We start from the raw sequence: 243,793 nt of genomic DNA, 5'->3' as shown, positions 1-243,793 counted from the left end.
GCCAAGGCTCTCAGTCCACATGGAGGCGAAGCGGGGACCCGGGTTACCTACCTGCTTCTCTCACCAAATGAGAGCTCGCAGCCTCCGGGCCGCCAGCCATGTCGCGTTCACGGGTTTCATCTTGTTAATTCTGGGTCCCTGTGGGAAGGCCATTGAGTCGCCAGTAACACCCCTCACCCTCGGTCACTCTGCTTTACAACGTTCAGGCACGTGGTCCTGAGAAAGCGGACTCAGCATTCACACAAACTGGTCTGAGGGTGTATTTCGTTTACAGCCCATATTCCTGTTCCTATAACTTTGGTCACTGCTTTGCTGCTGCTCCGCTTCCTGGGGCTACACAGTGAGGAAAGAATGAAGATAGGGGATATAGAAACGGGTCACTTTAACCAAGCTGCTAAAAATTATTAACTTTAGGAAGGTTGAAGCATGAGGAAAGACTCCCTTCTTGTTCTAACTAGCCTGGGAACTCAAACTTTTTGAACTTTTCAGTCTTGGGTCAGTGCCTTAATGTACATCTGGACGTACACCAGACCTCCAGACAGCCCTCTGATTACCTCCCTGAAGGACTCACATATCCAGACTATGGGACCCAACCAGACCTGGTGTCCATTGTCCAGGACACCTGACTGACCGACTGATAACGCCCTGGACCAATCCTGGGCTAAGAATGCAGGACTGGTAATTCTCAAGAGTGCACTTTTTTCTGTAAGAAAACTTTTCTTTCTTTTTTGGAATACTTCTGGGGTTTTGCCCACCTGTGTTCCACATTTTCAAACTCCTAAGATCCTTGAAAAAAATCCTTATCATTTATTTCTAGCCAAAGCCTCCAGATTTTTTTTTAGTTCTCTTGACAAGAGAAAGTTAAATTTATTTCAGGGTTTTTAAGTTTCCTCTGTTGAAATCTTTCTCTAGTTCTTCTTCCTGGTTATAAGTAAGTCACACTTTTGAGGTTTGTTTTTTCAGAGGAAGGGAGAATCATTGAAGGACCCTCCTGCCGGCCCCCCACTATGGACTGAGGCCAAAACCAGGCATGTGCCCTGACCGGGAATAGAGCCATGACTTCCTGGTTCATAGGTCAATACTCACCACTGAGCCACACTGGCTGGGTGAGGGTGTGTTTTTTTATGTCACTGCAAGAGAATTGCATTATTAGCTCCATTGAAAAACAGGGTTTTTCATTTGGCATTTCCACAACTTAAAGTTGACAAAGTGTTTAATTTTTAAAGGATGAACCCTGGCCGGTTTGGCTCAGTGGATAGAGCGTCACCCTGCAGACTGAAGGGTCCCAGGTTCGATTTCGGTCAAGGGCTCGTACCTCGGTTGCAGGCTTCTGGCCCTGGTCGGGGTGCATGGGGGAGGCAACCGATCGACATTTCTCTCTCTGTCTCACCCTCTCCCTTCTACTCTCTCTAAAAATCAATGGAAAAATATCCTCAAGTGAGGATTTAAAAATAAGTAAATTTTTATTGCTTGAGAAACAAAGTAACTTTCATTTCACTACCGAAGGACAAAGTGAACCAAAATGCAGTTAGTGGCCTTTTATATTTTAAGAATTGTGTGAAATGAAGTGGTTAAGGTAATGACACAGTAGCCTGGCCAAGAGGTCCCTGATTCAATTCCTGGTCAGGGCACATTGCCTGGGTTTCAGGCTCGATCCTTAGTAGGGAGTATGCAGGAGGCAGCCAATTGACATTTCTCTCTCATTGATGTTTCTATCTACCTCTCCCTCTCTCTAAAATCAATAAAAACCTTTTTTAAAAGATAATGACACAATATTTGACTAAATGTTTCTAGCTGTGACAAAGAATAATTATGGCAGAAGTGTAGACAAATGAATATTGTGACATTGAAGATTTGAGGCTTATAATGCTTCAGATTGGGCTGTCTGTTCCAAAGCATTTGTTTGTGCAATTACATAAGAAATTTGCATCTAGCCACAAGGAAGAAGGAAAAGTATTTTACCAAATATGAGAGTGAGTGTCCTTACAAATTAACAGTATTTTGAATTTAGAAGCTTTATAAAGGGTGTTACAAACATCTCACATAACTGGGAACCATGAATGTTAGGGTAAACATTGACGTTGTGGAATATTAATGTTGGAAACACTAAAATTTATCTACTGCCCTAACCAGTTTGGCTCAGTGGATAGAGCATCGGCCTGCAGACTGAGGGGTCCCAGGTTCGATTCTGGTCAAGGGCATGTACCTTGGTTGCGGGCACATCCCCAGTAGGAGGTGTGCAGGAGGCAGCTGATTGATGTTTCTCTTTCATCCATGTTCCTAGCTCTCTATCCCACTCCCTCTCCCTTCCTCTCTGTAAAAAATCAATAAAATATATTTTTTAAAAATTTATCTACTAACCTCCCCTCCAAATGCCTGGCTCTTACTTCTTGATTTACTGTTTACCAAAAACACTCTCTTGTGGCGGGGCGGAGGACAAGTAGTATTGCAGTCCAATGTGCTTCATATCCTAAAATAGAAGAAAAAAGAAAGTTGTGCAAATTACAATAATTTCTCACGAGGCAGGAAAGAAATGTTTCTGGTCTAGGAAAGGGTAGTTGCCTGGTTGAAATGTTCCTGAAATCAAGAACGTTTCACAAATACATCCCCTAGTACTTTTAAGGTAGTCCTTTAACAACTATGATGTTGATGAGAAGAATTGAGATGTGCTAAATTAAATTACAGCCCAAGGCTGGAGAGTAGAGAGAGACAAGAGTAATTAACCAGTTAATAGCTGTGCACCAATTAGCAGTAAGACTGCTCACATTCCTGAATGTATGTTGAAACTTTGAATCAACTTATTCAGTGACTACCATATCCCACACATGCCGTAACCAATCAAAAGTAGTAAATATTGCCCATGCAGTTTTTGCTCAGTGATTAGAGCATTGGCCCTCGCAACTGAAGCATCTCAAGTTCAATTCCCAGTCAAGGGCACGAACCTTTCCCACCCACCCTTATCTGTAGTCAGTGGAAATTCTTTCAAAACAACTGACATCTTCCCGAACTTAATGTATAAAAATGCCCAGGAGGGCGAAACATGTTTCTCTTCCCCATCTCACCTTTCTGCTGGTGGTTTAGATTATATACCCCAGAACTTGGTCCTTTTCTGGCTAGCATAAATCCTTTCTTTGAGAAAAGTTTTCCGTGTGAAGGCTTTTTGTTTAACAATGCCATGTGCTCCAAAATTATTGCTACTTTATTCTTCACCAAAAGTGAGTATCCAAAATGACCGAAGGCTCAACTGATCGGAAGTCAGTCCTGCAGTCAGTGCTGGGTTGCCGAGGGGGCTGCAAATCAGTCCCAGAGAGACGCCTGGAGAGAGAAGCAGGATCTGATCTGTACCCTCTGTGGCAGCTGTTGATCAGCCCTTGACTCTCTCTTTCTCTCCAGACCTCTGTGGGGGCTGCTGATCAGCCCCGCCACTCTGATCAGGCCCGGAGATGCTGACTGGCATAGAAACTAACCAATCAGAACCAAATCTGGGTGAACTGTGAGGAGCCAATGGCTGCCTAGGAGGCGGAGCTTTTGACGCTGACTGGCAAAGAAACTGACCAATCAGAACCAAATCTGGGTGAAGTGTGAGGACCCAATGGCTGCCTAGGGGGCAGAGCTTTTGATGCTGACTGGCATAGAAACTGACCAATTAGAACCTAATCTGGGTTAACTGCGAAGGCAGAACCTAAGGTGGGGGCTGAGGAAGGGTTTTTTGTTTTTGTTTTTTTTTTTGTTTTTTTTTTTTAAAGTTCTACTTCGTTTTTATTTCTTTTTTTTTTCATTTTCCAAAAGTTCTCTTTAATGACTATGATAAGATGAATCCCATGACCTTGATACTCACATTTGCCTTTCCTTCTTCTTTTCTCTTACCCTCACTTCCTCCCTTCCTTTTTTTTTTTAATTGAATCTTTATTGTTCAGATTATTACATTTGTTCCTCTTTTTTCCCCCCATAACTCCCCTCCTTCCAGCTCCCACCCCACCCTCCACCCTCACTCCCCACCCATTGTGTTCATCCATAGGTGCATGATTTTTGTCCAGTCACTTCCCGCATCTCCCACACCCCTTTTCCCCCCAAGAATAGTCAGTCTATTCCCTTTCTATGTCCCTGATTCTATTATAATCACCAGTTCATTCTGTACATCAGGTTATTTATTCACTTGATTCTTAGATTCATTTGTTGATAGATGCATGTTTGTTGTTCATAATTTGTATCTTTACCTTTTTCTTCTTCTTCCTCTTCTTAAAGGATACCTTTCAGCATTTCATATAATACTGGTTTGGCGGTGATGAACTCCTTTAGCTTTTCCTTATCTGTGAAGCTCTTTATCTGACCTTCAATTCTGAATGATAGCTTTGCTGGATAAAGTAATCTTGGTTGTAGGTTCTTGGTATTCAGCACTTTGAATATTTCTTGCCATTCCCTTCTGGCCTGCAAAGTTTCTGTTGAGAAATCAGCTGACAGTCGTATGGGTATTCCTTTGTAGGTAATTGAGCCTCTTTCTCTTGCTGCTTTTAAGATTTTCTCTTTGTCTTTTGCTCTTGGCATTTTAATGATGATGTGTCTTGGTGTGGTCCTCTTTGGATTCCTTTTGTTTGGGGTTCTCTGCGCTTCTTGGACCTGTAAGTCCATTTCTTTCTCCAGATGGGGGAAGTTTTCTGCCATTATTTCTTGAAATAGGTTTTCAATATCTTGCTGTCTCTCATCTTCTGGCACTCCAATAATTCTGATATTAGACCGCTTAAAGCTGTCCCAGAGGCTCCTTTCACTATCTTCACACTTTCGGATTCTTTTTTCATTTTGCTTTTCCAATTGGGTGTTTTTTGTCGAATCTTTGGTTTGATTATTGTACTCCTCTGGTCTGCTATTGGGTATAATATTCTTTATTTCAGTCCGTGTATGCTTACTTTCTAATTTCTTTATCGTAGCATCGAGGGTCTCATTAGTTTTCGTGAGGCTCTGCACAAATTTATGGCAAGCCCTCAAAATTGCGATTCTTAGCTCCATATCCTCCATTTCTGTCATGTTTTTTTGTCTCCGCATCTTTTATGCTTTCTTGGTGCACCCCCTTGTGGTCTCTGTGCGCAGTCTTGTTCTAGCCAAGCCTTAATTGTTGTAGTTAACACTAGAGGGATTTGACCCCCAGGCCGACTGGCTATAGGAATCAGCTGTATGGAGAACGTCTGCCTTCTGGGGAGGCGCTAATCCAGCCTTTGCCTGAGGCGATCGGCAAATGGCTGTGCGCAGGGTTTGGGCGGGGCGGGGTCAACAGGGCGGGCGTAGGGAGCAGTTATGGCCACGCTCAGTCCCGTTCCCAGAGGCTCTGCTTCTCAGAACCCCGGCAGCCGCTGCAAACCTCGGAGAGAAAGCTGCCCTCAGGTTCCAACTGATGCCGGATAATCCCGCTTCTCCCGTTTGAGTCTGGGTCCCTAGAGACTCGCCCGGATCTGGAGCCCAGAGTCTGAGACTCACTCCCGACAGAAAACGACAACCGCGCCCTCAGCCACCAGCCCGCTTTGCGCGCGCACCTCGGTACCTTTGTATTTTCCACACTGCGCCGCCTCTGAGCCTCGATTTGCTGTTCTCTTTCCTTCTAGTTGTAGAGTCTCTCTTCAGCCAGCCTTCCTGTGGTTCTGGGTGATGTCCGTTCAGTCTTTTAGTTGTATTTTTGAAATGGTTGTTTGCGGCAGCGGTCTCCGGTGTTTACCTACGCCGCCATCTTGGTCTCCCTCCTCGTTTTTTCTGAGGAAGGGTTTTAAGGGCAACAATGGTTTGGTGTAAGGTGTAAGAAAGCAGTTCAATTTTTTAATGACCAGTTTGGCAATATAGTGCATATGGCTGGCTATCAGTCCAGATATAGGGATTATGTATTTTTGTCTGCCAGGAGCATCTCCTCCTGCTGAAAAAGGCTCCCCCCTCCCCCCCCCCCCCCCCCCCCCCAGTTTAAGCAATCCTATATAATCTATCTATACTAGAGTCTTACTGCTAATTGGTGCACAGCTATTAACTGGTAATATGCTAATTAGACCAGGTCTACTGGCCATCTTCCAGACATCCGACTTCCTTCCGGACAAACCCATGGTGGTGGGGGCCGAGGCAGAGGCAATTAGGGGCGATCAGGCCGGCAGTGGAGGACAGTTGGGGGCAAGATCAAGCCAGCAGGGGAGGGAAGTTGGGGGCGAGATCAGGCTGGCAGGGGAGGGCAGTTAGGGGTGATCAGGCAGGCAGAGGCAGTTAAGGGCAATCAGGCCAGCAGGGGAGAGCAGTTGGGGGTGAGATCAGGCCGGCAGGGGAGGGCAATTAGGGTTGATCAGGCAGGCAGGTAGAGGCAGTTAGGGGTGATCAGGCAGGCAGGCAGAGAGGTTAGGGGCAATCAGGCAGGCAGACAGAGGGGTTAGGGCAGCCGTACCCTTTTATGTAATGATGTTTACTTTGAATTTATATTAGTTCACACAAACACTCCATCCATGCTTTTGTTCCGGCCCTCCGGTCCAGTTTAAGAACCCATTGTGGCCCTTGAGTCAAAAAGTTTGCCCACCCCTGGGTTAGGGGCAATCAGCAGGCAGGCAGGTGAGTGGTTAGGAGCCAGCAGTTCCAGATTGTGAGAGGGCAGTCGGACATCTCCTGAGGGGTCCCCGATTGGAGTGGGTGTGAAGCATCCATCTTATATAAAAACTGCTTTTTGAAATTTTAACCCTGATAGTATGGCTTCTTTAAATGCTTGCTTGCTTAAGTAATAAGGAAAATAGACTTGCCCATTCCAGAGAGGCCATAAACTGTGCCCCAGACAGAGTTGTCAGTGCTGACACCAGGCAAGGCCTTGAGATATGGTCTCATGGCCCCTTCCCAGCACACAGGCCTGCTTTCTCAGAAGGCCCGGAAGTCTCATTCCAAATTTGGGAGACAAAGGACTGGAAAAAGTATAAATAGAGGAGTTTCCTCCATGTTGGGGGGCCCAGAATTTGAAAGACACATTTTTCTCTGGGCCTGCACAGAATTTAATAATAAAATGTAACTCCCTTTCTCTAAGCGTGGCTTGGTTTTTCTCCGGTCTCCTGCAACATTAATGGTTCCCCGACTGGGAAGAAGGCCAAACATGCTAGCTTTTTGGCCTCTGGTGAGTGGACCGGGTTTGGGGCCTTGGGGAGCCAGACAGGCCTCCAGGAGGCACCACTCTGCTGATTTAGCAGAATTGAACCGGGAGACTCTGGGCACTCCCAGACCTCAGCCCAGGACCCTGCCGGCATCTGGAGAGAGTGGACGGACACTTCTGGACCTGTTGACAGAATTGGTAAGGTAGGGGCCTTATCAGTCAGGCCCACTCCAAGTGAGTGGAAGGGGGAGCTTGATCACCTCCCTGGAAGTCAATGACTTCCTCAGGCAAATTAATCAGGAATCAGGTGGACTGTTTAAACTCTGGGTAAATATCTGGTAGAAGTCAAAAACTCAGACTGTCTGGTGTATGAATGTAAGTGTGAGAGTCTGTGTGAAGCGAAAGCTACTTTGTGCCATCTGGCTGTAGACATGAGAGTATTTGTTATCTCTTTTTGTTGTTTTTTTAAAGATAGGGCAAACCCTGCTTTAGGAGGAAGACAGTAGAGAACTTTTAATTTCTTTTCCCTGATGTATAATTTTGCTGTGTTAGGTTAAAATTTTGGAATTCTAGGGTTAATTTAAAGGTATAAAATTTGTGAAGGGTGAAACCCAGAGAAGTTTAAACAAAGGCTTGTTGGGTTAAGATTAGTACATTTTCTCATGGCCTGTGTAGGGTGAGGGAGAGGGACTGCTGGATTGTTATCATGTGGTCCCGAGACCAGCAACCTGCCTGCCCTTCCTGGTAGATTTACAGTAGGTCTCTGTTGGGGACAGCATCTGCTCTGACTGGGGGAGGAAGAGAGCTGAAAACTGCTCTGGAGCGGGTGTGAGATGGGGTAGTGGCAGTAGGATTCGCTAGATAGGGTAGTAGGCTCTCAGCCTGCTGAGATGGAGGAGCCCTAGGCTGGGGGACAAGAGGATAGTCAGAGAGATAAACAGTGGTAAAGGAGGAGAAGGATTTGAGCCTCTGGGGCTTAGAGTAAAGAAAGAAAAATCTAGGAGGGAGAGCAGCTAAGGTCAGAGTAAATGGTTAATGCAGAAAATGGGGGGGCGTCAGTGGGGAGAGCAGGGAGAGATAGTTTTTGTTGATTTTTACTTATCTGAACTATGCTGGACTCAAGGCCTCAAGCTGCTACTAAGCACAACAAGTTTTTCTCTGCCCCATTTTGTTCTCTGTAACCCTTCCAATACTAAATTAGACTGATACAATATACTTGAAATTACATAAGGAAGCCGTTCTTACCTGTTCTTAGTAATCTAAGAAATACTGGCTGTTACTTTATAGTAATCATTAAAGGATTGAGGTTTGTAAGAATAAGGAATTACTGAGTGGAAGGTCTGAGGCATGGTTATGCATTTTTAAAGGACATAGAAAGAAGGTTTGAAGGCTAATTTAGAAGTGTAAAATTTATAAAGGTTGTGTATGTAATAAGGAGAAGAGAAATGTTAAAAGGAAATTAATTAAATAATACAGGCCAGTAAGCCAGGAAGAGTAAATAATTTACATTCTGCCTCCCTAAAAAGAGGGTAAACAGTTATGCCAAAGTACTTAGGGGGGCTGATAAAAGAAATCCAACAGTTACTGTTTTGTTATAACTCTGGAGAGTCAAAAAAAAAAAAAAAACTGGCAAGGAAAATCAGAAGATCTTAAAGCAGGTCAGTATATTTTTCTTCTTATATAATTCCTCCGAAATTTGGCAATGCTAAATAAATCATGGAAATATATTTCTTTGCATAAATTCAATAAGACTGGTTTCCAATATTGGTTTTATTGACTGAAAACTTTGACTGGAGTATCATTTTTTAAAGAGCCCTGTCTGAGCTGTAAAGACTTGGAGCCAATAAGAGTGCCATGGAGAAAGCCTGGTATCCTGCTTGGTAGCCCTGAAAATAGCTGGTGCTGGAGCATCAGGCCCAAACCGTACCATCGCTGGTGGTTGGTCACAGTAGAAGGGGAGCAATAAGGGTGCCTCTGCGTCCCTGCGGGACCCACACACACTCTGGGCCATCATGAGTAGGAGGGCTGCTGAGAAGGGCCTTAAAACAAGGACAATGGGCCCGGGTTAGAGCCACTGCAGGTGAGGAACTCACCTAACTTAGGAGATGCTGCAGGCAGGCCTGATGGCAGCTGGATGGCTTGGCTTCCTGGCCCTACGAGACACATTAAGATTCAATCATGAAATTCCAGCAAAGGTAGTCAGTTACCATTCTTGTGTTTATGCAAACAATCAGGCCAAATTAAATACAATAGATAAATTGGTCTTGATTTGGCTCTTAATAAACAGAGGGGCAATTTTAAGGAGAAAAATCTATTTCAATAGAGGTTATTAAAACTGAAATGTTTTCTTTCCCTTCCACCGGACCATTTGTTACAGTTTGTCTCCTCCAGGTCACAAGCCCACCTCCTTCTGTGCCCAGGCCTCATAGTCCCTCTGACAGACAGCAAGGATCTCTTGGCTCTGAGAGAAACTTCTGACCCACCTCAGCAGGAAGTAATTACAGAAGAAATCCAACATCCATTTTCCCTGAAAGAATTCAGAGCCAGGATCCTTAAGGTAATTTAGTAGCCAGTTAGACAGACATGAGCAGAGCAAGGACGATAGGCCAACTGGCACTACCAGATGTAACTAAGTCTTTCCATCTCTGGTGAGACAAGGGAACTCCCCAGAAGCAAGAGGGAACTAGGCTGCAGACGAAACAGCCCAGGAGGCTGCCCTAAAACCAGTGGGGCCTCTACAGATTCTCATGGCTCTTCCAGACCCTGACCTACCCACCTCACCAGCTTATACAGAAATAAACCCAATCTAGAAAAGCTGAAATCCATAACCAATCTTTACCCAAGTTCTTTCAGGCTTTACAGTCTACCCAGAAAGCAGATCAGAAAGCACGTCTGAGATTCTCTGCCTGTATCCGGTTCATCCCTTCCAACCTGGTGACTCTGGGTAAAGAAATTTGCCATCCAAGGACTGATTCCTACCTGGAAAGGATCACCCCCAAGGCAGTCAAGGTCAATGGGATCCTGATGTGGCTTCATCACACCCGGCTTAAGACAGCCCCGGAAAAATAGAGAGTCCAGGACTCTTTGGACCCTCTAAAGATTACACCTGGCCCTCATTCTAGGCCCTTATCTTATAAACAGTCCCACTGACTTTATTTGGCAAAGAATTAATTCTATCAAGCTTATAATCCTCAGGGGTTAATATAACTCCCTCCCCAACAATGACCCAAAAGAGTCAATGATTTGACTCATGTACATAAAACCAGTGGGGAATGAAGCATCCATCTTATATAAAAACTGCTTTTTGAAATTTTAACCCTGATAGTATGGCTTCTGTAAATGCTTGCTTGCTTAAATAATAAGGAAAATAAGACTTGCCCATTCCAGAGAGGCTGTAAACTATGCCCCAGACAGAGTTGTCAGTGCTGACACCAGGCAAGGCCTTGAGATATGGTCTCATGGCCCCTTCCCAGCACACAGGCCTGCTTTCTCAGAAGGCCCGGAAGTCTCATTCCAAATTTGGGAGACAAAGGACTGGAAAAAGTATAAATAGAGGAGTTTCCTCCATATTGGGGGGCCCAGAATTTGAAAGACACATTTTTCTCTGGGCCTGCACAGAATTTAATAATAAAATGTAACTCCCTTTCTCTAAGTGTGGCTTGGTTTTTCTCCGGTCTTCTGAAACAGGTGCAGGCTGGGTTGAGGGAACCCCCGCCCCCCTCTATGCACAAGTTTTGTGCACTGGGCCTCTAGTAAATTATAAATGTTAGGTAGAGCAAAAATCAATGAAATTGAAAATAGGAAATTGGTAGAGAAAACCAATAAAAGCAAAAGCTGGTTCTTTAAAAAGCTCAATATAATCAATATACTTCTAGCCAAACTTTTAGGAAAAAAAAAAAAGAGGGAGCCCTGGCTAGTATTGCTTACTGGTTGGAGCATTGGTCTAGAGACTGAAGGGTCATGGGTTTGACTCCCAGTCAAAGGCATGTGCCTCAATTGTAGGTTTGATCCCCAGCCCTGGTTTGGGTGCGTGTGCGAGGTAACCAATCGATGTGCCTTTCTCATGTCAATATTTCTCTCTCTCCCTCTCCCCTGCTACTCCTTACCCTCTTCTCTCTATAAAAATCAGTCAATGGGAAAAAATATTCTCCAGTGAGGATTAAAAAAAAGAACACAAAAAGATAGTATCAGAAATGAAAGACATAACATTACTACTACATTGACATTAAAAGGATAATCAAGGAATACTATGAACAACTCTGAGACACAATCTACCAAAACACACACAAGAAAAAGACAACAAGAATAGGCCTATATTGTTAAATAAGTTGGGATAAGTCTACAAAATGCAATGTTATTTGACAATAAAAAGTAATGACATACTGACACATGCTGTAACACAGATAAACCTTTAAAACAATACGCTAACTGAAGAAGCCAGTCACCAAAGGCCATTTATATTAAATGTCTACAATAGGCAATAGAACCTAGAGAGACAGAAAGTAGGTTGATTGCCTAAGGTGGGTAGTTGGAGGTGAGGATAAGAAATGGGAGTGATTGCCAAAGGGAACAGGATTTATTTTAGGATGATAAAAATGTTCCAAAATGGACTGTAGTGATGTTGTGCAACTCTGTAAATATACTAAAAACTGTTGAATTGAATTAAATGGGTGAGTTTTGTGAATTTATGTGACTTATATCTCAATAAAGCTATTTTTTTAAAAAAGGTGGTCAAAGTCTTTTAAGGGAAGCCTCAACATGGAAGAGAAAGAACAAAGCAAAGAAAGAAATAAACAGCAAAACAACTACAAACATCAAAAAGGAACCCCATAGGACATAGAAACACTTGAGAAGCAGAAAAAAAGAACCTTGAAATAATAAGAGAAATAATAAATATAAAAATTAAAGATATAGCCGAAGCCCGTTTGGCTCGGTGGATAGAGCGTCGGCCTGCGGACTAAAAGGTCCCAGGTTCGATTCCGGTCAAGGGCATGTACCTGGGTTGCGGGCACATCCCCAGTGGGGGATGTGCAGGAGGCAGCTGATCGATGTTTCTCTCTCATCGATGTTTCTAACTCTCTATCTCTCTCCCTTCCTCTCTGTAAAAAATCAATAAAATATATTTTAAAAAAATTAAAGATATAAAACAAGAACAGATTGTAATGCCTGTCCCCAAAAACATATAACATGAAATCTGTAAGACAGAGTCAATGAGATCTTCCAGAAAGTGAAATTAAAAAGATATAGCATATAAACATGAATCAAAGGATATAAACATGAGAAAATTAGAGGATCATTTGAGGAGATCCAACCTTTAGGAGTTAAGAGAATGGAGAAAATAAAGTTCAAAGAAATAATGCAAGAAAATTTCCCAGAACTGAAGGGCACCAGTCTCTAGGTTGTAGGACAATGGGCATACAGAGATGATCCTAAATACTTCTAGAGAGAGGACGACAGGACAATTATACAGAACTGAGAATCAGAATGTCAGTCACATCAGAAGCAGAGAAACAAAGGACTCATGCCTTCAAAGCGTTGCATGACTTTTCATGCTAGAATTTTATGTCTACCCATCTTTTTGATCAAGTAGAAAAAGGATATTGTCAGACACTTGGCAAAAATAGGATCCCACACAGGCAAGTGACAAAAGGAATTTCCAAAATGACAGCTTGTCAGACTTGGAGAACAGCCAGTCCAGACTACAGGAAGAGATGGACAAAGCATTAGTGTGCTCTTAGAAAATAGGCTGGTATGGAGAGGAAGGAAAGAGGGAAGGAAGAAGGGTAAGTGGGTGGAGGGAGGAACTTGCAGTTTCAAAGAAAACAAAGCAAATGAAAAAACTAGGTAATTATTAAGTCCGGGAGTAAAAAAAAGTTTGTATAAGAAACAATCACAATATACTATTTGTCTCAAAGACTATAAGCATAGCCTTTAATAATGTTTATATTGACAACTGATTTAACTAAATTTTAAAAAATATGCTTTCATTGATTTTTTTTAGAAAGAGAAGGGAGAGGGAGAGATGGAAACATCAGATTGGCTGTCTCCTGCATGCCCCCTGCTGGGATGGAGCCTGAAACCCGCCATGTGCCCTGAGCAGGAATCAAACTGGAGACCTCTTGGTTCATGAGGTCAATGCTCAATCACTGAGCGACACCAGCCGGGTTGATAGAACTATATGGGGAAACAGAGGCTGGAGTTGGGGGGGAATATAAGAGAATTACCAAAAAATACATTGGATAGAAAAGGTAAAATAAGTAAAGAAATATAATTAAATGCTATTAGTAATATAATGAAAATCCCAGATAAATCACTTAGAAAACGTGAAAGTGGTTGTGTTTGGGGAGCAGGAAATGGCAAGAGGTAGACGAGGACTCTGTTTTATAGTAATATAACTATTTACATTTGTCATGTTTATAAAATTAAAAATTAGATTTAGTCCTAACCGGTTTGGCTCAATGGATATAGTGTTGGCCTGCAGACTGAAGGGTCCAGGTTCCATTCTGGCCACGGGTATGTATCTTGGTTGCGGGCTCGATCCCCAGTAAGGGTCGTGCAGGAGGCAGCTGATGGATGTTTCTAACTCTATCCCTCTCCTTTCCTCTCTGTAAAAATCAATAAAAATACATTAAAAAATAAATAAATAATAGACTTAAACAAAAAAGAAATTATCAAGGATTTAAACCAATGGTCTTATCTTATTGGGGTGATAACTTTATAAGGTATATACATGTCTAAATGCTGTATATCTAAAACTAACATATTAATGTACGCCAACTGTAATAGAAAAATAAATTTTAAAAAAACAAATTAATTAATTAATAAACTTGTAGTCTTAAAGCTTTTCTTTTTTGTTACCAGAATACTTCTTCCCAAAATCTTATGCAGAATAAAAGCACAGCTAGTCTGATAGAAGCAGAGGGCAAGGAACCTCTGAGACACATCCTCTTAGAAGCCACTGATTCGGAAGAATTTAAAAACTTGCTGATTCAGCTCTGCTGGCATGGCTCAGTGGTTGAGTGTTGGCTTAAGAACCAGGAGGTCAGGATTCAATTCCTGGTCTGGGCACATGCCCTGGGTTGTGGGCTTGATCCCCAGTATGGAGTGTGCAGGAGGCAGCTGATCAATGATTCCCTCTCATCATTGATGTTTCTTTCTCTCCCTCTCCCTTTGAAGCATAGTAACCTCCATCTTGTATAAAAAACTGCTGTTTGAAACTCTCTGCTATTGAAAGATAGTCCTTAGTCCTGTTAACTCTGTCATTATAAACTCTGTCACTTTAAGACAGTCTGTTATTCTGTAAAATGACTTTGTTTTTACTTCAAATAATAGAAAAAGATAAACTTAACTGTCTGACCTTGCAAGCTAGCCATCTAATGTAATAGAATAAAATAGACTAATACGGATAACAATTCCCATATTCTTATGCCAAGTACAAACTCATTATGTATTCAAGGTTACAACTGTCTATAACAATAACATACACAGAGCCCTTTGTAATATCTGCAAACAGGAACCAAGATGGCGGTATAGGTAAACACCTGAAATTGCTGCCTCGCACAACCACTTCAAAACTATAACTAAAAGACAAAACGGCTATCATCCAGAACCATGGGAAGACTGGTTGAGTGGAAGTTTGACAACTAGAGGAAAGAGAAAAGCACATCTAGACTCGTAGGAGGTGCAGAGGTGTGGAAGAGCGTAGGTACGGGCTGGCAACCGGGTACGGTGTGGTCTTTTTCAGTCGGGAGGGAGAAACAAACTCCCGACTGCTCTGAACTCCAGTTCCGGGCAAGACTCTGGGGACCCAGACTCATATGGGGAGAAACTGGACTGTCTGGCATTGGGCTGGAACATGAGGGCAGCTTTCTCTCAGAGGTGCTTGCAGCGTTCATTGTTCCTGCATGGGGCTGCGGGACACAGAGACTCAGGGACCTATCCAGGGCAGGGCAAACGGGCAACCATTGCTGTTTGCACCGCCCCGTGATTCCCTGAGGCCACGCCCCACCCAATTTACAACCCCACCCAATCTGTGTGCAGAAGCTTTTGCATATGAATGGCCTGGCCTTTTGCAACCTAACAAACTGCAGCTGGGTCAAAGAACCCCAGAGCTTCCAAAAGAAGGCCTAAGGCTCGTCAGCAGCCTGCATTGCTTCACAGCTGCGCCTCATGTGGGCACCTCCAAACCCCAAACAAAGAGGAGGAATCTGCAGATCTCTCTGTAGATCCTGCTGGGTGGCCTCAGGCAGTGGCTGACTTTGCACCTCTTTGGAGATCCAAGAGCCAGTGTACCCAGTGGTAAAAGTGAGACCATACCAGATTACAACTCTTCACGTCCATAAGAGACACACTCAGGGGGCAGACTCAGTGAGCACCAAAGCCCCACTGAAGCGAGTCCTGCCCTATATAAGGATGTTTCCAGCACAGCAGTTCTCCCATTGTAGACACAGCTGGTCCTCACAGCCAATTGGTCTGGAGGTCAATTCCTCCCAGTGATACCAACAGCAATCAAGGCTTAACTACAACAAGACTGTGCACACAGCCCACAAAGGGGTGCACCAAGAGTGTTCACCTCAGGTGATAGGGAGGCTGAGCCACTGGGCCCTATAGCACACCTAGCACAAAAGCCACTCTATTAACCCTTTGCAGTCGTATTAAATTTGGACATAGGTGTCGTACTGGTCGGAATTAATTTCCATTGAAAGAGCAGTGATACATAACATGCAAGATTATGAAGGATAAACAAGATTTATTAATTCTTTTTTGGAACTACGTCACTACTAGTAGAATCACTACAAACGTTATCACTTTCTACGTCAGAGTCAGTATTCAAGGTGCCAAAATAAAACTCTTCATCGTTACTTTCAGATTCGCAGTACACTTCTTTCGGTAACTTTCTTTTTGCCATTTTGGAGTATTATTTTGAAATATCTTAACAAGGGAGAATGACTAATTACAGTTAAACGTAATTTGTGAAGCTTTATTTGAAATTCTGCAAAGTATCTCCGAAGCTTGTCGATTTCTTCACTCTCAAAAGGCGACTGACTCGCCACGGTGTTTTGCATGGCGAGTGTGGAACGACCGCGTTTGTTTATATTGAGTTTCGATATCTCCGATTTGTCGGGGCAGTGTTTTGGTTCGTGACAAGGTCGCTTAGACACTTAAGAGCTTTCAGAGAAATTATGAACTGATACATGAATGAATAGAGTTAAGATTCCTACGGTTCCTTGCTGTGGTGGCTGAGAGCAGACATACGACCGGAACGGTAAAAAAGCTTTGGTGGCTGAGAGTAGACAAACGACCGCAAAGGGTTAACACAGGGAAGCAGCCAAAATGTGGAGACAAAGAAACAGGTCACAAATGAAAGAAATGGAGGAAAGCAAACTACTGGATATAGAATTCAAAACCATGGTTATAAGGTTACTCAAGAATCTTCTAGAAACCTCTGAGAAATTTAGTGAGACCCTCAAGGATATGAAAAAGGACCAATTCGAAATTAAGCATACACCGACTGAAATAAAGAATAATATACAGAGATCCAACAGCAGGCTAGAGGATCCCAAGAATCAAGTCAAAGATTAGAAATACGAAGAAGCAAAAAACACCAACCGGAAAAGCAAAATGAAAAAAGAATCCTAAAATATGAAGGTAGTGTAAGGAGCCTCTGGGACAATTTCAAGTGTACCAACATCCGAATTATGGGGGTGCCAGAAGAGAGAGAGAGAGCAAGATATTGAAAACCTATTTGAAGAAATAATGACAGAAAACTTCCCCTACCTGGTGAAAGAAATAGACTTACAAGTCCAGGAAGCACAGAGAACCCCAAACAAAAGGAATCCAAAGAGGACCACACCAAGACACATCATAATTAAAATGCCAAGGGCAAAGGACAAAGGGAGAATATTAAAAGCAGCAAGATAAAAACAGTTAGTTACCTACAAGGAAGTACCCATACAACTGTCAGCTGATTTCTCAACAGAAGCTATGCAGGCCAGAAGGAAGTGGCAAGAAATATTCAAAGTGATGAATAGCAAGAACCTACAACCAAGATTACTCTACCCAGCAAAGCTATCATTTAGAATTGAAGGTCAGATAAAGAGCTTCACAGATAAGAAAAAGCTAAAGGAGTTTATCACCGCCAAACCAGTATTATATGAAATGCTGAAGGGTATTCTTTAAGAAGAGGAATAAGAAGAAAAAGGTAAAGATAAAAAATTATGAACAACAAAGTGACAACAAATACGTGTCTATCAACAAGTGAATCTAAAAATCAAGTGAATAAATAATCTGATGAACAGAATAAACTGGTGAATATAATAGAATCAGGGGCATAGAAAGGGAGTGGACTGACAATTCTTAGGGGGAAGGGGTGTGGGGGGTGTGGGAAGAGACTGGACAAAAATCTTACACCTATGGATGAGGACAGTGAGGGGGGTGGTAAGGGCATGGGGTGGGGTGGGAAATGGGTGGAGGGGAGCTATGGGGGGGAAAAAGAGGAACAACTGTAATAATCTAAACAATAAAGACTTATTTTTTAAAAAAATCTCTGCAAACAAAGAGGCTTGAAAAGTATAAATACGGGAGACTTCCTGTATGTGGTGCTCAGAGATTTGGAAGAGACACCTCCTTCTGGGCCGCCACAATAAACGACTCCTAATTAATTGGCTTATTAAGGCGTCTTGTATCTCATTTGCTGCTTTACGATACAACACCTTCCTCTCTGAAATCAATACAAATATATTTCTTAAAAAACTGATTCAGACTCTCTTTGACTCATATAACTAATACGTCTGAAAGAAGTTATACAAAGTTATACAAAGCTGGGGTAAGACTCACGGCCACTGAGTCCATGCCCAGGACTCATTCTCTTACATGGTCCTGCTTCAGGAATTTAAAAACAAAGGGACAGAGGTATCAATTAATGCCAATTCATGTTTAGAGATAGCAAAAAATATGGATATATTTGATCACACTGGTGTAGGAGTTGGGGGAAGTGAAAGAGAATGCATGAGACTTGAGGCTTTCACAGCAGAAGAGTGAACTACAAACAGGGTAAACCCAGAGAAATCCAAGCCAAGACATGTTCTAATTAAACTTCTAAAAGATAATCAAAGAAAACACCTTCAAAGCAGCCAGAGAAAAACAATTATCTTATCTACAGGGGAGATAATTAAAATGACAACAGATTCTCCTCAGAGACCATCCAGGCTAGAAGGAAGCGGTACAGTATTTCTCAACTACTGAGAGAAGTGTCAACCCAGAATCCTATACCCCAAACTGGATTATACCCCAAAATATCTTTTAGGATACAGAAAGAAATGAAGACACTTTTAAATGAAGGAAAACTAAGAGTTTGTTGCTAGTTGGCCTATCCTAAAAGAATGGCTAAAGGAAGTTTTCCAAAGAAGGAAAATATAAAAGAAAAAAAAGTCCTTCATACATCAGGAAGAACTCAGTAAGCAAAACTATTAGTAAATACAATAGGCTTTCTTTCTCTTCTTGAGTTTTCTAAAGTATGTTTGATGGTTAAAACTAAAATATAACACTATCGGGAAGTGCCCTGGGCCGCCGCCTCAGTCCCGGCTGCGGCTGCGGCTGCGGCCCCTGCCGGTTACATAACTGGTTGCGGGCTCGGCGTGGCCCCACTTCCGGCTCCCTGCTGAACCCCACCCCACTTATGGCTCCCTGCGACCCCAGAATGTGCTGAGCCCCAGGCGCCGTCCGCTGCCGCAGGCTCCAGCGCGCAGGCTCCCGCTGGAGGTGTGAATGACAGAGGTGGTGCCATCCAGCGCCCTCAGCGAGGTCAGCCTGCGCCTCCTCTGCCATGATGACACAGACACTATGAAGCATCTGTGTGGCGACTGGTTCCCCATCGAGTGCCCAGTCTCATGGTATCATGACATCACCTCCAACAAGAAGTTCTTTTCCCTTGCTGCAGCCTACACGGTTACCATTGTAGGAATGATAGCTGAAATAAAAAGTAGGACCAAGATACACAAGGAGGATGGAGATATTCTAGCCTCCAACTTCTCTTTTGACACACAAGTTGCATACATTCTAAGTCTGGGAGTAGCGAAGGAATTCAGAAAGCACGGCATAGGTTCTCTTTTACTTGAGAGTTTAAAGCAGTGGTTCTCAACCCGTGGGTCGCGACCCCTTTGCGGTCGAAAGAACCTTTCACAGGGGTCGCCCAAGACCATCGGAAAACACATATATAATTACATATTGTTTTTGCGATTAATCACTATGCTTTAATTATGTTCAATTTGTAACAATGATATTGGGGTCACCACAACATGAGGAACTGTATTAAAGGGTTGCGACATTAGGAAGGTTGAGAACCACTGGTTTAAAGGATCACATATCCACCACTGCCCAGGACCACTTCAAAGCCATCTACCTGCATGTCCTCACCACCAACAACACAGCAATAAACTTCCACGAAAACAGAGACTTCAAGCAGCACCACTATCTCCCCTATTACTATTCCATCCATGGGGTCCTCAAAGATGGCTTCACTTATATCTTCTACATCAATGGTGGCCACCCTTCTTGGACCATTTTGGACTACATCCAGCACCTGGGTTCTGCTCTAGCAAACTTGAGCCCCTGCTCCATGCCACACAGGATTTACCACCAGGCCCACAGCCTGCTCTGAAGCTTCCTGCCATGGTCGAGTATCTCCACCAAAGGCGGCATTGAATACAGCCAGACCATGTGATGCCAGCCGGGCAGCCTCCAACAGGTCCCACCCCTTGGCGCCCTCTGGATCTCACCTTCCTGGCCATTTGACCTCAACTGTGTTCTGCAGAGGAGCTGGCCCATCACCTGCCCCATCTGTAGGCCCAGTGCTACATGGGCTCGGGAGCAGAGCGTCGTGGGGCGGGTATGCCCGGGCTCCAACAGGCTCTTCCAGCCCTCCTTCCTGCTCTGGAAATCTCTGCCCTTGCCCTGGTCTGGCCCCCATGTGCATGCACCAGCCTCATAGGCTGGCCACAGTGTTCATTGTGGTCAGTTGCTTCTGCTGCCCTGGGAGTATGGGGGCAGGAGAGGGCTTCCTTTCCTGCATGTCCTCACTGGCCTCTTCCCCCGGAATGCCCGTTCCTTCCAACTCCTTCCTCCAAAGCCGGAATTAACTCCTGGGAGGGAGGAACTCAAGTGTTATGGATAGACTTGGCCCTAAAGACACAGGAGCCTCAGAACAATTAAGGGGTGAAATAAAGGGAAGAACCAGCCCTCAGAAGCCTGGGGGGCGGGAGCAGCCCCTACTTCCCCAGGAGGGGCTGGCGAGTGGTGGGAGGCTTTTCACCCAAGCAGAGCTCTGGGGCTTGGCTCCCTGGCATGGTGGTCAGATAATGGGAAGGTTCCCCACTCCTCTGTTGGCAGTCCTGCTGTCTCAGAGAGTGAGGAACTACCCATCACATGCTGGATGTGCCATTCAGTTGAATTGCCGCAGGGAGCCTGGCTGAGGACAGGTGCTGATGAGGGTCCCAAGGGCCCTCCCCTCCAACCCCCGAGTCCGTGAGATGCAGTTCTGAGGCCTGACCAGATGCAGACAAGAAGAATTGAGTGTGGTGTTTGATCAAGTAGGACCTGGCCTTTGAGGCTGGGGCAATCACTTGCCTCTGGGAATAGACAGAAGAGGCTGTGTCAGTGCTAGGAAGCATGAATGTGGACATTTCTTGCTTCTGGCATTCCCACTTTGAGAAATGGAAAATTCTCTTGCTAAGGAAATGATTTTTTACAGATGGAAAAGGACACAATGCTTAATGATATTGCTTATAAATATGCACATAATGGCAATGATCTTGATTATGCTGAATTCTGCCAGTGGAGATAAAATATTAGTTAAGTACTGGGGCTTTAAACTTGGTTTGTAAGTCAAATCTGGAAGAAGTAAACTCCATTAAAAAATTTTCTAACTAAATAGTGGTTCCAATCACAGGAGGTTCTGGGGAAGCCTGCCATGCTGGCTGTTTCTCTCTTTGTGATTTGCACTGACTTATCAAGGAACACATAGCATGCAAGTGTGGAGAAGGAAACTACAATCACATCCAACAATGACCATAAACGTGGTGAAATCAGGCCTGACTGCCCTGGCAACCCTCTGAGCAGAGTATTCATGAACGCTAGAGTATTCATCTCCTGTGGAATCTGTCTAAACACTGAAGAAGTCTGTTCTCTGTAATCTGTTGTCTGGCCACTAGCCTCATTAAATGATTCATGTTAGCTGAGCAGGAAGAGATGAAGAGTGAGAAGAGAATGGAAATTGTTTGGGATCTCTGAGGAAGGTGTTAGACATCACCACTCAATGCATAAAATTAGGATCATAATTTTTAAGGATATTCAAATGGATATCAACTTCTTTCAAGACAAGAAGAATGTCAAGTAAAAAATACACCAAGTTTTTTTGTGTGTGTGTGTGTTGTTTCTTTAAATCTAGTCAATGGACAAAGATCATAAAGGTTAGTACATGGTGTGGCTGGCAAGGCTCTAAGTGAACTATCTGTATATTTCTATTGGGAATGCATATTGAACAATACCTGTTGTAAGATTTTTAGACAATACCAGATCTAAGATTCGATTTTATCCTACTTACAAGCTAATAAGTGAGCTATTTACTCTTTCATGGATCCTGGACTAAGACAAGAAGTAGCTGGGTCAGAGACAAAGGACTTTGTTATTCACAGCACATGAAGCTGCATGAGCACCAGCATGCTTGCACAAGCTCTTCCTGGCCTCAAGAACCCAGGGAAGCATAGGAGGCCCAGATGGATTCTGCTGAGGCTCAGGGAGCTACCTCTTTTATAGCAAGCAGTTAGAAAGCTTGTTTTTTGGTCCTCGAAGGACACGTTACCTCAGCCCTAAAGTTGCTCACTGCAAACTTGACCCTGAGAAATGGTCCACACAGACAGGTAAAGGACATTCTAAGCCACTTGGCAGGGAGTGTAGGAGAAAATCTGGAGGTTCCTCCCACTAATGCTTAGCACTACTTTGCAATAAAAATCACACAGACACTTAGCTTCTGACTTAGTAATTCCACCGCTAGGAGTCTATCCTACATATTTACTTGCATGTGCACAAAATGATGGCTGTAAGGGGTTATTTATTCCAGCACGGTTTATAATAGTAAAAGACCAGAACAAGTGAAATGTTCATTGATATAAGACTGGTCTTATTATAATAGACTCTCACGGTGGCCTATTACACAGTAATAATAAAAGGTGAAGAATTTCTTTATGTGCTGGTTTAAATTGCCAAGAAAACAGATGCAGGAAAATATGCATAATTCTCCCATTTGTGTAAAAGAGGCAAAAAAGTATACACATATTTTCTTGTGCTGTGTGTGTATATAGTTTCATTTCTCTAATGATATACAAAAAACTAATTTTAACAGCCTCATATGACATATTGATAAATGCAAGAACTTACAAATTCCAATAACACATGACACACACCAAGGGGTTTATATTCAAAATTTTAATAATAAATTGTGCCAGTAGAAGCTTTTCAAAGGCAATGATATATCAATAAATAATAAATTGAGTTCCTGAGAAAGAACCTACCACATAAAAGTGTGTCAGAATGCTGTAAATAACAACACGGTATTACTGTAAAGTCATGGAAATACTGACAGTTACGGTATAAGCACAGCAGATGTTGGGTTGCCACTCATTCAAAATGTAAACCGGTACACAGGAACCTTTTTTTTTAGACATTGATAAACTTGTAAGTGTTGTTGCCTAGATATATACTAAATATGAGTATATTGTGCTAAAAACATCAAGGAAAAAATATGTGGAGTATAATGAAAATATGATGCAACAGATTCTTAAAAAGCAAAAAATAACTGAACTTTTTACTCAAATATATATCACTTTAAATAAAAATCATACTAATTTGAAATAAGAAATATTTTGTACGTTTATCTATGTAGTTATATATATATGCATCTACACATCTAAGAACATTGTATGGCTTAATTTTTTTATCCCAATGTTACTTTAAATAATCCTTGCTGTTTTACAAAGATGAGGAAAATGTATTTTTAAAATGAAGTTAAGATTGACACTTCAAAGCACAATAAAAAAAAAGTGAAAGAATGCCGAGATTACTAAATTTCACCATGGTAAGATTAAAGCCGTCTCAGACAGCGGGATGAAATGGCGTCAGGCAGACCTCTTGATGGGGCCCATCTGGTGGTAGTAGGGTGGCAGCTGTTGGATTCCATACATCAGCTACACCAAGAACAAGAGAGTGGACTGACTGGTGAAACAGACAGAGTTCCATGATTAATGTCAAACTTTTTGGCATAGCTAAATTAATCACAAGTTTAGTATATGACAAATTCTTAAGTTTAGCCTCCAAAGAATCCAGCCATAACCAAGACACACAGAAAGTCACTTCTCAGTTACACACCTGCATTTCTTTAACAAAATAGTAAGGGATACAATCACAGTGAAGTCACCCACACATGTCATCGCACACTGTCTACAATGTCTCATTTATAGATACTTTATAAAAACATCTTCACAGAACCTGCTGTGAATGGCAAGACATGGTCATTTATAATAGAAGACCCAACTCATGCAACATTCTCTACACATCAGACATCAGAAATCACACCCATGGAATCACCTTGCTCACACTGTCTATGACACTAGAATATGCAAAAAGAAAAAAATTATAATAAAATAAAGCAGCTTTTAACATATCACAATTTTGAAATGCAGGAAAAAATATAAAACCAAAACCATTGTGTGAATAAAATGGTATCAGTAACATCAAAACAGTGTTATCTTTCTTTAAGTTATTGCACAGAGATTTCTTATCACATGTTCTTCAGTTATTTCTTTTCCTAAATGTAAGTGCTGTGATAAAATACAAATGTATAAAATGACAGCAGCATAATTTGTCAGAGTTAATCCTTATAACTTAGTAATAAAAATGACTATAAACAAAATAAGTGCTCTTTTAAACTGTACTAAATTTTTAAAAAATTGTTTCAATGCAGTGAAGGTCCTCAAAAGCCAATTCAAAGCCATATTGACAACCATCCCCCTTATCAACCAGAATCTAGAAATGAAGATATGCTATACTTGAGTCCTTTTTAAAAAGCATTTTTGTTTTGGGTTTCTTAGTGAAGACCAGAATTTCAAGTGAAGTAATCAATGGGTTAACTGAAAACAAAGCTGCCCTGAACTTTCCATCAGGTCTTTTAAGGAACCAGCCATGGGCACCTGGGTGTCAGTGCCAAGTCTGTCTACACGTACACTGGTTGGCAACCTTCAGTCTGATCCACCAGATTGGAATTTTCCAAATTGGAGTTCTCAGCCTGTAACGCCTCTGCTCCTGAAGGCTTTGGGCACCTGAAGGGGTAGCCATTGTCATCAAAGAACCTTCGAAAGGTAAATTCATAAAATGCATGCTCAGGGTGCTTGTTATTTGGGAAGGTGAGCGTGTCCCAGGCCTTGGTGCTGTCTTCACTAGCATCGTTCCAAGGGCTTTCTTCATCTATGGGGTCAAAATTTGAGGTGTCCATGGGGTGGCTGATCTTGGGAATGTAGGGGGCTGGCTGCTTCCGAAGGTCACTAGAGAAATCAATGGTGACGAAGAATGGGTGGGCCTTCAGGTCGTCAGCCCCGTTCCTCCCCAGCCGGTGGTCAGCAGCACAACACAATTTAATGATGAGGTCCCGGGCCTCGGGGCTCAGCTTGACCTGGGCTGGAATGTGGAGCGTGTTCTCCCAGTTTATCACCTCAAGAGACAATAGAACCAAAGTTTTAGTTTCTTCCAACATTTCAAAGCCTGTATGGGCAGTTCTAGGACAATATGTGATGATGTGGTTTTTAAATAATTTTAGTTTCATGATGGAAGAAAAGTCAGGATAGACTCAGAAAGTGCAGTTGTGGATCTGATCAGCTATTGAAGGTCAGTGTTCTAGGTTGGGGCACACAGCCTGAGGCCTGAGATGCTGAAGTCAAATACAGACCAAGAGAGAATGATTTTCTTCTATCAGAAAGACTGGTTAACAAAAGAATTTTGTGCCTGCCACAAAAATGAAGAGACTGACCCTTTCTGAGTCATTTCTTTAGCTATGGCAACAGACTTCTGTTGAACCATCATGGTTCTCACTCAATACTAATTGTAGCCAAGAGATGGTCTGCTGGGTTTTTGTAATTTAAAAAGCAACACCGCCCAGCAGGTGGAACTCAGTGGTTGAGCGTCGACCTATGAACCAGGAGGTTGCAGTTCGATTCCCTGTCAGGGCACATGCCCAGGTTGTGGGCTCAATCCTCAGTATGGGGCATGCAGGAGGCCACTGATTAATGATTCTCTCTCATCATTGATGTTTCTATCTCTCTCTCCCTCTCCCTTCCTCTCTGAAATCAATAAAAATGTTTAAAAAATAAAAAAAGCAACCTCACGGAGAAGAAAACTGACCTACCCTATGGCCTTGGTCTCCTATTCCTGATGCTCAACCACGCATACCAGCCATCTAAATGCTCGGTAAATACATTTGTCACAGAGATGTGTCTATAGTGAGGAGAAAAGCTAAAAGACTTTATTGTTCATACTTCAAATCAGGATAAAACAAGGCAAACATAATTGTCTACTGCATGGGTGACTGACCATCAGGTGAGGTATATAGGCAGGTGGCTGTGTGGGCGGGAGGGTTGGTCGAACCCTGAGTGGTTTTAATAGAGCTAAAATTATAAAACTCCTAGAAGAAAACATAGGGGGAAATCGTCATGACATTGGATTTGGCAATGATTTCTTGGATATGACACCAAAACACAGGCAACAAAAGAAAAATATATTAATTGGATTTCATAAAAATTTAAAACTTTTGTTCATCAAGGACACTGATGACATAATGAAGAGGCAACCCACAGAATGGAAGGCTATATTTGCAAAACATGTATCTTATAAGGTGTTAATACCCAAAATATAAAAAGAATTTCTACAACTCAGCAACAAAACAAATAACCTGATTAAAAAAGGGCAAAGCACTTGAACAGACATTTCTCCAAAGAAGACATACAAATGTCCAGTAAGCACATGGAAAGAGCTTCAATATCACTAATCATTAGGGAAATACAAATCAAAACCACAATGAGATATCACTTCACTAGGATGAAAGTGCAGCCACCATTAGGATGGCTACTATTAAAGAAAAAAGGCGGTGGGGGGGAGTGTTCATGTGGAGAAAATGGAACCCACATGCACTGTTGGTGGGAATGTAAAATGGTGCAGCCACTATGGAAACCTGTGAAAAAATTAAACAGAACTACCATATGACCCAGCAATTCCACTTCTGGATATATAGTCAAAAAAATTGAAAGCAGGACTTAAACAAATTCTTATTTACACACTCATGTTCATAGCATCATTATTCATAATAACCAAATAAGTGTCCACTGCTGGATGATGTATAAACAAAATGTGGTCTATATGTACAATGAAATATTATTCCGCCTTAAAAAGGAAAGAAATTCTTCCAAATGAGACAACATGGATGACATTTGAATGGATTATGTTCAGGGAAATAAACCATTCAGAAAAGGACAAATACTGTGTGATTCCACACAGTATTTGAGGAACCCAGAGCAGTCATTTTCATAGAGACAGAAAGTAGAAGAGAGGTTACAGGGGTTGGGCGAGGGGGAATAGGGAATTATTGTTTAATGGGTACAGTTCAGTGGTTCTCAACCTTCCTAATGCCGCGACCCTTTAATACAGTTCCTCATGTTGTGGTGACCCCCAATTTTATTGTTACAAATTGAACATAATTAAAGCACAGTGATTAATCACAAAAACAATATGTAATTATATATGTGTTTTCTGATGGTCTTAGGCGACCCCTGTGAAAGGGTCGTTCGACCCGCAAAGGGATCATGACCCACAGGCTGAGAGCCGCTGGTACAGTTTCTGTTTGGGAAGATGAAAATGTCTGAAATTAGACAGTGGTGACAGTTGCACAACATTGTGAATGTACTTACTGCCACTGAATTGCACACTTAAAAACAGCTTAAAATGGTACATTTTATCACAATAGAAACTGGGTTATGATTATGCAGGCAAATTAGTGAGTGGTTTAGCTATTCAGTGATGATACAGATAATGTTGACTTCCAATTTTATTGTTACTGGTGTGAAACCAAGCCTTAATTTAGGGTTCTTCTAACTAAGAGACTATTAAATTAGGGTCTACCATGAACTTCAGGGCATGAATTCTTCCTAGAATTGTTAGTAAACTTGTGTTAATGGGTAACTGCACTGTCTGAGAAATTACAAAGATTTCATCAGATTCCCAATTCAATCATTGTTAAGTAATCAAATAATTTATGTCAGAGAATAAATGGCCATCATTCTAAAACTAATTATTTAGTTACATTAAATAAGTGAACATTAGAAATATGCACACCTAGCCTAACCTCATAGCTGATAATTTGCAAAAAGTAATGATATAGCACTCAAATAAATAAACTGATTTATTTAAGAGATAGTTTATTTATTTATTTATTTATTTTTTTAAAATATATTTTATTGATTTTCCACAGAGAAGAAGGGAGAGGGATAGAGAGCCAGAAACATCCATGAGAGAGAAACATCAATCAGCTGCCCCCTGCACGCCCCCCAGTGGGGATGTGCCCGCAACCAAGGTACATGCCCTTGACCGGAATCGAACCCGGGACCCTTGAGTCCGCAGGCCGACGCTCCATCCACTGAGCCAAACCGGTTTGGCAAGAGATAGTTTATAAAGTCTTCTGTTGTTGCACAGTGGACAAAGTGGGAGTGGAAACTAGATCTGACCACGCCTTACCGCTTCTCTTTGTTCTCACCTGGAAATACTAAGATGGCAGGTGACCAAGTGGTTCAAGTAAAATTTCATACACATATACACTGTATTTCACAACTCAGGTCTAGCCCTGGTCGGGTGGCTCAGTTGCTTAGCGTCATCATCCTGTACACCAAAATGTTGTGGGTTCAATTCCTGGTCAGAGCACATACTTATGTTGCATGTTCAATCCCAGATCGGGCAAGTACGAGAGGCAATGGATCTATGTTTCTCTCTCACATTGATGTTTCTCTCTCTCCCCCTTCCTCTTTCTCTAAAATCAAAAAACATCCTCAGGAGAGGATAAAACCACCACAACAAAAAAACTCAAGTCTAACTCTGGGGCTTTACTTATTAAAATAAAAATTTTCAAAATAGATAAACAATACTTTAAAAACTCCCATTATGTACAACTGAGATTCCTACACCAATCAGAATAAAAGGTCCGAAAACCATGTGTGTTTGCAGCAAGCAGATGCATTTTCCTTCTTTACCTTCAGCTGGGTTTCCGTGGGAGTTGGGGCCAGAAAGGGTGGCTGCCCCACCAGCATCTCAAAGAGAATCACTCCAACGCTCCACCAGTCACAGAGCTGAGTGTACCCTGAAAGAAAGACAAGGCCACTTTCAATTCCAGTATGGGCATGTGCTCTTCTCGGAGAGGAACTGTACAAATCCTTAGGTATTACTTTACTGCCATGTGGGGAAACATGTTCGAGCAGCACACATTACATAAAAGAAAACCACCCTACACAAAACGAGTCTCCTTGCATGTGTGGCTCAGAATAAAGGCTGGAAAGAGCATGTGCTGGGGTGTAACAGTCTTCATGTGGGGAGGAGGATGGTCACTTGTCCTTTTTCTTATTTTCAGTCACTGGTGTGTGGTAAACACAGGATGCTTTTAGAATAAGAAAATAACTTAATTTAAGAAAAAAGGATAGAGAAGCTGTATAGCCTCAGAGGCCAACCCAAAAACACTGCCACCCAGAGGCTGAGCCACAAACTGACTCTTAAGTGAATACAAATTAAGGCAGACTGGATCACAAATACGGCCTGCTTTAAAATCAGGACTGTGATTTACAACACGGAGGAACAGTGTAACGCAGGGAAATTCAACACTCTCCTAAATACCTGGCAGGACTAAGGCGAACCAGGCTGAAGAGTAGAAGAACCGAAAGACGATCACTACTGCAAATTTTTTCTTTTTCTTTTTTCGCCTTTTTACTAAGAAACTAATTTTTTTTCTTTTTCTTCTTTTTTCATCACCTGATTTTACCCTTTCAATTACTACATTTTTATTTTTAACCAGTATTATTACTGCTACCATTTTACCATTTTTTAAAGTGCCATTTTATTTTCTCTTTATTTTCTTTTGGGATTAGTGTTCTCCATTCTATTTTCATCGTTCCTTTAGCATTAATTTTCCCTATCTCAATTTCACCTCTTTGCTAAAACCCTCTTCCTCACTTTTCCCCTTTTGGCATCCTGTTTCTCTTACCCTATTCCTGCTTTAGATTTTCCCAATTCCGTCTTTTTACCCCCTGTCTAATTCCACCCTACTTACATATCCTATTTCCAATCCACTGCTCTAAATCCTTATACACCTATTCTTTATCCTTCTTCACTTACCAAACATTTTTTTCTCTTATCTTTCTATTGTTTTCTTGATTGTTGAATATATTGGGTTTTTTTTTATTTGTTTGTTTGTTTTGTTTTGTGTTTTTTCTTTTTCTTTTTTAGGACTGGTTGTGAGGTTGTTTTTCTTTTTCTTTTTATTTTTTTTCTGCTGGTTCCCTCCCCCCCCCCGGCCCCGGTTATTTTTGTGCTTCTGTTTTCCCTTGCCCCTCTTGATATTATTGGTGGTTTGTAGTTTGCATTCATCTCCAGGAATCTGTTGCTGGAATTTGTTGAGATTAGTGGCAGTTCTATTGGAGTTTGCTCCTCATACAAATAGTCTCTTCCCCGCTTCTACTTCATTCTCTCTTTTCGCTCTTTTTTTCCCCCCTCTTTTTTCCCAATTCTATTTTTGCACTGCTTTTTTGTTTGTTTTTTTCTTATTTTTCTTTTCTGTTCTCTCTTTTATCTTCTACTCTTCTTTCTTCCTTATCCCCTAATTCTCTTAATTTGGGTGGTCACCTTTATTTGGGGTTATTAATATCGTGAATATACTTGTGTTCAGTGCCTGGTACGTTGTGCCTTGTTGTGTTGTATTTTGTGCCTTTAAATGAACACAGCAGATCCAAGCAACAGCAGCCCCCTGATCACCGCAGCCTCCTGATCACCACACCCTCTGTCTGAGGAACAGCAGCTGTACGTGAAGCCTCCCCCCACCAGCCAGAAGAGCCACCACAGCTGTGAACAGCACCCACCAGAGGAGCTGCTGCCAACTGGGAAGCAGCTGCTACCGCAACCGTCCAAGCAGCAACCACAACCCAAGGAGCCCCTGCCACCCAGGGAGCAGCCACTGAACATCTCAACATCTACATATGTCAGCGAGATCAAACATGGGTAGGCAAAGAAACCCCCAAAGGAAAGAAAAGGAGAACTCGCCAGAAAAGCAGCTAAGTGATACAGAGGCATGCAACATGACAGAAAAAGAATTCAGAATAAGGGTCCTAGAGTGCATACACCGGACGGAGAAAAAAGTCAACAACTTATTCAAGAAGCAAGAAGAAACAGATGAAAAAATCAACAGCTTATGCAAGAAGCAAGAAGAAACAGATGAAAAAATCAACTACTTATGCAAGAAGCAAGAAGAAACAGATGAAAAAATCAATAACTTATGTAAGACCCAACAAGAAATGAAGAGCGATATAGCTGCAATAAAAAACACCATAGAAAGCATCAACAGTAGACTAGGAGAAGCGGGGGACCGAATAAGTGAATTAGAAGACAAGGAAGCAAAACACACCCAAACTGTACTGCAATTGGAGAAAAAAATTAAAAGACAGGAGGAGAGCCTAAGGGAGCTTTGGGACAACATGAAACAAAACAACATACGAATAACAGGGGTGCCAGAACAACAGAAAGAGGAACAAGGATTAGAAAACCTATTCGAAGAAATAATATCAGAAAACTTCCCTGAGGTGGGGAAGAAAAAAGTCACACAAGCACAGAGAGTCCCAAACAAGGTGAACCCGAAAAGACCCACACCAAGACACATCATAATTACCATGGCAAGTGTTCAGGACAAAGAGAGAATCTTAAAGGCTGCAAGAGAGAGACAGAAAGTTACATACAAGGGATCTCCCATTAGACTATCAAATGATTTCTCAACAGAAACACATCAGGCCAGAAAAGAATGGATGGAAATTTACAAAGTGATGCAAAGCAAAGGACTGAATCCAAGAATACTCTATCCAGCAAGGCTATCATTCAAATTTGAAGGGGAAATAAGAAGCTTCACAGACAAAAAAAGTCTAAGGGAGTTTATCACCACCAGGCCAGCAATGCAAGAAATGCTAAAGGGACTGGTGTAAAAAGAAGAAATAAAAAGCTCAGAAAGAAAACAGCCACACACAAAAAAAGAAATGGCTACAAACAAGTACCTTTCAATAATAACTTTAAACGTAAACGGACTAAATGCTCCAACCAAAAGACATTGAGTGGCTGAATGGATAAAAAAAACATGACCCATACATCTGCTGTCTACAAGAGACCCACCTCATTAGAAGGGACTCACACAGACTGAAAGTGAAGGGATGGAAAAATATTTTTCAGGGAAATGGAAAGGAAAAGAAAGCTGGGGTAGCAATACTTATATCGGACAAAATACATCTCAAAGTGAAGGCCATAACCAGAGATAAGGAAGGCCACTTCATAATACTAAAGGGATCAATACAACAAGAAGATATAACCCTGGCAAACATTTATGCACCCAATGCAGGAGCATCCAAATACATAAAAAAACTCCTGGAAGATATCAAAGGAGAGATTGACAACAATACAATCATAGTAGGGGATTTTAATACACCACTGACATCTCTGGATAAATCCTCTAGACAAACAATCAGCAAAGAAACAGCAACCCTAAATGACTCACTTGATCAGATGGACTTAATTGACATCTTCAGAACACTTCACCCCAAAGCCACGGAATATACATTCTACTCAAGGGCTCATAAGACACATTCAAAAATAGACCACATATTGGGTCACAAACAAAGTCTCCCCAAATTCAAGAAGATTGAAATCATACCAAGCATCTTCTCAGATCACGATGGCATAATATTAGAAATGAACTACAAAAAAAAACAATCCAAAATACTCAAACACTTGGAAGCTGAATAGCATGTTATTAAATATTGATTGGGTTACCAATGAGATCAAAGAAGAAATTAAAAGCATCCTGGAAACTAATGACAATGAAAACACAACAATCCAAAACCTATGAGACGCAATGAAAGCAGTCCTGAGAGGGAAGTTTATAGCTCTACAGGCCTATCTCAAAAAGCAAGAAAAAATGGCAGTAAATCATCTAACTCTACAACTCAAAGAATTAGAAAGAGAGCAACAAGAAAACCCCAGAGTGAGCAGAAGGAGATAATAAAGATTAGAGCAGAAATAAATGACATAGAGACCAAAAAGATAATACAGAAAATCAACTAAACCAAGAGCTGGTTCTTTGAAAGGATAAACAAGATTGACAAACCTCTAGCCAGGCTCACCAAGAAGCAAAGAGAGAGGTCTCAAATAAACAAAATCAGAAACGATAGAGGCGAAATAACAACAGACCCCACAGAAATACAAATGATTGTTAAAAAATACTATGGACAGCTCTACTCCAACAAACTAGACAACCTGGAGGAAATGGACAAATTCCTAGAAAAATACAACATTCCAAAACTCAATCAGGAAGAATCTAAAAATCTCAATAGGCCAATAACTATGGAAGAAATTGAAGCAGTCATCAAAAAGCTTCCAGCAAACAAAAGCCCAGGACCAGACGGCTTCACAGGGGAGTTTTACCAAACATTCAAGGAAGACCTAAAACCTACCCTCCTCAGACTACTACAAAAAATTCAAGAGGAAGGAACACTTCCAAGCTCATTCTATGAAGCCAGCATCACCCTAATACCAAAACCAGGTAAAGACAACACAATGAAAGAGAATTACAGGTCAATATCCCTCATGAACATAGATGCCAAAATCCTCAACAAAATCTTAGCAAATCGGATCCAGCAGTACATCAGAAAGATCATACACCATGACCAAGTAGGATTTATCCCAGGGATGCAAGGATGGTACAATATACGCAAATCAATAAACGTGATACATCACATAAACAAATTGAAAGAAAAAAAACACATGGTCATATCAATTGATGCAGAAAAAGCATTTGACAAAATCCAACACCCATTTTTGATAAAAACTCTCAGCATGGTGGGAGTAGAAGGATCATACCTCAGCATAATAAAAGCCATATATGACAGGCCCACAACCAACATCATACTCAATGCACAAAAACTAACACCATTTCCCCTAAGTACAGGAACAAGACAAGGATGCCCACTCTCACCACTCCTGTTCAACATAGTCCTGGAAGTATTAGCCATTGCAATTAGACAAGAAGAAGAAGTAAAAGGCATCCAAATTGGAAAAGAGGAAGTAAAACTGTCCTTATTTGCAGACGACATGATATTATACATACAAAACCCTAGAGACTCTGTCAAAAAACTACTAGACTTAATACATGAATTTGGCAAAATAGCAGGATACAAAATTAATGCCAAGAAATCTGAGGCATTTCTATACACCAATAGTGAACTTGCAGAAAGAGAGATTAGAAAAACAATCCCATTTACCATCACACCAAAAAAATTAAGCTACCTAGGAATAAGCTTAACTAAAGAGGTAAAAGACCTCTACTCAGAAAACTACAGGACGTTGAAGAAAGAGATAGAGGAAGACATAAACAGATGGAAGAACATACCGTGTTCAGGGATTGGTAGAATCAACATCATTAAGATGTCCATACTACCCAAAGCAATCTATAAATTCAACGCACTTCCCATTAAAATACCAGCGGCATACTTCACAGATCTAGAACGAACTCTCCGAAAATTCATCTGGAATAAAAAAAGACCCTGAATAGCTGCAGCAATCCTGAGAAAGAACAAAGTAGGTGGGATCTCAATACCAGATATCAAGCTGTATTACAAAGCTACTGTTCTCAAAACTGCCTGGTACTGGCACAAGAACAGACATATAGATCAATGGAATAGAATAGAGAGCCCAGAAATTGACCCGAACCAATATGCTCAATTAATATTTGACAAAGGAGGCAAGAACATACAATGGAGCCAAGATAGCCCCTTCAATAAATGGTGTTGGGAAAATTGGACAGATATATGCAAGAAAATGAAACTAGACCACCAACTTACACCATACACAAAAATAAACTCAAAATGGATAAAGGACTTAAATGTACGACAGGAAACCATAAAAATTCTAGAAGAATACAAAGGCAACAAAATCTCAGACATATGCCGAAGCAATTTCTTCACTGATACAGCTCCTAGGGCAGTTGAAACTAAAGAGAAAATGAACAAATGGGACTACATCAAAATAAAAAGCTTCTGCACAGCAAAAGAAACCATCAACAAAACAACAAGAAAACCCACCTCGTGGGAAAACATATTTGCCAACGTCATATCTGATAAGGGCTTAATCTCCAAAATTTATAGGGAACTCATTCAACTTAACAAAAAGAAGATAAACAATCCAATCAAAAAATGGGCAAAGGACCTAAATAGACACCTTTCAAAAGAGGACATTCAGAAAGCCAAGAGGCATATGAAAACGTGCTCAAAGTCACTAATCATCCGAGAGATGCAAATCAAAACAACAATGAGGTACCATCTCACACCTGTCAGACTGGCTAACTTCAACAAATCAACAAACGACAAGTGCTGGAGAGGATGTGGAGAAAAAGGAACACTCGTGCACTGCTGGTGGGAATGCAGACTGGTGCAGCCACTATGGAAGACAGTATGGAGTTTCCTCAAAAAACTGGAAATGGAACTCCCATTTGACCCTGTGATCCCACTTCTAGGAATATATCCCAAGAAACCAGAAACACCAATCAGAAAGGATATATGCACCCAGATGTTCATAGCAGCACAATTCACCATAGCTAAGATCTGGAAACAGCCTAAGTGCCCATCAGTAGATGAATGGATTAGAAAACTGTGGTACATCTACATGATGGAATACTATGCTGCTGTAAAAAAGAAGGAACTCTTACAATTTGCAACGGCATGGATGGAGCTGGAGAGCATTATGCTAAGTGAAATAAGCCAGTCAATGAAGGAAAAATACCACATGATCTCACTCATTCATGGATAATAGAGACCATTATAAACTTTTTTTTTTTAAATATATTTTATTGATTTTCCACAGAGAGGAAGGGAGAGAGACAGAGAGTCAGAAACATCGATGAGAGAGAAACATCGATCAGCTGCCTCCTGCACATCCCCCACCGGGGATATGCCCGCAACTCAGGTACATGCCCTTGACCGGAATCAAACCCGGGACCTCTCAGTCCGCAGGCCGACGCTCTATCCACTGAGCCAAACCGGTTTTGGCCCATTATAAACTTTTGAACAATAATAGATACAGAGGCAGAGCTGCCTCACACAGATTGTCAAACTGCAGCGGGAAGGCTGGGGAGGGTTGGGGGGCAGGAGGGAGGGGGGTAAGAGATCAACCCAAGGACTTGTATGCATGCATATGAGCATAACCAATGGACATAAGACACTGGGGGGTAGGGGAAGCCGGGGTATTGTCAAGGGTGGGGAAAAAAAAGGACACATATGTAATACCCTTTGTAATGCTTTAAGCAATAATAAATAAAAAAATAAATAAATAAATAAATAAATTAAAAATAAATAAATAAATAAAAAGATTACTGTTGCGCTGGCTGGGTTGCTCAGTTGGTTAGAGCATTGTCCCAATGTGCCAAGATTAGGGGTTCGATCCCCAGTTGGGGCATATTCAGGAATCAACCAATGAATGCAAGAATAAGTGGAACAACAAATCGATGGTTCTCTGTCTCAAATCAGTAAATTTAAAAAACTTAAAAAAAAAGATTACTGTTGTTACTAGTGACACAAACCAGAATTTTAAGTTCTTAAGGAAACTACAAACAGATACAAATTAAAATTAGTAGTAACCACAAAACAAGAAGTGTTAAGACCTGTGAACAAGTGTGTCCTGTCATGAGGGCTTTCTGGCAAGGCTTTCCTGGGAGGTTTGGAGACAGTTGAAGAATATGGAGAAGAGGAGGAGGAAAGGGAGCACTTTGGCAAAGGGAACAACTGTCAGTAAAGATATGATCTCTGCGTGAGGCGCTAGCCAGCCAGGCTCTTCCTCTCAGTGCTCCCAAAACAGAGCTGAAGCAGGACATCCTGCAGCTCAGTCAGAGCCAGCCCCAAGGAAGTTGCAGAGCAGTTCATTTTTTTTTTTCTGATTCTCTCCCATTTTCCCACCAGGGCCTCATGTCCCAGTCCAATCTATATTCCAGTCTTATGTCACCTAATCCTTTCTAAGTATGAACTGGAACCTAAGACCGGCTGGCAGTACTGCCAGTTTAGTTCCTTCAGACTCCTCGGTACTCTCCATCCCTCTCCTTCCTGTCCATCTGGCACTGGGGGCTGCAGAGTGACCCTACCCTTGGTTCCTGGAGAGTGTACATGCTGGATACTGGAGAGGATGTTGTCCCCCACAGTTTGGAAACCCCTCCTCCTCCTACTTAGAGTGTGACTGGGCAGCAAGGTTATTGCTATAGATGTGGCTCTGAGTGTTTAATTAACTTGCTTTGGATTACCACAGCTAAGAAAGAAAACAGACTTGAACCGAGTCTGGGTGGCTGCAAAGACTTGAAACAACACATGTGAAGAGATAGACCACCAATCCTGAATTTATTGCACAAACTCAGGTCAATAATGGAAGATTCCTTTGGTGTTCAGTTAGCTGCCATATTTGATGGAACAGATCATCCATCCAGGACCAATTTTACTAAGCACTTGTAGTTTTATGCACAACCATGTCCCCAAATCGGACCTTCATGGTGCTTCTGGAATAGAAGGGAGAACTAGAGGAAAAGAATATTTGTCTTCCGTCATACTCAATAACCAGCTAGAGATGGTACAACCCAGCTCGACACTTGGGCAAAAAGCTTTGGCACATACATACAATGGAATATTACTTGGCCATAAAAAATGAAATCTTACCATTTGCAATAGCATGGGTGAACCTGTAGGGTATTATGCTAAGTGTAATAAGTCAGTCAGAGAAAGGCAAATAACTTATTATTTCACTTGTAGGTGGAATCTAAAAAACAATATAAACAAATAAAACAGAAACAGACTCATAGATACAGAGAACAGACTGAGGGTTGCCAGAGGGGAGGAGGGCTGTGGGACTGAGTCAAAAAGGTGAAGGGATTGAGAAGTACAAATCAGCAGTTACAAAATAGTCCCAGGGATGTAAAGTATAGCATAGGAAACATAGTCAACGATTCTAATATATAAAAACCCTGGGTCTGTCACGACCGGAGGCTCGACCAACCGAAGTCAGTCCTGTAGTCAGCACTAGGTTGCCGTGGAGACCCAGCACTGACTGCTGTGGCTGCAGCCTGGTGACCCAGCACTGACTGCTGAGGGGGCTGCGAATCAGGCCCGGAGAGAGGCCTGAAGAGAGAAGCAGAGTCTAATCTGTAGCCTCTGTGGCAGCTGTTGATCAGCACTTGCCTCTCTCTTTCTCCCCAGCAGCCGCGCCTCCACTTTTCTCCAGGCCTCCACTGGGGCTGCTGATCAGGCCCGCCTTTCTGATCAGGCCCTGTTGACAGGCCCAGAGACGCTGACTGGCATAGAAACTGGCCAATGAGAACCAAATCTGGGTGAAGTGTGAGGAGCCAATGGCTGCCTAGGAGGTGAGCTTTTGAAGCTGACTGGCATAGAAACTGACCAATCAGAACCAAATCTGGGTCAACTGTGAGGAGCCAATGGCTGCCTAGGAGGTGGAGCTTTTGACACTGTCATAGGAACTGACCAATCAGAACCAAATCTGGGTCAACTGTGAGGAGCCAATGGCTGCCTCCAAGGCAGAGCTTTTGACACTGACTGAAATAGAAACGGACCAATCAGAACCAAATCGGCCAGCAGAGGAGGGCAGTTGGGGGGGAGATCAGGGCGTGAGGGGAGGGTAGTTGGGGGGGAGATCAGGCCATCAGGGGAGGGCAGTTAGGGGCGAAATCAGGCAAGCAGGGGGGGAGCCATTGGGGCAAATAGGCCAGCAGGGGAGGGCAGTTGGGGGCGAGATCAGGCCATCAGGGGAGAGCAGTTGGGGGCGAGATCAGGCCAGCAGGGGAGAGCCGTTGGGGCAAATAGGCCAGCAGGGGAGGGCAGTTGGGGGCGACCAGGCCAGCAGGGGAGGGCAGTTGGGGGCAACCAGGCCGGCAGGGGAGGGCAGTTGGGGGCGATCGGGCTGGCAGGAGAGCAGTTAGGTGTTAATCAGGCCAGCAGAGGAGCGGTTAGGGCAGTGGTTCTCAACCTTCTGGCCCTTTAAATACAGTTCCTCATGTTGTGACCCAACCATAAAATTATTTTCGTTGCTACTTCATAACTGTAATGTTGCTACTGTTATGAATCGTAATGTAAATATCTGATATGCAGGATGGTCTTAGGTGACCCCTGTGAAAGGGTTGTTCGACCGCCAAAGGGGTCACGACCCACAGGTTGAGAACCACTGGGTTAGGGGGTGATCAGGCTGGCAGGCAGAAGCGGTTAGGGGCAATCAGGTAGGCAGGCAGGCGAGCGGTTAGGAGCTAGCAGTCCCAGATTGTGAGAGGGATGTCTGACTGCCAGTTTAGGCCCGCTAAACCGGCAGTTGAACATCCCCCGAGGGGTCCCTGATTGGAGAGGGTGTAGGCTGGGTGAGGGACAACCCCCCCCCTCCCCGCCCCGGCACAAATTTCGTGCACTGGGCCTATAGTATTGTAATAACTATGTACAGTGCCAGGTGGGTACTTGAAATATCAGGGGGACCACTTTGTAAAGTATATGATTGTCTAACCACTATGCTATACACCTAAAACTAATACAAAATATTATTGAATGTAAACTATAATTGAAAAAAATTAAATTAAAAAAAAATTTAAAGTTACAGCGAGAGCCTGGAAATGTCTGGCTTAGGCAGACTGAATAGAGTCCCTATGACCCTCAGAGTTATTTCTATCATATGACTGTCAAACCAGTTCTGCAGTGATTCACTTGGGTTCCAGATAGAAAGCCCACACCTCCACTCAGTCTCTCACTTCCCAAAGGAGAAATGAGCAAAGATTGGCCTAAAGGTGCATGTCTTCTGTCACCCTAGGAGCAAGAGCAATTCCAAAAGGAAGTGATACGTGCCTCCGTGGGTACACAGTTACAGTGGGAATATTCAGGGTCTTAGAAATCTGGGGCTGAAGGGACTCAGAGGTCCTCTGGCTCCACAACTCTGGAGTAGGAGTATGGAATGCGTGAAGCGAGTGCCTGAGGCACCTACCTTTTCGGAGGAGCACTTCCGGGGCAATGTAATTTGGGGTCCCAACCAGGGAGTGCGCTAGACACCTCTGATGCTGCTTTCTGGCTCTCTGCTCCAGGGTCTTCAGCCTGTCTCCACAACGACAATTAGACACCTCATCCCATAGGTCACCAGGCTCCATGCTGTCCTGTCTGATGTGGCTCCCTTTTGCACCAGGAATCAGGGAAGCAAAAGAAGAGAATACAAAACAAAGTATTCACTATTCAACAAACCCATAGCTTCAAACTGAAGAGTAATTCAATTCAGCTCCTGACACACTAAAAATGCTGTCCAACTGCTCTGCAGGGTGGCCTGAGGTCTTGGGTCCGAGATCCCATGTGAAATGAACACAGCAACATGGCAGAAACAGCAGCTGCAGGCTGCACTGGAGGCTTGGATAACTGAGGGAACCCTGCGCCCATCTCAGGTCAGTCTCGACAGGATGTGCTTTAAGATGAGCATGGAAAAGCATAAGAGGATTTTAAAAATGTGATAATAAAATGACTTAAATGCCAGAAAATGGGAATAAATTAAATGGCTTAGGATTAGTTTTAAGTTAAAATAAAAACTGAAGCCTGAGCTACAGTATTAAAATAACTACTTTAAGAATCCAAGCCATAAATAATGGCCAGCTGTTTTTGATTTTTCAAAATAGCAGAACTACAGGAACTGGAGTTAAACTATTATCATACCTATATCGACACCTACACCTACAGATTCTACAGATACTGCAGATACTTCAGATAGTGTGGAACGCCTGAGGCTGGCTGTACAAATACTCCTCTGGAGTTTGTAAAACTTATTTTTTAGTGCTTATTTAGGGCAGAGTGATGGTTCTCACAAAGGCCCCATGACATCTCATTGCCTATTGGCTTAAAAATATCATAGTAAAACTTAAATACACTCACACATATCTTTAGAGAGAAAAGGATGTCACACCAAATTATAAAATAACTAGAGGCCTGGTGCACGAATTCATGCACGGGTGGGGTCCCTAGGCCGGGCCGGTGATCAGAGCCGATGGGGGCCTTCCAGCTGCCGGCCGGGACCTTCCTTCATTCCGTGCTGCCCCCTGGTGGTCAGCGCACATCATAGTGAGCGGTTGAATTCCCAGTTGGTCGAACTCCCGAGGGGAAAATTTGCATATAAGCCTTTTATTATATAGGATGGAGTGACACATAATTTCATAATGATTAGGAGCCACCAGGGCAGGAAACAGTTGCCTTAAATGGCTCAGTTGTGTCTAGATGTGTAAAGCAGGTGTGGTATGTCTAAGACAGTACCTTTCTGGTAGTACTTTGAGTTGTGAGTCCACCTGAATCCAGTGCAGAGACCAAAATCTGTCAGTTTGATGTGACCATCAAGATCTATCAAAATGTTGTCTGGCTTGATGTCTCGGTGGATAAAGCCCATTTTGTGGACACTCTCGATGGCCAGAGTCAACTCTGCAATGTAGAAGCGGGCCAGGTGCTCCGGGAAGATCTCCATTCGAATGAGCAGGCTCATCATATCGCCCCCAGGGATGTAGTCCATCACAAAGTATAGGCTGTCCTTGTCTTGGAAGGAGTAGTAGAGTTTGACCACCCATTCATTGTCTGCCTCAGCCAGGATGTCCCTCTCAGCCTTCACGTGGGCCACCTGATTCCGGTTTAGGACATCCTTCTTCCTCAGGGTCTTCATGGCGTACAGCGCGTGAGTGTCAACCTTACACGCCAGGCACACTTCCCCAAAGGCACCAATCCCCAGGGTTTTGATTTTCACAAACATGGACTTGTCCATCTTGGCCCTCTTCAGCCTGTTGTAATTAGATTCCTTCTGGTAGAGGATCTTCCTCATCTGCTCCTGCTCAGCCTCACAGAGTCCGGCCTGCACAGAAAGAAAATAAGGGTCATATCAGAGGAACCCTGACAGAAAATAGCTGGCGGGAGATGCCCTAGAACTGAGAGGACCCTGACTTGACCTACAGGAATGAGAAGACAGGAGAATGGACCCAATATACTCCAAGCAAGAGAACAATCCATTTTGTTCTTTATATCCATATACAGACACAAATCCAGAATCCAAAGGGAAGACAAAATAGATCTCTCTGTGACTTTAGGCCCTTAAAAACTAAAGGAAATCTCTATGAACAAAAATCTGTGGAAAGGGGACCACAAAATTCCAGGAACTCTAAGAGCAACCTAATTTTTTTTTAAATACTAGAGGCCTGGTGCACAAAATTTGTGCCCAGGGGATCCCTCAGCCTGGCCTGTGCCCTCTCCCAGTCCAGGACCCCTCAGGGGGGATCAGGCCTAAGCTGGTAGTCAGACATCCCTCTCACAGTCTGGGGCTCACAGTCTGGGACCCCTCGCTCCTTACCACCCACCTGCCACTGCGCTAGCCAGCTGTGAGCCCAGCTTCTGGCTGAGTGGCGCCCACCCCCCCACCCCCCATGGGAGCGCACTGACCACCAGGGGGCAGCTGTTGCATTGAATGTCTGTCCCCTGGTGGTCAGTGTGCGTCATAGCGACCAGTCATTCTGCCATTCAGTCGATTTGCACATTAGGGTTTTATTATATAGGATAGTGATGGCAAACCTATGACACGCGTGTCAGAGGTGACATGTGAACTCATTTTTTTGGTTGATTTTTCTTTGTTAAATGGCATTTAAATATATAAAATAAATATCAAAAATATAAATCTTTGTTTTACTATGGTTGCAAATATCAAAAAATTTCTATATGTGACATGGCACCAGAGTTAAGTTAGGGTTTTTCAAAATGCTGACATGCTGAGCTCAAAAGGTTCGCCATCACTGATATAGGATATATATATTTGATTGATTTCAGAGAGGAAGGGAGAGGGAGAGAGATAGAAACATCAATGATGACAGAGAATCATTGACTGACTGCCTCCTGCACACCCCCTACTGGGGATCAAGCCTGCAACCCAGGCATGTGCCCTGACTGGGAATTGAACCCTAACTTCCTAGTTCCTAGATTGATGTTCAACCACTGAGCCACACCGGCTGGGCAGCAACCTAATCTATACTAATATAATAGAGAAACATGGTAATTAGCCGTACCTCCGCTACCCTTCCCATTGGCTAATCAGGGCGATATGCAAATTAACTGCCAATCAAGATGGCGGCTGGCAGCCAGGCAGCTGACGTGAACAGGGAGGCTTGCTTGCTCCAGTGATGGAGGAAGCCAACATTCCCCGCCTGCCTTGCCAGCCTCTCAGCTGCTCTCTAAGAAACATTGTTACAAATATAGAAGCTAAACAAAACCCCAGAAACCTGCTTTCAGTCAGCCGGGCTTCAGCCAGCAGGACCGCAACATTGTTTCAAATACAGAAGGTAAACAAAGGCCAGAAACCTGCTTTCAGCAGCCAAGGTCTGAGCTAAAGCCAGCTCTCAGCTCCAGTGGCAGCCATAAAAGGTAAAGAAATCCCAGAATAAAAAAGAAAAAAGAAATAAAAGAGAGGTTGGGAGCTTCAGTCACCCGCCAGCCTGAAAACGGCTCTCAGCCCCTCACCCAGACTGGCCAGGCTCCCCAGTGGGGACCCCCACCCTGAAGGGGGTGTGACCAGCTGCAAACAGCCATCATCCCCTCACCCAGGCTGGCCAGGCACCCAAGCGGGACCCCCACCCTGATCCAGGACACCCGTCAGGGCAAACCAGCCGGCCCCCACCCGAGCACCAGGCCTCTATCCTATATAGTAAAAGGGTAATATGCCTCCCAGCACCGGGATCAGCGGAGCAGTGAGGCTTCCCAGCACCGGGAGCAGCGTGACAGGGGGCAGCGCCCAAACCCCCTGATCGCCCTGCGGCTCTGTGTGTGACTGGGGGTGGGGCCACAACCTCCCTATCCGCCCTGCTCTGTTCGTGATAGGGGAAGGCGCCCCAACCTCCTGATCGGCCCTGTTCTGTGCCTGATAGGGGGTAGCTCCCCAACTCCCCCATGGGCCCTGCTCTGTGTGTGATGGGGTGGAGCCGCAACCTCCCCATCGGCCCTGCCCTGAGTGTGACAGGGGGGAGTGCCCCAACCCCCTGATCCGCCCTGCTCTGTGCGTGACAGGGGGTGGCGCCGCAACCTCCCCATCAACCTGCCTTGAGTGCGACGGGGCGGAGCCCCAACCCCCCCATCGGCCCTACCCTGAGCGTGACTGAGGGTGGCATCGCAGCCTCCTGATCCGCCCTGCTCTTTGCATGACAGGGGGGAGCTCCCCAACCCCCTGATCGACCCTGCTCTGTGTTTGACAGGGTACGGAGCCCCAATCCCCCTGATGGGCCCTGCTCTGTGCGTGACAGGGGGCAGCGCCCCAACCCCCTGATCAGCTGGCTCTGTATGTGACAGGGGTGGTGCCACAACCCCCTGATCCGCCCTGCTCTGTGCATGACAGGGGGCAGTGCCCCAACTCCCCAATCGGCCCTGCTCTGAGCCCGACCAGGGGCTGCGGGGAAGGCACCTAGGGATTGGGCCTGCCCTCTGCCACCCGGGAGCAGGTCTAAGCCAGCAGGTCATTATCTCCTGAGGGGTCCCAGACTGTGAGAGGGCACAAGTGGGGCTGAGGGATACCCCCCCTCACCAGTGCACAAATTTTTGTGCACCGGGCCTCTAGTCTATACTAATAAAAGGGTAATATGCTAATTAGACCGGATGTCCTTCTGGGCAAAGCCATGGTGGCGGGGCTGAGGCAGAGGCGGTTAGGGGCAATCAGGCCAGCAGGGGAGAGCAGTTAGGCAGTTAGGGGGATCAGGCCAGCAGGGGAGCAGTTGAGGGCATCAGGAAGGCAGGTGGAGTGGTCAGGGGCGATCAGGCAGGCAGGCAGGCAAGGGGTTAGGAGCCAGTGGTCTCCGATTGCGATAGGGATGTCTGACTGCTGGTTTAGGCCTGATCCCACAACGGCAGTTGGACATCTCCTGAGGGGTCCCGGATTGGAGAGGATGCAGGCCGGGCTGAAGGACCCACCCCCCTGTGCACGAATTTCATGCACCGGCCCTCTATATTTTAATAAAAGCCCAGGAAAAATGAAAAAACATAAAAAAATCAATGAAAATGGGAGAGCATAAAGAGTACAAATTTTAGTTTTAGAACTTGAAACTATTGCTTTATGTGATTTAATTTACTGTAACATTTAATTTAAATAGTTTCATTAATTACCTCCTTTAGCAGTTTTGTGTCAAGTAAAACATTACTTGCTGCCTGGCCAGTGTGGCTCAGTGGTTGAGCATTGACCTGTGAACCAGGATATCAGGGTTCGATTCCTGGTCAGGGCACATGCTTGGGTTACAGGCTTGATCCCCAGTAGGGTATGTGCAGGAGGCAGCCTTTTAATGATTCTCTGTCATCATTGATGTTTCTATCTCTCTCTCCCTTTCCCTTCCTCTCTGAAATCAATAAAAACATATTAAAAAAACAAAACATTACTTGTTAATTATAGACTTAAAGGAAGGATAAATGAATCCCTATTAGATATATTTTTCTTTATAAATCCCACAATTTCAATTCATAAAACCTCAAACTTTGTTTCTACTCTTCCCAAAGTATTTTGTTACTAGTTAATAAAACTTAATGAACTTTGCTAATGATAACAACATATAAAAGCCCATTTGATAATTTTCCCATTGGCACATGGTGTACAGTCATAGCTGATCCCTGCAATCCAGGGAAGGGGGAAGGGCGGCTGGAACACCTATAATTCTCCAAGTCCTCCCCTCATAACCAGACCAGGGCCAGGGGATGACTGGTTGGTACCAAAGGTGCATAAAACAGAAAGAAAAGGGATTCTACTGGTACGAGCTTAGGAAGACTGAAAGGAGAAATTACTCTGGCCATCTCTTGCTCCAGCTGTAGCCTGCGGTTGACCTTCTGCTGGTAGGTCTTGATGACATTTTCCACGTGCTGTTCCATGAAGAACTTGAATGCATAGGGTGAGTAGCTCTTGATTCGAGACTCTCTTTTTTCCTCATCATGGCTATTTTTGCGAACTGGAACGGGAGAGGTCTGGATCAGCTTCTTATCCTTCCCAGTTCGGTCTGCCTTGGCACCTTTGTGGCCCCTGTTGGGGGGCTCAGAGGGTGTACCCCACAGCCGCTGCTCCACCCCCGCACACAGGCAGTCCATGTCCACCTGCTCGACAGCACCCCGCAGCAGGTGCTTGGGGTAGGGTGGGGGCGGGCACCTCACGTCCACATCCCGAGGGTAGGGGCCCACACCCACCAAGGGTGGAGGCTGCTCGTCAGTGGAACCGGGCCCCTCAGGCCCTGGAGTGGGCGAGGGCACCCAAGCTGGATGGGAGGGCCCCACAGCCGTCTGTGGCTCCGGCCGGAGCACACGAACGCTCTTCACTGGGTGCAGAATGTGGGCCGCTGTCACTGCTGTGATGGTGTTGGGGGAAGCCGCGGCCACAGGCTGCTGGTGGTTGCTGAAGGAGCTGCTTCTGCTGGGCACAGAGCCCTCCAGCCCTAGCGCCTGCTTTTGCATAGAGTCTCGCCGGGCCAGCGTGGGCACCGGCCATGACTGGACGGGGGTGCTGCTGGCCTCGTACAGGTCCACATTGAGGCTGTTCCTGGAGGGGGCCAGCAGGCTCTGCGGGGGTGCCATCACATGCACCTGCGGGGCCTGTTTGTGGTGTGGATGCGACATGTATAAACCTGCTGTGGCCCCCACCACTGGGAAGGGGTGGCCGGCCCCTGGCTGCCCAGCCGGGCCCTTGGCAGCCAGACTGGCATACCCTGCAGTGTCCGGTGGCACCTTGTTCTGAAAGGAAGGACTGCGCTGGACGCCGTAGCCCAGGGGTGCCCCGGGCACCAGCAGGTGTGGCCTGTAGTGTGGGCTCTGCAGCAGGACGCCTTGGCCCTCAGGCCCGGCCACAGGGAAGTTCATCCCGGCAGTCTCCAAACTTGCAGAGTAGCCCTTGGACTGGTGCTGGAGGCCACCAAGCGTGCTGTGGGGACTGACACTGGCAAAGAGAAAGTCCATGTACTGTCGGGGCACCTCCTCCAGTACACCACTACTCTCGTAGGCCCCGCTCATCGAATGGTAGGGGGGGAAGGGATCTCCCCCTCCTTCAAAGCTTGGCCTCCGTGGCACAGAGGTGGATGCCAAGCCTTTTCCTGCAGAGGAAAGAAAGAACAGAAGTGGCATTAGAGAGGTCTGTCCAGCGGCTTCTGGCACTTTCAGGCTCTTCCATGAATGAAGGCACTTGGGCAAGGCCGAACTCTGCTGGGGCAGATCCAGGCTGCCCCTGAATCAAAGGTCTGCCTTGCCCACAGAGAGCCCTCACAGGAACCCCTGGCAAAGCCAAGACCCTCCACAGCCACCACATCAGGCAGACGTTATAGCGAAACACTGCTGTTTCCTGTACCACTGAATAAATACCAAAGGGCAATGCAGAAGAAAATCCCCATAGACCATGGCCCTGGGTCGGTTCCCTGGAAGCTGTGCTCTGAGACAAGACCAGAGAGGCTAAGCACCTTGATATGGACAGCCAGCAGGGCACTGTGTAAGGAAACTCATTCTGTCAAGAAGAAAACACAGTTTGTGTCCTCTTAACAGCAAAGATACAGCTTACAAAGCCTGTACAATTATCACTCTACAAAATAGGGGAAACTCCTTTGCTAAATATCATGAGTCCCTACCGCACTCAGGGGTCTCAGGCACCAGAAAACTGTCCCATGTGCTCCATCCTGGAAGAGGACTATCACTGACAGCCAGAGAAGCTGTGTTTGCTCCAAAGTGTCTGCTCTGGAGCCTCTGGCCTCCCCAGCACCACCACCCTCTGCCACTGGGCAGCAGCTCTCACAGTATGAGAAACAGTGTTTTAGAATCAATGAAATAAGCCTCCCTTTTGAAAGACCCTTCCACAGGCCTAAGAGAAAGTAAAAAAAACATTTTTATTCTCACTCTGCCTAATTTTAATACCCAATGACTTTTTTAATCTTTTATAAAACAAAACAAGTACTCCCCCCTCCCCCATAGGAAGTACCACAGGTTATTTCAGATGGGAGGCACCCAGGTAGGTCCCACGATCTACTGCTGCTCTCCGCTGCCCACCCTCCCTCCCCCTGTCCCCCCCCACCCCCCCCGCAGCCCTTCTTTCAGGGCCCAAATGTCAGAGCAGGACAGGCTCACCCATTACAGACAATTGGCAATGTGCCCAGAGGTAATCTGCTGATCAAGGCCACACTGGACCTTCCTTTTGTGTGTGTGTGTGTTTTTTTTTTAATTTATCTTTATTGTTGAAAGTATTACAGATGTCCCCCTTTTAACCCCATTGACACCCTCCACCCCACTCCCACCCCCTTCCCAGGCCTTCACCACACTATTGTCTGTGTCCATAGGCTATGCATAGATGTATATATTAGTATGTTCTTTGGTTAACCATTTCCTGGGCGCCCCTCCCCGCCTTTTGTGTTTTTAAATCACAAACCATCTTCACTCACAGGTCACAGGTCTCAGCTCACCTGGGGAGGTCTGCTTGATGACTCGCACAATCTGCTCCTTCCTTGGGTCCAGGTAGCCCATCTTGCTGATGTAGTCCAGGGCAGCTTCAATGCTCCTGCTGCCCGTCTGCTTTAGCGCCCGGCCCGCCATCTCCTGCAGGAAGCTCATGGTCATCTCAAAGCCACCAGAGACTTCCATTCCCGCCCAGCTCCTGACTGTTGTGACATTCATCTCCCTTTGACGGTGGGGGTGCCGCAGACAAATCTCAGAATGGTGACAGTTGGTTACATGTCCTTAGGTGCCTGATGACAAGAGTCTAACCTGTACTAAACCATAGACCAGGGGTGGGCAAACTTTTTGACTCAAGGGCCACAATGGGTTCTTAAACTGGACCGGAGGGCCGGAACAAAAGCATGGATGGAGTGTTTGTGTGAACTAATATAAATTCAAAGTAAACATCATTACATAAAAGGGTACGGTCTTTTTTTTTTTTTTAGTTTTATTCATTTCAAATGAGCCGGATCTGGCCCGCGGGCCGTAGTTTGCCCACGGCTGCCATAGACTGTTTAGCACGTGTCAAGACATACAGGAATTTTGATGGTGGACCTGAAAGAATCTTAAATTCTGTTTCTCAGAAAACTTTGAGATTGGGGATAAGCCTAAACCTAAAACAGTGAAGAATGGTGGAAGTCAGAGAAGCTTGCTGTGACCTAGCTTACCCCCAGGCTGACTATGGGAGAGGGGCATCTGCAATGCTGTGGTTGGAATCAGGTGATCTCTGAGAGAATGGGAGGGCTGCCAAAAAATCATTTATTAAAAACTTCCTGAATGCCCACTGTTTACAATGCCCTGTGCTGTCTACAGCAGTCATGGACTTGTGCTTAGAGCTCTGGTCCAGTGTGAGAAGGAAAGGAGCCCACGGACCCATGGGCAGCAGAGAACAGAATTGCTGTGGGATAACTACAAGACAGACACTAGTTGCCACCACGGGGAAATACAGGAAGAAGGGTCAGAGGAATCAGACTCTTCCCATCAAGGGAGTGGGTACCAGAGACTGCTCATGGAAGAGATGGCTCTTCAAGGACAATTTGGGCAGACGGGGAGCCTAGTAGAAAAAAGATATTTTTGGCAGATGGTACAGTGAGGAAGGGGGCCTAATGGGAAGATGGGCTTTGAGGAGGCAGCAAAGAGGGACCATTGTCTGGGCAGCTGACCCCAGAGTTTTGCCCCTATTTGAGGGCAGTTGCAGAAGCTTTCTAAGAGGAACATACGTCAATGAGAAGATCAATCTGGGGCAGAGAAGCTCTGTCAGATGGGGGAGATCAAGCAGGCAGCTGGAGCAGACAGGAAACAAAAAGGGAACAGGGCAGTGAGGGCTGTGGACCAGGGACCCTGGAGTTCACTCTGCAGAGCTGTGGACCAAGAGAAAAGACGGGGAGAGGGGAGGATGACCACCGAACCTGGCCTACTGGAGGCAGGAGTGGAGCAGGCAGAGGCAGAATAAAGGGATGTGCTGTTTTGAAGGTCGAGGGGCGGGCAAACAGGGAGAAGGAAACTGAAAATTTGGAAGAGGGGGGCGATGACAGGAGATGAGAGGGTGTCTGAGGGCACAAGGGTGGGAGAGCACTCCTGGAAATAAGACCGGGAGAAGGGAGAGGTGAGGATGTGGAGGGAACCCAGCACAACGAGATGGAGGCTCAGGCTGTTTTGCTGCAGGAAGAGAGTGGCTGTGTTTACAAAAGTCCACTAGGCAGACAGAGCCACTGTCCCAGACATCCCTCCTTCCTAACTAGGAGGCTAACTCAGACCGACCAGGCCCGTGTTCCTGCTGCCCCAGGACAGGCATTACAGGCCTGTAACCTTTGTCAGACTGTCTCCTCCTTAAGCACTGGGAGAAGTTGGCCTGAAACTCCCTGTCATTCATGGCTGTATTCACCCACCTACCACTGTGACTTGAACAACTTAAGTATTTAAATATCCACTTGATTATATCATTAAAATCAAATTTGCTCTTTATGGCAACATTCCAACTGAGCAGGACAAAACACATAAGCCATACTTGGCTATAACTTGTTCCTCTGTTCTTAGTGGTGCAAGTGTGCAACACTGCAAGATGATGGGGGGGGGGGGGGGGGGGCAGAGAGGGGTCAGGGAAGGGCCAGGAAAGACATCCTAAGATCAAAGGCCTGGAGAGGCGATGTCAGGGAGGAAGAATGTGAAGTGACAGCTTACAAGACAGATTGGGAGATGGCATAAGGACAGAGCTATATTTTATAAGTGCTCTTGGATCAACAGAAAGGGCACATGTTTGAAATCTGGAAGAGCTGCTGTGAGGGAGCAGAGTTCAGAAAGTGGACACTTCAGTGCCTCCTCACCTGAAGGTGGGAGATGAGACTCAGGTTCCCTACCTCACAGCTGTTATGCAATGAGGTCCTATCGACAAAGGAGTCTCCACAGCTTGGAGAAGGATGTGAGGTGAGACTGCCGCTTATCAGTGTCACCCTGGAGCTTTTTGTGCTCGTTTAAAAGTGTGCCATTAGGCACAGCCAGCGTGGCTCAGAGCATCGACCTATGAACCAGGAGGTCATGGTTTATTCCCAGTCAGGGCACATGCCTGGGTTGCAGCCTTGATCCCCGGTGTGGGGCGTGCAGGAGGCAGCCGATCAATGATTTTCTCTTTCATTGATGTTTCTCTCTCTCTCCTTTTCCCTTCCTTTCTGAAATCAATAACAACAACAAAAATTTTTTTAAAGTGTGCCATTAGGAAAGGACCTTGATCATAGCCCTTCAATCAGCAGGAACTGTTCAACCTTCCTTGTCTGCAACTTGGCCACCAGCTCCTGTCTCATTCAAGGTGAACTGCCAGGCTTGTTCATTGCTCCAGAACCTGCCACATGTTAAGGGATTGACGAAGTTAAATGTGCACATATTCCAATCTCTCCCTATTTACTGGGCACTCCAACTACAAGACTTGTATGATTATTGTGCTACAAACCTAGGAACTTAACCAAGAAACATCAACACTAAGAGACCACAAAGAATGACTTATATTCACAGGAACGTTTCAAGTCATAACACCTCACCCCTTGAATGAGCCAGCTCATTTATCAGTTAACACTGTAACCAGAGTTGCCCATATCTGTCTGTCACACTGCCCCTTACTGAACTAATGTAGATTCTATAAGAACTGTCTGGAGATGTTACTATATCATGCACACAGCTGTGCTGTCAAAGCCAAAGGAAATGCAAAACCACACCCAAATTCACCAGGAACATGCAGCCCATTTCCCAGTCTGCCGTGACTGTTCACGACCCCAGGCCTGATACTATCAAACAACAGAGCCTGCTTCCTGTGGGTGGCTGAATGACAACTAGGCTCTGTGACTCCAGTCCTCAGATACCAAACCAGCAGGTTCGAGTGTCACTGAGAGACGTGACTTCAAACCCTTTTGGAGGAGAGGCGCAGAGTGAGGGGGTGCAGCTAGCACCTCAGGTATTCCCAGGTGCCAGCATGCCAGCATCCAGGTGCCCAGAAGGCCTCTCCAAGGCCAGCTGCCCCTCCTGGCACAGGTCTGGGAGTATAGTGGGGGCACCATTACACATATTGTTTCTAGGGCACCCAAGAGTGTCCCAATTCTGCACTTCAGGGAGACTCCCTCACAGTGACCTTGACCAGTGACCAGCTCTCCAGCTGTCACAGGCCCCAAAAGACCTGGCCACCAACCTGCAACCTGCAGAGCAGGAAACCTGCCAGGCAACAGAAGAGGACAGGTGGTCAGCTATGCTGTTCTTTGGCTCCTGAAGCACCCAGATGCAGCGTGGCCTCTCCCACATGCTCTGCCTCGGTCGCATGGAAAGGCTGTGGTCTGACTAGGTATGAGCTCACCTGCCTTCACTCTCCTGACCTGTCATCCTCAGTGGAGCTGAGGCACACTCCATCATGCTCCTACAATTTATGACTCATAACTCATAGGAAGACAGAAGTAAGGTTCAAATATTCCATATAGCTCAACTGTTTTCCAGCATTAACACAGGACAGCAATTTAAATTGTTTTTCAGTGAAAAATTATGATATATGAAGAAAAGAATTTCCTCTGGAGATCCTCTCCCACCTCTTTCTGGTAGGAAAGCATTTTCTAAACGTTAGCAAAGTTATATCCCTACACTGTAATTCAATTATAAATTTTGGCTAGAAAATTATAAATGAACAACTCTGGCCTTGTTGGATCTATGTAGGCCTCCTGTGTGTCTGCCTGCCTGCCTCACGGTTTTTCTCACACACACCAGCAATTCACGTTCAACTTCAAGGGGAGGAAAAGTCTCCAGCTCTGGCTTACCGAAGAGGCTGAGACCTGGCAGCCATTTGAGCGCTGCTGCTATCCTGGGGTAATAGTTTCAGCAGCTTCTGAGGGCCTCAGACACTGTGCCCTAAAATAAACAGGTACATCCTCAGCTTGCCAAGGAAAAAGAAGACAGCACAGTCAACTTTTCAATTGGGTGATATTCTTCTTCTTCACCTTAAAAAGAAATCTCATCCAAGCCCAGCAATGGTGGCTCAGTAGTTGAGAGTCGGCCTATGAACCAGGAGTTCTCGGGTTCGATTCCCGGTCAGGGCACATGCCCGGGTTGCAGGCTCAATCCCCCAGTAGGGGGTGTGCAAGAGGCAGCCAAACAATGGTTCTCCACTATGAAATCAATTAAAAAACAACAACAACAAAAGAAATCTCATTCAAAACTAATTTCTTGAGGACAGAGATGAAGCCTAAAGAACTAGAAAGCACGGGATTTCTGAAGGGGTTTACATACAAGTTACAGTTCCGCAAGGAAAGGTGTCTGGGCGATGAATAAAGCAAAGCCCAGATGCTCTCACAAGGTTTGCTGCTGCATTTCATTCCCTGGATGGAATGCTTCCAGTTCTTTTAGAAACAGTGGAACACTGCCTCAACTGTCAAGCCCTAATCAGAAACATGGGCCTTGGGTGGAATGTGTGGGAACCACTGGTCAACTGGGTGGGCCCAGCTCCCACCACTCTCTGCATTTTATGTATTTCCCAAAGGGAATGCAACTTCTTAAGGCTTCTTTGTTTTGTATGTGCTCAAAAAATAGTGGAAAAATATAGTGAAAGAAAAAAGAAGTTACCTTTGAATTGTAAATGTGCGTACATGAAAAGAAGATTAGAGAGAAACCAAGATGGCGGCATAGGTTAATGCCGGAGTTTGCTGCCTCGAACAACCACTTCAAAAATACAACTAAAAGACGGAACGGACATCATCCAGAACCACAGGAAGGCTGGCTGAGTGGAAGTTCTACAACTAGGGGGAACCGAGAATCAGAGGAGGCGCAGTGCTGAAGTAAAATACTAAGGTGCGGAGTGCGTGCGGCTCGGGCTGGTGGCTGAGGGCGTGGTTGTCTGTTTCAATCTGGAGGGAGCCTCAGACTCAGAGCTCCAGATCCGGGTGAGTCTCTAGGGACCCAGACTCAAATGGGAGAAGCAGGACTGTCTGGCTACGGTCCCTCCGAGGTTTGCAGCTGTTGCTGGGACTCTGAGAGGCAGAGCCCCTGGGGACGGACTGAGAACAGCCATAACTGCTCCCTCCTCCGCCCTGTTGATCCCGTGGGACCCGCCCCGCCCAAGCCCTGCACAGAGACATTTGCCGGATAGCCTCAGGCAAAGGCTAGATTAGCACCTCCCTAGAGGATACAAGTTCTTCCACTGCAGACACAGCTGATTATCAAAGCCAGTCGGCCTGGAGGTCAAATCCCTCTAGTATTAACTACAAAAATCAAGGCTTAACTACAACAAGACTGCGCACAAAGACCACTAGGGGGGTGTACCAAGAAAGCGTAAAATATGTGGAGACAAAGAAACAGGACAAAACTATCTAGGGAGGATATTGAGTTCAGAACCACACTTTTGAGGTCTCTCAAGAGGCTTCTAGAGTCTGTCAATAAACTTGATGAGATGTACAGGAAATCTAATGAGACCCTTGATGGTGTGATAAAGGACCATCTAGAAAGTAAGCATACACTGACTGAAATAAAGAATATTATACAGCCGAAACTGGTTTGGCTCAGTGGATAGAGCGTCAGCCTGCGGACTGAAAGGTCCCAGGTTCGATTCCGGTCAAGGGCATGTACCTGGGTTGCGGGCACATCCCCAGTGGGGGATGTGCGGGAGGCAGCTGATCGGTGTTTCTCTCTCATCGATGTTTCTAGCTCTCTATCTCTCTCCCTTCCTCTCTGTAAAAAAATCAATAAAATATATTTAAAAAAAAAAAAAAAGAATATTATACAGACTCCCAACAGCAGACCAGAGGAGCGCAAGAATCAAGTCAAAGATTTGAAATGCGAAGAAGCGAGAAACACCCAACCGAAAAAGCAAAATGAAAAAAGAACCCCAAAATACGAAGATAGTGTAAGGAGCCTCTGGGACAGATTCAAGCGTACCAACATCAGAATTATAGGGGTACCAGAAGATGAGAGAGAGCAAGATATTGAAAACCTATTTGAAGAAATAATGACAGAAAACTTCCCCCACCTGGTGAAAGAAATAGACTTACAAGTCCAGGAAGCACAGAGAACCCCAAACAAAAGGAATCCAAAGAGGACCACACCAAGACACATCATCATTAAAATGCCAAGAGCAAAAGACAAAGAGAGAATCTTAAAAGCAGCAAGAGAAAGAAACTCAGTTACCTACAAGGGAATACCCATACGACTGTCAGCTGATTTCTCAACAGAAACTTGGCAGGCCAGAAGGGAGTGGCAAGAAATATTCAAAGTGATGAATACCAAGAACCTACAACCAAGATTACTTTATCCAGCAAAGCTATCATTCAGAATTGAAGGTCAGATAAAGAGCTTCACAGATAAGGAAAAGCTAAAGGAGTTCATCACCACCAAACCAGTATTATATGAAATGCTGAAAGGTATCCTTTAAGAAGAGGAAGAAGAAGAAAAAGGTAAAGATACAAATTATGAACAACAAATATGCATCTATCAACAAGTGAATCTAAGAATCAAGTGAATAAATAACCTGATGTACAGAATGAACTGGTGATTATAATAGAATCAGGGACATAGAAAGGGAATGGACTGACTATTCTTGGGGGGAAAAGGGGTGTGGGAGATGCGGGAAGAGACTGGACAAAAATTGTGCACCTATGGATGAGGACAGTGGGTGGGGAGTGAGGGCGGAGGGTGGGGTGGGAGCTGGAAGGAGGGGAGTTATGGGGGGAAAAAAAGAGGAACAAATGTAATAATCTGAACAATAAAGATTTAATAAAAAAAAAAAAAAAAAAGAAAAGAAGATTAATCACTACTTCACCGATGTGCAACTACAGTGACTTCCACCTCTGGTGGTGGCCCCGTGAAGGCCTGCTGGATGAAGCCACAGCACCCACACCTGAAAGTATTACACAGCAAGTGGCCTGGGGTAGGGTAACCACTTAGCACTTGTGTGGGGAAATATTTTTTAAGCGTAACTTATACATAGGTTATTAAGAAGAAATTTGGTCTCAAACATGAAAGATTTTCAACCTTGCCAATGATCAAAGAAACACTAATAAAACAGCATTTTATAACTATTGTTGGCACCAAAATAAAATAATTTAAAGATAAATGGGCTAGCCTGGCTGGCATGGCTCAGTGGTTGAGCATCGACCTATGAACCAGAAGGCCACAGTTTGATTCCCGGTCGGGGCATATGCCCGGGTTGCAGGCTCAATCCCTAGTAGGTGGTGTGCTGGAGGCAGCTGGTAGATGATTCTCTCTCATCATTGATATTTCTATCTTTATCTCCCTCTCTCTTCCTCTCTGAAATCAATAAAAATATATTAATAAACAAAAAGATAATGGGCTGATGAAACTTCACAGTCATATATTTTTGGTGCCAATATAAACCTAAAACTCCTTTGCGGTGAATATGTTAATAAGTATCAAAAGTTATTAAATCTGTACCCTGATTTAATAATTTCACTTCTTGCCCTAGCTGGTTTGGCTCAGTGGACAGAGTGTGGGCCCTTGGACTGAAGGGTCCCAGATTCGATTCCAGTCAAGGGCATGTGCCTCTTGGTTGCAGGCTGGATCCTCCTGTGGAAGGCAACCAATTGGTGTGTCTCTCTCCCATCAATGTTTCTCTGTCTCTCCCTCTTCACTCTCTCTGAAAGTCAATGGAGAAATATCCTCGGGTGAGGATTAACATAAACAAATAATTTCACTTCTTGAAATTTATTTTCAGGCTAATTTAAGATAATTATATTTGAAAGACAATTTGTATCAAGATGTCTTCAGAATTAGGCATAATAAATCAGCACCTCAAATAGAAGGGGTGAGCAGGAGTTGGGAAGAGCTTCAATAACCAATGACAGAATAATCATGATAATTATAATAAATGTATTCCCTAGATTACACTCAGTGCATCCATAAAATTACTTTTATGGCTACAGTCGTTTTACTTGACAAACATTTCTTGAGCATCTACTAGTGCTTTCAACACATGAACAAAATGTGCAACTTTCAATAATGTAAACACAAAAAAAATGTTTATGTATAAAATGCTATGTCTCTTAGCATCGTAACTATGTACAAGTTAATTATAGCAACAAGTTTTGATTAAAACATCCTATATAATAAAGAGGTAATATGCAAATTGACCATCACTCCAACACACAAGATGGCCGCCCCCATGTGGTCAAAGATGGCCAGTAGAGGAGGGCAGTTGGGGGCGACCAGGCCTGCAGGGGAGGGCAGTTGGGGGGGACCAATCCTGCAGGGGAGGGCAGTTGGGGGTGACAAGGCTGGCAGGGGAGGGCAGTTAGGGGCAATCGGGCCAGCAGGGGAACGTTAGGCATTGATCAGGCTGGCAGGGGAGTGGTTAGGGGGTGATCATGCTGGCAGGCAGAAGCAGTTAGGGGCAGGCAGGCAGGCAGGCGAGCAGTTGGGAGCCAGCAGTCCTGGATTGTGAGAGGGATCCCAGATTGGAGAGGGTGCAGGCTGGGCTGAGGGACACACCCCCCCGTGCACGAATTTTGTGCACCGGGCCTCTAGTGAGAAATAAAAAACTGACTTAATTTTATGTTGTAATATGCAACTATTTCTTTTTGTTAAAAAAGTAATAAGATAATTAGAATACTGATGCATGTCAAATTCCCAAATTAATAAAACTGGTTATACTATCTTGTTACATAATTGTTGGCAGACAATAAAAATTCTCCCCATCACAGTTGAGTCAATGCAGGGCATGATTTCACAAGGTAATCCTAAAGTTTCTGTGTACTCTAAAATTCCATGATTTCGAGGATTGCCAAAATTTTAGAGATTTTACTTTTGCCACTATCAAGATAGGTGAACAGAGGTATGACAGACAGATCTGTACTAAAACTTAATATATGAAATTCCTATTAGTTTACACACACACACACACAGTTTCAGGGGTTCTGAATCCTGTATTTCTATTCCTGTGTCCCTAACTGTGTCCAACAATGAATGATGACTCCATCTCTGTCTGCACGGGCTACAGCTCCCACTGGGATGCAGCATCTGTCTCTCCTTCCCTGAATCTTGGATGGCCTGAGACTTGCTCCAATAGAACGTGAGCAGAAGTGATACTGTGCCTGTCCTGAGCCCAGCCTTCAAGAGGCCTAGCTGCTTCCATTGTCACTCCGGGATCCTAAGTGGCTGGAAAGAGGGACCCGGCAAGCCTTGGAATTTCAGCCCCACTGCACTTCTGAGGATTTGACATCACAAGTAGGTAGAAGTCCATGTTTTCCCAACACAAAAGAAAACCTAATATTACATTTAGAGAGACACACACTTTCAAAGAATGAGCTAAAGGACTCTGGGTAGAAGGTGGGTCTAGGGGCGGGCAGAATTCAGAAGGTAGCTCATCAGTTTCTGTTAAATAGGCAAAAACAGTAGATAGAGCAAACTTGGAAAGAACACAGATGACCCTGACAGAGTGTGGTCTAAACTGGACAGATGCTAAGAAGCCCAAAGCCAGCCTTCTTTGCTCCAAGCTGTGCAGGGCTCAGGCTGGTCTGGACTGTACTGATTCCAGACTTAAGTGTGGCTTTCTCACCCTTTCAAAGAAGGTTGAGAGTCAGGAAAAGTGTCCAGAAAGAGGGGCTTGCCAAGCTCGGGGGCCGTCTGCAAACTCAGTTCTGAACTTCCAATACTGTCTCAGTCAGGGATGGAGATAAGATACTAAAGATAAAACACCTTATTCTGGTGCCTGGAGGAGTGTTTGTTAGTGGTCAGGAGTGAATGAAGAAGGGAATGGATTTGGAACTTTAATTCACACTCCTGCTGGGAACTGTACATTCAGAGGAAAAAGGTCTTCATAAAGGAAAGAATTCAGTTTCTTCTTCAGCCTGTGATGCTTGAGGAAGAAAAGTCATAGCAAGAAAGGTGACAGGTCAATGGTCTGTAATCAGGCAGGGAAATGTCATTGGTGAGCAGATCATCAGGTATACACGGGAACATCAAAGGCAGCAGTGTCCAACCCTGGTTCCTGATGTCTGCTGTGTATATCCTCAAAAAGGGCAAGCGAGTGTGGGTCAGCTCTGTGAAGATTGTCTGCACCTCAATCATGAGCGGCAAAGAGATTGAATTTTGGAGGGACCACATGTGCCATGACTGGTGGCCCAAAGGCAAACCAGAGTCATCAATGTTGAAACATTGAATGGGACTCTGGAACAACCTGGCTCTTGAGACTGCGTCAACTGATTGTAGGAAGACTGACTGCCCTCTCTTGCAGATAATGCTGCCTATAAGCTCTGCCATGAAGAGCTGTTTTGTTTTCCTGTTTCCTGCAGCCCTCCCTATTGCCTATCTCACTCTGTTGGGGACAATGGGGCTAACACATCAAAGGGACATGTTGGGTGCAGATCACACAGAGCTCTCTCATGTGCTTATTTAAAAACTAAAGGCCCAGTGCACAAATTCGTGCACCTTGAAAAGGAACTGTGGGCCACGAGGCTGCAGTGGGCATAGGGACGGGTCTTGGCCCATCCTCTGTGCCCTTGCCTATCCCCACCCCCCCACTGAGCCCCCAGTCCCGTCTGCCGACAGCCCCGCTCCTGCCACTCCCATGCGCTGATGCCAGCCTGGCTCACACCCGCTGATGGCGCAGAGCGATTGGGGCCGGTGCCAGCAGGTGTGAGCTGCGGATGCTGCCATAATTGCCCCTCAGGAAAAGGGGGAGTTGGAGTAGCCCTCAGGGGCAATTGGGGCCAGCAACTGCCACTTGCACTCGCTGATGGTGCCAAGAGTTCAGGACCAGCGCTGGGCACCGGCAGCGGGTGCAAGCAGTGGCTCCAGTGCCAGCTGCAGGTGTGAGCAGGGTCGTCACCGGCAGCGGGTGTGAGAGGCGGCTGCTGGCCCCTGGCAACAGGTGCAAGCAGGGCCAGGGCCAGCAGCAGGTGCAAGAGCCCGGCAGTACCGTGGCACACAGGAGCAAAGAATTTTCAGTAACCACCAGAGGCTCACCCTGATGACAGCGACCAGCACCCCACATTGGTCTGGCACCCCCGCTCACCTGCTCCACCATCCCGCTGTGGCGATGCCCACCATGTTCTGCACTCTGCCACCTGCTGCTGATGCCCACCATGTTCCACGCACGCCCCGTAGTGGTCAGCGCATGTCATAGTGACTGGTCATTAGGTTGTTCTGCCGTTAGGCCTATTTGCATATTAGGGTTTTTTATATATATATATATAGAGAGAGAGAGAGAGAGTATCAAGTGAATGGGAAGATGTAGAAAGCCAGAGGCTCATCTAAGAAGGATGACAGGAACCTGCTACTTTTACTCTGTACCCTTGAAAGACATAATATACTTTATTAAACAATTTATTAAAATGTATATTTTAGTTAGAAAAGATGGAGGTGAAAATTGAAATTCCCTGGCTATTAGTTACATTTTATGGTGTTTTTTTGTTTGTTTGTTTTTTCAGGAAAAGTAACAGTAAAACTTTGAAGGGGATACTTACTGGGGGTTAACTTTTAATTCTCATCACTAAAGGCTCAGTCAGAATCTCTGTAACAGTTTGCATTTTTCAACACTACTTTTAACATCCAATTGTTCAGTTTAAGACTTGGTTGTGAAGACCAGTTGAAATTTTCTTTTTTTTTAGAGAGAGAGAGAGAAAAAGGGAGAGGAAGAGAGAAAAATCGACGTGAGAGCAAAACACCGATTGGCTGCCTCCTGCAGTCCCTCTACCAGGGATCGAGCCCGAAACCTGGGCATGCCCTAACTGGGAATTGAACTGGCAACCTTTCAGTGCATGAGATGTCGCCTAACTGAGTCACACTGGTAAAATTTTCTTTTAAATTCTATGTTTCTAAGAGTGAGAAATCTCAGGCCATGCACTGCCAATAGTGATATAAATTTTCTTATGTAAAAAAAACCCTGTGTGCTCATTTTAATATACTTAATAAGTAGAATGCTCCATTTAAATTCTTGCTCTGCCCAATAGGGCAAGAATATCTTTTACCAAGTTCAGATGACAAACATCCTCTCTCTGCCCCCAATTTTTCTTAGGAAGGAGAAAGTTTTCAAAGTCATTTCTTAGGAGTGAGCCCAGGCATGTGAAGACCCTCTACAGTGCTTGGCAGGGCCAGGAAGCTTTCCTGTGCAGGGGATGGGGCGTGGGCCAGGCCTTCAGAGGGGTCAGAGTCTGTATGTTATGTGGGTGTAGGTGGGTACATGCGAAAGATGGGGAGAAGAGAGACTGATCATGGGTTAAGAAATAAGGGCACCAATATCTATTCAATGTGAAGAGAATCAAGACCCTGTGGTTCCATCACCAGGATTCTCCATGCCAGTAACTGTCACCAACAACTCTCAGTGCCCCCAGTGCTCCCAACTGAACCACCTCACAAAACTTCACAATTCGAGTAAAAGTATCATTATTGATGAGGACATATAATTAAATATGCAGTAAAGGAAACAACCTGAACAGACATATGCAAGAAAATGAAACTAGACCACCAACTTACACCATACACAAGAATAAACTCAAAATGGATAAAGGACTTAAATGTACGACAGGAAACCATAAAAATTCTAGAAGAATACAAAGGCAACAAAATCTCAGACATATGCCAAAACAATTTCTTCACTGATACAGCTCCTAGGGCAGTTGAAACTAAAGAGAAAATGAACAAATGGGACTACATCAAAATAAAAAGCTTCTGCACAGCAAAAGAAACCATCAACAAAACAACAAGAAAACCCACCTCGTGGGAAAACATATTTGCCAACGTCATATCTGATAAGGGCTTAATCTCCAAAATTTATAGGGAACTCATACAACTTAACAAAAAGAAGATAAACAATCCAATCAAAAAATGGGCAAAGGATCTAAATAGACACCTTTCAAAAGAGGACATTCAGAAAGCCAAGAGACATATGAAAACATGCTCAAAGTCACTAATCATCCGAGAGATGCAAATCAAAACAACAATGAGGTACCATCTCACACCTGTCAGAATGGCCATCATCAACAAATCAACAAACGACAAGTGCTGGAGAGGATGTGGAGAAAAAGGAACACTTGTGCACTGCTGGTGGGAATGCAGACTGGTGCAGCCACTATGGAAGGCAGTATGGAGTTTCCTCAAAAAATTGGAAATGGAACTCCCATTTGACCCTGTGATCCCACTTCTAGGAATATATCCCAAGAAACCAGAAACACCAATCAGAAAGGATATATGCACCCAGATGTTCATAGCAGCACAATTCACCATAGCTAAGATCTGGAAACAGCCTAAGTGCCCATCAGTAGATGAATGGATTAGAAAACTGTGGTACATCTACACGATGGAATACTATGCTGCTGTTAAAAAGAAGGAACTCTTACCATTTGCAACAGCATGGATGGAACTGGAGAACATTATGCTAAGTGAAACAAGCCAGTCAATGAAGGAAAAATACCACATGATCTCACTCTTTCATGGATAATTAAGACCATTACAAACTTTTGAACAATAATAAATACAGTGGCAGAGCTGCCTCAAACCGATTGTCGGACTGCAGTGGGAAGGCCAGGGAGGGTTGGGGGACAGGAGGGAGGGGAGTAAGAGATCAACCGAAGGACTTGTATGCATCCATATAACCATAACTACTGGGCATAAGACACTGGGGGGTAAGGGAGGGCAGGGGCTTGTCAAGGGTGGGGGGGGGGGGAAAGGACACTTATGTAATACCCTTTGTAATATTTTTAGAGAAAAAAAAAAAAAAAAAAGAAGCCAGGCTCACAGCTGGTGAGCAGAGAGGCAGTGGCTGGAGCCTCTCCAGCCTGTGCAGCAGTGCTAAGGAGCAGAGAGCCATGCAGTAAGGAGCAGCCAGCACACGGGCAGTAAGGAGCTAGGAGTCCCAGACTGTGAGAGGATGCAAGCCAGACTGAGGGAAACCCACCCCCCTGCCCCAGAGCATGAATTTCATACACTAGGCCTCTAGTATTATATACATAATGACCTACTGTATGTTTTGTATACATAATAACATATAATAAATGCCCTTAGACTGTGTATGTGTGTGTTTATACTAGTTATGTTTTTATGAAAGATCTAGCCCTGGAAGTGAAGTTATTGGGATAAAGGAATGACATACATGACATTTTGAAAAAAGCTCAATTACCCTTTGAAAAAGATGTGCTAATTTCACCTACCAACAGTGCATGTGGATGCCTTTTCCTCCAATGGGAAAATTCTGGTTTTATTTGTTAAATACAATAATTAGTTATTATAAGTTCCAAAAAATCGTATCTCATTTTTTGTTGATTAGCATTTTCTAATTAGAAAGCAAGGGTCAATCTGGTATAAATTCAAAATTTTTAATCATGAATATTAGCTCAACTTGGAATTTGTTTGATAGGAAAAGAATAATTACCTACTGTTAAATACTGCTATAGGCTTACCTCTCAGAATCATCATTCTCCACAATAGGAAACTGGTGCTTATCACTTTGTTCACTGTTGCTTATCTGTCTCCCTCCAGTACGGTCAGTGTCATCATTAGCCCCGTCACACATGTTTCCTGACTCTTCCCTTTTACTATTTTTCTGCTCCTTCTTTTATTCAACCTTTGATGAAAGTTTGATATTAAGGATATTGCTATTACCTTATTCATTAAGAACACTGTGTTTTCATTACCTTTTTCATGTGGCTTTATGACTTAGTTTTGCTATTACCTTATTCATTAAATAGACTGTGTTTTCATTAATTTTATCATTTGACTGCTGGGTATCAGTTTCTTCACTGTTGCCTTGATGTCTCAATCCATTTCTGTCACTGTCATCATCAGCACCATCAGATATGTTTCCTGATACTTCCTTTATACTGCTTCTCTGCTTAGTTTCTCCTTCAACCTTTGATGCATGTTTGATAGTAAAGATATTGTTATTACCTTATTCATCAAAAGATAGTGTTTTCATTAATTTAATGATATTAATGAAACTGCTATGACTTGAATCAATGAAAATATTTTGAGTGTTTTATTTGATAATAAAAGGTCATTGAAATTGCTGTAATTCTCCTTTGTTTCTGCTTCTATATAGAAGCCAAATTTTCCAAAACTTCTAAGAGTGATTTCTTAATTTTGTGCTCCTATTCACACAAAATCCACCCTTTGCTACCTAATATTCCCCATACTCACCCCATCCCATTTATCTCACAGAGACAATAAAATCAATGACAAAAAAAAAAAAAAAAGAAACAACCTGAGATGTTAACACTGCCATCATCTCTGTAGTAGGTAGGATCAGATGTGAATTTTATATTCTTCACACTTTTCTTACATTTTCCAAATCTTCTATAATAAGTCTGTATTATGTCTATATCCAGAAAATGAAATCTCAGCAAAAGTGCGTCAAACATACACATAAACCCCCTACTCTGCTAATGCCTGAATCAGGGGCACCTTCTCTCATCCTGGCCTTTCTGAAATTGGTTGGAACCCCCTTTCCCAGGGCCCACCTACACAGTGTTGTCCTTTATGGCCCTTGTGGGCCCCCCAACTTTAATCCATCACGTGGGCCGCACTGAATGACTGGCCACTCTAAAAGGCCAGTGTGCCTCAGTGGTTGAGTGTTCACCTATGAACCAGGAGCTCATGGTTCGATTCCCAGTTAGGGCACATGCCCAGGTTGTGGGCTCGATCCCCAGTACAGGGCATGTAGGAGGCAGCCAATTAATGATTCTCTCTCATCATTGATGTTTCTATCTCTCTCTTCCTCTCTGAAATAAAAAATACATTTAAAAACAAAGACTTGTATAATAATACTGTAGCTTGCTTGTACTATGCTTCTGTAGTAAAAATATCTATATATATAAAAGGCTAATATGCTAAGTGTCCAACAATTTGACCGGTCGCTATGATATGCACTGACCACCAGGGTGCAGACGCTCAACGCAGGAGCTGCCATGACGCACACAGAGAAATGGCACTGTGGACCTGGAGCCCACAAAGCAACACTCGGCTTCCCTCAAGTGGGACACAGGCCCCGCCACCACCCCGGAGACACCCCACCAAATTGCAGCCAATGCTGCTGAGACCCCATGGCACAAAATGCAACCCACAGTGCAGCCCAGCCCAAAACGGTCACCGTGGGTGCCGGGTAATGACGTCACGTAGCAACGCCCAGCTTCCTCTCCCCAGCAACGACTAACCTCCCTGAAGTTTCTTGAGCCCAGGAACAAGACTTGCTTTATAACCAGGTGCAAACATTTCACACTTTAACCAAATTTCTGTGAAGGGTTTTCCCGTGCCTCATCTCATTTGATCCTCACAGAAGTCCTGGAGTAGGTAGATAGGAGACTCAGTGGAATCCTATTTTCTTTTCATTAGCCAGAAAACAGAGATTTAGAAACTTGATCCAACTGACAATAAGAAATGGTGGACCTTGAAAATTACTTCAGGTTTTCTCACTGCACAGAATATAGTCCAAGATTGCTGCAGTTAAATATTTTATCCTTTGTTCTCCCTGCGTGATCTACAATAATAATCTGCTTTGTGTTGATACTTACTGCTGTGTTTCTGACAATTACCTGAAAGAGAAGTTGGCGTGCTTCACTGGGCTGGGAAAAGTTTAGCTAAATCAGAAAGCAGGTCTAATTAAGCAAGTTTATTCTATATTTATAAAAGGCTAAGTTGACTTGTGCATGCATGATACATATAAAGCTCGCGCTGGTGCAAATCACACACGTGTGTTTTGATCTGTCATTGTTGATCGTGAATTTGGTTGACACTACTATTATAGAGAAAGGGTGAATAATGATATTAAAATATTTCTTCTAATTAATTTCCTTTCAATGTGTACGAATTCATGCACTGGGCCACTAGTAAAATATAAATGGGAATGAGAAAATTAACCTAGGCTAGTAGCTGCCTCTGGAGAGCGAGGGAGACTGAATGAGCTCAGCTCTGTGTGTAACACAATATTTCTTTTGAAAGTCTCTGAAATAAATGTGGGGGGAAAACATGCTCCATTTTTCTCTCTACTTTTATAAATGTTGAAATATAACATTATCATCAATGAGCACCAAACATATTTAATAGTAATACCAAAGCTCGAATTCTGTTGGTCCCACAGACCATACTCTTTCTTCACAATCCTAATACTGTCCTATAGGTTCTCTGGGCCAGAAATGAGTCATATTTATGTCTGTGCCCGATGTGCCAGGCAAATCGGAGCTGCTGGATCAGGCTCCAGGCAATGAACTAATGAGTGAGCACATATCTGAAAGCACAGCCCCTTCACAACTCAGTCTCCCCAGCACCCTGAAGCTCTCAGAAAGCAGGAACAGCACATTTCATGTCTAATTCAGCCTCCTGGAGACCTTTTTCCTTTGCACCTGCTCCTGTCTCCCCAGCTTCCCTCTCAGGCAACTATCCAGAAATCCCTCTTGCAATTGGTTCAAATCTTCTGTTGTCTCAAATCATCTGTTGTCAAATCTTCTGGTCTTAAATAGTACCTACTCTTTCTGGCCCTGAAGTCATGTCAGGCTATTAAACATTTAATTAAATGTACTGGTATACCTATGTGGGTGTGACTTTTGAGTAAAAAACTGCAAACAACCCAAGTGTCCCCCAAAAAACTAAGGTCTATCAGCCATTCAGTGGAATACAACACTGTTTAAAAACAATGTGCTAGACATAGATCTATGAACCAGGAGGTCACAGTTCAATTCCCAGTCAGGGCACATGTCCAGGTTTCCGGCTCAATCCCCGGTGGGGGGAGTGCAGAAGCAGCCGATCAATGATTCTCTCTCATCATTGATGTTTCTATCTCTCTCTCCCTCTTCCTTCCTCTCTTAAATCAATAAAAGTATATTTTAATAAAACAAAACAATGTGCTAGAAAATAAAATTTAATGACATGGGGAGATGTTTATAATATACTATTATAAAAACAAACATACAAGAGTGGGTGGCAAAAACAAGTACCGCATAGTATTCAGCTTATATGTGTGCACTAGCCACACCAAATTACTATCCCATTATTCTGCTTAATGTGTCATCATAGCTCTTATGTGATATCACGGTGAAAAGGGAGTTCAGTGCCTTTTAGAAACGGAGCCTGATTGATTTGTCTTAGTGGTTAGAGCATCGGCCCACAGACCAAAGGGTCAGGGGTTCAATTCTCGGTCAAGGGCACGTACCTGGGTTTCAGATTTGATCCATGAGGGAGGCAACCAATTGATGTGTCTCTCTCACATCAATGTTTCTCTCTCTCTCTCTCTCTCTCCCCCCCGGCCCTCAACTCTCTCTCTCTAAAAAAACAAAAACAAATCAATGAAAAAAAATATCCTCGGGTGAGGGTTAACAACAAAAAAGAGCAAAGATCAGTGTTTGTGAATTCCAAAATCCATGGGATGAGCCCAGGCTTCTACAGATGATATTTAAAGTAGACAGAAAAGACAAAGGCAGGCTTGTCTGAAAGGCTCACTAATAAGGTTGAAGTGATAAAAGTCCAGACCTTTGTCTCAAGGCCCACACAGAGTTCTGATTTACTTGAGTCCCTTTTATGTTCATGTTGGAATGTCCTTTTTCTTGTCCTCCCATTAAACTTGTATAGGTCATTAAATTGAAATAAGTGGAATTAAAGTGCTAAATAATTTAGAAAAAGAGGGTAAAAGAAAATGATTCTACAAACAAGAACAGGACAATGTGAGGTTTGTGTGCGGGTTCCAGCAGCCTTCCTTCTTATTTGTTCCCTCACAGATGAGAGACCACAGAGGACAATTAGCTATGCTCTCAGGCTGAGTGATCTGATGGAAACAGATTCCAATACTGAGACACCCCAGCCAGAGAAAACAATAACACAATCAGGTTGAACAAACCTGAAAGTCCCCCCCCCTCCCCCCCCGGCCCATGCACATTGTTCTGGCTTAATAGAATACTGGAATTTTGATAAGCATGACCTTCCCTAAAAAACTGGGGTAAAGGGAGTATGTCTGAATGGAAAGGATGTGCTTGATGTATACTTGAAAATCACACCTGGGAAGGTCTTGCAATAAACTCATTCAGATGGTGGAGATGCTGAGAAGGTGTGTGGAAATGGCAGTCCAAATCCGGAAGGCTGTCAGCCAGCGAATTCAGAGTTTTGCTGATTTTATTCAACTGAAAAAATCTGTTTTTGCAGTCAGCGCTGCTGCTATCAGCCTTAAAGTCCAATTTGAGCAACACAAATAAACATCACAGGGTCAAGGAAAGGACCATAGTACTTTAAAAAAATATTTGTTGAATGGTTTAATTTTACAGATTCAACTAAATAAAACTCCTTTCTCAGAAATTCACTAATGACACATAACATTCTTTTTTTTTTTTTTCCCCGCTAGGCAATCTAAATTATTACAAGAAGTCTATTTTATGATAATTACGTTAGTTTTGAAAAAAGATATTGAAAATGCATTTGTTGGCTGGTTATAAACTCCTTGAGGGTCTGTCAGGTCTCTTATGTTCATTATTGAATGTCTTGAGCCTAACACTGTGCCTGACACACAGCAGGCACCTTTATGTGCTGAATCAATGACAAGTAAAACTGTATAACTCTCTTGGTCCAATAATATTCGAATGATGACTGAGAGTTTACAGTTAACCCTTGAACACGTGGCAGTTAGAGGTGCTGACTCCCCCATGCAGTCAAAATCCACATACAACTCTGACTCCCCCAAAATGTAAACTAATAGATTATGGTTGACCAGAAACCTTACTGAAACACTGATTAACAACATATGTTGTAAGTTATATGTATAATAGACTGTATTCTTACAATAAGGTAAGCTAGAGAAAAGAAAGTGTTACTAAGAAAATTGTAAGGAAGAGAAAATACACTCTCAGTATTTATTGAAGAAAACTCATGTATAAGTGAACCATGCAGTTTACATCTTGTTGTTCCAAGGGTCAGCTCTCCTGCACTTTGGCAAAAATGGTTTATTAACACATCTTTACTCTCCTTCCAGCATCAAATCCCTCACTCTGAGGAGTTTGGATACCAGCTGCTGGCAGTAAGTCCAGGCTGGCTGAAGAGATAAAGGCATAGGCAGCTCGAAGACTGACTGAGGCCGGCAGAAGCTGCTTCTCATGCTGGGTGGGGTTTGTTGTTCCTGCCAGGATCCTGTCCTAGAAGAGGCCACATGTTTCAGAGTCAGTGAGGACAGGAGTCTGGCAGGGGTCGGATATCTCACCTGCTTATTCACAATTTCTGAGATATGTTGAAAGTTAACACCCATACATCCTTACGACAATCTAACATAACTAGCAGTCCGTATAGTAATGCATATATTAACTCACCTAAAACTCAGACAAAACTTACTCCCAAACTTCTGTAATAAGAAGACAAGTGCCCAGCTGGTGTGGCTCAGTGATTGAGTGTTGACCTATGAACCACGAGGTCATGGTTTGATTCCCAGTTAGGGCACATGCCTGGGTTGTGGGCTCGATTCCCAGTAAGGGGCGTGCAGGAGGCAGCCAATCAATGATTCTCTCTCACCACTGATGTTTCCCTCTCTCTCCCTCTCCCTTCCACTCTGAAATCAATAAAAATATATATATGTACATATATATTAAAAAGATGACTGCCCTAGCTGGTTGGGTTCAGCAGAGCCTGCAGACCAAAGAGTCCCGAGTTCAATTCAGTCAAGGACACATACCTTAGTTGCAGGCTCCTCCCTAGCCTGGGCCCTGGTCAGGGCTCATGCAGGAAGCAACCAATGTGTTTCTCTCACATCGATGTTTCTCTTTGTCTTTCCCTCTCCCTTCCACTCTCTCTAAAAATCAATGGAAAAATATCCTTGGGTGAGGATTAACAACAACAAAAAAATAAAATAAAATAAGATGACAACCAAAATATCTATGGCTTCATTAATGGCCAATTTTTAAAACTTTCTTAGGTGTATGTTAAAATAGAATTCAGGCAATTGTGCAATTTATTTTCTATAACCAGCAGTTTGTAAAAGCTCCATTTCCCTTTTTATACCATTTCATTCCTTTAAAAATGGGAGGGAAATCTTCCTTCTCATTTCACCCTCATCCTACACCCTGGAAACATCACCATTCTGCCGCAAATACTAAGGCACTGAAAGAAGCCTCTTATGTGACCTCAAGTAAAAGTCAAGCATTCTCTATACCTACAGCAGGCAACTGGTTTGTTAATTTCACAGTAAGAAATTGGCCAGAAAACCTCTCATTTATAAAACTCCATGGAACACCTGAAGTAACTCGATAACCACGACAGAGTTGGTACCTGCCCACCTCATTTCCTGTTGTTAAGTCCAACCCTTTGTCCCAAGTCTGGACAAAAGGACAACACCTCACAAAACCCTTAGCCATGCATTTGTTCTCAGACTTAAGAATAATTAGGCACCAAATTACTCATGAGAAAAAATTTGTCCTACAGAGGAGAATAAGGCAAAACCGGAAATAATTTCATGTTGGTTTTAAGTGCTTCTCTACCAGGTTTCTAAGGAATGTGAAGTCTCGTGGTAGTTTGAGGAGGCAACACTCCATCAGCAAAGCTGTCAAAAACTGCCTGGTACTTAAAATGAAACACTGAGCCTATCTCATCATCCTCCCATGCAGGAAAAATCAGCCTTCTATCAAGAAGTGTGTTTTACTATGACTCACTATTTCATAAAAGCAGCACCCATATTTAACTGTAATGTGATTCTCTGCATTGCTATTCACAACCTACATTGATTATTTGATCCATTCAAGGATTTCTCTGCAATTTGGAAAAAACACTTTGCTAAAATGCTTGGGAGCTGTCATCAACCAACACCTTCCCCTAAAGGTAACTCATTTCTTCACATTAATAATGTTAGATTTTGTCCCTGGCCAGGTAGCTAAGTTGGTTAGAGCATTGTCCTGATACACCAAGGTTGTGGCTTCAATCCCCAGTCAGGGCACAAGAATCAACCAATGATGCCCTGGCCGGTGCCGCTCAGTTAAGAGCGTCAGACCGAGCTCTGAAGGGTCACAGGTTCAATTTCTGGTCAAGGGCACGTACCTGGATTGCAGGTTCCATCCCTGGCCCAATCGGGGTGCATGCAGGAGGCAACCAATTAATGTGTCTCTCTTACATCGATGTTTCTTTATGTCTCTCTCTCTCTCTTCCTCCCTCCCTGGAACTCTCTCTAATAAAAAAAAAAAATCAATGGGAAAAATATCCTCAGGTGAGAATTAACAAACAAAAAAGAATAAACCAATGAATCAACCAATGAGTGCAATGAGTGCATAAATAAGTGGGACAACAAATCGATGTTTCTCGCTCTTGCTCTCTCTCTCTTCCTCTAAAATTTAATAAATAATGTGAGACTTTGGAAAATGCCATCCCCTCAATCCTCTTTTAACCTCTAAATTTAAAGCTACCAAGTAGAAGCAGGACATTGTAAGTTGGCCTAGTTTTACTCTTCTGGGTCCTTTTCATTTATACATAGGATCATCAGCTAGTTAACAGGAATGTAAGTTAATGGTAAAAAAGGTCTCTAAAACCTAAGACAATCCATTTAGGCATGTGTAAAATACTCAGACTTTGATGGGAAAGTAAACATTGATTTTAAAAAATACTTTTTAAGGAAATAAATAAAGGCAAGTTTCTTCTTGACTTGGCATGGATCCTACCCATAGCATTTAAGTGTGAGCTAATGAGCTAGGTCTGCAATGACAATGGAGGAATTTATTACTCTGAGGTAGTAAGGCAAAACACCTTGCCAAAGGGCAGATGAAAATACTGTGTGAGGGCCCTAACCGGTTTGGCTCAGTGGATAGAGCGTCGGCCTGCAGACTGAAGGGTCCCAGGTTCAATTCCGGTCAAGGGCATGTACCTTGGTTGCGGGCACATCTCCAGTAGCGGGTGTGCAGGAGGCAGCTGATCGATGTTTCTCTCTCATCGATGTTTCTAACTCTCTATCCCTCTTCCTTCCTCTCTGTAAAAAATCAATAAAATATATCTAAAAAAAAGAAAGAAAGAAAATACTGTGTGAGGGAGTAAGGGATCAGAAGGGGAAGGATACTCCCACAGGGTTATCTGGGCTTTGATGAGGGAAGACCAGGAAACACCTGGCAAACACACTGCTTGGGCAGCAGGAGGCCAGGAAGACTTTTCTGACATTTGTCATCTAGATGCCCCAGAAGAGGCTATTTCATATCAATACTCTCAGAAAAGTACAAAGTCCCTCTTTCTGGTTAATTCTCCTTCTGTAGCCGTCCTCTTACCGTGTTCTGGAAGTGGCCGGTTAAGTAGTCAGGAGCCAAACCTCCAGGTTTGAACACTGGATCAGCCTCAGTCTACCTGTATGGTAATGAGGACCCACCCTTAATCACCGTCATGCCTCCTCTGAGAAGCAGATTTACCAACCACACCTACTTCTTCATGTCTGGTATACAGTCGGCGCCCAGTGAATGTCAGCTATTATAGTGACAACATACCGCTGAAAGGTTTTGATGAATTACACATTTAGAAAAATAAAATCATGTTGTATTTTTGCTTGAATATTTTATTAAATAACTTTAATCCCTCAAAACAAAACTAGGCTTATTTGTTTTTTCAGTGGTACGATTTTTTAGAGAAGGGGAACATGGATTCTCTTGTTAATATCCTTTCCCTTCCACATAGACCTCAAGTCAGCCAGTTCACAAGTACTAGTAATGTACCTGAAAGCACAACACAAAGTCTTCCTGTGACACAGGTGAGCCTGGCAAGATTTTCGTCAAAGGAAGAAGGCACATGTGGCATAAGTAAGTCCACTTCTCAGTGTACCAGTTAGATGAAGCTTGGGAAGAGGCTGCTGTGCCTCTGAGTTGCCACTCTAATCCTTTCAGTGATAGAAAATCCAGTGCTCAGTGCACTGCCTCTAGGTCCAGGCAATATATTTAGGAAGCATCTCAGAGAATGTATATGAGGAAACCAATCTCCATAAATAAAATGGCATTTCCAATTCACAAGACCTTGCTTCTACTTAAAACAGAATATCAAGTGGGAAAAATCACCACACAGTGCTCTCAAACCTGGCTCAATGTCACAGATGTTGCCCTGCATGAAGCCGGCACACCTGAGTCACACTGCCCAGCCCTGTGGACAGTCCCTCCCACTGGTAAGCACTGCACTTCTGTCCTCAGGAAGTGTTTGCACCAGGCCAGGGGACAGGAGCTAACCCCTATCCTTTCACACAGCACCTTTCCTATGGACATGCCATCCTGGTGTTGTTGTTACTAATATGACCACTATCAGTTCCGTCACACCAGTATTCACAATACACTGGCCCACAACTTGGAAGTTGCTTAACCTTTCTGTTTTCTCCACATTCACTTTATCATCTTTAAGCCACGTCATTGGTGGGAGATATCCTTGATTGCCAACACACTGAAGGGTACTTCTTGGTCTGGTGTCTGGGATTTATTTGAAGGGAGCGTGGGAGGAAGGGATGGACAAAGCAGCAACATGGGTCTTGGTTAAAGCTGGGCAACGAGTATTAAAGAGCTCATTATTCCATTCTGTCTACTTCTGAACATGCTAAAAGTTTCCATAACTAAAAGTGCTTTTAGAGGCCATTTCTGATGTGCACATACTGGTAAAGGTTCCAGAGAAAATAAAACCTTCTCCAAGCCCTAACTCTCCTTTGCTTCTATTTAACTCAGATGTTCAGTTTTCCTACTGTTCTCAGTAAAAACTTCCCACGCCTGTTCCAGGACCCCTGATGCTTGGGCCTCCTGCTGTCATCGCACGCACTCTAGCACAAATCAATTGGCCTCCTCTAACAGCTCCAGAGCACCTCTCACAGAACCACTGTCACAAAGCAGTCAGTAAAAACTCCTCCACTTCCTCAGTGCTACAAACCACTGTGACAGGAAATAACAAAACCTGCACAGGGACTTGCTTCATACTGTCATCCTCAAATCACAGCAGTTGGTTTCATTTGTGACACTAAGTGACTGGAGTAAAGGGGGTCTTCAAACTTGCTGAAGAGGTTTTTAAATACCAGTGGCCAGAACTCACCCACAAGCAATTAAATCTGAACCCTCAGGGCTGGAACCCAGACCTGTACCCACATGAGTCATGTGAGAGAATGGTGTATGTCAGTGTGTGTATGTGTGAGTGTGCATGTGTTTGCATGTAAATGTGTGTGTGCATATGTGAGTTTGCATGTGTGCATTTGAAGGTATGTGTTTGTAGGTAAATGTAAATATGTGTATATGTATGTGAGTGCAAGTATGTATATGCAGTGTATGTAAATGTGTATGAGTGTGTGTATATGTATATGTATATGTATATGTATATGTATATGTATATGTGTGTCTTTCCTTGCTCGTGATTTTCAGAGCTCCACACAAGTCTAATAACGTTGTGGTAAGGGTTAAGCACTGTTGATCAGGCCATGCATTTAGCTTGATGTTCTAGACATCCTCAGCACAAGCCCCGACCTCTCCTCTCCCAATGCCCGTGGAGTCTAACCCCCGACAAGTCATTTTCAGACCATACTGTCAGAAAGCTCACCACCTATCATGCATAGGACCTTGCTCCCATTGGCCCTAATTCTAAACAGAGTCAATCTTGTCCCCTTTCTAAATGTTTGAAGAGACGGAAGGAAGCTACACTGAAGTCAGAGTTAAGCTTTCTATTTCATTGTCGAGGAGCTTTTAGGAAACCTGTTTTTAACACCTGAATCAGAGAGGTTAAAAACTCAAGCAAGAAGGGGAACAGAGATGAGGAACATTACAGACACATACACAAAGTCAACGTAGATATGAGAGTGAGGGTTCATTTATGTGTTTTTGAGAAACTGACGTTGCTATAAACAGTTACTCACTCTGATGGAGAAAAAAAGATCCTCATTATCCCCACAAAGGGATTTTCCAGATACCAGATACTCTCTGGGGGATAAACAAGCCACATTGCCCTGCATTAAAAGATAAGACCACTTTTCTGGGACACAGCTATTATCTTGATTGTATATAAAAATTCCCCTTTTACTCTACAGCTGGATGCTTTGCCAATGGCTGGTGTTTTATAGTCCCCATGCTAAGCATTAAAAAAAAAAAAAAGTGTTTTTTTTTTCAGTTCAGGAAGCATTTTATTGTTTCTCCCAGTTTAAGAATTTTACTGACAGAAAAATTAACACTTTCAGAAAACCTCCTGCATAGCCTTGCTCAGCTTCTGAATCTTGGTTTTTGCAGGCATATCAATGTATTTCTCTCCAATACAATCATTCCACCCATGATTGACGAGTCAATCTTAACTTTCAATTTCAATTATTTGGCTTTTACTTAGGAAGTTATTCAGGGCTGTATTTTTTTGTTTGTTTTGCTTTGCTTTTAATTAAGAAAGAATGGCTTCATCTAAAGGAGATGCAGTGATCACTGTGTATGGGACTTCTCCATGGTGGACATTCATCAAGGTAGAAAAGGCAGAAATAACACCTGGGGTGTTGGTCAAGTGACCATTTTCAGCAAGCAAATTGATCAGGTTGGATGCGAGATCATGCCACTCAGGCTTTTCTCTTTAACACAATGCTTTGCAAAGGGATTCAAAATCAAAGCAGCCATTTTGGGTTCCTTCAAGATTTGTGCTACTCTCAACAATTCCTTTTCTACTTGTTCCAGTTTATCCTGTTTAGATGCAGCAGAATAAAGAGCAGTGTCATAGCTACCTTTGATACCATATACCTGAACAGGTGGCTGCACAAGCTTGACAAACGGCCTGGCCACAGATGTGCTGAAGCATAGCACCTTGTGAGAGAGCATGGACAGGCCATCTTCTCCTGGTGGGCTATAGGTCCCCTACCTAACTAAGCATTTTGATCTCCCTTTTTTTAAGCAAAGGTTTTGAGCTCCTATCTGCTTAAAGGAAGGAGTGGGCAGTTTCTGGAAGGGATGACCGTTGGGGTGCTCCTCCAGCCAGCACGGTGGTCCCCAGCACAGCCCATCCTTCACTGCTGTGTTGGGTAAGCAGCTGCCCTGGGCTTGGGGTAAAGAGTCTTCCTCCTGTGTCAGCACCAACAGAGGGCTCAGAAGTCACCCAAGAGCCCTGGAACCAGCTTCCACACGAGAGATGAGTCATGGCTTCTGCTTTTCAAGGGAAGCAAAAAGCCCAAATTTTAATGTGAAAACTCCTGGTTATTTTTTTATTATTATTAAATTTATTGCGGTGACATTGGTCAACATGAACATATAGGTTTCAGATGTGAGTTTCTATCTAGCTCCTTTTTCCTTTAATTTTTTAAATGAAACTCCTGAGTTTTAAAGGTTGGAAACAAATGCGTGGGGTAGAATAAAACACAACTGCAAGAGAAACAGATCCTTGGGCTTTCAGTCTGTGGTTCCACTCCACACAGACCACTTGCAGTCTGAATCTGTCTTCATTCAAAACCATCTGCTCAGGACACCTAATGAAAGTAGGCAGTGATGGAATACCCTTAATGAGAACACTTAGTCCCTGAGTCTGCTGAAATCCAGGACCAACAATTAAATGAGATCTTAGAATTCCAAAAGGATAGAAAGGAGGTCCAATTAATGACACATTTTCTTAGCTATTGGCTAAGAAAAAGGTCAGGGGACTTTGGGAAAATGTCCCGTGGCATCCAAGTGAGTTCACAGATCTTCACAAAAAAAGTAAAATATTTAACTATGAAAACAAAACATCAATCTGAAAAATGACATGAACAGGTTTAAACACAAGAAGAAAAAAGAAGTGGGATATGGCCTGGCCGGTGTGGCTCAGTGGCTGAGCATCAACCTACAAACCAGGAGGTCACCGTTCAATTCCTGGTCTGGGAACATGCACGGGTTGCAGGCTTGATCCCCAGTGTGGGGCGTGCAGGAGACAGCCAATCAATGATTCTCTTTCATCATTGATGCTTCTATCTCTCTCTCCCTCTCCCTTCCAATAGATAGATAATAAATAAATAAATGAATAAATAAATATAAAAATATGTAAAAAAAGAAGTGGAATATGGAGGAATAGCAGTAATCCACAAAATGATAAACCTTTATAAAGCCTTTTGTAAAAATCAGAAAGTTGGCAAGATTCCAAAACAATGTGATTCTAATTTGTTCTCTTATAAAATATATACATACAAAAAGATTGAAGTGTGTACATCCCATATAATAAAAGCCTAATATGCAAATCGACCAAATGGTGGAACGATCAGTCACTATGACGTGCACTGACCACTAGGGAGCAGACGCTCAATGCAGGAACTGCCCCCAGCACACAGGCCCCAGGCCAGCCAAGGCGGGTGACAGCAGGGGCCCCCTGATCGCCCCACCGGTCATCCCACAGAGAGGCCCTGATTGCCAGCCAGGCCTAGGGATCCTACCCATGCAGGAATTTTGTGCATCGAGCCTCTAGTATCAAAATATTATTGTTAACAATTTAATCTTACTAGCAGTTGTCTTTCAGAGGTAAGATTCTCAATTGCTTGTTTTCTTCACCTCCAGTGCCTAATGTTTCCTATAATGAGTATAAACTACCATTTAAAATAATGATAATAAGCAATTATAAAATTATAAAAGTTACCCTTTCTAACTTGGTTGAAGGGTTGAAGTTTTAATGAGGATGACTGTTGTGCCAGTGGTCTGGTCAGAAAACCTCTAAAGCAGCAATTTTAAACTGGTGAGCCACAGATTTTCTTTTTTAATATACTTTTATTCATTTCAGAGAGGGAGAGAGATAGAAACATCAATGATGAGAGAGAATCATTGATCAGCTGCCTCCTGCATGCCCCACATTGGGGGTCAAGCCTGAAACCCAGGCATATGCTCTGACCGGGAATCGAACCGTGACCTCCTAGTTCATAGGTCAATGCTCAACCACTGAGCCAAGCCAGCTGGGCCCACAGATTTTTTAAAACATGCAACAGCTGACTATTTTAGTCAGGGGCACTGACCTCTTTTCCCTTAGACTGTCAAATAAAAAAGTGAGGCCCGACTGACGTGGCTCAGTAGTTGAGCATCCACTTGTGGGACGTGAGGTTACGGTTCGATTCCTGGTCAGGGCTTATGCCCGGGTTGCGGGCTTGATCTCCCCCAGTGGGGGGGGGGGGGGGGGGGGGTGCAGGAGGTAGCGGATCGATGATTCTCTCTCATCATTGAGGTTTCTCTCTCTCCCTCTCCCTTCTTCTCTCTGAAATCAATAAAAACATATTAAAAAAAGAAAACAGGTGCGTAACAAATCTTTTTAAAAAAATTCTCAGATGTTTTACTTTCTCTTTTTTGCCTGGAGTTTTCCAAGTCAAATGTGTATCACAGACTCAGCCAGCATTTCAACTCAGACAATTCCCATTTCCAGGGCTCAGGCCAGGACTGAACAGTGTAGGCCTACAGGCATTGACTGTGTCTCCTGAGCCACTGACATATATGCAGAAGCTAGTAAACTAGGGCTTCCCATGTATACTTCTGTGTGAATTTATTATCAATTACATCATTCTCCCTTTGTGTCTGTACACCTTTAATGAAGTATACTTATGTACCTTGATGGAGAAGTTTCTGGTTGGCATCAGTGGAGAGACTGGTAGACACCTTTGCAGGAACACCTGTGCAGGATTTCTTGAGAAGAAAGGTACCAAGATGAGTAGAACCATCTTTCTTATTTTATTTTATTGATTTTAGAGACACATCGATTGGTTGCCTCCTGCACCCCGACCGGGGCTAGAGATTGAACTTGCAACCCAGATATATGCTCTTGACAAGGAATCAAACCTGTGACCCTCTGTGCGAGGGCCAATGTTCTAATTTAGCAACACCAGCCAAGGCTAAAAGAATTTTTTAAAGTGTGTCTAGTAGGTAGGATATAGTTGGATCTTGCTTTTTTATTCAGGATGACAATCTCTCCTTTGTATTGGAGTGCTTAATCCCTCTACAGTGAGTATAAGTATTAATATGATTTTATTTAGGTCTGCCATTTCTATTTATCTCATCTGGATTTTGTTCCTTTGCCCTCCTTCCCTATTTCCTTTCATGTTAATCAATTTTTTTAAAATTCCATTTTAATTCCTCAATTGACTAGTTCTTTGTCTTCAAATTATATCTTAGTGATTGCTCTAAAGACTACGGCATACATCTTTAACTTATCACAATCCACTTGAATGTTTATTTATATTGTCAGGAGAAAAAAAAAAACTTGCAACAATATAATTCCACTTAATCCCTATCCATGTTGTTCTACCTTATACCTTTATGTGTGACAAGCCCATTAGTATTGTTATTTTTCCTTTAAATACTGACATCCTATCTAATCTAATAAAAAACAAAAGGGTAATTGACCGTACCTTCACTACGCTTCCCATTGGCTAATCAGCGAGATATGCAAATTAACCACCAACAAAGATGGAGGCCGGCAGCCACGCAGCTGAAGCAAGCAGGAGGCTTGCTTGCTCCAGTGATGGAGGAAGCCAAGGTTCCCCGCCTGCCGCGGCCCGGCTCTGAGCTCCGAAAGCAACAAAGTTTCAATTATAGAAGCTAAACAAACCCCAGATACCTGCTTTCAGCAGGCCATGGCCTCAGAGCTGCAGCGAGCAGGAGCCGGCTCTCAGCTCCAGTGATGGCAACAAAGTTTCAATTATAGAAGGTAAATAAATCCCAGAATAAAAAAAAAAAAAGAAAAAAAGGAGAGGCTGGGAGCTTCAGTAGCCGGCCAGCCTGAAAACGAACGGCCCTCAGCCCCTCACCCAGATTGGCCAGGCACCCCAGTGGGGACCCCCACCCTGAAGGGGGTGTGGCCAGCCTGAAAACCGCCATCAGCCCCTCATCCAGGCTGGCCAGGCACCCCAGTGGGGACCCCCACCCTAAAGGGGGTGTGACCAGCTGCAAACAGCCATCAGCCCCTCACCCAGGCTGGCCAGGCACCCAAGCAGGACCCCCACCCTGATCCGGGACACTCTTCAGGGCAAACCAGCCGGCCCCCACCCGTGCACCAGGCCTCTATCCTATATAGTAAAAGGGTAATATGCAAGCTCTCTCTGCTTCCTGCTGCTGTGTCGGCAAGGTGGGGGAGCCGAGCTAGCTCGAATAAAGACTCTTATGCTTTTGCATCGGACATGGCTGGCTCCCTGATGTGGTTTTTTGGGGACCCTGAAATCTGGGCATAACATTTGGGGGCTCGTCCGGGATTCCCAAGACCATCCAGGGACCCCCAGTTCGAAGAGTCTGACTGGCCGCGTCTGATTGGGACATTTCAGGATGGGGCTCACAGTTCCTCAAGGCAGAGATTTCATGGGCCCTTCCCCCTGCCTGTGAAAGGAAGGCAACGGGCCCTAGAATCTGTACGAGACCAGCCCCAACCCCAACTCCTCCTCATCAGCACAGACCAGGAGATTGGGTCTACAGCAGAAGGCACCGCCAGGAGACCCTCGAGCCACGTTGGAAGGGTCCCTACACTGTGGTGCTGACGACCCCCACCGCTCTCAAGGTAGATGGCGTCGTGACCTGGGTCCATCTGTGATCCGGGAAGACTTCGTCATCAAATGGAGCGTCGATCGAGATCAACGCAACCCGCTCAAGCTCAAGCTACGGCATGCTCGACCTGCCTGATGCTGGTAACATTGCTCGCGATCACTCCTGCTACCGGGAGCCCCCACAATACTGTGTAATAGACTGAGATGATGCCTGCATCTTCATGGACATGGCTCCAAAGAGACAAGGATAATTCATAGGAAGGTCAAGAATAGACTTTAGTAGGATTTGGCTGCCTGAAGCGGCCATGATGCCAATATTATGTTTCATTGTATTGATATGTTAAAAAAAAAAAAAAAAGGGTAATATGCAAACTGACCCTAACAGCAGGAAGACTGGGAATGACTGGTCACTATGACACACACTGACCACCAGGGGGCAGACGCTCAATGCAGGAGCTACCCTCTGGTGGTCAGTGCGCTCCTACATGGGGGAGCTCTGCTCAGCCACAAGCTAGGCTGATGGCTGCCAGTACAGCGGTGGTGGTGGGAGCCTCTCCTGCCTCCACAGCAGCGCTAAGGATGTCTGACTGCAGCTTAGGTCTGCTCCCCGCTGGCAAGTGGACATCCCCCAAGGGCTGCCGGGCTGCCAGAGGGATGTCTGAATGCCAGCTTAGGCCCAATCCCCCGGGGAGCAGGCCTCAGCCAGCAGGTGGTCATCCCCCTCGGGGTCCCAGACTTTGAGAGGGCACAGGCCGGGCTGAAGGGACCCCCCCCCCCCGAGTGCACAAATTTTTGTGCACCGGGCCTCTAGTATTTTAAAAAGTTAAGAGAAAGTAAAGAATTGGTGTTTTAAATTTATTGATATCTACCATTTCTCGTGCTCTTCATTCCTGCTTATATATCCTTTAGTACTTCTTTTAGTGTACTCATTACTACCATATTTTCTCTGAATTCTTTTGACACATTTTCATTTCATTTTTTGAATATATATGTTTTAAAAATATTTTTTTATTGGTTTCAGAGAGGAAGGGAGAGGGAGAGAGACATAGAAACATCAACAATGAGAGAAAATCATTGATCTGCTGCCTCCTGCATGCCCTAAACTGGGGATCAAGCCCACAACCCAGACATGTGCCCTGACTGGGAATTGAACTGTGACCTCCTGGTTCCTAGTTGAATGCTCAACCACTGAGCCACACTGGCCAGGCTTGTGGATATATTTTTAATATTTTTTTAAATTATGGTTTCTTTTTTAAAAAGCACATAAAATTTACCACCTAAATCATTTAAAAACAGGTATTTTAAATCTTTATGCTAAAGCCAATATCTGGTGCCACCAGAAGTTAGTTTCTATTGACTGTCTTATTTCCTAAGGGTCTCACTTCTCACTTCCCTTTTACTTTGCATGTTAAAAACTGGACACTGTAGCCCTGGCTGAGTAGCTAAGTAACTCAGCTGTGGGTTCAATTCCCAGTCAGGGCACATACCTGGGTTGTGGGCTCGACCCCAGGTTGGGGCGAGTATGGGAGGCAACCAATTGAGGTTTGTCACATAGATGTTTCTTTCTTTTTCTCCCTCCCCCCTCTCTTAAATCAATAAAAACATATCCTTGGATGAGATTTAAAAAAACCAAAACACATAAAACTGAACACTGTGGATAATACATCACGGCAACATTTCATTCTGCGTGGGTTCTGAGGTTAGCGATTTTGTTATCACAGGCAGTAACCTGACTGGTTCCAAACCACAGCACATAGGAACTGATATCTCTGTTCTTTCTTATGGCTTCTCATTTTTTTAACCTGGCATCCTTGTGATGGTCTCTCTCATACCTATGTAATGAGTCATAAGCAGAGCCTCAGAGCTGAGACTTGGTTTTTCTGTAATTTTCTTGCTTCTAGGGATTCCTTCCCCTTTCACCGCTAATTTCCAGATGCTCTGTCCTCTGAAACGTTAAGCCCATAAGGGTTTTACTATATGCCATCTACACTGCACATGGTTTAAAAACACAGTAAGAGCTCACAAGTCTGGCCCCACATTGCTCTTCTATCAAGGATGTATTTCTTTCTGGCCTATGCCTGCTTTCTGAATGAGTATCCTGCCTCTCCCCACACATACTGTTCAACTGTTGCCAGGGATTTGGGGGAGTTTGCACTCAGAATTTGAGCTTCATGCCTTCCGTAATTTTTTCACTGCCTAGAATTCCCGTTTACATTCCTAGCTGCCTGAACTCTGGTCAGTAAGGCGGAGGTTTTTCTCCCTCTCCCAGTCCCGTTTTCTGTAGCTATGGGAGTTAGACGTCTAAGACTCTTGAGCTTGAAAGCCATAAGTTCCCAATTTTTATCATTTCCCATTAATTTTTGGAGATTAAACATCTCCTGTGATGTCTGTTTATGGACACTTTCCAGTGTCTTTAAGTATTTAATTTTTAAAATCTAGTTTTTATAATGGTTATAGAATGAGGGTTCCCACCACCCCCTAACTCCTCTACCATTAGTGGAAACACCTACCAAAGAGTTTAACTGGTAAATGAGAAAGAGTCCAGAATCAATCAGGCATTAAAAGGAAGGGTCTTAGGCTCAGATTATCTCTGAGTCCTCGAAGCTTAACATAGTGCATGGCACCTAACAGGTGTTTAGTAAACACTTGCTGAAAGATGACTGCAAACATGACTTGGGTTTACTTTTAGTTCACCAGTCATTTACTACTATGTAATCTACTATTCAATGTTACTCAACCTCGAGGCAAAACTAACTTGCATGAAACAATGACAGAACAAAGTTCTTGGATAGTAAAAATTGGAAACAATCTCATAGCCTAAAAAAAAAAAGAGAGACTTGTTAAATTATGGCAGATAGTAGACTACCCTATGACATGTGAAACATTTTAGAATAATGATTTTATTGGTATGAAGAAATGTTCTGTATGTTAATTTGAGGGGAAAGAATTCAAGTTACAAAATAAAAAACAGCCAGATCTGGATATGATTTCTAGTTCCACTACTTAGTACCTACACTCTTCACCTTGTGCAATTTAACCTATGATCCAGTTTGTTCCCCTGTAAAATATTGACAATGGTAGAACCTTCTTCATGGGCTTGTGATATCCACATAACAATTGCTCAAAAAATATTAATTTCACTTATACAGTAAATAGTTGAAAATGTTAAATAAGTAGTCATAAAAATTTTGTTAAAATTAAATATATTAATTTTATATTTATGGTAACAGTATGAGGATTATGTTTTTACTTTGTCTTTTGTGTTTCAATCTTTTTTGTTTTGTCTTTTAGAGAGCTGTTTAAGTATATATAGGTGATAAATGATATGATGCCTAGTATTTGTTTTTAAAATATCCTGGAGCCCTAGCCCGTTTGGTTCGATTCCAGTCAAGGGCACATGCCTGGGTTGCAGCCTCCATTCCCAGTAGGGGGCGTGGAGGAGGCAGCAGATCAATGATTCTCTCTCATCATCATTGATGTTTCTCTTTCTCCCTCTCCCTTCCTCTCTGAAATCAATAAAAATATATTCAATAAAATATCCTGGCCCTAACCGGTTTGGCTCAGTGGATAGAGCATCAGCCTGCGAACTCAAGGGTCCCAGGTTCAATTCCAGTCAAGGGCATGTACCATGGTTGTGGGCACATCCCCAGTGGGGGGTGTGCAGGAGGCAGCTGATCGATGTTTCTCTCTCATCGATGTTTCTAACTCTCTATCCCTCTCCCTTTCTCTCTGTAAAAAATCAATAAAATATTTTTAAAAAAAATATCCTGGATATTATACTTGAATTAAATGTTTATTTTAAAAACAACTCCAGAGACAGATGAAACAAGAAAGGAAGAATAGTGACCACTGTTGAAGCTAATTGATGGATATATGGGCCTTTCACTATGCTGTCTTACTTATAAAAATTTTTCCCAACTAAAAGCTAACCAAACCAGAAAAGAAACACACACACACACACACACACACATATGTATGGCCTCTAAATAGTGGGTTGATGGATAATCCTCCTATCTAATAAAAGATAAAAAGGGTAATTAACCGTACCTCTGCTACACTTCCCATTGGCTAATTAGGGTGATATGCAAATTAACTGCTAACAAAGATGGCAGTTAACCGCCAACAAAGATGGCGGTTAATTTGCATACATAGGCACAATGATGGGAGGCGAAAGGGGAAGGACTTAAGAACAGTGATCGGAAACCCAGGCAGCAGGCAAGAGCCAGGTGGCAGGGCAAAGGAAGCCCTAGGGGCAGCCTTTGCCCTGCCCCCCTGCCGGTGATTGCCATCGGAAAGCAGGGCTACAGGCGAGGTGGCACCCCTGGGGGCCAAGGGTGCCGCCTGGCCTGCGTTCTGTGGTCGCCATGGCGATTGGAGGGAGAGAGAGCCTGGCCTGCGTCCCAGTGGTCGCCATGGCGATCGGAGGGAGAGAGAGCCGGGGTGCGGGCCAGGCGGGGCTGAGGTGGCAGGGCCAAGGTAGAGGCGGTTAGAGGCCAAGAGGGGTGGGCAGTTGTGGGTGATCAGGCTGGTGGGGGGCGGGGCCGTTGGGGGTAAACTTTTACCATGGCCTGCGTCCTGTGGTCGCCATGGCGATCGGAGGGAGAGAGAGCCTCATCAGGATCAGACAGCCGGGGCGCAGGCGAGGCGGCACCCTGGCACCCTGGCACCTGACATGCAAAGGTCGGGGATGAAATGACTTTTCCCAACCACATCTGCAAATATCCTGGGGAAGGCATCACTGAAGAGTTCACAACATCTCTTTTACTTGGCAAGGAAGAAAACAGTTGGCAATGGAAACAATCCCTTACATCAAAGTTAAGGTCCCTCTGGGTAAAAAAGAATATTTCCAACGTAAAGGAGGGAGCAGGCAAAAATAATAGGTTCTCATGACTTCCACTGAAGATTGAGCATATGACAGAGCCAAAACGAACATACAAATTAAAACAGACAGTGGACATTCAAATGACCCGAATCAGCTGTCACTGTTTGTCCCAATAGCAGCAATGCTTATGTGATAATATAGTTTAACAAACATACAAAACAAGTCACATGATAAGAGAGGTTCAGCTTCTAAAGTAAACTGAATATGTTCTTTAAAAATTCTCGTGTCCTCCCCTCTGACTATAATTCTTAATTTTCCAATCAGAAAATTACCCCAGGTGATCCAGTAACATGTAGAACTCCAGTAACCTAACTTATTTAAAAAAACAAACATCCCAACCAGTTTTAAAATATTTAAATTGATATTTTAGGGTTAAAATTATAGAAGATATTTAGATCCAAATATATTTTCTGAATAGAAAATATTTGTTTTTGATTTAAAAAAATAAACATAAAAAAATATATAAGTGACACATTTTCCCAAGGAACTCTGAATTAATACCTTTCCCTCTAACTTTCTTCAAATTAAGAGAATCTATGGAGTTCCCTATACTGCACAAGTTTTAATGAAAGAAAATAAGACTTTCTAAGAGCATCAAATACGTTTTCTTATTGACAAACATATATACTCTTCTTTCTCTCTCTCTCTCTCTCTCTCTCTCTCTCTCTTTAAAATATACTCTTACTGATTCAGAGAGGAAGGGAGAGGGAGAGAGATAGAAACATCAATGATGAGAGAGAATCATTGATCGGCTGCCTCCTACACACCCTGTACTGGGGATCAAGCCCACAACCCGGGCATGTGGCCTGACCTGGAATCAAACTGTGACTTCCTGGTTCATAGGTTGATGCTAAACCACTGAGTCACACATGCCGGGCTCAATTCTTATTTATAAATTCATTCCAAGGACATATACAGCTTGAAAAGCTTTGGAAGTAGTTTCAAAAAAAAACTAGCTTTTAAGTAACAAGAAAACAGTTATAGAAGAAAGTTTAAATTAAAAGAAAAAAATTGTTTTAATTTATTCAAGAGTGGGAACATCGTCCATGAAAATGTGTACCTTGACTGGATGGCTGGGTGGCCTTATCACACCTTAGGAATTCAAATGCTTTTTACAATGAAAAGAAAGAGAGTTTCATCTCATTTCTCTACCAGGGTAGATGTCTGTCAATAGAAGGTGGACATCAGTAAAAGGAGAGGCTTGCACAATCAATCCAGAAAGTCAGCAATCTATGAATAATCCAGAACCGAGTATTTATCTCCTCTGCCACACACCCTCCCGCCCAGCCAGTGAGCAAGATAATTACTCTCAAGTCAAGCTAAGTGCCCCCCAGTCACAGTGGCCCAGTGCTGACATACAAAGCATACAAATAATTCTCACTCTGGCATAAAAGTGACAACTTTCTTGGAAGAAAAGCAGAGACTGTAAATTTCTCAAAGTCTTCCTGAAACATTTTCTAAAGTAATTTTTACTTCTTTAGAAAAAATGCATACATGGCAAACCATCTATAATAAAAGGCCCATTCTATAAAATTTTACCAGGTCCTACTCATATCTGCAATCATAACCATATTTACAGACAAATATATCTATACTAATAAAAAAGTAATATGCTAATTAGACTGGGAGACCTTCCAGGAAACCTTCCAGATGTTCTTCTGGACAAAGCCATGGTGGCGGGGCCGAGGTAGAGGCGGTTAGAGGCTAAGAGGGGAGGGCAGTTGTGGGTGATCAGGCTGGTGGAGGGCGGGGCTGTTGGGGGTAAGCAGACCAGCAGGGGGGCCAGTTGGGGGCAAGCAGGCCATCAGTGGGGGGTCAGTTGGAGGTGATCAGGACTGCGGGGGGGTGGGGGACAGTTTGGAGTGAGCAGGCCAGCAGAGGGGCATTTGGGGGCAAGCAGGCCAGTGGGGAGGGAAAGTGGGGGCAAGCAGGCCAGCAGGGGGGGGCAGTTGGGGGTGAGCAGGCCGGCAGGCAGAGTGGTTAGAGGCAAACAGGCAGGCAGGCAGGCAGATGAGCGGTTAGGAGCCAGCAGTCCCGGATTGCGAGAGGGATGTCCGACTGCTGGTTTAGGCCCAATCCCTGTAAACTGGCAGTAGGACATCCTTCGAGGGGTCCCAAATTGGAGAGGGTGCAGGCCAGGCTGAGGAACACACCCTCCCCCGTGCACGAATTTCGTGCATCGGGCCACTAGTATATATAAAGAGCTGATATGCTAATTAGAACGAACAGCAGAAGGACCATCCAGACGACCTTCTGAATGACCTTCCGGATAAAGCCAGGGCTGCGAGGGCCTGTGAGGGCCGGCCGAGGTTGTGAGGGCCGGATGGGGCTGCGAGGGCCAAGCCCCTTGCACGAATTTTGTGCATCCGGCCTCTAGTTTTACTATAAGAAACTATCTTAGTTTTATAATGGGGGGGGGGGGGGTGAGGGTTGTTCTCTCTTTTTCAATCCTCATGGGCCAGACTGAGCTGCTTCTAGCTTCAGCTCTGTCCCCCACCCCACTTGCTGTACAGCTCTGCACCCCACCCTACATCACCTTTCTGGGTCTCAGTACTTCACCTATGAAAAGAGCTGGATGGGCTAGGTAATCACTAAGGTCCTGTGTAGGCCTACAACAGTTGCTTGGATGGTACTGATAGAAACAGGAGTTGAGAAAAGGGAGAACTCAGCTTGGTCTGGAGTGAGTAGCTAGAGAAGGTCAAAGGATGAGTCATGGAAGAAGCAGGCCTTGAGTGGGTGGAATGTGGCTGGGCTAGGGGGAGTAAATTCCAGGTGAGGTAACAACAGCATGAGTGAAACCAGTGTGGGAGAAAGCTACACAGTTGGATGGCAGTTGGTGTGTACAAGGATAGGCACAGCTGGAGCCTGCAGGCAGACTAGCCTTGAGAGAAACAATGAAGTCTGATAGGTAAGTGGAGATCAGATGATAAGAGGGAAAGAGCAGTGGTTACCAAGACAGTGACTAATGTCCTCGTTTTAAGAAAAGTTCACTGGAAGAAACACTGGGTCAGGAAGACTACTTAGAAGAACCTACGTATACAGGCTATTAACATTGAAAAGACAGATTTGAAAGCTACTTAGGAGGAAAAAATAGCAGTTTTGAGGGAAAGCACTCATTAACATAATGACTAAAGTAGAGACCAAAGTAAAAAAACAAGTCTAAGAGGTCCCAACCTTTTTTTAGGAACTACTTTCAGCCTTTCATGAAGAGACAGAGATGTGAAGAAAGAGAGTAAATGGAAAGACAAGGGAGCATACACCCTTCATGCCACAGGAGAGATTTCTGAACCTACCAGTAAAACTCTGAAAAAAAAAAAAAAAGCCAAAGCTTTTGCCACCGTGAAACCCCTTTCTCTGAGGGAGCTCAGGAACTTTAGCCCAAAAGGAATGGATGAAAATATGGCAGGTTGTAAACAAGCATATCAAGATTTACTAACAGATCCCCAGCTACAGGTTGGGACCTCTTGTGCTAATATTTCCAGCCAAAAACACCAGAAAGACAGTGGGAATGCAAAACAGCATTCATTTGAAGCCAAATGAAGCCTTTAGCAAGGAGTAGGGAAGGAGAGGCGACAGGCATGCATTAGCCTGAAGCCTCCTCTAAGTCACTGGAGGTTTATGGCTGGCACAGAGGCTGATCCGCTCCAGTATGCTTGGCCACATTCTTGGGCCTCCTAGATGCCAAATGCCACTATCTTTACGACACTCTCCTAAATAAAAGCTTTTATAAACCACATGAAGTGTGGTTCAATTTACATTGCATGTTTACTTGTTGGCTGGGGAAATGTTGTCACTGTTAATCATTTACTTTTGTACAAAACAACCTTTATTTGTGCCATATTTGTGCCATATGATTAATAATTCTTGCCGAAACCGGTTTGGCTCAGTGGATAGAGCGTCGGCCTGCGGACTGAAAGGTCCCAGGTTCGATTCCGGTCAAGGGCATGTACCTGGGTTGCCGGCACATCTCCAGTAGATGTGCAGGAGGCAGCTGATTGATGTTTCTCTCTCATCGATGTTTCTAACTGTCTATCTCTCTCCTTTCCTCTCTGTAAAAAGTCAATAAAATATATTAAAAAAAATAATTCTTCTACTGTCATAACTGGCCAAATATATGTCAAAACCATAATGGTAGCCCTGGCCAGTGTGACTCAGTGGTTGGAGCGGATTCCATTCCCCATCAGGGCATATACCCAGGTTTTGGGTTTGATCTCCAGTCCTCAATGCGTGTAATCCATGTTTCTATCTCACATCAGCGTTTCTTTCTCTCTCTCTCTCTCTCTCTCTCTCTCTCTCTCTCTCTCCCCTCCCTTCTCCCTCTTCCTTCCTCTCCCTCTTTTTGTTAGCACATAGCTATTGCTGTCACAATTAAGAATACAGAACAAACCATAAAAATGATAAGGCAACCTATTGAATAAGAGAAAATATTTGCAAGTCATATATCTGATAAGGGGTTAATATCCAAATATGTAACAAACTAATACAACTCAATAGCCTAAAAAACTCTAATTAAAAATGGGCAGAGGATCCGAATAGACATTTTTCCAAAGACATATAGATGGCCAACATGCACATAAAAAAATGTTCAATATCACTAATCATTAGGGAAATACAAATCAAACCCACAATGAGATATGACCTCACACCCCTTAGAATGCACATTATCAAAAAGACAAGAAGCAGCAAGTATTGGCAAGAATGTGGAGAAAAGAGAACCCTCATGCACTGTTGGTGGGAATGTAAATTGGTGCTGCCACTATGGAAAACAGTGTGGAGGGTCCTCTAAAAATTAAAAAAAAAAGAATTACTTTCCTGGCCTGCATGTCTCAGTGGTTGACCTGTGAACCAGGAGGTCACGGTTCAATTCCTGGACAGGGCACATGTCCGGGTTGCGGGCTCAATCCCTGGTGGGGGACGTGCAGGAGTCAGCCAATCAATGATTCTCTCTCATCATTCATATTTCTATTTCTCTCTCCCTCTCCCTTCCTCTCTAAAATCAGTAAAAAAACATATATATATATATATATATATATATATATGAATTATCTTATGACCCAACAATTCCACTTGTGCGTATTTATATGAAGAAAATGAAAATACTAACTCAAAAAGATACCTGCATCCCCATGTTCATTGCAGCATTACTACAATAGCCAAGATATAAAAGCAACCTAAGTTTTCTAAGATGAATGGATACAGAAGATGTGATACATATTTTACACACACACACACACACACACACACACACACACACACAGGAATATTATCTATATACTAGAGGCCCGGTGCACAAAAATTTGTGCACTCGGGGGGTAAGGGGGGGTCCCTCAGCCCAGCCTGTGCCCTCTCGAAGTCTGGGACCCCTCGGGAGATAACGACCTGCTGGCTTAGGCCTGCTCCCGGGTGGCAGAGGGCAGGCCCAATCCCTAGGTGCAGCCCCTGGTCGGGCTCAGAGCAGGGCTGATTGGGGAGTTGGGGCACCGCCCCCTGTCATGCACAGAGCAGGGCGGATTGGGAGGTTGTGATGCCACCCTCAGTCACACTCAGGGTAGGGCTGATTGGGGGGTTGGGGCACCGCCCCCTGTCACACTTAAGGCAGGGTCGATGGGGAGGTTGTGGTGCCACCCCCTGTCACGCACAGAGCAGGGCCAATCAGGAGGTTGAGGCGCTGCCCCCTGTCACTCACAGAGCAGGGCCAATCAGGGGGTTGGGGCACTGCCCCCCCCCCTCGCCCCCCCCCCCCCCCGCCCCGTCACGCACAGAGCAGGGCCCATCAGGGGGTTGGGGAACTCCCCCCTGTCACGCACAGAGCAGGGCCCATCAGGGGGTTGGGGAACTCCCCCCTGTCACGCACAGAGCAGGGCCCATCAGGGGGTTGGGGAGCTCCTCCCTGTCACGCACAGAGTAGGGCCAATAGGGGAGTTGGGGCACCGCCCTCTATCACACACAGAGCAGGGCGGACCAGGGGGTTTGGGCGCCACCACTGTCACACTCAGGGCAGGGCCGATGGGGAGGTTATGGCTCTACACTGTCACACACAGAGCAGGGCCCGTGGGGGGGGGGGGGGGGGGGGGGGGTTGGGCGCCGCACCCTGTCACACACAGAGCAGGGCCGATCAGGAGGTTGGGGCTCCACCCCCTGTCACACACAGAGCCGCAGGGCGATCAGGGGGTTTGGGCGCTGCCCCCTGTCACGCTGATCTGGTGCCAGGAGGCCTCACTGCTCCGCTGATCCCGGTGCCGGGAGGCATATTACCCTTTTACTATATAGAATAGAGGCCTGGTGCATGGGTAGGGGCTGGCTGGTTTGCCCTGAAGGGTGTCCTGGATCAGGGTGGGGGTCCCCACTGGGGTGCCTGGCCAGCCTGGATGAGGGGCTGAGGGCTGTTTGCATCTGGTCACGCACCCTTCAGGGTGGGGGTCCCCACTGGGGTGCCTGGCCAGCCTGGATGAGGGGCTGAGGGCTGTTTGCATCTGGTCACACACCCTTCAGGGTGGGGGTCCCCACTGGGGTGCCTGGCCAGTCTGGGTGAGGGGCTGAGGGCTGCTTTCAGGCTGGCGGGAAGCTCCCAACCACTCCTTTTTTTCTTTTTTTCTTTTTTCTTCTGGGCCAGCTTTAGCTCTGGCTCTACCTCTGAGGCTTCCACTGCTGGTTTGTTTGCCGTTCTATAATCGAAACAATGTATAACTTCAGCTCTGAGATCCCAGCCGGCTATATTTGTTAGAATGTTTCAAACTGCCAGCTCAGAGGCCGGGAAGTCAGGCGGGGAACGTTGCAGTCTGCAGTCACTGGGGCAAGGAAGCCTCCCTGCTCGCTTCAGTGCATGGCTGCCGGCCGCCATCTTGGCTGACAGTTAATTTGCATAAGGATACGCTGATTAGCCAATCAGAAGGGTAGCGGTCATACGCCAATTACCATGTTTCTCTTTTATTAGTGTAGATATAAAGCCTAAACGAAGGGTTGACCGGCAGGTTGCTATGACATGCACTGACCGCCAGGGGGCAGACGCTCAATGCAGGAGTTGCCCCCTGGTAATCAGTGTACTCCCACAGTGGGAGCACTGCTCAGCTGACTGATGGGCACCAAACTCCTGGGCTCACCACTGGCGAGCGCAGTTGCAGCGGCGCGAGCCTCTCCCACAGACACTCCCCCTGCATGCCCGAGCAAGCGGTGGCAGCAGCAGGTGTGCAGCGGGGACGGGATGAGCAGGAGCGGCACAGTGCCCAGCCCAGGCTCGGGCTCCTCCCTGGCCACCTGCCACTTCACGCACTACTTTGTGCTGTGCAGGATCAAGGTGGACAGTGGGCTGGAGCCCAACGAGCTGGTAGGTAAGGCTGGGCTGCGGCGGCGCGAAGGTCCACTGATCCCCACAGGCCAGGCCGAGGGACCCCACTGGTGCACAAATCTGTGCACTGGGCCTCTAGTTCAGATATAAAAGAGAATGAAATCTTGCCACTTGCAACAACATGGATGGACCCTGTGGGCATTATGCTAAGGGAAATAAGTCAGACAGAAAAAGACAAATACCATATGATCTTAAAACAACAAAAATATTGCCCTGCCCAGTGTTGCTAAATGATTAGAGCATCTGCCCTCCCATGGAAGGGTTGCAGGTTCAATTCCGTCCCGGTTGGGGTGCATGCGGGAGGCAACCAATTAATGTGTCTCTTTTCATGGGTGTTTCTTTCTCTCTCTCCCCCGCCCCACTTCCACTCTCTAAAAAAAAATCAATGGGAAAAATATCCTTGGGTGAGGATTAACAAAAAAACAAACGAACAAAAAATCTTAAAAAAAAATTTTTTTTAAACCTAAACTCACAGATACACAGAACAGATTACTGATTGCTAGAGGCAGGGGCGAGAGGGTGGGAGAAATGAGTGAAGGGGACAAAAGGTACAAACTTCCAGTTATAAAATGAGTAAGTAATGGGGATATAATGTACAGTGTGGTGACTGTAATTAATACTGCATTGTATATTTGAAAGTTGCTAAGAAAGATCTTAAAAGTTCTTATCATAAGTAAAAAATGTGTAACTGTGTGGTAACGGATGTTAACCAAACTTACCATAGTGATCATTTCACAATATACATAAATATCGAATCATTATGTTTTACACCTGACACTAATATAATATTGTATGAACTATTAAATTGACAAAAACTTGTTTGCTTTGTAGTAGTAATAGTATTCATTGTTGGCCGAGTTGGAAATACAAGTGCAATTTAATAATTTTAAAAAGAAACTTGGTGATACAAATAAAAACTGTAAAAATGTTCTCATCACTTGCCCTAGGAATTCCATGTCTAAAATTTATTCTAAATTTTAGAATAAATACATTTTAGGAAGTTAGTGATATCCATAAAGAGTTATTGCAGAAGGTTGTTCATTACCAGTGTTAAATTAATTAAATGATGAGGCCATCAGACTGAGGTAGTTCTAATGTCTCAGCAGCCCATGTAGGCAAACTCAAACCTAAGCCTATAAGTGCCGCAAAGTTAAGACACCAAAACCTAAGGACAATCAATCAAAAAAGTCTTTCCCAGGCCCGACCAGTGGTTGAAGGTTTAATGTCGACCTATGAACCAGGAGATCACAGTTCGATTCACCATTATGGCACATGCCTGTGTTGTGGGCTCGATCCCCAGTAAGGAGCATGCAGGAGGCAGCCCAGCCAATTGATGATTCTCTCTCATCACTGATGATTCTATCTCCCACTACCTTTTTCTCTGAAATCAATAAAATAATAATATATATAAAAGTCTCTCCCTAGCCCCAGGGGGTGAAACACCCCTAACCACTTCCAGTTAGGTGCTGCCCAATTCAAATCAATTTTGGCTCAAAATCTTAAAATTCTCAATATGCCTCAGTTTGCCTTTTAACGTCAGTTATTTGCAATAAATCATAGAACATCTATTTGAATATGGAATAAAATGCATATGTTAAAAATGAAAACAGAGAAGATTAAAAATGGTAGCGGAGTAAGTGGATGGTACACACACATGCTCTTAGTACCAAACTGGAATTACAACTAAAATACAAAACAACATCCTGAATAATCAGCTGAAGACTAGCTGGAGAGAACCCTGATAACCAAGTGCGGAAAGTGGAGTCTGCATAGAGACTGGTAGAAGGAGCCAGGGCTGGACGGGCTCCCATAGACAGAAGCTGAAGTTCCAGAGAGATATCTCAGCTGTGGGGGATGTGGGGTCTAATCCTCAAGCTGGGTCCCCCAGCAGAGAGCACCAGAACTGAGAGAGGTGTCCAAATAACATCTGGCTGTGAAAAACAGCAGGGTTGCTGTCTGCCAGGGAGAGATGGCTGAAAATGCAGGAATACTCTTAAAGGGTGAACATACAAAATTCCATATGCAGCCACTCACCTTTTGTTCTCACAGGTGGAAGGGCAGAGTAGATTGACCAGTGTAAACAGAAGCCAGGGTAGGGGGCTCTGTGGTTAAAGTGTAGAAGGAAGACACCCCAGTTTCTTGGCCTGAGTCATTCCCTCACACTGTGGAGGTCATCTTTCTCACGCAGTCATTTGCTGTCCAGGCGGCTTTGCAGGGTGGAAGACAGTCGACCCACCTTATTGGAAAATCACCTTGCCCCATAGTGTGGAATTTCCGAGGCCCATTAAGAGACTGAGAATAGCCCTAACCGGTTTGGCTCAGTGGATAGAGCATCAGCCTGCAGACTCAAGGGTCCCAGGTTCAATTCTGGTCAAGGGCATGTACCTTGGTTGCGGGCACATCCCCAGTGGGGAGTGTGCAGGAGGTAGCTGATCAATGTTTCTCTCTCATCGATGTTTCTAACTCTCTATCCCACTCCCTTCCTCTCTGTAAAAAATCAATAAAATATATTTTAAAAAAAAAGAGACTGAGAATAAGAGTTAGCCTCTAGGCCAGTGATGGCAAACCTATGACATGTGTGTCAGAGGTGACACTCGAACTCATTTTTTTGGTTGATTTTTCTTTGTTAAATGGCATTTAAATATATAAAATAAATATCAAAAATATAAATATTTGTTTTACTATGGTTGCAAATATCAAAAAATTTCTATATGTGACATGGCACCAGAGTTAAGTTAGGGTTTTTCAAAATTCTGACAGCCGAGCTCAAAAGGTTCGCCATCACTGCTCTAAGCAGAAGCAATTGCCCCACCCCTGTAGGCAAAATTCTTGCCACACCTGTGATGATTGCCTGAGGGCTACTCAATACTGAATCCAATCAGTCTGCAGGCAGAGGGGGGTCTCTTGAGACCTTGAGCCTTTCCTGATCTAATTAGTCTGAAACAATGTTTGACACTGTTTTGCAGTAGGGATTGAGAGGTGCAGCAGATCTACCTAATACACAGTCACAAACCCAATCAGGCATCCTAAATGAGGAGATTAAAAAAAACAATAACAACCCTGAAATGACAGAACAAGAGAATTTTCCAGAAGAAAAGATAAATGAAATGGAGATAAGAAATTTATCTGATCTAGAGTTCAGAATAATGATGGTAAAGATGCTCAACAGCATGATAAAAGATATAGTAAATATGAAAACAAAAATAACGAACAACATAGAACAAATAAAAAACACATTAAACAGTGGTTCTCAACCTCTGGCCCTTTAAATACAGTTCCTCATGTTGTGACCCAACCATAAAATTATTTTCATTGCTACTTCATAACTGTAATGTTGCTACTGTTATGAATCGTAATGTAAATATCTGATATGCAGGATGGTCTTAGGCGACCCCTGTGAAAGGGTTGTTCGACTGCCAAAGGGGTCGCGACCCACAGGTTGAGAACCGCTGCATTAGAAGGAACACACAACAGGTTATGTGAAGCTGAGGATGGGATCAGTGAATTAGAAGACAGGGTGGAAAGAATCACTCAGAAAACCAAAAAACAAAAAAACACTAAAAAAGAGGAGAACAGCTTAACCCATTGTACGCCATAAGCGTCTGTAGACACAAATGACGGACCTTCCCCACATCCCATGTGTGTCTATTAAAAAAAAAATGCTTTCCCTAAGTTGCAGCCCTAACCAACTTTAAAATCATTTTTCATGAGAATTTTCAGCTGAAAATATTCAAGAACACCCGAAATGTGAGTAATATATTTATTTTTATAATATTCATTGCAAATTCATTTTTTAAATTAAATTCAAAATATCATGGCATGTGGGGATGATTTCCATTTTAGACACATGGCAGTGAACTGGTTAAGGGAGCTGTGAGACAACATAAAACTAACAATATTCATAATAGGTATGCCAGAAGAGGTAGAAAGGGATAGAAAATGTGTTTGAGGAATAATGGCAGAAAATTTCCCCAACCTGGTGAAGGAAAAAGTCAGACAAATTCAGGAGGCACAGAGAGTCCCAAGAAAGAGGAACCCAAACAGGCCAACGCCCAGACACATCATAATTAAAATGCCAAAAATCAAAGACAAAGAGATCATCTGAAAGGCAGCAAGTGAAAAGCAAACTGTTACCTGAAAAGAAGTTCCCATAAGGCTGTCATCTGATCTCTCATCAGAAACTCTACAAGCAAGAAGGGAATGGCATGAAGTACTCAAAGTAATGGAGAGCAAGGATTTAAAGCCAAGATTACTAGATCATTCAAAATAGATGGTGAAATAAAGAGCTTCCCAGACCAAAAAAAAAAAGGCTAAAGGAGTTCATCACCATCAAGGCAGAATTAAAAGGGATGATGTAATGAGAAGAAATAGAGAGAGAAACCTAGGCATACAGAATTAAAATGGCAATAAATAAGTACCTATCAATAATAACCTTAAATGCAAATGAATTAAATGCTCCAATCAAAAACATAGGGTACTGAATTGATACAAAACATTACCCAACTATATGCTGGCTACAAGACACCACCACAGAACAAAAGACTGACACAGGATGAGAGTGAAGGGATGGGAAAAAATATTCCATGCAAATGGAAATAAAAAAATGTGGTGGGGTAGCAATACTCATATCTGACAAAATAGACTTCAAAATGAAGGCCATCACAAGAGACAACAAAGATCATTACATATACTAAAGGGATCGATCCAATAAGAGGCTATAATGCAGGTAAACATATAAGCACCCAATATAGAAGCACCTAAATATATGAAAAAAACTTCTAGAGGACTTTTAGGGAGAGATCAACAGCAATACTGTCATAGTAGGGGACTTTAACACCTCCTGACTTCACTGCATAGATCTTCCAGACAAAAAATTAACAAGGAAACAGTGACTCTAATGGACACACTGGATCAGATGGACTTAATTGACATTTATAGAATATTTCACCCCAAAGATGCAGAATATATAATCTTCTCAATTGCTCATGGGTCATTCACAAAGGTAGACCACATGTTAGGATGCAAAAGTCTCTACAAGTTCAAGAAGATTGAAATCATATCAAGCATCTTCTCAGATCACAGTGGAATGAAATTAGAAATCAACTACAATAAAAACAACCCAAAACATTCAAATAGATGGAGGCTAAATAGCATGTTATTAAACAATGAAGGGTTACCAATGAGATCAAGAAAAAAAATTTAAAAAATTACTGGACAAATGAAAATGAACACACAACTACCCCAAATTGCTGGGACACAGCAAAAGCAGTCCTGAGAGGCAAGTTCATAGCACTACAGAACTACCTCAAAAAAATAATAAAATTAATAATAAATTATTTAACCCTACAACTTAAAGAACTAGAAATAGAAGAAGAAAAGCCCAGAGTAAGTGGAAAGAAGGAAATAATAAAGATTAGAGCTGAAATAAAGGACATAGAGACTAAAAAAAAAAAAAAAATACAAAAGATCAGTGAAACCAAGAACTGGTTCCTTGAAGGGATAAACAAGATTGATGAACCATTAGCCACAGTCATCAATAAATAAAGAGAAGACCCAAATAAATAAAATCAGAAAAAAGGTGGAGAAGTAACCACTGACACTACAGAAATACAAAGGACTGTAAGAAAATACTATGAACAGCTACATGCAAACAATCTGGACAGTGTAGATGAAATGGACAAATTCCTAGAAAAATACAATCTCCCAAAACTGAATCAGGAAGAAACAGAAAACTGAATAAGCCACTAACAACTGATGAAATAGAAGCAGTAATAATAATAATCTACACTAATAAAAGAGAAACATGGTAATTGGCGTACGACCGCTACCCTTCCCATTGGCTAATCAGCATATCCTTATGCAAATTAACTGTCAGCCAAGATGGCGGCCGGCAGCCATGCACTGAAGCGAGCAGGGAGGTTTGCTTCCTCCAGGAACTGCAGACTCCAACGTTCCCGTACCCGCCTCACTTTCCGGCCTCTCAACTGCAACTCTAAGCAACTATTACTATGTTGCAAATAAGAAGCTAAACAAAACTGGCTTTCAGTCAGCCCCGGACCGCAACATTGTATCCATGTCTTCAGCAGCAAGGCCTCAGAGCTAAAGCTGGCCCAGAATAAAAAAAAAAGAAAGAAAACAAGGAGCGGTTGGGAGCTTTTAGTCAACTGCCAGCCGGAAAACAGCCCTCAGCCCCTCAGCCAGCCTGGCCAGGCACCCCAGTGGGGACCCCCACCCTGATCCAGGACACCCTTCAGGGCAAACCAGCCGGCCCCTACCCATGCACCAGGCCTCTATTCTATATAGTAAAAGGGTAATATGCCTCCCGGCACCGGGATCAGCGGAGCAGCAAGGCTCCCGGCACCGGGATCAGCGTGACAGGGGGCAGCGCCCAAACCCCCTGATCAGCCCTGCTCTGTGCCTGATAGGGGGGGAGCTCCCCAATCCCCCGATTGCCCTGCGGCTCTGTGTGTGACAGGGTGCAGCGCCCCAACACCCCCCCCCCCCCCACGGGCCCTGCTCTGTGCCTGATACGGGGGAGCTCCCCAATCCCCTGATTGCCCTGCGGCTCTGTGTTTGACAGGGTAGAGCCATAACCTCTCCATCGGCCCTGCCCTGAGTGTGACAGTGGTGGTGCCCCAACCCCCTGATCGGCCCTGCTCTGTGGGTAACAGAGGGTGGCGCCCCAACTCCCCTCCACGGGCCTTGCTCTGTGTGTGACAGGGTAGAGCCATAACCTCCCCATTGGCCCTGCCCTGAGTGTGACAGGGTGCAGCGCCCCAACCCCCTCATCTTCCCTGCTCTGTGTGTGACAGGAGGCGGTGCCCCAGCTCCCCTATCGGCCCTACTCTGTGAGTGACAGGGGGGAGCTCCTCAACCCCCTGATGGGCCCTGCTCTGTGAGTGACAGGGGGCAGCACCCCAACCCCCTGATTGGCCCTGCTCTGTGAGTGACAGGGAGCAGCGCCCCAACCCCCTGATTGGCCCTGCTCTGTGAGTGACAGGGGGCAGCGCCCCAACCCCCTGATCGGCCCTGCTCTGTGCGTGACAGGGAGTGGTGCCGCAACCTCCCCATCGACCCTGCCTTGAGTGTAACAGGGGGCGGTGCCCCAACCCCCCAATCAGTCTACCCTGAAAGTGACTGAGGGTGGCATTGCAACCTCCCGATCCGCCCTGCTCTGTGCATGACGGGGTGGCGTCCCAACTCCCCAATCGGCCCTGCTCTGAGCCTGACCAGGGGCTGCACCTAGGGATTGGGCCTGCCCTCTGCCACCCGGGAGCAGGCCTAAGCCAGCAGGTCATTACCTCCCGAGGGGTCCCAGACTGTGAGAGGGCACAGGCCGGGCTAGGGGACCCCCCCCCCCCCCAGTGCACAAATTTTTGTGCACCGGGCCTCTAGTAATAATAATAATAATAATAATAATAACTCCCAGCAAACAAAAGCCCTGGTCCAGATGGCTTCACAGGGGGGTTTTTATCAAACACTCAAAGAACTAACCCATATACTTCTCAAACTATTCCCAAAAATCCAAGAGAAAGGAACATTTCTAAGTTCTTTTTATGAGGCTAGTATTATCCTAATTCTAAACCAGATAAAGACATTTCAAAGAACATAGACATTAAAATCCTCAACAAATATTAGCAAATCGGATCCAGTATTCCTATATAATAAAGAGCTAATATGCTAATTAGACTGAACAGCCAAACAACCACCCAGACAACCTTCCAAATGACCGTCAAGATGACCCTCCGGACGAAGCCAGGGCTGCAAGGGCCAGCCGGGGCTACAAGGGCTGGCCAAGGCAGCCAGGGTTGCAAGGGCCGAGCCCCTTGCATGAATTTCGTACATCGGATCTCTAGTATATTAAAAAGATCATAAACCATGACCAAGTGGGATTTATTCCAGGGATGCAAGGCTGGTACAATATTCACAAATCAATAAACTTGATACATCACATAAACAAACTGAAAGACAAAAATCACATGATCATATACATAGACGCAGAAAAAGCATTCAACAAAATCCAACACCCAGTTTTGATAAAAACTCTCACCAAAGTGGGAATGGAGGGAGTATACATCAACATGATAAAGGCCATATATGACAAATCTACAACCAACATTATACTCAATGGGCAAAAACTAAAACCATTTCCCCTAAGAACAGGAACAAGACAGGGATGTCCGCTTTCACCACTCTTATTCAACACTAAGGGCCCAGTGCATGAATTTGGGCACCTCGAAAGGAACTATGGGCCATGAGTCTGCAGTGGGCACAGGGGTGGGTCTCAGCCCATCCTCCACGTCCTCACCTGGCTCCTCCCGCCATGGCCCCGGTCCCCTGTCTGCCTTCAGCCTCACTCCCGCAGCTGCTGCTCCAATGCGCTGATGGCGCCGGCACTGTCAGTGGGTGCGAGCAGTGGCTACTGCCCCAATCGCCCCTCAGGAGCAGGGGGAGGTGGAGAAGCCCTCAGGAGCGATGGGGATTGGCAGCTGCCACTCACATCTGCTAACGGTGCCGGGCACCAGCAGTGAGTGCGAGCACTGGGCAGGACTGCAGCTCATGGGAACAAAGAATTTTCAGTAATCACCAGAGGCTCGCCCCGATGACAGCGACCAGCGCCCCGCCTTGGTCTGGCGCCCCCACTCACCTGCTCCACTATCCCACCACAGCCTACACCCGCCATGTTCCACATTCTGCCACCTGCCGCTGAAGCCCGCCATGTTCCATGCACACCCCCTGGTGGTCAGCGCACACCATAGTGACCGGTTGTTCAGTTATTCCTCCATTTGGTCTATTTGCCTATTAGCTTTTTATTATATAGGACTAGAGGCCTGGTGCACAAAAATTTGTGCACTCGGGTGGGGCGGGGAGAGGGGGGTCCCTCAGCCCGGCCTGTGCCCTCTCGCAGTCTGGAACCCCGAGGGGGATGACCACCTGCTGGCTGAGGCCTGCTCCCCGGGGGATTGGGCCTAAGATGGCAATCAGACATCCCTCTGGCAGCCTGGCAGCCCTCGGGGGATGTCCATTTGCCAGCAGGGAGCAGACCTAAGCTGCAGTCAGACATCCTTAGTGCTGCTGAGGAGGCAGGAGAGGCTCCCACCACCACCGCTGTACTGGCAGCCATCAGCCTGGCTTGTGGCTGAGCAGAGCTCCCCCATGTGGCGCACACTGACCACCAGAGGGCAGCTCCTGCATTGAGCGTCTGCCCCCTGGTGGTCAGTGTGTGTCACAGTGACCAGTCATTCCCAGTCTTTCTGCTGTTAGGGTCAGTTTGCATATTACCCTTTTACTATATAGGATAGAGGCCTGGTGCACGGGTGGGGGCTGGCTGGTTTGCCCTGAAGGGTGACCCAGATCAGGGAGGGGTCCCACTTGGGTGCCTGGCCAGCCTGGATGAGGGTCTGAGGGCTGTTTTCAGGCGGACCAAGCCTGCAACTGAAGCTCCCAGTCTCTCCTTTTTTTCTTTTTCTTTTTATTCTGGGATTTATTTACCTTCTGTAATTGAAACTTTGTTGGGGCTCCAGCTCCAAGGCCGGCTGGCTGAAAGCAGGTTTCTGGGGTTTGTTTAGCTTCTATAATTGCAACATTGTTGCTTAGACTGGAGCTCAGGCTGCAGCAGGCGGGGAACGTTGGCTTCCTCCATCACTGGAGCAAGCAAGCCTCATGCTTGCTTCAGCTGCCTGGCTGCCGGCCGCCATCTTTGTTGGCAGTTAATTTGCATATCACCCTGATTAGCCAATGGGAAGCGTAGTGGAGGTATGGTTAATTACCATGTTTGTCTATTATTAGACAGGATAGTAAGGGAAGTCCTAGCCACAGCAATAAGATGAGAAGAAATACAAGGCATCCAAATTGGAAAGGAGGAAGTAAAACTCTCATTATTTACAGATGACATGATATTGTACATAGAAAACCCTAGGGAGGGTTGGGGGGCAGGAGGGAGGGGGGTAAGAGATTAACCGAAGGACTTGTATGCATGCATATAAGCATAACCAATGGACATAGACACTGGGGGGTAGGGGAGGCCAGGGGATTGTCAAGGGCGGGGGAAAAAAGGACACATATGTAATACCCTTTGTAATACTTTAAGCAATAAAGAAATTAAAAAATAAAATAAAAATACTAAAATCTAAAAAAAAGAAAACCCTAAAGACTCCCCAAAAAACTACTCGATCTAATAAAGGAATTTGGCAAAGTAGCAGGATACAAAATCAACACCCAAAAATGGATGGCCTTTTATACACCAACTAGAGGCCCGATGCACGAAATTCGTGCAAGTATAGGCCCTTGCAGCCCTGGCTGCTGCCTCCCGCTGCCGGGCGATCAATCGCGAAGACCACCCCCCATCACGGCCCTCCACCCGCTGGTCGTTCCAGAAGGTCGTTCTGCCATCTGGTCTAATTAGCATATTAGCTCTTTATTATACAGGAGAATGAATTCTCAGAAAGAGAAACTAAACAAACAATCCCATTTACCATTACAGCAAAAAATTTAAGAAACTTAGGAATAAACTTAACAAGAAAGTAAAAGACTTGTACTCAGAAAACTACAGGAGATTGAAAAAAGAGACAGTGGAATACATAAACAATTGGAAGAATATACCATGTTCATGGATTGGTAGAATCAACATCATTAAAAAGCTCATAATACCCAAGGCAATTTACAAATTCAATGCAATCTCTATTAAAATACTAATAGCACATTTCACAGATTTAGAATAAATACTCCAAAAATTTATATGGAACCTAAAAAGAGCCTGAATAACTGCAGTAATCCTGAGAAAGAAGAACAAAGTTGGAGGAATCACAATACCAGATATCAAGTTATATTACAAAGCCACTGTAATCAAAACAGCCTGGTACTGGCACAAGAATGGCACATAGTTCAATGCAACAGAACAGAGACCCAGAAATTGACTCAAGCCATTACACTCAACTAATATATGACAAAGGAGGCAAGAGCATACAATGGAGTCAAGATGGTCTCTTCAATAAATGGTGTTGTGAAAACTGGATAGATACATGCAAAAAAATGAAACTAGACCACCAACTTACACCATACACAAGAATAAACTCAAAATGTATAAAAGACTTAAATTTAAATGTAAGTCGGGAAACCATAAAAATCCTAGAAGAAAGCATAGGCACCAAAATCTCAGACATCTCTCATAGCAATATGTTTGAGGATACATCTACTAGGGCAAAGGAAACTAAGGAGAAAATAAACAAATGGAACTACAAAAAAATAAAAAGCACCAAAAGAAAGCATCAACAAAACCAAAAGGGAGCCAAATGTATGGGAGAACATATTTGGCAATGATACATCTGATAAAGGGTTAATATCCAAAATATATAAGGAACTCATACAACATAACAAAAGGAAGACAAACAATCCAATTAAAAAATGGGCAAAGGACCTAAATAGACACTTCTCATTAAGTGGACATACAGATGGGCAAGAGACATATGAAAAAATGTTTAAAGTCACTCACTTTGGTTTTAGTCACTCACTTATATAATAAAATATCATCAGAGAGATGCAAATTAAAACAACAATGAGGTATCACCTCACACCAGTCAGAATGGCTACCATCAACAACTCAACAAATGACAAGTGCTGGCAAGGATTGTGGAGAAAAGGGAATCCTAGTACACTGCTGGTGGGAATGCAGACTGGTGCAGCCATTATGGAAAATAGTATGGAGTTTCCTCAAATAATTAAATATGGAACTGCCATTTGACCCAGTGATCCCGCTTCTAGGAATATATCCTAAGAACCTAAAACATCAATCAGAAAGAATGTATGCACCTCTATGTTCATAGCAGCATAATTTACAATAGCTAAGATTTGGAAACAGCCCAAGTGCCCATTGGTAGACAAGTGGATAAAAAAGCCATGGTACATTTATACCATGGGATACTATGCAGCATTAAAAAAGAAGAATCTCTTACCCTTTGAGATAGCATGGAGGGACCTGTAGAGTATCATGCTAAATGCAATAAGTTCGTCACTTGATCTCACTCATATGAGGATTCTACTTAACAAAATAAATTTATGAATGGAGTGGATCCAGAGACAGGGAAGCATGGAACAGAGTATGGAATCTTGGCGGGAAGGGGGAGGGGTGGGTGGGTGGGAGGTAATCAATCAAAGACCTGGTATGCATATTTGCATAACCCATGAACACAGACAATAGGGTGGTAAAGGCCTGGGGCGGGGCAGTGGCAGGCTAGTGGGGTCAATGGGGGAGAAGGGAGACATATGTAATATTTTCAATAATAAAAATTTTAAAAAAGAAAATATTTATCCCTGGCTGGGTAGCTCTGTTGGTTAGAGCTTAGGCCCCATACATCAAGGGTGCAGGTTCAATCCCCAGTCAGGGCACAGACAAGAGCAACCAATGAATGCATACATAAGTGGAACAATAAGTAGATGTCTGTGTGTCTCTCTCTTCTCCCTGCCCTCCCTTTCTCCCTCTGTCCCTTCCCTCTATCTCTAAAAAAAATCAATAAAAATATTTTTTAATGAAAATATTTATAACAAAATGTTTATCCTTTCACTTATTTATCAGATCTTTTTGAGAAGTTACTCAGTTTAAGGTCCTAGAGCAGCGGTTCTCAACCTGTGGGTCGCGACCCCTTTGGCGGTCGAACGACCCTTTCAAGGGGTCGCCTAAGACCATCGTGCATATCAGGTATTTACATTACGATTCATAACAGTAGCAACATTACAGTTATGAAGTAGCAACAAAAACAATTTTATGGTTGGGTCACAACATGAGGAACTATATTTAAAGGGCCAGAAGGTTGAGAACCACTGTCCTAGAGAATGGTGACCAGAACAAAGCCACTGCCTCATGGGGCTTGAAATCTAAAAGTTGATATAGATATTAAACAAAATCACAACTACTTAGTAACAAATTCTGATGAATGCTATGAAGGGAAATTTACAATGTAACGAGAGAAGATAAAACACAGGGATCTGTTTTAGTCTCAGGGATCAGAAAGGCTTTGTGAGACAACATCAAGACAAGCCTTTGAGGAAGAATGGGCATTACACAGACGGGGGCCAGTGTAGAAAGTCTGGGAAAAGGCAGTAAAGCTGAATAGGACAGAGCACCAACTGCAGGAAAAGTGATGTGACCGGAGGCTGCAGGGTGGACCCTGCCTGCCCAGCCAAGAACTCATCCCAAGTACAGTGGGAAGGGTTTCCAGAAGGGAAATGACAAAATCTTTTCCATTTCAGGATGATCACTTGGAGGGCTCTGTGCAGGGAACAGATGGGGACAAGGGTGGGAGGAACAGTCAGGAGACACTGCCATCTGGATGAGTGAAGGTGGAGGCGTGGTGGTGGGACAAAGGGAGGTGGACAGGTGCCAGACACACTCTGGAAGCGCACTGACTGGGTCTGGTGGTAACTTAGATAATGAAATATACATATGCATATTTTGTAACAGAAGAATTGGGATCATATTGTATATATTGTTTTGTGATAAACTCTTTTCCACCTGTCACCATTGGTACATTCCTCCCCACTTTAACTTCCTTTCATTAGAAAAAATTTTGGCCTCTTTTACACCAAAATGTGGTCATACCTGGGCTAACAGAATTATAGGCAATTTTTATTTTCTTTTTATACTTTTCTATATTTTCCAAATTTACACAATAACACATATTACTTTAATAATTAGGGAGAAGGGGGGTAGGGGAGTATGGTACAAAGGTATGACTTGTTTGTGTTTTGTCAAAGTAATTTTAAATCCTACTTTTAAAGGTATACAGTTTATCTTTCGGCAGGGCCAAATTTAAGTTGCAAGTCAAAAAATAGGAGGGGAGGAGAGGCAAGGAACTGCTACACCCAAAATCTATTGTAATAAAATTTCCTGTGACATTACTGACATTCCTAAGCTAAAGTGTTTCTTTTTTCCTTCTCTTATTAATATTCAGGGTAGCAATGGGTGTTCAGTAACACTGAAAAGTCATTCCTGTCCAAGAGGAACGACTTTATCTTTTTCATTAGCAAAATGCTTATATTACAGTGAAATAATCCTGAGGCAGGATCTTGTCATTGAAATAAAGGAAGAGTGGCTCAATGTTAGCCTTTCTCACAGCATCTCTAGAGTGTTCCTGATAGTGCACACTGTTAGAGCTAAACGAAGTAAATGATGCAAAATCATGTTTCTGTCCATGCCAGCATCTGACGAGTGAGCTGAGGATTCTTCGAGGGTCGGTCCATGGGCCCATCTTTGCAAAGCTCTCTCTTCACCTCTGACAGAGCACATCTCAGAGGCACTTGCCCCCACCCCCAACCCCAGGACTTTACACACAGGAGAATGGGCAGGGGGCCCCTTTGGAGTTAAAAATAAATGACTGTGTGGAAGGAGCAGCTCATATGCAGCTGGAAGAATCAAGAAGACCCTGTGGTAACAAGAATTTGAGTTGAACCACAACAGATGCCCAAATCCAGACACAGGAAGGTGGGAAGCAACATAACCAGCCAAAAAAAAATGTCAAAAGTACTTCACAAGAAGCCTTTGGGAGTGCCTGGGAGCAAGCCAGGCCATAGGGCACAGGGGAAAAGTGAGAGGGCTCCCTAGGAAGGACCAGCCTGGTGGGCTGCAGGGGGCCAGAGCTAGACAGAAAGAAGTCCCAGAGAATAACCACCAGGGGATGGGACACACATCAGCAAACAAAGCACTGACAATGGCCGCAGAAGTCCACAGTGAGGAGATAAGCAGCATGCATGGGCCACATTAAGGGAGCACTGCTGTCCTTCCTGCCACATGCGTGAAACAAGCACATGTAACCAGCACTTGCTGGGGACACGGGTCAGTAACAATGGGGGCAGGGCAGAGCTCCAGCTACCTGTGTGATCCCCGAAACCAAGCCATAGTTGCCTCTGAAATGCTGAGAGGACCACTGGAGTCCATGTCAAACCACTGCTGTATGGTTTCAGTGAGGCTAGTGCTCAGAACCACAACAGCACTTGGCCCGAGGGCTGTTCAAACACCATGCATGAGGTGGGGGATCTGAGGGCTCAGAAGACCTCACCCCTCTGCAGGTCTCCTTTATTTGGAAAAAAGTTGAGGAATAACATATGACTAGAGGCCCGATGCACGACATTTGTGCACTGGGGGTGGGGGTAGGGGGGTCCCTGAGCCCGGCCTGTGCCCTCTTGCAGTCCAGGACCCCTCAGGGGAACAGGCTTAAGTCAGCAGTCGGACATCCCCCGAGGGGTCCTTAGCGCTGCCTCGGAGGTGGGAGAGGCTCCCGCCACCGTTGCTGCACTTGCCAGCCGTGAGTCCGGCTTCTGGCTGAGTGGTGCTCTCCCTGAAAGTGCACTGACCACCAGGGAGCAGCTCCTGCATTGAACATCTGCCCGCTGGTGGTCAGTGCACATCATAGCGATTGGTTGTTCTGCCGTTAGGTCGATTTACATATTAGAGTTTTATTATATAGGATAATTGAGAAGCTTGACTTTCTGCACCTTTTAGGTTGAGAATGCAAAGAATTCACCCCCTTTTCCTACTAACCAGGTCACCCTAACTTAACTCGGTGCTATGACCATTGTTCTCAGGAAACCTGCCTTTGAATGCACATCCTGACCATTGACTTTTTCCTTCTGCTGCATTTGTTGTAATAAATTGGTTTGTTTGTTTACATTTCTTCCTAACCTCACTCCATTAGAGATTTAAATCACTTAAACACATACAATATTACATCAGAATTAGGAAAATTAGACTAACACAGAAATTCTAGACCAGAGAAATGTAGCGTGTCAGGCCAGGGCCCTAAAGAGTCTGCAAAACTGCCAGATGTAGCACTCCTCATGCAGATCACTGAGGGAAGCTCAGGGAGGTCAGGATGTAGGTTGTCCACAGAGAAAAAGCACATAGCAACTGCTCAAAGCATTTCCTAGTGCATCCGACTGAAGGAAATCTCTCACCTGTCTTCCTTCTGGGGACACACGTGGTAAATTGCTTTGTTATTCTAAGGGTCTGAGAGCCACCGAATTAGCTCCTGGCTCTCCTAAGCCCCACCTTCACTGCACACACTGTAGTCTGAGTGCAGTGAGCACCCTCACACCTGTTAGCCCTCAACCATGCACTGAGAACACAAGTCACATGCTTCTGAGAAGCAGGAATGTTACATATTTTAACATCACTGCAAAATCAAACAAGTGATTTTAAAACTTTGTCAGGAAGAAAAAGAGGGAAAACCTGGTAATTTGAACATTTGAGACCATAAGGATGAACAGAAAAAGTGAAACTAAATGCTTTAAAAAGTCAAAGCTGACCTGGTGAGGTAGCTCAGTGGGCTGGAGCATCACCCTGATGCACCAAGATTTCGGGTTTGATCCACAGTCAGGGCACATACAAGAAGAAACCAATGAATCTATATATATAAAAGCCTAAGTGACTTATGACCGAACGACCAGAACAACCGGTCGATCAGTCACTATGACATGCACTGACCACCAGAGGGCAGATGCTCAATGCAGGAGCTGCCCCCTGGTGGTCAGTGCGCTCCCACAGCCAACCTCCCATGGCCCCTAATCCCCCCTCACCAGCCAGCCAACCTCCTGGTGCCCCTCCCCCCCCGGCTGACTAAATTCCCATGGCCTCTCCCCACCCCCGTTGGCCAACCTCCCACAGCCCCTTGCCCTGGCCGGCCGACCCCCCAAGATGGCCCCAATCAGGGGGCTGGCCAGCCAACCTCCCACGGTCCCTCCCCCCGGCCAGCTGGCCCCCCAACCGGCCAGCCTACCTCCCACAGTCCCCCCCATGGGCCCCGATTGGGGTGCCAGCCAGCCAACCTCCTGGGGCCCCTCCCCCTGGCTGGCTGGCCCCCCCGATAGGCCTCGATTGCCAGCCAGGCCAAGGGACCCCCACCCATGCACGAATTTATGCACCGGGCTTCTAGGACATAAATAAAGTGGAACAACAAATATATGTTTCCCTCTCTCCCTTCCTCTCTCTAAAATCAATAAAAGATAAAAATCCTATATAATAAAAGGCTAATATGCAAATAGACCGAACAGCGGAACAACCGAACTAAATAACCTGTCACTATGACGTGCACTGAACACCAGGGGGCGTGTGCGGAATGAACATGTCAGGCATTAGCCTCAGCAGGATGGTGGAGCAGTTGAGAGGGGGCGCCAGACCAAGGTGGGGCGCCAGTCGCTGTCATCAGGGCGAGCCTCTGGTGGTCACTGAAAATTCTTTGCTCCTGCACACCGCAGTCCTGCCCAGTGCTCACACCCGCTGCCGGCCCCGGCCCCACTCACACCCACTGCTGGCGCCGGCTCCAATCGCTTCACGCCGTCAGCGGGTGCAAGTGGGGTCGGCACCGTCAGCGCATGGGAGCAACGGCAGCAGTGGCAGGAACGGGGCTGCTGGCAGACAGGGGACCAGGAGCTGTGGCAGGAGTGGCTGGGCAGGGGCATGGAGGATGGGCCAGGACCTGCCCCTGTGCCTACCGCAGCCTCACAGCCCACAGTTCCTTTCAAGGTGCACGAATTTGTGCACTGGGTCCCTAGTAAATAAAATAAAAAGTAAAAGCTAAATAGAAGTTATTATTTATTCCAGTAATTAAAGTGTCCAATGATACTCTAACCAAAATACTTATCTTTCCACTTCCTTACATCTATATTTAAATAACAGCTCCTTCCTTAAGGATTAGTCTATTGGCCTTGTTTTTTTCCCCACAAAAATTTTCATGTCTTTAGTAATTTATGTGCAAAACGTTTATGACCATTGTATCATTTGACATCTACATTATGTCATTACATAGAAAATACTTATAAAGTCCTTTACTTTTCCAGAAATTACTATTTTAAAATATACCCATACCTGCTAGTTACATAGGTGTAATTTGCTGGGTAAAGAAGTCCCTGAGCTATATGCTTAGGAATCATGTATTTTTCTTACATAATTTTCATTGTAAAGATTTAAAAAAAAATACTCATCTATAAACACTCAAATATATTCAATAAGTCTTAGTCCAAATAAAATGGAAAAGTGTGTTTGTATGTATGCATGTGCAACAGACAGAATACAGCATATGAAAGTGTGCATCACCACTAAACACCTATAACGAGGAAAACACAGAGTCCATCTATAATAATAAAAGCAAGCAGAGTGGCGCAGCGGAAGCGTGCTGGGCCCATTATAATAATAAAAGCATAATATGCTAATTAGACAGGATGTCCTTCCAGACGACCTTCCGGACGAAGCTGGGGCTGTGAGGGAAACCCAGGTCCCAGGTGCCTGCCAGCGGCTGGAGGGAAGCCCGTATCCCAGGTGCCATAGGGAAGCAGGTGTGGGCAGCCAGGGGAAGGCCTACTCTTGCACAAATTTCGTGCATCGGGCCTCTAGTTGCTATATAAGGTTTAAAATATTACTTAGACTCAAACTACAAGAGAGCAAAACCACCTCAATTAAAAGGCACTACAATGGAAGACAAAGGGGAAAAGCTCCAATAATAGGAATTCCCTGTACCTATTATATTGGAATTGGAACAATCTGCTTTATTCAAGATACTAGTATATACTGCTTTAGAGGTGCTGCTGATCTTTTCCTCTCACATTATCTGGGTTCACAGAGTGAGTGACTTTCTGACTAGAATTCTCTGAAAGCAAATGCAACCTCTATTGAATCAAAAGAGTCTGAGTTGGAGGATAACTGTGAAGGCACAGCTATTTTAAGTTTTATAAAGTAACACTATACACCCAACTGACTGAATTATTTCAAGAGTATTAAAATATGGTAAACGGAGTCTTTTCTACTATCAATTAACATAAATTAAATGATTATGGGAACTTTACTGGTGTCGTGATCCTCAATTTAACTGTATTTGTATTTCACTGTATTGGAAACAACACCAGCTTTATTTCTTGCACTGTAATCATCACTACTGGATTTTACCACAATGAGATCCCACCTGTATTTTTGATTATTTGTTTGAGTTGTTTCTTTTTGTCAGAGCTGAAACACAATTGCAAAGAATACCCAGCTCTGAGTACCTCTTTTGTTAGCAAGTGATTTGCAGGAGAAGAGTTTTAGCTTTACTGTTGTGTTGCAAGTCTCAGCAATGTCAGTCCAGCAGGGGCAGTACCTGACAGCATATCTAACTTCATATATTCAGAATGAGAAAGGTCATGCCTTTGCTGTCAGCTTCCACTGCTGGAATACTCCACACTACATCATTCATGACCCTGGGCTTCATAAAAGCAACTCACAACGTAACAATGCTCTCTATACACAAGTTAGTCGCAGTATATCCCAAAGTGTCAAGGAAGGCCCTACAAAATACGTGGTTCATTTCATGAACATAACATCAGAAAAATGTAAATTCTCTAGGTAAGTTCTATAGTGATAAACTGCAACAGGAGGGTTGAGATTACTTTGGGACATAACAGAGGGGAGTTAGCCTTTTCCTGTGACTGTGATACCAGGAGTGCATACTCAGAATATTTCTAAGAAACCAAAAGTGCTGAAGCCATCCTGATGTGCTTAGACCATGAAATCATAACTTTCCAAGGCAGCAAAAATACCTAAGTTATTTCCAAATTCATGCAACTGTGACTTTTCAGATGATGAAGCACAGTAATCCCTCCTTTGGAAAACTGCTGTTTGAAACTGCTGTTTGAACTACTCTGTTATTCTTAGACAGTCTCTTATTCTGTAGGTCAACTCTGTTATTTTTAGACTACAAAATAACTTTGTTTTTTTGTTTGAATAGAAAAGATAAACTTAACTGTCTGACCTTGCAAGCTAGCCATCTAAGGGGGCTGATACACTGATACTGATATTAATTCACATATTTGCCAAGTGTTTGTTCATCCAAGGTTACAGGTGTCTGTATAGATATGATATGGTACTCAAAGTTACAAGTTATCTGTATAGATATGACAGGTGTTTGATTAGATACAATATATACTCAAGATTACAAGCTGTCTTACACAAAGAACTAGAAGGATATAAAAAGGAAATACTCCCTCCTGTGTTTGTTCAGAATTTGACAGAGGTAATCTGCTCTGAACCTGCACACAATAAAGATGACTCCTAACTAATTGGCTCATTAGGTGTCTTGTCCAGCTCACTGATTTGTGATACAACGACGACAGATGGTAATTAAGGACTTGCTTTTAGTAGTCATTTTATAAAGGAACTACATTTTTACTAGTTATATTTTACTAATTACATTTTTACCTTGGCTCAACACTGGTTTCATTTTATTTGTATATGTGTTTTATTTTTATTTTTTCAATTACAGCTTGCTTTCAATATTATTTTCAATATTGTATTAGTTTCAGTTGCACAGTATAATGGTTAGACAATCATATACTTTAGAAAGTGTCCATCCCTCCCGCACAACATTTCTAGTACCAACCTAGCACCTATTCCCTATGCTATACTTTACATCCCTGTGACTACTTTGTAATCACCAATAAAAATATGGAACACTTCTGCCCGCTGGCATGGCTCAGTGGTTAAGCATTGACCTGTGAACCAGGTCTCTGTTCAATTCCTGGCCAGGGCACATGCCCAAGTTGCAGGCTCTATCCCCAGTAGGGGGCATGCAGGAGGCAGCCAATGATTCTCTCTCACTGAGGAGGAAACTGGTCTTGAAAGGCATGTCAGGCCATGGAAACTGTGAACAATGCACTGCCCTGGGGGAGAGGGGGAAGGTCATTATCGCTGGCCTCAGGACAGATCATCAGATATGGCCTGGGGACCCCCAACACCTGGGGGCCTTCCTGTAAGCTCACGAAAGGGGGCGGAACCATATCTGCAAGACAAAGACCCCAGAAGGTTATAAAAAGTGAAGCCCTCTGCGTGTTTCTTCACTCTGATTTGGAAATTATTCCCGGAATCCACTAGTGTTAATAAATGGAGTCCCTCCCTTTCTCTAGGAAGCGTGCTTGGTATTTCTTTGGTCTTCTGTAACATCATCATTGATGTTTCTTATCTCTCTCCCTTTCCCTTCCTCTCTAAAAATCAATAAAAATATATTTAAAAGAAAAAGAAAAAAATGGAATTTTTTTCATGAATTTGCATGTCATCCTTGTGCAGGGGTCATGCTAATCTTCTCTATTTCATTCTAATTTTAGTATACGTGCTGCTGAAGTGATCACTGGTTCCATTTTATATGGCCCTGCCCCTCAACCTGGGTTTTATTTAGCTTTGTGAAATGCTAACAGTATCATAAAGGTATAGCTATAAATTGTGTATTTATGCATGATCAGTACCACCTCCACTAATGTGTTTCTTATTCTTAAGCAACTGAGAAATCAGCCTGTGTTGCCACCATTTCAAAGATTTCTCTAGTCTTTCTCTTAATATGCGAAGTTAGATGTAATATAGTTGCATCTCCTATAATGGCATATCAACTGTTTTTTAAATAGCAGAAAACAGTCAAGGATTGCCAATTTGTGTTAATCAAGCTTCCCCTTTTGCACAAACCAAAAACAAGATAAGGGAAACCATTCTCCTCTTCCCTATGAAAGTTCAGAATAAGCCCAACTAAACCCCACAGAAAGAGCTCCATGTGAGAGCCCTTCTCAAGGACAAAACAGGACATACACGTGGCCCAATTCAGAAACTTCTGGATCTTGCCTGAATAGGAAAAGCAGCTAAAAAGACCCTTTTCGGGGGGAGGGGGGGGGGGTGCGGGGGGAGAAGACCTTTTTGGAGAGAAAGGGTCTAATTTGGATAACTTGGAAACCCTTCTCTGAATAGTGAACCACTCAAAGCACCTTTATGAGGAACCCTTACTGTGATGGCCACGCAGCCCCTGGGATCTCACCCACCTGGTCACAGCCAGCGTTCACCAGCTCCTGCAGCATCTGTCGGTTCACTTCTGCAGAGACCGGGGGACCTGATTCATTGGCGAAAGGCAACAAGGAGTATCGGATCTCCCTCAGGGCTTTCTGGTACGGGCCAAACTTTGGGGCAGTTCTTGGCTGCTGCTGACGGGCAATATCCTTGCCCCCCAGGACGTTGGTGTCCAGGGAAGTGTCGCTTGGTCCCACAGGTGGCCCGTGAGTGGAAGACTTCGAGGGCTGCTTCAACCCCTCACGAATCTCCTGCAGTCGTTGCCGACTGTTTCCAGAGTAAGTCGTGGCAGGAAAAGTCTTTGGCCTCATTTTAAGTCCAGTTTCTTCTTACCATAAGTACAATCTTCTTAAAGGGTTTTATTTTTAAAAACTGAACAGTATCAGTTAGTTGTAAACATAGTTTCAAAACAATTTCCTTTAAAACATTTTCTTTCCTTCAATTTTTGTAGTTCCTATAGAGAACCAAAAGTTTCCAGAGCTTTCAATTTGAAGATCATCACTATCTGAAAGAGATGGGAAGACAATGTTCATTTGTGGTTTTCACATAACACTTTTCAGAAATGGACAATCATCTTGAAAATATTCCACTTGGAAAGATCAAGAAAGAAACCATTGACATAGGAATTTTAGGGGAATATAGGCAGGCTTAGGGAATTTTTAGAACTGGGGTCCATGGAGAAAGCACAGGGCTACAGACTGGAAGAAGGTACATTTCCATAACACAAGGAAGCCAGGTGCAGTTATATTTCCGTAAGACAAGGAAGCAGTAACAGGTACATCTCCATAACACAAGGGAGAGGCAACAGCTATATCTACATAAGATGGGAGTAGCCAAGAGGTCTATATTTACAAAATAAAAAAGGAGGAAGAAAGTCCAGAAGGAATGAGAGGACAATAGTAACCAATTCAAAAGGGAATATTGACCAATCAGAGGTGATATCAGGACACAGGAACTGCAGCCTTTATAAACCATGGAAACAAAAGTCTGTGGGATTCTTTCCCCCTCCCCACGTGGGAGTATGTGCTGTGAGAATCTTTCCCTTTCCCCACGTGGGAGTCTGTTTGTTCTTTAATAAATTTCCACCTTTGCTATACCACCTTCTGTCCGTGGATTCATTCTTCGACTGCGGCGAACAAAGAATCCAGGTTCCAGTCCAAAAATTCTCTATCACCATCACCTCTCAGAAATTACAAAGCTGTCTGACTCCAGTTAGAGCATGTGATATCCAGGGCTGTCCCAAGATGTTTCCTGGACTATGTAATCTACAATAAAGCCAATCTCCACAAATTGATACTAATAAATATTCAACTCAAGGCAAGAATACTTCATTGTTATATATTTCATTTCTAAATCCACAGCTTGAGTATCTGGGTAAAACTTTCTTACACAGGTCTTGAATTTTGTTATGCCCAGATTTCAAGATCCCCAAAAGACCACCAGGGAGCCAGCCGAGTCCGATGCAAAAGCAACGAGTCTTTATTCGAGCTAGCTTGGCTCCCCGACCACACTCACCGACGCAGCAGCAAGCGGCAGAGAGAGAGAACTCTGTGTGGAGAGAGGTTTTATAGGGGGGTTGGAGTAAGGGGAGGAAAAAGGACTGTGGGCCCTGCCGATTGGCCAGGCGCAAGTCGGTGTCTCGTTACACAGGATGTGGCCTATGGCGCACACTTCCCTTGATTGTCATTGGTGAAAGAAGTCCTGGGTGTGGCTAGCAGAGGCTTGGGCTTCCGGGAAGAAGCCTTGCTGAACACATGGCTGCCCAAAAATGGAGGATCCAGGGTAAGATGGAGGGCGTAGCCCTTACCCTGGGGCAAGATGGAGGGCGTAGCCCTCGCCATTTCATTCCTCCCTTTGTCTTGGAACTTCCGGCTCAATCATGAGGCGGACTAGTCAAGGGCCGGAAGTCCACAGCATTAGGAGGATTACAAGGGGTCCGGCGAGGTCCGCTGTCTTCTTGAGGGTGATCTGCAGCGGGTGTGTCTGGTTAGAGGTCATCTTCCACTCAGGCTCCCTGCTGTCCTGGGCACAGAAGGAGCTGGGCTTGTGACCTGGCAGAGACAAACTATAACAAATGGTCCGGTGGAAGGGAAAGAAACCATTTTAGCTTTAACAACTTCTATTGAAATAGGATTTTTCTTCTTAAAATTCCTCTATAGCTATTAAAAAGTCAAATCAGTACTAATTTATCTACTGTGTTCAATTTGGCCTGATGTTTGCATAAACACAACAAGAATGGTAACTGACTACCTTGGCTGGAATTTCATGATTGAATTTTAATGTGCCCCGTAGGGCCAGGAAGCCAAGCCATCCAGCTGCCATCAGGCCTCCCTGCAGTATCTGCTGAGTTAGGTGAATCCCTCACCTGTAGCAACTCCACCTGAGCCCACGGTCTAGGCTTTAAGGCCCATCTCAGTAGCCCTCCTACTCGTTGCGGCCCAGAGTGAGTGGGGGTTCCACAGGGATGCAGAGGCATCCTTATTGCTCCCCTTCTACTCTGACCAACCGCCAGTGATGGTAGGGCATGGGCCTGACGCTCCAGCACCAGCCATCTTCAGGGCTTCCAAGCAGGATACCAGGCTTTCTTCGTGGCATTCTTACTGGCTTTAAGTCTTTAGAGCTCAGACAGGGCTCTTTAAAACATGATACTCCAGTCAAAGTTTTAAACCACTATTAGGAACCAGTCTTATTGAATCTATGCAAAGAAATGTATTGCCATGACTTATTTAGCATTGCCAAATTTCAGAGGAATTACATAAGGAGAAAAACATACTGATCTGCTCTAAGATTTTCTGATTTTCCTTGCCAATCCCTTTTCATGGATTCTTCAGAGTTATAACAAAACAGTAACTGTTGACATTAAACCTTCTTTCTATGCATAACCATGTCTCAGACCTTCTATTCCAAACAGGCCTTTCCCAGCTTTCTACAGTTGAGGTTTGTACTACCCCTGACATGGGCATGGTCACGCAGGCCTGCAAGACAGTATACAGGCTGCCAACCTTCAACTGTCTTTCAACAGAGACTAAAACCTGATGGGCACTCTTTCCTGCCCAGTTGTGCCCCTGCCCTCTTGGCAGCTAGACACCCTTTACTTTTGGGGTTCACGCCACATAGTTCCCTTCCAGGATAGCCAACATACATTCAAACCTGCAAGAGAATCAAAGGTCAATATAACATATTCTGTTACTAAACATGAGATATGGTAGGGCTATACAAACATTTTAGGGAGGTGACTAAAGTCTACTCTTGACCTTCCTATATAAGGCAAAATTGTCCTTGTCTCTTTGGAGCTATGTCCATGAAGATGTATACAGTTTTCTGCAGGTCACTGTCAGGGCTGTGCACTGTGGCCAGTTCTTCTTTCTAGCGGCAAACACAGTCTGTCCAATTTCCTTAAAATGTATTCTGGCATGGGAGAAAGTTGTTTTGCTACACACAGGTAGCTCAACCCCTATGCAACTGGGCTTGGATCTCTGCCCAGCAAACTGCAGTCTACAAGCTCAACATTCAGCCTCCGGTTCTCCTAACCCAACGAGGTTTCAGCCAGTCTCTGAGTCAGACTCCTCCTCTCTTGGAGAACTTCAAAGTCCCGATGGCTTCCATGTCCAGGGAGAGTGTCCCTTTGTTAACCCTGCCCATCAGCACAGTGCTCCGCTCTCCTGCCTTTCCACCAGTTCCCTTTGTGGCAGAGCAGCAACCAGGCCTCCTCCAAGGGAGCGCACCGGAAGGGGACATCAGCCCCCCTTGCGAGCCAGTTGCTTCGCCTAGGGTCTCCCGGGGGCCCAGCCAGAGCGTCCCCCAGCAAATCCCAGAAGCTGCTGCCCTCTCGCAGTGGCATGGACTCAAGCAGGTGGTTCAGGAGCTGGGCGGTGTTGTGACTTCAGCTTTGTTCCTCCTCCACTTTTCTAGCGGTCTGCAGCTGGTAACATAACTGCTAACACCCCCGCCCCCCTTGTCTCAGCCCAGGCCGGTTGCTTGTCTCCCTTTAAGCAATGGGAGTTTCAAAGAAAACTACAGACTGCTCCCATAGAGTCCTCCCCCCCGGAGGCTGGGGTCCGACCTGTGGGGAAATATGACTCCTAGTCAGCCTGGAAAGACAACGGATGCATAGGGAGGTCTCCTGCAGACAGAAAGCCTGGAGATCACCCGAAATCCAGCTATAGACACTCTCAGAATCAGGAGGAGGGAGGAAGGGAAAGACCAGGCCACATCCTCCATGAGGATTCCAACAAACAATTGAAAACAGCAAGTCAAACAAAACACAGTCACAGGCAGGGTTAGGAATGATAGGGGGTGGCCTGCCAAACATGATTTCATAGGGAGTAAAGCCCAGGGTGTAAGGGGAGTTCCTTACCCGGTAAAGGGCATACGGTGGGAGAGCCACCCAGTCCCCGCCAGTCTCCATGGTTAATTTGGTAAGGGTCTCCTTTAGAGTTCTGTTCATCCTTTCTACCTGCCCTGAACTCTGGGGCCTATAAGAATTTCCAATTTGCCCCAATAGCCCTGGCTACTACCTGCGTTACCTGTGAAATAAAGGCTGGTCCGTTGTCGGATCCTATCATAGCAGGAAAACCATACCTGGGTAAGATGTCTTCCAGTAGCTTACCACGAAATGAAAATTTTGGTTAATACCTTTTGAATAATTACCTATTTCAAGTTAGCCAAATTTAATTAATTTGAGAACTTGACAACTATTTTACTGTCAAATTTAACACTCTAACAATAATTTTAATTTACATCCTTGTGAAGGCTCTGAGCATTCCTGTTGTTAGGCTAGATTTAGACATAGGATCTGTTAGCCAAACCTCCATTTATCTGGATTCTGATTTCAGCGGGACCAAATCTCTTTCTGTTATTTGGTTCCTGATCTGGGCTGGGCATGGGAAGCAAGAAGCAGCCACGGGGACAGGAGACTTTCCTCAGAAGGGGCGAGTGTTCAAGCCCCTGCACAATGGGGGGGGGGGGTGAGGATCTGTGCCCCACCTCTGTTGAACCCCAAGTTCTCTCCCACTGGCCCCCCGACTGTACCTGTCTTAGGTCGCCCCTCCCTGAGGGGTCTTACCCGTCATTGACTACCAGCCATCCTCTGGGCCAAGTAGGGTGATGTGAGGTTCAGTTCTGTCTCCTTGTTAACCTATGTCCCTCTGGCCTCCATGCCCAGCAACTGCCTTTGGATCCCCTCACCTGCTGGAGGGGCCCCGGCATTGATCATGGGAAACCCAGGTTTCTTCTCCAGCTTACGCCATTGGGCAAGAGACAGATCCATGGTACCAGCTTTTCATGATCTCAGCTTGAACGGAGAGCTCAGATGACAGCTGTAGACAATTGGAATCCTCTTGGCAAAAAAAGGTCAAGAGAGGTCAATACAGAATGCTTAAGTGCCTTCCCAGGGGGCCTTCCACACAGTGGAAGGGAATAAATCCTTTCATGTTTTATCTGAAATAATTGTTATCATATTACTGCTATCAGTCCCTTTTAAAGACTTTGACATAAGCTACTTAACTTCTATTTAGGGAGGGAACATATAACCTTTCATTGTCCTCAGTTTAAGGAAAGCAGGGTTTTCTAGATTTACTATTGTTGGCCCTTAATAGAGCCAACTGCTCAGAAACATTGGTCTATCATATTATATTAAGACCGTGATTGCTGATTAATTATTAAAAATATATTTTTTTAAATAGTACTAAATAAATCCGCAAGGCAAGCACACTTTCTGCCCCATCCACATTTCTGTAGTAAAACTTTGCCTTAAAGCTCCACCCCTGAAATTCCATCCTGCCTCAGTGAGCAGACATTCCTTTTGTGATTGGCTAAGTCAGAGGGAGGGGCCTTTGCTGTTTCAAGATGGCAGCCCCCAGGGGCATGGCAAGCCATGCGGCCAACATGGCGGCTGCCAAGTCACACAGCCCAAAATGGTGGCTGTCTAAACTGTTCTCTCACAGAAAAGATGATTTCCTCATTCTCACAATAAACAAGGGAAGAGCAAATCAAAATCCCTAAAAGATAGATGGCCAATATTATATTGCAGACAAACCGAAATCTCATTAGCTGTTTATACCTTTTATAATTACTTAAAGAATATCAATTAAATTTAAACTGGTTTTTGTCAGATCAATAAGCAAAGGCATTTAGCTACCACAACTACATAATTTTTCCTGATTTAAACCGAACCTTAAACTTTTAGCTGGCAAGTTAAATATTCAGCATTTCTCAATACTCAACCAACAGATTTAATTCTGTTCTCTAGATTTTTTATGAGGCAAATTAGAGTAAACTTTACTTTTTACTTTCAAGCGGCTCTGGAAAACCACATTTGAGCCTTGCAAAACAGGTTCTGGCCTACCTGGTCTTTTCAGATGTAAATTGACCACATTCTTTAAGATTTTGCTACAGGCGGGAGGGGACTATCCCCTTCCTCCATTAAGAAAAGCCTCCTTAATTAACAAAGAACCAGTTTTTTTTTTACCGTGAAATAACCTTTAAAAAGTGTTCTTTATTATGGAAATGCCAATCTCTCTGCTAGAATCTAGCTAGCATCCCTTTTTTTGTTTGGGTAAATAATCAGTCTTGGGTTCCATCCTGCACATTTGCAAAGAGATTCCAGCTCAAAACTCTATCCAAAATTGGACAGTGCGCGCATTAGTTTTAGGCCAGCTTTTCTCTTTACACGTGCACAGAAATCCCAGACGCATTTACTTGGGGAGGGGGTGACCTGTTTTCACAGATCCTCACTCAGACGCCCTCCTGACCGAAGTCCTGGAGCCACACAAAGGAGGGGAGAGGGCAGGCCCCCTCCCTCCACACTCGCACACTTTCACCAGACATTCATTCAGAGTTTAAACAATAACAACTTCCCAACTCCTGAGGGAGCTCTACAGCCTCCCCCAATCTCCTTGAAATGATCAATCACAATACCCAAAGGAGCAGTCTGAGTCCGTCCCATAACGTCCGTCCAGTAAGTCCACAGAAATCAGAAAAACACAGACACAGACAAACAGAGGGCCCCAAAGAACAGCTTTCCAACTCCATGGAAGCAACTAGACGATGGCCTTACACCAAACCGGCGGGAGTGACCCACCTCGTCTCAAATACGTGAGGGGAATACATGTCCCTCGTGAGGGGAATACGCATCCCTCCTGGGGAGCGAAACGTCTTCCAACTCTCCCCGCCCGTGGTCCTTCAGCAGTGCGTCCACCTAGACCGCTTCGGGCACTACAGAATTTCAGAAGTGAGCTCACACAGGACAGAACATATAACACACAGAACAGAATACACAACACACAGACACTTACCGCAGTCAGTCAGACTCTCCAGATCGGGGGTCCCTCGAGGGTCTTGGGGATCCCGGAGGAGCCCCCAAATGTTATGCCCAGATTTCAAGATCCCCAAAAGACCACCAGGGAGCCAGCCGAGTCCGATGCAAAAGCAAAGAGTCTTTATTCGAGCTAGCTCAGCTCCCCTACCACACTCACCGACGCAGCAGCAAGCGGCAGAGAGAGAGAACTCTGTGTGGAGAGAGGTTTTATAGGGGGGTTGGAGTAAGGGGAGGAGAAAGGACTGTGGGCCCTGCCGATTGGCCAGGCGCAAGTCGGTGTCTCGTTACACAGGATGTGGTCTATGGCGCGCACTTCCCTTGATTGTCATTGGTGAAAGAAGTCCTGGGTGTGGCTAGCAGAGGCTTGGGCTTCCGGGAAGCCTTGCCGAGCACATGGCTGCCCAAAAATGGAGGATCCAGGGTAAGATGGAGGGCGTAGCCCTTACCCTGGGGCAAGATGGAGGGCATAGCCCTCGCCCTTTCAAATTTCTGACTTGTTCCTAATAAATCAGGAGTGGGGAATCTTTTTTCTGCCAAAGGCCATTTAGATATTTATAACATAATTCAAGGACCATATAAAATTAGCAAATAAAAAATTTGATAAAACATTTAATTCTCAACCCTAATGTTAGGGGTAAAAATATAATACTGGGGACTAGCTATGGTTATGGGAAATATTAATCATGCTCTATTAACCATTTGTACACCATAACCGTCTATAGACGCAAGTGGTGGACCTTTTTAAATTAATTTAAAAATATCTTGGCAGTTAACTGGATTAACCATGATTGCTTTGTTCTGGTTAAAGAAAGGACATTCTAACTTGGCTGGAAGTTGTATGCCCCTGAGACCTGGGAGTCAACCTTGGACCTGGGAGTCAACCTTGGAATTCGGTTCATTGTCATTCAAGACCTGCCTATTATCATGGAAAGATTAACAACCTTGTTGTCCAAACAATGGAGGCCCACCGCAGCCTGCATAGTCTACTTCCCCATGCCTGTAATGTCCTACTTTCCCATGTAATCTTTGTCCTACCCTATATAAGCAGCTGGCTTATGGGGGGCTGCAGAGCAGATTTTTGTGAATGACTTGCTGCTCTCCCATACTGCTGGCAATCCTATATAATAAGAGAGAAACATGCAAATTAACTGTCCTCCACTACACTCAAGCCATGCCCACAAGCCACGCCCACAAGCCAATCCGAGTGACTATGCAAATTATTTGACAAAGATGGCGGTGAATTTGCTTACTCAAGTGTCAAGCGCCCCAGGAAGCGATGGCAACCACGGCCGTGGGCCCCAGGACCTTCGCCAGCCCCGGGAGGTGCGCCAAGACACGCCCGCGGGCTCCCAGGACTTTCTCTGGGCAGGGAGCCGAGGCCGCCTGCACCTAGCCAAGCCTGCAGGCTCCTGGGACCTTGCTGGCGAAGAGCAGGAGGTTTGGAGGACTTGGCAGAACAGGAGACCTCTGGACATAGAGCAGAGCGAGAGAAAGGGTGGCTTGGAGGGCGCGGCTCCCTCTGTCACCCCAGTTTCCTCATCATAGCTGTGGAAACTGACAGCAGGGAGGAGGAAGTCCCACTCCCACAGAATCAGCCAGAATCAGCCATTGGTCAAACAGCTCTCAGCAGCCTGATAGCCAGGATTCTCATTCACCTGCATCTCAGACCGTGACAGTAGGGAGGTGGGACTATGTCCAAAGAAGAACTGTTGATACAACATAGCTCTGCAGCCGAAAGTGTCGACAGAAAGTGTCTGCAGAGCAGCGTGCATCTGATCGTGAAAGAAGGCGGCGCCTGTGACAGGATGTATCTGAACACCAGCTACTGGAAAAACGTCACTCTGATGCCGAAAAACACTGGCATTATCCACAGAAAATGTCTAAAGACCAACGTGCCTTTGAAGTTGAAAGAAGGTGGTGGCGACGACAGAATATGTCTAGAGAACAGTCATCAACAAGTACTACCAATACCAGTAGGAACTGCCTTCTCAGCGAAAATGGAGTACATGACGATGCAATCAATCCTCATAGTTGTGATGGAATGACTGTTTGATGTGAATTTTGCCTATCACTAAATTTCTCTGATGAAAAACCATCCGATGGGAAATTTACTCGATGTTGTAGCAAAGGGAAAGTCTGTCCAAATGATATACATTTTCCAGATTACCCAGCATATTTAAAAAGATTAATGACAAACGAAGATTCTGACAGTAAAAATTTCATGGAAAATATTCGTTCCATAAATAGTTCTTTTGCTTTTGCTTCCATGGGTGCAAATATTGCATCGCCATCAAGATATGGGCCATACTGTTTTAGAATACATGGACAAGTTTATCACTGAACTGGAACTTTACATTCTTCAGATGGTGTTTCTCGGAAGTTTGCTCAACTCTATATTTTGGATACAGCCAAAGTTACAAGTAAAAGATTAGCAATGCCAGAAAACCAGGGCTGCTCAGAAAGACTCATGATCAACATCAACAACCTCATGCATGAAATAAGTGAATTAACAAAATCGTACAAGATGCTACATGAGGTAGAAAAGGAAGCCCAATCTGAAGCAGCAGCAAAAGGTATTGCTCCCACAGAAGTAACAATGGCGATTAAATACGAGCGTAACAGTGACCCGGGTAGATATAATTCTCCCCGTGTAACTGAGGTTGCTGTCATATTCAGAAACGAAGATGGAAAACCTCCTTTTGAAAGGGACTTGCTCATTCATTGTAAACCAGATCCCAATAATCCAAATGCCACTAAAATGAAACAAATCAATATCCTGTTTCCTACATTAGATGCAATGACATATCCTATTCTTTTTCCACATGGTGAAAAATGCTGGGGAACAGATATTGCATTAAGACTCAGAGACGACAGTGTAATCAACAATAATACTAGACAAAATGTAAGGACACAAGTCACACAAATGCAGTATTATGGATTTCATCTCTCTGGGCGGGACACATTCAATCCTATTTTAAATGCAGGAAAATTAACTCAACAGTTTATCGTAGATTCATATTCAAAAATGGAGGCCAATCGGATAAATTTCATCAAAGCAAGCCAATCTAAGTTGAGAGTTGAAAAATATAGTGGTTTGATGGATTATCTCAAATCTAGATCTGAAAAATGACAATGTGCCAATTGGTAAAATGATAATACTTCCATCATCTGAGGGTAGTCCCAGAAATATGCAGCAGCGATATCAGGATGCTATGGCAATTGTAACAAAGTATGGCAAGCCTGATTTATTCGTAACCATAACATGCAACCCCAAATGGGTAGATATTGCAAACAATTTACAACGCTGGCAAAAAGTTGAAAACAGACCTGATTTGGTAGCCAGAGTTTTTAATATTAAGCTGAATGCTCTTTTAAATGATACCTGTAAAGTCCATATATTTGGCAAAGTAATAGCTAAAATTCATGTCATTGAATTTCAGAAACGCGGACTGCCTCACGCTCACATATTATTGATATTAGATAGTGAGTGCAAATTACATTCCTCTAATTAATTCCCTTTCAATGTGCACGAGTTTTGTGCACCAGGCTACTAGTGTTGGAATAAACGTGCATAAAGAATTCAACCCTGTCTCTGCTTAATTGGCTCAAGTAGTGACAGGCAGCACAGACCCACTGATAGTCCGGTTACACTAATGCCTTGACAGAGCCAGACCAAATGATTTCATGGGCTTATACAGCCACAGGCCAGATGTTCCCACCCCATAGAAGCAATCAACATCTGGTTCATACCGTTGTCCTTTATTCTGGGGCTTCACCAACCTCTCACCCACCTAAAGCTGTGGTTGTTCTATCTCTTTGGAAAGTTTTCCTTATAAAACCCTCCCAAATTTCCTGAAAGATACCACAAAATTATCACATTGAAGATGTCCTATATTGCAACTGAAAATAGTTCCAGCACAATGTATCAGGAGACTTTTAAGGTGTGGACGAAAGGGGCCATAGCAGCTAACCTGACTAGTTTAGGGAAGGCCTGCACGGCAGTTGTACAGACTCAAAGACCTAAAATAACCACAAAAGATGGTCTGAAGATTAAATATTTAACTACAAACAGGTTATGGTGGGTAGTCATGACCTAGGCCAGTGGTCGGCAAACTGCGGCTCGCGAGACACATGAGGCTCTTTGGCCCCTTGAGTGTGGCTCTTCCACAAAATACCGACTTCTGCGCATGGGTCACGAAGTTTCAATCGCACTTTATGTGCACACCCCCACGTGGTATTTTGTGGAAGAGCCACACTCAAGGGGCCAAAGAGCCACATGTGGCTCACGAGCCGCAGTTTGCCGACCACTGTCCTAGGCCAATATTTTCCCTGACAAAGATCAATTTAGATCTTTACTGAGCCCATTGTCTTTTTGCCTCTAAGACAGTGGTTCTCAACCTTCCTAATGCCACAACCCTTTAATACAGTTCCTCATGTTGTAGTGACCACCAACTTTATTGTTACAAATTGAACATAATTAAAGCATAGTGATTAAGCACAAAAACAGTATGTAATTATATATGTGTTTTCTGATGGTCTTAGGCGACCCCTGTGAAAGGATCTTTTGACCCCCAAAGGGGATCACGACCCACAGGTTGAGAACCACTGCTCTAAGTTAACATACCTGTGAAATGTCTGGTTAATTTGTAACTTCCCTTTTTTCCAGACCCCTCAGGGCACAATAAATGGCACCAGGACATTCCCTCATTGTTACTGTTATCAAGTTAATTGTCAACTGTTAATTATGTTAAACTATCCTGTACCCATCTGTGTAAAAGAAGCACATGTCCGTCATTTCACTTTTTACCCTATCCCAGAGGTTTCCCCACTTTGGTTTATCCCACCTCCCTAATCTATCACCAATGAACTTCATGTAACCCACCTACATCACTTTCCTTTGATTGCAATGTATAAATACAGATGTAACCCACCATTCTCCAGGGCATTATCTCAATTCGTTGAGATTCTGCTTCCCAGCATATGTCGACAGTTTGGCTCAAATAAACTCACAATATTCTTTACAGGTTTCAGCGGTTTTTTTACATTAACAAAGGTAACTACTTCGTTGATTGTTTATAAATATGTCAAATTTTGTCACCATTTTTTCCTAAATATCAAAGTAAAGATACCTTTCTTGTAGAAATTGACAATTACATAGTAAAGACAGGTGGGTGTTTTCTTAGAGTGACCAGACTAAGAACAAATTAAAGTTGTAAGCATAGATCAGCAATGACTTCAGCATTTTCCAACAGTGATTATACCGACCTTCCACAGGTCCAATTCACTGTATGCTGTTGTTCTTGCATTCAGAAAATAAAATCAAGACCAACCACTGACACTGCCCTTAGCAGTCAGCAAAGTATCTAGCTCAATTTGCTTATCTGGTGACCTTGGGCAAGTCATCTAATCTTCTACACCCTCCCTCTAAAGGAGCAGATGATAACACTTGGTAAGGACACCCAGTGAGACAATGCCTGTGTCTTATTCAAATTAACTGCCACAACCTGAGCACTGAGGCCCATAGGTTGTAAAGGCAATAGCCTGCATGCCCTCTAGGCTCAAAGAAAAACTGACCCAAAGAGCATTCTTTAAAGAGAGAATGACCCAGCTGGTGTGGCTCAGTAGTTGAGCATCAACCTATGAACAAGGAGGTCACGGTTTGATTCCTGGTCAGGGCACATGCCCGGGTTGTGGGCTCAATCCCCAGTAGGGGGCATGCAGGAGGCAGATCATCACTGATGTTTCTATCTCTCTTCCTCTCCCTTCCTCTCCGAAATCAATTAAAAAGTATATGTTTTAAAAATAACAAAATCATTTAAAAGAATAATAATAAAAGGAAGAAATTTTAGAACTGTGAAAAGAAACTGCTTCAGACATTCTCATGTGGAGAAAAATCAGGATAACTAATACTTAACCAGTATTTACTGTGTCCGGCTTGTTCTAAGAGTTTTATGTGAATTAACATAAATATATCTATTACATAACCATATACAACAGAAAATCCCAAGAGATGACACTGAAATCACTTTTTTAAAGGTGGTGAAAGGAGTTTTTAGGGGTAAAATAGACAGGTTTAGAGAGTTTTAGAAATAAAGTGGGTCCATGGGGGGAGGACTACAAAGGTGAGGGCCATGGAGCTGCCAAAAGGCATACATTCACAAAAAAAGGCGCCACAGGAGGAAGACACCCATTCACAGAAGATAGGGAAAAGCCACAGGGGATAGAGAAATGCTGACAAATGGAAGAGGAAAACAGATTTTCACAGGAGATAGAGAATTCTACCACTTGAAGGGGGAGACAAAGAAGGGGCCCCATGTGGGGTTTGAGCTTTGAAGCTGCTGTAGTGACCAATCAGAAGGGAGTATCAGGACACAAAGAACTGTAGCCTTTATAAACCTTAGATAAAAGGGCTTAATGGGCTACCCCCTTTAGGACCCCCTCCCTATGTGGGAGTCTGTGCTTGTTTCCAATAAATTTCCACCTTTCCATATACCACCTTTTGTCTGTGGCTTCATTCTTCGAATCCACCTGGACAAGAACCCAGGAAAGAAATCACCTTTGCATCCTGCTCAGAGAAAAACCACTCAACTCAGTCTCATTTCAGTGGGAGGATGGAGGGTCATAACCATCCCCTTTCTTAAGGTAGCTCAGAAAAGACTGCCTGCATTTAGAAAGAAAATACCAGACTAAATAAATTTTCACATGAAACCCATATTTTAGTGCATGACATCTACCATATTAAAGTCACTGAAAGGACTGTTGTAAGGTTATGCAGATAGTGAACTACAGATGCAGGAACTGAGTCCCCTAGCTCTGTGTTGGCCATGGGCCAGAACCCTAGAGCTCTGCTTAATTAGTATAAAATGGGACATATTGCAACCACTCATTTTCAGTGACTTCCTGGTCTAAGCATCTCATTTTCTGAAACCCAAGGTCACATTCCAACAAAACACATTTGGAGATTCCTGAGTGATGGTGTCTGAGAACTGAGGCAAAAGGTATGGCTTCTCCTAGGGCAGTGGTCGGCAAACTGCGGCTCTTTGGCCCCTTGAGTGTGGCTTTTCCACTGCCCTAGGAGAAGCCATACCTTTTCCACAAAATACATGTACAGTGCGATTGAAACTTCGTGGCCCATGCACGGAAGTCCACAAAATACCGACTTCCGTGCATGGGCCACGAAGTTTCAATCGCACTGTACATGTATTTTGTGGAAGAGCCACACTCAAGGGGCTAAAGAGCCTCGCAAGCCGCAGTTTGCCGACCACTGTAGGGGAATTTACAAACATATCACTTGTATCCAAACAGAGAAGAGATAAATCTTCACAATAAACAAAGCAAAGGAGTGGCCTGACAATAACCAAATGCATTCATCCTCACTCCCTTCTCCCCAGTCTACTCATCTACCCCACCCACATGCTATCTGCATACCAAATGCCTAAATCTCAGGCACTGCCGAGATAAAGAAGAATAAAACCCTGCCTTTAGTAAGTTCACAGTCAAGAGAGAAGTGAAGGTGCAGTGGGCAAACAAACAGCTTCAAAGAAAAAGAGATGCCTAAAAGGAGAAAAAAACACACAAAACATTTAACAGATGGGAGAATAAAGGGGAAAGTCAGAAAACTGTTTGAAGCAGAGATAACCAAATATGAGGATAGGAAGAATAAATTCCAGCCAGAGGGAACAGCATATACAAAACAGCAGAAGAATGTGAAGGCTGTAGGCACCACCCACCCACCAGATTTAGATATGTGGGGTAGGGGCTCTTCCTGAAGAGTAAAGAAGGGATGAGAACAGGAGGTACAAAGGGGCTGGATTTGGAAGGCTCTCCAAGGCCATGTTAACTGTCTGGACTCAGTGTAGAAGATGGGGAACCACTGTTTGTAGTTAAGCTAAGGAGTAATATGGCCAGAAGTACCCTTTAGGCAGTTGAGTCTGGAAACTAGGGGGAAGGTGGCCTGGAAGGGACAACCATAGCACTTTAGGTAGATGATGAAACCTGGATGAGGAGCAGTAACCCCTTGGAGCAAGAGGGGTTGTACTCAGGAACTAGTTACACCTTGACCTGGGGTCTGGGCTTAAAGACATAAATGGGGAGCCACCAGCATATGGGACATTTACCCAGCTAGTAACCTAGTTACAGAGCCATGAAATGGAGCAGTTAGGTGAGGGAGGAAGAGTTCCTGTCCCTCCCAACTCTCATATCTTAGAACAGCAGTCAATGACCATCGAGTGACACCAGCAGACTAAAGAGAAGGAGCTAAGAAAGGGCAAGGGCCACAAGAGATGGCCCACATTAAGAAAAAAAGCTGTGAGGAAGTCAGAGCCAGGACATGGGATATCCTCACTGCCTAGCCTCACTGGCAGACACAAAAGGAGTAAGGGACAGCAAAAGAAGCTTGATCGATTTTAGAGAGAGGAGGGGGAGAGAGAGAGAAATATCAATTTGTTGTTCCCCTTATTTATGCAAATTCATTGGTTGATTCTTGTATGTGCCATTGTGAGGGGTGGGAGGGAGAAATAGAATAGTGGGGACTAACTATAGTTATGAGAAATATTAATCATCCTCTGTTAACTGTGATCATTTTGTTTTGATTAAAGAAAGCACATTCTGACCTGGCTGGGAGTTGTATACCCCAGGACCTGGAAGTTGACCTGGAAATGTGGTCCATTCTTCTTATCTGAAAACTGCCTGGAAAGATTTGCAACCCTCAAGCCTGCATTGTCTGTCATCTGTAACCATTATATCCATTATAATTCTTGTTGCCTACTTCCCCAAGTAATCTTTGTCCTTCTACCCAATATAAGCAGCTGGCTTATGGGGGTGAGGAGCAAAGCAGATTTTTGTGGATGACTCCTGCTCTCCCATGCTGCCAGTAATACTGGAAAATAAAAACAATCATATACGATTCAACCCTATCCCTGCTTAATTGGCTCAAGTAGTGACAGGCAGCTTGGACCCACTTGTCCAGTTTCACCCTGACTGGGTATTGAACCCTCAACCTTGGTGTATAGGGACAACACTCTAATCAACTGAGATACCAGGCCAGAAACATACTTTTATTGTTAAATGTACAAAATATAAATCAACAAATGTTCACAAAGAGCACACTCTTACAAACAGCATCTGGGTCACAGAATCTACCAGTACAACCCCAAAGCCCCCACCAACAGACCAACACTTCAGTGAACCACCCTTACAATTTCTAACACCAAGGGTTAGTTTGACCAGTTTTTTAATTTTCTATCCATGGACCTACATGGTCTGTATTTTGTCCCCTTGATGTATTGTTAATCCTCACCTGATATTTTCCAATTAATTTTTAGAGAGAGTGGGAGGGAGAGACACATTTATTGGTTGCCTCCCGCACACGTCCCAACCAGGGCCAGGGATAGAGCCTGCAACCAAGGTACATATCCTTGACCAGAATCGAACCCGGGTTCCTTCAGTCCACAGGCCAATGCTCTATACACTGAGCCAAACCACCTAGGACCACACTGATTTTTAAAAATATGTTTTTATTGATTTCAGAGAGAGGAAAGGAGAGGGAGAAAGGGATAGAAACATCAATGATGAGAGAGAATCATTGATCAGCTGCCTCCTGCACGCCCCTACTGGCGATTGAACCCGTAAGCCTGGCAAGTGCCCTGAACAGGAAATCAAACTGTGATCTCCTGGTTCATGAGTCAATGCTCAATCACGTAGCCACACCAGCTGTGTTGTGTCCCATTGATTGTATTCAATACCATGTCTGGTTATTTATACATGTGGTGTGTGGCAACACTTTGCCACTTTTCATTACTGAGTAATATTACATGGCGTAACTATACCATACTTATTTATCCATTCTGCCACAGGGGGACATTTGAGTTGTTTCTGGTGTTGGGCTACTGCAAACTGTGATTCTGTGAGAAGTTGAGTAAGTGGTCAGCTCCAAGATCTTGCTTCATCACCATATCAAATACTTACTGTGTAGTTATTGGCAGAGCCCCTGATCATTCATGTGGTACCTTTGTGGGATTATAAAAAGGTACTCCTTCCTCAAGTAAATTGTTTTGCTACCATATTGTTGTATAATATGAGGAGCTCTTGCCCTGGGGAGCCCTGGGGACAGCAGCCTGGCCCACTCTTAGACATACCCTGATACCACATGTCACAATTCATCACACACACACACCAGATGAGAGGGAGCAAGTAAAGTCTAAATCAAATGGAGAGTAGGAACTAGACCTTTGAGGCACAGGAGAAAAAGTAATGAACGGCCTTAGTACGGTCACACAGGAGAAGTGTGATCACATGTGCTCTCCAGACGTGTCACATGACACGTGTGCCACTGATTCTCTCCTGCTGCTCAGGTCTTTTGTGAGTGGCTCAGAGTCTCCAAGTGGCCTGAACATGCCCTCACACAAGTATCTGTATGATGTGAAGCATGCCCGTTTACATGCAGGGTCCTTGAGCAGTACACAACCTGAACAACTTCACAGGTGACCCTGTTACTAGGTCTTAGGAATACAGAAAATAATGACCAGCCTCTGACTTTAAGGAGCTCACAGTTTAACATGGGGAAGACAGACACATAAATACATTATTTAAATATAGTATTATACAAGTGACAATAAAATTTTGCCCAAAGAATTATGGGGTATGAAGTAAGAGTAGTAACTGAAGGATAGAGAGAAGTAGGCAATTCAGTAGTGCTTAAGAGGTGAAACCCACAGAAGCTGGTGGTGTACACTAGAGATGGGCTTGAAAGATGAAGCCCAAGTTTCTAGCTTATGAGCCAGAGCCGATGGTGGTGCCTTCTCTGAGCCAGTGGGGACCTTCAAGAGAGCAACCAGAGTGTGGATGGAGGAGGGCAGCTGTTGGGAGGTGAGGACAAGGCTGGGGGAGGCTGATTCAGAAGATGGCTGTTTCAGAGCAAAAAAACCAGCTGGAGGTTGGGAACCTGACTTCTGCCAGGCTCTGGCACTAGCTCTGTGTGATATGGGCTGGCACTGCGCCTCTCTGGAGATTCAGTTTCCTGCTTGCTGACAAGCCTTGCTTTGTGTATTTGACAAGGCTGCTCTGAAGATCACAGGTGCGTGTGAGATCACGCTCATCTGTAATGCACAACACACTAGACAATGATTAGAATTACGAGTAAGTTCAGGATTCAGAATAAAAAGGCTTTAATAAAGTCAAGAGACAAGAACAGGGCAAAATGCAGATGGGCTTAGTTAAAAAGGTACCGAAGTAGCCTGGCTGATGTAGCTCAGTGGTTGAGTGTTGACCTATGAACCAGAGGCCACAGTTCGATTCCTGGTCAGGGCACATGCCTTGGTTGCGGGCTCAATCCCAGTAAGGGGCGTGCAGGAGGCAGCCGATCAGTGATACTCATCATTGCTGTTTCTATCTCTCTCTCCCTCTCCCTTCCTCTCTGAAATCAATAAAAATATATTATAAAAAGAAAAAAAAGTTAAAGTATCTGCAGAAGTAGCTCATTCCAGGCACACCCCCTGAACCTGTCCCCAAGGCCCCCTTTTCTCTGACTTCTTAATGAGCCAAAGCAGACCAGCCTGGGCTCATTTCCCCAGCCCTTTATTTATTTATTTATTTATTTATTTATTGTTAATCCTCACTGGAGGATATTTTTTCCATTGCTTTTCAGAGAGAGTGGAAGCGGGGGGGGGGGGGGGGGGGGGGGGGGAGGGGGAGACAGGGGCGGGGAGAGTGAGACATGGAGGGAGAGGGAGAGGGAGAGGGAGAGGGAGAGGGAGAGGGAGAGGGAGAAACATCGATGTGATAGACATATTAGATTAGATGGTTTGCCTCCCACACACCCCTCAACCCGGGGGGGGGGGGGGGGGGTGAGCGAACCCACAACCCAGGTACTTACCTTTGACCAGGAATCAAACCCGAGACCCTTCAGTGTGAGGGCCAACGCTCTAACCACTGAAAACACTGGCCAGGGCTCTCCAGCCCTTCTTATTTCACTGTCCCCAGCTTTAATAAACGTCCTCTAAAATTTTTTTTGAAAAAAGGTAAAGTATCTTTTTCTTTACTTGAAAGAAAAGCGGAGAGGAAAAGTTGAACTCGTTAGACTTACTGCTTGAAAGTTGCCTGCAACTAGGTTCAAGGTGCTCTGTCCTAAGCAGCATTTTGAGCTTCAAGGAACTACCTGCCTCCCAAAGCAGCGGTTGCCAACCGGTGGCCCGTGGACCACTGGTGGTCTGTGAGGTCCAAAAGGTTGGCAACCGCTGTTCAATCTGGGTGACCCTGGGCAAGTTAAAGGCACCAAATTCTCCCTTACCTCTGGAACTTGACAAGACTGTTCTCTCCGCTCAGAACAAATTCCCCTCCCTGCTGGACTCATACTCCTAGAATTCTCAGCTTAAAAGCCCCTTCATCAAAAGGGCCCTCCTGCTCCCCCATCTCAATGGCCCTGTTCACTCACACCCCGGACCCCACAACAGCACTATTACAGTGTGATGTGACTGATGTGCCTGTTTCCTCTTCAATCACCGGAACTGCAAGCTCTGTGAGGCCAGGAGCACCTACTCGATGCCTGTCACACAGGCCCACAGGCCCAGGAAGCATATTAAATGAATACATGAAGTCACCTACCCCTATTATCCTGAACCAGTGATGAACCCTGCCACCAAGGTGGTGCAAAGAAGCTGATGCTGCCTGGCTGAGTGGCTCATCCTATATACCAAAAGGCAGAGAGCACATGTCTAGGTTGCGGGTTCCATCCCCCATTGGGGTGTGTACGGGAGGCAACCAATCAATGTTTCTCACATTGATGTTTCTCTTTCTCTCTCTCTTCCTCTCTCTAAAAATCAGTTTTTAAAAAAGGTGATGCAAGAGAGCACTGAGTACTACATGATTGTGTATGGGCAAGGCACTCGGGAAGTGGCTATGCTCTTTCTGAAGTTAAGATGCAGAGAAACAAGATGGTGGCATAGGCAACCGCCTGTACTCGCCGCCTCCCACAACTACATCAAAATTACAACTAAAATACTGAACAATCATCATTCAGAACTGCCTGAAAGCTGGCTGAATGGAAGTCCTACAACTAAAGAAAAAGAAAGTACACTGAGACTGGTAGGAGGGGCAGAGGCATGAAATGGTCTGGTCCGATACCCACATGTACTGGTTTTTTTTTAATCAGGAGGGAGATCGTCTCTGCAGAGGCCACCCATGAGGAGCAAGGGGTCCCAGTCCCACACCAGACCCCCAGCCCAGGGTGCCAGAGTTGGGAAGAGAAGTCCCTGCAACTATGGGCTGTATAAACCAGCGGGGATTGTGGCTGAGTGACACCGAGGCTACTGGAGACCCAGGTGTTCCTTTTAAAGGGCAGGCGCACAAACTTACTCAGACTCAATCCCTCAGAGCTCTAGCACTGGGAGGCTTTGGGGGACTCAGACACATACAGGGAGGAACTGGACTGTCTGGCATAACAGCAGGAACTCAGGGGTGGCTTTTTCCCAGACAGGGGTGCTCGTAGGGGTCATTGTTCCTGTGCTGGGACCTACGCCCCCACCTCCTCGACCCCCACTCCTGTTCCAGGGCTGACCTGCAGCCATATCTGAGACTCCATCAGCCTTGCTCACACTGTTTGCTCCACCCTGGTGATTCCGAGACCCACCACATCCAATTTGCAGTCCCACCAAGCTGTTTGCAGCAGCTTTTCCATATGAATAGCCTGTTCTGGCTCAGGCTTCAGACTTTGCTGAAATCTCTCAAACAAGCTGCAGCTGATGTCAGGGTGCCCCAAACCTACTAATAAAAGGCCCAAGACCTGGCACTAGCACCAGTCCCCTTTGCTTCACAACTGGGCCTCAGCTGGGCACCTCTCAATACAAATAGCAGCCATCTGCAGATCCTTCTATGGCTCCTGCCAGGTGGCCCCAGGCAGTGGATGACTTTGCACTTCTGTGGAGGCCCTAGATCCAGTGCACCTGGCGAACAATTTCAGACCATACCAGATTACAATTCTACACATCCATAAGCGACACACTCAAGAGGCAGACTCAGTGATCACCAAGTCCTGCTCCATAGGGGGGTTTCTGGCACAGCAGCTCTCCCACTGTATTTTCAGCTGGTCCTCATAGCCAATTGGCCTAGAAGTCAATTCCTCCCAGTGGCACCAACAGCAATCAAGGCTCAACTACAAGACTGTGCACACAGCCCACAAAGGGGCTCACCTAGAGTGGCCAGCTCAGGTGACTGGGGAGACTGAGCCACTGGGCCCTAAAGGACACCTAATAGACAAGGCCACTCTACCAATTCCAGGAGACATAGCAACTCTACCTAATACAGTAGGTCAGTGGTTCTCAACCTTCCTAATGCCGCGACCCTTTAATACAGTTCCTCATGTTGTGGTGACCCCCAACCATAAAATTATTTTCGTTGCTACTTCGTAACTGTAATTGTGCTACTGTTATGAATCGTAATGTAAATATCTGATATGCAGGATGTATTTTCATTGTTACAAATTGAACATAATTAAAGCATAGTGATTAATCACAAAAACAATATGTAATTATATATGTGTTTTCCAATGGTCTTAGGCAACCCTTGTGAAAGGGTCGTTCGACCCCCAAAGGGGTTGCAACCCAGAGGTTGAGAACCGCTGGTATAGAGCATGGTGATGATTGCAGCAACAATGTGAATGTATTTCATGCTAGTGAACTGCACATGAATGGTTAAAATGATAAATATGTATGTTTTACCATATGTGTATTTTACCTTGATTTAAAAAAGGAAAATAAGTTGCCTACCTATTCACATCTAGCTAACTAGTGTCTGAACAATAGTTTCCTTTACAAACATAGCTAAATGATGAAAAGACTGGACCTAGGGACTGGGTACAAAGTTCCCTGGCAGAGTGAAGCCTAAACTGCCGTGTACTGCACACATCCTCCCCAACGCACTGTCATCTCCTTGTGAGGACTCTGAAACACATGGGGAGCGGCTTCTGCAGAGTCCCACTCTTACAGCCCACATGTCCCACAAAAATTCCAGTTATAAAAGCCAACCTGCACAAGTGACACCACATTTCTGTGCTATGTTTATGTTTATGCCTGAACTGAGAAATACCAACTGCATGCTCCCCTAAACAGAATCTAGGTCAGATATCTTGGTGTCTTTTTTCCCCCTTCAACACTTCATAATAAAAAATTTCAAACAGAAAAAATATTTTTTTCAAACATACAGAAAAGCTGGAAGAATTATTCAGTGACACTCCATAAACCCACCACTGGGAAGACTCCTTGTGAATAGGGAGGAATAGGATACCATGCCTGTTCTCATTTTCTTTCCATCTTCCTCCAGTCTTATAGGATGCACTGGTCTTAGGAATACCAGAGGTATTGTTCCTGCCCTTTAAAATATGTAAAATAGCACCTATGGGCAAACTGTGCTCTTGCCCAAATCATTTGGAAAGGATGAAACTTTTCTCGTCTCATAAAGAATGAAAGTATTGCCAAAACCGGTTTGGCTCAGTGGATAGAGCATCAGCCTGCGGACTGAAAGGTCCCAGGTTCGATTCCGGTCAAGGGCATGTACCTGGGCTGGGGGCACATCCCCAGTAGGAGATGTGCAGGAGGCAGCTGATCGATGTTTCTCTCTCATCGATGTTTCTAACTCTCTATCTCTCTCCCTTCCTCTCTGTAAAAAATCAATAAAATATATTTTTTTAAAAAGAAAAAAAAAGAAAAAAGAATGAAAGTATTTTCTCAGCTTAAGATCTTGTATTTTAGACTTTAGTTTTAAGACAGTGGCTTTCATGGCGAAATTAAACTTCTGAAAGGTTTTTCAGGAGAACACTCACCAGTCAAATTAAGATTGTAGCTAGAAATGAGCTACTCTGACACACTACTAAATCATTTTAATAAGAGTTAACACATGGACATTTTCTTTCATCACAAATTTTATAAATATGACCATAAGGCCTATTTGATGTGAACTTTAAAAATACAGGGGTATCAAGCAAAATAAACTTTGGACATTTCTTTGGCATCAACTAATTTAAGTATACTTTAAAGTTTATTTTATTATTTATCTGTTTTTCAACATTATTTTTTCTTTAATCCTCACCCGAGGGTATTTTTCCATTGAATTTTAGAGAGAGGGAAAGAGAAAGAAATATCGATATGAGAGAAACATCAATTGGTTACCTCCTGCACTCGCCCAGGAGCCTGCAACCAAGGTACGTGCCCCTGACTGGAATCAAACCCAGGACCCTTCAGTCCGAAGGTGATGCTCTATCCACTGAGCCAAACCAGCTAGGGCAAGTATACTTTAGCAAAAATTTCATGACACTGGAATTTTAAAATGGTAACAGAACTCACAGAACAAAAACACTTCACTTTCAAATCTGGAGCTGAGACAGGTACTAAATCCTACACTTAGTATATATAGGTGGCTCATATAGAGGTGGCTTAGTATATAAAACAATGTGAGAGCAATATGTTAAGCATCCCTTAATTTGGCCCTACCCACTCCAATCCCAGTTCTCAATCCAATCCTAGAAAATGCTATCAAATGTTCAAGAATCTTTATTCTAATTTCTCCTAATGATTCACAAACCCACACCAGCTGCCAAACACAATCAAGCACCAACCAAGGAACAAACCAAACCTGTGTATTACAGGACCTGTACTTACACCCGCTGGTATTTTTAAAAACATAATTTCTTGGACCTAAAATTCCATTTATTCTTTAAATAATGTCCTTACTATAATTACCTAGCAAAGATAAAATAAATCAGGATGACAGACCAGGCCTCCAGCCAGATGCTGGCCTGTCAAGAGTCATAAGCCACTAGGCTGATGTACCTCCCAGGGCTATCCAGGCCCGGAAACCCTCATAATGAGGATCTCTAGGAAAATCAGTGATTACATTCCTCTGGGAATCCAGGAAAACTCTCCAATGAGCAGTGTCATCACATAGTTTTTTGTGGGTTTTTTTAAAAATATATTTTATTGATTTTTTACAGAGAGAAAGAGAGAGGGATAGAGTTGGAAACATTGATCAGCTGCCTCCTGCACACCTCCTACTGGGGATGTGCCCGCAACCAAGGTACATGCCCTTGACCGGAATCGAACCTGGGACCCTTCAGTCTGCAGGCCGACGCTCTATCCACTGAGCCAAACCGGTTAGGGCCACATTGGGTTTTTAAGTGCCATATGTGTGTCAAATACTCTGCTGGACATTATGAGGTCTCATCCAGGTAGAACAAGTCTCACCTCTAAATTAAACTTGCAATCTAGGGGAAAAGCAAACCATCACATTCTCCATTACCTTTGTACACGATATCCATATGATATAGGGTACAGGATGGGTCTCCTTATATTCCATTCCATAACCCAGAAAGGCCTCCCTCCTGTGCACCTCCTTCCCTCCAAATTTCAGTACACCCCAGATAGGAAGTCAGAACAAAGGTAATACTGTAACTTTCCAAAGAATCCCAGTGCATGTGCCTATTTGGAGAAAACCTAGAGAAAGGAGTGTTCACCAAAATTGGAAAGGCTAAAGGGATGTGATTTGACAGAGGAAGTGTGAGGCTATTCTTGGAATCTGGAACTCCTGGTAAAAAAGGCTCAAATAGAAGAGAAAGATGAACAGGCAGATAATGTTGGAGAAGAGGCAGGTACTGAGTCCCCTTAATGAAAACACTGGAGTGTGAGATTCATGAGGTATGATGAGTTAATTAGTAATGAAACATGCTGGTCCTTAGCTTTTCATGCTCAAGATAACTGCCTGGAGGCAGAGGCCTACGCTCCAAAAGGAAGTCCACACCATTCAAAAGCCAACTTACATTCTTTTTTTCTTAAATACGTTTTTATTGATTTTAGAGGGAGAAGGAGTTAGAGAAACATCGATGACTGCCTCCCTCATGCACCCTAATCGGGGATTGAACCCTGGGATTGAACCCGAAACTTGGGTATGTGCCCTGACCAAAGATCAAAACGGTGACCTTTTGGTGCATGGGACGATGCTCAACCAACTGAACCACACAAGCCACGGCTCAACTTAAATTCTTAAGATCCTTAGGCCCAGCCAGCCTGGCTCAGTGCCTATATAGGAGGCTCATGTAAAACAATGTGAGAACAATATGAGGCTAATTCAGAGGCTATAGCATATGCCTATTTTAGAGACTATAGCATATGCCTATACCACAATATTGTACCCATTAGTTAACACTACATACAAACCACTGCTACTAAATATGAGTCTTTTCATTTAGCCTCCAGAAAAATTCCAATGAATGTCAAATACTGGCACATGAACAAAAAGTATACAATTAACTTTAATCACCTGTCACACCCTAGCCAGTTTGGCTCAGTGGATAGAGCGTCGCCCAGGAACTGAAGGGTCCCAGGTTTGATTCCGGTCAAGGGCACGTACCTTGGTTGCAGGGTAAGTCTCTTATATCTATGTTTTTCTCTCTCTCTCTCCCCCTCCATTTCACTCTGTCTAAAAATATCAATGGAGCCCGGCCAGTGCAGCTCAGTGGTTGAGCGTCGACCTATGAATCAATCCATCACTGTAAGGATTATCAAGGCCAACCCTTCATTCTGTTGATTAGGATACTTTGCTCTTTGTTACAGCAGATTTACAGTCACGACAAAGTAAATGCACAGAATTATCTCCTGTATTTCAAGCCCACAGTTTAAAATCAATCAGTAAGAAATATTGTTTAAAACTTTCATATTATTATAATCATAAAATAAAATAAAATATAAAAGCAGCTTTTCAAAAACTGTGCTGGTCTGGATTTAACACTTCCCAAAATTCTTCCTGTGTGTTTACAGCAAACTTATCAGCGTCAACTCTTTCCCCATCTCCACACACACAGAGTGGGATTTAGGAGCCCAGGGCTGGCTATTTACAACACAGCATTTGGAATATCCCGGCGGTGTGATTCAGTGGTTGAGCTGGACCTATGAATCAGGAGGTTTGATTCCTGGTCAGGACACATACCCCATTGCGGTGGGGGCTTGAACCCCAGTAGTGGGGCGTGCAGAAGGCAGCCAAGTGATGATTCTCATCATTGATATTTCTATCTCTCCCTCTCCTTTTCTCTGTCTGAAATCAATAACAAAATATATAACAAATAAATAAAATAGCAAGGCATCTTATTGTAAAAGCATTCCCCTCCCATCAAAGGAAAATTCCTCCCACCAACCTTTGTGATTTGCTAAGAAAAAGAAAGAAATGTACAGCTCCAACTTACATTTGTGTCCAACTATTTCAAAGTGGACAGAGAGGCTAGAAGAATCCCTTTCCAGTTCTAAAATGCCATGATTCTGGAAATTTACTAATAATTTTGCATAACGTCTTCTGCTCAGATACCACTTTATATTGCTCGGCTTTTGTAGGTTTATTAATATTCAGCAACTTTAATTTCAAAGGAATGCTGATTTACTCATTAAACAGCACTCTATATACCTGGATAATGAGACCAAATTGTCTGAAGCTAATAGTGTCTTGTTAATTATAACTGAAAACAGTCTTTGTTAAATAGTATCTGCATTCTTATTTTGGAAGATTTTTGTTACTTCCTTATTACAACAGCTAAAGAAAAAACATAAAAGATAAAGCAGCTTTGTCTCTTGATTTGGCACTCAGAAACGATGATCCATCACGCAGAGATTGAAGCGGAGATTTCACTAAAAATATGAAGCCAGATCTATTTAGTACAAATTTCCTGATAATCAGCCACCAGTTAGTTAGTTTCTCCATTATTGAAAAGCTCTTCAACTACTAAGTAAAAATTTCAGGAGAATAGCACCGCAGGGTCCTTGGGTTTTAGCTGCGGCAGGGACACTGTGGTTGACAAGTGAAGGTTAAATCATTTTAAGTCCGGATTCTTCTGACATTCAGAACACTCTCACTTATGTCCCACATGAGGGTGAAAATGCCAGTTTTATTTAAAACTGCCAACATAAATAGATCCACAAACAACGTGTACTTCCACGATTGTCCCAGCAAGAGGGGACTTGTCACCGGAGGGCTCGGAGCGCAAGGCGGCGGCCGCAGACCCGGGACCCTACCCCGCGCAGGCAAGTGTGCTCGGGGTACGGGGGCCCGCCACCCCGAGGCTGGGACCTGGGACCAGGTCGGGTATGAGCAAGCGAGCACGTCCCCGACCGGAACGCAGTTCCGAGAGCTCCAGGCGAGGCTCGAGGGGGAGCGCAGGGGAGTGTGAGCTCCACGGAGCCCGCCCTCCCCAGTCCCGGGGGCTAAGTCGTGAGAGGCCGCGTCACGGTGGCCAGCCCGAAACCCCCGGAGCCCGGGCGGCTGTGAGGACGGAACGTTCGGGGCGCCGGCTTGGCCCTGAGGAAGGGGGTGGGGACACGAGATGGCGCGGCCCCAGGATGAGGGGGAGGGGACCTGCGACGGCGCGGCCCACGGAAGGGACGCGTCCCGGGCTCCGGTGGAGGTGGGCCCTGCGCGGACGCAGTCCCTCGCCGACCGGCGCAACAAAGCGGCGCCGCCCGCCCTGACTTCCCGGCCGCGACGCGACCAGGACCACGACGACCCGGCGGCGGTTCCGGGCGGGGCCCCAGCGAAGAACTTCCCGGCCCCGCTCGCCCGCCTCACCTCGGCACCGTCTACCGCCGCGGGGGCGCCGTCGTCCGCGGCCCCGGGGCCTCGCGCGCCGAGTGACCGGGCGCCGGTGGCGGCAGCGGCTGGTAGCCCCGCGGAGACCCGGGCGGCGGCGCAGACGGCGGCGGCTCCATCTTCCCGGGTGCTCGTGGCTCCGCTCCGACGCGCAGACCCAAGTGGGACATTCGCTACATTGTTGGCATTCCACGGGCGTCACGTGACCGCGCGTCACGCTCGATCTGCCCCGCCCGCGCTTCCTGGTCCGGCCGCCACCTGCGGCCCGGCGCTGTCCCCGCCCGCGCGGCGCGCAGTGAGAGTTGGTCGCTGTCCCTAGGCCACTGTCCTCTCACCCAGCCTCGGTGCGGACTGGAAGTCAACAGGCCTCAGGGAGCCATCAAGTCGGTGTCAGCCATCGAAAGTGAGCGCAGACACAGCTTTCAGGCCAGGGTATCAAGCCACAGAAGAGGACGTGAGAAAAACGCCCAAATTCAATCGGTTTAACTCAATCTCGTCCAGTGCCTTTCGCATTTTGTGTAGAAGTGTTGTGTGAGGTACACAGTGGTGTAGTGATATTCGCCAGCAAGTGACATCTCAGCCGCTGAGCTGTCTTTGCACTGGAACACTGGAGTTGGTACTAGGACATGTGCAGGGACAGGGAACAGAAGTCACACTGGACGCCAAATCCTCAACCTAATATCGCACTGTGGCCCCAGATGCTGAGGACTAATATCATTTTAAAAGCCAACTCAATTTCCTTTTTCATGCACCCTTCGGAAATGTTTAAATGTTAATCTCGAATGATTAACATTTGAGTAGTGAAGGTCATTTTCTAGGGACGACTTTAGCAACTTTTCCAGTCCAGAAACCCCATCTAGATTTTCAGCCTCTACCTTTGCTCTTCCAGGGAACCTCCTCACACCAATCTCCTGTTTCCTCCCTCCTTTGAGCTTGGATTATTAGATCATTACTGTGCAGCTCAGAATTCAATTTCATTTTGCAGTCTTATCCTGTACTTTCCCGGGCATCCTGCATGGTATTTGGAGTAGAACAAGCCTCTAGGGAATATTCTGTAGTGGGGGTCCCTTTTGCACTCATCTAGTGTATCTTCTACTCACACACTGAGCATATGTTCTCCACCCCTGTCCAAGCCACAAGACAGGCTGCCAATTTTCCTTTGTGTGTGTTTAAAGGTCCTGCCCTTGCTCTGTCTTCAAAGATGTAATCATAATTTAAAAAGATTTTTTTGTCAAATGAAATATTGTAAATAAAAATAATTTAATTGACTTTAAGATGTATGTGTAAAACAATAAAACGTTGCAATGATAGTAACCGTTTATAGCGTTGCTTGCAATAGTAAAAAATCAAGAACCTAAATGTCCAGCAGTAGAGAATAAGAGGAAAATGAAAGGTATTCAAATGATGACACATGAAATAGCTTGATACTTTTCAAAGGATAAATGATTGTGGATAAAATTCAAAATAATTGCAGAGTGGAAAAAAGAAATTTGCAACCCTGACCGGTGTGGCTCAGCAGTTAGCATTGGCCCACTCATGGAAGGATCGTGGTTCGAGTCCCAGTCAAGGGCACAGGGCACATACCTGGGTTGCAGGTTCAATCCCCACCCAGATCAGGCAGGTGAGGGAGGCAAACAATCAATGTGTCTCTCACAATGATGTTTCTCTCCCCCTCCCTCTCTCCTTTCTTTTTTTTTTCTTTTGCTTTTACTTTTATTAGTATTTATTTTATGCTGAATTTATTCCTGGGCCATAAGTTTTTGTTTCTTCAGTTTCTTCTGGGATATTTTTCTTCTGTGCACTTCCGTTTCTGGTTTAGAAACAATCAAGATCATCTCAATGTGGCATGAGCTCTGTAAGTTCTACACTGCATCTTGGGAGCTTTGTTCACTTGGATGTGCTCAAAGACCAGGGAATCTACAACTAAACCCTTAAGTTCAGCATTGTTCTCTGTATTTTTAAGTATGTGCAGCAAAAATTCAGCACTCTTTTTGGGCCACTGACCCAGTGTCCAGCCCTGGCACACTTAACCAGTTCCACCACTGTAACGACAGAATAACACACACTGCTTCTGTAAAGTGACGTCCTTCAGATACTTAGCGGCTTTTCAAATATGCATACCCTTGGTGGCCTGAGCAGTTTCACAAATGTTCTTAAAGTGAATACGAAGATTTGAGCCTCTTGATTTGCATGATTTTGTGGGGTTTTCAGGGTCAAATGAATAGCAAACCTGCTTTGGGGAAGAGGGTCCCTCCCTACCTCCTTTCCACTCTCTGAAAAGCAATGGAAAAAATATCCTCGGGTGAGGATTAACAAAACAAACAAACAAGCAAGTTGCAGAACTAGATATACAGTAAGATACCATATTTATAAATAAACAAAATCCCACAGAATCCATATGAATCACATACTTTTTGTAAGTATCAGCATGGATTGAAGGTGTACACACTAAATCCATAACTGCTATTGGCCATGTAAGAAGAAGGGAAATTAAACTGAGGAAAGAAAAATGCAGACTTTAAACTTCATCTGCAATGCTTTATTTCTTTTATCCAAAAAAGTGTAGCAAAACTGTCAAAATCTTAAAATTTGATTCTGGATGATTAGGTTTAATAATGTGTGCTGTTATTCTTTGTTCCTTTTAAAAAATATCTTTTAAAATATTTCAAATATATATATGAATCAAATTGGAAATAAGTTTAGAAGCTTGCTTGGGGAAACTGACATACCTATACAGGTATGTGATTATGATTAATGATTCTGTGAATAAGTGTTTATTAACATGGTGTCATTCCTTCCTTTGGGTTTTTTGTTTTTTTTGATTTTGTGAGTGCCTGCTATGATCCATGGGCTAAACCAGGTACAGGGGATACGATGGTGAGCAAAACCACATGATCTATTTCCTGGTGGGATTTACAGTTTGTTCAAGAAAAAAAGCAAGTGACAGTACCTAATTTTGTGAAACAATGTAAATATATATTCCAGTAAAGGAGGCAGCCAAATGTTAAAAAGGGATAAAGGGGTATAATGATTCTGGGTGATTTTAAACAACAAAAATTATGTTGAAATTAAATAATCAGGTAAATAAGTACATCCACATAATTCATCCAGCTGAGAAGGGGGAAATAGAGAACGCAAGGTCAGGTGAGTACAAAGCCTACAATAGTGGCAATGTTACAGTGTATAAATTAATTTATTAAGGTAGCATCTATATGTGTGTGAGGATGTGTGTGTCTTTCTCTATCCCAGGTATTGCCCTAAACTTGTGTATTATCTCATTCAATCCTCTAGACCAGGGGTCCTCAAACTACGGCCCGGGGCCACATGCAAATACAAATATTGTATTTGTTCCCATTTTGTTTTTTTACTTCAAAATAAGATATGTGCAGTGTGCATAGGAATTTGTTCATAGTTTTTTTTTAAACTATAGTCTGGCCCTCCAACGGTCTGAGGGACAGTGAACTGGCTTCCTGTTTAAAAAGTTTGAGGACCCCTGCTCTAGACAACCATGCTATTATTCCCATCTTATAGAAAAGGACCCTAACACATGGACAACAGAAGCAACTTGCCCCAGATCAAGGATCTGGGATTCAAACCTTCATAGATATAACTCCAGAGCTTGGAAACACTGAATTATAGGCTTTCTAAAGGGAATCTCCACAAAGTGTGGATTACAATCTATACTAATAAAGGAGCAAGATGCAAATTGACCATACCTTCGTGACACCCACCAGCCAATCAGGAGTGAGTATGAAAATTAACCCAACAAAAATGGCAGGTTAATTTGCATGTGCAGGCGCCGAGCGGCTGGGGGCGAGGCGGGATGCTTGCGTTGTCACCATGGCAATGACGTAGGCGTTCCACATGGCCCCAGCTGCTCCAGGCCTCTGGGCAGCATGGGAAGATGGAAAGGCAGCTCTGGCCAGAGTGAAGGTGGTGCGGCAGCCAGGGGAAAGAAGGCCTATTCTTGCACAAATCTTCATGCATCGGGCCTCTAGTGTACTTATAACTAGGAAACTGCAACCAAATTTACCCCTTTATACTTTGAGGGGAAAGGAGTAGTTTTTGTGGAATGAGGAAGAGGTCAGCTCAAAGACTGTATCTCTAGCACCAGTCAGAGCAGAGATGATGCTGGGGCTATGGGCTCAGGGACTCAATTTATCAGTGATGGCTACTTCAACCATTAAAAGACCTTTTGCTTCTTTAGTTCCTGGACATGTCCCAAAAGGTTTATATTATTGGAAGTCAGATTTATGGAAAAGTGGATTACTATTATTTTTCAGAGAGTAATAGATGAATAGGCAGTAGATGAGTAAACAAATGTTTTCTATCTTGTATTTTTTGTCTTTTTCTTTGTTGTTGTTTTTCAATTTTTATTTATTTGAGAGAGAGAGAGATGAAGGCAGAAGAGAGTGAAACATTGATTTATTGTCCCACCCATTCATGCATTCACTGATTTTTCTTTTTTTTAAAGACAGAGAGAGAAAAACATCGATTTGTTGTTCTACTTATTTATGCATTCATTGGTTGATTCTTGTAAGTGCCCTGACCCGGGATTGAACCCGCAACCTTGGCATATCTGGACAATGCTCTAACCAACTGAGCTACCCGGCCTAGTAGGGCCTAGTTTTGTTTTTGTCATTGACTTTTTTTTAAAATATATTTATTTATTGATTTCAGAGAGGAAGGGAGAATGAGAGAGAGATAGAAACATCGATGATGGGAGAGAATCATCGATCGGCTGCCTCCTGCACGCCCCCTACTGGGGATCGAGCCCGCAACTCAGGCATGTGCCCTTGGCCGGAATCGAACCTGGGACCCCTCAGTCTGCAGGCTGACACTCTATCCACTGAGCCAAGCCAGCTAGGGCTTGTCATTGACTTTTATCATGTATTTTTAAAAGCCTTTATTTAATAGATTTCACCACTAGGATTCTTTTAAAAATTATTTTAGCCAAGGCTGTTGTGGCTCAGTTCGTTGGAGCATTGTCCCATACACTCAAAAGGTGGCAGATTCAGCCTGGCTCGTGTGGCTCACTCGTTGAGCATCGACCTATGAACCAGGAGGTCATGGTTCAATTCCCAGTCAGGGCATATGCCCAGGTTGCGAGTTTGAACCCCAGTGTGGGGCATGAAGTATGCAGCTAGTCAATGATTCTCTCACATCATTGATGTTTTTAACTCTCTCTCCCTCTCTCTTCCTCTCTGAAATCAATAAAAATATATTTTTTAAATAAAAGCAATTATTATTTTTTTAAAAGTGGAAGGTTCACTTCCCAGACAGGGCACATGTTTGATCCCTGGTCGGGCAAGTGGGGGAGGCAACTGATCAATATTTCCTTCATCACATCAATGTTTTTCTCTCTTCTTTCTTCCCTCTAAAATTAAAAATATATATATTTGGAAAATATACATAAAATTTCCACCTTAACAATTTTTAAGTGTACAAACACTTATTTTTTACAATAATGAAAACAATTTTGATAGCGGTGGGGGAAATCCCCAGTATTAAATTTTAATTCTTACATGTCTGTTTTCCAGCATTAAAATCATGAGAGAGTAAACTTTTCTCATATTTTAATTTATTTCTAATTGCTTTACTTTTAGCCATTTGAAAAACAGAACCTCCTGGAAAATTTGGTAAAAACCTCTAGTGCAGCCCTGGCTGCCATTGTTCAGTTGTTAGAGCACTGGCCTGTGCACTGAAGAATCTCAGGTTTGATTCCTTGTCAAGGGCACGTACCTGGATTGCAGGACCCACTTCAGGCCCTGGTCAGGGAGCATGTGGGCAGCAACCAATCCACGTGTTTTTCTCACATTGGTGTTTCTCTCTCTCTCTCCACACCCCCCCACCCCCCCCACCCCCTCCCTACCCCCCCCCCACCCCCGCCGCTATCTCCATTCCACTCTCTAAAAATCAATGGAATCTGGGGTGGCCACCTTGCCCATCTATGTGGACCTGCCTTTCCAACCACCTCTAACAACACAGGGTAGCTTCGTTCTCCGAATTGCCAATCTGCTGCTGAGATGAGTAATGAAGTATGTCATTGCATAAGTCAGAATTGCTCAATAATTTAACAAGATTTGTTCTCAGAAGATGTCAAAGAGAACCTGTCAAGATAAAAATCACATTCTGCATTTAAAGAATTTTATGTTGTCACTTTATGTTATTAAGAGAGAAACTGATAAAAACAAATTTTATTTTCTTACCACATACTCTGTTAGCTTACTTTTGCACTGAGTGAACTATGACAGCAACACCTACTATTGACTTATTTTTCATTACATTCATATTTGGCTGCAATTTCTATTTCATTTGCAGACATGAGCAGAATTGAAAGAAACTGTGTCTGTAATTGAAAGAAAAATTTCACCAAAACCTTCCATTCAAAATTTTAATCTAGGGTGGTGTAGGTAAATGCCAGTACATGCCGTCTCCCACAACCACATCAAAATTACAACTAAAATACAGAATAGCCGTCATTCAGAACCACTTGAAAGCTTCCTGAATGTAAGTCCTACAACTAGAGGAGTAAAGAAGAAAACACATAGAGACTGGTAGGAGGAGGGGAGGCACTAAATGGGTTTGTCCAACACCCATGTTGTGCTGTTTTTTTAATCAGGAGGGAGATGTCTCTGTGGAGGCTGCCTGTGAGGAGCCAGGGGTCTGAGCCCCACACCAGATCCCCAGCCCAGAGTTCCAGAGCTGGGAAGAGAAGTCCCTGCAACTATGAGCTGTAAAAACCAGCAGGGATTGTGGTTGAGTGACATGGAGGCTGCTGAAGACCCAGGTGTTCCATTTAAAGGGCCAGAGCACTAACTTACTTGGACTCCCAGCACCAGACAGCATTAAGGGATCCAGACATACAGGGAGGAATTGGATTGTCTGGCCTAAGAGCAGGAACTCAGGGTAGCTTTGTCCCAGATGTGAGTGGTCACAGGGGTCATTGTTCCTGTTGCAGGGTTGACTGGCAGCCATATCTGAGTCTTCATCAGCCTAGATCACATGATTTGCTCCACCCTGTGGATTCCCTAAGATCCTACCCCATCCAATTTGCAGCCCCACCCAAGCTATTTGCAGCAGTTTTTTTTAAAGATTCATTTTTAAATATATTTTATTGATTTTTTACAGAGAGAAATTGAGAGGGATAGAGAGTTAGAAACATCAATGAAAGAGAAACATCAGTCAGCTGCCTCCTGCAATTCCCTACTGGGTATGTGCCCACAACCAAGGTACATGCCCTTGACCGGAATTGAACCTGGGACCTTTAAGTCCACAGGCCAACGCTCTATCCACTGAGCCAAACCGGTTAGGGCGGCAGCAGCTTTTTCACATGAATGGCCTGTCCTGGCTCAGGCTTCAGACTTTGCTAAAATCTCTCAAACAAGCTACAGCTGGTGTCAGGGTGCCCCAAACCTACACTAGCATCGGTCCCCCTTGTTTCACAACTGGGCCTCTTCTGGGCACACAGCCCACACAGGAATGCACCTAGAGTGCCCAGCTCAGATGATTGGGGGAATTGAGCCACTGGGCCCTGTAGGACACCTACTACACAAGGCCACTCTACCAATTCTAGGAGACATAGCAGTTCTACTTAATACATAGAAACAAAACCAGGGAAGCAGCCAAAATGCAGAGACAAAGAAACATGTCACAAACAAAAGAAATGGAAGCAAGCAAACTAATGAATAGAGTTCAAAACCATGGTTATAAGGTTTCTCAAGGATCTTCATGAGACTTTCAAGGATCTTAGTGAGAATGTCAAAGACATGAAAAAGGACCAGGCAGAAATTAAGCATACATTAACTAAAATAAAAAAGAATTTACAGGGATTCAACAGTAGAATAGAAGATTCTGAGTATCAAATCAATGATTTGAAATATGAGGAAGCAAAAAACACACAATCAGAAGAGCGAAAAGAAAAAAGAATCCAAAATTATGAAGATAGTGTAAGGAGCCTCTGGGACAACTTCAAGCAACCAACACTCACATTATGGGGGTGCCAGAGGAGAAGGGAGAGAGAAAGATATTGAAAACCTATGTGAAGAAATAATGACAGAAAACTTCCCCTATATGGTGAGAGAGACTCGCAAGTCCAGGAAGCTCAGAGTCCCAAACAAGAGGAACCCCAAAGAAGCCCACACCAAGATACATCATAATTAAAATGTCAAGGGTTAAAGACAAAGAGAGAATCAGCAGTAAGAAAAAAAGTAGTTAGTTACCTACAAGGGAGCACCCATAAAACTGTCAGCTGATTTCTCAACAGAAACTTTGCAAGCCAGAAGGGAGTGGCAAGAAATAGTCAAAGTGATGAATAGCAAGGACCTACAACCAAGATTACTCTACCCAGCAAAGCTCTTATTTAGAATTGAGGGTCAGAAACAAGAAAGAGCTTCACAAACAAGAAAAAGCTAAAAAAATTCATCAACACCAAACCAGTATTACATGAAATGTTGAAGGGATTTTGGAGAAGAAGAAGGAGAAGGAGAAGGAGAAGGAGAAGGAGAAGGAGAAGGAGAAGGAGAAGGAGAAGGAGAAGGAGAAGGAGAAGGAAGGAGAAGGAGAAGGAGAAGAAGAAGGAGAAGAAATAAAAAATATGAACAATAAAATGATAACAAATACATCTCTATCAACAATTTAATCTAAAAGTCAAAATAAACGAAGAAGAAATCTAATAAAATAAACTGGTGAATACAATAGAATCAGAGGCATGGAACAAACTGATGACTCTCAGAGGGAAGGGGGGAGGTGGATTGGAAGAGATTAAGCAAAAATCTTACCTATGGACAGGAACAGTAGGGTGATGAAGGCCTGAGATGGGGTGGGAACCTGGTGGAGGGGGGCAATAGGGAGAAAAAAGGAGGACATCTATAATACTCCCAACAATAAAGATTTAAAAAGAAAGCCTTTGTTTAAAAATAAATAAATAAATGATACTAAGAAAACAAAAAAATTTTTAATCTAATCTTTTGCAGTTAACACTGGTAATACTTGCTTTAGAAAGAACAAAAAGTGTAAGACTCAAACTCTTGTCTCAACAAAATTAATTTCTATAATAAAATGAAAATTTCCAAAGAGAACTGTCTGAGGTAATCTAAATTGACAATAGATATTTAATTGTGTAATTTTAAAAGAAACACTTTCACGGTCTATTTTTAACCTTTAATTTAAATTTAATGACTACTAAAGATCAATGGAAAAAAATATCCTTGAAGAGGATTTAAAATAATAATAAATTAAATTAAATTAATAACTAAATGTTGTTTTGGTTGTTATTGCACAATTGCTTTTCAGACCAAGTATTTTGCTTTATCAACTAGATTTGAAAAGAGAAATTGAGTGTTATCTTCAGATGCCTGATAAATGGGTTTTGATAAGGAAAGCTGTGACGGGATTATGACAACGCGATTTCATTGTAGAAGTGGAAGGAGGCCAGTGGCAGACAGGCTGCCAAGTTTCAAAGAGCAAAGGGAAATCTATAAATGTCAGGAAGCATTCATGCAGATTCTATTTGAGTGCCAGTAACTCCAGGACAAGAAGAGTTTCTGGGTTTGGGGTTAGAACCAAAAAATGCCCTAGAGCTAAGGAAGAACCACAGTTGGAGGTACAGATATTTGGAAGGGAAAGGGCAGAAACAAGTCATGGGGAAGCCTGGTATTTAAGGCATGCAGAGGGAATTAGAGAAATAGGCACATGAGTAAACAGAAGAAGGGGAGATCAGATGACATAGTTGTGGGACTGTGTATTGTCCCATTAATACTTGGGAGAAGAAAAGAGCTAAAAATTATTTGGGAAATATCACAGATGTGAGAGAAAATTACACCAGACTCAAATAAAGACAGAAGAGCCCTAGCCAGTTCGGCTTGGTGGATAGAGTGTCGGCCTGTGGACAGAAGCTGTGCCAGGTTTGATTCAGGTCAAGGGCACATACCTAGATTGTAGGCTCCTCCTAGGGGCACATGTGGGAGAGCAGCCAATCAATGTTTCTCTCACATCAGTGTTTCTCTCTGTCTTTCCCTCTCTCTTCCACTCTCTCTAAAAATCAATGGAAAAATAGCCTCACCAGAGGATTAAAAAAAAAAAAAAAATACAGGAGATATGAGGGCTATTTCCTTGGGCTCCCAGACTGCTTCTAGTAACTTCAACAGTCAGAGTGGGGAAGTAAGACTACAGTTTTTTTGGGTTTTTTGTTGTTTTTAAAATATATTTTATTGATTTTTTACAGAGAGAAAGGGAGAGGGATAGAGAGTTAGAAACATCAATGAGAGAGAAACATCGATCAGCTGCCTCCTGAACACCTCCTACTGGGGATGTGCCCCCAACCCAGGTACATGCCCTTGACCGGAATCGAACCTGGGACCCTTCAGTCCACAGACCTACGCTCTATCCACTGAGCCAAACTGGCTAAAGCAGTGGTTGGCAAACTCATTAGTCAACAGAGCCAAATATCAACAGTACAACAATTGAAATTTCTTTTGAGAGCCAAATTTTTAAAACTTAAACTATATAGGTAGGTACATTGTTATTAACTTAACTAGAGGCCTGGTGCACAAAAATTTGTGCACTCGGGGTGGGGAGGAGAGGGTCCCTCAGCCCGGCCTGTGCCCTCTTGCAGTCTGGGACCCCTCGGAAGATAACGACCTGCTGGCTTAGGCCTGCTCTCGGGTGGCAGAGGGCAGGCCCAATCCCTAGGTGCAGCCCCTGGTCGGGCTCAGAGCAGGGCCAATTGGGGAGTTGGGGAGCCGTCCCCTGTCATGCACAGAGCAGGGCAGATCGGGAGGTTGCGATGCCACCCTCAGTCATGCTCAGGGTAGGGCTGATTGGGGGGTTGGGGCACCGCCCCCTGTCACACTCAAGGCAGGGTCGATGGGGAGGTTGCGGTGCCACCCCCTGTCACGTACAGAGCAGGGCCGATCAGGGGGTTGGGGCGCTGCCCCCTGTCACTCACAGAGCAGGGCCCATCAGGGGGGTTGGGGCTCCGTACCCTGTCACACTCAGAGCAGGGTCCATCAGGGGGTTGGGGCACTCCCCCCTGTCACACTCAGGGCAGGGCCGATGGGGAGGTTATGGCTCTACCCCGTCACACACAGAGCAGGGCCCGTGGGGGGGGGGGGGGTTGGGGTGCCGCACCTTGTCACACACAGAGCAGGGCCGATCAGGGGGTTGGGGAGCTCCCCCCTATCAGGCACAGAGCAGGGCTGATCAGGGGGTTTGGGGGCCTTCCCCTGTCACAAACAGAGCAGGGCGGATAGGGAGGTTGTGGCCCCACCCCCAGTCACACACAGAGCCGCAGGGCGATCAGGGGGTTTGGGCGCTGCCCCCTGTCACGCTGCTCCCGGTGCTGGGAAGCCTCACTGCTCCGCTGATCCCGGTGCTGGGAGGCATATTACCCTTTTACTATATAGGATAGAGGCCTGGTGCTCGGGTGGGGGCCGGCTGGTTTGCCCTGACGGGTGTCCTGGATCAGGGTGGGGGTCCCGCTTGGGTGCCTGGCCAGCCTGGGTGAGGGGCTGATGGCTGTTTGCAGCTGGTCACGCCCCCTTCAGGGTGGGGGTCCCCACTGGGGTGCCTGGCCAGTCTGGGTGAGGGGCTGGGGGCTGTTTTCAGGCTGGTGGGTGACTGAAGCTCCCAACCGCTCCTTTTTTTCTTTTTTCTTTTTTTATTCTGGGCCAGCTTTAGCTCTGAGGCTTGGCTCCAGCTCTGAGGCCTCGGCTGCTGAAAGCAGGTATCTGGTTTGTTTGGGTTCTATAATCGAAACACTGTTTCAACTCCAGCTCTGAGTTCCCGGCTGGCTGAAAGCAGGTTTCTGGGGTTCTGTTTAGCTTCTATATTTGTAACAATGTTTCAAACTGCAAGCTCAGAGGTCGGCAGCAGCAGGCGGGGAACGTTGGAGTCCTCCATTACTGAAGCAAGCAAGCCTCATGTTCGCTTCCAGCTGCCTGGCTGCCGGCCGCCATCTTGGCTCACAGTTAATTTGCATATCGCCCTGATTAGCCAATGGGAAGGGTAGCGGAGGTACGGCTAATTACCATGTTTCTCTTTTATTAGATAGGATTAGGGTACTCCTAAGCTGGCCTTTGCTAAAAACGTCCTCAATCTGATTGAGGTACGTTCGCTGAGGTCGACCCCTTCCAACTCTCCCATCCACACTCGTCTTGTATACTTGTTTCGTCTATCTCCATTCATTCATCCTCTCTATATGTCCAAACCATCTCAACATACCTTTCTCAATCTTCGACACTACCTCTTCTTTCACTCCACAACATTCCCTAAAATTAACTTAATAAACTTTACTTGAAGTTTTAAGTCTTAGTTAAACTATAGGTACGTTGAATAAAACTTGATATCATACTTAATAACAATATTATTTATTGATAAAATTAAATTTCTTACAATATCCATAAAATTAAATCATGACAATGACTGACAAACACTAATGTGAACAATGGCCTTGCATCTCCTTGGAAAGTTTGGGTAAGTCAGGTTTGTATGTTGTTGTTTTTAATTTTAGGCACGATTCCAGGTTCTCATCATTAAGATGACTTCTCAATTTACTCTTGATACGGTTCATGCTTGAAAATGATTGTTCCCATAAATATGTAGACCCGAATAAGGAAAGAACAGCAAACGCTAGTTTTTTCAGTTGATTATATGAGTCAGGAATACTATTCCAGGTGTTAAAAATCAACATATCTTTCTTCTCCGGGTCTTTCAAAGCAGACCACTTGTGCTGTGAACTAAGTTCACATTTGTTTTTCTCCAATATTTCTATATCAGCACAAAGACGTTCAAATTTTGAGCTCCACAGTTCTTTGTTTTTTAAATCCAGCAATTGCATTTCAAAGTTGCCAATGTCAATATTAAAGGGAGAAAAATTTAATTCTGTTACAGTAGCATTGAGAGGTTTTTTAACAAAGGCTAACGTCGATTTGCTGTTTCTGAATTCCTGAAACCTGTTGAGAAAAGCTTCCCTCATATTTAAAAGTGTTGTTTTGAAATAGCAAATGTCAATATCCGAATTATTTTCTTGGCGATGTTTCAACAAGCTTGGAAAGTGAATCAAAGTTTCTCTTTCAAAATCTTGAGCAAAGAGAGATAATTTGTTTTCAAATGAAATAACTTCTTCTAACATAAAAAAAAACTGTGTTTCCTTTCCCCTGTAGTTTACGATTAAGCTGATTTAGATGAGACGTAACGTCTACCATGAAATAAAATTTTTGGATCCACTGTTCATTCGTTAGTTCTGGATAGTAAACACCCGTCTCAAGGAGAAATGCTTTAATTTCTGTTAATAAGGAAGCGAAACGTTTCATCTTGATAACCAACGTACCTTGTTATGCAGCAGAAGATCTGCGTACTCACTCTCCATTTCAACTAAAAATTCTTTAAATTAGCGATGATTAAGAAGAGCTTTAGCTGTAATGGAGTTGATAATCTTAATCACCAATTCCATAACTTTGCAAATTTCTTCTGGAAATGTCTGCACACAAAGCGCTTCTTGATGAGTGATGCAATGGTAAGTAAGTATCTCGTGATTAATTTTTTCTTTCAGAATAGCAACAAACCCGTTTCTTATGCCAGTCATACTTTCGACCCGTCTGTTGAAATTGAGACAATTTTATCAAGTGGCATATGATGTTTTTCAATGCACTCAATTACAGCATTTGCTATATCCTCTCCACGTGTTTGACCTTTGAGTGGCAATAATCCTAAAAGTTCTGCTTTAGGACCTGTAGGTGAAATAAATCGTACAAAAAGTGAAACTTGCGCTGTATCATTTATGTCACAAGACTCGTCAACTGCTATTGACAAAGCTGAAACCAATTTAAGATCTTCGACTTGCTGGTTGGTTATATTCGAAGACATTTTGACTGTTCTATCTTTCACTGTTTTAGCAGACAATGGTAACTCTTTAAATTTTTTTAGAATATCTGCTTTGTTCTTAAAATCCCGAAATAGCTCTTTGGATGCATTTATAAAACAACTTTTTATGTATTCGCCATTTGTATATGGTTTTCCTCTCTTAGCAATCTCTTGACTAACCACAAAACTTGCAATATTAACATTGTTGGAAGATTGCATCCAGTAATTAAATACAGAACTTGATTTTTCTTGACTCTTCTGAAGTTCCTCAACTGCTTTCTTCCTTGCATCACCGTCAGGATATTCAGTACTAAATGACATGTGTTTAGTTGTAATGTTTCTCTCCAAATTTGATTTCTTGTTTTGCACCAATTTTTCCTGACAAATGAGACAGGCCGGAAGGCCATTAAAGTTTTGATTAAACGTGAAAGTCTCGGTCCATTCAACTTTAAATTCATGGTTTTCGTCTTCTGTTTTTCTTTGCTTCTTCTTTGTAGCAATGTCAAACAGGGCACCTAAAAAAATGTTTCGTTTTATAATAATAAAGCCACCAACACAAAATTGTAGAGGGCCGCCTGGGAGGCACCTAGGCATTTTCTTATTATTGTCAGCTGAACTCAGAGCATAGGCAGCCACACCCTGGGAACATGCTTCCCCAATAAGGCTGGACATGTTAATCAGGCAGGGGCGGAACTAGATATGTAAATCTAGGCCTTTAAAATAAACCTGCTGTGTGGCTCAGCCGCTTTGCTGCCTCTCCATCAGAGAGGATGGCGCCCACCTGGCCCCAGCTTAAAATCTATTTCTGCGTCTTGGTCTTTCTTTAATTTCTTAATCCCCAGCTCCTCCGCTCAAGAACCTGTCGTTTTCCCGTGCGGGTCTCGGGAAACAGAAACAGCTCACCACACAAAATAATTACAATTCTTAAATTCATGACAAAAATACCTGTAGGATTTGCAGCTGGTTGGAAAAATACAGGTAACTTTATGCTTCGAGTAGGTACTTTTGTTACCTGCGAGTGATTTGCGAATGTGACTAGCACTAACCACTGCACAATGAGACTGCTGACTGACTGGCTCACTCAACTTGTGCATGAATCGAGCATGCCTCCCCTGCGCTGCGTACCCCGCGGCCCGCCTGCACCGCGTCTCCTGTGGCCCGATCGACCGACACCCCCCACTTCTTCTAATGCCACTTCTTCAAAATAGACTCGTGTATTCTGTTCTTTGTGATATATGTTATCTCTAAGGGACTTGTCCTATATCTGGAGGAATGGCTTCTAGATGGTACTCACCGTCAAAACTCGGACTGGCTAAGGGTTCGAATCTGGCCTATCTTTTAAAAAAGGTAGAAGAGAAGCATTCCTAGGCAGTTTTCTACTGCCTCTGTTCAGGGACTTGTTCTGTATCTGTCCTGTGTGAGCTCACTTCTGAAATTCTGTAGTGCCTGAAGCGGTCTAGGTGGACGCACCGCTGAAGGACCACGGGCCGGGGAGAGTTGGAAGACGTTCCACTCCCCAGGAGGGATGCGTATACCCTTCACGAGGGATGTGTATTCCCCTCACGGATTTGAGACGAGGCGGGTCGCTCCCACCGGTTTGGCGTAAGGCCATCGTCTAGTTGCTTCCATGGAGTTGGAAGGCTGTTCTTTGGGGCCCTCTGTTTGTCTGTGTCTGTGTTTTTCTGTTTTATTCTGTGGACTTACTGGACGGATGTTATGGGACGGACTTAGACTGCTCCTTTGGGTATTGTGATTGATCATTTCAAGGAGATTGGGGGAGGCTGTAGAGCTCCCTCAGGAGTTGGGAAGTTGTTAGGAATTGAATGGATTGTTTAAACTCTGAATAAATGTCTGGTGAAAGTGTGTAAGTGTGGAGGGAGGGGGCCTGCCCTCTCCCCTCCTTTGTGTGGCTCCAGGACTTCGGTCAGGCGGGCAACTGAGTGAGGATCTGTGAAAACAGGTCACCCCCTCCCCAAGTAAATGCATCTGGGATTTCTGTGCACCTGTAGAGAGAAAAGCTGGCTTAAAACTAATGCGCGCACTGTCCGATTTTGGTTAGAGTTTTGAGCTAGAGTCTCTTTGCACATGTGCAGGATGAAGCCCAAGACTGATCATTTACCCAAAGAAAAAAAGGGATGCTAGCTAGATTCTAGCAGAAATATTGGCATTTCCATAATAAAGAACAGTTTTTAAATGCTAATGAAGGGTGTTAAGGCTGGCTTCCCAAGGAAGAATGTGGTCAATTTACATCTGAAAAGACCAGGTAGGCCAGAACCTGTTTTGTAAGGCTCAAATGTGGTTTTCTAGAGCCGCTTGAAAGTAAAAAGTAAAATTTACTAAATCAGATTATGAAAATTGCTCAATAATCTAATTTGCCTCATGAAAAATCTAGAGGACAGAATTGAATCTGTTGGTTGATTAAGTCTTGCATTTTTGAAGTTTATTCTTAAAAATGTAAAGTTTAAGGTTCGGATTGAATTGGGAAAAATTATGTAATTGTAATAACTAAATGCCTTTGCTTATTGGTCTGATTGAAAAGGGAGGATTGATTTTGTGACCTCAACTGAAGATTGTTGATGCAAGGACCAGTTTAAATTTAATTGATATTCTTTAAAATGATTATAAAAGGTATAAACGGCTAATGAGATTTCAGTTTGTCTGCAATATAATGTTGGCCATCTATTTTTTAGGGATCCTGATTTGCAAAAAAAAAAACAGTGTAGACAGCCGCTATTTTGGGCTGCATGACTTGGCAGCCGCCATGTCAGCCATATGACTTGTCGCTCCCCTGGGAGCCGCCATCTTGAAACAGCAAAGGCCCCTCCCTCTGATTTAGCAATGTCTCACTGAGGCAGGATGGAATTTCAGGGGTGGAGCTTTAAGGTGGAGTTTTATGGGGCAGGAAGTGTGCTTGCCCCTCGGATTTATTTAATATGTCAAAGTCTTTAAAAAAGACTAATAGCAGTAATCCAATTTCTAAAGTAAAGTACGATTATTTCAGGTAGAAACTGTGGTTTCATATTGGGCTTAGAGGGCACATTTTTCCTTTGCCTGGGAGGGACAGCACAGCTGTCCCAGGATCGGAGGGCTCCAGTTAACTTATCAACTCAGTGTTCTGGAGACCCAGGACTGTAATTTAGATAACATGCCTAAGTTTAACCCAGGTTACCCAAGGGCTCTAGATAATATGTTAATCAAACTAGGTTATCTGTTGGTATTTTGTGCTGTAAATGTGGCATGCGCCTGTGTAAAAGTGTTTTTGTTTATTTCTGTTTTGTTTTGTTTTCTCCTGTGGTGATTCAAAGTTTTTAATGGGAAATGTTATCTGTCTTTATGGAAAATTGTTTAGCTAGTGAAATTTCTGTTTGTGTCTAAAAAAAAAAAAAACCACAGGCTTGATTTCTTTGAGGCTGAGTGCTCTGACCAATAGCAAAACACCCTGAGCGACCACTGGGATCTTTCCCCAAGGGCGCTTGCTCTCTGTCAGAGGTGGAATCGGCCCGCCTAACTAGTAAACATCTCTGTCTGTTTGTTTGCTGGGAACTTTGATTTGCTATGTGATATTCTGTGCTGGGTTGGGATTTTGGAATTCTGGGGTAGATTTAAAAGGTATTTGTAACTTTTCTATCTGATTGGGACATTTAGGGGTAGGGCTCACAATTCCTCAGGGCAGAGATTTTGTGGGCCCCCCTGCCTGTGCTGAATTAAATAATACAGGCCAGTGTCATTTGGCTTGCTGGTTAAAGGAAGACCATGGGCCTTGGAATCTGTAAAGGTGGGCGGGAATGAAGCTGGTCAAATGTACTGAAAGGGTTTGGTACCTGTTGGTGCTAGCAAAGGAGGGGCTGATATCCCCTTCTAGCACACTCCCTTGAAAGAGGCCTGGTTGCTGCTCTGCTACAAAGGAAACTGGTAGAAAGGCAAGAAAGCAGAGCGCTGTAACTAATAAACAGGGTTAACAAAAGGGCACTCTCCCTTGACCTAGAAGACCAGCCCAACCCCAACTCCTCATCAGCACAGAACAGGAAATTGGGTCTACATCAGAAGGCACCACTGGGAGACCCTTGAGCCACGTTGGAAGGGTCCCTACACTGTGGTGCTGACGACCCCCACCGCTCTCAAGGTAGACGGCGTCATGACCTGGGTCCATCACACTCATGTCCAGTCAGCAGACCCATCCATGATCTGGGAAGAATTCATCACCAAATGGAGCATCAATCAAGATCAATGCAACCCACTCAAGCTCAAGCTACGGCGTCCTCGACCTGCCTGATGCTGGTAACATTGCTCGCGATCATCCTGCTGCCAGGAGCCCCCACAATACTGTGTAATAGACTTAGATGATGCCTGCATCTTCATGGACATGGCTCCAAAGAGACAAGGACAATTTATAGGAAGGTCAAGAATAGACTTTAGTAGGATTTGGCTGCCTGAAGCGGCCATGTAGCCAATATTGTTTCATTGTATTGATATGTTATATTGACCTTTGATTCTCTTGCAGGTTTGAATGTATGTTTGCTGTCCTGGAAGGGGACTGTGTGGGGTGAACCCCAAGAGTAGAGGGTGTCTGGCTGCCAAGAGGGCAGGTGCCCAACTGGGCAGGGAAGGGTGCCCATCAGGTTTTGGTCTCTGTTGACAGTTGATGGTTGGCAGCCTGTATACTGTCTTGCAGGCCTGCGTAACCATGCCCATGTCAGGGGTAGTACAAACCTCAACTGTAGAAAGCTGGAAAAGGCCTGTTTGGAATAGAAGGTCTGAGGCATGGTTATGCATAGAAAGAAGGTTTAATGCCAACAGTTACTGTTTTGTTAAAACTAAAACGGTTTCTTTCCCGTCCACCGGACCATTTGTTAAGCATATAGGGATAGTTCAGTTGATAGTTCTCTGTGCCCAGTACGGGCCTCTAGCAACAGTGGAATAGAAATGCAGTCCATCTCATGATTGAGCCAGAAGTTCCAAGACAAAGGGGGGAATGAAAGAGCGAGGGCTACGCCCTCCATCTTGCCCCAGGGTAAGGGCTACGCCTTCCATCTTACCTTGGCCATGTGCTCAGCAAGGCTTCTTCCCGGAAGCCCAAGCCTCTGCTAGCCACACCCAGGACTTCTTTAAACTAACCAATGACAATCAAGGGAAGTTGCCATAGATATGACCACATCCTGTGTAACAAGACACCGACTTGCGCCTGGCCAATCGGCAGGGCCCACAGTCCTTTCTCCTCTCCTTACTCCAACCCCCCTATAAAACCTCTCTCCACACAGAGTTCTCTCTCTCTGCTCCCTGCTGCTGTGTTGGCGAGGTGGGGGAGCTGAGCTAGCTCGAATAAAGACTCTTATGCTTTTTCATCGGACACGACTGGCTCCCTGGTGTGGTTTCTTGGGGATCCTGAAATCTGGGCATAACAATATGCATGCATACAAGTCCTTTGGATCTCTCCCCCTCACCCCCACCCTCCCCTATCTTTCCTCTGAGTTTTGAGCATCTGATTTGCTGGAGTCCAATCCCAGTGGGTCCAGGGGTCCCCAAAGGTGTGGACGGAGTCGGCAAAGAAGGAATGACACGAAGACAGCCTTCAGTTGATCAGCAGCCTAGTCAGGACCTCTAGCCAGGATCTCCAGCCAAAGTTCTGGTCGGAGTTCTGGTTAGGAACTGATGAGGATCTGATGTTTATTGTCTTGTTACATCCATATTTATACCAGCCGATTTTAATCCTGTCAATTTCTATTACAAAGGTTAGGGCGTTTCTTATCTCCATTCCAGGGAGTAAAGATTATGTAGCTTAACTACCCGCCTGGCACTTAATTAAGGGGTTGTATCCCCTCCCTAACCTCAGGGAAAGATCCCCACCTGGGGAAACAACCTTTCTCGGAGAGGTGACCTTGGTTAAAACACATGGCGCTAAAGAGAGCAAACATATTAAGAACAATATGCTACATATGCCAGGTCCCTTGAAACATATGCTGTGCAGATGTTTCTTTCCTGCAGCGACTGTGTCAAGCAGCAAGGATGGACCGGCTCCCGGCACTGATTGATGCTTCTCTGTCTCTACATGTTTTTGTTCATCGGTTTACATTGTTTATTATAATCCACAAATGAGTGAGAGCATGTGATATTTATCTTTCTCTGACTGACTTATTTCACTTAGCATAATGCTCTCCAGCTCCATCCATGCTGTTGCAAATGGTAGGAGTTGCTTCCTTTTTACAGCAGCATAGTATTCCATTGTGTAGATGTGCCAAAGTTTTGTGTTGTTTATTTTTTTTTTCTAATTAAAGAGTCACATTTATTGCAATCTGGGACTATGAGGGGCCATTCTGCTTTCCCAAATCTCATAGTGACAAGATGGCTGCAACACCAGATTTATATAGGCAAAGATCACAAAGGTATTGATTACATCTCAAGGTTTGGAATGAGGAACCTGGTTTGCAAAAAAGCAGTTTACAGAAGCAGAATCAGCATGTTATCTAAAGTACAGTTTTGGGACTCTGGATCACTGAATTTATAGAAACACATTATCTAGAGCCCTCGGGTCTGGAATGAGGAACCTGGTCAGACTTAAGCATGTTATCTAAATGACAGTTTTTGTTTTGGGTCTCCGGAACACTAAGTCAACAGGGACACGTTAATTGAAGCCCCCCGACCTTGGGATAATTGTGCTGTCCTTCCCAGGTAAAGGAAAATGTGCTTTCTAAGACCAGTATGACCACAACCAATGGGATATTCACAATTTATATAATTCAGAAAATCAAAATAACTTTTCTATTATTTTAGCGAACAAATAAGTACAGAAACCAAACAGCAGGGTTAAAGTTAAACTATATTGCTACCACACTTCATTCCCCACTGGTTTTATGTACATGAGTCAAATCATGGACTCATTTTTACTATTTAGGGGATTGTACTGCCCCCTAACTACAAGTAGTTTGACCGAATTAATTTTTCTAAGCTGCCTGCTCTCCTGTTCCCTTGACATCTAGCCCCACCTGGCCCTGGACTTTCTCACTGGCTAGTAAAAATGTTCTTATAGTTACCAAGTCCCCTAGTGCCACGGTCCCCGTCAGTACTGTCCTCACTGAAGCCCAGTTCCCCTCCTGCAGGCGTCGAGCCTCCTCCTGGCCTACGTGGAGCCCAGGCTAGGGATCTCCCGGATGAGGCCGCTGGCTGCTGGGATTAAGGTCGTTTCCTGGTGCAGGAGCTGGGAGTGGTGTAGCCAGGTCTGGATGCCGTCAGCAGGACGGCAGTGTATAGTCCAGCCGTGGGCAAACTACGCCCCGCGGGCCAGATCCGGCCCATTTGAAATGAATAAAACTAAAAAAAAAAAAAGACCGTACCCTTTTATGTAATGATGTTTACTTTGAATTTATATTAGTTCACACAAACACTCCATCCATGCTTTTGTTCCGGCCCTCCGGTCCAGTTTAAGAACCCATTGTGGCCCTCGAGTCAAAAAGTTTGCCCACCCCTGCTATAGTCCTTTCCAAGTTGGGTTGAGCCCTTGGGTAGTGAACTTCTTTACCCACACCAAGTCCCCAGGCTGAAAAGGATGTACAGGGTCCGAGGTTGGCACTGGCGGGGCGTCTCGCACAAGCTTATGGGTGGCTCTCTGGGTATACTGCAGAGCCTGCAAGGACTTGAACAAGGAATGGTTATGACTTTTAGCTTTGAATTCCTCCCCTAACTTTGGGTAGGATAGGGGGAAGGTTTACCAAACATGATTTCAAAAGGAAAGAACCCCTCCCGGTTGGAGGTACACCTGGCCTGTAAGTAGGCAAAGGGCAGGAGGTTGGTCCAGTTTTCACCGGTTTCTGGGATAAATTTAGTTAAAGTCCTTTTAGAGTCCTGTTCATACCTGCCCTGAATTTGTGGCCGGTATGCACAATGGAGTTTCCAATTTATGCCTAAGACTTGAGCTATACTTTGAGATACCTTGGCTACAAAGGTAGGGCTGTTATCTGATTCTATGACTGCTGATAGCCCCAATCTAGGTATAATCTCCTGGAGTAATTTCTTAACTACTATGGTGGCAGTCTCTGTCCTAGTGGGGTATGCTTCTACCCAACCCGAGAAGGTGTCTACAAAAACTAGCAGGTACTTGTATCTTGTTGCTGGTGGCTTGATTTCTGTAAATTCTACCTCCCCATGTTCTCCTGGGGAGTTTCCCTGGGCCCAAATTCCCAGGGGGACCTCCCTACCTTGCATTTACCTGTGACCTGACTCACAAAAGTTCAGAAGTCTTGGTGATGCCTGTATGGGTAGCCTGGTGTAACTGGGCAACTAAAGTCTGACCTAGAGCCTCTGGAACCAACAGTCTGCCATCTGGTAGAGTCCACCAATCATTTGGTCCTCTGGTAGCTTGCTTCTATTCTGCCAATTCCTCCTCTTGTAAAGGCCCCACTGGTTTTTGGGCAGCTTCCTTGGCACCTTGGTATTGGGTGACCCTGGTGTTTGACATCCATCTCTCCAGAACACCTCGAAGGAGGGCTTCTACAGCATGGGGTGTTGTCAGGGCTAGTTCCTGGCCCAGAGTCAGCTTATCTGCCTCCTTTACCAGCAATGCTGTGGTGGCCACTGCCCGGAGGCACGCTGGCCACCCTGCAGCCATAGGGTCTAGTCTCTCTTTTTTTTTTTTTTTAATATATTTTATTGATTTTTTACAGAGAGGAAGGGAGAGAGATAGAGAGTTAGAAACATCGATGAGAGAGAAACATCGATCAGCCGCCTCCTGCACATCTCCTACTGGGGATGTGCCCGCAACCCAGGTACATGCCCTTGACCGGAATCGAACCCGGGACCCCCCAGTCCGCAGGCCGACGCTCTATCCACCGAGCCAAACCAGTTTCGGCAAGGGTCTAGTCTCTTAGACAGATAGGCCACAGGTCTCTTCCAGAGACCTAGAGTCTGGGTGAGAACCCCTTTGGCAATGCCCCTTTCCTCACTCACATAGAGGTGGAAGGGCTTCGTGACGTCTGGCAAGGCTAGGGCAGGCGCTGAGACGAGAGACTTCTTTAGCTCCTCAAAGGCCCATCGGTCCAGTTTAATGGCTGCAGCTCCCCAGCACTTGAGCACAGAGGTTCAGCAATCTCTACGAACCCCAGTACCCACAGGCGGCAGTATCCAACTGCCTCCAAGAATTCCCGAACCTGCTTCTTGGTTGTAGGCATGGGGATCCTTAAGATTGCCTCTATTCAACTGAGGGAGGGCGTCCGTCTGCCTTTGCTAATGTCGTACCCCAGGTATGTGACATCAGAGGAGCACAACTGTGCCTTCTTGGCTGACACCCAGTAGCCTAATGCTTGTAAGGTGCCTAACAGACCCTCAGTGGCTTGTCGGCAATTTTCCTCAGGATCTGCTGCCAGCAGAAGATCATCTACATACTGGAGTAGGGTACATTCTGGATGCTCCTGTCTAAGGGTAAGTAGGTCCGAGCTCAAGGCTTCACCAAAAAGGGTGGGAGAGTTTTTGAAACCTTAAGGCTGTCTAGTCTAGGTTAATTGTCTTGAGAATCCACCCTCTGGGTCATTCCACTCTAATGCAAAGATAGCAATTCCTTTCTTTGCTCCTAAAGTCAGGGGATATTGCCTTACCCGAGCTGGAGTGGCGGTGGCTTGCAATTAGACTTCTACAGGAGCTTGATGACTTGCTAACCCCGGGGAGTTGTTTTCTGCCCAAACCATGGGAAGGAGACGTTGTAATTTCCCCAAGTAAGCAGAGTCACCTTGGCCCTTTTCTGCAAGAGATATTCATCTGAGAGAGGACAGGTTAGAAGAATGTGGACAGGGGCGGATGGGTCCTGGCTTGGGTTCCTTGGATCCACGGTGAAGTGTGCTCCGTCCCCCTCGAAGGGTATGGTGGCTTGTAATTTCTGTAAGAGATTACGTCCAAGTAAGGGATACAGGCAAACTGGCATGACCAGAAATGAATGTGTTACGATGTTCTTTCCAAAGTCCACAGTCCTCTTTGATGTCCAAGGAAAAAGGCAGTTTGTCCGGTGGCTTCTTGGACTGATGTCTCCTTAGATGTTACAGGTCCCCTTGGCTCTGTCAAGACTGAATAGGCTGCTCCAGAATACACCAGGAAACTAACTGGGGGGCCTATTTATAAAAATTATTATTCTGGGCTCTAAGGGGTTCAAGGAAAAGGAGTCCTGGCCCTATTAGTCACCTTCCCTGAGTTTAAATCCTTCAGAGCCTGGGTTTTCCCTTCAGCCTTCCTCTTTCCTTTGTTAATCTACCAGGATATTCTCTCTTCCAGTGCCCCTACTTCCTACAATAGGCATACTAATTCCTTCCTAGTTTGCTGCCGGCCTTTTCTTTCCTTAAGCCCTGTTTCTCCTCCAGGGTGTCCCTATTGTTAAAGACTTTCTGGGCTACCTCTACCAGCTGTGACCAATTCATTCCTTCTACTGTCTTTTAAGCCCCCCACCCCAAACCCCCAACAGAACACGGTGAAAAGTGTCCAAGGAGTCCTTGTCCCCGGGGGTTCTTGGGTCTTATTGGTGCACAGGGAGGCACAAGTGTGCTGGGCTGCATATCTGGCACTTCGGCCAACCGGGTCATGCTGTGCTGTGTGTTCCTAAAACACACAGATAGGAAGGTACTGACATCAGGCCAGGCCTTGAGATATGGTCTTATGGCCCCTTCCCAGCACGCAGGCCTTCTTTCTCAGAGGGCCCGGAAGTCTCATTCCAAATTTGGGAGACAAAAGACTGGAAAAAGTATAAATAAAGAAAGTTTCTTCCATATTGGGGGGCCCAGAATTTGAAAGACACATTTTTCTCTGGGCCTCCACAAAACTGAATAATAAAATGTAACTCCAGTAGTCTGCGCTGCAGTTCAGCCTCTGCTCCGGCAGGGTGCTGTAACTGTAGTCAGCTGGCCAGCCTAATAAAGGCTCTTAAATTTAAATTCTGAGTCGGTGGTCTATCTCACCGAGTGAACCCATAACACAAGGAGGCACAGGGAAATTTCCCTCTTTGCTGCTGTAGCAGCAGCCACCCACTCAAAATAACCCCTCGGGGGATGAGAGGCAATTACAACCCGGGTGAGCAGAGGGCACGGGAGATGGGAGCCTGATAGGTGGAGGTGGGGAGCTCAGTGCAGGTCCCTAGGTGACTAGTGGAGGTGCTCCTGCCACGGGGGAAAGGCATTTTCATCTGGCAGTCCTTTTCTCTCTGTTCCCGCTGGGAAAAGTGCTTGCCTCCAGCCAGCGACAGTGGCATGGTGGGGGCCAGCAGCCCTTATGCTGCCAAGGGGAAACATGCCCTGCATATTACAAAGCGCTCCTGTGGCAGTGGGTTGGGTACCAGGCCCCTGCCATCATACCTGTCCCCTGTGACAGAGCAGCAATCAGGCCTCTCCCAAGGGAGTACACTGGAAGGGGATATCATCCCCTCCTCTGCTAGCAGCAACAGGTACCGAACCCTTTCAGTACATTTGACCAGCCTCACTCCTGGCCACTTTTATAGATTCAGGGCCCATTGTCTTCCTTTAACCAGCAAGCCAAATGACACCGGCCTGTATTATTTCCTATTATGAGTTAGAGGAAGACAATTCCTACAGAGGGGAGAAAAATGACTCTAAGTCGGCCTGGAAAAGAAGGCAGAGGATGACCAAGGGTACAGGGAAATTTTACTAAAAGCCTGGAGGGTCTCCTGAAAGATCCTCAATTCAGCACAGGCAGGGGGCAGGGCCCATAAATTCTCTCTGCCCTGAGGAGCTGTGAGCCCACCCCTGAATGTCCCAATCAGACTAGAAAAGCCACAAATACCTTTAAATCTATCCCAGAACTCCAAAATTTCAACCCAACACAGCAAAATCACAGAGCAAATCAAAGTCCCTAGTACACAAACATAGACAGAAATTTTTACTAGTTAGGCAGGCCGATTTCACCTCTGACAGAGAGCAAGCACCCTTGGGAAAAGAACCCAGCGGCCGTTTGGGGCGTTTTGCTATTGGTCAGAGCACTCAGCCCTAAATCAAACGTGTTTTTTTGTTTTTGCTTTCTCACAGACTTCCACACTTACATGAACAGATAAATTATACCCAGGGAGATATGCAAACATCAAGTAAACATCTGTACTTACACCCTTTCAGTGAACAAGTACTTTTACAGTCTTGGGATCTTGAGCAGATAACAGGAACACTGCCCAAGTCCCCTGATGGGGGCCTGACAAGAACAGATGTGGGAGCCTTTGGCTGGGGGGTATAAAGTCTCCATTCTTCCTCCCTCGGCACTGCTAAGGGCAGGATCATTGGGGAGGTCTCTTCACCTAGGCAAAGCTATGCTGAGCCATCTGGGGCAAAAGTGGTTTCTGCTTCCATTTTGGCTAAAAGGTCTCTGCCCATTAGAGGGACCAGGCCAACTGGCAAATACAGGAATTCATGAGCCACCTGGTGGCCGCCTAACTGACATCGGCGGGGGCGGCAGAACAGTCTGCAGCTGTGGTCCCGGTAGCTCCAAAAATGGTGACTTCCTGTCCTGAGGGGGAGCTACCTTCTGAGTAACTACCAAGTGCTCTGCCCCTGTATCACCCATAAAGTTCACAGTCTGGCCCCTGATTTTCATTTCGACCATCGGCTCATGGGGGCCCAGGTGGAAAGAGCCCAGTCCTAGTCAGAGTCAGCTGTTGCCAGTCCGAGGAGGTCTGCCTCAGGCGGCTCTGGCCAATAGCGTGCCTGGGTGGTTTGGATGGCCTTGCCAGCTTCTTCTGCCCTGCTTCTGCCCTGCCTGCCTCTTCACTCCTGCTACTAAACCTTACTCTGTTTTTTCTTACACACGCAGAACCGGACCCAAGGCGGCAAGGTTTTGAGCAATTTTAAAATTCCTTAACATACATTCTAAGACAGTCGAGTTTGAGGAGGAGCTATTACCCATGTTGCGGGGAAGGACCGGGTTACCTCCTCCTTAAAAAATACCTGAATAAAAGAACTAATCAAAATAAGGCTTATTTTCTAACTTCATTTGTCCTTAGGTGTGGACAGCAAATGACACTAATCAGATTGACATAAACTATTTAACCTCTGTTTAGAAAGGCAAATGCAAAGCATTTACTCCCAAGTGTCCTTGGTTTAGGGAAGATAGGTTTTCTGCTCAGTTTCCCTATTCTACTTGTCCCAGCTTACTGGCCTATCATTCATTCAACTTTCTCTCAACATTTCTCTTTTCCTTCTCATCACATACACAGCCATCACAAATTTCACACTTTCAAATTAGCCTTCAAACCTTCTTTCTATGTCCTTCAAAAATGCACAACCATGCCTCAGACCTCCCATTAAGTATTTCTCTTTACCTTCCTCCATCACACCAAACCCACACTTTCCAGTTAGTTAGAACTCTTAGCCTTAATTTTTAGGTGGCATGTAAATAGTTAACATTCCTCAGATTAGCAATACATTCATATTTTTTAAGAGACACAAATAGAAATTTCACTAGCTAAACAATTTTAAACAACAAAGACACATATTTAAACAATAAATACAGATAACATTCCCCATTAAAAACTTTGAATCACCACGGAAACTCAGGAGATGTTTAGAAGGTTTTTTTTAAAGAAAACAAAACAGAAACAAACACTTCTACACCGGTGTGTGCCACATTTACACCACAAAATACCAACAAAACAGTTTCAATTGTGCAGAGATACAGAATCCATTCACACAATCCCTGACCCATTTTGACCAAGACAAAGACAACAAAGAACAAAGACAAAACAAACCAGACAAATGCAACCTAAGGTTGCCCAGACCATGACCCCCAGACACTGTCACGTCTGGGCGGTCGGACTCCGAGGTTCCGCTGCATCCAGCCCTCTTTTGAGTCCACCACCAGTGACCGGTCCCAGAACTTACCTCTAGAGGATTTTCAGGTGACTGATGAAAATTTTTTAGGTCACAAGCCAACGTCCCCTGTCCACTAGCTGGATCCGAAGGGGAGTTCTCTGGGGCCCTGGAACTTCTCAGGGTGCACACCCACTAGAGTCCCCTCAGGCTCGGCAAATGGTCCAGGGGAGGTTCGGCCTCCCTTTGCGTCTGAAACAGCACCCCTAAGGGGCTGCATCTCTCTGGGGCCTCCAAATGTTGTAATGTACCCCATGAATCACAGAAGGGCGCCTCAAGAAGTCGAATTTAAGAGTCACATTTATTGCAATCCGGGACTATGAGGGGCCATTTTGCTTTCCCAAATCTCATAGTGACAAGATGGCCTGGATCATTTATCTTCCTTTTGTATGAGTTCTCTGTAAATTTTGGAGATTAAACCCTTATCTGAAATATCATTGGCAAATATGTTCTCCCATGCAGTGGGCCTTCTTGTTGTTGTTTTTTTGTTTTTGTTTTTTTTTTTTTTTTTTGATGGTTTCTTTTGCTCTGCAGAAGCTTTTTATTTTGATGTAGTCCCATTTGTTTATTTTCTCCTTAGTCTCCATTGCCCTAGGAGCTGTGTCTGTAAGGTATTGCTACAACATATGTCTGCTATTTTGTTGTCTATGGAGTCTTTAGGATTTTTATCGTTTCCCATCTTACATATAAGTCCTTTAGTCATTTTGAGTTTGTTTTTGCATATGATGTAAGTTGGTGATCTAGTTTGTTTGTTTTTAATTTCTTTATTGGTTAAGGTATTACAAATGTGTCCTCATTCCCCCATTAACCCCTAAGCTCCCCCCCTCCCACTCATGTTCTCATCCCCCTGTTGTCCATGTCCATTGGTTTGGCTTATATGCATGCATACAAGTCCTTTGGTTGATCTCTTCCCCTTACCCCCACCCTCCCCTACTGTCCCTCTGGGGATTGATAGTCTGATTGCTGTTTCTCTGTCTTTGGATCTGTCCCTATTCATCAGTCTATGTAGTTCTCTATATTCCACAAATGAGTGAGATCATGTGGTGTTTATCTTTCTCTGACTGGCTAATTTCACTTAGCATAATGCTCTCCAGTTCCATCCATGCTGTTGCAAATGGCAAGAGTTCCTTCCTTTTTTACCGGAGCGTAGTATTCCATTGTGTAGATGTACCACAGTTTCCTAATCCACTCATCTGCTGATGGGCACTTAGGCTGTTTCCAAATCTTAGCTATGGTGAATTGTGCTGCTATGAACATAGGGGTGCATATATCCTTTCTGATTGGTGTTTTTGATTTCTTGGGATATATTCCTAGAAGTGGTATCACTGGGTCAAATGGGAGTTCCATTTTTAGTTTTTTGAGTATGCTCCATACTGTTCTCCACAGTGGCTGCACGAGTCTGCATTCCCACCAGCAGAGCAGAGGGTTCCTTTTTCTCCACATCCTCTCCAACACTTGTTGTTTGTTGATTTGTTGATGATAGCCATTCTGGCAGGTGTGAGATGATACCGCATTGTTGTTTTGATTTGCATCTCTCGTATAATTAGTGACTTTGAGCATGTTTTCATATGTCTTTCGGCCTTCTGTATGTCCTCTTTTGAAAAGTGTCTATTTAGGCCCGTTGCCCATTTTTTGATTGGATTGTTTATCTTCCTTTTGTTAAGTTGCATGAGTTCCCTGTAAATGTTGGAGATTAAACCCTTATCGGTGATATCATTGGCAAATATGTTCTCCCATGCAGTGGGCCTTCTTGTTGTTTTGTTGATGGTTTCTTTTGCCGTGCAGAAGCTTTTTATTTAGATATAGTCCCATTTGTTTATTTTCCCTTTAGTTTCCATTGCCCTAGGAGCAGTATCAGAGAAGAAATTCCTTCAGCATATGTTTGCGATTTCGCTGCCTGTGGATTCCTCTAGTATTTTTATGGTTTCCCGTCTTACGTTTAAGTTTTTTATCCATTTTGAGTTTATTTTTGTGTATGGTGTGAGTTGGTGGTCTAGTTTCATCTTTTTGCATGTATCTGTCCAATTTTCCCAACACCGTTTATTGAAGAGACTGTTTTGACTCCATTGTATGCTCTTGCCTCCTCTGTCAAATATTAATTGGGCATAGTGGTTTGGGTTGATTTTTGGGTTCTCTATTCTATTCCATTGATCTATATGTCTGTTCTTGTGCCAGTACCATGCTGTTTTAAGAACATTGGCTTTGTAATACAGCTTGATATCTGGTATTGAGATTCCACCTACTTTGTTCTTCTTTCTCAGGGTTGCTGCAGCTATTCGAGGTCTTTTTTTTTATTCCAGATGAATTTTTGGAGCGTTCTTTCTAGATCTGTGAAATATGCCGTTGGTAATTTAATGGGGATTGCATTGAATCTATAGATTGCTTTGGGTAATATGGACATTTTGATGATGTTGATTCTACCAATTCATGAACATGGTATGTTCTTCCATCTGATTATGTCTTCCTCTATTTCTTTTTTGAGTGTCCTATAGTTTTTCGCATATAAGTCTTTTACCTCCTTAGTTAAATTTATTACTAGGTATCTTAATTTTTTTGGTGCGATGGAAATGGGATTGCTTTTTTAGTCTCACTTTCTGTAAGTTCACTATTGGTGTAAAGAAATGCCATAGATTTCTTGGCATTAATTTTGTATCCTGCTACATTGCCAAATTCATTTATTAAGTCTAATAATTTTTTGGTGGAGTCTTTAGGGTTCTCTATGTACAGTATCATGTCATCTGCAAATAAGGACTGTTTTACTTCTTCTTTTCCAATTTGTATGCCTTTTATTTCTTCTTCTTGTCTGATCGCAACAGCTAGTAGTATGTTGAACAGGAGTGGGTAGAGGGGGCATCCCTGTCTTGTTCCTGTTTTTAGGGGAAATGGTGTTAGTTTTTGCCCATTAAGTATGATGTTGGCTGTGGGTTTGTCATATATGGCTTTTATTATGTTGAGGTATAATCCTTCTATTCCTATCTTGCTGAGAGTTTTTATCAAGAAAGGGTGTTGGATTCTGTCAAATGCTTTTTCTGCATCAATTGATATGGCTATGTGGTTTTTATCTCTCAATTTTTTTATGTGATGTATCATGTTTATTGATTTGCGGATATTGTACCATCCTTGCATCCCTGGGATAAATCCTACTTGGTCATGGTGTATGATCTTTCTGATGTACTGCTGGATCCGATTTGCTAGGATTTTGGCATCTATGTTCATGAGGGATATTGGCCTGTAATTCTCTTTCATTGTGTTGTATTTCCCTGGTTTTGGTATTAGAGTGATGCTGGCTTCATAGAATGAGCTTGGAAGTGTTCCTTCCTCTTGAATTTTTTGGAATAGTCTGAGGAGGATAGGTTTTAGTTCTTCCTTGAATGTTTGGTAAAACTCCCCTGTGAAGCCATCTGGCCCCGAGCTTTTGTTTGCTAGAAGCTTTTTGATGACTGCTTCAATTTCTTCCATAGTTATTGGCCTATTGAGATTTTTAGATTCTTCCTGATTAAGTTTTAGAAGGTTGTATTTTTATAGAAATATGTCCATTTCCTCCAGGTTGTCTAGTTTGTTGGAGTAGAGTTGTTCATTGTATTTTTTAACAATCCTTTGTATTTCTGTGGGGTCTGTTGTTATTTTGCCTCTATTATTTCTGATTTTATTTGGATTCTCTCTGTTTCTTGATGAGCCTGGCTAGAGGTTCATCAATCTTGTTTATCCTTTCAAAGAACCAGCTCTTGGTTTTGTTGATCTTTTGTATTGTTTTTTTTTGGTCTCTATGTCATTTATCTCCACTCTGATCTTTATTATTTCTTTCCTTCTGCTTACACTGGGCTTTTCTTGTTGCTCTCTTTCTAACTCTTTGAGTTGTAGGGTTAAGTAATTTATTATCATTGTTTCTTGCTTTTTGCAGTAGGCTTGTAGAGCTATGAACTTCCCTCTCAAGACTGCTTTCGCTGTATCCCATAGGTTTTGGATTGTTGTGTTTTCATTGTCGTTTGTTGCCATGTTTTTTATTTCTTCTTTGATCTCTTTGGTAACCCATTCATTGTTTAATAGCATGCTATTTAGTCCAAGTGTTTGATTTTTTTGGATTGTTTTTATTGTAGTTGATTTCCAGTTTTATGCCATTGTGATCTGAGAAGATGCTTGATATGATTTCTATCTTCTTGAATTTGAAGAGACTTTGCCTGTGTCCCAATATATGGTCTATCTTTGAAAATGACCCATGTGCACTTGAGACGAATGTATGTTCTGTGGCTTTGGGATGAAATGTTCTGAAGATGTCAATTAATTCCATCTGATCTAGTGAGCCATTTAGGACTGATGTTTCTTTGCTGATTTTTTGTTTAGAGGTTTTGTCCAATGGTGATAGTGGGGTGTTAAAGTCCCCTACTATGATTGTATTGCTGTCAATATCTCCCTTGATCCCCTCCAGTTTTCTTATGTATTTGGGTGCTCCTATATTGGGTGCATATATGTTTACCAGAGTTATTTCTTCTTGTTGGATTGCTCCCTTTAGTATTATGAAGTGGCCTTCCTTATCTCTTTTTATGTCCTTCACTTTGAGATCTAATTTGTCAGATATAAGTATTGCTACCCCAGCTTTTTTTTTCATTTCCATTCGCCTGAAAAACCTTTTCCATCCCTTCACCATCAGTCTGTGTGCGTCTTTTTTACTGAGGTGGGTTTCCTGTAGACAGCAAATATATGGGTCATGTTTTCTTATCCACTCAGTTACCCTATGTCTTTTGATTGGGGCATTTAATCCATTTACATTTAAAGTTATTATTGATAGATACTTGTTTGTCGCCATTTTTATAATTTACCCCTGTGTTCCTTCTTTGTTTCCTATTTTTTCTTTTTACAGCAGACCCTTTAGCATTTCTTGCATTGCTGGTTTGATGGTAATAAATTCCCATAGTCCTTTTTTGTCTGTGAAGCTCCTGATTTCACCCTCAATTTTGATTGATAGCCTTGCTGGGTACAGTATTCTTGGATTCAGACCCTTCCTTTGAATGACTTTGTATATTTCATTCCATTCCCTTCTTGCCTGATGTATTTCTGTTGATAAATCAGTCGCTAGCCTGATGGGGGGTCCTTTGTAGGTAACTTTTTGTCTCTCTCTGGCCACTTTTAAGATTCTTGCTTTGTCGTTAATGTTTTCCAATTTAATGATAATGTGCCTTGACGTCGGTCTTTTGGGGTTCATTTTGTTTGGGACTCTGTGAGCTTCTTGGACTTGTGTGAGCTTTTTCTTCCCAATATCAGGGAAGTTTTCTGTCACTTTTTCAAACAGGTTTTCTATTCCTTGCTCAGTTTCCTCTCCTTCTGGCACCCCTATTATGCGGATGTTGTTTTGTTTCGTGTTGTCCCAAAGTTCTCTTAGGCTCTCCTCCTGCTTTTTAATTTTTTTTTCTAGAAGCTGTTCTGCTTGGGTATTTTTTTCTACCTTGTCTTCTAGCTCACTGATGCGGTCCTCTGCTTCTTCTAGTCTACTGTTGATGCTTTCTATTGAGTTCTTTATAGCAATGATGTCAGATGTCATTTTTCACTTCTTCTTGGTTTTTCTTCATTTCCTCTTGGTTCTTACACATATTGTTGAATTTGTCTTCCATTCTTTTCATCCACCTTATGACCATTTCGCTGAATTCTTTCTCTGACAGGTTACTTGCCTCCATTTTGTTTACTTCCTTTTCTGGTGATGCCTGTTTTTCTTTCATATGCAGGCTGTTTCTTTGTCTCCCCATGATCTCTCTTTTCCAGGTGTTTGGTTATGTACTTCTCTCTCTTTCCGTGAGGAGGAACAGGGCTCCTCTGAGTCCACGTATTCGGGCTGCTTTAGATCCAGTGTTTCTGGGTCAGTAGCCGATTCCTGGATGCCGTGGTTGCAGGGTCTCTGGATATATACACTTCCGAAAACAGCCACTCAAGATGGCACAGACTCTGGGACTGAGCCAGCCGTTCCAGGAGAGTTTTCAGCCGCAGTCTCCAACAGTCCCCTTTCTCCAGGAGTCCCCTGCCTTTCCCAGCTGCAAACTGTCTCCTAGTTGAATTTCCTCTGCCTATTCGGGCTAGATGTTATTTGGTTCAGCTGCTCACCCTATCTGCTCCTGGAAAAGGCACGGGACACATCCGTCTATACTGCTGCCATTTTCTCCCCTCAGTAAGTGTTGGGGTCCAGCCCCAGCAGGTCCAGGGGTTCCCAAAGGTGTGGACGGAGTTGGCAAAGAATGAAGGACACAAAGGCAGCGTTCAGTTGATCATCATAGCCAGGTTCTCCAGCCAGGTTCCTAGTTTTATTTTTTTTTGTATCTGACCAAATTTCCCAGCACAATTTATTGAAGAGACTGTCTTGACTCCATTGTATGCTCTTGCCTCCTTGGTCAAATATTAATTGAGAATAATGGTTTGTGTCCATTTCTGGGTTCTCTGTTCTGTTCCATTGGTCTATATGTCTGTTCTTGTGCCAGTACCAGGCATTTTTGAGAACCGTGGTTTGGTAATATAGCTTGATATCTGGTATTGTGATCCCTCCAACTTTGTTCTTCTTTCTCAGGATTGCTGTGGCTATTCGGGGTCTTTTTTTACTCCAGATGAATTTCTGGAGAGTTTGTTCTACATCTTTGAAATATGCTGTTGGTATTTTAATTGCATTGAATTTGTAGATTGCTTTGGGTAGTATGGACATTTTAATGATGTTGATTCTACCAATCCATAAACATGGTATGTTCTTCCATTTGTTTATGTCTCCTCTAACTCTTTTTTCAATGTCCTGTAGTTTTCTGAGTACAGGTCTTTTACATCCTTAGCTAAGTTTATTCCTAGGTATCTTACTTTTTTTTTGGTGAAATGGTAAATGGAATTTTTTTTTCCGTTTCTCTTTCTGTGAGTTTATTATTTGTATATAAAAAGGCAATAGATTTCTGGGTGTTAATTTTGTATCCTGCTACATTGCCAAATTTATTTATTAGGTCTAGTAGTTTTTTGATGGAGTCTTTGGGGTTTTCTATGAATAGTATCATGTCATTTGCAGATAAGGACAGTTTTACTTCTTCTTTTCCAATTTGGATGCCTTTTATTTCTTCTTCTTGCTGTTCACTATGGCTAGCACTTCCAGTACTATATCGAACAAGAGTGGTGAAAGTGGGCATCCTGTCTTGTTCCTGTTCTTAGGGAAAATGAGTTTAGTTTTTGCCCATTGAGTATGATGTTGGCTGTAGGTTTGTTATATAAGGCTTTTATTATGTTGAGGTATGATCCCTATATTCCCACTTTGCTGAGAGTTTTTATCTAGAAAGGGTGTTGGATTTTGTCAAATGCTTTTTCTGCATCGACTGATATGATTATGTGATTTTTGTCTCTCAATTTGTTTATGTGATGTCTCACATTTATTGATTTGTGGATATTGTACCATCCTTACATTCCCGGAATAAATCCCACTTGGTAATGGTGTATAATCTTTCTAATGTAATGCTGAATCCAATTTGCTAGGATTTTGTTGAGGATTTTAGCATCTATGTTCATCAAGGATATTGGCCCGTAGTTGTCTTATTTTGTGGTGTCTTTATCTGGTTTTGGGATTAGGTTAATGCTGGCTTCATAGAAAGAGCTTGGAAGTGTGCTTTCCTCTTGAATTTTTTGTAGTAGTCTGAGGAGGATAGGTTGGTCATATGTGGTTTTTATTATGTTGAGGTATGATCCCGCTATTCCCACTTTGCTGAGAGTTTTTATCAAAAGAGATGGTGGGATTTTGTTGAATGCTCTTTCTGCATCAATTGACATGATCATGTGATTTCTGTTTTGCAATCTGTTTATGGGCTGTATCACACTTATTGATTTGAGAATGTTTTACCAGCTTTGCATCCCTGGAATAAATCCCACTTGGTCATAGTGTATGATTTTTTTAATGTATTGCTGGGTCTGATTTGCTAAAATTTTGTTGAGGATTTTAGCATCTGTGTTCATCAGGGGTATTGGGCTGTAGTTCTCTGCCTCTGGTTTTGGAATTAGGGTAATTCTAGCTTCATAGAAAGAGCTTGGAAGTATTACTTCCTCTTGAATTCTTTGGAATAGTTTGAAGAGGATAAGGTATTAGTTCTTCTTTGAATATTTGGTAAAACTCCCCTGTGAAACCATCAGGACCAAGGCTTTTGTTTGCTGGGAGTTTCTTGACTACTCCTTCTATTTCATCAGTAGTTATTGACCTATTCAGGTTTTCTGATTCTTCCTGATTGAGTTTTGGGAGCTTGTATTTTTCTAGGAAGTTTTTGTCCAGGTTGTCCCGTGTGTTTGTTGGAATAAAGTCATTCATGGTATTTTTTTAATGACCCTTTGTATTTCTGTGGAGTCAGTTGTTACTTCACCTCTTTTGTTTCTGATTTTGTTTATTTGGGTCCTGTCTCTTTGTTTCCTGGTGATTATGGCTAGAGGTTCATCAATTGTGTTTATCCATTCAAAGAACCAGCTCTTGGTTTTATTGATCTTTTGTATTGGGTTTTTTTTTTTGTCCCTGTGCCATTTATTTCCACTCTGATCTTTATTGTTTCAACTAATGGCCTGATACACCAAATTCGTGCACGGGGGGGGGGGGGGGGGGGGGTGTCCTTCAGCCCAGCCTGCGCCCTCTCCAATTTGGAACCCCTTGGGGCAGTTGGACATCCCTCCCACAATCCAGAACCACTGGCTTCTAACCACTTGTGTGCCTGCCTGATTGCCCCTAACTGCTTCTGCCTGCCAGCCTGATCATCCCTAACTGCTCCCCTGCTGGCTTGATTGCCCCTAACCATCTCTGCCTCAGCCCCGCACCGGGGACCCAGGATTCCCTTCTCCAGCCAACCACAGGCACCTGGGACCTGGGCTTCCCTCCCTCTGGTCAGCCATAGACACACAGGACCCGGGCCAGCTTTGCCCAGGCCGGCTGCAGCCGCAGGGGATGGTGGGCAGGTGGCTTCACCTAGGCTGCAGCCCCAGGTGGTGGCACCTGGGACCACAGGGTGGGTGGCTTCTCCGTCTCCCAGGCCACAGCCAGCTGCAGGTACTGGTGCCTGGGACTGCAAGGTGGGCAGCTTCTCCGTCTCCCAGGCTGCAGCTAGCCATAGGCACTGGTGCCTGGGATTGCCGGCAGGCGGCTTCGCCCAGACCCTGCTTTGTCAGGAAGGTTGTGCGATGGTCGTCCAGAAGACGTGTGGTCTAATTAGCATATTACCCTTTTATTAGAGTAGATCGTGGTGTGTTTTTTCTTGCCATAATTAAACATAGTAACAGTTGCTTATGTATTAAAGTTCTATTCCTGCTAAGTCTAAAAGCAGCCTCAGAATCCTTCTCACCATTCATCTTAAGTCTGATGCTTAGTTGATCAGAATTAATACCTGAGGTGAAGCCTCTTACTGCAGATGTATCCCAGAATGTATGGCATCCTCTCTGCTTTATGATCCAGCTAATAATACATTGTCTCAATCATGTTGATTGAGGTCATTTTTCCCCTTGCAGTTTCTAGTAGTAGATTACCATCTACTGCCTAGGAAGTAAAATTGACTGTCTCCATGTAGATCAAAAAATAAGGCATTTTTCTCATCAATAAAATTCCATTCTTTCAGCATGAGTAATTTTGTCAACAATGTTTTGAGGCAGTAACAGTTTATAACAAATTGAGTGAATTATTGTTTCAGGTACTGTGCTGTGTCATACACAGATTTTTTTAAAAAATTAAATCTTTATTGTTCAGATTATTACATTTGTTCCTCTTTTTCCCCCCATAACTCCCCTCCTCCCAGTTCCCACCCCCCCCCCTTCGCCCTCACTCCCCACCCACTGTCCTCATCCATAGGTGCACGATTTTTGTCCAGTCTCTTCCCGCATCTCCCAAACCCCTTTCCCCCCCAAGAATAGTCAGTCCATTCCCTTTCTATGTCCCTGATTCTATTATAATAACCAGTTCATTCTGTACATCAGATTATTTATTCACTTGACTCTTAGATTCACTTGTTGATAGATGCATGTTTGTTGTTCATAATTTGTATCTTTACCTTTTTCTTCTTCCTCCTCTTCTTAAAGGATACCTTTCAGCATTTCATATAATACTGGTTTGGTAGTGATGAACTCCTTTAGCTTTTCCTTATCTGTGAAGCTCTTTATCTGACCTTCAATTCTGAATGATAGCTTTGCTGGATAAAGTAATCTTGGTTGTAGGTTCTTGGTATTCATCACTTTGAATATTTCTTGCCACTCCCTTCTGGCCTGCAAAGTTTCTGTTGAGAAATCAGCTGACAGTCGTATGGGTATTCCCTTGTAGGTAACTAACTGTTTTTCTCTTGGTGCTTTTAAGATTCTCTCTTTGTCTTTTGCTCTTGGCATTTTAATGATGATGTGTCTTGGTGTGGTCCTCTTTGGATTCCTTTTGTTTGGGGTTCTCTGTGCTTCCTGGACTTGTAAGTCTATTTCTTTCACCAGGTAGGGGAATTTTTCTGTCATTATTTCTTCAAATAGGTTTTCAATATCTTGCTCTCTCTCATCTTCTGGCAACCCTATAATTCTGATGTTGGTACACTTGAAGCTGTCCCACAAGCTCCTTACACTATCTTTGTATTTTCGGATTCTTTTTTCATTTTGAATTTCTGGTTGGGTGTTTTTTGCTTCTTCGCATTTCAAATCTTTGACTTGATTCTTGCGCTCCTCTGGTCTGCTGTTGGGTGTCTATATAATATTCTTTATTTCAGTCAGTGTGTGCTTAATTTCTAGTTGGTTCTTTATCACAACATCAAGGGTCTCATTAGATTTCTTGAGGCCCTCATCAAGTTTATCGGCAGTTTCTAGCAAATTATTGAAAGACCTTAAAAGTGTGGTTTTGAGCTCTATATCCTCCAATTCTGACATTTGTGTTCTGTTTCTTTGTCTCCTCATTTTTTATGCTTTCTTGGTGCACCTCCTAGTGGTCTTTGTTCACAGTCTTGTTGTCGTTAAGCCTTGACAGTTGTATGTAATACTGGGGGGATTTGACCTCCAGGCCAACTGGCTGTGTGAATCAGCTGTGTCTGCAGTGTGAGAACTTCTGTCCTCTAGGGAGGTGCTAATCTAGCCTTTGCCTGAGGCTATCCGGCAAATGCCTCTGTGCAGGGCTTGGGCGGGGTGGGTCCCCGGGGATCTACAGGGCAGGCGGAGCGAGCAGTTATGGCTGCTCTCAATCCCGTCCCCAGGGGCTCTGCCTCTCAGAGTCCCAGCAACTGCTGCAAACCTCGGAGAGAAAGCTGCCTTCGAGTTCTGACCAAAGCCAGACAGTCCCGCTTCTCTCGTTTAAGTCTGGGTCCCTAGAGACTCACCCGGATCTGGAGCTCAGAGTCTGAGGCTCCCTCCCGATTGAAACAGACAACCTCGCCCTAGCCGCCAGCCCGCTCTGCATGCACTCGCACCTTAGTATTTTACTTCAGCACTGCGCCTCCTCTGAGTCTCGGTATGCTTTTCTCTTTCCTCCTAGTTGTAGAACTTCCACTCAGCCAGCCTTCCTGTGGTTCTGGATGATGTCCATTCCGTCTTTTAGTTGTATTTTTTAAAAAATATATTTTATTGATTTTTTACAGAGAGGAAGGGAGAGGGATAGAGAGTTAGAAACATCGATGAGAGAGAAACATTGATCAGCTGCCTCCTGCACATCTCCCACTGGGGATGTGCCCGCAACCAATGTACATGTCCTTGACCAGAATCGAACCTGGGACCTTTCAGTCCGAGGACCGACGCTCTATCCACTGAGCCAAACCGGTTTCGGCTAGTTGTATTTTTGAAGTGGTTGTTCAAGGCAGCAAACTCTGGTGTTAACCTATGCCACCATCTTGGTTTCTCTCCACAGGTTTCATTTTATCTTTGCAACAACTCTATACAGTAAGTACTATAATTACACAGATGAGAATATTGAGGTATAGAGAGATCAGGTAACTTGACCAGTTTAACCTGAAAGTGACTGAGTCTCATTTCAAATCCATGAGCCATGCCATTTAACCATTACACTCTACTCAGTATTGTGCTAGAGCCTGTTGTTACTGGCTCACAAATTTTCAGGAATTTTGTAAGCTGGTTGTTAAACATGGTCATTGTTAAAAAGTAAATTATATAATCTTAAAAGTGAATAAATTACATTAAAACCAAAGGTAATACATACTCTAAATTCATCACTCCTCAGTTATTTACTACACTTTACTGTTCTGACTCTTGACACTATTTATATCTTTTTGGTCTTTCTAGTAGAATATAATAGTGTATTACTGCATGTTTCTCCTCAGCTCTGCATTTAGTGGCATCACATTAGCAGCTGAAATCAGCCATGGATGGAGAATTTATGCCATAGAAATTGGCCGATAGTATAAATCAGAGTTTTGTTTTCTTTGAATGAGAGCCAGTTGTTAAACATTTATCGGCACAACACTGACCACATTGGTGGTGGTGGGCTTGTCAGAATGTGTTATATTATGCAGATGAAAATCTATTTAAACAGAGTTGATGTAGATATTTTCAAAGATGGAAGAATTGTCCTTGTCAACTATTTTAGTTGTTTCATATCTTCACTAATTGTCATCATTGCAAAGTTTTCAGTCCCCATATGGATTGCTGTATATAATATGTCATGCCCTGTCCTTGTCCCCTCCCTTTGTAGCCTTTGTTACCTTAAGGACTCTAGTTTTCCATTTATATGTTTAAGTACCAACATTACCGGCTTAAAAATGTAAGTTTTTAACACTGCTCTGTCTGTTCCATATCCTTCAGATGAAAAGTGGAGTTGGGTTGCGGCAGAGGAGAAAAATTCAGAAGGGGAATATTGGAGTAATGAGTGCAGTGGGAGAAGAGGGAACCTATTTCCCGGCCACAGGTGCTGGCACCCTGGACCACGGGGCTGGCAGCTTCTCCTGGTGGCTGCAGCCTGGGACCCTGGGGTGGGTGGCTTGTCCGTCTCCTGGGCTGCAGCCAGCCGCAGGTTCTGGCACCTGGACTGCAAGTGGGCGGCTTCTCCGTGTCCCCTGGGATGCAGTGTGGGTGGCTTTTCTGGCTGGCTGCGGCCTGAGATCACAGGGCAGGCGGCTTCTTTGTCTCCTAGGCCACAGCCAGCCTCAGGTGCTGGGGCCAGGCTTTTCAGTCTCCCCAAGGACATGGGGAGGGCAGATGTGGGGCAGGTGGCTTCTCCAGCTGGCTGTGGCCTAAGATCACGGGGCAGGCAGCTTCTTTGTCTCCCAGGCCGCAGTCAGCCTCAAACGCTGGAGCCGGACATCTCTGTCTCCCCTGACTTCTGTGTCTCCCACAGGCCTGGAGTGGCCAGAGCCAGGATGCTTGCATAGTAGCCATGGCTGCAATGCAAGTATCCCGGCTCTGGCCTCCGCCATCTTTGTTGGGTTAATTTGTATATCACTCCTGATTGGCTGTTGGGCGTGGCTTGTGGGTATCATGAAGGGATGGTTAATTTACATGTTTCTCTTTTATTATATAGGACTCTTCTACTTACTCTACTTACTCTGTTGCTTTCTTTCTAATTCTTTAAGTTATAGTGTTAAATAATTTATTACCAGTTTTTCTTGTGTGTGTGTGTTTTAGGTAGGCCTGTAGTGCTATGAAGTTCCTTCTCAGGACTGCTTTCACTGTGTCCCAGAGATTTTGGATTGTTATGTGTTCATTTTCATTTGTTTCCAGAATGTTTTTTATTTCTTTTCTTTTTTTTTTTTTTTAAATATATTTTATTGATTTTTTACAGAGAGGAAGGGAGAGGGAAAGAGAGTTAGAAACATCGATGAGAGAGAAACATCAACCAGCTGCCTCCTGCACATCTCCCACTGGGAATGTGCCTGCAACCCAGGTACATGCCCTTGACCGGAATCGAACCTGGGACCTTTCAGTCCGCAGGCCGGCGCTCTATCCACTGAGCCAAACCGGTTTTGGCTATTTCTTTTTTGATCTCTTTGGTAACCCATTCATTGTTTAATAGTATGCTATTTAGCCTCCATGTTGTTGTTGTTTTGTTTTTGAGCATATTTATTGTAGCTGATTTCTAATTTCATGCCATTTTGATCTGAGAAGATGCTTGATATGATTTCAATCTTCTTGAATTTTTAGAGACTTAGCTTGTGTCGCAACATGTGGTCTATCTTTGTGAATGACCCATGTGCACTTGAGAAGAATGTATATTCCGTTTCTTTAGTGTGAAATGTTCTGAAGACATCTGATCTAGTGTGTCATTTAGGATTGCTGTTTCCTTGTTGATTTTTTTTGTCTAGAAGATTTATCCAGTGATGTCAATGGGGTATAAAAGTCCCCTACTATGATCGTATTGCTGTTGATCTCTCCCTTGATATCCTCCAGGCCCTTTTTTATATTTGGATGCCCCTATATTTGGTGCACATATGTTTATCAGAATTATAGCCTCTTATTGTATCGATCCCTTTAGAATTATGAAGTGGCCTTCTTTATTGTTATAGCCTTCACTTTGAGGTATATTTTGTCAGATATAAGTATTGCTACTCCAGCTTCATTTTTCATTTCTATTTACTTGAAAAAAAATTTTCCATCTCTTCACTTTCAGTCTGTGTGAGTTCTTTGTTCTGGGCTGGGTCTCTTATAGCCAGCATATATATGGGTCATGTTTTCTTATCCATCCAGCTACCCTATGTCTTTTGATTGGAGCATTTAATCCATTCACATTTAAGTTTATTATTGATAGGTACTTGCTTGTTGGAATTTTATTCTTTATGCCTCTTTCCCTTCCTCCCTTTCTATTTCTACTTTTTTTTTTTTAATATATTTTATTGATTTTTTACAGAGAAGAAGGAAGAGGGACAGAGAGTTAGAAACATCAATGAGAGAGATCGATCAGCCACCTCCTGCACGCCCCCTACTGGGGATGTGCCCGCAACCAAGGTACATGCCCTTGACCGGAATCGAACCTGGGACCCTTGAGTCCGCAGGCCGACGCTCTATCCACTGAGCCAAACCGGTTCGGCTCTATTTCTACTTTTTACAGCAGTCCCTTTAAGATTTCTTGCATTGCTGGTTTGGTGGTAATAAACTCCCTTCGGATTTTTTTTTTTTTTTTTTTTTTGTCTGCAAAGCTACTGATTGCACCTTCAATTTTGAATGAAAGCCTTGCTGGATAGAGTATTCTTGGATTCAGTCCCTTGCTTTTCATCATTTTGTATACTTCATGCCATTCCATTCTGGTCTGATGTGTTTCTGTTGAGAAATCAGTTGATAGTCTAATGGGAGATCCCTTGTGGGTAACCTTCTGTCTCTCTCTCTTGCAACCTTTAAGATTCTTTCTTTGGCTTTTACTTTTGCCAATTTAGTTATGATGTATCTTGGTGTAGGTCTTTTTGGGTTCATCTTGAGTGTGACTCTCTGTGCTTCCTGGACTTGTGAGATTTTTTTCTTCCCAAAGCCAGAGAAGTTTTTTGTCATTATTTCTTCAAACAGGTTTTCTATTCCTTGCTCAGCTTCCTCTTCTTCTGGCACCCCTATTATGTGGATGTTGTTTAATTTCATGTTGTCCTAAAGTTCTCTTAGACTCTCCTTCTGTTGTTTAATTTTTTCCCCAGTTGCTGCTCTGCTTGGGTGGTTTATCTACCTTGTCTTCTAACTTGCTGATTCTGTTCTCAGCTTCTTCTAGTCTACTATTGAAATCTTCCATGATGTTCTTTATTGCAACTATGTTATTCCTCATTTCCTCTTGATTTTTATTCATATTGGTGTATTTCTCATTCAGCTCATTATAATTCTCTTTGAGTTGCTTGTAATTCTCATTCAGATGTCTGAGCATCCTTATAACCATTACTTTGAATTCTTTATCTGACAAATTACTTGTCCCCGTTTCATTTAGTTCCTTTTCTGGTGATTCTTTCTTATCTTTCATTTGGGGGTTGTTTCTTTGTCTCCCCATTTTGCTGTTTCTTTGTAATTGTTTCTATGTTTTAGATCAAACTGCTATGCCACCCAGATTTTTTGGATTGTTCTTATGTAGTAGATGTTTTGTGGGACCCAATGGTGCAGTCTCTCAGGACTCCTGGGCTAGGTGTTCTAGGAAGGCCCCCTACTTGTGATAATTGGGGTATCCTGTTGTGGTTGGGTCTTAAAGTTATTGTCCTATTCGTGGATGGAGTCTCCTCTCTGAGTGTCTGATTATGTGGCTCGTTCCCAACCATGTCATGCCAGCGGTGTGGAGATGCTGACAGAACAGCACAAAATACAACAAGACAAAACATGACACAGATGAACAGAACAAGAATTTACACAAGACCCCATATCCCCAACAAAAGTGACCACCAGAGAAAAGAGAATTAGGAAAGAGAAGAGAGAGCAAGAATGATAGAAAAAAAGAAATAAAAAACATGTGGACAAAATTCAACAAAACAAACAAACAAGTAAACCAAAAATCACAAACAAACCAACAAAAACACGCAGAAAGCGGGGGTTGCAGAATCTGTAGATGCAGAGATTAACTAAAGAAAATAAGAATAAAGAATTAGAGGAATAGGGGAAGAATCATGGTTTAGAATAAAGGAAGAAGAAATTAAATGAGAAGACAAGAAAAAAATTTAAAAGGAGAATAGAGGATAGAGCAGGTAGGCCTAAATTTAGAAAGTGAAACAAGTTAAGAAATTAGAAGAAGAAGAAAAGAGAAAAAGAGGAGAGAAAAAATGTAGTTAAAAATTGAGTAGTAAAAAAAAAAGAGAAAGAGAAAGGGAAATTGAGTAGGAGCATGGAAAAGGAAAATTAGATATATGAACAAAACAACAGAGGCTAAAATAATAAAGCAGATCAATTTTAAAAAGGGGGGGAAGAAAAAAGAAAGAGAAATACTAAAAAGGAGAAAGAAGAAAAACTGGAGTAAAAAGAGAAGAGAAGAAGAAAAAGGTGCAAAAAAAAAAAAGAATTAAGTGTTCATTTCAGCAGAGTTTTAATGCCCCATGGGAGCAGGTTTAGGACCCCATTCTTCTGTTCTGTCTGCCAATTCTGGGTTCCTGTTAGGTACTCAGGTTCTAACCACTACCAGGCACTGTCTTTTGGCTTTTAGCAGCCTGCTTGAAGTTCCAAGAGATCCACTGATGTACTGCTTGTGTCTGTCCCCACAGGCCTTGGCTGCAAGCAGGAGGGACCAATCTCCCCTCTAGAGTAGGTTTGTTAGCTGCCTGGGGTCCACAGCTGATTCAGAACACTTCCCCTGAATCCTTGTGTCTCGCCTCTCCCCACCTTTGCCTGCCAGCCAGCTGTCAATCTTAATCACTCAAGAGTCTGTTTCTGACAGGGCTTTGCAGGGGTGGGGGGGGGGGGGGGGTGCTGTTTCACTTTCAGGGGATAAGATGGGGTATTTTTCCAGTCCCAGAGAAACTCCTCCACAAGTGGCCCAAAATATTACTCTGCCCTTGAATGGACAGAGATCCTTGTATGGAGAACAATGGGGCCAGCTGGGACCCTGGAGTTTTTATCAGTGTGTTTCCTAGAATAGTGGGGCAAATGGCCCCTCCTTTACTCCAGTCACTGAGGGCTCCTTGAGATTTTTCTTACCTACATTTTTCTGTAAAGCTCAAAATGTAGGGTGTGGTAAGCTATTATCTGGGGCGATTTTTGTTTTTTGTTTCCTTTATCTGCCCTCTGGGTGTTGGGAGCAGGTAGCTCCTCCCAGGAAAAATGGCTGTTTCAGAAGAGTATAAATGACCCAACGCAGAATTCCTGGCTATTGCTTTTCCAAGTCTTCCTGCCCTGCTTCCCACCCCCATCTGTCCTCAGGCATCTCAAGTCCGTGCCTCCCTCCCTGTGCCAACGCTTCAAATGAAAACTCCTGTGCTCTGGGTTTAGAGATTTTTAAAAAAGCAATCAAAACTGTGGATCTCTCTCCTATTGGCTCTGATCTGCCCAGTCAATTCTGCTGCTGCCAGCAGTCCTGCTACCTTTCAAAGCTGCTTGGAAGATAGGGGGTGCTGCGGGTCACGCTGCGGCAGGCCAGTTAGCACCACCGGTTTGGTTGCACCAAAGCCCCCGAAGGTGTGTGGAGACCTGCCTGTGCTCCCAGAACAGTTCTCCCTCCTCTCCGGGCTTCCCTGCTCTCTCGACCTCGCCCTTCCTACTGGTCTCCAAGTGTTTTCTGTTCTTCCTTATTATAAGTCATCTCCTCAGCTGGACCACAGTTGGTAATTCCAGGTGAATGTTCTCCAATGTAGTTGTATTTCCAGCCTGGCCCTGGGACGAAGTGCCCCATAGGACTGCCTATTCATCTGCCATTTTCTCCCCTCACCTTGACTACTTTCTAACATTATGATTTCAGGTGCCCAGGAATGCTGTATGTGTATTGTAATTCTATTTATTTTCCCATAAGATTTTGATACTTAATGCTTTCCCCCACTCATTGCTCTGAAAGCTCCCATTGCTCTGATCTTAAAACAGCTCCTCATCTGCCACCACGAAGCCTTCCCTGCTTCTAGACAGCCAACATATGACCCCCGGTCACGAGGTAGTCTTTGGAGCCAACATATCTGATTAATTGTGAGGTCATGACCAAGTTTCTTAAAATTTTTCAGAGTCCTGGTATCCCCATTAACAAAGCAGGGATTCATATATGTATTGTAGTGTTATGAAAATCAAATGAGACCATGTATGTAAAGTTTCTGGCATGTGGTAGCTGTTTGTTGAATAAATAAACATTTCATTCTAGGAGACATTTTGAAGAGCTGGGCTTACCAAATATCCAAAGAGTGAATTAAACACCCTAGAAGGGAGGATAAAGCCAGTCATCTGTCTGTGAGTTCTCAGTCTAGTGAATCAAATTATGAATGTCAAATTTAGGTGGAGAAATAGATTTTTACAGATGGTTAACACCACCATAGCTGTGCAGTCTTAGGAATTGTGAACAGAAAATTTAAAAAATGCATTTATGATGATTCCTACGATTAAGTCATAGTTATGACCAGTATCTCATGAATATTGAATTGCTTTTTATAAAAGTATTTAGTTAAAAAAATTGGAACGACACAGAGAAGATTAGCATGGTCCCTGCACAAGGATGTCATGCAAATTCATGAAGCATTCTGTAGGAGATGCAGGAGGCCGCCCATTGTCTTCACTAGCAGAGAAGTGCAAACAAGGATCCCGAAGGCCGGTGATCCTTGAACCCACGGCAGGGCCTGAGCTATGCACCGATTGTCTAGTCCTGACAATGGGGGCTCAAGCTATTTCCTGACCAAATAGTCTCAGAGTAAATCCTCCTAATATTTACTGACCTTTATGATAGCCTGTCTATTACTGTAATTACCTGCCTGACTAAGGGTTTTATGTTTAACCAAAGTTGAATAAAAGGTTGGCGAGGCCTGGGCACTGGTGGAGGTCCTTCCCCTTGAGTTGGACTTGCCTGCCTGGCCCCCCAGTATTTCCAAATTATCTCTTGTCTCTTCATTTGTGTGCTGCTCCTCTTCCAGATCCTGAACCCTTAACCACGCAGGATTTGGGGGGAAACACACATACAACAGCATTCCATATTTTTTTAAAAAGTATTTAGATATATTAAATTGTACATGCTGAAAACACTGAAAATAATTTGAGGACTTTGAATGGAATTCCCAACATCATAACTGCCAGTTGTGGATTAATACTGAGCCACTTGAAGGCCTGACAAGTGTTTGTTTGGCAAGGGCAGAGCCATGTATTGTAGAGGATCTCTGAAATTCAGGTTCAGGGGTAATCCTAGTTTTCCTTTAATGCTATTATACAAAGAGAAGAAACATAGGATTTACAGATTATACTGGAAATAATACAGAATATGGCTTTGAACTTAACATCCATAGTATTATGTTACCACTTCACCACTTTTTGAAGGTTTATTTCTACATTCATTGCATAATTAGTTGAATTGCTCAAAGTTAAGCCCTCTCCTTTTTCAAGAAAGCACATGCACAAACAACACACACATATACACATGTGCACACACATGCAAACACTTGCACACAAACACATACAAACACATGCACACACACAAGCAGACACATGCACACACAGGCATACACACAGATACACATGATGGCCTCACCCCCATCTGGAATCAACAGTGAGAGTCACTCAAATGGGCAGCTCCTACAGCCTGTCCTGTGAGGCAACACCCTGTTTGGTCAGTTCAAACACCCAGAGGAATTTGTCACTGCACAGCTTTCAGAATGTCAGGAAATCAAGACTAGGAGTGAAGAGATGGCTATGTGATTTCAATGTCTTCCTGAGAGAAGCCACTCCTCACACATGAGGAATGCTCCCGAGAATCTGCTCTCTCACTTCCCGGAAACTGTTCTCCTGTTAACTGGGCATTGTCTCAAGTGCCAAGTGGGCCAAGCGAGGATAGACCAGGATAGACTAAGGACAGATGCTAGTGGGTGAGGGCGAGGGGCTCGGCCCTGAAACTTCCAGGCAGGGATGGATGTTCATTTGCAGTGAAGTCATTCCATGTAAGTTTCATTAAAAAAAAAAAAAAAAGCACAATTGCAAAACCCTGATGTCTGGGGTTTCATTTGTGTGAAAAAAAGTCCTTGTCTGTGCAGCTGGAAACACAGTTCACATTTGAAGCACAGATCGGGCCAGGCCTGGGCGGCAAGGCAGCCATCTGTGTGGAGGAGCACAGTCACCGTAATCTCTAAATGCCCGGGACCCCACAGTGGTGTAGCACTCAGCAAGGCCGGACAGGACTGGACGCCAGCCAGCAGCCCCCGGAGCACTTCTGTGAAGACTGAGAAGAGAACGAACAAAAAAGATGATGGAGAGACCACACACACAGAAGAAAATACCGACAGGATGTTTTTTGTGGAGCAACACGACAACAAGAAGTTCAAAGTTACACATTGCAAAGCCAGGGTTTGAGTGCTCAGAGGGACCAAACTGATTCAGGGCTCAGTTGGATTTGGGAGTTCAGATGAAGGCGGCTGTGGAAAGTATAAGTGAAGCACAGAGGGGACAGCCCTGGAGGGCAGCCTGTTTGGTTTAAACACAGGTCTTTGGGCTTGAAAACATTATTTTAAAATAGTACCCTAAAATTAGGTTCAGACAACCATAATTTCACTTTCAAAGTATAGAAAGCAGAATTAAATTTTTATTGTATTCTAAACAACAAAAAATCCCTAACTGCTTCTATTGAACTGCTAAGTCATTCTCATGTGAGAAACAGAAAAATGATTGTGTGACTGTGGGGACCCTGTCTAGAGTGCATCAATGTTCAAGGTGAGAATCCTACCCAGGGTGTTCAAGGCTAATTTGCTATAAGCAGTGCAAAAGAAAGGATGAAGCAAGCTATTCACTGCACAGGCGTGGCTTTCTGTATTTGGCACAAAACCTCTTTTGTTTAAGCTTGTTTATGCTTGCATATAAGTTACCACTGACCACAACGCAGCCCCGTACAAAATACCACGTGCGGGCGCGCATGTACAGTACGATTGAAACTTCATGGCCCATGCGCAGAAGTCGGTATTTTGTGGAAGAGTCACACTCAAGGAGCCAAAGAGCCGCATGTGGCTCGCCAGCCGCAGTTTGCTGACCACTGGCCTAGAGGAATATTAATTTCAAAATTTAATATTCCATGTATGCTTGTCTTCACAGCCTTTCTTTGTGAAAGTGGTCTAGCTGAATGGTAAATTAATGAAATTTGTGAATTAGCACAGTGTGTATTTTGGTTGCTTGAGAATGTTAGATTTTGTGATGATGACAGGGCACCCTTCATCATGGTTTCTCAAACATAGACCTACATTTGGCAAAGCACTAGGATGGTGGAAACCTGGAGGGAACCCCAGGCTAGGATGACAAAAGCTCTGTATATTTGTGATTCACAGACTGGAGCAGAAACCCTCAAACAATGTCTGTACGAATAGTCCAGGGAATTTGTTAAAAAATACATTCCTTACTCACTTATCCCAAAGATTCTGAGTCTAAATGTCTGTGATGGCTCCAAGCACAGGCATCTTGGTTCTTATTATAGAAATTTTAAAACATTTACAAAAGTAAAAAGATGCCGGAACCGGTTTGGCTCAGTGGATAGAGCATCGGCCTGCGGACTCAGGGGTCCCGGGTTCTATTCCGGTCAGGGTCATGTACCTGGGTTGCGGGCACAACCCCAGTGGGAGATGTGCAGGAGGCGGCTGATCGATGTTTCACTCTCATCGATGTTTCTAGCTCTCTATTTCTCTCCCTTCCTCTCTGTAAAAAATCAATAAAATATATTTTTTTAAAAAAAGTAAAAAGATTAGTATAATGAACATCCATGTACCCATCACTCGGGTTAAACTCATGGCCTGTGTTGTTTTATCTACAACCCTTGCCTCCATGCCCATATTATTCTGAAGCAAAATTACTTCTTCATTTCTAATCTAGTGCCCTTTATTGTTTGTTTGTTTTTAAGTTTCTTTATCTTTTGGAGTTCAATACTGAACTATTTACAGAAAAAATGAAGTAAATTTATCTCTATTTGTGGATGGTACAATCTTATACATAGAAAACCTAAAAAAATATACATATGCTCAAAACTCTGAGACGTAAGTTTGTTAAGCAAAGTAAAAGGATACAAGAGCATCACAAAATCAACTGTATTTTTATTCACTGGCTCAATAATCCTTCTGCAGCTAGGAACTGTGGGGAGGTATTTTGAAGCCAGATTCAGCCCTATTTATGTCTCCTCAGCATTGTCACAAAAAGGGAAGCCAGCACCTTGGTTTTCCTGAAAAATGATGACCTCCCCTATCACAGTGTTCCTGAGTGGAGGAACCCAATAATTCTTTTTTTAATTTAAATTCTTTATTGTTTAAAATATTACATATGTCTCCTTCCCCCTCTCCCCCATTGACCTCTCCCTGGCCGTTTCTACCCTCCAGCACATGTGCTCATCCCCCTACTGTCTGTGTCCATAGATTACGCTTATACTAGTAAAAAGCTTCTCTCTCTTTTTTTTTATCCTCACCCAAGGATATGTTTCCATTGCTTTTTAGAGAGAGTGGAAGACAGAGAGAAATATTGATGTGAGAGAAACACGTCGATTGATTGCCTCCTGCATTAGCTCAGTCTAGGATCAGGCTGGAGAGGAGCCTGCAACCAAGGTACCTGCCCTTCACCGGAATCAAATCTGGGACCCTTCAGTCTGCAGGCCGACACTCTATCCACTGGATCAAACCAGCTAGGGCCCGATAGTTTTTAAACTCCAATACTGTGATCAATATCAATTCTTACTTAGTACATTAATTATACAAAGCATCTTAGCCAATCAAATTTTTCTCTGAAAACAGCTAAAATGATTCAAGTCAACAGTATCTTTCACTTTGTCTGTATATAAACACTCCATTCATGTTGCTGAATTAAATTTTGTTCCTACTAAAATTAAATTAAAAAGAGAGGAAAGCAAGATGCAGTGTGTGCAATCATTGAGGCAGAAAAGAAATCCCTCTATAAAAATTGTTCCAAGAAAGAGTGAACACAGACTAAAAGCTAGAGGACACTCTGAACTAAAATCAAGTCTGGAGTCAGGACATGTGGGCAAATGTCAGTCAATTGGTGGGAAGTGCTCTCAGGGCTTAAGGAATCAGGAAATGCAGTAGAAATATGTTTAAAATGGTAGCCACATTTAAAATTTTTGCTTGCTTGTATTTTCTGTTGCTGTTGTGATCAGAAAATGTCAACAACAATTAACTCTTGTTTTAAGAAATTGGAGCCCGGCTGGTGTGGCTCAGTGGTTGAGTGTCAACCCATGAATCAGGAGGTCACCCTTTGATCTCTATGGGAACACGTGCTAGGGTCCCCAGCAGGAGGGTATGCGAGGCAACTGATCAATGATTCTCTCTCATCATTGATTGAAAGGGCGAGGGCTAGGCCCTCCACCTTCCCCCAGGGTAAGGGCCATCTTGCCCCAGGGTAAGGGCTACGTCCTCCATCTTACCTTGGCCACGTGTTTGGCAAGGAGCTTCTTCCCGGAAGTCTAAGACTCTGCTAGCCACACCCAGGAACAAGACGTCGACTTGCGCCTGACCAATTGGCAGAGCACAGTCCTTTCTCCTCCCCTTACTCCAACCCCCCCCCATATATAACCGGTCTCTAGGCGGGGTTCTCTCTCTCAGCCACTCGGTTTGCCGTGGTGTCGGTGAGTCTGGTGGATGGGGAGCTCAAGCTAGCTTGAAATACAGATTCTTATGCTTTTGCATCGGATTGGCTGGCTCCCTGATGTGGTTTCTTGGGAATCTTGAAATCTGGGCATAACATTTGGGGGCTCGCCCGGGGTTCCCAAGACCATGTAGGGATCCTCAATCTGTAGAATCTGCGTGGCCGCGGTAAGTATCTGTGTGTTGTGTATTCTGTCCTGTGTGAGCTCACTTCTGGAATCTGTGCCTGAGGGGTCCAGGCGGATGCGCCGTGTACGACCACAGGCGGGGGAGAGTTAGAAGACGTTCTGCTCCCCACGAGGAATGTGTATTCTCCTCACGGATTTGAGGGATGTGTATTCCCCTCATGAGAGATGTGTATTCCTCTCGCGGATCTGAGAGGAGGCGGGTCGCTCCAGCCGGTTTGGCGTAATGCCATCGTCTAGTTGCTTCCATGGAGTTGGAAGGCTGTTCTTTGGGCCCTGTTTGTCTGTGCCTGTTTCTCTGTTTTCTGTGGACTTACTGGACGGATGTTATGGGACGGACTCAGACTGCTCCTTTGGGTATTGTGATTGATCATTTCAAGAAGATTGGGGGAGGCTTTAGAGCTCCCTCAGGAGTTGGGAAGTTGTTAAACTCTGAATGAATGTCTAGTGAAAATATGTGAGTGTAAAGGCAGGGATCACTGTGCCTGGGGCCGCAGGAGCCGCTTGCTGCGCAGTAGGGGCAGGCGCCCGGGGGCAGGTGTGCAGGAGTGCGGCGCGGCAAGCGGCAGCCCTCGCCCTGGAGCCCCTCTGCACCGCGGGCCCAGGTGGCGGTGGCGGCAGGGGCGGCGGCGGAGGGCCGGCGTTGGCCCCCAGGCTTGTGGCGAGTGAGTGGAGCCCGGTGGAGCGCGGGGGGCGGGGCTGGCGCGTCGCTCCCGGGAGGCGGAGCGGCGAGGCCCCCGGAGGCGTCGGGTCCGGGGGAGGTCCCCCGCAGAGCCCGCGGGCTGGACACCCGGGGTCCAGCGGCGGCGGCAGTGGCAGCGACTCTGGACGAGAGCCGGGCCCTTCCCATAGAGATCGCCCCAGCTAGATCATAGAAGTTAAATGTAAAAGTTTTAAAATGCATCCGGGATTTCTGTGCACATGTAAAGGGAAAAGGCCAGTTTAAAAACGAGTGCGCATAGTTTTGAGCTGAACCTGACCTTTTGCTGTGTACAGAATAAAAACCCAAGACTGTTTTGGCCTTAAAAAGTGGCGGAGAAGAACTTGACAAAGAAATGCCCAAGGCGATTTAAAATGGCTCTTTTGAAATTTCCCGCCCTGAGGCAAGTACCACCAGGAAGTTGATAGTCAAACTTACATGTGAATAGCTATGGGGTTTGCTGATTTTCTATGTGATATTCTGTGCTGGGTTAGGATTTGGAATTCTGGAGTAAACTTAAAAGGTATTTGTAGCTTTTCTAGTCTGATTGGGACATTTAAGGATGGGGCTCACAGTTCCTCAAGGCAAAGATTTAATGGGCCCTTCCCCCTGCCTGTGCTGAATTAGATAATACAGGCCAGTACTGATTAAGAAAAACAATGGGCCTTGAAATCTGTAAAGATAGGCAAGAATGAAGCTGGTCAAATGTACTGAAAGGGTTTGGTCTAGCAAAGGAGGGGCTGATACCCCCTCCTAGCGCACTCCCTTGAAAGAGGCCTGGTTGCTGCTCTGCCACAAAGGGAACTGGTAGAAACAAACCATGGAAACTGGCGGGGACTGGGTGGCTCTCCTATCATGTTTAGCAGGCCACCCCCTATCATTCCTAACCTTAAAGCTGACTTTCTTGCTGCAAAAATTGTCTCTTTCCTTGAGAGGGCTCCAGAGGGCGCACAAGGACATTTGACTGCGCCTCGGCGCCACCCAGGAGACTGGCCACGTCAAAAGGCACCACCTAGAGACTGTGGAGCCACATTGGAAGGATCCCTACACCCTACACCGTGGTGCTGACGACCCACACCGCTCTCAAAATAGACAGCATCGCAACCTGGGTCCATCACACCCACGTCTGGTCAGCAGACCCATCCGAGATCCGGAAAGACTTCGTCACCAAATGGAGTGTCAATACGGCGTGCTCGACATGCCCGATGCTGGTAACATTAAATAAACTTAGATATGCCTGCATCTTCATGGACATGGCTCCAAAAAGACAAGGACAATTCATAGGAAGATCAGGAATAGACTTTAGTATCACATGTTTAGTATGTTTCATTGTATTGATATGTTATGTTAACCTTTGATTCTTTTGCAGGTTTGAATGTATGTTGGCTGTCCTGGAAGGGAACTATGTGGGGTGACCCTCAAAAGTAAAGAATGGCTAGCTGCCAAGAGGACAGGTGCCCAAATGGGCAGGAACAGTGCCCATCAGGTTTTGGTCTCTGTTGAGAGACAGCTAACAGTTGGCAGCCTGTGTACTGCTTGCAGGCCTTTGTGACCATGCCCATGTCAGGGGTAGTCTGAAAAAAGCCTGTTTAGAATAGAAGGTCTGAGGCATGGTTATACATAGAAAAAAAGTTTAATGCCAACAATTAAAAGGAATTGGCAAGGAAAGTCAGAAAATCTTAAAGTAGATCAGTATGTCTTTCTTCTTATGTAATTCCTCCAAAATTTGGCAATGCTAACATGGCAATACATTTCTTTGCGTAGATTCAATAAGACCAGTTCCTAATGGTGGTTTTATTAATGAAAAACTTTGACTGGAGTATCATGTTTTAAAGAGCCCTGTCTGAGCTCTAAAAACTTGAAGCCAGTAAGAATGCCACAAAGAAAGACTGGTATCCTGCTTGGAAGCCCTAAAGATGGCTGACGCTGGAGTGTCAGGCCAATGCCCTACCATCACTGGCGGTTGGTAAGAGTAGAAGGGGAGCAGTAAAGATGCCTCTGCATCCCTGCGGAACCCCCACACACTCTGGGCCGCAACAAGTAGGAGGGCTACTGAGATGGGCTTAAAGCCTAAAGCATGGGCTCAGGTGGAGTTGCTACAGATGAGGGATTCACCTGACTCAGCAGATACTGCAGGCAGGCCTGATGGCAGCTGGATGGCATGGCTTCTTGGCCCTACGGGGCACATTAAGATTCAACCATGAGATTCCAGCAAAGGTAGTCAGTTACCATTCTTGTTGTGTTTATGCAAACATCAGGACAGTAGATAAATTAATCTTAATTTGGCTTTTTGATAGCCATGGAGGAATTATAAGAAGAAAAATCCTATTTCAATAGAAGTTGTTAAAGCTAAAATGGTTTCTTCCCCTTCCACCAGACCATTTGTTAAGATATGTCCAGTATGAGCCTCTAGCAACGGTGGAATAAAAATGCAGTCCGTCTCATGGTTGAGCCGGAAGTTCCAAGACAAAGGGGGGAATGAAAGGACGAGGGCTAGGCCCTCCACCTTCCCCCAGGGTAAGGGCCATCTTGCCCCAGGGTAAGGGCTACGTCCTCCATCTTACCTTGGCCACGTGTTTGGCAAGGAGCTTCTTCCCGGAAGTCTAAGACTCTGCTAGCCACACCCAGGAACAAGACGTCGACTTGCGCCTGGCCAATCGGCAGAGCACAGTCCTTTCTCCTCCCCTTACTCCAACCCCCCCCTATATATAACCGGTCTCTAGGCGGGGTTCTCTCTCTCAGCCACTCGGTTTGCCGTGGTGTCGGTGAGTCTGGTGGATGGGGAGCTCAAGCTAGCTTGAAATACAGATTCTTATGCTTTTGCATCGGATTGGCTGGCTCCCTGATGTGGTTTCTTGGGAATCTTGAAATCTGGGCATAACAGGGATGTTTCTTTATCTCTCCCTCTCCCTTCCTCTCTCTGAAATCAATAAAAGCTTAAAGATATTTTTAAAAAGAATTCAAAAATGGACATATGAAGGGAACTGGGGATTCAGACTAGAGGGGCCACATGGGTCCTGGTCCTGGTAACTCTAGGCTCCATCATTGTTATCCTATGTCTTCTGAATATGTTCACAGATTGTGGTGGCAGAAAAGGGTTGGGGAATTGCAAAGCCACTTGAGTGGAACTGCTTATGTTTAATTGTGTCAAAATATATATATAAATGAAGCCACTTTAAAATGGAACCAGAACCCTGGCCAGTGTTGCTCAGTGGTTGGAGTATTGTTCCTCGCACCAAAGGGTTGAGGGTTCGATTCCCAGTCAAGGGCACATACATAGGCTGTGGGTTTAATCCCTGGTCAGGGCACTTGTGTGAGGCAATCAATCCATGTTTCTCTCTCACATCTATGTTTCTCCCTCTGTCTCTGGAATAAATTTTTTTAAAATGTCTTCAGGTGAGGATTAAAAAAAAAGAGGATCTCCCATCTTAGAGGAACTGCCTTGCCTATCTTATGCCTCAAACCTTTGTAACGTCAGAACAGGGAAAAGTAACCTTCGGACTGGGCCTCGGGCAACTTTGTGTCCCAAAGAACTATTTGCAAAGATAATACGAAAGCTGATATCATGGCTACTGGACTGATGACTACCAGACTGAAAATTAAAAACATTGTTTAAAAGTGGCATCACTATGTTTAGAATTAGCATCACTATGTTGCTATCTGCACCAATAACAATGCCTTGCTTCTATGGATGTAACTGTTCCCACACCTTACTTTTATCTCCTAATCGAATGCTATTTGGGCTTCTGCCTGAATCAGTTGGTCCCCAATAACTTAAAAAAAAAAAAAAAAAAAAACTCAAGTAAATGCTTGTTGCCTCTCACTTTGAAGGGTCTTTCATTTTTAGGTTAGAAATGGTTTGTTTACGTGAACAAGTTTAGTGGCTCAACTATGGCTGTGAGTTCCTAAAAATGCCAGTGCTGCACCGCCGCCCCCCCCACACCCCCCCAACCACCACCACCACCAGGTTCTTTTTTAGTGAATCTGGGTGCAGCCTAGACATTATTTGGAAACTCCCGGGTGAGAGTTAGTGCTGGATGGGACAGAGTTTCTGTTCAGGAAGATGAAAGTTCTAGAGAGGGATGATGTTGATGGTCATACAACATTCTCAGTGTACTCAATGCCACTGACCTGTAACCTAAAAGTGGTATGATGGTAAATGTTATATATATATTATCAAAATAAAACAAAAACAAAACCTCCCTGAGTGATGGCTCTGTGCAGCCAGTAGGGGAGCATGGTCTAGACTTGTGCTCACTTGTATCTAGCTGTGGGCTAAAACCCTTCCAGAATTTATCTCATTAGATCCTCAGACCAACCCTAGTAGAGAGCTACTCTGAAAAAGTCAATTTCACAGTGAGAAAAATGCAGTTCAGAGACTTTAATTTGCTTAAAGTCTCCTAGCTAAGTGGCTAACCCAGGTTCCAGATCCAGATCGAACTCCATTGTTACAATTCCCCAAGTGGACTGAAATTCTGTCACCCTCAAAACTAACCAAATCAACCTGGACAGCATGACTCAGAAAAAATACTGAATAATCAACTGAAGACTAGCTGGAGAAATTCCGGATAACCAAGAACCGAAAGCAGAGACCACATAGAGACTAGTAGGAAGTGCGGAGGCACAAAAAGACTGGCCGGGGCCCACCAGACAGCAGCTCAAGGTCTGGAGGGAATCTCAGCTATGGGAGGTTCGCACTGAGAACTCTGGAGTCTAAACCCCAAGCTGGGCTCCTCAGCTAAGAACCAGAACTGCAAAGGAGCCCACAGAACATCTGGTTGTGAAAAGCAGCAGGGTAGCTACCTGCCAGGGAGAGATGGCTAGAAATGCAGGCACACTCTTAAAAGGCCAATGCACAAAATTTCATGTGCAGCCACTCACCTTGTGCTCAAGCAGAAGAAGGGTAGAATGGATTGGAGCTGTGTGAGGAGAGTCCAGGGTTGGGGGTTCTAGGGTTGAAGCTCAGAGGGCAGCCACACCAGTTTCCTATAGAGCAGCGGTTCTCAACCTGTGGGTCGCGACCCCTTTGGGGGTCAAACGACCCTTTCACAGGGGTTGCCTAAGACCATCGGAAAACACATATATAATTACATATTGTTTTTGTGATTAATCACTATGCTTTAATTATGTTCAATTTGTAACAATGAAAATACATCCTGCATATCAGATATTTACATTATGATTCATAACAGTAGCACAATTACAGTTATGAAGTAGCAACGAAAATAATTTTATGGTTGGGGGTCACCACAACATGAGGAACTGTATTAAAGGGTCTCGGCATTAGGAAGGTTAAGAACCACTGCTATAGAGTCATTCCTCACTTGCTTAGCACATCTTTCTCTGCCGATCTTTGCTATCCAGGCAGTTTTTGCCTGGAGGGGAGGAAGTTACTGCATCCTGTTGAAAGACCATTTGCCACACCCTATTGTAGATAGCCTGAGAAAAATTAGGGCTCTGAGAATAACAATCAGACTGCAGGCCAGAGCAAGTCTCTGGAGTCTTTGAGTCTTTGCCTGATCCCCTTCTGGGCATGGGGTTAGGAAAAGCAAAGCCTGATGCAAAACATGGTCTTTTCCAAAGGCACCCAGCCCCAGCATAGGGAGCCACAAGCTGTGTATTGCCAATAGCTCCAAAGAGGGAACTCGGGGCCAGACAGAAACAGTGTCTGACATTGTCCTGCACTAGAGATTGGGAGTCATAGCAGATCTACCTGATACATAGACACAAACCCAAACAGGCAATCAAAATGGGGAGACAAAAACTAACAACAACCCCCAAATGAAAGAACAAAAGAAATCTCCAGAAGAAGAGCTAAATGAAATGAAGATAAGACATTTATCACATATAGAGTTCAGAATAATGGTGGCAAAGATGCTCAAACAGCATGAGGAAAGATATGGTAACTATGAAAAAGACCAGTCGGAAATGAAGAATAACATAGCACTAATAAAGAACACACAGGAAGGATACACAGCACATTAGGGGAAGCCGAGGATCAGATCAGTGAATTAGAAGACCAGGTAGAAAATATCACTTAATCAGAGAACCAAACAGAAAAAACAATTTAAAAATGGAAGGACAGTTTAAGGAGCTGTGGGACAACATGAAACGTAACAATATTCACATAATAGGTGTGTCACAAGGAGAAGAAAGTAAGCAAGAGATAGAGAACATTTTTGAAGAAATAATGGCAGAAAACTTCCCTAACCTGGTGAAGGAAAAATTCACATCAGTCTAGGAAGCACAGAGAGAACCAAGCAAGAAGAACCCAAACAGGCCCACGCCCAGACACATCATAATTAAAATGCCAAAAAATTAAAGACATAGAGAGAACCTTAAAGACAACAAGAAAAAAGCAATTTATTACCTCCAAGAAGCTCCCATAAGGCTGTCAGCTGATTTCTCATCTGAAACTCTATAAGCAAGAAGGGAATGGCATGAAGCACTCAAAGTAATGGAGAGCAAGGATTTGAGACCAAGATTACTATATCCAGCAAAGCTATCATTCAAAATAGAGGATGAAAAAAAGAGCTTCCCAGACCAAAAAAAAAAAAAAAAAGGCTACAGAAGTTCATTACCACCAAGCCAGCATTACAAGAGATGCTAAAGGAGCTGCTGTAATGAGAGGAAGAAAGAGAGAGAGAAGCCTAAGCATAGAAATTCAAATGGCAATAAATAAGTACCTATAATAATATCCTTAAATGTAAATGGATTAAATGCTCCAATCAAAAGACATAGGGTAGCTGAATGGATACAAACATGTTATCCAACTATATGCTGTCTACAAGAGACCAACCTCAGAACAAAAGATGCACAAAGACTGAGAGTGAAGAGATGGGAACAATTTTTTCATGCAAATGGTAAAGGGATCGATCCCACAAGAGGATATAACCCTGGTAAACATATGCACCCAATATAGGAGCACCTAAATATATATAAAAATCTTCTAGAGGACTTTTAGGGAGAGATCAACAGCAATACAGTCATAGTAGGGGACTTTAACACTCCTCTGTCTTCACTGGATAGATCTTCCAGACAAAAAAATTAACAAGGAAACAGTGACTCTAAAGGACACACTGGATCAGAGAGATTTAATTGATATTTATAGAATATTTCACTCCAAAGATGCAGAATATACAATCTTCTCAAGTGCACATGGATCATTCACAAATATAGACCACATATTAGGACACAAAACAAGTCTCTACAAGTTCAAAAACATTGAAATTATATCAAGCATCTTCTCAGATCACAATGAAATGAAATTAGAGATAAACTATAATAAAAACATTCAAGAACATTCAAACACATGGAGACTAAATAGCATGTTATTAAACAATGAAGGGGTTACCAATGAGATTGAGAAAGAAATAAAAAACTTCCTGGAAACCAATGAAAATGAACACACAACAACCCAAAATCTCAGAGACACAGCAAAAGCAGTCCTATGAGGGAAGTTTATAGCACTAAATACCTACCTCAAAAAACCAAACCAAAACAAAACAAAAAAACACAAGACAAATTAATAATAAATTATCTAACCCTACAACTTAAAGAACTAGAAATAGAACAAGAAAAGCCTAGAGTAAGTAGATGGAAGGAAATAATAAATATTAGAGCAGAAGTAAGTGACATGGAGACTAAAAAAAATACAAAAAAATCAATGCAACCAAGAGCTGATTCTTTGAAAAGATAAACAAGATTGAGGAACCTTTACCCAGACTCATCAAGAAACAGAGAGGACCCAAATAAATAAAATAAGAAACAAAAGCAGAGAAGTAACCACTGACAACACAGAAATACAAAGGATTGTAATAAAATACTATGGACAACTATATGCCAACAAGCTGGACGGTGTGGATGAAATGGACAAATTCCTAGAAAAATATAATCTCCCAAAATGGAATCAGGAAGAATCAGAAACCTGAATAGGCCACTAACAAATGATGAAATTGAAGCAGTAATAATAAAAATAAAAACTCCCAGCAAACAAAAGCCCTGTCCAGATGGCTTCACATGGGAGTTTTACCAAACATTCAAAGAAGAGCTAACACCTATACTCCCTAAACTATTCCAAAAAATTCAAGAGGAAAGAACACTTCCAAGCTATTTTTATGAAGCCAGTATTATCCTAATTTCAAAACCAGATAAAGACACTATAATGAAAGCGAATTACAGACCAATATCTCTGATGAACATAGATGCTAAAATCCTCAACAAAATATTAGAAAATCAGATCCAGCAATATATTAAAATGATCATAAACCATGACCAACAATGCTAGGGATGCAAGGCTGGTACAATATTCACAAATCAAAAAATGTGATACAACACATAAACAAATTGAAAGACAAAAATCAGCGAGAAACCAAGATGGCGGCATAGGTAAACATCTGAACTTGCTGCCTCGCTCAACCACTTCAAGACTACAACTAAAAGACAAAACGGACATCATCCAGAACCACAGGAAGGCTGGATGAGTGGAAAGTCTACAACTAGAAGGAAAAAGAAAAGCACACTGAGACTCAGAGGAGGTGCGGAAGTAAAGTGCAGCGGTACAGAGGCGCGTGGAAAGGGCTGACAACTGAGGATCCGGTTGTCTTTTTCAATCTGGAGGGAGTCACAAGCTCCTGACTGCTCTGAACTTCAGTTCCGGGCGAGTCTCTGGGGACCCAGACTCATACGGGGAGAAACTGGACTGTCTGGCTTTCTCTCAGAGGTGCTTGCAGCAATTACCAGGACACTGAGACGTGGGGCCTCTTAGGGTAGGACTGAGGATCAGCCATAGCTGTTTGCTCTGCCTTGTTGATTCCCTGAGACCCCGCCCCACCCAAGCTTTGCGCAGAGGATTTTGAAAGGCCTGGCCCTTTGCAATCTGAAAATTACCTAACAAACTGCAGCTGGGTCAGAGAGACCCAGAACTTCCAAAAGAAGGCCCAAGGCCCCACAGCAGCTTGCATTGCTTCACAGCTGAGCTTCATATAGGCACCTCCAAACCCCAAACAAAGAAGAGGAATCTGCAGATCTCTCTGTAGCTCCTGCTGGGTAGCCTCAGGCAGAGGCTAAATTAGCACCTCCTTAGAGATCCAAGAGCCAGTGTACCCAGTGGTCAGAGTGGGACCATCCAGATTACAACTCCTCAGATCCATAAGGGACACACTCAGGGGGCAGACTCAGTGAGCACCAAAGCCCCACTGAAGCAAGTCTTGCCCCAGAAGGGTGTCTCTAGCACAGAAGTTCTCCCACTGCAGACACAGCTGATTCTCACAGCCAATTGGCCTGGAGGTCAATTCCTCCCAGTGATACCTACAACAATCAAGGCTTAACTACAACAAGACTGTGCACAAAGCCCACAAAGGGGTGCATCAAGAGTGTCCACCTCAGGTAATTGGGGAGGATGAGCCACTGTGCCCTATAGGACACCTAGCACAGAAAGTCACTCTATCAACACAGGGAAGCATAAAAAATGTGGAGACAAAGAAACAGGTCACAAACGACAGAAAAGGAGGAAAGCAAACTACTGGATATAGAGTTCAAAACCACGGTTATAAGGTTTTTCAAGAATTTTCTAGAAACCGCCAATAAATTCAGTGAGACCCTCAAGAAATCTAGTGAGACCCTCGAGGATATGAAAAAGGACCAACTAGAAATTAAGCATACACTGACTGAAATCAAGAATATTATACAGAGTTCCAACAGCAGACTAGAGGATCTCAAGAATCAAGTCAAAGATTTGAAATACGAAGAAGCAAAAAACACCCAACTGGAAAAGCAAAAAGAAAAAAGAATCCAAAAATATGAAGATAGTGTAAGGAGCCTCTGGGACAACTTCAAGCATACCAATATCTGAATTATGGGGGTGCCAGAAGAAGAGAGAGAGCAAGATATTGAAAACCTATTTGAAGAAATAATGACAGAAAACTTCCCCTACCTGCTGAAAGAAATAGACTTACAAGTCCAGGAAGCGCAGAGAACCCCAAACAAAAGGAATCCAAAGAGGACCGCACCAAGACACATCATCATTAAAATGCCAAGAGCAAAAGACAAAGAGAGAATCTTAAAAGCAGCAAGAGAAAAAAAGTCAGTTACCTACAAGGGAATACCCATACGACTGTCAGATGATTTCTCAACAGAAACTATGCAGGCCAGAAGGGAGTGGCAAGAAATATTCAAAGTGATGAATACCAAGAACCTACAACCTAGATTACTTTATCCAGCAAAGCTATCATTCAGAATTGAAGGTCAGATAAAGAGCTTCACAGATAAGGAAAAGCTAAAGGAGTTCATCACCACTAAACCAGTATTATATGAAATGCTGAAAGGTATCCTTTAAGAAGAGGAAGAGGAAGAAAAAGGTAAAGATACAAATTATGAACAACAAATACACATCTATCAACAAGTGAATCTAAGAATCAAGTGAATAAATAATCTGATGAACAGAATAAACCAGTGAATATAATAGAATCAGGGGCATGGAAAGGGAGTGGACTGACTATTCTCAGGGTGGAAAGGGTGTGGGGGGTGCGGGAAGAGACTGGACAAAAACCTATGGATGAGGACAGTGGGGTGGGGGGGAAAGGGCAGAATGTGGGGTGGGAACCGGGTGGAGGGGAGCTATGGGGGAAAAAAAGAGGAACAACTGTAATAATCTGAACAATAAAGATTTGATTTTTAAAAATCACATGATCACATACTAGATACAGAAAAAGCATTTGACAAAATCCAACACATGTTTTTGATAAAAACTTCCAGCAAAGTGGGAATAGAGGGAGCATATCTCATGATGATAAAGGCCATATATGACAAACCTACAGCCAACATCATATTCAATGGGAAAAAAGTAAAACCATTTCCCCTAAGAACAGGAACAAAACAGGGATGTCCACTTTCACCACTCTTATTCAACATAATACTGGAAGTCCTAGCCACAGCGGTCAGATAAGAAAAAGAAATAAAAGGCAGCCAAATTGGAAAGGAGGAAGTAAAACTCCTATTATTCCCAAATGACATGATATTGTAACATAGAAAACCCTAAAGACTCCACCAAAAATCTACTGGGTTTAATAAGTGAATTTGGCAATGTAGCAGGATACAAAATCAACACCCAAAAAAATGCATGGCTTTTTAAATACACCAATAATGAATTCTCAGAAAGAGAAACTAAATAAACAATCCCATTTACCATTGCAACAAAAAAATTAAGACACTTAGGAATAAACTTAATCAAGGAGGTATAGGACTTGTATGTGGAAAACTACAGGACATTGAAAAAAGAGATAGAAGAATACATAAACAATTGGAAGAATATACTGTGTTCATTGATTGATAGAATCAACATCATTAAAATGTCTATACTACCCAAGGCAATCTACAGATTCATTGCAATCCCTATTAAAATACCAATGGCATATTTCACAGATCTAGAACAAATACTCCAATAATTTATATGGAACCAAAAAAAGACCCTGAATAGCTGCAGCAATCTTGAGAATGAAGAACAAAGTTGGAAGAATCACAATACCAGATACCAAGTTCTACTACAAAGCCACTGTACTCAAAACAGCCTGCTACTGGCACAGGAAGAGACATATAGACCAATGGAACAGAAAAGAGACCTTGGAAATCAACCCAAGCCATTAAGCTCAATTAATATTTGACAATGGAGTCAAGAGAGTCTCTTCAAAAAACGGCGCTGGGAAAATTGGACAGGTACATGCAAAAAAATAAAACTAAACTACCAACTTACACCATAAATAAGAATAAACTCAAAATGGATTAAAGAGTTAAATGTAAGTCAGGAAACCATAAAAATCCTGGAAGAAACCATAGGCAGCAAAATCTCAGACGTCTCTCATAGAAATATGTTTACAGATGCATCTTGTAGGGCAAAGGAAATTAAGGAGAAAATAAACAAACAGAAGTACATCAAAATAAAAAGCTTCTGCACAGGTTAAATACCATCAACAAAATCAAAAGGGAGCCCACTGTATGGGAGAACATATTTGGCAATGATACATCTGAAAAAGGGTTAATATCCAAAATATATAAGGAACTCATACAACTTAACAAAAGGAGGACAAACAATCCAAATAAAAAAATGGGCAAAAGACCTAAAGACACATTTCTCCAAAGCAAACATACAGATGGGCAAGAGACATATGAAAAACTGCTCAAAGTCACTGATCATCAGAGAGATGCAAATTAAAATGACAACTGAGGTATTACCTCACACCTGTCAGAATGGCTACCATCAACAAATCAACAAAGGACAAGTGTTGGCGAGGATGTGGAGAAAAGGGAACCCTAGTACACTGCTGGTGGGAATGCAGACTGGTACAATCATTATGGAAAACAGTATGGAGTTTCTTCAAAAATATTAAATATGGAATTGCCATTTGACCCAGTGATCTCAATTCTAGGAATATATCCTAAGAAACCCAAAACAGCCCTAGCTGGTTTGGCTCAGTAGCTAGAGCATCGGCCTGTGGACTGAAGGGTCCCAGGTTCGATTCCGGTCAAGGGCACATGTCTGGGTTGCGGGCTTGATCCCCAGTAGGGGGCATGCAGGAGGCAACCAATCAATGATTCTTTCTCAACATTGATGTTTCTATCTCTCACTTCCTCTCCCTTCCTCTCTGAAATAAATTTAAAAAAAAAAAAAATTTTTTTAAAAAGAAAAGAAACCCAAAACACCAATCAGAAAGAATGTATGACCCCTGTGTTCATAGCAGTACAATTTACCATAGCTAAGATCTAGAAACAGCCCAAGTGAACATCAGTAGATGAGTGGATAAAAAGCTGTGGTACATTTATACCATGGAATACTATGCAGCAGTATAAAAGAAGGATATTGAGACTCTTTAAAATGGCGACCAGCAGGAAGGTAGGGAGGGAGAGAGTGTGAGAGTGCAAGGAAGTGATAGAGGCGTGTGTGGACGTGTGTGGTGAGTGTGTATGAGCTAAGGACAGTTAGACTCTGCAGGTCTTCTAAGGGGCTGCTAAACCGGGCAGTCTTAGGCGGCGGAGTCCCGCTCCTGGCGCAGACACTCCTGGGTGGCCAGCAAAGGCACAGCGACCACGCCATCTTGGGAAACAGAGCTGCTTGAGACTAGGATCCTGGCCTCAGCACCACCCAGTCTGATCTCAGAAGCATACCAGGACCCTGCAGCTACTGGGGACAGAGACCTGCGACCACAGCTACAGACCTTCGGACACCAAAAGTTCAGGAATCCCTGCGGCAGATCCGTGAGTACCAGAGCCCATCCCCTGTTCCCCCAGGCTCACGGGCAGCGCCAGAGTAACTAACTGATAGACCTACCCCTTGCCGGGGCCTCAGCGCTGCAGGAACTTTGGCCTGGAAGTGCGCGAGCACCTTGGAACTGATCCTACGCGCACTGCGGGCTTCGGAGCCCTGGGCTGGGAGCAAAAGTGCCCACAGCACCAGGAACTAATCCTGCGCCGCACTGCTGGCATTGGAGCCCTGGGCTGGGAGCAATCGCACGAACAGGAGTTTGTCCGCCTAGCACAGGCCCAGGGACCCTGTTTCTCAGGGCAGGAGGCAGCACCAAGCACCAGTGACTTGACTGTGTTTCTTATCACCTGCGCCTGAGATCCTGATTTCCTGTGCATTCATACTAAGAGCCAGTGAATCCAATTCCTGGTGCAAGGTCACACAGGGACCCTGATTCTCAAGGTGAGGTCGCGCGAAGCAACAGAGACTCTGATACTGGACTCTTGGGGAACTCTGACTCCTGGCGCAAGCTAGGGGGCTCTGCTCTAGTTTTCAACACACTCCAGGGGGGCCTCTATTTTAGCACAGTGCAGGCAGGGTCCCTAATTCTAAGGGCACGTGCGAGGCCACATTGAGTGTTGGCAACACTGACACAGAGCGAGCCTGGTTCCCACCAACCAACAACAACCACACATCTTAGTGTCAGAGCTCTTCAGTGACACTAGGGTGGTGGGAGCCTCCCACTGCACACGGCCTAGGCCCACGCAACTCGACCTTTGAACCATCAGGAGATAATCAGAATGAAGAGAAGACACAACACCCAGAGGAAAGACAATGAGGAATCACCAAGAAAGGAAATTAATGAAGTTGAAGCGTGCAACATGACAGAAAAAGAATTCAGAATAAGGGTTGTACAATTCATTCACCGGATGGATGAGAAAATCAACAACCTATGCAAGAATCAAGAAGAAATGAAAAGTGATATAGCTACAATCAAAAACACCATGGAAAGTTTCAACAGCAGACTAGAAGAAGCAGAAGACCGAATTAGTGAGTTAGAAGATAAGGCAGAGAAACAAGCTCAATCTGAACAGCAACTGGAGAAAAAAATTAAAAAACAGGAGGAGAGCCTAAGGGAGCTTCGGGACAACATGAAACGAAGTAACATACACATAATAGGGCTGCAAGAAGGACAAGAAGAGCAGCAAGGATTAGATCATCTATTTGAAGAAATAATGACAGAAAACTTCCCAGATATGGGGAAGAAAAAAGTTACACAAGTACAGAGAGTCCCAGGCAAGATGAACCCCAAAAGACCAACACCAAGACACGTCATAATAACGATGGCAAATGTACAAGACAAAGAGAGAATCTTAAAGGCTGCAAGAGAGAAACAGAGAGTTACCTACAAAGGATCCCCCATCAGATTATCAAATGATTTCTCAACAGAAACACATCAGGCCAGAAAAGAATGGACGGAAATTTACAAAGTGATGCAAAGCAAAGGACTGAATCCAAGAATACTCTATCCAGCAAGGCTATCATTCAAAATTGAAGGGGAAATAAGAAGCTTCACAGACAAAAAAAGGCTAAGGGAGTTCATCACCACCAAGCCAGCAATGCAAAAAATGCTAAAGGGACTGGTGTAAAAAGAAGAAATAAAAAACCCAGAAAGAAAGCAGCCACAAAAAAATAGAAATGGCTACAAACAAGTACCTTTCAATAATAACTTTAAATGTAAATGGACTAAATGGTCCAATCAAAAGACATCGAGTGGCTGAATGGATAAAAAAACATGACCCATACATTTGCTGTCTACAAGAGACCCACCTCATTAGAAGGGACTCACACAGACTGAAAGTGAAGGGATGGAAAAATATCTTTCAGGCAAATGGAAATGAAAAAAAAGCTGGGGTAGCAATACTTATATCCGACAAAATAGACCTCAAAGTGAAGGCCATAACAAGAGATAAGGAAGGCCACTTCATAATACTAAAGGGATCAATACAACAAGAGGATATAACCCTGATAAACATATATGCACCCAATGCAGGAGCACCGACATACATAAGAAAACTCCTGGAAGATATCAGGGGAGAGATGGACAACAATACAATCATAGTAGGGGACTTTAATACACCACTGACATCACTGGATAAATCCGCTAGACAAAAACTCAGCAAAGAAACAGCAATCCTAAATGACTCACTAGATCAGGTGGACTTAATTGACATCTTCAGAACACTTCACCCCAAAGCCATGGAATATACATTCCTCTCAGGTGCTCATGGGACATATTCAAAAATAGACCACATATTGGGTCACAAGCAAAGTCTCCACAAATTCAAGAAGATTGAAATCATAAAAAGCATCTTCTCAGACCACGATGGAATAATGTTAGAAATAAACTACAATAAAAACAACCCAAAATACTCAAACACTTGGAAGCTGAATAGCATGTTATTAAATATTGATTGGGTTACCAATGACATCAAAGAAGAAATTAAAAACATCCTGGACACTAATGACAATGAAAACACAACAATCCAAAACCTATGGGACACAATGAAAGCAGTCCTGAGAGGGAAGTTTATAGCCCTACAGGCCTATCTCAAAAAACAAGAAAAAATGGTAGTTAATCATCTAACTCTACAACTCAAAGAATTAGAAAGAGAGCAACAAGAAAACCCCAGAGTGAGCAGAAGGAAGGCGATAATAAAGATTAGAGCAGAAATCAATGAAATAGAGACCAAAAAAACAATACAGAAAATCAATGAAACCAAGAGCTGGTTCTTTGAAAGGATAAACAAGATTGACAAACCCCTAGCCAGGCTCACCAAGAAGCAAAGAGAGAGGTCCCAAATAAACCAAATCAGAAATGATAGAGGCGAAATAACAACAGACCCCACAGAAATACAAATGATTGTTAAACAATACTACAGGCAACTCTACTCCAACAAACTAGACAACCTGGAGGAAATGGACAAATTCCTAGAAAAATACAACATTCCAAAACTCAATCAGGAAGAATCTAAAAATCTCAATAGGCCAATAACTATGGAAGAAATTGAAGCAGTTATCAAAAAGTTTCCAGCAAACAAAAGCCCAGGACCAGACAGCTTCTCAGGGGAGTTTTACCAAACTTTCAAGGAAGAACTAAAACCTATCCTCCTCAGATTACTACAAAAAGTTCAAGAGGATGGAACACTTCCAAACACATTCTATGAAGCTAGCATCACCCTAATACCAAAACCAGGTAAAGACAACACAATGAAAGAGAATTACAGGCCAATATCCCTCATGAACATAGATGCCAAAATCCTCAACAAAATCTTAGCAAATCGGATCCAGCAGTACATCAGAAGGATCATACACCATGACCAAGTAGGATTTATCCCAGGGATGCAAGGATGGTACAACATCCGTAAATCAATAAACGTAATACATCACATAAACAAATTGAAAGAAAAAAACCACATGGTCATATCAATTGATGCAGAAAAAGCATTTGACAAAATCCAACACCCATTTTTGATAAAAACTCTCAGCAAAGTGGGAATAGAAGGATCATACCTCAACATAATAAAAGCCATATATGACAGGCCCACAGCCAACATCATACTCAATGGTCAAAAACTAACACCATTTCCCCTAAGAACAGGAACAAGACAGGGATGCCCACTCTCACCACTCCTGTTCAACATAGTCCTGGAAGTATTAGCCATTGCAATTAGACAAGAAGAAGAAATAAAAGGCCTCCAAATTGGAAAAGAGGAAGTAAAACTGTCCTTATTTGCAGATGACATGATATTATACATACAAAACCCCAGAGACTCCATCAAAAAACTACTAGACTTAATACATGAATTTGGCAATGTAGCAGGATACAAAATTAACCCCAAGAAATCCGAGGCATTTCTATACACCAATAGTGAACTTTCAGAAAGAGAGATTATAAAAACAATCCCATTTACCATCGCACCAAAAAAATTAAGCTACCTAGGAATAAACTTAACTAAAGAGGTAAAAGACCTCTACTCAGAAAACTACAGGACATTGAAAAAAGAGATAGAGGAAGACATAAAGAGATGGAAGAACATACCATGTTCTTGGATTGGTAGAATCAACATCATTAAAATGTCCATACTACCCAAAGCAATCTATAAATTCAATGCACTTCCCATTAAAATACCAATGGCCTTCTTCAAAGATCTAGAACGAACTCTCCAAAAATTCATCTGGAATAAAAAAAGACCCCGAATAGCTGCAGCGATCCTGAGAAAAAACAAAGTAGGTGGGATCTCAATGCCAGATATCAAGCTGTATTACAAAGCCACTGTTCTCAAAACTGCCTGGTACTGGCACAAGAACTGACATATAGATCAGTGGAATAGAATAGAGAGTCCAGAAATTAGCCCGAACCAATATGCTCAATTAATTTTTGACAAAGGAGGCATGAACATACAATGGAGCCAAGATAGTCTCTTCAATAAATGGTGTTGGGAAAATTGGACAGATATATGCAAGAAAATGAAACTAGACCACCAACTTACACCATACACAAGAATAAACTCAAAATGGATAAAGGACTTAAATGTACGACAGGAAACCATAAAAATTCTAGAAGAATACAAAGGCAACAAAATCTCAGACATATGCCAAAGCAATTTCTTCACTGATACAGCTCCTAGGGCAGTTGAAACTAAAGAGAAAATGAACAAATGGGACTACATCAAAATAAAAAGCTTCTGCACAGCAAAAGAAACCATCAACAAAACAACAAGAAAACCCACTGCATGGGAAAACATATTTGCCAACGTCATATCTGATAAGGGCCTAATCTCCAAAATTTATAGGGAACTCATACAACTTAACAAAAAGAAGATAAACAATCCAATCAAAAAATGGGCAAAGGATCTAAATAGACACCTTTCAAAAGAGGACATTCAGAAAGCCAAGAGACATATGAAAACGTGCTCAAAGTCACTAATCATCCGAGAGATGCAAATCAAAACAACAATGAGGTACCATCTCACACCTGTCAGAATGGCCATCATCAACAAATCAACAAACGACAAGTGCTGGAGAGGATGTGGAGAAAAAGGAACACTTGTGCACTGCTGGTGGGAATGCAGACTGGTGCAGCCACTATGGAAGACAGTATGGAGTTTCCTCAAAAAATTGGAAATGGAACTCCCATTTGACCCTGTGATCCCACTTCTAGGACTATATCCCAAGAAACCAGAAACACCAATCAGAAAGGATATATGCACCCCTATGTTCATAGCAGCACAATTCACCATAGCTAAGATCTGGAAACAGCCTAAGTGCCCATCAGTAGATGAATGGATTAGAAAACTGTGGTACATCTACACGATGGAATACTATGCTGCTCTAAAAAAGAAGGAACTCTTACCATTTGCAACAGCATGGATGGAACTGGAGAGCATTATGCTAAGTGAAACAAGCCAGTCAATGAAGGAAAAATACCACTTGATCTCACCCATTCATGGATAATAAAGACCATTACAAAATTTTGAACAATAATAGATACAGAGGCAGGGCTGCCTCAAACTGATTGTCAAACTGCAGTGGGAAGGCCAGGGAGGGTAGGGGAACAGGAGGGAGGGGAGTAAGAGATCAACCGAAGGACTTGTATGCATCCTTATAGGCATAACTAATGGACATAAGACACTTGGGGGTAAGGGAGGGCAGGGGTTTATCAAGGGCGGGGCGGGGGGGAAGGACACTTATGAAATACCCTTTGTAATACTTTTAGGGAAAAATTTAAAAAAAAAAGAAATTTTTGATATTTGCAACTATAGTAAAAATAAATAAATAAATAAATAAATAAATAAATAAATAAATAAAAATAAAATAAAACATTCAACCAATTAAAAAATAAATAAATAAAAGAAGGATATCTTACCCTTTGAGACAGCATGGAGGGACCTGGAGAGTATTATGCTAAGTGAAATAAGTCAGTCAGAGAAAGGCAAGTATCACATGATCTCACTCATATGTGGAATCTAATGAACAAAATAAACTGATGAACAGAGTGGATCCAGAGACGTGGAAGCATGGAACAGAGTGTGGAATCTTAGAGGAAGGAGGGGGCGGGTGAGTGGGTAGGAGGTAATCAACCAAAGACCTTGTATACATATATGCATAACCCATGATGCAGACAGTGTGGTGGTGAAGGCCTGGGGTGGGATGTGGGATTGTGCTGGCAGGGTCAGTGGGGGAAAATTGGGGACATATGTAATACTTTCAACAATAAAGATTTTTTAAAAAAGAAAATAACAGAAAAGAAAAAAAACATCAAGGTGAGCTCAACTGGCATGGCTCAGTGCTTGAGTGTGGACAATGAATTAGGAGGTCCTGGTTCAATTCCCAGTCAGAGCACATGATCATGTTGTGGGCTTGATCCCCAGCAGGGGGCGTGCAAGAGGCAGCCAATCAATGATTCTCTATCATCATCATTGATGTTTGTTTCTTTTGTTGTTGTTGTTGTAATTTCAGAGAGGGAGGGAGAGGGAGAGGGAGAGAAACATCAATGATGAGAGAGAATCATTGATCGGCTGCGTCCTGCACGCCCCCTACTGGGAATCAAATCAGAAACTTGGGCATGCGCCTTGACAGGGAATCAAACTGTGATCTCCTGGCTCATAGATCCGCGTTCAACCACTGAGCCACACAGTTTGGGCTCCAAGTTAAATTTTTCAAATCTAAAAAGAGAGAGGGTCTGGGAGACATATTACTTCCATTAGGAAACCATAAGGAGGATAATAACAATATAAAATCATTTAATGTACATTCAACCAATAAAAATTAGGTGATATAGGAACAAGCTTTGAGCAGCATCAATTTGTGAGCATGCAGGCCTTTTTGAAGTCTTGGGATAGCTGTCTGCCTCCATGGTCAGTGACTTCTCATCTTTGAAAAATCTTTGATCTCCATTGTAGGTGGAGGGTAGTGTCAGAGTCAGGCGCTGATGTCCATTTGCAGTTAGGCACCTGATAAAGCAAGGTCCCTTTTAACACTGTTGGAGAGAGTCTTTAATTAATTGTCTTTCTCAGTGGACCAAAATCTCCTGGTTGTAAGTTGTGGTCTTTGAAGTCTTTGTCTGCTGGGAGTATTGTGAAATGAATATTACTAATTTATCAGTCCCTATAACCTAGTTAATGAGTAATCTATAACAATAAAAGCATAATATGCTAATTAGACTGGACAGCCAAACGACCTTCCAGACGTCCTTCCGGATGACCTTCCGGACGAAGCTAGGGCTGCGAGGGCTGAGTCCCTTGCATGAATTTCATGCATCGGGCCTCTAGTTGATAATAATGCAAAATGTCTGCTTTTATTTTTCCTTATATTTGGAAAACAAAAGATGTAACATATTTGTAAATGCATCAGAGTATAACAATGACTATCTATGAATGACAAAACTTAAAGTGGCATGGTTATAGATTTGATTATAATGCAATTGATAAAAAAGAACTTTACTTTTTTGTAAGATATAACATTCTAAGACAATTTTTGGTAAATAATAATCACTGTAAAATGACATAGATTCAATACACAATTTCAACATATAAATAAAAAATGATATGTAAGATTTTTAAAATGCTGTACATAGCTTATTGGAAGTGTGTACTGAACATTGGAAATAATTCATATACTCCCAATGTGTGGGCCACAAATATTTGGAGTATCACTGTCAGATGCCCCCACAAGGAACCATCACTCTTGGCTTGCCCAGTATCACTGATAAAACACCTGTTAACCCTGAGAGTTTCTTGTTTGAACTTGGCTTTGAATCTTTATAAGTTCCTTCCTAGGGCAGTTTGAAATCTTTAGAACATCAATTTTAATAAAAGACATATGTACACAAATAGAACAGTTATTATTATTAATTTTATTTTTTATAGATATTTTTAATTGATTTAAGAGAGGAAGGAAGTGAGAGAGAGATAGAAACATCAGTAATGAAAGAAACATTGATCAGCTGCCCTCTGCATGCCCCCTACTGGGGATTGAGCCTGAAACCCTGGCATGTATCCTGACCAGGAATTGAACTGGGAATCGAACCTCCTGGTTCATGGATCAACACTCAATGACTGAGCCACATTGGCTGGACTAGCATCATCATTATTATTATTATTATTTAATCCTCACCTGAGGATATTTTTCTATTGATTTTTAGAAAGTGTAAGGCAGGGAGGAAGGGGAGAGAGAGACAGAAACACTGATGTGAGAGAGACACATTGATTGGTTGCCTCCTGCCCCAACCGGGGCCAGAGATTGAACCTGCAACCTAGTACATACCCTTGATCTGGAATCAAACCCAGGATACTTTGGTCCACAGGCTGACTCTCTAACTACTGAGCAACTGGCCAGGACTATTATTTTTATACTAGGGGCCCAGCATGCAAAATCGCACAAAACCAGGACCCAGAGTCCCACAGCTCAGTGAGACCCAGAATGAGTCCCGCAGCTGCCGCCCTGGCGGGACCCAAAACCCACCTGCTACTCCAGTCAACTCCTCCAGAGTCAAGTCCCTGCCCACTCGTGCGCACCTCGCTGCGCACACAGCCCCGCCCGCCCTGCGCACTCAGCCTCCTGCTGATCGGTCATCACAGTGTGATGGCATGATGACCACGGGCTTTTTATATAATAGATTTTTTATTTGGCAAACCTTCCCATGTAATTTCAAGCATATTAAGTAAGGAGATAGGAGAGGAAATATAGAAGGGGAAAGAATGGGATGTAGGCATTTATTAGCTTCAGAATATTTCAGAGACAGTCTCTAAAATTTCTTATTAAAATCTTTTAAATATATTTTTATTGATTTCAGAGAGTAAGGGAGAGGGAGAGAGAGATAGAAACATCAATGATGAGAGAGAATCATTGCTCGGCTGCCTCCTGCACGCCCCCTACTGGGGATCGAGCCCACAACCCGGGCATGTGCCCTTAACCAGAATCAAACACAGGACCCTTCAGTCCACAGGCTGACACTCTATCCACTGAGCCAAACCAGCGAGGACTAAATTTTTTTCTTATAAATTTTTTAAAAAAATTTACCTGTGCCTCTCCTTAGAAGCTTCTAATTTTCAAATCAAGGTATGCTTCCCATTCATTTATCTAGTTTAATTTTAGACATTTTTCTAATGTTTGCATTCAAAAAATCAATTTAGACACCCAAAGACAGCATTTTGCCATTTTAACACTCCGGTGTGGAGTGAATTTCCCGCCAAAATATAAGATGGCGCGGGCAATTATTTAGGTTTCCCGCGCAAAATCAGGGATTTTTATGATACCTATTACCCCAATGGGTATGAAACGGTTCGCATACGCAGGTAGGTATCTTTGTGAACGGCAAACAAACAAATATTTGGTAATACGCAGTTACAATCGGCCCGAGTTTACACGTTTCCCGCACTCCACCGCAAATCTATATGAACCGAGTTAAGACGGCTCCCGCGGAGTACGTGCAATTCACGCGAGCCGACTTAACTCGTTTCCCCCACTCCAAGTGTTAAGCTGATATTTTCTAGTTACCAGTAAATCTTCCCATTTCTGAATAAGTAAAGGCTTCCTCTCAGGAATATTAATCAGGGCTTGGGTCTGGGAATTCCCAGCCTTGGAGACACAAATTCCCATGTTAATTTAAGTGTTTTGTTTTGTTTTTTTTAATATCTGCAGAGCCTGAGCAAATTTTCTAGGGGTGTTATGTAGTGGGTTGAAGTGTGCTGCTTATGCATTGATCTCCAGGAGACTCTCACTCCTCAAGTCACATTCAACCCTCTTACATGCCTCAATTTCTCTCCCGGCTGTCTAAAACAACTGGAAGGGCCAGGCCTGTGTGGCTCAGTGGTTGAGCATCAACCTATGAACCACGAGGTCATGGTTTGATTCCCGGTCAGGGCACATGTTCGGGTTTCAGGCTCAGTTCCCAGTGTGAGGTGTGCAGGCGGCAGCCGATCAATGATTTTCTTTCATCACTGATGTTTCTGTCTCTCTCTCCCTCTCCCTTCCTCTCTGAAATCAATAGAAATATATTAAATAAATAAATAAAACAACCAGAGGGGGCTCTGGGTGCTGGCTGGCCAAACCTTATGGGCACTCCACCGGAAGAGCCAGTAAGTTTAATATAGTTGAGTTGAAATTTCCCTACAGGGCTCCTACATATGTGAGAAATGACCTCTGACCCTTCCACAAAGAATCTTAGTAGCGTAAGAACACCGGGCCTTCAGGCTGGAGGGAGGACATGCCCCTTTATTTTCGGAGCTGAATAAGTTCAGAACTCATATTTATACAACGAAGGTTTTTTGCTGACTCTCAGAAAGCAATTCTAATTGAAAAGCCAGATTTAGCCTGGCTGGCGTGCTCAGTGGTTGAGCATCGACCTATGAACCAGGAGGTCATGGTTCGAGGTCATAGTTCAATTTCCAGTCATGCTCAGGTTGCAGGCTTGATCCCCAGTGTAGGGCATGCAGGAGGCAGCCAATCAATGATTTTCTCTCATCATTGATGTTTCTCTCTTTCTCTCTCACCCTTCCTTTCTGAAAATATATATAAAGCCAGAGTTAAAAACCAGCCATCCATTTTTCCTCCTTTCTCACCTTAGTCTGGGTTCTGTCAACCCTTAACCTTAGTTCCACATTGAAGATTTAAAAATGCAGCTCAAACAAAGTCAGACCCTCTACCACAAGCAGAAAAGGTCCTGGATCCAAGAGACAACCCATTCAAGTTGACCCAATAGGTGGGGAACCAGCAGGCTCAATGGGCCCTTTGCTGGATCCTAACACCATGACCTCCTGGTTCATAGGTCTGGATCCACAGGGTAGTCCTGGGTAAGCTTCTTTGGAATCCTGCTGCACTACACCAAGTAAATATCAATGTAAGAAACATTCAAACCTGTGAAGAATTTTTGTGAGTTTAATTGAATCAAACTGTCGACAATTGCCAGGAAGCAAAATTTCAATGGATTGACATAATGCTTCAAAGAATGGCAGTTTTGTACCTTATTTTATTTTTATATATTTTTTAACCCTCACTTGGGGTTATTTTTCCATTGATTTTTAGAGAAAGTGGAAGAGAGAAGGAAAGACAGAGAGAAATATCAGTGTGAGAGGAACACATCAATTGGTTGCCTACTGCATGTGCCCTGAGCAAGACCCAGGCCGGGGAGGAGCCTGCAACTGAGGTACGTGCCCTTGACCAGAATTGAACCCGGGACACTTTGGTCCATAGGCTGATGTTCTATCCATTGAGCCAAACCAGCTAGGGGCTGCACCTTATTTTATACCAGTGGTTCTCAATCTTCTGGCCCTTTAAATACAGTTCCTCATGTTGTGACCCAACCATAAAACTATTTTCGTTGCTACTTCATAACTGTAATGTTGCTACTGTTATGAATCGTAATGTAAATATCTGATATGCAGGATGGTCTTAGGCGACCCCTGTGAAAGGGTCATTCGACCGCCAAAGGGGTCGCAACCCACAGGCTGAGAACCGCTGTTTTATACATTACAATCAAAAGAGGAGATGTATGTGAGTTATATGAAATCTATTGGTGATAGGTTAGGGAAGCAGGAGAAGACAAAGCAGGAAAACATCTGGGATTGGATACAAAGTAATATGATAGACACATACTTCTTAACAGTCAACCATTAACTCAATAATAATGAGGGAATTTGTAGTCTCCACAGCAGTGCCTATACTTTGAGGAGTCCAGAAAAAGAAAAATTACTTTGACATCCAAAGATATGTTATTATAGATACAAAAAGACAATAGACAGGCTCAGTTAGGGTAAAGAGTGACCTTTGTCAGGGAAGATGCCAGCCTAGAACATGACTACCCACCATAAATTGCTTTTAGTTTTAAAAATTTTAATTTCAGACCATCCTTTGTGGTTACTTTAGGTCTCTGAGTTTGCAAGGCCACCATGCAGGCCTTCCCTGAGCTAGTCAGGTTAGCATGTGGCCCCTTTTCACCCACATATTTTTGCTCAAAATTTCAAACTGAAATCTCATTCGGTATCCAAATCTAACAACCAATTTCTGGGACATATAAGGGGCCAAGGAAACTTGCTAAATGACACATTAAGTGGAGCTGCACTTAACAATGTCCAGATGGTGAGAAACTCTACAGGACACACAACCTGCTTGATTCATCAAAAAACTTGCAAAGGCCTGACCAGTGTGGCTCAGTGGTTGAGCGTTGACCCAGAAACCAAGAGATCATCAGTATGATTCCCAGTCAGGGGCACATGCCCAGGTTGTGGGCTTGATCCCCAATATGGGGCGTGCAGGAGGCAGCTGGTTGGATGATTCTCTCTTATCATGGATGTTTCTATCCCTCTCCCTCTCCCTTCCTCTTTCTCTCTAAAAATCAATAAAAACATATTAATAAAAAGTGTAGGTGTAATAATGGTATTATGGTTATATTTTAAATTTTTAAAATTGATGAGAGAGAGAGAGAGAGAGAGAGAGAAGAGAAAGACAGCAACCTTGGCTTATCAGGGCGACACTCTAATCAACTGAGCTACCCAGCCAGAGTTGTGGTTATATTTTTAAAAAATCTTTTAGAAATACTTTACAAAATGTATGGATTAAATGATGTTACTTCTGGGATTTGCTTCAAAACCATCTGGTATGGCTTTTTCACAATGGGTTTGCCGCCAGAACACAGGTGTCATGAAAACCACCATTAACTCAAACCCAAGATGGGAAAGGAAAAGACTCACATCAACATCGTCGTCATTGGACACGTAGATTTCGGGAAGTCTACCACTACTGGCCATCTGTTCTACAAATGTGGGGGCATCGACAAAAGAACCATCGAGAAATTTGAGAAGGAGGCTGCTGAGATGAGGAAGTATGCCTGGGTCTTGGATACACTGAAAGCTGAATGGGAGCAAAGTATCACCATTGACATCTCCCAGTGGAAATTTGAGACCAGCAAGTATTATGTGACCTTCATTGATGCCACAGGGCACAGAGACTTCATCAAAAAATGATTACAGTCACATCTGAGGCTGACTGTGCTGTCCTGATTGTTGTTGCTGGTGTTGGTGAATTTGAAGCAGGTATCTCCAAGAATGGACAGGTATCTTCTTCTGGCCTACACACTGGGTGTGAAACAGCTGATTGTTGGTGTTAACAAAATGGATTCCACTGAGCCACCTTACAGCCAGAAAAGATATGAGGAAATTGTTAAATAAGTCAGCACCTACATTAAGAAAATTGGCTACAACCCTGACACAGTAGCATTTGTGCCAATTTCTGGTTGGAATAGTGACAACATGCTGGAACTAAGTGCTAATATGCCTTGGTTCAAGGGATGGAAGGTCACCCCTAAAGATGGCAATGCCAGTGGAACCACACTGCTTGAAGCTCTGGATTGCATCCTGCCACCAACTCGTCCAATTGACAAGCCCCTGCGTCTGCCCCTCCAGGATGTCTATAGAATTGGTGGTATTGGTACTGTCCCTGTGGGCTGAGTGGAGACTGGTGTTCTCAAGCTCAGCATGGTGGTTACCTTTGCTCCAGTCAACGTTACAACTGAAGTAAAGTCTGTTGAAATGCACCAGGAAGCTTTGAGTGAAGCTCTTCCTGGGGACCATGTGGGCTTCAACGCCAAGAACCTGTCTGTCAAAGATGTTCACCGTGGCAGTGTGGCTGGTGACAGCAAAAATGACCCACCAGGGTAAGTAGCTGGCTTCACAACTCAGGTAATTATCCTGAACCACCCAGGCCAGATCAGTGCTGAATATGCACCTGTGCTGGATTGTCACACAGCTCACATTGCTTGCAGATTTGCTGACCTGAAGAAGAAGATTGGCCGTCATTCTGGGAAAAAGCTGGAAGATGGCCCTAAGTTTTTGAAATCTGGTGATGCCACCATCGTTGATATGATTCCTGGAAAGGCCATGTGTGTTGAGAGCTTCTCTAACTACCCTCCTCTGGGCCGTTCTGCTGTTCGTGACATGAGACAGACAGTTGCTGTGGGTGTCATCAAAGCCGTGGACAAAAAGGCAACTGGATCTGGCAAAGTCACCAAGTCTGCCCAGAAAGCTCAGAAGGCTAAATGAACATTATCCCCAACACCTGCCACCCCAGTCTTAATCAGTGGTGGAAGAACGGCCTCAGAACTGTGCGTCTCAATTGGCCATTTAAGTTTAATAGTAAAAGACTGGTTAATGATTATAATGCATCGGAAAACCTTCAGAAGGAAAGGAGGATGTTCTATGGGCCATTTGTTTCTTTTGTGTGCGTGGCATTTTTAAGTTATTAGTTTTTAAAATCAGTACTTTTTAATGGAAACAATAGGACCAAAAATCTGTCAAAATTTTGAGACCCATTAAAATAACAAAGTTTAATGAGAAAAAAAACAACAAGCAAAAACCATCTGGTATGGAAGACTTGGTGGGGCATAAACAGAACAAGACATGCTCGCATTTGATCACTATTGAGGCTCGATGTGATCCTGGAGTACTATCTCTCTACTTTTGCGTATATTTGAAAATTTACCAGATAAATTTCCAGATAAAAACTTTCAGAAAATCAGTATTTAAGTATTACATAGGAAAAAGAGCACTTATCATTTATTTAACATAGCTTTAATTATTTTTTTAAAAATTAGACAAACAAAATGCAGGTAAGATAATATTTTTGGTACATCCCAGGATGGAATATTATACTCCTATTACAAATTTGTTGTATATGATAAAAGCAGCTCATAAATGTAACTTTAATTCAGTTAAATATATTATAAAGTTCTTACAAGTCCATTATAAAAAGAAACTCAAATAATACAGAGGAGAGTAAAGTACACTCTCCTCCTCTCTTAATTCTTTTTTCTTGTGTATTTTTCATAGGCATTTTCTGGTCTCATATAAATGTTTAGACATTACTGTTGCGATTTTCTCTTTTGACTCAGCAATGTATGGACACTTTTCCATGTCAGTTAAAGTCATCTTATTCTTTTTAACAACTGTTCAAAATTTCATTTTATGGATATAACATTTTTAACCAGTCCCTATCAATGGACATTTCAGTGGTTTCATCTCTGTTTTTTGCTATTATTAAGAATTCAGGAGAGAACCAAGATGGCAGCATAGGTTAACACCGGAGTTTGCTGCCTCGAACAACCACTTCAAAAATACAACTAAAAGACGGAACAGACATCACCCAGAACCACAGGAAGGCTGGCTGAGGAGAGATTCTACAACTAGAAGGAAAGAGAAATCCATACCGAGACTCAGAGGAGGCGCAGTGCGAAGGTGAAATCCTAAGGTGTGGAGTGCATGTGGAGCGGGCCAGCAGTGGAGGGCGCGGTTGTTGTTTTCAATCGGGAGGGAGTTTCAGACTCTGAGCTCCAGATCCGGGCGAGTCTCTAGGGACCCAGACTCAAATGGGAGAAGCGGGAAGGCAGCTTTCTCTCCGAGGTTTGCAGCAGTTGCAGAGCCGCTGGGGACGGAACTGAGAGCAGCCATAACTGCTCGCTCTGCCCGCCCTGTAGATCCCCGGGGACCCACCCCGCCCAAGCCCTGCACAGAGGCATTTGCCGGATAGCCTTAGGCAAATGCTAGACTAGCACTGCCCTAGAGATCCAGCACAGAAGCTCTCCCACTGCAGACACAGCTGACTCTCATAGCCAGTTAGCCTGGAGGTCAATTCGCCCCCAGTATTGCCGACAACAATCAAGGCTTAACTACAACAAGACTGTGCACAAAGACCACAAGGGGGTGCACCAAGAAAGCATAAAAAATGCGGAGACAAAGAAACAGGACAGAAATGGAGGATATAGAGCTAAAAAACGCACTTTTAAGGTCTTTCAATAATTTGCTAGAAACTGCCGATAAACTTGATGAGGGCCTCAAGAAATCTAATGAGACCCTCGATGTTGTGATAAAGAACCAACTAGAAATTAAGCACACACTGACTGAAATAAAGAATATTATACAGACACCCAACAGCAGACCAGAGGAGCGCAAGAATCAAGTCAAAGATTTGAAATGCGAAGAAGCAAAAAACACCCAACTGGAAAAGCAAAATGAAAAAAGAATCCGAAAATACGAAGATAGTGTAAGGAGCCTCTGGGACAGTTTCAAACGCACCAACATCAGAATTATAGGGGTACCAGAAGATGAGAGACAGCAAGATATTGAAAACCTATTTGAAGAAATAATGACAGAAAACTTCCCCCACCTGGTGAAAGAAATGGACTTACAGGTCCAAGAAGCACAGAGAACCCCAAACAAAAGGAATCCAAAGAGGACCACACCAAGACACATCATAATTAAAATGCCAAGAGCAAAAGACAAAGAGAGAATCTTAAAAGCAGCAAGAGAAAGAAACTCAATTACCTACAAGGGAATACCCATACGACTGTCAGATGATTTCTCAACAGAAACTTTGCAGGCCAGAAGGGAATGGCAAGAAATATTCAAAGGGATGAATACCAAGAACCTACAACCAAGATTACTTTATCCAGCAAAGCTATCATTCAGAATTGAAGGTCCGATAAAGAGCTTCACAGATAAGGAAAAGCTAAAGGAGTTCATCACCACTAAACCAGTATTATACGAAATGCTGAAAGGTATCCTTTAAGAAGAGGAAGAAGAAGAAAAAGGTAAAGATACAAATTATGAACAACAAACATGCATCTATCAACAAGTGAATCTAAGAATCAAGTGAATAAATAATCTGATGTACAGAATGAACTGGTTATTATAATAGAATCAGGGACATAGAAAGGGAATGGACTGACTATTCTTGGGGGGTGTGGGAGATGCGGGAAGAGACTGGACAAAAATCGTGAACCTATGGATGAGGACAGTGGGTGGGAAGTGAGGGCGGAGGGTGGGGCGGGAACTGGGAGGAGGGGAGTTTTGGGGGGAAAAAAAGAGGAACAAATGTAATAATCTGAACAATAAAGGTTTAATTAAAAAAAAGATACTCCCCAATCTCTCCATGTTGTCCCAAAGGGTTAGAGGTCCTTCTTTTTACTGCTGTATACTATGGTATAAATGTACCACAGCATTTTTATCCATTCATCTACTGATGGGCACTTGATCTTAGCTATTGTAAATTGTGTTCCTATGAACACTAAAATTTCTGATTAGTGTTTTGGGTTTCTTAGGATATATTCCTAGAAGTGGGATCACTGGGTCAAATGGCAGTTGCAATTTAATTTTTGAGGAAACACCATACTGTTTTCCATAATGGCTGCACTAGTTTGCATTCCCCCCATCAGTACTAGGGTTCCCTTTTCTCCACATCCTTGCCAGCACTTGTCATTTGTGTTTTGTTTTGTTTTTATTGATTTCAGAGAGGAGGAGAAAGGGGTGATAGAAACATCCATGATGAGAGAATCATCAAACTGCTGCTTTGTGCATGCCACCCACTAGGATTGAGCCTGAAACCTGGGCATGTGCCCTTGGCCAGAATTGAACCCGGGACCCTTCAGTCCACAGGCCCACGCTCTATCTACTGAGCCAAACCAGCTAGGGCAGCACTTGTCATTTATTGATTTGTTGATGGTAGCCATTCTGACAGGTGTGAGGTGATCCCTTACTGTCATGTCAATTTGCATCTCTCTGATGATCAATGACTTTGAGCAATTTTTCATATGTCTCTTGGCCATCTGTATGTCTGCTTTGCAGAAAGGTCTCTTTAAGTCCTTTGCCCATTTTTAATTAGACTGTTAGTCTTCCTTTTGTTAAGTTGTATGAGTTTATTATGTATTTTGGATAGTAAACCTTTATCAGATGTATCATTGCCAAATATGTTCTCTCATACAGTGGGCTCCCTTTTCATTTTGTTGACTTTTTTTTTTTTTTTTTTTTTTGCTGTGCAGAAGCTTTTTATTTTGATGTAGTCCCATTTGTTTATTTTCTCCTTAGTTTCCTTTGGTCTAGGATATGTATCTGTAAACATTGCTATGAGAGATGTCTGAGATTTTGCTGCCTATGCTTTCTTCTAGGATTTTTATGGTTTCACTATATTTATGTCTTTTATCCATTCTGAGTTTATTCTTGAGTATGGTGTAAGTTGATGGTCTAGTTTCATTTTTTTGGCACATATTTGCCTAATTTTCCCAAAACCATTTATTAAAAAGACTGTCTTGCCGAAACCGGTTTGGCTCAGTGGATAGAGCGTCGGCTTGCGGACTGAAAGGTCCCAGGTTCGATTCCGGTCAAGGGCATGTAGCTGGGTTGCAGGCACATCCCCAGTAGGAGATGTGCAGGAGGCAGCTGATCGATGTTTCTCTCTCATCAATGTTTCTAACTATCTCTCTCCCTTCCTCTCTGTAAAAAATCAATAAAATATATTTTTTAAAAAAAAGACTGTCTTGACTCTATTGTATGTTCTTACCTCCTTTGTCAAATATTAATTGACTGCAATGGCTTGGGTTGATTTCTGGGGTCTCTGTTCTGTTCCATCGATCTATATGCCTGTTCTTGTGCCAGTACCAGGCTGTTTTGATTATGGTGGCTTTGTAGTATAACATGATATCTGGTATTGTGATTCCTCCAACTTTGTTTTTCTTTCTCAAGATTGCTGCAGCTATTCGGGGTCTTTTTTGCTTTCCTATAAATTTTTGGAGTATTTGTTCTGGATCTGTGAAATACGCTGTTGGTATTTTAATAGGGATTGCGTTGAATCTGTAGATTGCTTTCAGTAGTACGGATATTTTAATGATGTTAATTCTACCAATCCATGAACACTGTATATTCTTCCACTTGTTTATATCTTCCTCTATCTCTTTTTTCAATGTCCTATAGTTCCTGAGTACACGTCTTTTACCTCCTTGGTTTATTCCTAAGTATCTTATTTTGTTGCAATGGTAAATGGCATTGTTTGTTTAGTTTCTCTGAGAATTCATTATTGGTGTATAAAAATGCCATTGATTTTGGGGTGTTAATTTTGTATCCTCCTATATTGCCAAATTCATTTATGAAATCTAGTAGCTTTTTGCTGGAGTCTTTAGGGTTTTCTATGTACAATATCATGTCATCTGTGAATAATGATAGTTTTACTTCCTCCTTTCCAATTTGGCTGCCTTTTATTTCTTCTTCCTGTCTGATCACTGTGGCTAGCGCTTCCAGTACTATGTTGAATAAGAGTGTTGAAAGCAGATATCTCTGTCTCGTTCCTGTTCTTAGGGAGATTGGTTTTACTTTTTGCCCATTGAGTATGATGTTCATTGTAGGTTTGTCATATATGGCCTTTATTATGTTGAAATATGCTCCCTCTATTCCCACTTTGCTGAGAGTTTTGATCAAAAATGGGTGTTTGGTTTTGTTGAAGGCTTTTTTTTGCATGTATGGATATGATCATATGATTTTTGTCTTTCAGTTGTTTTATGTGATGTATCAGGTTTATTGATTTGCAAATATTGTACCAGCCTTGCATCCCTGGAATATATCTCACTTGGTCATGGTGTGTAATCTTTTTTTAAAAAAATATATTTTATTGATTTTTTACAGAGAGGAAGGAAGAGGGATAGAGAGTTAGAAACATCCATGAGAGAGAAACATGGATCAGCTGACTCCTGCACACCCACTACTGGGGATATACCCGCAACCAAGGTACATGCCCTTGACTGGAATCTAACCTGGGACTCTTCATTCCACAGGCTGACGCTCTAGCCACTGAGCCAAACTGGTCAGGGCAAATCTTTTTAATATATTGCTGTGCTGGGGTCCAGCCCCAGCAGGTCCAGGGGTCCCCAAAGGTGTGGACGGAGTCGGCGAAGAAGGAATGACACAGAGACAGCGTTCAGTTGATCAGCAGCCTAGCCAGTATCTCTAGCCAGGAACTCCAGCCAAGTTCTGGTCAGGATCTCCAGCGAAGTTCTGGTTCTAGGTTCTCTAGATTCTCCAGCCAAGTCCTGTCTCTAGGTTTTGTGTCCTGTTGTCTTGTTACATCTGTATTTATACCAGTTGATTTTAATCCTATCAATTTCTATTCCAAAGGTTAGGGCGTTTCTTATCTCCATTCCAGGGAGTAAAGATTATGTAGCTTAAATGTGATTGTTCGTAGTTAAAGTGATTAACTACCCGCCTGGCACTTAGTTAAGGGGTTTTATTCCCTCCCTAACTTCAGGGGAAAATCCCTACCTGGGGAAACAACCTTTCTTGGAGAGGTGACCTTGGTTAAAACACATAGCGCCAAGAAGGGGAGCAAACATATTAAGAACAGTATGCCATATACGCCAGGTCCCTTGAAACATATGCTGTGCAGATGTTTCTTCCCTGCAGCAACTGTGTCAAGCAGCAAGGATGGACCGGCTCCCGGCATTGCTGGATCCAATTTGCTAATATTTTGTTGAGGATTTTAGCATCTATGTTCATCAGGGATATTGGCCTGTAATTCTCTGTCTTTGTAGTCTTTATCTGATTTTAGAACTTGGGTAATGCTGGCCTCATAAAAAGAGCTTGGAAGTGTTCCTTCATTTGGCAGTTGTTTTTTTGTCTCCCTACTTTGGCTGCCTATTTGGGTTTGTATCTATGTATTAGGTAGATCTGCCACAACTCCCAATCTCTAGTGCAGGACAATGTCAGATGCTGTTCTGACTGGCCCTAAGTACTCCGTTTGGAGCTATCAGCAATCCACAGCTTATGGCTCCCTCTGCCCGAGCTGGTTTTCTTTGGAAAGGACCAGAATGTGCACCAGGCTCTGCTTTCCCTAGCTGCGGGCCCAGAAGGGGATCGGCATAGACTCAAAGCCACCAGAGACCTGTCTCTGCCTGTAGTCTGATTGTATTCAGGCTTGATTAGCTTCAGGCTATCAACCACAGGGTATGTCAAGAGTTCACCCTACCCCTTGGAATCTGGCTGTCTCCACCATGCATCTTGACCCCTGTTGAGGAGGCAGTAGCAGAGGCCAAGCTTACAGATCTGGGCAGTCTCAGGGGGCATCAGTGACTGACTTTGGAGTCGAGCCACTTCCCCAACTTTCCTGGGAACCTGATAGCAGCACATCCCCTTCCCAAGAGAGTTGATAGAAATTCCCAGATTCCAACAGGTCCCACCAGCCTGCTGACATTAGGCTCCACCCTGCCGAGGTCAGAGAATTATTTTGGGATAGACTCATATGTTTGACTCTGGGATCGGGAAATACACCCATCATCTTCCCTGAAGTCTGAATGGCACCTGCCCCTCACGGAAGATCTAGAAGTCCTACCATCCTGATTCCATCAAAGCCCTTTGAGAAACAGCCTTTTCAGTAAGTCTTATACCTGGCCTGCAGTCAGAGTTGGATAGAGGTGGATCCCAAGGTGCCTTGGGATATTTACTGACCCATCACTGGGCCCCATGCTGCTAAAAAGCCAGCTTGGCTCCTCACATGCAGAGGTAGCCACAAGCTGTGGATCACTTGAAGCTTCTAACAGTTGCAGAGAGTCAAAAGTGAGCACCAGGAAGTTAGGAACTGGCATACAAAACAATCAGCCAAAGACAACAACAGTACAGGATTCAAAGGTAGATCCCAATGGCCCCTAAACTCTGCCAAGACAAACTCCTACTGGGGATTGAGCCCACCACCCAGGCATGTGTCCTGACTAGGAATCGAACCAGTGATGTCTTTGTTCATCGGTCAACACTCAATCACTGAGTCACACTGGCTGAGCTCTGGTCTGGCCTTTTTTTTTTTTTTTTAGAGGGTGTGTCCATTATTATTATATTATTTATTTATTTTGTTAATCCTCACCTGAGGATATTTTTCCCATTGATTTTTAGGGAGAATGCAAGAGAGAGGGAAAGACAGAGAGAAACATTGATGTAAGAGAAACACATAGATTGGTTGACTCCTATACTCTCCCCAACCAGGGCCGGGTCTGGGGAGGAGCCTGCAACTAAGGTACATGCCCTTGACCGGAATCAAACCCTGGGAACCTTTAGTCCGCAGGCCAATGCTCTATCCACTGAGAAAACTGGCTAGGGCTGGTCTGGCCCTTTTTTAAAAAAAAGTGTCTTTGTCTCTGGCAGGTTCTGTGTCTCCCTGGTGGGTAGAATCCTACCACCTTTCACTGCCGGATGCTATGTGGGCTATTCCTCACTCTGGTGCTCTGGGCTGGGGAGGCCAGCCTGGGGTCCAGGCCTCACTCCTTTCGTGAGAACCCTCATTTCCCCAGTAGCCAAAATATCCCTCTGCACCCTTGGCCTCCAGCCCATTGGGGCAGGACCAGCCCCTCTCACTATCCTACCCTTCCTACCCCTCTTGAGCCGGTTTCTGCCTTTTTGGTTTAAAAGTCTTATCTTCTAATCTCAGAAATCGAATGAACAAAATAAACTGGTGAGTAAAATAGAATCAAAGGCAAGGAAGCATGGAATAGACTGACGAATCTCAGAAGGAAGAGGGAAGAGGAAAGGGAACAGGAAGAGATTAGCCAAAGATCTTACCTATGGACACAGACAGTAGGCAACCAGTCAATGTTTCTCTCGTACATTGACGTTTTTGTTTCTCTCTATATATATATTACTACTTTCCCCTCTCCCTAAGATTAGTAAAACATATCCCTGAGTGAGGATTAAATAAGGGGGAAAAAAGTCTTATCTTCAGCTACTCTTCAATTGGTAATTCAGTATAAGTGTTCCCCAATTTAGTTTTATTTCCAGTTTGGTTCTGGGAAGAGGTGTGAGAAAGATCCACCTATTTTGCTGCCATCTTAAAATTTACCGGTAGAGATTTACTTTTTAATTAAAAAAAAATATTTTTATTGATTTCAGAGAGGAAGGGAGAGGGAGAGAGAGAAACATCAATGATAAGAGAGAATCATTGATCACCCGCCTTCTGCACACCCCCCACTGAGGACTGAGCCCGCAACCCGGGCATGTGCCCTTGACCAGAATCGAACCCGGGATCCTTCAGCCCACAGATCGATGCTCTATCCACTGAGCCAAACCAGCTATGGCTTAATTTTTTTGAGAGAAAGAGGAACATCTATTTGTTGTTCCTCCTTATGTATGCATTAATTGGTTGATTCTTGTATGTGCCCTGACCGGGAATTGAACTGTGATCTCCTGGTTCATAGATCAACACTCAACCATTGAGCCACACCAGAGGGGTAGGAAGGGTAGGGTAGTGAGAGGGGCTGGCCTTGCCCCAATGGCCTGGAGGCCAAGGGTGCAGAGGGATATTTTGGCTACTGGGGAAATGGGGGTTCTCACGAAAGGAGTGAGGCCTGGACCCCAGGCTGGGCATAAGCCAACTATTTTAGATGCATGTATTTCTCATAACAAGCTATTGGGTATTTTATTATAATAATATGTGGATCAGGAATTTAGTGACTCAGAGTAGTTAAAAGATCCAAGATTAACTAGCTAGCAGGTCACTAAACTAAAATTTAAGATCTATTCCCTAGTCAGTTTAGTTCAATGGTTACAGTCTCAGCCTGTGGACTGAAGGGTAGCAGGTTCGATTCCAGTCAAGGGCACGTACCTCGGTTATAGGCTTGATCCCTGGTCCTGGTTGGGGCTCATGTGGGAGGCAGCCAATTAATGTCTCTGTCTGTACCTATCTTTCACACTCTTCTGTATGGATATTATGTTATTATTTTTATTTAATAACCCCTTGCCCAGCCGGTGTTGCTCAGTGGTTGAGTGTTGACCTATGAACCAAGAGGTCATGGTTTGATTCTGGTCAGGGCACATGCCCAGGTTTTCAGCTGGGTCCCCAATCAATGATTCTCTCTCATCATTGATGTTTCTCTCTCTTTCTCCTTCTCCCTTCCTCTCTGAAACCAATAAACATATTTTTTAAAAAGAGTGTGTAAAACATAAACACTGTTTAAAGAACAATTTAAAATCCAACAACTGTGTAAACCCACCTAGTTTAAAAAATAGCATGGCCCTAGCTGGTTTGGCTCAGTGGATAGAGCGTCGGCTTGGGGACTGAAAGGTCCCAGGTTCGATTCCGGTCAAGGGTATGTACCTTGGTTGCGGGCATGTACCTTGGTTGCGGGCACGTCCCCAGTGGGGGGTGTGCAGGAGGCAGCTGTCAATATTTCTCTCTCATCGATGTTTCTAATTCTCTATCCCTCTCCCTTCCTCTCTGTAAAAAATCAATAAGATCTATTTTTAAAAAAATAGAATGTTACTCTAGCCGGTTTGGCTTAGTGGATAGAACATCGGCCTGTAGACCAAAGGGTCCTGGGTTCCATTGAAGGTCAAGGGCACCTATCTTGGTTGCAGGCTCCTCACGGGTGGGGCTCCTGCAGGAGGCACAATGGGTGTGTTTCTCTCAGGTTGATGTCTCTCTCAGTCTTTCCCTCTCTCTTCCACTCTCTCTAAAATCAATGGAAAAATATCCTCAGGGGAGGATTAACAACAGCAACAACAAAAAATAGAATGTCGTCAATACTACAGAAGTACCTCCTTTGCCCTGTGATCACAACCCCCCCCCTTTTTTTCTCAGACGTAATTACCATTCTGCCTTTTGTGATAATTACTTCATTGCATATATATATATATATATATATATATATATATATATATATATATACACACAGTTTCATCACCTGGGAATACATTCTGAGCAATATAGTAGTGCCTGCTTTTGAATGTTATAAAAATAAATTCAAATAGTATATATTATTTTGTCTTCGGCTTGTCACACCACCATGATGCTGTGGAAGTCTTGTCACACACAGCTGCAGCTTCACGTACCCGTAGTTTGTTCATGGCCCCGAGTCACCCCTTGGAGGACGCCCAGGGCCGCTTTGTCAAGGACTCCGCGAGCGCAGACGGCGCCGCCGGGTTCGCGCTCGCAGGCGCAGGGCGCCGGAGCCAGGGACGCCCCGCCCCGCCCCGCCCGGTTCGCCGTAAAGCCTCGAGCTTCTCGCGAGACGCTTCATTCGCACGCTCGCTGCCGGGGTCGGAGGTCAGCGCGAGCTTCTCGGGCACCACTGGAGGAAGATGGCGGTGGAATCGCGCGTCACCCAGGAGGAAATTAAGAAGGAGCCGGAGAAGCCAATCGACCGGGAGAAGGTGAGGGGTCGGGATGAGGTGGCGGAGGGCTGGCGGGGCGCAGAGAGGGGCCCGCAGGCGGTCGGGATCCGCGCTGGCCGGCTTGCCTCAACCCTTGCCTTTCCTCCTGCCCGCAGACGTGCCCGCTGCTGCTGCGCGTCTTCACCACCAACAACGGGCGCCACCACCGCATGGACGAGTTCTCCCGCGGGAACGTGCCGTCCAGCGAGCTGCAGATCTACACCTGGTGAGCCGGCGGCGGGGGCGGCGCGGGCGGCGCGGGCGGCGGCGGGGGCGGGGGTTCCCGCGGCTGGGGAAGCCGCCTCCGCTGGGGCCTGCGGGCGCCGCGCTCACACAGTGAGGATTTGGCGGCTGAGTGAAAGGATTGGCCCGCCTTGTAACGCTTCGGCGTTTAATTGTGAACCCTTTGCGTTGAAAAGAATTGTGGCTGTTCGTTACGAAAACAGTTTGTAGACTGTTAAGAAGCGGTAGGCGCCCTTTAGGGGCTCCTGGTCGAGTAAATGATGCGGAGATAACAGGCTCATGAGAGCAGTGCTGTGCAGGGATGTCTGTTATCCTCAAAGAGCACTTTCACCTGAGGTTGAATCTTAGCTACCGTAGCATCCACAAATAATCAACAAAACCCAGTGATTGCTGATCTGAGGCTGAACGGAAAGGCTGCGGCCCTGAATGTATATCCCTTGTGTACCTCGAGGCTGGCCAGGCATGGCACATACTGTAGACTACGTGGAATTCCTTGGTTTATCATAATGGCTTTTTAGTAACAGTAAAAGATATGATTATTTAAACTTTGTGTGTTGTGGTAACATTTGCCATTTAACTGTTTTGTTTTTTAAAAATATATTTTTATTTCAGAGCGGAAGGGAGAGGGAGAGAGAGATAGAAACATCAATGATGAGGAGAATCATTGATGGGCTGCCTCCTGCACGCCCCCCACATGTGCCCTTGACCAGAATGGCACCTAGGACCTTTCAGTCCGCAGGCCGAAGCCCCATCCACTGAGCCAAATCTGCCAGAGCTATATATATATTTTTTGAAAAGAAGGTGAAGGAAGGAAGGAAGCTCAATGGATGTATAGTAAGCTCAATCTAGTGAGTTTACTAGAGCAGATGAATACTAAATAAGATGTAAGGGTGAAAATGACCCTCTACTCCCAATCAAGAAAAAGGATTACAAAAAATTCTGCCCTAAACTGTCCATGAAATATAACTAAATAAGGAAAGACAACTCCTATGCCTCAAAATGGTGCCAAAAGACATTCTGAAAGAGCTCTACCCAGAAGCAGTAATGAGAGAGATTAGTTAACAAAGCTTGGGAATTCTCAATTTGTAGAAGTGGGCTGAAGAGCTGTAATGTAGGCAGCCCTGAGACAAATCAAGGACAAAGGAGTGGAAATCAAGAGGAATCCAAGGCACTCTGTGGAGTTGGGGGAACAAGCCAGACGACACAGAGGTGCTATTTCTCTTGTACTTGGGAGGTCATCAAACAGGTTATTGGAAGTGAATTACATAGGTCACTGTTTCAGGTTCAGCCAGAAAAATAGAACCAGTAGAAGCTATATATATTAAGAGATTTATTGCAAATTGGCTTACACCAAGCATGTCAAACTCGAGGCCTGCAGGCCACATGGGGCCCACAATGAATATTTTTGCGGCCCAGCCAATATAATGGTATGTAAGAAACATTTTAATAAAAATTTTGTAACTTAATTTTTACAATATCCTGTTATAACGTTTGCTAATGACTGATTACTATAATCATGTTGCATTCATTTCCCTTACACGCCTTATGCACAGGCGTACCATTTCTCTCCACTAATACTAGCAGCAAATATTTTAGCAGCCGATTGCCACGTCATTAGTTTTGTACTAACTTGTTTGGTGTGCGCAACAGGAAATATTTCGCTTTTGGAGAATAAGAAAAATAGGTTTATTTGCATTATGCTTATTAATTTGTGCAGTTATTCATTCAGTGTCTGGTAAGTTAATGTTCAAGAAAAATTAATTTTTATTAAAATGTTCTATGATTTTATGTTATAGTTTTCTTTTGTGGCCCACATAAACTTAAACCTTGTTTATTTGGCCCGTGTTAGCCTTTGAGTTTGACATGCTTGGCTTACACAGTTGTAGTGCCTGAGCACCTAAATCCTAATCTGTAGGACAGGCTATCTGGAAGCTGGAACTCTCAAACATGTGAGAAAGCTGTGTTTGAAGCCTGATAAGACCCTCCTAACTGATTGAATCAGGTGTGCTCATATTATCTGGAATAATGTCTTTAAAGTCTAACTGATGATAGACTTTAATCCCATATATAAAATACAGATGCTCCTTGACCTACCATGCGGTTATTGTAATGTCCCAATAAACCCATTCCCATCATAGTTGGAAATATAAATCGAAAATGCATTTAATACAGCTACACTGTAAAGTATTGGTTGTTTAACCTTGTGATCATGTCCTGTATGTCTGTACGTTACACAACACCTGAATTAGTGGGTTTTTTTGTTTTTAGGTGTTGTGTTTTTTTTTGTAATTTTTATTTATTGATTTTATTTTTATTTGGGTTTTTTAAATTTTTTTCACATTCAATATTATTCTGTATTAGTTTCAGGTATACAACATAGTGGTTAGACAATCATATACTTTACAGAGTGGTCCCCCTGATATTTCAAGTACCCTCCCCACCCGTACATAGCTATTAAAATATTATTTTCTCCCCTTGACCTCTCCCCAGCCACTCCCCCCCCCCCCCCCCCCAGCACATGACCTCATTGTTCATTGGCTGAATTAGTGTTTGATTGAATAACTGGGAGCTTAAGTTCGCAGATTGACATATAAAAGTGACCCTCACAGTTAACCAGCAAAGACTTCAGCCGCAAGGGAGCTCTTGCATTCTTCACCCCTATACTCACCTTTATTTCGTTGCTTTAAAATTATTATTAGCCTGGCCCACATAGCTCAGTGGTTGAGCATTGACCTATGAACCAGGAGGTCATGGTTCAATTCCCGGTCAGGGCACATGCGCGGGTTGGGGCTCAATCCCCAGTTGGAGGCATGCAGAAGGCAGCCAATGGATGATTCTCATCATTGATGTTTCCATCTCTCTCTCCCTTCCTCTCTGAAATCAATAAAATTATTATTATTTGTTAATCCTTACCCAAGGATTTTTAGAGAGACAGAGAGGGAGAAAGGGAGGAAGGAAGAGAGAGAAAGAAACATCCATGTGAGAGAGACACAGCAATTGGTGTCTCCTGCACTCACCCTGACCAGCACTGGGATTGAATTAGCAAACCAGGTATATGCCCTTGACAGGGAATTGAACTTGAGACCCTTTTGTGGGCGGGCCAACACTAACCACTGAGTCAGGGCTATTTTTTGTGTCTTTTTTTCTCCTTTTTTTTTTTTTTAACACTTGGAGTGGGGGAAACGAGTTAAGTCGGCTCGCGTGAATTGCGCGTACTCCGAGGGAGCCGTCTTAACTCGGTTCATATAGATTTGCGGTGGAGTGCGGGAAACATGTAAACTCGGGCCGATTGTAACTGCGTATTACCAAATATTTGTTTGTTTGCCGTTCACAAAGATACCTACCTGCGTATGCGAACCGTTTCATACCCATTGGGGTAATAGGTATCATAAAAATCCCTGATTTTGCGCAGGAAACCTAAATAATTGCCCGCGCCATCTTATATTTTGGCGGGAAATTCACCCCACACCGGAGTGTTAATATATTTTATTGATTTTTACAGAGAAGAAGGGAGAGGGATAGTTAGAAACATCCATGAGAGAGAAACATCAATCACCTGCCTCCAACACACCCCCTACTGGGGATGTGCCCGCAACCAAGGTACATGCCCTTGACTGGAATCGAACCTGGGACCCTTCAGTCCACAGGCCGACGCTCTATCCACTGAGCCAAACCGGTAGGATCTCCTTTTTTATGCTTGCTTTTTTTGTTTTGTACTCAAGCTTTAGACTAGTGGTCAGAAAGCAACACTTCGCACTCCTCCACCTATTGGTCTGGGAAGATAGTCCTCAGCAGGTCGGAAGCTTGTGGAGGACTCACACTGTCAGAACTCATAAAAGGTGTGAGCGGAATTCCCCAAGTTCATTATGAGCAAGATGACAATATGGAAGATGTTTTTAGAAAAGAAGACAGAATCCTTTCTGGTACAGTTAAATATATATTGTGTACCAGGGAGTAATTGATTACAATAAACAGCATCAGAATATTGGGTTACCTCCAAGACGTTAAAAAAAAACCACTCTGGCTTCAGACTTCATGCCAACATTGGAGATCACTGCGGACAAAGTTAAAATAACTAGGGTTGCAGAATAGAATTTGAACTCTGACAAAGTAAAAATAAGCTACGAAAGTACAAGATGAGAGGAAGAGTAAACAGAATCTTTCTCTGATGTTTTACAATTCCTTCAATTTGACTTCAGTTTTTCTTCTATTAATTTTAAATTAAAGTAAACCTAATTTGTTAAAAAAATATGTATAATATCTGATGAGCCCTGTATTAGTCAAGTATTATCAAGTATTAATACTTAATATTATCAAGTATTATAGCATTGTGTGTATGTATAAAAAGATGCCTAGAATGATGTTAATCTGGCTATTTCAGGTTGGTGCGATTTGGCATATAATTTATTGCATTCTTGCATATGGCTTTTCTTTCCCTACTTGTCTGTTTTTTTATTGATTTCAGAGAAAGGGAGAGAGAGAGAAACATCAGTGATGAGAGAATCACTGATCAGCTACCTCCTGCACACCCCACACTGAGGATTGAGCCCACAAGCTGGGCATGTGTCCTGACTGGGAATGGAACTGTGAACTCTGGGCTCATAGGTTGAGCCATGCCAACCCGGCATCCTTCCCCCTTTATTATTATTTTTTTAATTTATTTTCCCTTTATTGATTAAGATATTACTAGTGTGACCTTATCCCCCCAATGTCCTGTCATCCCCCCAATCCTGCCGTCACCCTCACCCCCTGTTGTCCACATCCATCGCTTATGCTTATATGTATGCATACAAGTCCTTTGGTTGATCTCTCCCCCTCACCCCCACCCTCCCCTATCTTCTCTCTGAGTTTTGAGCATCTGATTGATGCTTCTCGGTCTCTACATCTGTTTTTGTTCATCGGTTTACGTTGTTCATTACAATCCACAAATGAGTGAGAGCATGTGGTATTTATCTTTCTCTGACTGACTTATTTCACTTAGCATAATGCTCTCCAGCTCCATCCATGCTGTTGCAAATGGTAGGAGTTCCTTCCTTTTTATAGCAGCATAGTATTCCATTGTGTAGATGTACCACAGTTTTTTAATCCATTCATCTGCTGATGGGCATTTAGGCTGATTCCAAATCTTAGCTATTGTAAATTGTGCTGCTATGAACATAGGGGTGCATATATCCTTTCTGATTGGTGTTTGTTTTCTTGGGATATATTCCTAGAAGTGGGATCACTGTGTCAAATGCAAGTTCCATTTTTAGTTTTTTGAGGAAACTCCATACTGTTTTCCACACCAGGTTTGCATTCCCACCAGCAGTGAACGAGGGTTCCTTTTTCTCGCCAGCGTAGGTCATTTGTGGATTTGTTGATGACAGGTGTGAGATGGTACCTCATTATCGTTTTCATTTGCATCTCTCGGATGATTAGTGACTTTGAGCATGTTCTCATATGTCTCTCAGCCTTATGTATGTCCTCTTTCAAAAAGTGTTTATTTAGGTCCGTTGCCCATTTTTTGATTGGATTGTTTATCTTCCTTTTGTTAAGTTGTATGAGTTCCTCGTAAATGTTGGAGATTAAACCTTTATCAGAGATACCATTGGCAAATATGTTCTCCCATGCAGTGGGTTTTCTTATTGTTTTGTTGATGATTTCTTTTGCTGTGCAGAAGCTTTTTATTTTGATATAGTCCCTTTAGTTTCCATTGCCCTAGGAGCTGTGTCAGTGAAGAAATTCCTTCAGCATATATCTGAGATTTTGCTGCCTGTGGATTCCTCTAATATTTTTATGGTTTCCCGTCTTACGTTTAAGTTTTTTATCCATTTTGAGTTTATTTTTGTGTATGGTGTAAGTTGGTGGTCTAGTTTCATTTTTTTGCATGTGTCTGACCAAATTTCCCAGCACCATTTATTGCAGAGACTGTCTTAACTCCATTGTATGTTCTTGCCTCCTTTGTCAAATATTAATTGAGGATAGTGGTTTGGGTCGATTTCTGGGCTCTATTCCATTTGTCTATATGTCTGTTCTTGTGCCAGTACCAGGCAGTTTTGAGAACAGTGGCTTTGTAATACAGCTTGATATCTGGTATTGAGATCCCTCCTACTTTGTTCTTCTTTCTCAGGATCGCAGCAGCTATTTGGGTTTTTTTTTTAATTCCAGATGAATTTTGGGAGAGTTCTTTCTAGATCTGTGAAATATGCTGTTGGTAATTTAATGGGGAGTGCATTGAATCTATAGATTGCTTTGGGTAGTATGGACATTTTGATGATGTTGATTCTACCAATCCATGAACACGGTATGTTCTTCCATCTGTTTATGTCTTCCTCTATCTCTTTTTTCAATGTCCTGTAGTTTTCTGGGTAGAGGTCTTTTACCTCCTTAGTTAAGTTTATTCCTAGGTATCTTAATTTTTTTGGTGCAATGGTAAATGGGATTATTTTTTTAAATTTCTCTTTCTGTAAGTTCACTATTGGCGTATAAAAATGCCATAGATTTCTTGGCGTTAATTTTGTATCCTGCTACATTGCCAAATTCATATTTTAGGTCTAATAATTTTTTGATGGAGTCTTTAGGGTTTTCTAAGTACAATATCATGTCATTTGCGAATAATGACAGTTTTACTTCTTCTTTTCCAATTTGGATGCCTTTTATTTCTTCTTCTTCTTTGATCGCTTTGGCTAGCACTTCCAGTACTATGTGGAACAGGAGTGGTGAGAGTGGGCATCCCTGTCTTGTTCCTGTTCTTAAGGGAAATGGTTTTAGTTTTTGCCCATTGAGTATGATGTTGGCTGTGGGTTTGTCATATAAGGCTTTTATTATGTTGAGGTATGATCCTCTATTCCCACTTTGCTGAGCGTTTTTATCAGAAAAGGGTGTTGGACTTTGTCAAATGCCTTTTCTGCATCAATCAATATGATTATGTGATTTTTGTCTCTCAACTTGTTTATGTGATGTATCACGTTTATTGATTTGCGGATATTATACCAGCCTTGCATTCCTGGAATAAATCCCACTTGGCCATGGTGTATGATCTTTCTAATGTAATGCTGGATCCGATTTGCTAGAATTTTGTTCAGGATTTTAGCATCTATGTTCATCAGGGATATTGGCCTGTAATTCTCTTTCTTTGTGGTGTCTTTATCTGGTTTTGGGATTAGGGTAATGCTGGCTTGATAGAAAGAGCTTGGAAGTGTGCCTTCCTCTTCAATTTTTTGGAATAGTCTGAGAAGGATTGGCTTTAGTTCTTCTTTGAATGTTCGGTAAAACTCCCCTGTGAAGCCATTTGGTCCAGGGCTTTTGTTTGCTGGAAGCTTTTTGATTACTGTTTCAATTTCATCAGTAGTTATTGGCCTATTCAGGTTTTTTGATTCTTCCTGGTTGAGTTTTGGGAGCTTGTATTTTTCTAGGAATGTGTCCATTTCATCGAGGTTGTCCAGTTTGTTGGAGTAGAGTTGTTCATAGTATTTTTTGACAATCCTTTGTATATCAGTAGGGTCAGTTGTTACTTCACCTCTTTCATTTGTGATTTTGTTTATTTGGGTCCTCTCTCTTTGTTTCTTGGTGAGCCTGGCGAGAGGTTCATCAATCTTGTTAATCCTTTCAAAGAACCAGCTCTTGGTTTCATTTATCTTTTGTATTGTTTTTTTGGTCTCTATGCTGTTTATTTCTGCCCTGATCTTTATTATTTCCTTCCTTCTGGATACTGTGGGCTTTTCTTGTTGCTCTCTTTCTAACTCTTTGAGTTGTAGGGTTAGATAATTGCCAGTTTTTCTTGTTTTTTGAGGTAGGCCTGTAGAGCTATGAACTTCCCTCTCAGGACTGCTTTCATTGTGTCCCATAGATTTTGGATTGTTGTGTTTTCATTGTCATTTGTTTCCAGGATGCTTTTTATTTCTTTGATCTTTCTGGTAACCCAGTCATTGTTTAATAGCATGCTATTTAGCCACCAAATGTTTGATTTTTTTTCAATGTTTTTATTGTAGTTGGTTTCTAGTTTTATGCCATTGTGATCTGAGAAGGTGCTTGTTATGATTTCTATTCTCTTGAATTTGAAGAGACTTTGCCCATGACCCAATATATGGTCTATCTTTGAAAATGTCCCATATGCACTGGAGAAGAATGTATGTTCTGTAGGTTTGGGGTGAAATATTCTGAAGATGTCGATTAAGTCCATCTGATGTGAGTCATTTAGGATTGCTGTTTCTTTGCTGATTTTTTGTTTAGAGGCTTTATCCATTGGTGTCAGTGGGGTATTAAAGTCCCCTACTATGACTGTATTGCTATCGATCTCTCCCTTAATATCTTCCAGAAGTTGTTTTATGTATTTGGGTGCTCCTGTATTGGGTGCATATATGTTTACCAGAGTTATATCTTCTTGTTGAATTGCTCCCTTTAGTATTATGTAGTGGCCTTCCTTATCTCTTACTTTGAGGTCTATTTTGTCAGATATAAGTATCGCAACCCCAGCTTTTTTCTCATTTCCATTTGCCTGAAAAAATTTTTTCCATCCCTTCACTCTCAGTCTGTGTTCTGAGGTGGGTCTCTTGCAGACAGCAAATATATGGGTCATGTTTTCTTATCCATTCAGCTACCCTGTGTCTTTTGATTGGAGCATTTAATCCATTTACATTTAATGTTGTTATTGAAAAGTACTTGTTTATGGTCATTTTTATCCTTAATGTTTGTGTTTCTTCCTGTCTTCCTGTTTCTTCTTTTTACAGCAGTCCCTTTAGCATTTCTTGCATGGCTGGCTTGGTGGTAATAAACTCTCGTAGCCCTTTTTTGTCTGTGAAGCTTCTGATTCCACCTTCAATTTTGAATGATAGCCTTGCTGGGTATAGTATTCTTGGATTCATTATTCACTTGCTTTGCATCACTTTGTATATTTCATTCCATTCCCTTCTTGCCTGGTGTGTTTCTGTTGAGAAGTCAGCTGATATTCTAATAGGAGATCCCTTGTAGGTAACTTTCTGTCTCTCTCTGGCAGCCTTTAAGATTCTTACTTTGTTCTTGGTGTTTGCCAATTTATTTATGACGTGTCTTGGTGTTGGTCTTCTGGGGTTCATCTTGTTTGGCACTCTATGTGCTTCTTGGACTTGTGTAGTTTTTTTCTTGCCAGTATCAGGGAAGTTTTCTGTCATTATTTCTTCAAATAGGTTTTCTATTCCTTGCTTCTCCTCCTCTCCTTCTGGTACCCCTATTAAGTGAATGTTGTTTCGTTTTGCGTTGTCCCAAAGCTCCCTTAGGCTCTCCTCTTGGTTTTTAAGTTTTTTTTCCAGTTGCTCCTGTGTTTGTGTGTTTTTTTCTACCTTGTCTTCTAATTCGCTGATGTGGTCCTCAGCCTCTTCTAGTCTGCTGTTTAAGCCTTCCATTGTGGTCTTTATTGCAGCTATGTCCTATTTCATTTCCTCTTGGTTCCTTTTCATGTTGATGACATTCTCATTCAGCTCCTTATAATTCTCATTGAGTTGTGTGTATTTGTCATCCAGCCGTTTGAGCATCCTTATAACCATTACTCTGAATTCTTTCTCTGATAAGTTAGTAGCCTCAATTTCATTTAATTCCCTTTCTGGTGAATCCTCTTTTTCTTTCCTTTGTGGATTGCTTTTTTGTCTTCCCATGTTTTGCTGTAATGTTTTAATTGTAGCTCCGATTGCTTTGCTACCCAGTTTCTTTTGGGTATGGTGCTACTGGTGTGACCTCTCAGGTCTCCTGGGCTTGGTAGTCTAGTGTAGCTCCCTACTTGAGCTATTTGGGTTCTCTTGATGTAGGCCTGTGAGCTGGAAAGGCGCAACTGAGGTGTCTAGAAGTCAGCAGCCGTGGAGGGGGTGTCTCTATTTTTGCTGTCTTGTGCCGTTGGTTGAAATCACCTATGCCCAGTGGGGACTCACAGTGGCACCCAGGAACCGTCTGTTGTAGTGGTGGGGCTCAGGAGGCCTGTGTTCTGGAAAGGCATGACTGTGGTGTCCAGAGTTCTATAGTTGTGGGGTGGGCAGACTCAGCTTTTGCTGTTGCCTCTGTGGTTGGATACACGCAATTCCAGCGGCAATTCACAGGGGCACCTGTGGTGTGTTTGCCAGCAGGGTGTACTGACACACTCTGAAGGGCCCTGGCACTGAAGCCACTGGATTGCAGTGTCTGTGGGCAGGTATCCCAGAAGAGGGAATTCAGCATTCCTACAGCCCAGAAATGCACCCCTGTTTGTTTAAGTACATGTCCAGCGGGGCTCACAGCGGGGCCCCAGGGCTGCCTGTGGAGCAGTGGTCTTGGGAGACCTGCACGCTGGAAAAGCATGCACCTGTAGTGTCCAGAGTTCTGCAGCTGTGGGGTGGGGAAACTCAGTTTTTGCTGATGTACCTGTGGTGGATAGGCGCGCATTCCCGGTGGTGGTACACAGGAGCCCCCGCAGTGAGTTTGCTAGCGCAGGCGCACTGAAGCACTCTGAAGGGCCCTGGCATGCTTAATCGAGGCGTCTTTGGGCCGGTATTCAGGATGGGTGAATTCAGAATTTCTACTGCCCAGGGGAGTGCGTCCCTGTCTGTCCAAGATCGAACCCAGCGGAGGCTCATTGCGGCTTCCCACAGTGCCCTGTGGATAGATGGGCTCAGGGGGAATGAGCAACTGTGGCAGTGCCTTTCCCGGGCACTGAGCTCTGACGCACTCTGAGGGATCCTCGTGCTGAAGGGCCCTGGCGCTTAAGTTGCGCAGCTCGGTGTGTGTGGGCAGTTAATCAGGCAGAGGGAATTCAGAATTTCTACTGGGGGGCAGTGTGCCTATGTCTGTACAAAAATCACACCCAGCTGGGGCTTACAGTGACTCCCAA

The 243,793-nt window shown here is 43.7% G+C and overlaps 3 protein-coding genes, 2 non-coding genes and 2 pseudogenes across 11 annotated transcripts in view; 4 read left to right on the top strand and 3 right to left on the bottom strand.

Annotated features, from left to right (window-relative positions):
• Positions 1-18,856: 18,856 nt before the first annotated feature.
• On the top strand, positions 18,857-19,792 carry LOC139005177 (N-alpha-acetyltransferase 60-like). 3 transcript variants are annotated; one of them, XM_070407520.1, is made up of 2 exons: positions 18,857-19,189; positions 19,646-19,792. In XM_070407520.1, the coding sequence occupies exons 1-2, from the start codon at positions 18,857-18,859 to the stop codon at positions 19,790-19,792; spliced, it is 480 nt and encodes a 159-aa protein (XP_070263621.1). The 3 variants fall into 3 exon arrangements, with proteins under 3 accessions (XP_070263621.1, XP_070263622.1, XP_070263620.1); XM_070407521.1 differs by having other exon boundaries at positions 18,857-19,100; positions 19,654-19,748; XM_070407519.1 differs by having other exon boundaries at positions 18,857-19,218; positions 19,430-19,748.
• A 3,702-nt stretch (positions 19,793-23,494) lies between these two features.
• Positions 23,495-142,036, bottom strand: LATS2 (large tumor suppressor kinase 2). Of its 5 annotated transcripts, none has more exons than XM_070409310.1 (8): positions 141,786-142,036; positions 113,854-114,383; positions 47,943-48,075; positions 45,304-46,592; positions 40,777-41,359; positions 39,476-39,658; positions 28,426-28,532; positions 23,495-24,848 (listed from the first exon to the last, which is right to left on the bottom strand). In XM_070409310.1, exons 2-8 carry the CDS (start codon positions 114,187-114,189, stop codon positions 24,354-24,356), a joined length of 3,126 nt encoding a protein of 1,041 aa, XP_070265411.1. In that variant the 5' UTR covers positions 114,190-114,383; positions 141,786-142,036; the 3' UTR covers positions 23,495-24,353. The 5 variants fall into 5 exon arrangements, with proteins under 5 accessions (XP_070265411.1, XP_070265413.1, XP_070265414.1 ...); XM_070409312.1 differs by lacking the exon at positions 141,786-142,036 and adding an exon at positions 115,686-115,977; XM_070409313.1 differs by lacking the exon at positions 141,786-142,036 and adding an exon at positions 96,172-96,220 and having other exon boundaries at positions 113,854-113,903.
• On the bottom strand, positions 74,494-76,739 carry LOC139005146 (ATP synthase subunit O, mitochondrial pseudogene; annotated as a pseudogene).
• On the bottom strand, positions 113,072-113,178 carry LOC139007767 (U6 spliceosomal RNA). The gene has a single exon (XR_011470930.1). It is a non-coding gene; the product is annotated as a U6 spliceosomal RNA (small nuclear RNA).
• Positions 142,037-188,438: 46,402 nt separating the features above from the next.
• On the top strand, positions 188,439-188,545 carry LOC139007804 (U6 spliceosomal RNA). The gene has a single exon (XR_011470963.1). It is a non-coding gene; the product is annotated as a U6 spliceosomal RNA (small nuclear RNA).
• A 31,875-nt stretch (positions 188,546-220,420) lies between these two features.
• Positions 220,421-221,944, top strand: LOC139005176 (elongation factor 1-alpha 1 pseudogene; annotated as a pseudogene).
• Positions 221,945-232,620: 10,676 nt separating this feature from the next.
• Positions 232,621-243,793, top strand: part of SAP18 (Sin3A associated protein 18) — a 14,110-nt gene continuing 2,937 nt past the window's right edge. Inside the window, exons 1-2 of the mRNA XM_070409309.1 lie at positions 232,621-232,740; positions 232,857-232,966. Coding sequence (XP_070265410.1) covers positions 232,669-232,740; positions 232,857-232,966 — 182 coding nt within the window. The 5' untranslated portion in view covers positions 232,621-232,668. The remainder of the gene's footprint in view (positions 232,741-232,856; positions 232,967-243,793) is intronic.

This window comes from Myotis yumanensis, unplaced genomic scaffold (genome assembly GCF_028538775.1).
Source record: "Myotis yumanensis isolate MYYU_CA2020_CCGP unplaced genomic scaffold, mMyoYum1.0.hap1 SCAF_3, whole genome shotgun sequence".
Classification (NCBI taxonomy): Eukaryota; Metazoa; Chordata; class Mammalia; order Chiroptera; family Vespertilionidae; genus Myotis; species Myotis yumanensis.
This window is presented reverse-complemented; position numbering and strand designations above follow the sequence as displayed.

Excerpts from the sequence above, each read along its gene's own strand:
- LOC139005177 (XM_070407519.1), top strand. The coding sequence starts at position 18,857 with ATGACAGAGGTGGTGCCATCCAGCGCCCTCAGCGAGGTCAGCCTGCGC. Across the intron at positions 19,219-19,429 it reads TTACTTGAGAGTTTAAAGCA|AACCACTGGTTTAAAGGATC; the intron begins GTGGTTCTCAAC and ends AGGAAGGTTGAG.
- LATS2 (XM_070409310.1), bottom strand. The coding sequence starts at position 114,189 with ATGAGGCCAAAGACTTTTCCTGCCACGACTTACTCTGGAAACAGTCGG. Across the intron at positions 41,360-45,303 it reads TGGAGCAAGAGATGGCCAGA|GCCGGACTCTGTGAGGCTGA; the intron begins GTAATTTCTCCT and ends CTTTCTGTGCAG. Across the intron at positions 24,849-28,425 it reads CCACGGAAACCCAGCTGAAG|GTGATAAACTGGGAGAACAC; the intron begins GTAAAGAAGGAA and ends TTGTCTCTTGAG.